This window comes from Oncorhynchus gorbuscha, linkage group LG03 (genome assembly GCF_021184085.1).
Source record: "Oncorhynchus gorbuscha isolate QuinsamMale2020 ecotype Even-year linkage group LG03, OgorEven_v1.0, whole genome shotgun sequence".
Lineage (NCBI taxonomy): Eukaryota > Metazoa > Chordata > Actinopteri > Salmoniformes > Salmonidae > Oncorhynchus > Oncorhynchus gorbuscha.
Genome location: NC_060175.1, coordinates 63,258,559 through 63,478,558, shown reverse-complemented (window position 1 = coordinate 63,478,558; position 220,000 = coordinate 63,258,559). Strand labels below are relative to the sequence as shown.

Here is a 220,000-nt window from a genome sequence, read left to right as displayed (position 1 = left end):
ACATGCCGAATTTGCGCCATTCTGGAAAGGACTCCGAAAGTAATTTTTAACCATTTTCACAAAAAGTGATTTTTTTTTTTTTTTTTTTTTTTCGGGACTTAAAAACGGTGACCCCGGACATGCCGAATTTGCGCCATTCTGGAAAGGACTCCGAAAGTAATTTTTAACCATTTTCACAAAAAAGTGATTTTTTTAAATTTTATTATTTTTTTTTTTTTTCGGGACTTAAAATGCCGAATTTGCGCCATTCTGGAAGGGACTCCGAAAGTAATTTTTAACCATTTTCACAGAAAAGTGATTTTTTTTTTTTTTTTTTTTTTTCGGGACTTAAAAACGGTGACCCCGGACATGCCGAATTTGCGCCATTCTGGAAAGGACTCCGAAAGTAATTTTTAACCATTTTCACAAAAAAGTGAATTTTTTTTTTTTTTTTTTTTTCGGGACTTAAAAACGGTGACCCCGGACATGCCGAATTTGCGCCATTCTGGAAAGGACTCCGAAAGTAATTTTTAACCATTTTCACAAAAAAGTGATTTTTCTATTTTATTATTATTTATTTTTTTTCGGGACTTAAAATGCCGAATTTGCGCCATTCTGGAAGGGACTCCGAAAGTAATTTTTAACCATTTTCACAAAAAAGTGAATTTTTATTTTATTTCATTTTTTTAATTTTCGGGACTTAAAAACGGTGACCCCGGACATGCCGAATTTGCGCCATTCTGGAAAGGACTCCGAAAGTAATTTTTAACCATTTTCACAAAAAAGTGAATTTTAAAAAAATATTAAAAATTTTGTACTTAAAAACGGTGATCCCGGACATGCCGAATTTGCGCCATTCTGGAAAGGACTCCGAAAGTAATTTTTAACCATTTTCACAAAAAAGTGATTTTTTTTTTTTTTTTTTTCGGGACTTAAAAACGGTGACCCGGACATGCCGAATTTGCGCCATTCTGGAAAGGACTCCGAAAGTAATTTTTAACCATTTTCACAAAAAAGTGATTTTTTTTATTTTATTATTATTTTATTTTTTTCGGGACTTAAAATGCCGAATTTGCGCCATTCTGGAAGGGACTTTGATGCACTCTGCAAAATTTTTTGCTGTTCTGTCTATTTGAGATGAAATGATCATTGTGGACAGTTTTCAGCAAGTTGCAACATTGAAATACAGAAAAAACTTGTTTTCCATAAACAAGCTCTGAATCATGTTTGATGCACTCTGGATTTCCAATCTTTGCTGTGCTGTCTATTTGAGATGAAATTACCATTGTGGACAGTTTTCAGCAAGTTGCAACATTGAAATCCAGAAAAAACTTTTGTTTTCTATAAACAAGCTCTAAATCATGTTTGATGCACTCTGGATGTCCAATTTTTGCTGTGCTGTCTATTTGAGATGAAATTACCATTGTGGACAGTTTTCAGCAAGTTGCAACATTGAAATACAGAAAAAACTTTTTTTCCATAAACAAGCTGTAAATAATGTTTGATGCACTCTGGATGTCCAATTTTTGCTGTGCTGTCTATTTGAGATGAAATTACCATTGTGGACCGTTTTCAGCAAGTTGCAACATTGAAATACAGAAAAAACTTGTTTTCCAAAAAAAAGCTCTAAATCATGTTTGATGCACTCTGGATGTCCAATTTTTGCTGTGCTGTCTATTTGAGATGAAATTACCATTGTGGACAGTTTTCAGCAAGTTGCAACATTGAAATACAGAAAAACCTTTTTTTCCATAAACAATCTGTAAATAATGTTTGATGCACTCTGGATGTCCAATTTTTGCTGTGCTGTCTATTTGAGATTAAATTAACATTGTGGACAGTTTTCAGCAAGTTGCAACATTGAAATACAGAAAAAAATTGTTTTCCATAAAACAAGCTCTAAATCATGTTTGATGCACTCTGGATGTCCAATTTTTGCTGTTCTGTCTATTTGAGATGAAATGATCATTGTGGACAGTTTTCAGCAAGTTGCAACATTGAAATACAGAAAAACTTTTTTTCCATAAACAAGCTCTGAATCATGTTTGATGCACTCTGGATTTCCAATTTTTGCTGTGCTGTCTATTTGAGATGAAATTACCATTGTGGACAGTTTTCAGCAAGTTGCAACATTGAAATACAGAAAAAACTTTTTTTTCCATAAACAAGCTCTAAATCATGTTTGATGCACTCTGGATGTCCAATTTTTGCTGTGCTGTCTATTTGAGATGAAATTAACATTGTGGACAGTTTTCAGCAAGTTGCAACATTGAAATACAGAAAAAACTTTTTTCCATAAACAAGCTGTAAATAATGTTTGATGCACTCTGGATGTCCAATTTTTGCTGTGCTGTCTATTTGAGATGAAATTAACATTGTGGACAGTTTTCAGCAAGTTGCAACATTGAAATACAGAAAAAACTTGTTTTCCATAAACAAGCTCTAAATCATGTTTGATGCACTCTGGATGTCCAATTTTTGCTGTGCTGTCTATTTGAGATGAAATTATCATTGTGGACAGTTTTCAGCAAGTTGCAACATTGAAATACAGAAAAAAAAAAATTCCATAAACAAGCTCTAAATCATGTTTGATGCACTCTGGATGTCCAATTTTTGCTGTGCTGTCTATTTGAGATGAAATGAACATTGTGGACAGTTTTCAGCAAGTTGCAACATTGAAATACAGAAAAAAAAAATTTTTTTTTCATAAACAAGCTCTAAATCATGTTTGATGCACTCTGGATGTCCAATTTTTGCTGTGCTGTCTATTTGAGATGAAATTACCATTGTGGACCGTTTTCAGCAAGTTGCAACATTGAAATACAGAAAAACTTGTTTTCCATAAACAAGCTCTAAATCATGTTTGATGCACTCTGGATGTCCAATTTTTGCTGTGCTGTATTTGAGATGAAATTACCATTGTGGACAGTTTTCAGCAAGTTGCAACATTGAAATACAGAAAAAAAAAAAATCCATAAACAAGCTCTAAATCATGTTTGATGCACTCTGGATGTCCAATTTTTGCTGTGCTGTCTATTTGAGATGAAATGAACATTGTGGACAGTTTTCAGCAAGTTGCAAAATTGAAATCCAGAAAAAAAATGTGTTTACCATAAACAAGCTCTAAATCATGTTTGATGCACTCTGGATGTCCAATTTTTGCTGTGCTGTCTATTTGAGATGAAATTACCATTGTGGACAGTTTTCAGCAAGTTGCAACATTGAAATACAGAAAAACCTTTTTTTCCATAAACAAGCTGTAAATAATGTTTGATGCACTCTGGATGTCCAATTTTTGCTGTGCTGTCTATTTGAGATGAAATTACCATTGTGGACAGTTTTCAGCAAGTTGCAACATTGAAATACAGAAAAAACTTGTTTTCCATAAACAAGCTCTAAATCATGTTTGATGCACTCTGGATGTCCAATTTTTGCTGTGCTGTCTATTTGAGATGAAATTACCATTGTGGACAGTTTTCAGCAAGTTGCAACATTGAAATACAGAAAAAAAAATCCATAAACAAGCTCTAAATCATGTTTGATGCACTCTGGATGTCCAATTTTTGCTGTGCTGTCTATTTGAGATGAAATGAACATTGTGGACAGTTTTCAGCAAGTTGCAACATTGAAATCCAGAAAAAAAATGTGTTTACCATAAACAAGCTCTAAATCATGTTTGATGCACTCTGGATTTCCAATTTTTGCTGTGCTGTCTATTTGAGATGAAATTACCATTGTGGACAGTTTTCAGCAAGTTGCAACATTGAAATACAGAAAAAACTTGTTTTCCATAAACAAGCTCTAAATCATGTTTGATGCACTCTGGATGTCCAATTTTTGCTGTGCTGTATTTGAGATGAAATTACCATTGTGGACAGTTTTCAGCAAGTTGCAACATTGAAATACAGAAAAAACTTTTTTTCCATAAACAAGCTGTAAATAATGTTTGATGCACTCTGGATGTCCAATTTTTGCTGTGCTGTCTATTTGAGATGAAATTACCATTGTGGACAGTTTTCAGCAAGTTGCAACATTGAAATACAGAAAAAACTTGTTTTCCATAAACAAGCTCTAAATCATGTTTGATGCACTCTGGATTTCCAATTTTTGCTGTGCTGTCTATTTGAGATGAAATTACCATTGTGGACAGTTTTCAGCAAGTTGCAACATTGAAATCCAGAAAAAAAATTTTACCATAAACAAGCTCTAAATCATGTTTGATGCACTCTGGATGTCCAATTTTTGCTGTGCTGTCTATTTGAGATGAAATTACCATTGTGGACAGTTTTCAGCAAGTTGCAACATTGAAATACAGAAAAACCTTTTTTTTCCATAAACAAGCTCTAAATAATGTTTGATGCACTCTGGATGTCCAATTTTTGCTGTGCTGTCTATTTGAGATGAAATTACCATTGTGGACAGTTTTCAGCAAGTTGCAACATTGAAATACAGAAAAAACTTGTTTTCCATAAACAAGCTCTAAATCATGTTTGATGCACTCTGGATTTCCAATTTTTGCTGTGCTGTCTATTTGAGATGAAATTACCATTGTGGACAGTTTTCAGCAAGTTGCAACATTGAAATACAGAAAAAACTTTTTTTTCCATAAACAAGCTCTAAATCATGTTTGATGCACTCTGGGTGTCCAATTTTTGCTGTGCTGTCTATTTGAGATGAAATTACCATTGTGGACAGTTTTCAGCAAGTTGCAACATTGAAATACAGAAAAAACTTTTTTTCCATAAACAAGTTGTAAATAAAATTTGATGCACTCTGGATGTCCAATTTTTGCTGTGCTGTCTATTTGAGATGAAATTACCATTGTGGACAGTTTTCAGCAAGTTGCAACATTGAAATACAGAAAAAACTTTTTTCCATAAACAAGCTCTAAATCATGTTTGATGCACTCTGGATTTCCAATTTTTGCTGTGCTGTCTATTTGAGATGAAATTACCATTGTGGACAGTTTTCAGCAAGTTGCAACATTGAAATACAGAAAACCTTTTTTTCCATAAACAAGCTCTAAATCATGTTTGATGCACTCTGGATTTCCAATTTTTGCTGTGCTGTCTATTTGAGATGAAATTACCATTGTGGACAGATTTCAGCAAGTTGCAACATTGAAATACAGAAAAAACTTTTTTCCATAAACAAGCTCTAAATCATGGTTGATGCACTCTGGATTTCCAATTTTTGCTGTGCTGTCTATTTGAGATGAAATTATCATTGTGGACCGTTTTCAGCAAGTTGCAACATTGAAATCCAGAAAAAACTTTTGTTTTCCATAAACAAGCTCTAAATCAGGTTTGATGCACTCTGGATGTCCAATTTTTGCTGTGCTGTCTATTTGAGATGAAATTACCATTGTGGACAGTTTTCAGCAAGTTGCAACATTGAAATACAGAAAAAACTTTTTTTCCATAAACAAGCTCTAAATCATGTTTGATGCACTCTGGATGTCCAATTTTTTTGCTGTGCTGTCACTTTGTCATCACCTGTGAGTATTGTTTTTGTTTATGGTGTTTGTGTTTGATTGCTGGTGGGAAAAGGGGGAAACCAAGACAAGTCGCCCATGGGCATACACTACCCGTAGGTGAACTTTGTTAAATACACTAGGTAGAACTGGGCGGACCACCCACTGTATTTTTGGTTAGTTAGTTAGCTGTTAAAGTAGGCTAGTCTAGCTTAGGGGTGTTTTTGAATACTTATTGTTTCTTTCCTTGGGTCCAGCTCAGCCCCTTTTCCTGTTCTCCCCATTTCCGTGTGTTTATAAATAAACCTAGAGTTTGACGGTAGATTTCTGTTGTCGTGGTTATTTCGTGCACACTTTTACTTTGTCACAATAATAGTTTGCATGAGTTATGTTACGGGTCTCATTACCATCCCCCCTAGACTGTCGGGACAAAAGGGATTCGTAACACATATACAAGCTCTAAATCATGTTTGATGCACTCTGGATGTCCAATTTTTGCTGTGCTGTCTATTTGAGATGAAATTACCATTGTGGACAGTTTTCAGCAAGTTGCAACATTGAAATACAGAAAACCTTTTTTTCCATAAACAAGCTCTAAATCATGTTTGATGCACTCTGGATGTCCAATTTTTGCTGTGCTGTCTATTTGAGATGAAATTACCATTGTGGACAGTTTTCAGCAAGTTGCAACATTGAAATACAGAAAAAACATTTTTCCATAAACAAGCTCTAAATCATGTTTGATGCACTCTGGATGTCCAATTTTTGCTGTGCTGTATTTGAGATGAAATTACCATTGTGGACAGTTTTCAGCAAGTTGCAACATTGAAATACAGAAAAATCTTTTTTTCCATATTGTTACGGATACAGTTATTCTGTGTGTGTGTGTATCCTGTGTGTGTGTTTCTTTTCTCTCCTTCTCCCCTCACAGGTGAAAATCATCACTCTCCAATCAGTCAACAATCAATCATCAATCAGAAGACACACCTCCTATTTCCTGACCTCCTGACCTATCACAGTTCCTTCCCCATGGTTTAAAAACCCCCTCATTTGTTTGTTCTAAAGCTCAGCTCAGCTCAATCTCTCTGTAAATGCTATGTCTGTAGGTCTCTGTGTTTCACTCTCGCTTTGTGTCTTAACCTCTCTTTTGTTTAAGCACCTCCATAGCACTTTGTCATCACCTGTGAGTATTGTTTTTGTTTATGGTGTTTGTGTTTGATTGCTGGTGGGAAAAGGGGGAAACCAAGACAAGTCGCCCATGGGCATACACTACCCGTAGGTGAACTTTGTTAAATACACTAGGTAGAACTGGGCGGACCACCCACTGTATTTTTGGTTAGTTAGTTAGCTGTTAAAGTAGGCTAGTCTAGCTTAGGGGTGTTTTTGAATACTTATTGTTTCTTTCCTTGGGTCCAGCTCAGCCCCTTTTCCTGTTCTCCCCATTACCGTGTGTTTATAAATAAACCTAGAGTTTGACGGTAGATTTCTGTTGTCGTGGTTATTTCGTGCACACTTTTACTTTGTCACAATAATAATTTGCATGAGTTATGTTACGGGTCTCATTTACCATCCCCCCTAAGACTGTCGGGACAAAAGGGATTCGTAACACATATACAAGCTCTAAATCATGTTTGATGCACTCTGGATGTCCAATTTTTGCTGTGTTGTCTATTCGAGTTGAAATGAACACCGTGGACAGTTCTCAGCAAGTTGCAACATTGAAATGCAGAAATAAGCACTTTTCCATAAACAAGCTCTAAATCATGTTTGATGCACTCTGGATGTCCAATTTTTGCTGTGCTGTCTATTTTCGATGAAATGAACATTGTGGACAGTTTTCAGCAAGTTTCAACATTGAAATAGAGAAATAAGCACTTTTCCATAAACAAGCTGTAAATCACGTTTGATGCACTCTGGATGTCCGATTTTTGCTGTGCTGTCTATTTTAGATGAAATGAACATTGTGGACAGTTTTCAGCAAGTTTAAACATTGAAATAGAGAAATAAGCACTTTTTCAAAAACAAGCTCTAAATCATGTTTGATGCAGTCTGGATTTTTAAAAAATTGTAATGTTTTTTCGAGATGTTATGAACACTATAGACTGTTTTCAGCAAGTTGCAACATTGAAATGCAGAAATAAGCACTTTTCCATAAACAAGCTCTAAATCATGTTTGATGCACTCTGGATAAAAAAATCCATGGATGTCCATTTTTTGCTGTGCTGTCTATTAGATTAAATTAACATTGTGGACAGTTTTTAGCCATTTCCAACATTGAAATACAGAACTTGTTTTCCATAAACAAGCTCTAGATCATGTTTGATGCACTCTGGATGTCCAATTTTTGCTGTGCTGTCTATTTTAGATGAAATGAACATTGTGGACAGTTTTCAGCAAGTTTCAACATTGAAATAGAGAAATAAGCACTTTTCCATAAACAAGCTGTAAATCACGTTTGATGCACTCTGGATGTCCAATACTTGCTGTGCTGTCTATTCGAGTTGAAATGAACACCGTGGACAGTTCTCAGCAAGTTGCAACATTGAAATGCAGAAATAAGCACTTTTCCATAACCAAGCTCTAAATAATGTGTGATGCACTCTGGATGTCCATTTTTCGCCGTGCTGTCTATTTGAGATTAAATGAACATTGAGGACAGTTTGTAAGTCGCTCTGGATAAGAGCGTCTGCTAAATGACTTAAATGTAATGTAAATGTTTTCAGCAATTTGTAATATTGATATACAGAAAAAAATGTTTTGCCATAAACAAGCTCTAAATCATGTTTGATGCACTATGGATGTCCAATTTTTGCTGTGCTGTCTATTCGAGTTGAAATGAACACCGTGGACAGTTCTCAGCAAGTTGCAACATTGAAATGCGGAAATAAGCACTTTTCCATAAACAAGCTCTAAATCATGTTTGATGCACTCTGCATAAAAAAAATTGTAAGGTTTTTTCGAGATGTTATGAACACTGTAGACTGTTTTCAGCAAATTGCAACATTGAAATTCAGAAATAAGCACTCTTCCATAAACAAGCTCTAAATCATGTTTGATGCACTCTGGATTAAAAAAGAATTGTTATGTTTAGTCGAGATGTAAGGAAGTGCATAATATATACGAATCCCGAGGATTATGATTCAAAGGAGCCCGAAGAAGGTACATCGTCAGATGAAAACTAAGTACGCATATACCATGGATATTCCTACCACATACCAGGACTCCGAAACGTCATGGGGGCCTGACCCTAAGGATTCTATGCCTCGCAGCCCAACATTCTACTCCCCCCTGGCAAGACCCACGACACCCCCTACATGTACACAGACTGAGGACGTGTTTGATGGGGTGGTCAGTACTATTTTTGTGGACACCATCAAGGCCTCTGTAGCCACGCTTTTAGACGTGGTGATTGGAGAGTATATACGAGAAAAATGCATCGGTTGTGAGATCAATCACCCCAGCCAGCTCAGGCATCCTTGCCTATACGACCCCCCAATATACTACTTCTTCAACCATTTTGAGGCGCTGGTGAAAATACTTTGGTCCTGCAGGTTTATACCATCGCTGGTCAGAGCCCTGGAGTCTATGGGTCTTGTGCTGTCTATTCCCAGAGGTTACGGGGTAACCGAAGCTTTCCTACAGGAACTGAAGGAGGCGATCTACATCCACGAGAAACTCAAAGACATCCGATAACAAATACAGGGTGTAACGACGTTCGTCTGTTGTAAGAAGAGAGTCAGACCGAAATGCAGCGTGTAGGTTACTCATGACTTTAATGAATGAAAACGGTACATGAAATAACTGATATAAGAAAACAACAAACGAAACGTGAAACTAATTACAGCCTATCTGGTGACTACAACACAGAGACAGGAACAAAACACCCACAAAATACAACGCGAACTCAGGCTACCTAAATACGGTTCCCAATCAGAGACAACGAGAATCACCTGACTCCAATTGAGAATCGCCTCAGGCAGCCAAGCCTAACTAGACACACCCCTAATCATACACAATCCCAATGCTAATAAAACCCCAATACGAAACACAACATATAAACCCATGTCACACCCTGGCCTACCCAAACATATAACAAAAACACAAAATACAATGACCAAGGCGTGACACAGGGAAGCTGCGGTGGCTGATGTGATGACTTTCTGGCTCAATAAACCCCAAGAGACCGAGTGACAATTTGTTATTTAGATGTAAAGCAATGGGTAACTATGTGTATACGATGTTAGAGAGAAAAAATAAATAAAATATTTTGAGAGAACTTACAAATGTAAGGGAATTTACCCCCCTGTATTGGACAAAAATGAATGGGATGTCATTGGCATCGGACAAACCATATACACATTGTCCAATACCACCCAATTCGGCGTTGATTCATGCAAAGTGTATTGCAAATGCCATATGGCAATTGCCAGTTGTAACACTTAAAAAATTCAACAGGTGGCGAATCCGCTCCACCATGGTTTTTCATATTGGAAATGTAACCCAAGTCAACGTCCAAAAGCAAAATTTTGAAAAAATGTTTTTTTTGTCAAAAACTTATCACTCCTTAAAAAAGTGCTTTCTGGACCGTTTTTTCGAAATTCTTTCGATTTTTTTTGTCAATTACACATGTGTAAGAACTGTATGAATATACTTTTGTCCAATTTTATCATATTATATATATATTTTTTTACATGCGCATAAGTAATATGTTTTGTCCATTTTCAAAATGATTTCATAGGAAGTCAAAAGTCAAAAGTCAAAAATGTCAAAATTTTGTTAAAAACTTCACATACCCTTAAAAAAGTGCTTTCTGGACCGTTTTCGAAATTCTTTCAAATTTTGTGTCAATTACACACGTATAAGAACTGTATGAACATACTTTAGTTGTATTTTATTATCATTATTATTATTTTATTTTTTACTTGTGCATAAGGAATATGATTTGTCCATTTACAATATGATTTCATAGGAAGTCAAAAGTCAAAGTCAAAAGTCACTTTTTTGGGGGCCAAATGCCATAAGAAATTTGACATGCTCAAAAATCCTGCAGAAATGCAAAATTGATGATGAACTCGGGATGGCCGGGCAGTGATAGTTGTTCCTTTCCATCACTCGTTGTGTTGATTTCATCATGTCCATTTGGTGATGTTTTTTTCAATATAGAATCATATTGCAAATGCACGTGCATTTGCAATATGTTTCAATGGGCATTTACCATCACGAATTTGGCATGCTCAAAAATCCTGCAGAAATGCAAAATTGACTGGCCTGATGAACACAGGATGGCCTGGCAGTGATAGTTGCTCCTTTCCAATGCTCGTTGTGTTGACTTCATCATGTCCATTTTGTGATGTTTTTTCATTGATGAATCATATTGCAAGTGCACGTGCATTTGCAATATGGTTCAATGGGCATTTACCATATGAAATTTGACATGCTGAAAAATGCTAAATTGACTGGCCTGATGAACACAGGATGGCCGAGCAGTGATAGTTGTACCTTTCCATCACTCGTTGTGTTGATTTCATCATGTCCATTTGTTTATGTTTTCTCACTTTTGCAAAGTCACTGTGCATTTGCAATATGGTTCAATGGGCAGGTACCATCACGAATTTGTCATGCTATAAAAATCCTGCAGGAATGTGAAATTGACTGGCCCGATGAACTCGGGATGGCTGGGCAGTGATTCTGGTTCATCTCAATGGCTCGTTAGGGTTGATTTCAGAATGTCACTTTGGTGATGGTACCTCACTGTTTAAAGATATTGCAAATGGACAAGAGTCACCAGCAAGTCACCGTTCATCAGTCGATTAGATATCATTCTGACACCAAACTGATACAAACTGACACTAAACCCACTTTTTCCAACTCGTTTAGTAGCCAACTATCACATACTTCAGAGCTGGCCCAAAATTCACAACGCCTTCGGTTCAAACCATAAAAAAAACATAAAACACGTAGTTACATTCTAGCTGCGGGTCCATTTCATATGTTACGTGTCGGCCTAGCTGAGGCGACCCCGAATCCCAAGTTTCGGCTCGATCGGTCATTTGGTGTCCGAGCAAAACCCTGATTGGTGCTGAAAAGCCACTTTTTTTCCATGACTTGCTATGGGGTCCTTGAATGAGCTATCGGACAGAAACGTTGGGGTCTGTCTATATGGGCCGAGACGGTCGCAATGCACCTAGTCTGCCACTCTGGAACATTTCTAAATGTCGCCATTTTCGTGATGCAAAAATTAATTGAAGTCATTGCAAATGTACGAAGCTGTTTCTCGGTCCGAGAACCTTCTAGAGCCACCTAACTCACCACACACTACCGACCTGAGGTCTAGAACAGGTTTCTAAAGTTTCGGAACTCTAGGTCTGACGGTTATTTTTTAGCTCGAACAAAGCTAACTATTGCAGGCACTGTCAGTCTCTACACAACCCAATTACGTCCCTCCTTACAAGTTGTGTGTCTGTGTGATTTAGTTTTCCTTTGAAATTTTATGGGAAAAATGACTGATGTACAGTTCATGGGGGTTGACTAATCACACATATGAAGTTTTGGAAAGATCTGACTTTTTTAACCCCTCGAAACAGCCCGAGACACCAATTATGGCACTTCCGGTTGGCACAGGAAGCTATAAGTCAACACATATCCTCATTGGGGTATGCTTTTACAGAATCCTGAGTTTTAAGTCTTTACGTTAAGAATTGACTGATTTACACAGGGTTGAATGCACTATGTCTATCAAACTGCAGGCAGAGTATGGATATACACTTTTAGGGTGATTTTAACCACTTCCGGTTGGTCCAGGAAGCTTAGAATCAACACAGGTAAACCTCATACTGGCCTGATGGACTGTTACCAAAGACAGGTTCATATGGCATTCATAACCCATATAGGCTTCAGGTTGAATTTAGGGGTGCAGGCAATGTATTCCTATGGGGAGAGAAGCCAATGCTCTTTGAAGTAAACACATTCCTTTAACTATTAAGGGTTAATGCCACACGGTCAATGTTAGGCTTGCACAGATCGGAAGGACCTTAGGAACATACCTGAGGTCGAATTGTGCTTCTCACCCTAACGGTTCTCTCACTGTCACCCAAAAGCAAATGACGTTGTGGGGCAGGATTAATTTTGGGCCTACTTTTCTAATGGTCGCTGCTCTTAGACCGAGCGAGGTACGGTCAAGCGGGATATCTCGTTGAACTCGGCACGGCCTAGAGATTATGTTTATGCCATTGCCTGCTCTCTGTGTCTTTGAGCACCGCACTTTTTCACTCCATCCTTGCTGTGTGTGCGTGTGAGAGCTTTTCTTTGACATCTGTTGGGAGAAATGACTGATTTACAGTTCATGAGGGTTACCTAGTCACACATATGAAGTTTGTGACTTTTTTAACCCTTCAAAACAGACAGTGTGACCCAATTAAAGGCACTTCTGGTTGGCACAGGAAGCTATAAGTAAACACATGTCTTGATTGACATAGCCACTTACAGAATCCTGAGTTTTAAGTCTTTAAGTTAAGAATTGACTGATCTACGATCTACACAGGGTTAAATGTAGTCATTTTCACCTTTGAAGATTATGTGCATCAAAACACCTTTTGGGTCAATTTAACCACTTCCGGTTGCTCCAGGAAGCTTAGAATCGACACAGGTAGACCTCATAGTGGTCTGATGGACTGTCATAGAAGACAGGTTCATAAGGCATTCATAACCCACATAGGCTTCAGGTTGAATTTAGAGGTGCAGGCAATGTATTCATATGGGGAGAGAAGTCAATGCAAACTGTTTGATGTAAACACCTTCTTTAAACTGGTAAGGGTTAGTGCCACACGGTCAAGGTTAGGCTTGCACGGATCGGGAGGACCTCAGGTACGTTCCTGAGGTCGAATTGTGCTTCTCACCTTAACGGTTCTCTCACTGTCACCTAAAAGCAAATGACATTGAGGGCCAGCCTTCATTTTGGGCCTACTTTTCTAATGTTCGCTGTGCTTAGACCGAGCGAGCTACGGTCAAGCGGGGCATCTTGTTGAACTCGGCACGGCCTAGAGAATATGGTAATGGCAATGCCATTGTAGGCTTTGTGTGTCTTTAAGCACCGCACTTTGTCACTCCATCCTTGCTGTGTGTGTGTTTCTGTGTGTGTGTGTGTATGTGAGAGAGAGAGTTTCTTTGACATCTGTTGGGAGAAATGACTCACTTACAGTTTATGGGGGTTGCCTAATCACACATATGAAGTTTTGAAAAGATCTGACCTTTTTAACCCTTGGAAACTGCCACTGTGACACCATTTAAGGCACTTCCGGTTGGCACAGGAAGCTATAAATAAACTCATATCCTGATTGGGGTATGCCTTTACAGAATCCTGAGTTTTAAGGCTTTACGTTAAGAACTGAGTTATTTACGGAGGGTTTAGTGAGTGTGTGTTATTTCAGAAAATCATAGAAAATCACAGAAATCTCGCAGAGCTCCGCAGCACACTTTAAAAAGATTTGTAGGAACACCCTTCAACTGGATCTGTAACCGTTGAAAAAAAACACCTATCCGTGAACATCACCAATCTGTCATTGTACAATTTGTCTTAAATGATGATAGATAAATGGCTGGTTCTTTTTTTATTGACACCGGAGGCTCCTTGACTTTGACGTGAAGTGGAAAAATAATTTATCTATTTTCATTTTGGACCTTTAATCCCAGATAAATGGCCATAACTCAAAAACCGTTGAGGCCTAGATGCCATCTTGTTCGGGGCCAACTTCCCATTATGCCAAACCTACGAAATATTTTCCGTTTTCGAGATAAGGCCCCGTCGTGAATCGTGATGTTTTGTCCAATAGCAATATGATTGCTTATGCCTTCTTGTGGGAATTTCCGGGACAGCGGAAAAATGACCAAAATCTGATTATTTTTGTAAAACGGAAACCGAATGTCCGTCAAAGTTCATTTGATGACTTCCCGGTAGGTCCGGCCCTGCCGCTCGGCCCGACGCCGTCCTCAAATTTTACAAACGATTTCGGACGTCTAGTAAGGGACGATACATTGTTCATACGTACATTTGCAATATGGACTTTCTCACTAACCATACAGCAACTGCCGAAATGTTCCCTTAAGGTATGTTATGCATCAAATTCTTGAAAATAAAGTGAACAATGTATCGTTCTACACAACCAACAATTCCTGGACTAATGTAGAGCGTGTGCTGAAAATGGAACAAATCATGAATCATTAACAGAATTATGAAGGAGCGGATGTGGCGCTATTTTACAGCTCACAACACGCATAGATATATCGATATAGTTCAAGATTTAGTAATGGGTTACAACAATAGTTACCATAAGAGTATACGAATGAAACCCTCCGAGGTCTCTTCTGAAAACTCTTTTCAAGTCTTTAAAAATCTGTATGGTTTGTTCCCCCTTCGCCGTAAGAAAAAAATAAATTTTAAATTCATTGTGGGGGACTTGGTGCGTATATCCAGGTTGAGGGGTGTTTTCGACAAAAAATATGAGCAAGGCTACAGCAATGAGTTGTTCACGGTTACCGAATGTCTGCCGCACATACCCCCGGTCTACAAATTAAAAGATTATGACGGGGAACTTATAGAGGGATCTTTTTATGAGAAGGAATTACAGAAGGTACAGTTGGGTAAAGACAAAGCCTTTCATGGAGGAGATTCCAGATCAAAAGAGAGAAAAGGGTCAAAAATGGGTGCTGGTCCGCTGGAAAGACTGGCCCCAAAAGTTCAACAGTTGGGTATTAGAGCACAATGTGGTGGAGGCATCGGGGGTTAATATAAACCCTCATGCATGATAAAATACATCATCAATCGAGTGTACACAGGAGTGCATCATGGAACACAGCGGCTTCTACCTGACTCTCCCCAGTAATGCGTCCGCACATATATATCGTAATAATCAGAGTTAGAATTATACAACCAATTTTCCAAAGCCTATAGAGTTATCAGAGGCCTGGGAAGTAGGTCTCAGCGAGATTAAATACCCCCATAGCTGGTATAATATCAAAGATAACAACCGTGGTTTTTATTGCAAAAAGTTATCGGAACCTGCGAAACGTATTAAGGTTAAAAAAGGGTTCAACAAGATCGTCTCCGAGTTGAATGAACGCCTATCACTGAACAATATGGAAATATTCCTGATGTACAACCCGATACATAAACGTGTACAAATCCCAGGAGATGCTGCCTGGGAAATAAAGACCGGCGGTAATTTAGCATACATGTTGGGGATGGGTCCCAATAAATGGACGTATGTGAAAGATAAATTATTCCCATTCCCTATGGATATACATGCAGGATTTTACAACATATTTGAGTATACCGACATCAAAGGGTCGGAGACAGCTGTGTGCCACTCCTGAGAACGGTTCATATAGACGGAAAGGATGGGGACATAGTCACTGTCACCTACGACAACCACACTACGTACCTGTAAGCAAGAAATATATTGAAAACATTCTTGTTGAGCTTAAAATGGATCAGAACGAAAACATAGAATTTACTTATGGTAAAACGATTGTAAAAATCCACTTTAGACCCCACCAAAACCTCTCTACATATATAATATTAGTATTATATATTTTATATACATAATACAAATAAATTAAAAAGGGTTATGGAACACCGTCATCTCGACCCTAACCGTTATGTCTCATACTATGTTGATCAAGTGGGTAATGGGTTACCCGGCTACTATGGATCCCCAACCATGTACGGTTCGGGGATAGGAGGTATATTTCGTAACCTCTTTAGGATGGTTTTACCGTTTATGAAGAGAGGCCTCAGCATAGCCAAACCGCATTTAAATTCAGCAGCAAAAAATATAGTAAGTGCGGTTGTAGCCAATGCTATGACCAGAAGGGCGTCACCAGATGTCGAGCGTCAAGAAGGCTCGGGGCTGATGATGTTTCGAAGACCAAAAAAGAGACCTCCGGGTATAAGGCGCAGGCTTGCGGCTAAAAAAAACGGATGTTAACGGTTAAAAGAAACTCAGTAGGTCAAAGATGGGGTAAAGTGAGGAGGTCTGGACCAAAAACGGTAAAAAGAATACTCAGAAGTCATTTCTAAAAGAACAAGCACCATGGCTCTTTTACACCGCATGTCCTCTGAAGCTATAAAGACAGAGCTTGATCTTCTCACGGCCCCCAACCCAACATTCAGTAGAGAGGTCCAGTTATGTGGAGATAGCCCCACTCTCTGCCATTACAGACAACGGTCCCATAGAGTTTTTCATACCAGGCCACGGTGACAACTATCTGGACCTCAACAACACCTTGGTGAATTTGCGTCTAAAAGTGACCAAAAGAGATGGTACTAATATTGCAAACGATGCCAAAGTGAGTCTCACTAATTACCCAGTGGCCACCATCTTCTCCCAAGTGGATGTGACTTTGGGTGAATGTCTAATCAGTCAAAGCAGTGCCACATACCCATATAGGGCCATCATGGAGTGCTTATTCAACTGCTCTGAAGACACTCTCAAGACCCAATTCAGCGCCGGGCTGTTTAGCAAGGATACTGCAGGAGTCTCTATGGAATCGACAGACCCATCCACCGGTGCAAACAAAGGACTGGAGGCACAGGCTCGCTCTTGTGCAGAATCTCGAGAGTTTCATCTGCTAGGCCCTATACACACTGACATTTTCTTTCGAGAATGTTTACTCTTAAATGCGGTTGATTTAAGACTAAAATTAACCAGGGCCAAGGATGAGTTTTGCCTAATGTCTGCCCAGGACGGGGACTTTAGTTTAAAAGTGTTGGGGGCCACGTTTTTATTAAAAAAGTGTCTATCTCCAGCAGTTCGTCTGAGTCACATGCTTTGATGAAAGGAATTGCCCTTTACCCTCTCCAAAGAATTACCATAAAAACCTTTAGCATACCTGTGGGCAGCAGAATCTGCAGTCAAGAAAACCTATTTCTAGGCCCTTTACCACGATACGTGGTTATAGGTTTGGTTGATCACGCCTCTAATACGGGCAGCTTAAATAAAAAAAACATTTAATTTTCAACACTTCAATGCAGAGTATGTAGCTCTGTGTCAGCACGGACGTCAGGTCCCTGCTAAGGCTTTCCAACCGCAATTTAATAACAACATATCTGTGCAAGAATTTTACAATCTATTCCTGGCTACCGGGAGATCTCTCTTTACCTATTGACAGAAATGATTTTGCAAAGGGTTACACAATGTATGCTTTCAATTTATCACCTGATGATGACACCTCAGGAAATCTTTCGGTGGTGTCCCAAGGTAACCTCAGGCTGGAAATGTGTTTCCGTACACCTTTAGCCTGTACCGTTAGCATGATTGCATGCTCCGATTCAATCTTGGAAGTGAATAGCCGAAGACAGGTTTTAGTAGATTATTATTAAGGATCGTTGAGCAAAGACATGAATACCCAAGAGTTGGAAGGGCTCATGAGCCGACTGATTGGAAAACAATTTTGTGGAGTGTTGCCTTGTGATGAATTACCTATGGAGAAATGGACGGAGTGGCCTGCCATGTTTATTTTCAATACCCATCCTGAACATTGGCTAGCTGTGACATTAGAAGAGGAAGGAGGAAGAACTTTTTTTGATTCCTATGGCTTTCCCCCCGGTTTTTCACAATTCCCCAAATCTATTAAAGCATTTTTGACCAAAAACGGCTCAAAGATATACTACAGCATCAAACAAGTGCAAGATAACCTTTCCACTACATGCGGTCACCACTGTGTATTCTACCTATGCCAAAGAGCCCGGGGAGTTTCTTTTGAAGATGCTATGTCTCTTTATAAGGATGATTTAAGAAGTAATGATAACGTTGTAGCTTGTTTTGTTAGAAAATATCAAGTGTTCAAATGTGTATCCTTTAAGACCGTGTAATCAAGGCGTATGCTCACGTCAAATGTTTCAAGAATGCCACAAATGATAAATTGCTTAATTTTTCAAATAAAATGTATTGAATTTAATCATAGTCATTCAAAAGTCATTCAAAAGTCTAACCACCCAGAGAGATCGGGATTAGGAAAAGGTCTGGAGGCGTTCAGGGGGGTAAATGAGTTATCATTCATTTCATAGGGATGCGGGGTTGTTGGGGCATCTTTAGAGGTGCTGTATCTCATTGAAGGTTTTTGTTTTAAAGAGTGAATCTGTTGACGAATCTTATAGTTGGGTACACCCGAGAGGGGAATGTTGAGGATGGCCAGGGCCTTAAGAAACGGAAGCCACCCTGGAGGTCTTCTGTCATCAGCAACCTTGTGGGCCGATGTGGTACTTTTAAGCAAGTCATATGCATATGTGAACCCCTGACAACAGAACCCTGAATGATAAACTCTCCTTTGACGTTACAAGTAGCGGCCCCATTTGAGTCTTTTATCTTGTTCATAATGTATCTAACATTTTTCCTGTTACGTGCCGGAACATGGGTTAACAAGTCATGCATAACTTTATCTTCAACAGGCATTTGATCTTCAGACGGTAAGCTCGCAATGTACAGGCATTACAGGGGCTTGGCTCTCGCTAGGCTCGTCATCCTTTAAAGGGTCCGGTAGGGAAATAGTTAAATGGCCGGTCTCTCTCTCCCCTTGTTTCACCAAGGCCAAATACCTATGCAAGAGGTTTGTGTATTTTTGGACCTTATCATAGGGGTTCAATCCTTTTTGATTCAAAATATCCTTCATGGCCATATCCAAATCATTTTCCACTGTTTGTCTGATATTTGCAAGACCCTGCACTTGTTTTTTAAGTCTATCCAACTCTTGTTGTGGCACCAGATACATTTTATTGGCCATCACCCTCTGTGTTCAACCCCCACGTCTGGCAGCAATAAGGCTGGTGATGAAGGGCACGGCTATACTTAGTAAAGGTAGAATAAAACCGCCAGACTGTTGTATGCTATTATCAGGCTTTTGAGATAACACATGTTCAGAATTCTCTAAAATACTTTTTACAAAACAAGTTTTACCACTATTAGATGGCCCTGCGATTAAGGCCAAAAATGGTAGTTGCAACCGGGGGTCAAAACCTTCTACAGCAGTCATTATATCTTAAGCTTTAAGACACCCTGTGGCTTGTAACATAAGTCAGTAGCCAAAGGGCAATGTGGTTCCGTCAGGCAAAAGCAGTCTCTTGTCATAGACTACCCTGAATCTTTTAGTAAGTGGGGCATTCCTCAGATGGAAGCCCTTTTTATACATAACAATCTTTTTGTAGGAGCTCAAAATCTCCAAGTCACTATTCCTGTCATTTATGAACTCCTCGACCAAGCGTGTGATTAATTCCAAGTTTACACGCGGGGCATTTTCATAGCTTTGAGTCACGCCTTTGGCTGTCAACACCAAGTTATTCTTTTTAGTCCTAAAAGCATAGCTTTTGGGCCCATAGGAGGACCATTCTGTGATATGGTCACCCTCTACGAGTTCACTCGTTAAAACCTGTTAAGTCTACCCCCTACTTTTTCTGTTAAAAATCGCTATTGAATACACATCGCCCTGTGATCAATTTGATAGATTATCAACGTTTACTAATACCTAAAGTTGGATTACAAAAGTATTTCGAAGTGTTTTGTGAAAGTTTATCGTCGACTTTTTTAATTAAAAAAAATGACGTTGCGTTTTAAAACTGTGTTTTTTCCTGGATCACACACTTCCTGGATCACAAAAAATGACTGCTATAGTGTGTGGTCATCCACACCCCCTCCCAAAATGGGTGCTGTGCCATTTTTTCCACTTGCATTACTTGACATAGATCCAGAAAAACTAGATGTGTAAACCTAAACCATAGATCGATATTTAGGGTATATATGGACCGATTTAATCGAGAAAAAAAGACCCAATAGTGATGTTTATGGGACATCTAGGAGTGCAAACAAAGAAGATCGTCAAAGGTAATGAATGTTTTATATTTTATTTCTGCGTTTTGTGTAGCGCCGGCTATGCTAATTATTTTGTTTACATCCCCTTCAGGTATTTTGGGGTGTTGCATGCTATCAGATAATAGCTTCTCATGCTTTCGCCGAAAAGCATTTTAAATATCTGACTTGTTGGCTGGATTCACAACGAGTGTAGCTTTAATTCAGTGCCCTGCATGTGTGTTTTAATGAACGTTTGAGTTTTAACGAGTGCTATTAGCATTTAGCGTAGCGCATTTGTATTTCCAGATGGCTAGATGGGACGCATGCGTGTCGGGTCGACTTAAGAGGTTAAGCCACCCAGATAGTTGCTGAGTGGGGGGCTCCAATTGTCATGTTTTGTCATTGATTATCATGCCTTGTCCCTGTTCTTCTCCTTCTATTCGTTTCCCTCTGCTGGTCTTATTAGGTTCTTTCCCTCTTTCTATCCCTCTCTCTCCCCCTCCCTCTCTCACTCTCCCGCTCTCTCTTCTCTCTATCGTTCCGTTCCTGCTCCCAGCTGTTCCTATTCCCCTAATCAATCATTTAGTCTTCCCACACCTGTTCCCGATCCTTTTCCCTGATTAGAGTCCCTATTTCTCTCCTTGTTATTCGTTTCTGCCCTGTCGGTTCCTTGTCTAGAATTCACCGTGCTGTGTTTGTGTATCGCCCTGTCGTGTCGTGTTTTCCTCAGATGCTGCGTGGTGAGCAGGTGTCTGAGTCTGTTTGGTTCAAGTGCCTTCCCGAGGCAACCTGCTGTTCACCTGCTGTTCAAGATCGAGTCTCCAGTTTGTCCTCGTCATTTCGAGTGAAAGTTGTGTTTTTTGATTGTATTTACTTTACTGGATTAAAGACTCTGTTTTCGCCAAGTCGCTTTTGGGTCCTCTTTCACCTGCATGACACCAATCCCCCTGTTTGCTTACATAGACCACAGAGTCTGTGTCGTGGTAAAGAACCCGCCTCTGAAGCTGCTCCATGAGCGTGTACACTTCAAGTCGGCCATAGGCCGTGGTAAATGCTGCAAGAAACACATTTACATTACCCTGGGGTAGAACCCACTTCTTCTTACGTCGCCATTGCACCAGGGCAATGTCTTGACTTAATAATTAAAAATGTGAAATTTCGTATTGGTCCGAAAAAACAAATTCCAAAAATTCTTTGGGGTCTTTAATAATCGACGTTGTTAGCATATTACATCTCTGCGATAATTTGCCCCAAAGCGAATTTAAGTACAATTTCGACACATTTCGTTTGGTTTTGTTGACCTCTATTCTGTCAGGGTTCATTTGGATAATTAAGGATGTGTCGTTTTGGGGTATTTCTGGAATGATCCGTGTTACATATATGATTTTAGAGCTTGTATTTGCGTTTTTTAATCGGTTTGCTGTTTAACATGCGTGGGTGGAATTGTTCTATGCCAGAATAACATATCGTCTCGGTACTGTCTCTTAAGTAAAACCCCCAGTCGTTTGTATAGCAAAACGTTCCTCGATTTCAAAGCCCTGGAAAATACTGTGAAAAACCTTGCTTGTTCTATTTCAGATCCTGATGTTGACGCCATAGAATTGTCGGGGTCAAGAAGGTTGGCCGCATCACAGAATAACTGGTTGTCAACCTCGGAAACGTCATTAAAAACAGGGATATCCTCCGCTTTGGTTGTTTCATTGGGAATGTTCGGTGAGCCGGAATCCCCCAGCTCTAGATGTATGTGGCCTTCTGTGCCGTTTTTCGCCGGGGAGGAGTCTGAAAGAAAATAATACATACAAAATAGGTCATTAAATATAAAAATATGTTAGATACATAAAATGTCAAATACATTTCAGGTATAATACTATATATTAACAATACATAGTTAAAATACCTCTGCTTTTTTGGCGCAGGCTATTCTGACGAATTGCAGAAACCGGGGGGGGGGGTGTGCTGCTATCCTGTTAGAAGATAACAGATTATTTTATTACAATGGGTAAATTGGATTTTCATTGTGTTCAATGGTGTTATTTGCCCCCTAGTGGCGCTTTCTGGTACTTAGAAAGACAACGCAAACAGGAAGTTCAGAATTGGTTTTGCACGTATAGAAGCAGCTACAGACAACGCTACGGTGCAGGTCTTTCAATCTAGTTATTTCTTGTCACGATTCAGCCTTGGAAAAATATTTGTTTGTAAGTTCAATTCAAGCATTTAGCTAATGATAATAATCTTGTTATTGATAGAGTTTCTTACATATCAATGTTGGTTGCATTTACTCACAAATTGCAATGCCTTTTGTGTATGTCGTTAGCTGTATTACTTTGCTCATGCGTCATGCAAACGAATTGTAAAATATACAATACTGTAGTTTGTTACTGTTTCTAGTGTAATATGCTTTGTTATTCTACATAGATGGTTATACATTATTAGAGTAATGAAAGGAGCAATTACCATATGGTTAACAATTAGCTATATGGTTTGGCATCATGCCAGATGCATGGTACCTTAGCGCGTGCTTTGTATTTATGCAACTTCAAATGTTTAATGTACATCTACAGTATGTCGGTAGTATGTCGGTGTGAATTGAACACTAAAGTATATTCTTTTCTGTATTTTGCAGTTTCACAACATAAACGTTTTCAATATATTCATTCAAGAAAAGTCACACCTTTGGAGTTTTATTGAAGACTTAGTTGTTAGCTATCTGTCTAGTTTTGCATGGGAACGCAACTCAAGGGAAGAATAGTGAAAAAACATCATCACAGCGGGCTCAAGCACAAGAATAACTGCACACGGTGGTTATGTTTCTACGTTCATCAGCCAACAAAGCCTCTTATCCTAGGGAAGACCAGCAGTCTACGATGCAACAACCAGAGCCAGGTGTTCAACAGAGAGAGATGGAAGAGCCTCTTCAGCACATTGGGACCAAGTCTCAATCTACAAGATCAAGGTCATCAAAACAGTCAAGCAGATCCTCAACGGCGAGTTCTGCAGCCGTCAAAGCACGCGCCAAGGCGGAGGCAGCACGCGCACAAGTCTCTTATGCTGAGAAGGAAGCTTCTGTGATGAAACAAAAGGCAGAAATAGAGGCCAGCTTGTTGAAGCAAAAGGCAGAAATAGAGGCCAGCTTGTTGAAGCAAAAGGCAGAAACAGAGGCCAGCTTGTTGAAGCAAAAGGCAGAAACAGAGAAGCAAAAAGCTGACCTCGAGGCAACTTTATATGTTCTCCAAGTTGAGAGAGCAGCTGCTGCTGCGTTGGCTGAAGCTGCAGCCTTTGAAGAAGCTGTAGAATCAGAACGCAGAGAGCTTCGCAAAGAACTAGACACAGGGACACAGCCCTTAAGTCCAGTCCAACGTTCATGTGAGTATGTGCAACAACATGCTAGGCCCTACTTTGCTGAACTTCCATTTGAAGTGGAGAAACAAGAGCTTAGTGTTGACCCAGCTACATGCCATAATCCAGAAAGTAGCAAACAACAGAACATGAGCAGAGACTCTCCGTTCAAAAGAAATGAACAGCAGCATGGTGGAAATGGAAAGCAAGCCCACTTCCAGTCATACACACATAACTTCCCTGAGTCACAAGTGGCACCAGACCTCACCAAGTACCTCCTACGACGTGAGATGGTGAGTTCAGGACTCCTGAAGTTTGATGATCGCCCTGAAAATTATTGGGCATGGAAAGCATCCTTTCTCAATGCGACCAGAGACTTGAATTTATCAGCCAGGGAAGAGTTAGATCTAATTACCAAGTGGCTAGGGGCAGAGTCGTCTGAGCAAGCAAACAGAATTAGATCTGTCCATATTTTCAACGCAACAGCAGGGCTTAATATGGTCTGGCAACGACTAGAAGAGTGCTATGGTACACCCGAAGTGATCGAGAATGCACTGTTGAAGAAAATTGAGGATTTTCCAAAACTGGCTAACAAAGACAATCACAAACTAAGAGAACTAGGTGACATTCTTCTCGAACTGGAGTCTGCTAAAGTAGAAGGGTACCTTCCAGGCCTCGCTTATCTGGACACATCTCGGGGGGTAAACCCTATTGTAGAGAAACTTCCATTCAGTTTACAAGAAAAATGGATAGCACAGGGATCCAAATATAAGGAGGACTATCGGGTAGCATTCCCACAATTCTCGTTCTTCTCGAGATTCATCAGGAACCAGGCGAAAATTAGAAATGACCCCAGCTTCACCCTCTACACCTCAACTAACCAGGTGTCCATGAACAGTGAGAAACCTGCCAGGTACAGCAGCAAGACACCTGTGACTGTATACAAGACAGATGTGTCATCTGAGGCTTCAGACCACCAAACCAAACCCAGTAAGACAAAGGTTGAAAACCCTGACCGTCACTGCCCAATACATAACAAGCCTCATCCTCTTAAAAAGTGTCGTGGGTTTAGATACAAAACTCTAGATGAGCGCAAATCATATCTCAAAGACAATGGCATTTGTTTCCGATGTTGTGGGTCAACTCAGCACAGAGCTAAAGACTGTAAGGTTTCAATCAAGTGCACTGAGTGCGACAGCGACAGGCATCTTGCTGCTCTGCATCCAGGCCCAGCCCCTACAAATACATACACCGCTACAGCAGAGACAGATAATGGCGGGGAGCAAGGTGACGATGCTCTTCTATCTGTCACCTCAAAGTGTACAGAGATCTGTGGTGAGACAGTCAATCCAAGATCATGTTCAAAAATATGCTTAGTCAAAGCTTATCCGGCTGGGAAAAGAGAGAAAGCTGTCAAAATGTATGTAGTGCTTGATGAACAAAGTAACAAATCTCTGGCCAAGACAGAGTTTTTCATTCTCTTCAACATCAATGACAACTCTGCTCCATACACCATGAAGACGTGTTCTGGGGTAACAGAGACTTCAGGCAGGAGAGCCGTCAACTTCATGGTGGAGTCTATAGATGGACACATGCAGCTCACTCTCCCTACTCTGATAGTGTGATATGATGCCAGACGATAGGATGGAGATTCCCTCCCCCGACATTGCGTATCATCATCCCCATCTGCAACCAGTTATGGACAGAATTCCAGCTGTGGACCCAGACGCTCCCATCCTCCTGCTCTTAGGACGAGACATCTTAAGGGTACACAAGGTACGAGAGCAAATCAATGGGCCCCACGACACTCCTTATGCACAGCGACTCGACCTTGGGTGGGTCATTGTGGGTGAGGTCTGTCTGGGAACGGCTCACCGACCAGCCAATGATAACGTGTTCAGGACAAACATACTTCAAAATGGTCGCACATCCTATCTGAGCCCTTGCCCTGACATCATCCAGGTAAAAGAGAACTACAACAGCGTAGCTCAGAAACACATCTCTCCCTCTACAGTGCACTCGAGAGATCCAATCACAACTGTGAACACAGACAGCCTGGGATGTTCCGTGTTCGACAAAACACAAGACGATGATAAACCAGCACCATCAGTGGAGGACAAAGCCTTTTTGGACATTATGGACAAACAGGTTTTCCAGGATAATGGCAACAACTGGGTGGCTCCACTACCCTTTCGCCCCAATAGACGTCGCCTTCCTAATAACAGGGAGCAGGCCATGAACCGTCTGACATCACTTCGCAGGACTTTAGACAAAAAGCCTGACATGAAGCGTCATTTTATTGACTTCATGCAAAAGATGCTGGATAACGACCAAGCCGAACCTTCACAGCCACTAGAGGGAGACAAAGAACGTTGGTATCTGCCCATATTTGGTGTTTACCATCCACAAAAGCCTGAACAAATACGAGTAGTATTTGACTCCAGTGCTAAGTGTCAAGGCGTGTCACTTAACGATGTTCTGCTCAGTGGTCCAGACTTAAACAACACACTCTTGGGTGTCCTAATGCGTTTCCGCAAGGATTGCAATGCACTAACAGCAGATGTGCAACAAATGTTTTACTGTTTTGGTGTACGTGAGGATCACAGAGATTACTTAAGGTTTCTCTGGTATGAAGACAACAACCCAGATAGAAACATAACTGAGTACAGGATGAAAGTCCATGTATTTGGGAACAGCCCTTCACCAGCCGTAGCCATCTACTGCATGAGACGAGCAGCGCTACAAGGTGAGAAGGAACACGGGTCAGAACCCAAGCAATATGTAGTGAGGAACTTCTACGTCGATGATGGTCTGACATCAGTAGCTACTACAGAAGAAGCTGTCAACATTCTAAGAAAAACACAAGCAATGTTGGCGGAGTCCAACATGAAACTACACAAGATTGCATCCAATAGCAAAACAGTTATGGAAGCCTTCCCTATGGAGGACCGTGCAAAAGACTTAAAAGATCTGGACCTAGGAGTGGATCCTCTCCCCTTTCAACGGAGTCTGGGACTTTCCTGGAACCTGGAAACAGACAGCTTCTCATTCCAGGTGTCCCACAATGAGAAGCCTTTTACTCGGAGAGGCATCCTGTCCACAGTGAATAGTCTTTATGACCCCTTGGGTTTGTGGCTCCAATAACAATGCAAGGTAAAGCCTTAATCAGAGAACTCTCTTCTGATCAGAGTGAGTGGGATGTCACTCTTCCAACAGAAAAAGAAGAGAAATGGAAACAGTGGAAGCAAGTCCAGTGTCTCGCTGACACCTTTTGGAAAAGGTGGAGACAGGAGTACCTGACAACGCTGCAGAGACGCAGAAAATGGACAGCAGAAAAGCCAAATGTAAAAGTGGGAGATGTTGTCTTATTGAAAGACAGTCAGGCACACAGAAATGACTGGCCAGTCGGGCTTGTGGTAAAAACCTTTCCCAGTACTGACAAAAAGGTTAGGAAAGTAGAACTAAAAATTGTCAAGCAAGGAGCTGCTAAGGTGTTTCTGAGACCAATCTCAGAGATTGTTGTTCTTCTTTCTGAAGCATCCTAGAGACAAAAGATAAAAATAGAAAGGACATTATTTGTTTCTTGATATGTTTTATTTAATAGTGGCACAATTTCATTATACCAGGCGGGAGTGTGCTGCCATCCTGTTAGAAGATAACAGATTATTTTATTACAATGGGTAAATTGGATTTTCATTGTGTTCAATGGTGTTATTTGCCCCCTAGTGGCGCTTTCTGGTACTTAGAAAGACAACGCAAACAGGAAGTTCAGAATTGGTTTTGCACGCATAGAAGCAGCTACAGACAACGCTACGGTGCAGGTCTTTCAATGTAGTTATTTCTTGTCACGCTTCAGCCTTGGAAAAATATTTGTTTGTAAGTTCAATTCAAGCATTTAGCTAATGATAATAATCTTGTTATTGATAGAGTTTCTTACATATCAATGTTGGTTGCATTTACTCACAAATTGCAATGCCTTTTGTGTATGTCGTTAGCTGTATTACTTTGCTCATGCGTCATGCAAACGAATTGTAAAATATACAATACTGTAGTTTGTTACTGTTTCTAGTGTAATATGCTTTGTTATTCTACAATTACCATATGGTTAACAATTAGCTATATGGTTTGGCATCATGCCAGATGCATGGTACCTTAGCGCGTGCTTTGTATTTATGCAACTTCAAATGTTTAATGTACATCTACAGTATGTCGGTAGTATGTCGGTGTGAATTGAACACTAAAGTATATTCTTTTCTGTATTTTGCAGTTTCACAACATAAACGTTTTCAATATATTCATTCAAGAAAAGTCACGCCTTGGGAGTTTTATTGAAGACTTAGTTGTTAGCTATCTGTCTAGTTTTGCATGGGAACGCAACTCAAGGGCAGAATAGGGGGCGTGACTTTTTTTGATCAAGCGTTCCCAATTCTGCCGGGCGTGTATCGTTGGAGTCTGAAATAAAACATTATTTGACCTTGTTTTAACATAGTCTATCAAAAGAGGTATAACTAATAAAAGACGTATAACTAATAACAAATGTATAATGGTCTCATACCGTATCCATAGAGCGCCGAATCGTGAAGCCTCAAGTTCCCTGCACAGTAATTTTCTGGAGGTGTTGATTCAGAGCAATGCACTTGGGCCACAGTTGTGCGTTGATTGTTGGGACATGGAATGTGTAGCGAGTGGGTTGAGGTTCCCGGGGGAGTTGTCGGGACGTTTAAATTCTCTGTTCGCAGTGTGCTGGAAAAAACGTTCGTGCAGAACGGGAGAATTGCATCCAAGTCACCCGTTGTGTCAGTTGTCCATAACGATGCCTTTATCCTTCTTCGCTGTATGTCGGCTGTAAATACAAAAAAATAGCTTTTAAAATAGTACACACAATTTGTTTTTTAATTTCTAAATATTCTTGGGTATGTGATTATTTGGACTTACGTCGAAAATATGCTGATGGCGATTGGCTGCCGGGGTTTTGAGACTGAGAATCACGGTCTAACTCATTGTGTTCCAGATCCGTTAAACCTCTTAAAAGCTGCGTAAATGATGGGGACCCTAACAAACGTTAGATAATATTAACAGTTATACGATATATATACACTTTAACATTTATGTGCATTTGGCCTGAAATACACACATAACTCGTGTTTAATATTACAATAATATCACGAGAATATTCAAACAAAACTTAAAATATTTTTTTCACTTACTCAACTCCAGAAATATCCATTAGGAGGGCTTCCTAATGTTAGCTGTCCTGGGACTGCTGCCTGGTGTCTTATGAAGTTGTTCAGAGTGCCCACTTTTCTTTTTTTCTGTATAAATATTCTTAGGTATGTGATTATTTGGACTTATGACGAAAATTGATCGCTTCCCAATCACTTATGTCCAGTAGCCTTCAGAAATATCCATTAGGAGGGATTCACTTATTCACATCTCTTTTTTAATCTGTCCTGGCAGCTAAATATTCGGTGCTGTGGGTTTACGCTAAAGCTGTGCTAACATAGTGTTAATTAAAGTATATGCTCCACTAGACTCGCTCCGCGTTCTCTCCCTAACTAGCGAAAGTACGGAATGAGATTACAGGGCCGTGGTGGCATTTTTTCGGGAGATATCATGTGTGCAACACCCTGTATATTTGGTTTAGAGAACAAAGGCGGTGAATTCAAACAACAGGAGGGGATGTCGAGACATTCTGTCTACAACCGGGGTGGGGGGCACCAGGCGTTGATTAGAGATATCAATGTTAACCCCGGGTGGTCGGCAGATATCTGGACATGCCGTATGCATGATAGTGCAAACATTAGTTTCAAACGATTCTCTACAGATAGAATGGGGCTACATGCTTGGGCCCTGTTGAACACCCCCCCCTTTGTTTTTGAAACGCACACACACTCCTGCTGCTCCGTCACACGCACACTCACGCACGCACCCTGATTTTCTGTGTCTTTTTTGTTCGCGACAGAGCGGGGTGATGATACATTTTCCCATCATTAAAGGGTGAGATACAGTTTTTAAATTCCTTTTATTGAATTCCAAAATATTTAGTACAACCTTTTTTTAAGACATGTTAGAATGAATTACCAAATTTGACTAATATTTAAACATGCATCACAAGTGTTTTATGTAAAAACCTTGGAGGCCTGCAGTTGTACATTAATACAAACTTTATAACATACCATTGTAGGAAAGACAAGAAAATAATACATGTTTTTTACAGACATTACATTTCTCTGCGACATACCAGGGCATGAGCGAAAAGACAGCTTCCCCTTCCCCCTTATAATTCAACATTTTTACTATTTCTTACAGATAAAGGGTCCGGTTAGCCCTGACCATTATCCGTTTCCAATTCACCATCACAAAGTCGCTTGCCCGCTCCATCGAAGCTCCGGACGTTTTCACTCCAGGGAAAGATCCTCCTTCGGCCTTGTGAGTCCTGGGTATGTCTCAACGATAACCTCGGCCATCGCCGTAATTGTTCATAATTTTCGAAAAGACTGTCCAGCTTATTCATCAGTGTTCGTAAAATATGATAATCACACCATTTGAAACTGAACACTGGCATAAAAAAGTTTACATCCTTGCATGCTTTGGAAAATACATATGAACTGACAGTTTTAGTCGCATTTGCACTATCAAATTGTTCACATGCTAAAATGGTCACTCTGGAGTCAGGGGTATACGCCATTGAAGCGATTCTTAGGGCCATCAGATCACTTCTTCCGCAGACCAGTTCTTCCAACGCATATCCGGGTAGACTTGAAGCGCTCAGGGCCTGTTCAATTTGACACAGTGCGAGTCTTATCTTAAGCCATTCTCTCATCCTTAGCGCTGGAGAAAAACTCCCGGGTTCTGCCCGATAAAGGGGTTTGGGGCCGCTGGCTGTGAATATCTTAACCGTAGATTCCTCAGGTTGGAATATGTAAGACATATGTCCCTCACTCGTACCCAAAACTACTTTAAAACATTCTGGAGCCTCGCGCGAAACATCCTCCAGGCTTTTGTCATTGGGTTCATGACATGAGCTGCATAGCACCCCGAGAATTGGCCTAGGAGACATATTTTTACGTTCAATATTCTGGGCTTTATTTAAAAAATCTTGTTTACTGTTCTGGGGTCACATGCCTTTTTCTGGACTTTTATTTATAATGCATCTGCCACAGCCAATACCCCGGACATTCCTGTTTCATTAAAACTGGGGGTGTGGGGCCATACTCTTTCAAAAGTTCAAACACAGAACCCCCCCAGTTCAACCAGGTCTCTAGACATCAATCAGCATGACAACTTCAAAGGATGCAATATAGATATAAACTAACACACCCTCTAACACGTGACCACAGGAACAGGATGTCCTGGCCGGAGGCCCATATTTGGACATGTATACGTCATCATGGACACAGGGTCATAAATCAAAATGTTGACCCGTGCCGTCTACTTTATTCTCTCTTACACTACCTACATTACAGTGGAAATGTAATGCAACCCAACCTAACTTGTAGCATATAACCTGTAGCTCTCATGCTCACATCCAGACCTCAAGGCTTTGTAGCACTGCTGGGGTACCATATCCCCTTGAATCAAGGTGTGGCATTAATCAGTCGGTTAACTACCAGGGAGAAAAGAAACCCTGCAGCACTGCGGACATTCCAGCCTGGGAGTGGAGCTCACACAGTGCAGAGGAAATAAACAGAAAGCAATTTACTAAGCATCCATGGGACATGATTGACTCTCACTGTGGGGAGAAGTATTGTAAATGACACCAATTGCACATTTTATTGAGCGTAAAGATATTCCATGCTGTCCTCCGTGACTGGAGAGGGAGGTAGCTAGACACACTGGCTAGCAAATACACAAGTACACACACATACCTCTCTCTCTCTCTCTGAAATTAAGTTGAGCTTATAGGGGGACAGGGACAGACCATTGGGATGACACAGTGAAGCACATTTCCTCATTCTGTAAAGTGTAAATGCTTTGTGAGCAGCACTTAACTACCTCCCAATAACTGAGGAAATGGGATCACACCATGTCATCAAAAACATTGTCTCAGCTAGTTAAGATAAATTGCTCATGAAAGTGTTTGATTGATCATATCAATACCATAAAATAACTTAAAATATAGCCAAATGCACACACCAAGCATTTTTTTTATTATTTCAACTGAAAAGGGATGTCATGAAAAGAACAACATGGTTTCTTATCGCCACAACGTGCCAGGGATCAAACTCAATGTCACGAATCCCACTGTTCCTGTTCGGGTGGCGCTCGCGAATCCCCTCTTCCTGTTCGGGTGGCGCTCGGCGGTCGTCGTCACCGGCCTACTAGCTGCCACCGATCCCCTTTTCTGTTTCATTTAGTTGTGTCTGATTAGTTGCGCCTGTTTTGTGTTTAGGTTTTGATTGTGGGCTATTTAAACCCAGTAGGCCCGCCGGCTTTTGTGCGGGCTTGTTTTTCTGTTTATGGTGTGTGATTATTTTGTGTTATTTATTTTTCCGGTCGGTTTCGTCCTGTTGTTTGGACTGGGTATTTACGCACGCTTGTGTGTGTGGCTGACCGTCTCTCTGGGTTTTTTGAAAATAAAAATCCACATCTTGTGAACTACCCTGCTCTCTGCGCCTGACTTCTCCACCCACTACTCATAGAAGCCTTGACACTCAAGGAAAATTCATTATTAACTGGGCGACTCAGGTGCATAAAGCACAACATTCTTCAGTCGTAGACTGTCACCTGAGACCTGGCAAATAGATGTCAGCCATTTCAGGAAAGGCCTTGGTCTGAACTGTAGACTCTGACTGTCCCAAATCAAAATAATAATTTCAGCGGACTATCCTCATCTTCACAATCTATCCCAAGCACTGAAGGGCTCAGCTAACAAGAAGTCTCAGGCTTGTATTATAACAATAGAGGTGCAACCTCCAAAACCCCATTAAACTGTAAAACCATACATTTCAAATCAAATGTTATTTGGCACGTGCTTCATAAACAACAAGTGTAGACTAACAATGAAATACTTACTTATGGGCCCTTCCCAACAATGTAAAGAGAAATATAGAAAAATAATAACACGAGGAATTACCTCATACCCTGCATATCACCTCGGTACCGGTACCCCTTGTATTACAGCCAAGTTATCGTTACTCATTGTGTATCTATTATATCTTTTGTGATCATGTGTTTTACTTTTCTATCTATTTTCTTTCTCTCTGCACTGTTGGGAAAGGCCCATAAGTAAGCATTTCACTGTTATTCCACACCACAGGCTGCTGAGGGGAGGACGGCTCATAATAATGGCTAGAACGGATTGAATGGAATGACATCAAGCAAATGGAAACCATAGCTGTGTTCGAATACTCATACTACCCACACTAGCTGTACTATTTGTGACGTGAATTGAGTATATAATATGCTTATTGGTCATTGTATGGATATAGTTAGTATGCCAAAAGTTCACAGATGTCGTACTAAATTCGGCAAAATATGAAGTATACACGCAGAAGACACTATTTCCATATTAGGGCCCATAAAGCAATTCTTCAAGAAAAGGCCGTGGCTTCACGTTGTTTTCAAATTTGAAGAAAATGGAGGAAAATATGCAGCTGAGGTCCAACGATAGCGGATACAAATTCATTGCTTTAAATAATTATGACAAATGTTAACAAAATATTGAGCAATGTAATAAAGTCAATACTTTTCAAATAAGTTACCTTACACGTTATGTTATCTGACAATTTGTTAGCTACGCTGTCCTTACGAACCACATAGCATATCATTACAGCAGTATGTACCGGTATGTTAACTATCTACCTAGTATAAGTAGTTAGTTGTATAAGTAGTTAGTTGGCTACTTATACATCAAACTTGCCAGTATATTAGCTATAGGCTATCTAACTAACTACCCAACGTTTATTTATTTGATTTTTCACATCATTCTTAGCTTAGTTAAATGGACATTCGGGTGCTTTCGTAAATTCGCTTTGGCTTATCTACTCTGATTTCAGAGCACTCTCTTCTGAGTGTACCAGAGCACAGAATAATGAATTTACAGCACTTAACATCGGTTGAATACGGCCGGTGTCAGTTAATTTCGGCAAAAAAGCATAATTAAATTGTTGCCAGCAACACAGTTTATTCACCAACGCTCTGGAAAATATTAAAACTGCCTAACCAGCTCTGCTAGAGTGAGTAAAATGGTCAGAGTGGTCACTCTCATTTGTGCCTGGAAGTAGCTAGCAAGCAGGCCAACATTAGCTTGGGTGCTTGACTGCCGTTGTAAGGTCAGGAATGTTCCAAATCAACCCTACTCCTCGGCCTGAGCGTCTGATGTGCGCTCCATGAGCGAAACACTCTGAATTTACAAACAGACAATCTGACAACGCTCTGAATTTATGAGTGAATTCTGGCACTCCAGAATGAATTTAAGAACACACCCGAAGTGGTAACTATGCTAACTAGCTAGCAAGAGGTAGTATAGCAACAGCATCAATTTCTGGTAGAACGGCGAAGAGTTAGTAGGCTCAACTGAAAGGATACTGTTCCGTTTACAGAATAATAAAATGAACTAATAGTATGTAGTATATACTCATTCAGTATGTAGTATACAGTATGCTAGTATAGGTATTCGAACACAGCTCATGTGTTTGATGTATTTGATACCATTCCACTTCTGCCCCTCCAGCCATTATCAAGAGCCTGTCCTCCCCAAATAAGGTACCATCAACCACCTGTGGTCCACACCTGTTGTTTCAATGCATGTGACAAATACAATTTTATTTGATCTGATTAGTGCAGCAGCCCAGAAACTCTGACTGGTACCATGGCAAATATGTAGCACAACTCCAACTACAACTCACAAGGCAGGAAATATAGCTTGACCGCATCTTCACTAGAGGTTGTTCACCTACTAATCTAACTGCAACTCCCATCTATGTATTAAGAGACTCAGGGGGTACACTAATTTGGTATAGAGCAGACCTAACTCAAATTAATCAAAACAGGAACATTTTACATTTGGCTAGAAATTCAAAAGGAAATTATCTCAACAGAGAAAAATGTCCTGCTCCGTGCTACCTTTATCCCTCCACTAGAATCCCCATAATTCATTTTTTCCCACCTTTATTTAACCAGGTAGGCAAGTTGCGACCTGGCCAAGATAAAGCAAAGCAGTTCGACACATACAACAACACATGGAGTAGAACAAACATACAGTCAATAATACAGTAGAAAAATAAGTCTATATAAAATGTGAGCAACGAAAGCCTTGGCCAAATCAATGAATACGGCTGCACAGTATTGTTTCTTATCGATGGCGGTTAAGATATCGTTTAGGACCTTGAGCGTGGCAGAGGTGCACCCATGACCAGCTCTGGAACCAGATTACATAGCGGAGAAGGTATGGTGGTATTCGAAATGGTCGGAAATCTGTTTGTTGACTTGGCTTTCGAAGACCTTAGAAAGGCAGGGTAGGATAGATATAGGTCTGTAGCAGTTTGGGTCAAGAGTGTCCCCCCCTTTGAAGAGGGGGATGATCGCAGCTCCTTTCCAATCTTTTGGAATCTCAGACGACACAAAAGAGAGGTTGAACAGGCTAGTAATAGGGGTTGCAACAATTCCGGCAGATAATTTTTAAAAGTAAGGGTCCAGATTGTCTAGCCCGGCTGATTTGGAGGGGTCCAGATTTTGCAGCTCTTTCAGAACATCAGCAGACTGGATTTGGGAGAAAGAGAAATGGGGAAGGCTTGGGCGAGTTGCTGTGGGGGGTGCAGTGCTGTTGACCAGGGTAGGGGTAGCCAGGTGGAAAGCATGGCCAACTATAGAAAAATGCTTATAGTGGATTTATCGGTGGTGACAGTATTTCCTATCCTCAGTGTAGTGGGCAGCTGGGAGGAGGTATTCTTATTCTCCATGGACTTTACAGTGTCCCAGAACTATTTTGAGTTTGTGTTGCAGGAAGCAAATTTCTGGTTGAAAAAGCTAGCCTTGGCTTTTCTCACTGCCTGTGTATTTTGGTTTCTAGCTTCCCCGAAACGTTGCATATCACGGGGGCTGTTCGATGCTAGTGCAGAACGCCATAGGATGTTTTTGTGTTGGTTAAGGGTAGTCAGGTCTGAAGAGAACAAAGGGCTATATCTGTTCCTGGTTCTAAAGTTCTTGAATGGGGCATGCTTATTTAAGATGGTGAGGAAGGGATTTAAAAAAAATAACCAGGCATCCTCTACTGACGGGATGAGGTCAATATCCTTCCAGGATACCCCGGCCAGGTAGATTAGAAAGGTCTGCTTGCTGAAGTGTTTCAGGGAGCGTTTGATAGTGATGAGTGGAGGTCGTTTGACCGCTGACCCATTACGGATGCAGGCAATGAGGCAGTGATCGCTGAGATCTTGGTTGGAAACAGCAGAGGTGTATTTAAAGGGCAAGTTGGTTAGGATGATATCTGAGGGTGCCCGTGTTTACGGCTTTGGGGTGGTGCCTGGTAGGTTCATTGATAATTTGTGTGAGATTGAGGGCATCAAGCTTAGATTGTAGGATGGCTGGGGTGTTAAGCATATTCCAGTTTAGGTCGCCTAGCACCACGAGCTCTGAAGATAGATGGGGGGCAATTAGTTCACATATGGTGACCAGAGCACAGCTGGGGGCAGAGGGTGGTCTATAGCAGGCGGCAACGGTGAGACTTGTTTTTAGAGGGGTGAATTTTTAAAAGTAGAAGTTCAAATTGTTTGGGTACAGACCTGGATAGTAGGACAGAACGCTGCAGGCTATCTCTGCAGTAGATTGCAACACCGCCCGCGTTGGCCGTTCTATCTTGTCTGAAAATATTGTAGTTAGGGATGAAGATTTCAGAATTGTTGGTGGTCTTCCTAACCTCTTGGGGCTAGGGGGCAGAATTTTCACTTTTGGATAAATAGCGTGCCCAATTTCAAATTCCTGCTACTCATGAAAAGAATATAAGATATGCATATTATTCATAGATTTGGATAGAAAACAATCTGAAGTTTCTAAAACCAGAGGACTAACCGTTTGAATCATGCCTGTGAGTATAACAGAACTTATGTAGCAGGCAAAAACCAGAAGACTAACCGTTCAGATTTTTTTTTTTTTAGGTCTCTGTCTGTTCAGTGCCTCTCGTTGAAAAACTATATTTCTTAGAAACTGGTTTTCAGTTCCTACCGCTTCCACTGGATGTCACCAGTCTTTGGAATTTGGTTGAGGTTATTCCTTTGTGCAATGAAGAAGTAGGCCAACTAGGAACTGAGTAACACTGTTGAGAGTTGCGCAAGACGTGAAGAGTAGTGCTGGTTTGTTTTCATTCCTGTATTGAACACAGATAGACCCGTCTACAATTTGATCGATTATTAACGTTTAAAAATCCCGACAGTTGTATTACAAAAGTAGTTTGAAATATTTTGGCAAAGTTTATAGGCAACTTTTAAAATAATTTGTAGTGATGTTGTTCATTTTGGAAGCTGTTTTTTTCTGGATCAAACACGTCAAATAAAATGGCATTTTGGATACACTGTAATATGGGACGGAATTAATCGAACAAAAGGATCAACTGTGATGTTTATGGGACATATTGGAGTGCCAACAAAAGAAGCTCGTCAAAGGTAATGCATGTTTTATATTTTATTTCTGCATTTTGTGTAGCGCCTGCAGGGTTGATATGCTACCCCCTTTGTTTACTTTTGGTGCTATCATCAGATAATAGATTCTTATGCTTTCGCCGAAAATCATTTTTTAAATCTGACATGTTGGCTGGATTCACAATGAGTGTCGCTTTCATTGAGTATCTTACATGTGTGATTTAATGAAAGTTAGATTTTATATAATTTTTTTGAATTTGCCGCGCTGCATTTTTCCTGTTTTTTTGCCCAAGTTGGACGCAACTGTCCCGCCTATCCGTAAGAAGGATTCAGACATGGCTAGAACATCCGGGTTGGCAGAGTGTGCTAAAGCAGTGAATAAAACAAACTTAGGGAGGAGGTTAACCATATAAAATTATCCTGGTATCGTCACTAGATCAATGTCCAACAACATGTTGAACATGCTGTTCAAAAGTTTGGGGTCATTTAGAAATGTCCTTGTTTTTGAAAGAAATACACATTTTTTGTTAATTAACCTGTTAAGTCGACCCTCTACTTTTTCGAACATCCTGTTAAAAATCGCGCAACATTTCAGCGCCCTGCTACTCATGCCAGGAATATAGTATATGCATATGATTAATGTGTGTGGATAGCAAACACTCTGATGTTTCTAAAACTGGTTAAATCACGGCTGTGACCTTAACAGAGCGTGAGTTTCATCGAATAGCGCAGGAAAACCTGATCACTGAAAATGGAAATAAATATCCTTGCGCTTACTTCCAGGAATAGTATAAAGTGAACCGAATTACATGAGACCGAGGTTTCAGCGCCTACAGCTACCACACGTTGTCTAGAGTCTTGTCATTTGATTCGCAATTGATTCTTGGTCTAACCGGTTCAAGGGAACTCCTTCCCTCCGTTCTCCGACCGGATGTTTTGGTCGAGCTCTCTCGGCCATGTTTTTTTCCAGACGACACCTATAGAAGTTAAATCGCCTCCTGATGAATTTTATCTCTTATTAACGTGTACTAATACCTAAAGTTGCATTACAAAAGTATTTAGAAGTGTTTTGTGAAAGTTTATCGTCGACTTTTTGAATTTAAAAAAATGACGGTACGTTATGAAACGCTCTTTTTTTCCGTTTATCATACAGTCTACATAGAACGATATCTAGGCTATATATGGACCGATTTAATCGAAAAAAAGAACCAATAGTGATTATGGGACATCTAGGAGTGCCAACAAAGAAGATGGTCAAAGGTAATGAATGTTTTATATTTTATTGTGCGGTTTGTGTAGCGCCGAATATGCTAATTATTTTGTTTACGTCCCCTGCGGGTCTTTTGTGGTGTTACATGCTATCAGATAATAGCTTCTCATGCTTTCGCCGAAAAGCATTTTAAAAATCTGACTTGTTGCCTGGATTCAGAACGAGTGTAGCTTTAATTCAATACCCTGCATGTGTATTTTAATGAACGTTTGAGTTTTAACTAATACTATTAGCATTTAGCGTAGCGCATTTGCATTTCCAGAGCTCTAGATGGGACGCCTGCGTGCCAGGTAGGAGCAAGTGGTTAAAATAACATCAAATTGATCAGAAATACAGTGTAGACATTGTTAATGTTGTACATGACTATTGTAGCTGGAAATGGCTGAGTTCGATTACAGGCTCAAAATGGCCAGAAATAATGACCTTTCTTCTGAAACTCATCAGTCTATTCTTGTTCTGAGAAATTAAGGCTATTCCATGCGAGAAATTGCCAAGAAACTGAAGATCTCGTACAATGCTGTGTACTACTCCCTTCACAGAACAGCGTAAACTGGCTCTAACCAGAATAGAAAGAGGAGTGGGAGGCCCCGGTGCACAACTGAGCAAGAGGACAAGTACATTTAAAAAAATTAACTAGGCAAGTCCGTTATGAACAAATTATTTTTTCCGATGACTGCCTAGGAACAGGGGCAGAACGACAGAGTTTTACTTTGTTAGCTCAGGGATTCGATCTAAGTACATTAGAGTATCTAGTTTGAGAAACAGACACCTCACAAGTTCTCAACTGGCAGCTCATTAAATAGTACCCGCAAAACACCAGTCTCAATGTCAACAGTGAAGAGACGACTCCGGGATGCTGGCCTTCTAGGCAGAGTTTCTCTGTCCAGTGACTTTGTTTTTTGCCCATCTTAATATTAAATTTTTAATGGCCAGTCTGAGACATGGCTTTTTCTTTGCAACTCTGCCAAAAAGGCCAGCATCCCGGAGTCGCCTCTTCACTGTTGATGTTGAGCCCCTCTCCATTCACATGGACATTAGAGCACTGGACGGGCGCTCTATAGTCCGGGTCACCCACAATACCAACCCCCATAAACCTACGTGTGTCAGGAAACCGCAGCGACGGGTCTGCTGGTGCTAACATGGGCTGGAGCCCGTTCTGCCACGCCCATTGCCTGAAGTCAACACAGCCTGCCCCGGGACGTCTTCCTGGCGACCTCCCCGGACCTCTGCAATTCCCACGGAGGATCAGGACCTTTGGGAGGTGTTCAGTAAGGCCCGGGCCAGTTCGCTTCTGCTGCACTGACCATATGATTGCGGGATGACCTTCTCCCAGACACCACTCCTCCCCGGGGACGACTGTACTCTCTGTCGGGTCCGGAGACTAAGGCTATGGACACCTACATTGAGAACTCTCTAACTGCAGGTTTCATCCGTTCTTCTGCCTCCCCTGCCGGCGCAGGGTTCTTCTTTGTGGAGAAGAAGGATGAAAACACTGCACCCGTGCATTGACCACCAGGGTCTCAACAACATCACGGTGAAGAACCACTACCCTCTACCCCTCGTCCTTCTGTAGCTCAGTTGGTAGAGCATGGCGCTTGTAACGCCAGGGTAGTGGGTTCGATCCCCGGGACCACCCATACGTAGAATGTATGCACACATGACTGTAAGTCGCTTTGGATAAAAGCGTCTGCTAAATGGCATATATTATTATTATTATATATTATCTCCCCTGTCTTCGAGACGCTCCAGGGGGTCACTGTGTTCTCCAAGCTGGACCTATGGAATGCCTACCACCTGGTGCGGATACGGGAAGGGGACGAGTGGAAGACTGCCTTCAACATGGCTAGCGGTCACTATGAGTATCTGGTCATGCCATTTGGCCTTACCAACGCCCCTGCTGTGTTCCAGGCTCTGGTTAATGATGTTCTCCGCAACATGTTGAACCGGCGGTTCATCTTCGTCTACCTCGATGTCATCCTCGATGGCATCCTTGAGAAGTTCGAAATCCATCGCTCCACCATCCCCTTTTTGGGTTCCATCATCGCTGCAGGGAGTGTACAGATGGATCCCAGAAAGGTGAGAGCGGTGGTGGATTGGCCCAAACCTACATCCAGGGAGCAGTTGCAACTTTTCCTGGGATTTGCCAACTTTTATCACCGCTTTATCCGGGGTTACAGCACCCTGGCTTCCCCCGTCTGCACTCACCTCACCCAAGGTTCCGTTCACGTGGTCCCCAGCTGTTGACCGGGTGTTCCGGGATCTCAAACACTGCTTCACCACAGCTCCCATCTTAGTTCATGATTCTTGCCTGCTCTGACCCAGAGACTGCCTGCCGTTCTGGACCTTCTGGATTACTGACCTCTGCCTGCCCTTGACCTTTTGTTTTGCCTGCCCCTGTACTAGTAATAAACTTTTGTTACTTCGACACTGTCTGCATCTGGGTCTTACTTGAATATATCAACAAACTGTCAAGGGCACTAGAACATTCTGCAGCACCCGGCCTCACCCTACTAGAATCTGAAGTCAAATGTCTACTGTTTTCTGATGATCTGGTACTTCTGTCCCCAACCAAATAGGACCCACAGCAGCACCTAGATCTTCTGCACAGATTCTGTCAGACCAGGACCCTGACAGTAAATCTTAGTAAGACAAAAATAATGGTGTTCCAAAAAAGGTCCAGTTGCCAGGACCACGAATACAAATTCCATCTAGACTTCGTTGCCCTAGAGCACACAAAAAACTATACATACATCGATCTAAACATCAGCGCCACAGGTAACTTCCACAAAGCTGTGAACGATTTGAGAGAAAATTCGACATATTAATTAGCATCTGGCTAAAAATACTTCAATCAGTTATAGAACCCATTGCCCTTTATGGTTGTGAGGTTTGGGGTCCGCTCACCAACCAAGAATTCACAAAATGGGACATACACCAAATTGAGACTCAGCATGCAGAATTCTGCCAAAACATCCTCTGTGTAGAGCGTAAAACATTAAATAATGGATGCAGAGCAGAATTAGGCCGATACCAGCTAAATATCAAAATACAGAAAATAGTCATTCAATTCTACAACCACCTAAAAGGACGTGAACCTTCCATAACAAAGCCAGCACCTACAGAGAGATGAACCTGGAGAAGAGTCCCCTAAGCAAGCTGGTCCTTGGGCTCTGTTCACAAACACAAACAGACCCCCCACACAGCAATACAATTAGACCCAAGCAAATCATGAGACAACTAAAATATAATTACTTGACACATAGGAAAGAATCAACAAAAAAAACGAGCTAACTAGAATGCTATTTGGCCCCAAACAGAGAGTACACAGTGGCAGAATACCTGAACACTGTGACTGATCCAAACTTAAAGAAAGCTTTGACTACGTACAGACTCAGTGAGCATAGCCTTGCTATAGTTAAAGGTTAAAAAAAATATATATATATTGAGAAAGGCAAAGTACACGTAGGCTCTCAAGAGGTGGAAACTGACATTTTATATTTTTGACTTTTGACTTTTACCTAAAAAAAAGAATGTACTTTTTACTCCATACATTTTCCCTGACACCCAAAAGTACTTACATTTTGAATGTTTAACAGGACAGGAAACGTGTAAATTCATTTGTAAATTATGTCTGAGTGCCTCTGGTTAACCATCAATTTAAAACCAAATACTTTTAGACTTTTACTCAAGTAGTATTTTACTGGGTGACTTTCACTTTTCCTTGTGTCATTTTATATTAAGGTATCTTTACTTTTACTCAAGTACTTTTTCCAACACCGGAAACTGAGCTGCACTTCCTGCCAAATGTATGACCATATTAGACGTGCGTCCTTGTCCCGGACCTGCTGTTTTTCGACTCTCTCTCTCTCTCTCTCTACCTGTTGTCCTGAATGCTCGGCTATGAAAAGCCAACTGACATTTACTCCTGAGGTGCTGAACTGTTGCACCCTCTACAACCACTGTGATTATTATTAATTGACCCTGCTGGTCATTTATGAACGTTTGAACATCTTGGCCAAGTACTGTTAGAATATCCACCTGGCACAGCCAGAAGAGGACTGGCCACACCTCAGAGCCTGGTTCCTCTCTAGGTTTCAGCCTTTCTAGGGAGTTTTTCCTAGCCACCGTCCTTCTACATCTGCATTGCTTGCTGTTTGGGGTTTTAGTCTGGGTTTCTGCATAGAACTTTGATGATGTAAAAAGGGCTTTATAAATACATTTGATTGATATTTGCCTCAGATTACACAGACCCACAAAGAATTCGAAAACAAACCCAATTTTGAAAAACTCCCATATCTAGTGGGTGAAATACAACAGTGTGCCATCAGAGCAGCAACATTTGTGACCAGTTGCCACAAGAAAAAGGCAACCAGTGAAGAACAAACACCATTGTAAATACAACCCAAATGTACATTTATTTATTTTGCCTTTTGTACTTTAACTACTTGCACATAATGACATTTGAAATGTCTTGATTCTATTGGAACTTTTGTGAGTGTAATCTTTACATTTATTTTTGATTGTTTATTTAACTTTTGTTTTATCTACTTCACTTGCTTTGGCATGTTTCCCATGCCAATAAAGCCCTTAAATTGAAATTGAATTGAGAGAGAACTAGTCATGGGAAAGAAACGTCCTCTCACTGTCAAATGTGTTAATTTTCAGCAAACTTAACATGTGTAAATATTTGTATCAACATAACAACTTTCAACAACTGAAACATAAACTGAACAAGTTCCACAGACCTGTGAATAACAGAAATGGAATAATTTTGTCCCTGGACAAAGGGGGTCAAAATCAAAAGTAACAGTCAGTATCTTGTGTGGACACCAGCTACATTAAGTACTGCAGTGCATCTCCTCATGGACTGCACCAGATTTGTGTTACCCCACTCTTCCACCAAGGCACTTGCAAGTTCCTGGACATTTCTGGGGGGAATGGCCCTAGCCCTCACCAACCGATCAAACAGGTCCCAGATGTGCTCAATGGGATTGAGATCCGGGCTCTTTGCTGGCCATGGCAGAACACTGACATTCCTGTCTTGCATGAAATCACACACAGAGAATGAGCTGTATGGCTGGTGGCATTGTCATACTGAAGGATCATGTCAGGGTGAGCCTGCAGGAAGGATACCACATGAGGGAGGAGGATATCTTCCCTGTAACGCAAAGCGTTGAGATTGCCTGCAATGACAACAAGCTCAGTCCGATGATGCTGTGACACACCGCCCCAGACCATAACGGACCCTCCACCTCCAAATCGACCCCGCTCCAGTGTACAGGCCTCGGTGTAACGCTCATTCCTTCGACGATAAACGCAAATTCGACCATCACCCATGGTGAGACAAAACCGTGACTCGTCAGTAAAGAGCACTTTTTGCCAGTCCTGTCTGGTAAAGCGACGATGGGTTTGTGCCCATAGTCGACATTGTTGCCAGTGATGTCTGGTGAGGACCTGCCTTTACAACAGGCATACAAGCCCTCAGTCCAGCCTCTCTCAGCCTATTGCGGACAACTGAGCACTGATGGAGGGATTGTGCGTTCCTGGTGTAACTCGGGCAGTTGTTGTTGCCATCCTGTACCTGTCCCGCAGGTGTGATGTTCGGATGTACCAACCAGGTGCAGGTGTTACACGTGGTCTGTCACTGTGAGGACAATCAGCTGTCCGTCCTGTCTCCCTGTAGCGCTGTCTTAGGCTTCTCACAATACGAACATTGCAATTTATTGCCCTGGCCACATCTGCAGTCTTCATGCCTCCTTGCAGCATGCCTAAGGCACATTCACACAGATGAGCAGGGACCCTGGGCATCTTTCTTTTGGTGTTTTTCAGAGTCAGTAGAAAGGCCTTTTTTAGTGTTTTCATAACTGTGACCTTAATTGCCTACCTTCTGTAAGCTGTTAGTGTCTTAACGAAGTTCCACAGGTGCATATTCATTAAGTGTTTATGGTTCACTGAACAAGCATGGGAAAGTGTTTAAACCCTTTAGAATGAAGATCTGTGAAGTTATTTGGATTTTTACAATTTATCTTTGAAAGGCAGGGTCCTGAAAAAGCGACGTTTCTTTTTTGTTGTTGAGTTTAGCTGTCTTCAATCAAGTTTATACACCCTGCCATACACCTCAATAAATTGAAAGAAGTAGGCTAGTATAGGGTTTTGAACAACTGCCATAGCCTACATGCCTATTTGGTGTATCTTTTCGGGCCTGTATTATTTCAAGCAAATGGGCTGGGTCAACACGTCTCAGCCTCCTATGTTGTCACGTAGCAGGAGGTCCAGTCGTTACTAGGGGCGTGGAATCAATGTGTAAAAAGGGGGCCTCGCAGTTGCATACATTGTGCGATGCGAAAGGTTGGCGAGCTATTAACGTTGTCAATTTAATGCTGAGAATATTCACCTGGACATTCAATCAACATTACGTTGAAGACTCATCGCCTCTGAAAGGCGTATGAGACACTCGCTCCGGTAACCTGCAGAAAGCTCCCACCAAATCGGATGAGACCGCCTGCATAGCCGCTAGTCATTAGGCGGCAACAGGGCTATATAAGACGTAGGCGAGGGATGCAAGGTTGGTGATATTCCGTTTTCTCGTTTATGACTTATTAGCTACAGCTCAGACCCATGGAGCGAAAATAAGCACATATGTAGACCGATAGATAAAAACAAACTGCACTCATCGTAGTTTCAGTCGGACGGAGCTAGCGTCATCAGTCGGCTAGTAGGCGTTAGCCAGCTTCCAGTCATTTCTAGATGGGATTACGCTTTTGTCAAATATATTTTTCTTTCATTTTAGATAAACCTTGCCTAACTTTAATCTAATTATCCTAACCTACTGCGTTGTGCGTAAATTATCCTGCTACGATAATGTAACGTTACAAGTCAACTTTGACAAGCTGGATCCTAGACAAACCCCAGCTTCTTCGCCTGCTCGAAATGTACATAAAGCAGCTACAGACAAGCTACCACGAATCTTTTCGGATTATTGGAGTGGGAGCTAGTTATAAGCTTTTTTTTACGGGTAGCTGGATAAAGTTGTCACTTCATTAACTCCCTCGCTGACGCGAATCCAGACATTACATTGATGTGCACCTGCTAAATCACAACTATAGCTAAATTCTGGCGTTTACGTTCATTAGCTAAACAGCTCGCAAACTGGCTACACCTATTCAGCTAGTTTCTTTTAATGTTAACCATTTTTTTTACATTTCTCAACTTTTGAAGCTTATGACAGGAAGCAGAGACCAAGCTGGTTTAGCTAGTTAACGTTATATACCATGTGTGTTGCGAAATGCAAGGCCATGTCAATGCTTTCATCCACGTCTTTTAAAATATTTTAACTCTTTGCTTTCGTCTAGATTGGATGTGCAGACTGACATCGTTCCTGTGATACCCCCATGCTGGAGAATTGCGTAACCGAGCGGGTGCTGCAGGTCTTCCGTCCCCACTCTGCCTTAGTGTCCGGAACAACCATATGGCTGTCATCATCTAGAAACGTCAGTGACTCAAAAGTGAAATTGCCATGGAATCGGGTACCGAGCACGATGGATTTAAATATCCATCTGTTCCCAATTCACAATGTGATCTCAACATAAATATTTATGAGACCATCAGCGACAGAAACGTCAATAATATGGGCACTTCGACAGTCGTGCGAGGTGGGAGCGACCCAAGTTCGTATCCTCCATCGAATTATCAGCTGATCGTACGTCAAAGATTCATCAGGAGAAGTTTGTGGTTCTCGGACTCGGATGAACAGGCTTTTGAGGTGCCAGAATGTGACAACAGCAGTAAAATCGTCAACATAAACCTGCGCACGATAGTTGACAGAACACAGGGGGCTTGGTCGGGGCCACAGGAGGGCTCCAGCACCGAGAGTCAAGGGGGGCAGAAAGACAGCGCCACAGAGAGTGCCAGTGCTGATGAGAAGGAGAAAGCTGGGGATGCATTGAACGTTGCATCCACCGACAGCAGTAAAAATGCTATCAGAACTGCCAGCGACGAGAACGAGGAAGAGGCCGAAATGAAAGCTGTTTCCACATCCCCTGGGGGACGGTTTCTCAAGTTTGATATTGAGCTCGGGAGAGGGTCCTTCAAGACTGTCTATAAAGGTCTGGATACCGACACTTGGGTGGAAGTTGCCTGGTGTGAACTTCAGGTAAGATGCAGCACCTTTTTTGATCAGAAAGTATTCAGCAGTTTGTTGTGGATAAGAAGGCTTATTTGACTTGCTCAACCTTTTTTATGGTGATGTAAAGTTTAATTTAAACAACTGTAAAATGGGGAAACAATTATGGATTTTCCTATCAAGACAAGTCTGATATTTTCCCTAAAGGCCTATTATGAATTATTAATGACTATCATCAAATATGAATAGGAATATTAAGTATCAACATGCCTCGAGGCTTTGTCAGCTGACCTTTTCCAAATCCCAGCTATCTCTTGGTATGTGTGATGCATGATGGCGCTCACAGGAAGTCCTCTCTCTTATGCAGTCAGCAAGCGTTCACACTTCATGACAGCATAACGGTGATGTCTATTGGGAGCTGTCAATCAGCTAGACTACTATAGGGAATCCACTAAGTTATACATGGGTTTCCATGCTAATTTAAATGGTTTAGAGGCCTATAGCATTGACACGCTACTAATAATACAATGCATTTGGAGAGTATTCAACCCCCCCCCATAAAATAAGAAATATCACATTTGCGTACAGTACCAGTCGAAAGTTTGGACACCTACTCATTCCAGGGTTTTTCTTAATTTATTTACTATTTTCTACACTGTAGAATAATAGTGAGGACATTGACCCTATGCAATAACACAAATGGAATCATGTAGTAACCAAAAAAGTGTTAAACAAATCAAAATATATTTGAGATTCTTCAAAGTTGCCACTCTTTGCCTTGCTGACAGCTTTGTTGATGTACCTTTGGCAGCGATTACAGCCTCGTGTCTTCTCCTGGGTATGACTCTACAATCTTGGCACACCTGTATTTTAGGAGTTCCTCCAATTGTTCTCTGCAGATGCTCTCAAGCTCTGTCAGGTTGGATGGGGAGTGTCACTGCACAGCTATTTTCAGGCCTCTCCAGAGATGTTCAAATCCGGGCTCTGGCAGGGCCACTCAAGGACAACAGGACTTGTCCCGAAGCCACTTCTGTGTCTTGGCTGTGTGCTTAGGGTCATTGTCCTGTTGGAAGATCCTGAGAGCTCTGGAGCAGGTTTTCATCAGGGATCTCTGTGCTTTTCTCCGTTCATCTTTCCCTCGATCCTGGTCTCCCAGTCCCTGCTGCTGAAAAATATCTCCACAACATGATGCTGCCACCACCATGCTTTGCCGTAGAGATGCTGCCAGATTTCCTCAGGCCAAAGAGTTCATTATTGGTTTCATCAGACCAGAGAATCTTATTTCTCATGGTCTGAGTCCTTTAGGGGCCTTTTGGCAAACTCCAAGTGGAGTGTTGTGCCTTTTACTGAGGAGTGGCTTCCGTCTGGCCACAACCATAAAGCCCTGATTGGTGGAGTGATGCAGAGAGGGTTGTCCTGGAAAGTTCTCCCATCTTCAGAGGAACTCTGTCAGATTCTTGGTCACCTCCCTGACCCTTCTCCCTCAATTGCTCAATTTGGCTGGGCGGCCAGCTCTAGAAAGAGTCTTGGTGGATCCAAACTTCTTCCATTTAAGAATGATGGAGGTCACTGTGTTCTTGGGGACCTTCAATGCTGCAGAAATGTTTTGGTACCCTTCCCCAGATCTGTGCCTCGGCACAGTCCTGTCTCGGATCTCTATGGACAATTCCTTCGACCTCATGGCTTGGTTTTTGCTTTGACGTGCACTTATAAAGACACAGGTCTTTATATAGACAGGTGTGTGTGCCTTTCCAAATCATGTCCAATCAATTGAATTTACCACAGGTGGACTCCAAGTTGTAGAAGCATCAAGGATGACCAATGGAAACAGGATACACTTAAGCTCAATTTCATGTCTCTTATCAAAGGGTCTGAATACTTAAGTAAATAAGCTATTTCTGTATTTTTAATACATTTGCAAAAATCTCAACTTGTTTTCGCTTTGTCTTTATGGGGTATTGTGTGTAGATTGAGGAGAACCAATTTATTTAATCAATTTTAGAATAAGGATGTAATTTAACAAAATGTGGAAAAGGTTAAGGGGTCTGAATACTTTCTGAATGCACTGTAGGTCAGCAATTTTGAGTTACCAAACTCTTAATCCTGTTTTGTTTCCATAAGAACCTACCTGTTGTAAGTGTTAACAGCCACTGGAAAAATCAACATTTTTGACCACATATTGGGTATTAAGTAATTATTTCCAACCTCCAAAGTCTGCAGCGCAGGATTATCATTCCCTCTCTCTCCCTGGAAGTTTAGGCTTAAATGAACGACAGCCAATAAGCATGACTGGGCTCCTCATGGACCTAGTGTCATTAGTGCAGACACAAACAAAATAATCCATATGATAATACATAGGTAATCAAGCACACAGGCACATTATGTGATGACTATGTCATATACCATTAACAAATACTAATTCCCTGACCTTTTCAAAATATTGGGCTATAGCAGTCAAACAGTATAGTTTAGGGCAGGGTGTCTGTTTTGACCCAGCGGTAAGCCGGTGGGTCGTGAGAAGTAAACGCCCCCACTGTGCAACAGTAGGGCTGCTGACAGGAAGCAGCTGATGCGGTGTGGTGGCCCTGTGGCCTCGCTAAAGCTCTGTCAGCTGAGGGTGCTGCGGCTGCCTGTTAGGTCACTGTGTGTGAGAGCGCGAGAGGATGAAATGATGTTGCTTGCATACCTCACAAGTGGTAAGTAGCCTAGCGGTTAGAGCGTTGGGCCAGTAAGCGATAGGTCACTGGTTGGAATACCTGAGCCAACAAGGTTAAAAATCTCTTTGCCCTTGCACTTAACCCTCATTTGCTCATGGGTTGCTATACTACAATTGCAGGCTGACCCTATAAAACACATTTGACTGGACCTATCTGTGACCATAACTTTTCATGAAAAGTAAAATGTTATCTTGGCAGTGAGTCATGAGCGGAGGTGTATGTGCATGTCTCTCTCCTATTCAGAGAGGGTATGTTCAACTGATGTCATGATGACATGCTTGGAGCAGAGAGACCGATTCATCTTTTCACAGTGATGAGGATGTCAAGTACATGATAATGGAATAGAGGAAATCCAATCTCTCTTCCAGCAAGTATGACCCATAATTGGACACAGGATGAGGAGAGGATGTGGAATTGAATCATTCATTCTATTGCCTACTTCCCCCATAGACATGTACAAACACTCCCTCTATAGTGGACAGTGTTATTGAAGCAAACAAATCAATCACCATTAAAAAGGTCATTTTCTGATGACCATTTTCGCCCCCCCATTGCTCTCTATTGAAGGCCTATTGGACTGTAGATTTAACAGCATAAAAAAAAGACTGAATGTATGCACTCACTACTGTAAGTTGCTCTGGATATGAGTGTCTGCTAAATGACTAAAATGTAAAACAGATTGTTCCTCACAATTGGCATGGTTAACAAATGCTACATTGATCAATGATTTTCACCAAAGTGCTGATTCTGCCTGGTTCTTCTCTAGCCCCATCGGTTGAGTCACATATTGGTGCTTTTAGTAATTGATTAGAAATGGTCAAATGTTTACTGTTATTGACCAACCCGATTAGTGGTCTACAAGTAAGTGGTCAGGTGTAACTCCCTGTGGTTTTGGTAACTGTTCAGGTAGTCGAGTGGACTGGCTCCTTATATTCAACTGTGAATTTGACAAAATAGCAGCCTGTCTGTTCGTGCTTCCATCACCGTACTTTGAACGTTGTTGTTCCTCTGGCTAACACTGGCTTTGTGCATCGTTTATTATGATTCTGCCATCATGGACATTTCTGGAATTCATATGAATAGGCTAACTAGTATTTAGTCTAAATTACACCATAGTGCCTGGAAATACGATGACATTACTAAAGTAGTAAAATATTTAGTAGGAAACCACTGCCAGCATTATCATGTGGTCAAATTTACTTTAGACAGATGGCAATGTTGTCATTAGCTAGCAAAGTTTGTGAAAAATAGCTAGCAATTGCTAACGTTAGCTAGTTAAAATCCAGTGGCCTCCCCTCAATCTTAGCTAGCTAACGTTATACTGCATCTAAAGTCAATCTGGCAACATCAAAATTATGACAAGGTTTTTCTACTAATTATTTGCTTCCTTTTGAATGTCATATTATTTCCAAGAAACTGTAAACCACTTTTGATGCGCTCATTGACGATGTATTGAGTAGAATGCTCAGTCGGGCATCATTCCAAACGAGCGTTCAAAACATTATTGTGACGAAACGTGCAACCCATGAATAGGACTTTATTTGGGGGTGTGTAACTTAATTACATCTAGAGCTGTGACGGTCATGGAATATTGGATGACGGTAATTGGCCAGTCAAATCACCACTGTCTCCGTTTTATATTAGGGCTGGGTGACATAGCAATAATTATCGAGGTAATTACTTCCCTCAATAACGATATAAAAACATTTAGATACATTTTCTATAATGTCGATGTAGAATAATTAGGTACAGCAGTCCATTTCACCTCTGTCACTTCTCCGAACGTTCCTGCTGCGTCAATGTGCACCTGGAGAGGCCCACTTAAAAACCACTTAGCACCTAGTGATGGAGTAGCCACTATTAACCACAATTTGTAATGTAGGCGAAAACAGTGGCAGTGATAGCCATGGAGAAGGAGCAGCTTCCAATGACTAAATTATTGATTAAAAAGGGTTAATGCTTCAGTTATTTGGAAGTGGTTTGGCTTTTTGAAGTCCAACAAAGAGCAGAGCAATGTTCAGTGCAAATTGTGCCGTAGACCGGTGGCTACCAAGTCTGGTAATACGACAAACCCTTTTCACCATCTGTTGTAAAATCACTCTTTGGAGCATGCAGGAAGTTTGAGTTTGCGCCACGGTATTGATTAACACCCCTCAAGCACCAGCCAATCTAGGGATGTTCGCCGGAAGCAGTCAATACTGACTGCGTTTATGCCCTACGACCAAACATCAAAAAGACAGAAATTACATCCTATTATGCATTGCATTTTTAAGCACATGCTATCAATTAGCACAGTCGAAAAGGAAGGTTTCAAGAGGCTTATCAATTTAATTGACCCCAGGTACGTGCTCCCTGGCCGCAAACATTTTTCACACCGCACTGCCTAAACTCTATTCCGAGTGTAGGGGAAAAAGTTGAGACAGATTTGACTGATTTTGCTACCACTACCGATCTGTGGTCTAGTCGTACATCAGAGCCTTATATTAGCCTCACTGTCCACTATATTGACAGTGGAATCTTCAAAATAAATGCCTTCAAACATAATACTTTCCTGACGACCACATGGATGACGCTACAGTATAGCAGAGGGGCTCATTGACGCTCTCGCCTCCTGGGGACTCAGTCAAGACAGACGGGTCTGCATTACAATGGATAGTGGTGCGAACGTGGTGAAGGCTGCTCAAATCAACAAATGGACCTGACTGCAATGTTTTGGATATTATCTGCACTTGGCCATTGGTAAGTTACCTTGTCAATTGTGTATATTGAAGTGATTGGTTAGATGAAACAATTTGCTTTTTTTAGGTAACTGATTAAGTTAAATATTACATTTGTACATAACTAAAGGGATTATTGTGATTTTAACATTTGTATTAAAATCTCCATTTCTCTTAGTGGGTAGAGACAAACGGGTGGATCAAGCAATTGGAGTGTGTAAGAAAGTGGTAGGTGCCTTTTCCTATTGGTGGAAAAATAAGAGCAACCTGGCAGTTGCTCAAAAAGAACACAACCTACCCTAGCACAAGTTGGTGAGTTGCCTACCAGGTGGTGGATCACGTCAAAAGATGGTGCAAAGAGTAATGGAGCAGGAGAAAGCCATTTCACGGGTCTTGTCCAGTGACAAGAAGACCCGGCCCTTAGCTCCCACCCATACAGATATACAGTTGAAGTCTGAAATTTACATACACCTTAGCCAAATACATTTAAATTCAGTTTCACAATTCCTGACATTTAATCTTAGTAAAAATTCCCAGTTAGGATCACAACTTTATTTTAAGAATGTGAAATGTTTATTTCAGCTTTTATTTGATTTATTTCAGCTTTTATTTCAACTTTTATTTCTTTCATCACATTCCCAATGGGTCAGAAGTTTCCTTACACTCAATTAGTATCTGGTAGCATTGCCTTTAAATTGTTCAACTTGGGTCAAACGTTTCGGGTAGCCTTCCACAGTTCTATTTTTGTGTCATCAGACCAGAGGACATTTCTCCAAAAAGTACGATCTTTGTCTCCATGTGCAGTTGCAAACCGTAGTCTGGCTTTTTTATGGCGGTTTTGGAGCAGTGGCTTCTTCCTTGCTGAGTGGCCTTTCAGGTTATGTCAATATAGGACTTGTTTTACTGTGGATATAGATACTTTTGTACCTGTTTCCTCCAGCATCTTCACAGGGTCCTTTTTGCTGGGATTGCACTTTTCGAAAGGAAAAGAATGCGTCTCCTTCCTGAGCGGTATGACGGCGTGGTCCCATGGTGTTTATACTTGTGTACTATTGTTTGTACAGATAAAGGTGGTACCATCAGGCGTTTGGAAATTGTTCCCAAGGATGAACCAGACGTGTGGAGGTCTACAATTTTTTTTTTCTTCTGAAGTCTTTGCTGATTTCTTTTCATTTTCCCATGAAGTCAAGCAAAGAAGCACTGAGTTTGAAGGTAGGCCCTGCAATACATCCACAGATACTACTCCAATTGACTCAAATGATGTCAATTAGCCTATCAGAAACCATGACACAATTTTCTGGAATTTTCCAAGCTGTTTAAAGGCACAGTCAACTTAGTGTATGTAAACTTCTTTGACCCACTGGAATTGTGATGCAGTAAATAATCTCAGCAAATAATCTCTGTAAACAATTGTTCGAAAAATTACTTGCGTCATGCACAAGGTAGATGTCCTGACCGACTTGCCAAAACTATAGTTCGTTAACAAGAAATTTTGTGGAGTGGTTGAACACAAACCAGTTTTAATGACTCCAACCTAAGTGTATGTAAACTTCCGACTTCAACTGTAGATGTTCTTGAGTCCATCAACCTGGCATTGACCCCACTCCTAGAATTCACAGATGCTCTGTCTGGTGAGTCTTATGTCAGTGTGTCTTACTTGAAGCCAGTACTACACCTGTTCAATACAGAGGTCATGAAACTTAATGATGGTGAAACAGAGCTCACCCAAACCATCAAAATGATAGTCACTGACTATCTGAATGAGAAATATGATGACCTAGCCACAGATTACCTCCTGGACATAGCCTCGCTGGTCGACCCTCGGTTTAAAACATTACTTCAAAGAGGAGAATATGGGCCACATAAAAGCAAGAGCTGTCTCAGAGATGGTCAACGAGGGACATGAAAACCCAAGCACAGCACAGGGAGACGTTGCTGCTGATTCACCACAACTGCCAGCCAAAAAGAGAGTCACTGGGCAGTTTTTTTCAAAAAGTCAAAAGACCACCACAGGTCTTACTGAACTTGAGCTGGTAGAAAAGGAACTCAGCTGCTATCTTCAGTCTCCTGATGCTGACAGCAAAACTAATCCATTGGACTGGTGGAAGATCTACTCAAAAAAACTTTCCCAAAGTCCGCTACCTGTGCATTCCTGCGACCTGCTCCCCCTCAGAATGTGTTTTTAGCACAGGTGACAACAGTGACCTGCCATAGGGCGGCTTTAAAGTCAGAGACCGTAGACAGACTTGTCTTTCTTGCTTTTAACTTGTAAGATGACAACTACCCCAACTTCGACTGTGATGTGCCATTAGGCTAACAGTTATAATGCATATCGATTTGCACTTAATTTTTTTTTTTTAATTAATTTCTTGTTCATAGGGTTTATAGCTTTAAAAAAAAAGTAGAGTTAATGTGACTTGTGAGTTCTTAAGCTTCTGACAATCAGTAGGAAACATAAAAGCCTTTGGTTTGTTCAGGCATTCTTGAGTCTGAAGCAGAGATGCACCTTTTTAAACATCATTTGATTAATATTGTGATGATTATCATTATCAACAAAAAAACATGTATTTTTCTCAGCCAGAAAAGAAACGTAACTTTTTCAGGACTTTGTCTTTCAAAGATAATTTGTAAAAATCCAAATAACTTCACAGATCTTCATTGTAAATGGTTTAAACACTGTTTCCCTTGCTTGTTCAATGACCCATAAACAATTAATGAACATGCACCTGTGGAATGGTCGTTAAGACACTAACAGCTTACAGACGATAGGAAATTAAGATCGTTATGAAAACTTTAGACACAAAAGTGGCCTTTCTACCGACTCTGAAAAACACCAAAAGAAAGATGCCCAGGGTCCCTGCTCATCTGTGTGAATGTGCCTTAGGCATGTTGCAAGGAGGCATCAGGACTGCAGATGTGGCCACAGCAATAAATTGCAATGTTCGTACTGTGAGACCCCTAAGACACCGCTACAGGGAGACAGGACGGACAGTTGATCGTCCTCGCAGTAGCAGACTACGTAACAGCACCTGCACAGAATCAGTACATCTGAACATCACACCTGCGGGACAGATACAGGATGGCAACAACTGCCCGAGTTACAACAGGAACGCACAATCCCTCCATCAGTGCTCAGACTGTCCTCGAGAGGCTGGACTGAGGGCTTGTAGGCCTGTTGTCAGGCAGGTCCTCTCCAGACATCACCGGCAACAACGTCGCCTATGGGCACAAACCCACCGTCGCTTTACCAGACAGGATTGGCAAAGAGTGCTCTTCACTGACGAGTCGCAGTTTTGTCTCCCCGGGGGTGATGGTCGGATTTGCGTTTATCGCCGAAGGAATGAGCGTTACACTGAGGCCTGTACTCTGGAGCGGGATCGATTTGGAGGTGGAGCGTCCGTCATGGTCTGGGGCGGTGTGTCTCGGCATGATCGGACTGAGCTTGTTGTCATTGCAGGCAGTCTCAACGCTGTGCGTTACAGGGAAGACATCCTCCTCCCTCATGTGGTACCCTTCCTGCAGGCTCATCCTGACATGACCTTTCAGCATGACAATGCCACCAGCCATACTACTTGTTCTGTGCAGCATTTCCTGCAAGACAGAAATTTCAGTGTTCTGCCATGACCAGCGAAGAGCCTGATCTCAATCTCAGCACATCTGGGACCTGTTGGATCGGAGGGTGAGGGCTAGGTCCACTCCCCCCAGAAATGTCCAGGAACTTGCAGGTGCCTTGGTGGAAGAGTGGGGTAACATCTCACAGCAAGAACTGGCAAATCTGGTGCAGTCCATGAGGAGATGCAATGCAGTACTTAATGCAGCTGGTGGCCACACCAGATACTGACTTTTAATATCACCCCCCCCCCCCCCTCTCTCCCTTTTCAGGGACGCATTATTCCGTTAGTCACATGTCTGTGGAACTTGTTCAGTTTGTCTCAGTTGTTGAATGTTGTGTTCATACAAACATGTTAAGTTGTTGAAAATAAACGCAGTTGACCCTGAGAGGATGTTTTCTTTTTGTGTGTGTGCATACAGTTGAAGTCGGAATGTTCTTCTTTGTGATCCGAACACCTCAAACTTAAATTTGTTTGTCCATAACACTTTTTTCCAACCTTCCTTTGTCTAGTGTTTGTTCTTTTGCCCATCTTAATCTTTTCTTTATTTTGTCCAGTCTGAGGTATTGCTTTTTCTTTGCATCTCTGCCTAGAAGGCCAGCATCCGGGAGTCGCCTCTTCACCGTTGATATTGAGACTGGTGTTTTGCTGTACTATATAATGAAGCTGCCGGTTGAGGACTTAACCGAAAGGTTGCTAGATCAAATCCCTGAGCTGACAAGGTAAAAATCTATTGTTCTGCCCTTGAACAAGGCAGTTAAACCACTCACTGTTCCTAGGCAGTCATCGTAAAAAAAAAAGTACTTACTTAAAAAAAAAATGTACTTAATAAAAAAAAAAATGTACTTGTCATCTTGCTCAGTTGTGCACCGGGGACTCCCACTCTTTCTATTCTGGTTAGAGCCTGTTTTTGCTGTTCTGAAGAGTAGTACACAGCATTGTACGAGATCTTCAGTTTCTTGGCAATTTCTTTTCATTTCTCAGAACAAGAATAAACTGTCAAGTTTCAGAAGAAAGGTCATTATTTCTGGCCATTTTTAGCCTGTAATCGAACCCACAAATGCTGATGCTCCAGATACTCAACTAGTCTAAAAAAGGACAGTTCTTATTGCTTCTTTAATCAGGACAACTGTTTTCAGCTGTGCTAACATAATTGCAAAATAGTTTTCTAATGATCAATTAGTCTTTTAAAATGAAACTTAGATTAGCTAACACAACGTGCCATTGGAACACAGGAGTGATGGTTGCTGATAATGGGCCTCTGTATGCCTGTGTAGATATTCCATTAAATATCTGCCATTTTCCAGCTACAATAGTCATTTACTTCATTAACAATATGTACACTATATTTCTGATCAATATGATGCTATTTTGATGGACAAAAAAACGTGCTTTCAAAAACAAGGACATTTCTAAGTGACCCCAAACTTTTGAACATGTGTGTACGTACGTCTTGTGTTTTGGACACCTTCTCATTCAAGGGTTTTTCTTTATTTTTAATATTAGAAAATAGTAAAAATAAAAACCCTTGAATTAGTAGCTGTGTCAACTTTTGACACGTTTCTCTCCTCGGCTCCTGACTGCATGTGCTGCCATAGAAATGGAATAAATAGAGCAGGTGTCCCCATTCAAGTCAGTGCTGTTCTAAGGGAAAGGGGGATATCTAGTCAGTTGTACAACTGAAATGTGTCTTCCGTATTCATTCCAACCTCTGAATCAGTGGTGCGGGGGGCTACCTTAATCGACATCCACGTCTTCACCCCCCCGGGGAACAGTGTGTTAACTGTCTTGCTCAGGGGCAGAATGACAGATTTTCACCTTGTCAGCCTGGGGACTCGATCCAGCAACCTTTCAGTTCCTGGCTCAAAGCTCTAACCAAAGACGTGAATCAGGAAGTATACCCATCAATATGTACTGTGATTTGTTAATTCAATTCATCTGACATTTCAAAAAATACATTCCATTTCTTGAGCCACATCAGTTGAATGAACATTCTACATCACCATGGAAATCATTGCATCACAATACCAGGCAGCCATGGACCCAGTTGGTATTCGATAGGACGTTGCAACTCTGCCCACTTGTGGGGAAAACAACCTGTGGTGACCTAGGTTGCCACATTTGTCTCACAGCAAAAACTTTTTTTTCTTGTCTGCTTGTTTAAGTCAATTACAAAAATATATTTAAGAAGTACAACATCTCTGAAGATTACTTTTCAACATTGCCTGCTCCCTAACGTTCTCAGTACTTAGAAAAATGTTAAATTGTAGGGCTTCCCACATGCCCCTTTTTCATGACGATGCTAGCAGCCATTTGAGTGAGTGCTAGCTAGCTACCGCCTGGAACATTTAAGCTAACCATGAAAACAGACTTTTACAGCTACAAGTAGTGAGTGGTGTTAGACTGTACTATACAAGTTAAATGTCTATCCTGTGATTAAATATATGTAGCTTGGACACCGGGCCCCCACATTTCCCACGCTGAATAGTCTGAAGCAACATCTTCTCGCAGGCTCTATTTCCCTATGCTGGAGCATTGTGAACCATTTGTCAGTTTTTTTGACCTGGTTACATGTACATTGACCAACACAGCGTTTTGGCATGTTTTTTTATTTCTGTGAAAAATAATCATTTTAAATCGACAATGAAGTTGCCTCTTTTACAATAGGGGTCAGTTGGAAAGAATGTTGGATCTCAATTTGATGGCAACTGTGCCATCACCAATTACATGTGAGATTTGAACATAGATCCACTTGGCTAATGACTGTATTGCAGTACATCTGTGTGAGATTCAGCAGCATGTACAGTGGGTGTGTACATTGTGTAGCAATGCTGTGTACTAGGGATGAAAAATGCCCTGGTGGCCTAATAAAGGCTGTGATTTACGGCTCACTGTCTGAAGGTCCCATCCAAGCCTCTGACGGAATTGCAGACCACCCTGATGCCTCATTCACACCCAACCAAAGTTCAGAGCGTGCATGTTTTGCCTTCAGTCAGACACATAGGTGGTGCCGGCCTTGTGGTGTTCAGTGGACTGTGATGGTATGTAAACGTTGCTGGAGCTTTTCTTGTTTAGCAGAAAAAGACAGAGGGGGATGTGTCTGTGATTTTCCACTGTTTCCCTCCCTCTGTTGGTTACGTGGCCCTTCTGCCTGGAAGTTTAATCTGGTCCCGTGGCCTCTCTCTCCCAGACGATTTCCTTGTTTTTTTTTCTCTCAACTCTCAAGCTTATCTCTCTCGCTTGCACTCAGTCTCTGCTTACTTCTTTCTAAATTGAACAAAAAATATAAAAGCACCATGTAAAGTGTTGGTCCCATGTTTCAAGAACTGAAATAAAATATCCTAGAAATGTTCCATATTCAACAAAAGGTTATTTCTATAAAATTGTGCACATTTGTTGTGACAAAAGATATGCCACACCTGTCAGATGGATTGATTATCAAGATGCTGATTTAAATGGCACGATCACTACATAGGTGTACCTTGTGCTGGGGACAATAAAAGGCCACTGAAATACGCAGTTTTGTTACACAACACAATGCCACAGATGTCTCAAGTTTTGAGGGAGCATGCAGTTGGCATGCTGACTGCAGGAATGTCCACCAGAGCTGTTACCATGATTGAATGTTCCTTTACCATAAGCCACCTCCAATGTTTAAGAGAATTTGACAGTACATCCAACTGGTCTCAACCGCAGACCACGTGTAACCACACCAACCCAGGCCCTCCATCTGGCTTCTTCACCTGCAGGATCATCTGAGACCAGCCACCCAGACAGCTGATGAAACTGTGGGTTTGCACAACTGAAGAATTTCTGCTCAAACTGTCTTAGGGAAACATTTTAACAATTTTAAGGCACAGAATCCGTGATGAGATTCTGAAGCCCATTGTCGTACCATTCTTCTGCCGCCATCACCTCCTGTTTCAGCATAATGTACGGCACCATGTTGCAAGGATCTGTACACAGTTCCTGGAAGATGAAAATGTCCCACATACTCACCAGACATGTCACCCATTGAGCATGTTTGGGATACTCTGGATTGACTTGGGCGACCCAGCGTTTTCCAGTTTCCTAATAAAATACCAAAATATCTACCTACTTCGCAAAGCCATTGAGGAGTGGGACAACATTCCACATGCCACAATCAGCAGCCTTATCAATTCTATGCGAAGGATATGTGTTGCGCTGCATGAGGCAAATGGTGGTCACATCAATACTACTTTTCTGATCCACGCCCCTAATTTAATTTGATTTTTTTAATAAGGTATCTGACCAACCGATGCATATCTGTATTTCCAGTCAAATCCATAGATCAGGGCCTTATTTATTTATTTAAATTAATTGATTTCCTTCTATGAAGTGTAATATCTTTGAAATTGTTGTTTTATATTTTTGTTCAGTATACAGCCTCTTTCTCTCTCTACATCCCTCGTTCAATGTCTGCCTTGGCACCATACAGATGGTACAGGAAGGGTTGCTAATCTGTGTGCAGAGAGAGGGATTCCCATGGTCCCTTTTCCACTTTTTAATATATTTTTTGTTAGTCACCTAGTATGTTTGTTTACACAGAGCAAATGGAAGTTACACTTGAAATTCACTACTAATGTTTGCTAGCTAAATATCTTATAGTTAACTTCTAATTATCTTACATGTGCAAAATACATTTTCTAGCTTGCAAGATCAATCTTCTTGGTGGCCTACAGCAGAGACAATCAATCCACTCCTGGATCAAGTGTGGGTAGCCCTTTTGACATAGTTGTATAACTGGGTTGTCTGCCCTTCCAGTTAGCTTGCACTTTTTAGCATTTTGTTAGCGTCTGCTATGGGAATTCGCTAGTACTTTGTTAGCATAATTATTTTCATTTTATATATATTGAATTGTACTACACCGGCTCCGTCGCTCGTCGGAAGTGGCAGGGCTTGCAAAGTATTTCAGACTACAAAGGGAAGCACAGCCGAGAGCTGCAGAGGGACACGAGCCTACCAGACGAGCTAAATAACTTCCATGCTCGCTTCGAGGCAATTAACACTGACATGCATGAGAGCATCAGCTGTTCCGGACTACTGTGTGATCACGCTCTCCGCAACCGATGTGATTGTTGACCTGTTTAAAAAGGTCTTACTCACAAGGCAGGGCAGATTACCAGGACGTGTACTCCGAGCATGCGCTGGCCAACTGGCAAGTGTCTTCACAGACATTTTCATCCTCTCCATGTCTGAGTCTAATACCAACATGTTTCAAGCAGACCACCATAGTCCCTGTGCCCAAGAACACGAAGGTAACCTGCCTAAATGACTACCGACCCGTAGCACTCACGTCTGTAGTCATGAAACGCTTTGAAAGTCTGGCCATGGCTCATAACACCATTATCCCAGAAACCCTAGACCCACTCCGATTTGCATACCGCACCAACAGATCCACAGATGATGCAATCTCTATTGCACTCCACACTACCCTTTCACACCTGGACAAAAGGAACACCTATGTGAGGATGCTATTCATTGACTACAGCTCAGAGTTCAACACCATAGTGCCCTCAAAGCTCATCACTAATCTAAGGACCCTGGGACTAAACAGCTCCCTCTGCAACTGGGTCCTGGACTGGCTGGTCCCAGGTGGTAAGGGTAGGTAACAACACATTTGCCACTTTGATCCTCAACACGGGGGCCCCTCAGGGGTGCGTGCTCAGTCCCCTCCTGTACTCCCTGTTCACTCATGACCAGACGGCCAGGCACGACTCCAACATCATCATTAAGTTTGCCGATGACACAACAGTGGTAGGCCTGACCACGACAATGATGAGACCGCCTATAGGGAGGAGGTCAGAGACCTGACCGTGTGGTGCAAGGACAACAACCTTTCACTTAACGTGATCAAGACAAAGGAGATGATGGTGGACTATAGGAAAAGGAGGACCGAGCACACCCCCATTCTCATCACCGGGGCCGTAGTGGAGTAAGTTGAGAGCTTAAGTTACTTGGTGTCCACATCACCAACAAACTTAACATGGTCCAAGCCCCCCCATTCTACGCTGCTGCTGTTCTCTTATCTATGCATAGTTACTTTAAAACCTCTTCAGGATCGGACCCTTTTCAATTTTCGCCTAAAATGACATACCCAAATCAAACTGCCTGTAACTCGGGCTCTGAAGCAAGGAAATGCATGTTCTTGGTACCATTTGAAAGGAAACACTTTTACGTTTGTGGAAATGTGAAATTAATATAGGAGAATGTAACATAATAGATCTGGTAAAAAAATAATACAAAGGAAATGCAAGAGAAATGTCATCGTATTATTCCAGGCCAGCTGTAATTTAGATTTTGTCCACTAGATGGCAGCAGTGTATGTGCAAAGTTTTAGACTGACCCAATGAACAATTGCGTTTATCTGATTTTTTTTTTTTAATCAAGACTGCCAAAATGTGCCTAATTGGGCACAATTTCATGTTCAAAACTGTTCCCTCTCCTCAAACAATAGCATGGCATTATTTCACTGTAATAGCTACTGTAAATTGACCAGTGCGGTTAGATTAATAAGAATATAAGATTTCTGCCAATATCAGATATGTCTATGTCCTGGGAAATGTTCTTGTTCTTACTTACAACCTCATGCTAATTGCATTAGCCTACGTTAGCTCAACGTCCCGCAGGGGACCCACCGATCCTGAAGAATAACTCTACCTACATGTTACCTTGACACCGGTGCCCCCGCACATTGACTCTGTACCGGTACCCCCTGTATATAGCCCAGTTACTTTTATTTACTGCTGCTCATTAATTATTTGTTATGCTTATCTCTTGCTTTTTTTGTATTTTCTTAACTGCATTTTTGGTTAAGGGCTTGTAAGTAAGCATGTCACTGTAAGGTCTAGGACACCTGTTGTATTTGGCGCATTTGACAAATACAATTTGATTTGAGATAAGAGATATACTATCTATCTATCGTGCAAGTCAAGTTTGAGGACATCTACTCATTTCAGGGTTTATATATCTATATCTAATATACACTGCTCAAAAAAATAAAGGGAACACTTAAACAACACAATGTGAAATCAAACTGTCCACTTAGGAAGCAACACTGATAGACAATACATTTCACATGCTGTTGTGCAAATGGAATAGACAACAGGTGGAAATTATAGGCAATTAGCAAGACACCCCCAATAAAGGAGTGGTTCTGCAGGTGGGGACCACAGACCACTTCTCAGTTCCTATGCTTCCTGGCTGATGTTTTGGTCACTTTGAATGCTGGCGGGGCTTTCACTCTAGTGGTAGCATGAGACTGAGTCTACAACCCCACACAAGTGGCTCAGGTAGTGCAGCTCATCCAGGATGGGACATCAATGCAAGCTGTGGCAAGAAGGTTTGCTGTGTCTGTCAGCGTAGTGTCCAGAGCATGGAGGCGCTACCAGGAGACAGGCCAGTACATCAGGAGACGTGGAGGAGGCCGTAGGAGGGCAACAACCCAGCAGCAGGACCGCTACCTCCGCCTTTGTGCAAGGAGGAGCACTGCCAGAGCCCTGCAAAATGACCTCCAGCAGGCCACAAATGTGCATGTGTCTGTTCAAACGGTCAGAAACAGACTCCATGAGGGTGGTATGATGGCCTGACGTCCACAGGTGGGGGTTGTGCTTACAGCCCAACACCGTGCAGGACGTTTGGCATTTGCCAAAGAACACCAAGATTCGCAAATTCGCCACTGGCGCCCTGTGCTCTTCACAGATGAAAGCAGGTTCACACTGAGCACATGTGACAGACGTGACAGTCTGGAGACGCTGTGGAGAACGTTCTGCTGCCTGCAACATCCTCCAGCATGACCGGCTTGGCGGTGGGTCAGTCATGGTGTGGGGTGGCATTTCTTTGTGCTCGCCTGACTGCCATTAGGTACCGAGATGAGATCCTCAGACCCCTTGTGAAACCATATGCTGGTGCGGTTCACCCTGGGTTCCTCCTAATGCAAGACATTGTTAGACCTCATGTGGCTGGAGTGTGTCAGCAGTTCCTGCAAGAGGAAGGCATTGATGCTATGGACTGGCCCGCCTGTTCCCCAGACCTGAATCCAATTGAGCACATCTGGGACATCATGTCTCTCTCCATCCACAGACCATCCAGGAGTTGGCGGATGCTTTAGTCCAGGTCTGGTAGGAGATCCCTCAGGAGACATGCCCAGGCGTTATAGGGAGGTCATACAGGCACGTGGAGGCCACACACACTACTAAGCCTCATTTTGACTTGTTTTAAGGACATTACATCAAAGTTGGATCAGCCTGTAGTGTGGTTTTTCACTTTAATTTTGAGTGTGACTCCAAATCCAGACTTCCATTGGGTTGATGAATTTGATTTCCATTGATGATAATTTTTGTGTGATTTTGTTGTCAGCACATTCAACTATGTAAAGAAAAAATTATTTAATAAGAATATTTCATTCATTCAGATCTAGGATGTGTTATTTTAGTGTTCCCTTTATTTTTTTGAGCTATATATATATATATATATATATATATATATATATATTTTATATATTTTGAAGTTCTTCAAAGTAGCCACCCTTTGCCTTTATGACAGCTTTGCACACATTTTTTGTTGTTGAAAGAAATGGCGCCCCATGTGTGCACGGTCGGTAATACCGTATACCCTGGAATGGTTCAGGAAGGGTATAAAGGTATGTAAATCTGGATACCGCCCAATCCTACTGAGCTACGAATCAACCAGGTCTACTGTAGGTCTTGTAGTGTTGAAAGTGAGTGAACTATTGAAAGTTCTCTGGTTCTGACTCACACGCCTTTCTGTTTTAAGATGGTGTATAATCAGGTCTTGCACACATACAGAGAGTGGAGTGTGTGTGTGTGTGTGCTGGTATTTGGCAGGGTGCACGCTGCTCTGTAGATAAAATCAGCTGTTGTGCTTCTGAATGTGATGACACCATGGCAGAGGAATGAAGTGCTATCTCTTCTATCGATCATTCTCTGAGCGTGGGCTGAGATATATGTACAGTAACTGCACACCGCTCTAACCAGTTCTACTTTGTACTTCCCTGATTTGGATTGGGGGAAATTGTTTAAAGGAAATGCAAATAATTGTATGTATATTTGTTTAACTTTGTGTGTGTGTGTGTGTGTGCACGCACTGGATGTGATGAAAGCAACCTACAGTAGAGGCTCTAGCCCCCTCTTGATCACTGAGGTGGAAATATAAAAACTAAGTTGGTGATGTCCAAGTTGGTCATTGGTCACAGTCTATTGGGCAGTGAGAGAGGTACACATCGACTCTTAACAGGGCCTCATCGGTGTCCTCCAGCATGTTAGAGGTCCTCTGTGTAACAGAGCCACGGTGAAGTGGGCCAAGCCTGTTACAGCTAGCCTCTATTTGGCTAAAGCACACATACAGTGCCTTCGGAAAGTAGTCAGACCTTACGTTTATAGCCTTATTCTAAAATGGATTAAATTTGGGGGGGTTTCTCTCATCAATCTACACAATACCCCATAATGACAAAGCAAATACAGGTTTTGATTTTTATTTTGCTAATTTATTTAAAATAAAAACTATTCAGACCCTTTATTCAGTACTTTTGATGAAGCACCTTTGGCAGAGATTACAGCCTCAAGTCTTCTTGGGTAGGATGCTACAAGCTTGGCACACCTGTATTTGGGGAGTTTCTCCCATACTTCTCGGTAGAAGAATGGTTGCTGCACAGCTATTTTCAGGTCTCTCCAGAGATCTTTGATCAGGTTTAAGTCCTGGCTCTGGCTTGGCCACTCAGACATTCAGAGACCTGTCCCGAAGCCACTCATTTGTCTTGGCTGTGTGTTTAGGGTTGTTGTCCTGTTTGAAGGTGAACTTTTGCCCCAGTCTGAGGTCCTGAGAGCTCTGGAGCAGGTTTTCATTAAGGATCTCCCCATTCATCTTTCCCTTTCCCTGGTCTACCAGTCCCTGCCGCTAAAAAACATCTCCACAACATGATTCTGCTACCACCATGCTTCTCCATAGGGATGGTTCCAGGTTTCCTCCAGACATGACGCTTGGCATTTAGGCCAAAGCGTTCAATCTTGGTTTCATCAGACCCAGAGAATCTTGTTTCTCATGGTCTGAGTGTCTTTAGGTGCCTAAACTCCAAGTGGGCTGTTATGTGCCTTTTACGGAGGAGTGGCTTCTGTGTAGCCACTACCAGAAAGGCCTGAATTGGTGGAGTGCTGAAGAGATGGTTGTCCTTCTGGAAGGTTCTCCCGGAAGATTCTCCCATCTCCACAGAGGAACTCTGTGAGGAAGAGGAAGCTCTGTCAGAGTGACCATCGGGTTCTTGATCACCTCCCTGACGAAGGCCCTTCTCTCCCGATTTGCTCAGTTTGGCTGTGAGGCCAGGTCTAGGAAGAGTCTTGGGGGGTCCAAACTTATTCCATTTAAGAATGATTGAGGGCACTGTGTTCTTGCGGACCTTCAATGCTGCAGACATTTTTTGGTACCCTTCCTCAGATGTGTGCCTTGACATAATCCTGTTTCGGAGCTCTACGGACAATTCCCTCGACCTCAAAGTCAAGGGGTCTCAATACTTTCTGAAGGCTCTGTATACCGGGCGGAGGGAGCAGAATCGACAGTTGCATATCAGATATTCTTTTTGACTATTGTTTTGACTCGCAATATTATTTTTGTGCTAGTTGGCTGTAACTGCACCAAATCGTCAATATTTTTCTTTCATAGCCTGTTCTCCATCTTCTTTTTAAATAAGGAGCCAATTTGTTTTCAGCACTTTATTTCCATGACTGATCAAAACTTGTTTTTTTATGTCCTTCTGCAGCAGACATTGTGAGCAATCCATTTGGAACAACAAATTGCAATAAAATCACATTATCGAATGTCAATGCATATAGAATCGCAATACATATCGTATCAGCACCTAAGTATCAGGATAATATCATATTGTAAGGTCCCTGGCAACTCCCAGCCCTAGTAGCTAGGATGTGGGAACTGGGTCCAAGGCACAAATGTAGTGTGTTAACTATAGTCCAGATCTTGACTAGTCAATGAAATTGAGTTATTACTTGTCATGGGCCTGCAGGTTTGAGATGGTGAATCTCACACTGATGTAGCTTGTAATGGTAGGCTTAGTCATTGACCGAGGTTTGTAATGTGGGCTAAACGTATCAAAAAACTGATGTAAATGGGGTAAGTTTACCCTGAGTGACTCTCTGACAGCGAACCTGCAATAGCTGTTTTTCACAGAAGGGATATATTTGCATATCAGAGAACCAGGTGCGCCTGTCTTCTTCCCTCTCCCTCCCCTGGCTAAGGTATGTGTGGTGGAAATGCCATCTGATTAATGTAGACTAAAGCCAGTCTAGCTTGTCAAAACACAGTTCCGGTTTAGTACCCGTGCTAATGCCAACAAAAGATCAGCCAATTCTGACCTACTTGTACAGGATGCAAAAGGTGAAAACATTTCTCTGTTTTTCATCTTTAGTAAACACTGAGAAGCCAGTAGCGGACTGGAGTATTCTAATGTTGGTCTGAACTGTCCAGTTGTTCTTATCGTCCCACAGCTGGATTGTGTATTATTTGATGAAGGGGGAGCCCAAGCTATATTGTGTCCCAGTAAAATAACTTTATATTTATTATGAAATGAATTATGTGGAGGCTGCTGCTGTGTACAGTACCTTCAGAAAATATTCACACCACTTGACTTTTTCCACATTGTCTTTAATTTAAAAAATTGTTTTTTAAATAAACGATCTACATAGAAAACTCTGTCAATAGAAGGAAAAATTCAACGTTTCTTCTTACCATTCATGGAAAATGAAACCCTAATATCTTGACTAGATAAGTATTCAACCCTTTGAGTCAATACATGTTAATTACCTTTGGCAACGTGCTTTGCACACCTGGATTGTACAATATGTGCCCATTTTTATGCACTGTCAAGTTGGTTATTGCTAGACAGCCATCTTCAGGTCTTGCCATAGATTTACAAACAGATTTAAGTCAACTGTAACTAGACCAAGCAGGAACATTCAATGTTGTCTTGGTAATCAACCCACTGTCTGTTGGAAAGCAGACTGAACCAACTGTGCTTAGCTCTTCTGTCCTAAATAACTCAATAGTCCTTACCGATGACTAACTAGCATACCCATACCATAATGCAGCCACCACCATGCTTGAAAATATGAAGTGATGTGTTGGCATTGCCCTGAACAACGCTTTGTGTTAAGGACAAAATGTTAATTGCTTTGCCACATTCTTTGCAGTATTACTTTAGTGCCTTATTGAAAACAGGATGCTTTAATATTTATATTCTGCACAGCCCTCCTTCTTTTCACTCTGTCAATTAGGCTAGGATTGTGGAGTAACTACAATGTTGTTGAGCCATCCTTACAGCCATTAAATTTTAACTGTTTTAAATTCACCATTGGCCTCATGGTAAAATCCACGAGTAATTTCCTTCCTCTCCGGCATCTGAGTTAGGAATGGCGCCTGTATCTTTGTAGAGACTGGGTGTATTGGTACGCCATCCAAAGGGTAATTAATAACTGCACCATACTCAAAGGGTTATTGAATGTCTGCTTTATTATATATTTTTTTACCCATCAACCAATATGTGCTCTTTGCAAACCATTGGAAAATCTCCCTGGTCTTTGTGGTTGAATCTTTGCATGAAATTATTTTATTTCTTTCTTTCACCTTTTATTTAACCAGGTAGGCCAGTTGAGAACAAGTTCTCATTTACAACTGCGACCTGGCCAAGATAAAGCAAAGCAGTGCGACAAAAACAACACTGTGTTACAGATGGGATAAACAAACGTACAGTCAATAACACAATAGAAAATTCTATGTCCAGTGTGTACAAATATAGTACAATTAGGGAGGTAATGCTATAAATAGGCCTTAGTGGCAAAATAATTACAATTTAGCATTAACACTGGAGTGATAGATGTGCAGATGATGATGTACAAGTAGAGATACTGGGGTGCAAAAAAAAAAAAAAATGACAGTATGGGGATGAGGTAGTTGGGTGGGCTATTTACAGATTGTCTGTGTACAAGGTACAGTGATCGGTAAGCTGCTCTGACAGCTGATGCTTCAAGTTAGTGATTTGTCTCCAGCTTCAGTGATTTTTGCAGTTCGTTCCAGTCATTGGCGGCCAAACGCGGTGTTGGCTTTGGGGATGACCAGTGAAATATACCTGCTGGAGCGTGTGCTACGGGTGGGTGTTGCTATGGTGACCAGTGAGCTGAGATAAGATGGGGCTTTACCTAGCAAAGACTTACAGATTACCTGGAGCCAGTGGGTTTGGTGACGAATATGTAGCGAGGGCCAGCCAATGAGAGCATACAGGTCACAGTGGTGGGTAGGATATGGGGCTTTGGAGACAAAACGGATGGCACATGTGATAGACTACATCCAGTTTGCTGAGTAGAGTGTTGGAGGCTATTTTGTAAATGACATTGCTGAAGTCCAGGATCGGTAGGGTATGGTCAGTTTTACGAGGGTATGTTTGGCAGCATGAGTGAAGGATGCTGAGTTGCGAAATAGGAAGCAAATTCTAGATTTAATTTTGGATTGGAGATGCTTAATACCAGTCTGGAAGGAGAGTTTACAGTCTAACTAAACACCTAGGTATTTGTAGTGGTCAACAAATGTACAGCTCGACTGAGGGACATTATCTGTACAGTATGTGTGGGATACAGAGATTGGGTAGTCATTTAAAAACTGTTAAACACTATTGCACACATCGAGTCCATGCAACTTGTTATGTGACTTATTAAGCACAGTTTTACTCCTGAACTTTATTTAGGCTTGCCATAACAACAAAAGGGTTGAATACTTATTGACCCCAAGACATTTAGCATTTCATTTAATTAATTTGTAAACATTTCTAAAAACAGTTAAATTCAGGTCCATGGGTGTGAATACTTTCTGAAAGCTGTGTTTTTTCCAAACATTTCCCTTGCAAAATAACAGATGAAATGTTGACTGTGATATGTATCAATTGTAATATTTTTCCTGCTAAAATAAAATATTTTTGATCTAGCCTAGGCCCTGTACTTTTATTTTGATGCTCTAGTCTAGTGCATGTAGCATGTCATTTTCTTGTATAGAGCCACATGATCAGGTATGTTCAACTCTACTGACTTTAGTTGTGTCACCACTGTTACATTAAATACCAAATGTACTTACTCTGGTCTAGGCACGTGTGCTCTAGCCAACAGCTTGTGGATATTGTATAGGCTAGTTTACATGACGATATTATTATGGATAAAAGCCAGAATATTTTTATTTGTAAAAGCATCAATCACCAGAATAAGACCATCAATATTTATTGGAAAGGAGCATCAAATCTTCACTGCACTTTCACAACCCTTTGACGTTCATTATAACTTATTATTTTTCACGGAAAGAATAAACGTTTCGAAATGATAGTTTCCGGATTTTACCATATTAATGACCTAAGGCTCGTATTTCTGTGTTATGTTAGATTTCATTATATTATTTGATAGAGCAGTCTGACTGAGCGGTGGAAGGCAGCAGCAGGCTCGTAAGCATTCATTCAAACAGCACTTTCATGCGTTTTCAAGCAGCTCTTCACTGTGCTTCAAGCATTGAGCTGTTTATGACTTCAAGCCTATCAATTCCCGAGATTAGGCTGGTGTAACCGATGTGAAATGGCTAGCTAGTTAGCAGGCTGCGCGCTAATAGCGTTTCAATCGGTGACGTCACTCGCTCTGAGACCTTGAAGTAGTTGTTCCCCATGCTCTGCAAGGGCTGCGGCTTTTGTGGAGCGATGGGTAACGATGCTTCGAGGGTGGCAGTTGTCGATGTGTTCCTGGTTCGAGCCCAGGTAGGGTAGAGGAGAGGGACGGAAGCTATATTTTACACTGGCGATACTAAAGTGCCTATAAGAACATCCAATAGTCAAAGGTATATGAAATACAAATGGTATAGAGATAAATTGTCCTATAATTCCTCTAATAACTACAACCTAAAACTTCTTACCTGGTAATATTGAAGACTCATGTTAAAAGGAAGCACCAGCTTTCATATGTTCTCATGTTCTGAGCAAGGAACTTAAACGTCAGCTTTTTTGCACATATTGCACTTTTACTTTCTTCTCCAACACTTTGTTTTTGCATTATTTAAACCAAATTGAACATGTTTCATTATTTATTTGAGGCTAAATTGATTTTATTTATGTATTATATTAAGTTAATACAATTGTTCATTCAGTATTGTTGTAATTGTCATTATTACAAATACATTTTAAAAATCGGCCGGGTAATCGGTATCGGCTTCTTTTGGTACTCCAATAATCGGTATTGGGGTTGAAAAATCATAATCGGTCGACTTCTAATCACAAGTCCATAGAAAACTCTGTCAAACCTATAGTAGGGGACTCTAGGCCACAATATTGTTCAAATAGGTCTAGGCCTAGACCCAACAACAGTAGTGTTACAGTACAAAAACAGTGTTACAGTATGACTGTTTATCCACTAGGCTGTTGTCAGTGACAATTTGAGGCATTTTTGGGAGCACGGGACCAATTTATGTAATGCATCCTCTACACACCATTGTGCGGTTGCAAAGTATCCCACTGTCAGGCCTGGTATTGTGGCAAGGGTTGCTTTGCTCATGGCTTCTGCTGCTCAGTAAGTCCTTTATGTAATTTCATATAGCCTAGTGAATGGATGGTTTCAAAGGCACTGTACAATATATGACTAATCCTTTATTTATATTGACATACATTAGTCCGTCCATGAGCAGATTATTTTCTGTTCTAGGGGTTTCTAGGAAGGTCAGGTGGTCCAGCGGCTTGGTTTGCTACTGTAGCGGGGGCCCTAGCTCTAACTGGACTACTGTAGCCAATATTGGATTCTTTCTCCAACTACCTCCCAGTTGTACTGGGTGACTCAAAACATCACTAGGGATGTAACAATTCTCCGATATGCATCGGTTCCCGATTCATATGTTTAAGATAGATTGGGGGTCCGTAGACCCCCAAATCAATCCAAATGTAGCATGCATCGGTCAGAAAATCAATTAAAATGTACAAATCGCCAGTTCACATTTTCTACCTTCCGAAAATACCTTAACTTTTGTGACAACTGATGTGTCCTCTTCTTCAGTGTCGAACTGCATGTAACTGTGTTGACAGTCGTTTTGCATGCCAAACAACCCCAGGCAATATCAGTAGCTGAGTCAAACTGCACACTGTGCCCAGCTTTGCACACTGACCAACGCGATTTAAGTGGTCTGTTCTTGATCTTGCACATCTGCGCTCCAGATGCTCAACTAGTCTAAAGGACAGTTTTATTGCTTCTTTAATGAGGACCACAGTTTTCAGCTGTGCTAACATAATTGCAAAAACTTTTTCTAATGATCAATTAGTCCTTTAAAATTATAAACTTGGATTAGCTAACTCAACTTGCCATTGGAACACAGGAGTGATGGTTGCTGATAATGGGCTTCTGTAAACCTATGTTGATATTCCATAAAAAATCAGCCGTTTCCAGCTAAAATAGTAATTTACAACATTAACAATGTCTACACTGTATTCCTGATAAATTTGATGTTATTTTAATGGACAAAAAATGTGCTTTTCTTTCAAAAACAAGGACATTTCTAAGTGACCCCAAACTTTTGAATGGTAGTGTACATCATTCTCACACACACAGCATATAATAATAATAATAATAATAATAATAATAATATGTTTTACTCTCTTTGTGGGGACCTAAAATGTATTCCCATTTAAAGTCCTATTTTGCTTAAACCTAACTTCTAACCCTAATTGTAACCCTAAACCTAAAATAGCCTTTGTCTTCGTGGGGTCCTGGGAAATGTCCCCACAAGGGCGAATTTTCCTTTTTTACTATCCTTGTGGTGGCATTGGGGGATTTCCGGTACCACCCCACACACACGTCAGCTCAGACAGATCCAGCTCAGAGAAGCCCAGCTCATGAGTTCCATCAGCAGCAGATTTGAATTTAGAATGGAAAAGGATTGTGTTTAATGCAACAAATGTTAGTGCACTGACTCGTATCACATCGATTCGTTCTCTAATCAAACCGAATCTCACCCAATCGTTTCAAACTAAAACATAGCCCATGTGTATATAGATACCTATCGAATAATCTTGAAAGGGAAAGATGCACAACCCTAGTAAACCTCACTAAAATATTCAGCTGAAAATTAATAATGGCAGGATGGGGGCAACAGAGGTGGGCTGTTAATTAATTGTGCGTGTGTTTTAGTCTGGGCTAGGTCGTGTTGGTGAGTCAAGCCCGTCTCTCTGGCTCTGTGCCGCTTCATTGCAGTAGGTGATAAAACCGGAGAGAGAGAGGGAGGGAACGGGGAGTTAGTCTGTGGTTCAGCTCAGGACAAGTCCCCAAAGCCCCAGTAGCTCTCTGACAGCCTCAGACCAGGACAGTGTCCCCCAACCATCCAGACTATTTTCTGTCATAAAGGCTTCAGGATCTGAAAGGTCTTGACAGACCGTGACACCACAGTGAAATCCTTTCAAGACCTTATGGCAATTTTGACTCCAGCTAGATCTCAAAGATAACTGACCTGGAAGCGGAGTTCAAGAGCTCTTTGTGTGCCCTGTCCCACTGTCTGGTTCTCACTGGTTTCGGATGGTTCATATTCACTTTGTAGGCTGAGCATCCTCCTACCTGAGACTGAGTGGGTTCCTGAACAGATGACTTTCTCTAAGCTCCAACTAAGGCCTCATAAGGGTTTCATAGTACCCCAGTTATTCCCTGTTAACTGTGTTTATCTTGTGTTTATTATCTGTGTGTTTGGTTAACTTTAGTACCACCAGCTGTTCGGTTGGTGAGAAATGCTGTGATATATGGCTGTACACATCCATCTCTCTGGCTCCTGTTCCCCCGCTGTCCAGTGGGTTGGCAGTGGCATGGTGGGCTTTGTGTTGCTGGTGTTGTGTTACTCCAGCGTGGAGCCTGGAGCTCTTATTAAAGGAACCTGAACTGGCCGCTGAGAATCATGGAAAAACAACAACCCCATGGGCGCGGTCATCGGCCTCTGTCAATCAATTGTTCAATCATCAAGGTCTCCCTCCATCACTAGGTAACTCATTGAGGTATAGACTAAAGGATGCATTGCGCCATTCCTTTCTAAATAGATGCCCATGGCTTGTCCAGTGCGCCAGGAATGAGAAGTAGCACCTATGACCAATGGAATACTTGATTTGATCCGGTGTCCAGCTGCTGCTCAGCAGAAGAGCGGGGGAGGGGGTGGGAGTGGAGCCAGCTAATTTAGGTCTCTGAGGCCTGCTGCCCTCTTGTCCGCTGACTAATCCTCCCATAGAGGATGGGGAAGAGAGTAAGCCCCTGGCCTGTTCTGTGCTGTAGAGAGACTGGCCGCCTGGGGAATGGCGACGTGATTTGCCCTCTCTGACCAAGTCCAAGCACTAATTGAAGCATGGCTGCTCTCCTCTAAGCCAAATGACCCTGCAGTCCTCAGCTTTGTGTGTTAGCAGTATTTTTCCACTCTGTCAATCACGCCCCCTCATTGTCTGTCAAAAGCACTGCAAGCTGTCAGACCATCTTTTTTTTTTCTGACACGCATAGACCTAATCAGGTGGAATTTCTGCGACCCTGTCGTTTTCGGGCCCATTATATAAACATTATTAGTCTGGGGAGGAAGGGGGATAAAGCTTATTATCACACATTTTTAGCAGTTTGTCTCTGTCAAAGGCAGTACTTGTTTGTCAGCCTCCACGTTTAGTCTGTGACAGGAAAGAGGCTTATTGGGAGGGTTGTGTGTCGTAATCTGGGCTATACACACTTTCACACACGCTCTTTTCCCAAGCGGTCTGTGTGCGTCATTGGACTGACACTGGCCAGTGTTATTTACCCATTTAGGTTCAGGCGTTGCATTTCGGAATGTATGTGTACCTCATCTCTGTCCACATTTGACAGGATGGATGTGCCGGTATGCACGTGTTTGGATGCTCACACTCCTCCTGGCCTTTTCCTGCAGCTGGAGTCGGTCCCACAATCTCATCCCTGTCTTCAATAATTCATCGCACCACTCTGGATGCCGGTGTGCCAATTATAGAGGAGCCCTCAGCCCAGCTCCACTGAAACAGAGATAACAGGCACATTGTTGCTGGCCAAAGCGTTCTGCACTGGGGGACAGAATGCAGGGGCAGGCGGCTAGCTGTCTGCTTACTCATAGCTGGACCAGGAGTAGGCCTACCACTCTCTGAACTGGTCTGAGATCAGATTTAGTATAGCCTAACTACAGAGTGTTGATACAGTATTGCTTGTCACTACATGTTTTAGCAGTGTCAGTTATGTCATTTTAAACCATTTTCTCTTTTCAAAATATTGTGGCATAGGCTAGTTGACTCCCAACCAGCGTTTAGTGAAGTTCTCTAGTGTATTTTATGTCACTAATATTACAAGGGGTGTGTGTGTGTAATCGTTTTTACACTATTGTTCTGATTTAAAAGCAGCTAATCTGTCTCTCATGGTCAAAACAGGATCAAACTGGAGCACGATGATAATTGGGGCTAAAGAGCAAATGATGACCAGGCAGAAAGCCCTATGATGATGGTGGTGATGATGAAGAGGATAAAGGCCATGTGAGGTATTGATGTGTGATAGGGTAATTAAACAAACATGATGTCATAAGTGATCTCCGTGTCCCCTTTCCTCTATATCTTATCCACTGACCTGAAGGCTCTGAAGTAAAGAGAGACACTGGCATAACATCTGTGCCATCAATTATTTTGAAAATAGGTCTACCGGTACTTGTCTTTGAGCGTTTTGGGCCTAATGCTTTAAAGTGGAATGAGCTGTAGGCTAGATCAGCATTAGTCAACTAGAAATGTGCTGTTATGGTTAGAGAAAGTATTCAGGTAAATTGTGATTTCTAGAGGTCAGATTCTTCATCGGCTGTGCAAATATATCCTAATTCCACTCTGTAACCTGAACATGCAGAGATTTTGCAAATTCTTTAATTTCCTCTGTGAAATGAGGTGGATTCATCTTGGTAAATGACAGTACATGTCGTTTATCGCCTTCACAAAGCAATTGTGTGACTGTTTGCTTGGAGGTAAGCACGGTTAAGGGCGTGGGGGTAGTACTTTAATACACAACCAACATTTCCCCAGCCCCATGGCAGTATTCATTAAGATCTTTCTGCCACAGAAAGCCATTCATCACTGCTTGTGTGTGCGTTCGCATGCGTTATCTGAACATTGTCCCCACGATGGATCCTCCAGTGGGATGACCCAGGCCTACCTCCAACGGGGCCACTCCCACAGACAGCCCTCTCCCTGGGTTAGTCGTGACTATCAGTGGATAGTTGAATTGGATTTCAGTAAGACTTAATGTATCCAGCTTTGTGATGGGCAAAATAGTGCAAATTTGATAAACTTTCATTATGAAAGGTTGATAAAATATTGATAAAAGCATTGATAAAAGCTGTTAACCACCAAGCAATTTTGCCCAACTGAGCTCTGTTGTTGTAGCCTCTCTGACCCTGTGGTGGATGACATACTGGAGTCCTGGAGACTACAGACTACGTTCTCCCACCAGGGTTCTAGTTCGCCCTTCAAATCACACTGTCAGAGAGCAGGCCTAGTCTTTGTCCAGCCAGCCTGGGACAGCTATTGATTAACTTGGACAGTGGGAAGAATAACCGGACAAGAGGGAACAACACCGAATGCAAATTGGCTTGTTGTTCAGGTCCTCAATAGAAAATATATATTTTACTTTCCATTTAGTGGTGGAAAAATACCTTTGGTATCAGAAGCCTTAGAAAAAGTAACAACCTCTGGGAAGATCTGTGGGGTGCCCTGTTCTCGAAACAGAAAGGCTGGGACACCACAGGTTTTCACATGAGGTCTGTTTCTCACGGCTCTTTAAAGCCCACCTCGTTACAGCGTTCCCTTTCTGTGTGTGTCTGTGTAACTCCAGTTCCTCTGATCTTTAAGGGACTCGGTAATAATTGCTTACATCGGGTGATCTTTTCATGCACCCACTGCTATTCTAAGCTGTTACATAATATGGCCCATTCACAAGTAACAGCTTAGAATAGTAGTGGGTGCATGAAAAGATCACCTGATGTAAGCAATGATTAGTGACCCACCCGAGTCATGTAAAGATCAGAGGAACTGGAGTTACACAGACACTGACACACAGGCATGGCATGGCTCGGTCACTACACATTGAGACCCATAATATGGGCCTATTCACAAGTGTCTCAATGTTTAGTGACCCCGCCATGCCATGCCTGTCTCCAGGAAATTCCTGTGTTTTTGTGGTCATAAGAGTTCAGAACTTTATCCTTCTATGTTCCAGTTGGACAATCATTTGAATTGTTCGACATTAAGCACTGGACATTGGCCTGGTTAAGCTGGTGGTGATGATTTAAAGGCGTTATGTCAGAGCTTTGCAGTTGTAAGAGTTCTACTGGTATCTTTCCATGGTTCACCTACCTCTGCAGTTCTGGGAAACCAGCAGAGTTTGTTCCATAAGTGAGAGCAATTACGCCTTCACTACCATGAAGTGTTATCGCTGATGAGAGTCCAATGGTTATGCACAACACACACGTACACACTCAGTATGCGCTAGTCTCTGTTCTGTAGCCAGACATTCGGCCTCGGCCCCAATCTGTAATACTAGAGTTACACATACAGCCTCTAGTCGGGGGCGACCGAGTGGAACACAGCTTTATGGATTACTTCCTGCTAATGTCACAATCCATTTTTCTGAGAGGGAGCACGGACCGATGGGATGGCTCGGTGTGCCTTCAACTCTGCCTGGCTCTCTCTGGGGTCCCCTATACAGCCTGTTTTGGAGGATAGCTTACATTAGCTGGGCCTCCCTCCTCGCATGCGTGCTCACACACACACAGGATGTTTACAGCACAGCTTTTAGAAAATGGCAGAATTATGAGTTTAATTCATGGCTATATTGGAGGTTACAATACAATTTAGGGGACTATCTACAGCCCTATAAAATAACTAGACACTGCTGTTTTTATAATGTATTGTTTTCATGATAACTGTGTCACCATGTGTGTGCCAGCGTCTTTGTGTATGCTCCCATGCGGTGTACAACACCTCTGAGTGTGTATGTGATTCCAGAATTATGCAGTAGCTCCTATGTCTGCTTAAAGGGAATGCAGAGAAAAGGGAAGGAGGAAATTAAGGCGAGGATGGGGGAAAGATGGGGAGGGGGGACTTTCCCTGACAGAAAGGGTATGACATTGGTGGGGGGGAAAGGCGATGAGAGCAGGTTTCTAAAGTGCGACCATTGTGGTCGCATATGCTCCTAAATATTTTTGCTCTGCGGCCTAGAATTTTAGTTTGGGAGCACCAGTGTGACTAGATTTTTTGTTATTGTCATGATTTAGGCTTTGCTTTACTTCAGCCTCCGAGTGCCATAGAGTCCCCTCGCTCCCTTCCCGGCTGCTTGCTTCCAGTTCCCAGGCTACACACACCAAGCCCTGCCCCCCGTCACTCAAGCAAGCACCACATGGTTCCTCCACGCTGTTTATTCTCTCAGCATGCTGTCAATTCATGCACCACAACACAGATTCTTCCAAAACAAGAGTGATGCTGCTTTCCACATTGCTTCTAGATATGAATCCAGATAATGTATCTATTATACTATTACTTTGTGTATATGCTCTCTGCAAAATGTGAGTTAATTAGTCTAAGGACGCTGGCATACATGTGTCTAACATAATGCTAATTGTTAACTAACTACTGTAGCTGGCTAAATGCCGTTTATTTAAATGCACAAGATAGGGCAAAGAAAAAGTTAACTATAATACAGGTTGCTACCAGTGGTGGTTTAGATCAGCATGTTTGTGCAACTACGTGTTCTGAATCAGATGGCCTATTCTAAAATATTTGTCTCAATGCAACATCTATTCAAATGTGATTAGTGTACCCTGGGAAACACTGACCAATGCTTTGGTTCCTACCCTGTCATAACTCCTACCTGGCTTTTTCATTTGTTGTCATGCCAAACAACACCAAACATATAATTAGAATAATCATTCTATTTCTATGATTCCCACAGTTCACCCAAGTGTTTTGATCTATATCGCAAGACAAATCGCAATATTTGGTTGGAAAATGGCAGTTAGATGTTTTGCGCATATCGTGCAGCCCTACTATCAACCTGGTAACTTTACCAGTAAATGCAAACATTTGGTGGCACAGAAATAAAGTAAAAGTGATATTTTCTTCATGAGCTGTGCTTCAAAAGTAAGTATGATTCATATAGTCCCAATGTTGGCTGGATCTCAATCAATTTGAAAATATATGTTTCTGGTGATCCTAAATCGTATGTGGTGCTCCTAACTGTTGTAAGTTAGGAACCAGTGCAACCAATGACCAATTTGAATTTAGAGCCCTGGATGAGAGGGGGGGGGCAAGAGGGGATGAAGGAGGGATGTATAGCCTAAAGGGAGGGATCCTCCTGTTCAGTAAGTGCATTTGCGGACTGCCCAGCCCAACTCAGCCCTGCCTGGTGCCCGCTAGTTCAGCTCAGTAGAATTGCCTCTGCAGCTCTGAATTATTTATTGGACTTCAGAGTGCAGTGAAAATCCCACCCCCCACACACAGACACACAAACCCTCCTGCAGCAGATCACTCCACCTCATTGCGTGTTATATTGCATCACAGCTCATCTATTACTAAAATACCTTTAGCTTTTTTCTGACTCACACACAGACTCTATTTTTAACGATCTCTGTTTCTCTTTGTTTTACCAGTCTCGCACTTGCTCATTGAATTCCTCCTGTCTGTTCTCACTCTCCAATCTCCAATCAGCTGGTTGAATAATTGAATGGATTTTGATCTCCCTGGGTTTTTTGTTCATCAGATCCTAGCGTTAATTGCTCTGGGCTGTGTAACTGCTCTTACTGTGTTACATAAGCCTCAGTACCAGAATGTGTTCATATTTTTATAAGGAACACATCAGAGCTACTTAGATAATGGTATATTATCTACTTCGCTTGATTTGGCAATGTTAACATGTGTTTCCCATGCCAATAAATCCCATTGAATTGAATTATTGGGGTGATTCTCATGAAGCCAAGCCAGTAGAAAATTGAGTTAGAAAACTATGATGCATCTGCAACAATCAACTATCATTCTGAAGACTAAGGTGCCTAGTTTATGGTACAGTGTCTTATTTGAAATATTCACCCCAAATTCTCATTACCGAAAGATCAAATTCAGATTAAATTCTCAGGTCATTTTATACTATTTCACTTTTGGAAAAAAAAGTTTGTCCATAAGTCATACAAATTGGATACTAGTGGAAATGTACATTAAACTAATATTTATGTAACAACGGTGTCTGTGGACTTGTTTCTTATTACGTAACTTTTTCAATCTGCTGTAAATACTCATTTTTTTATGAAGTTTTATTCACCCATGATGCATCATCTAGAGAAGTAGTCCTTAGATGAGCACAAGTTCATTCAGTATCTTCACTTACAGTGCCTTCAGAAAGAATGCATACCCCTTTACTTATTCCACATTTTGTTGTTATAGCCTGATTTCAAAATTGATTAAATAGATTTTCTCACCCATCTACACACAATACTCCGATTTATAGCTGTGAGTCTTTCTTGGTAAGTCTCCAAGAGCTTTGCACACCTGCATTGTACAATATAAGTTCATAAAGTTCTGTCAAGTTGTTGATCATTGCTAGACAGCCATTTTCAAGTCTTGCCATAGATTTTCAAGTAGATTTAAGTCAAAATACATGCATGTAATTACAGTACTTATGCTATAACAAGGGCTATTTTAGTCAATTGCAGTAGGATCTGTGATTTTAGTATTATGCAAGTCATAACAAACGACCCAGTTTGTATTGGGTTACTGAATCTCTATTAGACCTCAGTACAGTTTTTCAGTAGCAAACTATGCAACACTCATTACCAAAACATGCATTCTCATATCTGAAACCTGCTCATCATTAACGTAATGCACCAATATTTAGGAAAATAAAACTTGTCCAGTAGTAATTTTGTCTCGATCTGATAGTGTGCCTTTTTGTTCTTTTTCCAAATATGTGTACATAAAAATAGTATGTATACACAAAGTGTTGCGGTAATGAGAGAAATTACAAAATACATTCTAATATTTGTTTTCATTATTATGTTTAACTCCAGCATTTTAATTAGGTGAGATGTTAAAAATATACATTGATCTGTTAACTTCAAGTGCCAGTTCCGTGAGAATCACCTAACACGGAACCCAAACCGACCACACCAAACGCGATCACGACAAGCAGGTTAAAATATCAAAACAAACTCTGAACCAATGACATTAATTTAGGGACAGGTCGAAAAGCATTAAACATGTATGGCAATTTAGCTAGCTAGCTTACACATGCTGGCTAATTTGTACTATTTAGCAGGCTTGCTGTTGTTAGCTAACTTGTCCTGGGATATAAACATTGAGTTGTTATTTTTCCTGAAATGCACAAGGTCCTCTACTCCAACAATTAATCCCCACAGAAAACGGTCAACCAATTTTTTTCTAGTCATCTCTTTAGTCCTCAGTCATCAGCTTTTTCATCTTTGAACTTATATGATGATTGCCATAGTATTACAACGATGACCGGCAAAACATTTCATCTTTCAATCACCCACGTGGGTATAACCAATGAGGAGATGGCACGTGGGTACCTGCTTCTAGGGTACGTGGATACCTGAATCAGAGATAGGAATGACTTCTATTTTAGCTCGTTGGCGTGATAATTTAATAACATGTATTTCTAAATGTATTTTGCAACGCACGCGACGTGTCCGGTCTGGTCAGCATATAATGGTGCTTCTTTCTCTGTGGTCAGCAGTCAGCATATGGAGGCATAGGGAAGAAGGGGTCGAGAGAACAGAAAAGGATGTTGATAAGTGATGGCAGAGGTATGGGGGTGAAGAGAGGAGCAGAAGGGAGTGGTTGATGAAAAGGTGGAAGCACATGGAGGGAACTGGAATGCAGAGGAGAGGTGGGGAGAGGGGTGGGGAGAAGAGAAGAGTGTAGGAGGGTGGGCAAGAGAGGGGAGAGCGATCGATTAATAGCAACCTTTCCTCACCCCTGCAGTGTGATGTGGGGTGTGTCTGCCTGTATGCATGGACTTGTGTACTGAACCCCTCGTGTGTGTGTGTGTCTGCGTTTGTATGTCAGCCTTAGTTTGCAGGGTGCTCATAGAATGCATGCTTTGAATGAAGCTCTACGATATCAAAGAGAGTATAGATACCACTCGGTCAGGGACAACCTAGCACTTCAACACCATGCACTCTCACACACTTCCACACACTAACCAGGTTTCCATCCAACCTTTTTATGCAAGTAAATTACATGTCAGAGCCCAGGCTCTGTCGTAGCAGGCCGCGACCGGGAGGCCCATGGGGTGGCGCACAATTGGCCCAGCGTCGTCCGGGTTAGGGAGGGCTTGGCCAGTAGGGATATCCTTGTCTCATCGCGCACTAGCGACTCCTACACATTGGTGCGACTGGCTTCCGGGTTGGATGCACGCTGTGTTAAGAATAGAGGTTGACCGATTATGATTTTTCAACACCGATACCGATTATTGGAGGACCAAAAAAATCAGATACCGATTATTCGGCAGTTTTATTTTTATTTTTATAAAAAATAAAATATAATAATAATAATAATAATCATAATAAATAAATATATAAATAAATATATATCGATAAAAAAAGAAAGAAAAAAAAGATATGTATATATTTTTATTTATTTATGTTATTTTATTTTTTATAGTTGAAGCATGTTCAATTTGGTTTAAATAGTGCAAAATCACAGTGTTGGAGAAGAAAGTAAAAGTGCAATATGTGCCATGTAAGAAAGCTAACGTTTAAGTTCCTTGCTCAGAACATAAGAACAAATGAAAGCTGGTGGTTCCTTTTAACATGAGTCCCAGGTAAGAAGTTTTACGTTGTAGTTATTATAGGAATTATAGGACTATTTCTCTATCTACCATTTGTATTTCATATACCTTTGACTATTGGATGTTCTAATAGGCACTTTAGTATTGCCAGTGTAACAGTATAGCTTCCGTCCCTTTCCTCGCCCTTACCTGGGCTTGAACCAGGAACACATCGACAACAGCCACCCTCGAAGCAGCGTTACCCATGCAGACCAAGGGGAACAACCACTCCAAGTCTCAGAGCGAGTGACGTTTCAAACGCTATTAGCGCGCACCCCGCTAACTAGCTAGCCATTTCACATCGGTTACACCAGCCTAATCTCAGGAATTGATGGGCTTGAAGTCATAAACAGTGCAATGCTTGAAGCACAGCAAAGAGCTGCTGGTAAAAGCACGGAGGTGCAGTTTGAATGAATGCTTATGAGCCTGCTGGTGCCTACCATCGCTCAGTCAGACTGCTCTATCAAACCATAGACTTAATTATAACATAATAACACAAAGAAATACGAGCCTTAGGTCATTAATATGGTCGAATCCGTAAACATTTGATTCTTTCAGTGAAATACGGAAACGTTCCCTATTTCATCTAACGGGTGGCATCCATAAATCTAAATATTCCTGTTACATTGCACAACCTTCAATGTAATCTGGCAAATTAGGCGTCCCAAACTGTTGCATATACCCTGACTCTGCGTGCAATGAACGCAAGAGAAGTGACACAATTTCACCTGGTTAATATTGCCTGGTAACCTGGATTTCTTTTCGCTAAATATGCAGGTTTAAAATTATATACTTCTGTGTATTTATTTTAAGAAAGTTATTGATGTTTATGGTTTTTTCGCGAATACGCACCGCATCGATTATTTGCGGGACACGCTAGAACTACACATGGTTGATGATATTACTAGTTTATCTAGTGATTATGATCGATCGATTGATTGTTTTTTTTAAGATAAGTTTAATACTAGCTAGCAACTTACCTTGGCTTACTGCATTCGCGTAACAGGCACTCTCATGGAGTGCAATGAGAGGCAGATGGTTAGAGCGTTGGACTAGTTAACTGTAAGGTTGCAAGATTGTAACCCCAAGCTGACAAGGTAAAAACCTGTCGTTCTGCCCCTGAACAAGGCAGTTAACCCACCGTTCCTAGGCCGTCATCGGAAATAAGAATGTGTTCTTAACTAACTTGCCTAGTTAAATAAAGGTTAAATAAAGGTGTAAAAAATTAAATAATAATAAATTGGCCAAATCAGTGTCCAAAAATACAGATTTCTGATTATGAAAACTTGAAATCGGCCCCAATTAATCGGCCAATCCGATTAATTGGTCGACCTCTAGTTAAGAAGCAGTGCGGCTTGGTTGGGTTGTGTTTCGGAGGACGCATGGCTCTCGACCTTCGCCTCTCCCGAGTCTGTACGGGAGTTGCAGCGATGAGACAAGACAGTAACTACTAACATTTGGATACCACGAAATTGGGGAGAAAAAGGGGGGTAAAACAAAAATGGCACGACAGGCCTGATGGAAACAGCCAATTTGTCGGTAAACTTTCCAGATGTTGACAACAAAATACACTAGACAACGTGGGATCTTTTTGTGTCTGTAAAATTAATTATGCGAGGAATGGCGGTGGAAATCCATTATGCGCAAAAATTAATATAACCATCATTTCGAAGTAAACTTGGAATTCACACGATGATATGGTGTGTGGTCCTCTCACTACGACTCGGAAAAGTATGCAGTGATACAGATGAAAGTACACAGATGAAATGTGTTATAATGAACTTCACAGGGTGGTCAAAGTGCATGGTATGATAGAGACATACCCCAAGCGACTTACAGCTGTAATCGCAGCAAAAGGTGGCACTACAAAGTATTAACTTAAGGGGGCTGAATAATTTTGCACGCCCAATTTTTCAGTTTTTGATTTGTTAAAAAAGTTTGAAATATCCAATAAATGTTGTTCCACTTCATGATTGTGTCCCACTTGTTGTTGATTCTTCACACAAAAATACAGTTTTATATCTTTATGTTTGAAGCCTGAAATGTGGCAAAAGGTCGCAAAGTTCAAGGGGGCCGAATACTTTCGCAAGGCACTGTATTGTCATGCAGGTGAATGAGGACCCAAAAGCGACTTGGCGAAAACAGAGTCTTTAATCCAGAATAAACTTTACAAAACAAAAAGCATAATACTACACGTAAAGACAAGAACAGACTGGAGACTTGATCGAGAACTGCAGGTTGCCTCGGGAAGGCACTTGAACCTAGCAGACTCAGACACCTGCTCACCACGCAGCATCTGAGGGAAACACGACACGACAGGGCAAAACATTGACACAGCACGGTGAATTGTAAGTGAGGATCCGACAGGGCAGGTACGGGAAACAAGGAGAGAAATAGGGACTCTAATCAGGGAAAAGGATCGGGAACAGGTGTGGGAAGACTAAATGATGATTAGGGGAATAGGAACAGCTGGGAGCAGGAACGGAACGATAGAGAGAAGAGAGAGCGAGAGAGTGAGAGAGGGAGGGGGAGAGAGAGGGATAGAAAGAGGGAAAGAACCTAATAAGACCAGCAGAGGGAAACGAATAGAATGGGAAGCACAGGGACAAGACAAGATAATAAATGACAAAACATGACAGTACCCCCCACTCACCGAGCGCCTCCTGGCGCACTCGAGGAGGAATCCTGGCGGCAACGGAGGAAATCATCAATGAGTGAACGGTCCAGCACGTCCCGAGACGGAACCCAACTCCTCTCCTCAGGACCGTAACCCTCCCAATCCACTAAGTATTGGTGACCCCGTCCCCGAGAACGCATGTCCATGATCTTATGTACCTTGTAAATAGGTGCGCTCTCGACAAGGACGGGAGGGGGAGGGAAGACGAACGGGGGTGCGAAGAAAGGGCTTAACACAGGAGACATGGAAGACAGGATGGACGCGACGAAGATGTCGCGGAAGAAGCAGTCGCACAGCGACAGGATTGACGACCTGGGAGACACGGAACGGACCAATGAACCGCGGAGTCAACTTACGAGAAGCTGTCGTAAGAGGAAGGTTGCGAGTGGAAAGCCACACTCTCTGGCCGCAACAATACCTAGGACTCTTAATCCTGCGTTTATTGGCGGCTCTCACAGTCTGTGCCCTGTAGCGGCAAAGTGCAGACCTCACCCTCCTCCAGGTGCGCTCACAACGTTGGACAAACGCTTGAGCGGAGGGAACGCTGGACTCGGCAAGCTGGGAAGAGAATAGAGGAGGCTGGTAACCCAGACTACTCTGAAACGGAGATAACCCGGTAGCAGACGAAGGAAGCGAGTTGTGAGCGTATTCTGCCCAGGGGAGCTGTTCTGCCCAAGACGCAGGGTTTCTGAAAGAAAGGCTGCGTAGTATGCGACCAATCGTCTGATTGGCCCTCTCTGCTTGACCGTTAGACTGGGGATGAAACCCGGAAGAGAGACTGACGGACGCACCAATCAAACGACAGAACTCCCTCCAAAACTGTGACGTGAATTGCGGGCCTCTGTCTGAAACGGCGTCTAACGGGAGGCCATGAATTCTGAACACATTCTCGATAATGATTTGTGCCGTCTCCTTAGCGGAAGGAAGTTTAGCGAGGGGAATGAAATGTGCCGCCTTAGAGAACCTATCGACAACCGTAAGAATCACAGTCTTCCCCGCAGACAAAGGCAGACCGGTAATGAAGTCTAGGGCGATGTGAGACCATGGTCGAGAAGGAATGGGGAGCGGTCTGAGACGACCGGCAGGAGGAGAGTTACCCGACTTAGTCTGCGCGCAGTCCGAACAAGCAGCCACGAAACGGCGCGTGTCACGCTCCTGAGTCGGCCACCAAAATCGCTGGCGAATAGACGCAAGAGTGCCTCGAACACCGGGATGACCAGCTAACTTGGCAGAGTGAGCCCACTGAAGAACAGCCAGACGAGTGGAAACAGGAACGAAAAGGAGGTTACTAGGACAAGTGCGCGGCGACGCAGTGTGCGTGAGTGCTTGCTTAACCTGTCTTTCAATTCCCCAGACTGTCAACCCGACAACACGCCCATAAGGAAGAATCCCCTCGGGATCAGTAGAAGCCACAGAAGAACTAAACAGACGGGATAAGGCATCAGGCTTGGTGTTCTTGCTACCCGGACGGTAAGAAATCACAAACTCGAAACGAGCGAAAAACAACGCCCAACGAGCTTGACGGGCATTAAGTCGTTTGGCAGAACGGATGTACTCAAGGTTCTTATGGTCTGTCCAAACGACAAAAGGAACGGTCGCCCCCTCCAACCACTGTCGCCATTCGCCTAGGGCTAAGCGGATGGCGAGCAGTTCACGGTTACCCACATCATAGTTGCGCTCAGATGGCGACAGGCGATGAGAAAAATAAGCGCAAGGATGAACCTTATCGTCAGACTGGAAGCGCTGGGATAGAATGGCTCCCACGCCTACCTCTGAAGCGTCAACCTCGACAATGAATTGTTTAGTGACGTCAGGAGTAACGAGGATAGGAGCGGACGTAAAACGTTCTTTTAGAAGATCAAAAGCTCCCTGGGCGGAACCGGACCACTTAAAACACGTCTTGACAGAAGTAAGAGCTGTGAGAGGGGCAGCAACTTGACCGAAATTACGAATGAAACGCCGATAGAAATTAGCGAAACCTAAAAAGCGCTGCAACTCGACACGTGACCTTGGAACGGGCCAATCACTGACAGCTTGGACCTTAGCGGAATCCATCTGAATGCCTTCAGCGGAAATAACGGAACCGAGAAAAGTAACGGAGGAGACATGAAAAGAACACTTCTCAGCCTTTACGTAGAGACAATTCTCTAAAAGGCGCTGTAGAACACGTCGAACGTGCTGAACATGAATCTCGAGTGACGGTGAAAAAATCAGGATATCGTCAAGATAGACAAAAACAAAGATGTTCAGCATGTCTCTCAGAACATCATTAACTAATGCCTGAAAAACAGCTGGCGCATTGGCGAGACCAAACGGCAGAACCCGGTACTCAAAATGCCCTAACGGAGTGTTAAACGCCGTTTTCCACTCGTCCCCCTCTCTGATGCGCACGAGATGGTAAGCGTTACGAAGGTCCAACTTAGTAAAGCACCTGGCTCCCTGCAGAATCTCGAAGGCTGATGACATAAGGGGAAGCGGATAACGATTCTTAACCGTTATGTCATTCAGCCCTCGATAATCCACGCAGGGGCGCAGAGTACCGTCCTTCTTCTTAACAAAAAGAACCCCGCCCCGGCCGGAGAGGAAGAAGGCACTATGGTACCGGCGTCAAGAGACACAGATAAATAATCCTCGAGAGCCTTACGTTCGGGAGCCGACAGAGAGTATAGTCTACCCCGAGGAGGAGTGGTCCCCGGAAGGAGATCAATACTACAATCATACGACCGGTGAGGAGGAAGGGAGTTGGCTCGGGACCGACTGAAGACCGTGCGCAGATCATGATATTCCTCCGGCACTCCTGTCAAATCGCCAGGTTCCTCCTGAGAAGTGGGGACAGAAGAAATGGGAGGGATGGCAGACATTAAGCACTTCACATGACAAGATACGTTCCAGGATAGGATAGAATTACAAGACCAATTAATAGAAGGATTATGACATACTAGCCAGGGATGACCCAAAACAACAGGTGTGAAAGGTGAATGAAAAATCAAAAAGAAATAGTCTCACTGTGGTTACCAGATACTGTGAGAGTTAAAGGTAGTGTCTCAAATTTGATACTGGGAAGATGACTACCATCTAAGGCAAACATGGGCGTAGGCTTGTCTAACTGTCTGAAAGGAATGTTATGTTTCCGAACCCATGCTTCGTCCATGAAACAACCCTCAGCCCCAGAGTCAATCAAGGCACTGCATGTAGCACCCGAACCGGTCCAGCGTAGATGGACCGACATAGTAGTACAAGATCTAGATGAAGAGACCTGAGTAGTAGCGCTCACCAGTAGCCCTCCGCTTACTGATGGGCTCTGGCCTCTTACTGGACATGAATTAACAAAATGTCCATCAAATCCGCAATAGAGAGGCACAGGCGGTTGGTGATCCTCCGTTCCCTCTCCTTAGTCGAGATGCGAATCCCTCCCAGCTGCATGGGCTCAGTCTCAGAGCCAGAGGAGGGAGATGGTTGCGATGCGGAGCAGGGAAACACCGTTGATGCGAGCTCTCTTCCACGAGCCTGGTGACGAAGATCTACCCGTCGTTCTATGCGGATGGCGAGAGCAATCAAAGAGTCCACACAGGAAGGAACCTCCCGAGAGAGAATCTCATCTTTGACCACTGTGTGGAGTCCCTCCAGAAAACGAGCGAGCAGCGCCGGCTCGTTCCAGTCACTAGAGGCAGCAAGAGTACGAAACTCTATAGAGTAATCCGTTATGGATCGATCACCTTGGCATAGGGAAGCCAGGACCCTAGAAGCCTCCCCACCAAAAACTGAACGGTCAAAAACCCGAATCATCTCCTCTTTAAAGTTCTGGTAATTGTTAGAACAATCAGCCCTTGCCTCCCAGATAGCTGTGCCCCACTCTCGGGCCCGGCCAGTAAGGAGTGAAATGACGTAAGCAACCCGAGCTCTCTCTCTAGAGTATGTGTTGGGTTGGAGAGAGAACACAATCTCACACTGGGTGAGAAAGGAGCGGCACTCAGTGGGCTGCCCGGAGTAGCAAGGTGGGTTATTAACCCTAGGTTCTGGAGGCTCGGCAGGCCAGGAAGTAACAGGTGGCACGAGACGAAGACTCTGGAACTGTCCAGAGAGGTCGGAAACCTGAGCGGCCAGGTTCTCCACGGCATGGCGAGCAGCAGACAATTCCTGCTCGTGTCTGCCGAGCATGGCTCCTTGGATTTCGACGGCAGTGTTACGAGCGTCTGTAGTCGCTGGGTCCATTCCTCGGTCGGATCCTTCTGTCATGCAGGTGAATGAGGACCCAAAAGCGACTTGGCGAAAACAGAGTATTTAATCCAGAATAAACTTTACAAAACAAAAAGCATAATACTACACGTAAAGACAAGAACAGACTGGAGACTTGATCGAGAACTGCAGGTTGCCTCGGGAAGGCACTTGAACCTAGCAGACTCAGACACCTGCTCACCACGCAGCATCTGAGGGAAACACGACACGACAGGGCAAAACATTGACACAGCACGGTGAATTGTAAGTGAGGATCCGACAGGGCAGGTACGGGAAACAAGGAGAGAAATAGGGACTCTAATCAGGGAAAAGGATCGGGAACAGGTGTGGGAAGACTAAATGATGATTAGGGGAATAGGAACAGCTGGGAGCAGGAACGGAACGATAGAGAGAAGAGAGAGCGAGAGAGTGAGAGAGGGAGGGGGAGAGAGAGGGATAGAAAGAGGGAAAGAACCTAATAAGACCAGCAGAGGGAAACGAATAGAATGGGAAGCACAGGGACAAGACAAGATAATAAATGACAAAACATGACAGTACCCCCCACTCACCGAGCGCCTCCTGGCGCACTCGAGGAGGAATCCTGGCGGCAACGGAGGAAATCATCAATGAGTGAACGGTCCAGCACGTCCTGAGACGGAACCCAACTCCTCTCCTCAGGACCGTAACCCTCCCAATCCACTAAGTATTGGTGACCCCGTCCCCGAGAACGCATGTCCATGATCTTATGTACCTTGTAAATAGGTGCGCTCTCGACAAGGACGGGAGGGGGAGGGAAGACGAACGGGGGTGCGAAGAAAGGGCTTAACACAGGAGACATGGAAGACAGGATGGACGCGACGAAGATGTCGCGGAAGAAGCAGTCGCACAGCGACAGGATTGACGACCTGGGAGACACGGAACGGACCAATGAACCGCGGAGTCAACTTACGAGAAGCTGTCGTAAGAGGAAGGTTGCGAGTGGAAAGCCACACTCTCTGGCCGCAACAATACCTAGGACTCTTAATCCTGCGTTTATTGGCGGCTCTCACAGTCTGTGCCCTGTAGCGGCAAAGTGCAGACCTCACCCTCCTCCAGGTGCGCTCACAACGTTGGACAAACGCTTGAGCGGAGGGAACGCTGGACTCGGCAAGCTGGGAAGAGAATAGAGGAGGCTGGTAACCCAGACTACTCTGAAACGGAGATAACCCGGTAGCAGACGAAGGAAGCGAGTTGTGAGCGTATTCTGCCCAGGGGAGCTGTTCTGCCCAAGACGCAGGGTTTCTGAAAGAAAGGCTGCGTAGTATGCGACCAATCGTCTGATTGGCCCTCTCTGCTTGACCGTTAGACTGGGGATGAAACCCGGAAGAGAGACTGACGGACGCACCAATCAAACGACAGAACTCCCTCCAAAACTGTGACGTGAATTGCGGGCCTCTGTCTGAAACGGCGTCTAACGGGAGGCCATGAATTCTGAACACATTCTCGATAATGATTTGTGCCGTCTCCTTAGCGGAAGGAAGTTTAGCGAGGGAATGAAATGTGCCGCCTTAGAGAACCTATCGACAACCGTAAGAATCACAGTCTTCCCCGCAGACAAAGGCAGACCGGTAATGAAGTCTAGGGCGATGTGAGACCATGGTCGAGAAGGAATGGGGAGCGGTCTGAGACGACCGGCAGGAGGAGAGTTACCCGACTTAGTCTGCGCGCAGTCCGAACAAGCAGCCACGAAACGGCGCGTGTCACGCTCCTGAGTCGGCCACCAAAATCGCTGGCGAATAGACGCAAGAGTGCCTCGAACACCGGGATGACCAGCTAACTTGGCAGAGTGAGCCCACTGAAGAACAGCCAGACGAGTGGAAACAGGAACGAAAAGGAGGTTACTAGGACAAGTGCGCGGCGACGCAGTGTGCGTGAGTGCTTGCTTAACCTGTCTTTCAATTCCCCAGACTGTCAACCCGACAACACGCCCATAAGGAAGAATCCCCTCGGGATCAGTAGAAGCCACAGAAGAACTAAACAGACGGGATAAGGCATCAGGCTTGGTGTTCTTGCTACCCGGACGGTAAGAAATCACAAACTCGAAACGAGCGAAAAACAACGCCCAACGAGCTTGACGGGCATTAAGTCGTTTGGCAGAACGGATGTACTCAAGGTTCTTATGGTCTGTCCAAACGACAAAAGGAACGGTCGCCCCCTCCAACCACTGTCGCCATTCTCCTAGGGCTAAGCGGATGGCGAGCAGTTCACGGTTACCCACATCATAGTTGCGCTCAGATGGCGACAGGCGATGAGAAAAATAAGCGCAAGGATGAACCTTATCGTCAGACTGGAAGCGCTGGGATAGAATGGCTCCCACGCCTACCTCTGAAGCGTCAACCTCGACAATGAATTGTTTAGTGACGTCAGGAGTAACGAGGATAGGAGCGGACGTAAAACGTTCTTTTAGAAGATCAAAAGCTCCCTGGGCGGAACCGGACCACTTAAAACACGTCTTGACAGAAGTAAGAGCTGTGAGAGGGGCAGCAACTTGACCGAAATTACGAATGAAACGCCGATAGAAATTAGCGAAACCTAAAAAGCGCTGCAACTCGACACGTGACCTTGGAACGGGCCAATCACTGACAGCTTGGACCTTAGCGGAATCCATCTGAATGCCTTCAGCGGAAATAACGGAACCGAGAAAAGTAACGGAGGAGACATGAAAAGAACACTTCTCAGCCTTTACGTAGAGACAATTCTCTAAAAGGCGCTGTAGAACACGTCGAACGTGCTGAACATGAATCTCGAGTGACGGTGAAAAAATCAGGATATCGTCAAGATAGACAAAAACAAAGATGTTCAGCATGTCTCTCAGAACATCATTAACTAATGCCTGAAAAACAGCTGGCGCATTGGCGAGACCAAACGGCAGAACCCGGTACTCAAAATGCCCTAACGGAGTGTTAAACGCCGTTTTCCACTCGTCCCCCTCTCTGATGCGCACGAGATGGTAAGCGTTACGAAGGTCCAACTTAGTAAAGCACCTGGCTCCCTGCAGAATCTCGAAGGCTGATGACATAAGGGGAAGCGGATAACGATTCTTAACCGTTATGTCATTCAGCCCTCGATAATCCACGCAGGGGCGCAGAGTACCGTCCTTCTTCTTAACAAAAAGAACCCCGCCCCGGCCGGAGAGGAAGAAGGCACTATGGTACCGGCGTCAAGAGACACAGATAAATAATCCTCGAGAGCCTTACGTTCGGGAGCCGACAGAGAGTATAGTCTACCCCGAGGAGGAGTGGTCCCCGGAAGGAGATCAATACTACAATCATACGACCGGTGAGGAGGAAGGGAGTTGGCTCGGGACCGACTGAAGACCGTGCGCAGATCATGATATTCCTCCGGCACTCCTGTCAAATCGCCAGGTTCCTCCTGAGAAGTGGGGACAGAAGAAATGGGAGGGATGGCAGACATTAAGCACTTCACATGACAAGATACGTTCCAGGATAGGATAGAATTACAAGACCAATTAATAGAAGGATTATGACATACTAGCCAGGGATGACCCAAAACAACAGGTGTGAAAGGTGAATGAAAAATCAAAAAAGAAATAGTCTCACTGTGGTTACCAGATACTGTGAGAGTTAAAGGTAGTGTCTCAAATTTGATACTGGGAAGATGACTACCATCTAAGGCAAACATGGGCGTAGGCTTGTCTAACTGTCTGAAAGGAATGTTATGTTTCCGAACCCATGCTTCGTCCATGAAACAACCCTCAGCCCCAGAGTCAATCAAGGCACTGCATGTAGCACCCGAACCGGTCCAGCGTAGATGGACCGACATAGTAGTACAAGATCTAGATGAAGAGACCTGAGTAGTAGCGCTCACCAGTAGCCCTCCGCTTACTGATGGGCTCTGGCCTCTTACTGGACATGAATTAACAAAATGTCCATCAAATCCGCAATAGAGGCACAGGCGGTTGGTGATCCTCCGTTCCCTCTCCTTAGTCGAGATGCGAATCCCTCCCAGCTGCATGGGCTCAGTCTCAGAGCCAGAGGAGGGAGATGGTTGCGATGCGGAGCAGGGAAACACCGTTGATGCGAGCTCTCTTCCACGAGCCTGGTGACGAAGATCTACCCGTCGTTCTATGCGGATGGCGAGAGCAATCAAAGAGTCCACACAGGAAGGAACCTCCCGAGAGAGAATCTCATCTTTGACCACTGTGTGGAGTCCCTCCAGAAAACGAGCGAGCAGCGCCGGCTCGTTCCAGTCACTAGAGGCAGCAAGAGTACGAAACTCTATAGAGTAATCCGTTATGGATCGATCACCTTGGCATAGGGAAGCCAGGACCCTAGAAGCCTCCCCACCAAAAACTGAACGGTCAAAAACCCGAATCATCTCCTCTTTAAAGTTCTGGTAATTGTTAGAACAATCAGCCCTTGCCTCCCAGATAGCTGTGCCCCACTCTCGGGCCCGGCCAGTAAGGAGTGAAATGACGTAAGCAACCCGAGCTCTCTCTCTAGAGTATGTGTTGGGTTGGAGAGAGAACACAATCTCACACTGGGTGAGAAAGGAGCGGCACTCAGTGGGCTGCCCGGAGTAGCAAGGTGGGTTATTAACCCTAGGTTCTGGAGGCTCGGCAGGCCAGGAAGTAACAGGTGGCACGAGACGAAGACTCTGGAACTGTCCAGAGAGGTCGGAAACCTGAGCGGCCAGGTTCTCCACGGCATGGCGAGCAGCAGACAATTCCTGCTCGTGTCTGCCGAGCATGGCTCCTTGGATTTCGACGGCAGTGTTACGAGCGTCTGTAGTCGCTGGGTCCATTCCTCGGTCGGATCCTTCTGTCATGCAGGTGAATGAGGACCCAAAAGCGACTTGGCGAAAACAGAGTATTTAATCCAGAATAAACTTTACAAAACAAAAAGCATAATACTACACGTAAAGACAAGAACAGACTGGAGACTTGATCGAGAACTGCAGGTTGCCTCGGGAAGGCACTTGAACCTAGCAGACTCAGACACCTGCTCACCACGCAGCATCTGAGGGAAACACGACACGACAGGGCAAAACATTGACACAGCACGGTGAATTGTAAGTGAGGATCCGACAGGGCAGGTACGGGAAACAAGGAGAGAAATAGGGACTCTAATCAGGGAAAAGGATCGGGAACAGGTGTGGGAAGACTAAATGATGATTAGGGGAATAGGAACAGCTGGGAGCAGGAACGGAACGATAGAGAGAAGAGAGAGCGAGAGAGTGAGAGAGGGAGGGGGAGAGAGAGGGATAGAAAGAGGGAAAGAACCTAATAAGACCAGCAGAGGGAAACGAATAGAATGGGAAGCACAGGGACAAGACAAGATAATAAATGACAAAACATGACACTGTATATGTCCCAGTTGTGGAACTTCTATGATTAAATATGAAACTATTTGTGAGAAGATGAAATGTGATTTTAGACTTCTAACTTCGCCCAAGTGAGCACAGACGTGGCAATGTGATGGAACCGCCCTTCAAGGCGAGGGCATAAAAGAGCTGCTAACGATATTTATATTAGACCAGAAAATGTGGAGCTGTGGCTACATGTTAAAATGGTTGCCATTTAAAAAGAGACCAGCATGACCGACAGCGTGAGCTGAAAGGTACGAAATGGTTAGAAACTATCAGGTTAGTCCACCAGGGACTTTTCTTTTCATTGCAACATGTTAGTAACCAATGTATAATCTATCCTGTGTGTGTGTGTTTATGTATATCTGTGTGATTATTTAGCCAATTTGTGTATCACTGAATCATCATGGAGACTAGGGTTTGTGCAGATTTGAAGTCAACAATGTTCAGAATGAGACTGATGAGGTAACAATGATAATTAATGGATGACTAAGATGATAACTCTACAGCTATAAATATATTCTTAATTCGAGAAACGGTAACTCATTAAACAAACCTTTTCAGTTGTGCCCCAAGATTGCTAATGACTTAATTGTTACATGATTAACTGAATCATGTTAATAATTAAACAGTTAATTGACTTGATAAAATAATTAGTGACACACCAATATGACATTCTCTGCCGATACGATATCCGATATTTTCCTTGACAAAACAAATGATACCGATAACCGATATTTAAACATTTTTGCGGCCTTTTAAGCATTCTAGTACAGTGAAATAGTTAACACACACACATGGACACAGTGGTGTAAGGCACTGCATCTCAGTGGAAGAGGCATCACTACAGTCCCTGGTTCGAATCCAGGCTGTATCACATCCGGCCGTGCTTGAGAGTCCCATAGTGTGGCACACAATTGGTCCAGCGTCACCCGGGTTTGGCAGTCATTGAAAATAATAATTTGTTCTTAACTGACTTGCCTAGTTAAATAAAGGTTACACACAACACACTGACCAAAAAGTTATTTTGTTGGCATTTACGCATGTCCCCATTACCAGTAAAACATAATCAAAACCTATTTCTTTCACTTACTTGCTGTGCTGTTTCATTGTTCATTTGCCCAGTCGTTTCATTCTCAACCAGGATTTCTACCGAACACCGTTTGGGTCTTTGCATGTTAACCTTTTGCGTGTAGGGGGCAATATTTTAGTTTTTGGCTAAAAAACGTACCCATTTGAAACTGCCTATTTATCAGCCCCAGAAACTAGAATATGCATATAATTGTCAGATTAGGATAGGATACACTCTAACGTTTCAAAAAATGTAAAAATATTGTCTATGAGTATAACAGAACTGATATTACAAGCAAAAACCTGAGGAAAATCCAATCAGGAAGTGCCTCTTATTTTGAAACCTCTCTGTTCCTATGCATGCCTATCCTCCATTTAAAGGGATATCAACCAGATTATTTTTTCTATTGCTTCCCTAAGGTGTCAACAGTCTTCAGACATAGTTTCAGGCTTTTTTTTAATGAGCGTGAAAGATCACATTGCGTAAGTGGATAGGTGGAGGCTCTGAGTGAGTTTTGCGCTACAGAGTAAAGCGGCCATTGTTTCTCCCGGTGTTATTGGAAAATCCTACACACCCAGTTGGTATATTATTGAATATATATTTTAAAAACAACCTGAGGATTGATTATAAAAAACGTTTGACATGTTTCTGTGGACATTATGGATATTATTTGGAATAAACGTTTGCGTTGTCGTGACCGCTCTTTCCTGTGGATTTCTGAACCTAATGCGACAAACAAACGAGGGTATTTTGGGTATAAAAATAATCTTTATGGAACAAAAGGAACATTTGTTGTGTAACTGGGAGTCTCGTGAGTGAAAACATCCGAGGATCATCAAAGGTAAATGATTAATTTGATTGCTTTTCTGATTTTCGTGACCTAGCTACTTAATGCTTAGTGTACATAATGTTATGTTTTGCTATCGATAAACTTACACAAACGCTTGGATTGCTTTCGCTGTAAAGCATCATTTCAAAATCTGAGACGACAGGTGGATTAACAAAGGCTAAGCTGTGTTTTGCACTTGTGATTTCATGAATATGAATATTTTTTAGTAATATTATTTGACTGTGGTGCTATGCTATTCAGCGGATGCTAACGAAAATGATCCCGCTAACGGGATGGGTAGCGTCAAGAAGTTAAAAAAAGATACACGTCAAATAACACTTTGACATGTCAAATAAGGTTGTTGACCAATCAGGGCCTGAATATGACTGCACGTCACATAATAATTGAACTCGTTCATAAACATTTTTACATAGTGTAATCCATGTGTAATAACTCACTCATATTTAATTTCACAACGATTCATCGATACGTATGCTATGATGCTGGTAAAGTTGTCTCGTGCACCTACAGTGCTGGTCATAAGAAAAAGCTAGCTAGCTCATGGATGCAAGCAATTTTCTTCCCCAAAAACATAGCAAAACGACATCTGTTTCAATTGCTATAGTTAGCTAGTTAACTATATAGCTAGGTGTCATCATCTAAAATTACCCTCATTTATAAGACAGTTCTTATTTGATTAATGGTGGTCGGACCCATCTATGTGAAGCTAGCCACAATAAGGATTAGCCACAATAGTGGACTTTGCGGTTACCCTTCAAAATAAAAGTATGTAATTGACAGTGATGCAAATGCATACAAATAGTAGAATTGTGCCATAATTGACTAGATCATGCTAAACGAGGTTGGAATGTTATATAAAATCACCAAAATACAATAATTTGTTAATTTGACAAAAATCTGTTGAATTCACACTGGATGTCTTATACTTTAGAATTGCATCGGGGGCATACTTATTTCACTGTACAGCCATACCAATGGATTGTGGATCAATGACATGGGGTATCAGTCTACTCAGTGACACCCAGAGAACATTAGCATCGTAGCTCTTATTGCGGGACTCTGAAACAACTGTGAATGGAGCCACATTTATTGTCAACCTATGTGGATTGAACACTATTCCAGAGGAAAAACAATACTGCGTGGATGTTTTGGAGTCAGATAACTCTGAGGAGGACGTTGGGAAAAAATATATTGGGTTTTGAGTAGACTGTTACCCCATTTCGTTGATCCCCAATCCTTAGTTAAAGCTGTACAGTGCAATATGAATGTCAGTACACACAATAGGCTGACTGGGCAGGTCATTTCACATGGTCACAGTCCCGCAAAGAGCTACAACGCTAATATTTGCATAAACTCTTGGGTGTCACACAGTAGACTGATACCCCATTTCATTGCTTCACATTCCAACCTTGTTTAACATTATCTAGTCTAAATATGCCGTGATTCCACCAATTGTAACCACCTATATCACTTTTATTTTGAAGGCAAACCGCAAATTCCACTATTTTGCCTAATCCACATAACCCGGTCAGGTCGAGCCTCACTAGCCAGATGACGCTAGCTGGCTACTTATAACGTTAGCTTTCGGCAACAGGGTTAAGTAGCTGGTTAGCTATTTATTTTCATGAACTGATGTTCAATTACAATAGGTGAACAACAAGTGGCTACCTAGCTAGGATTCCTAAATCATTGCTAAGAATAGTGAAAATTATTGCAGTTTCTATTGGTCATTGTTTTCAGACTGGTTGTATTGGTGCTAGCTAGGTACCAAACTAAAGCTAGCTAGCTACCCCAGAAGTTGCGGTCTAACAAATAATACTTTATTACCAATGCGGTATTGTAAAAACATTATTCGTGGCCGGTGTTTGCTTGTTTGCAGACTTTTTTTTGTACAGCTTTGACACTGCTACTGATGACAGTGGTGGCGCTTGGCTGGCACGTGCAAATTCAGAACACACAACATTCTATAATAGAACTGTGTTCTGTAACGCGTCAAATAGTGTTATTGTCAAATGGTGTTATTTGATGTGCATCTTTTTTTGACATGCAAAGACCCAAACTGCGTTCCATAGTATGTCGTGAAGCTAATAGCAGTGACGCTATTACATTTACATTTACATTTCAAATCAAATCAAATCAAATTTTATTTGTCACATACACATGGTTAGCAGATGTTAATGCGAGTGTAGCGAAATGCTTGTGCTTCTAGTTCCGACAATGCAGTGATAACCAACAAGTAATCTAACTAACAATTCCAAAACTACTGTCTTATACACAGTGTAAGGGGATAAGGAACATGTACATAAGGATATATGAATGAGTGATGGTACAGAGCAGCATACAGTAGATGGTATCGAGTACAGTATATACATATGAGATGAGTGTGTAGACAAAGTAAACAAAGTGGCATAGTTAAAGTGGCTAGTGATACATGTGTTACATAAGGATGCAGTCGATGATGTAGAGTACAGTATATACATATGCATATGAGATGAATAATGTAGGGTAAGTAACATTATATAAGGTAGCATTGTTTAAAGTGGCTAGTGATATATTTACATCATTTCCCATCAATTCCCATTATTAAAATGGCTGGAGTTGGGTCATTGTCAATGACAGTGTGTTGGCAGCAGCCATTCAGTGTTAGTGGTGGCTGTTTAACAGTCTGATGGCCTTGAGATAGAAGCTGTTTTTCAGTCTCTCGGTCCCAGCTTTGATGCACCTGTACTGACCTCGCCTTCTGGATGATAGCGGGGTGAACAGGCAGTGGTTCGGGTGGTTGATGTCCTTGATGATCTTTATGGCCTTCCTGTAACAACGGGTGGTGTAGGTGTCCTGGAGGGCAGGTAGTTTGCCCCCGGTGATGCGTTGTGCAGTCCTCACTACCCTCTGGAGAGCCTTACGGTTGAGGGCGGAGCAGTTGCCGTACCAGGCGGTGATACAGCCCGCCAGGATGCTCTCGATTGTGCATCTGTAGAAGTTTGTGAGTGCTTTTGGTGACAAGCCGAATTTCTTCAGCCTCCTGAGGTTGAATAGGCGCTGCTGCGCCTTCTTCACGACGCTGTCAGTGTGAGTGGACCAATTCAGTTTGTCTGTGATGTGTATGCCGAGGAACTTAAAACTAGCTACCCTCTCCACTACTGTTCCATCGATGTGGATAGGGGGTGTTCCCTCTGCTGTTTCCTGAAGTCCACAATCATCTCCTTAGTTTTGTTGACGTTGAGTGTGAGGTTATTTTCCTGACACCACACTCCGAGGGCCCTCACCTCCTCCCTGTAGGCCGTCTCGTCGTTGTTGGTAATCAAGCCTACCACTGTTGTGTCGTCCGCAAACTTGATGATTGAGTTGGAGGCGTGCGTGGCCACGCAGTCGTGGGTGAACAGGGAGTACAGGAGAGGGCTCAGAACGCACCCTTGTGGGGCCCCCGTGTTGAGGATCAGCGGGAGGAGATGTTGTTGCCTACCCTCACCACCTGGGGGCGGCCCGTCAGGAAGTCCAGTACCCAGTTGCACAGGGCGGGGTCGAGACCCAGGGTCTCGAGCTTGATGACGAGCTTGGAGGGTACTATGGTGTTGAATGCCGAGCTGTAGTCGATGAACAGCATTCTCACATAGGTATTCCTCTTGTCCAGGTGGGTTAGGGCAGTGTGCAGTGTGGTTGAGATTGCATCGTCTGTGGACCTATTTGGGCGGTAAGCAAATTGGAGTGGGTCTAGGGTGTCAGGTAGGGTGGAGGTGATATGGTCCTTGACTAGTCTCTCAAAGCACTTCATGATGACGGAAGTGAGTGCTACGGGGCGGTAGTCGTTTAGCTCAGTTACCTTAGCTTTCAGTTACCTTAGCTATTACTGTGTAACTCCGGTAGGACAACATCTGAACAATAGCGCACTTGGTAACGTTAGTGTGTACCGGTGCCTGACCAGTCAGTGAAAGCCAACATCACCCACGACAGAGAATGGTTGATTGTCAAAGGCAATGAATTCCATTATATTGGCTTTAATGGTTTTTGCCTTTGAGTTGTCTCGCTGAAATTTTCTTACTCTTTCAAATGACTGCTTGACTTGTGGACTGCTCGATCCACACAGTAGACATTATGGGCTAGGTTAGGAATGTTGTGTTGCACGTGAAGCGCAAAAATTTATGTGGCCTCATTACGACATCGGATTTTCACATAGGCGTTAAACTAGACATCGGACCGATACCGACGTTGCTATTTTTTAGCTAATATCGGCAGATTCCGATATGTTCACCGATATATCATGCATCCCTAATAATAATCCCTAATAATAATAATCATCATCATCACATTAATGGTACCAACTTCACGACACCTGTATTTGGGGAGTTTCTCCCATTCTTCTCTGCAGATCCTCTCAAGCTCTGTCAGGTTGGATGGGGAGTGTTGCTGCACAGCTATTTTCAGGTCTCTCCAGAGATGCCACTTTAAGAATGTTTACATATATCACATTACTTATCTCATATGTATACACTGTATCCTACACTATCTATTAAGAATGCACGATATATCGGAATTGGCCGATATTCGCAAAAAATGCGAACATCGGTATCGGCCCGATGTCTAGTTTAACGCCGATGTCAAAGCTACCGTGCGTACCTACAGTTGGTCGAAAGTTTACATACACTTAGGTTGGAGTCATTAAAACTCGTTTTTCAACCACTCCACAAATTTCTTGTTAACTAACTATAGTTTTGGCAAGTCAGTTAGGACATCTACTTTGTGCATGACACAAGTCGTTTTTCCAACAATTGTTTATAGACAGATTATTTCACTTATAATTCACTATCACAATTCCAGTGGGTCAGAAGTTTACATACACTAAGTTGACTGTGCCTTTTAAACAGCTTGAAAAATTATGTCATGGCTTTAGAAGGCTAATTGACATAATTTCAGTCAATTGGAGGTGTACCTGTGGATTTATTTCAAGGCCTACCTTCAAACCCCGTGCCTCTTTGCTTGACATCATGGAAAAATCTAAAGAAATCAGCCAAAACCTCAGAAAACAAATTGTAGACCTCCTCCTCTGGTTCATCCTTGGGAGCAATGTCCGAATGCCTGAAGGTACCACGTTCATCTGTACAAACAATAGTACGCAAGTCTAAACACCATGGAACCACGCAGCCGTCATATCATTCAGGAAGGAGACATGTTCTGATGAACATACTTTGGTGTGAAATGTGCAAATCAATCCCAGAACAACAGCAAAGGACCTTGTGAAGATGCTGGAGGAAACGGGTACAAAACAGGTCTCTATATCCACAGTAAAACGAGTCCTATATGGGCATAACCTGAAAGACCGCTCGGCAAGGAAGAAGCCACTGCTCCAAAACCGCCATAAAAAAGCCAGACTACGGTTTGCAACTGTACATCGGGACAAAAATCATACTTTTTGTAGAAATGTCCTCTGGTCTGATGAAACAAAAATAGAACTGTTTGTCCATAATGACCATCGTTATGTTTGAACACCATCCCAACTGTGAAGCACGGGGGTGGCAGCATCATGTTGTGGGGGTGCTTTGCTGCAGGAAGGACGGGTGCACTTCATATCATCATGCATCATCAGCATCATGAGGGAGGAAAATTGTGGATATATTGAAGAAACATCTCAAGGCATCAGTCAGGAAGTTAAAGTTTGGTCGCAAATGGGTCTTCCAAATGGACAATGACCCCAAGCATACTTCCAAAGTTGTGGCAAAATGGCTTAAGGACAGCAGTGTCAAGTTATTGGAGTGGCCATCACGAAGCCCTGAACTCAATCCTATACATTTGTGGGCAGAACTGAAAAAGCATGTGCGAGCAAGGAGGCCTACAAACCTGACTCAGTTACACCAGCTCTGTCAGTGGGAACAGGCCAAAATTCACCCAACTTATTGTGGGAAGCTTGTGGAAGGCTACTGTCGTGGAAATTTCCTCTATTTACCAAATCATGAGCGCAAACCACACACAAGTCAGAGTTAGTTATCAAAGTCCATCTTTAATTATATGAGCTTTATCACAACCCTGTGACTCTCAGGCAATTCAGTGTCTATCAATTAATTCTCTGAGAGCCCCTTCTGCATTGCAACTGCGATCCTTTAATAGCAAAGAACACACATAGTCAGACAGCATAGACATAATAAATCGTTCAGCTTTGTCTCCTTACTCAAACCCTAGAACCATAAACCAATCCTCCATATCAACAGGCATATATCAAATTGTCATTTAGATACAACCAATTCTAAATACAACCAATCCTGGACAAACTCACGGAGAGGAGAATGATTGCTATAGGTTAAGATAGGGACAACATTAGAGGGAGCATAGAATGATTCCAGACACTGCCATCCTCCTTTTCCCGATGGGAAAATGGCACACAGACACAGTGGAGCAAAATATATGTTTACACATGATGACACTTTGACCTCTCCCCTCTCTGCGGCCCATGCAACTTAGTCTTGCCATAGAAGAGATACTTCAACCCTGCCACAGTATTATACAAAAATAACATTCTTGATGAGAAGTAACTTACAAACATATGATGAATATAAAACATCTTACCTATGTTACCAACAAATTCTGATTATTCCACAACACTACCCAAAACATTTGACCCAAGTTAAACAATTTAAAGGCAATGCTACCAAATACTAATTGAGTGTATGTAAACTTCTGACCCACTGGGAATGTGATGAAAGAAATAAAAGCTGAAATATTGTCACGCCCTGACCTGAGTATTCTTTGTTTTCTTTATATATTTTGGTTAGGTCAGGGTGTGACGAGGGTGGTATGTGTGTTTTTAGTCTCATCTAGGGTGTTTGTACTGTCTAGGGGTTTTGTAGATTTATGGGGTTGTTTCCATCTAGGTGTTTATGTAGGTCTATGGTTGCCTAGATTGGTTCTCAATTAGAGGCAGGTGTTTATACTTCCGACTTCAACTGTAGATAACGTAGATACATGGCGTAATTCACACCCACAATGTCTACTGTGTGGATTGAGCAGTCAACAAGTCTAGCAGTCATTTGAAAGAGTAACAACTTTTCAGCAAGACAACTCAAAGGCGAAATCCATTAAAGTCAAGATAATGGAATTCATTGCCTTTGACAATCAACCGTTCTTTGTCCTGGGTGATGTTGGCTTTCGCCGACTGATCGAGCACCGGTACACACAAGTGCGCTATTGTTCAGATGTTGCCCTACTCGAGTTACACAGTAATAGCATCACTGCTATTAGCTTCACAACATACTTACTATGGAATGCCGTTTGGGTCTTTGGATGTCAAAAAAGTAGCACTGTCAAAGCTGTACTTAAAAGTCTGCAAACACCAGCCACGAACGATGTGTTTATTAGCTAGCACCAATTCAACCAGCCTGAAAACAATGACCAGTAGAAACTGCATTTTCATCATTCTTAGCAATGATTTAGGAATACTTGTAAGTATTAGCTAGGTTACCACTTGTTGTTTGCCTATTGAAATTGAACCTCAGGTCATGAAAATAAATAGCTAGCCAGCTACTTAACCCTGTTACCCAAAGCTAACGTTATAAGCAGCCAGCTAGCTTCATCTGGCTATTGACACTCGACCGGACCGGTTTATGTTGTGAAGCTAGCCACAATAAGGATTAGGCGCAATAGTGGAATTTGCAGTTTGTCTTCAAAATAAAAGTCTGGCATTGACAGTGATGCAGTGAATACAAATAGTAGAATTATGCCATACTTTTATTTTGAAGGCTAACTGCAAATCCTTGGCTAAAACGTATTGTGTCTAGCTTTACAGAGATGGTTCCGACCACCATTAATCAAATAAGAACTGTCTTATAAATTAGGGTTATTTTAGATGATGACACCTAGCTATATAGTTAGCTAGCTAACTACAGCAACTGAAACAAATTGTCATTTTGCCATGTTTTTGGGGAAGAACATTGTTTGCATCCATCAGCTAGCTAGTTTTTTTTATGACCAGCACTGTAGGTGCGCGAGACAACTGTACCAGCATCATAGCATACTTATCGATGAATCGTTTTGTGACATGAAATACGAGTGATATTGATTACACTGTGTAACAAATACGTAAAAACACATTAAATTATTATGTGATGTGCAGTCATATTCAGGACCTGATTGGTCATTGGTCAGCTTATTTGACACGTCAAATAGTGTTATTTGACGTGTATATATTTTTTTGACTCGCAAGACCCAACCGCCGTTCCATTGAAATCCTGGTTGAGAATGAAACACCTGAACAAATGAAGAACCTTCATTTAACTAGGCATGTCAGTTAAGAACAAATTGTTATTTACAATGACGGCTCAGACGACGCTGCGGCAATTGTGTGCTGCCCTATGGGACCCCCAATCCCGACCGGATTTGATATAGCCTGGATTCGAAGCAGGGACTGTTGCACTGAGATGCAGTGCCTTAGACCACTGCGTCCATGTGTGTGTGTTAACTATTTAACTGTACTAGAATGCTTAAAAGGCCACTAAAATTTTAACTATCGGTTATCGGTATCGTGTTTTTGGCAAGGAAAATATCGGATATCGGTATCGGCCAAAAATGTAATATCGTTGCATCACTACTATCTATTGCATCTCAGCCGCTCTGTCACTGCTCATCCATATATTTAATATTTATAAATTCTTATCCTATTCCGTTACTAGATTGTATGTATTAGGTTTTGTTGTGGAATTGTTTGATATTACCTGTTAGATACTGCTGCACTGATGGATCTTGAAGCATAAGCATTTAGCTACACTCACAATAACATCTGCTAACCATGTCTATTTGACCAATAACATTTGATTTGATCTGAGATGTTTGATCCGGTTCAAATACGGGCTCTGGCTAGGCCACTCAAGGACATTCAGAGACTTGTCTCGAAGCCACTCCTGCGTTGTTTTGGCTGTGTGGTTAGGGTCATTGTCCTGTTGGAAGGAGAACCTTCGCCCAAGTCTGAGGACCTGAGCGCTTTGGAGCAGGTTTTCATCAAGTATCTCTCCGTACTTTGCTCCGTTCATCTTTCCTGGTCTCCCAGTCCTTGTCCCTGAAAAACACACCCACAGCATGATTCTGCCACAACCATGCTTCACCGTAGGGATGGTGCAAGATTTCTTCCAGACGTAACGCTTGGCATTCAGGCCAAAGAGTTCAATTTTGGCTTCATCAGAGCAGAGAATGTTGTTTCTCATGGCCTGAGAGTCTTTAGGTGCCTTTTGGCAAATTCCAAGCGGGCTCTCATATGCCTTTTACTGAGGAGTGGCTTCCATTTGGCCACCATAAAGGCCTGATTGGTGGACTGCTGCAGAGATGGTTCTTCCATCTCCACAGAGGATCTCTGGAGCTCTGTCAGAGTGACCATCGGATTCTTGGTCATCTCCCTGACCAAGGCCCTTCTCCCCTGATTGCTCAGTTTGGCGGGGCGGTCAGCTCTAGGAAGAGTCTTGGTGGTTCCCAACTTCCATTTAAGGGTGATGGAGGCCACTGTGTTCTTGGGGACCTTCAATGCTGCAGACATGTTTTGGTACCCTTCCCCAGATCTGTGCCTCAACACAATCCTGTCTTGGAGCCTCATGGACAATTTAATTTGAGCTTATGGCATGGTTTTTGCTCTGACATGCACTGTCAACTGTGGAACCTAATGTAGACAGGTGTGTGCCTTTCCATATCATGTCCAATCAATTGAATTTACCTCAGGTTGACTCCAATCAAGTTGTAGAAACATCTCGAGGATGATCAATGGAAACAGGATGCACCTGAGCTCAATTTCGAGTCACATAGCAAAAGGTCTGAATAATAATGTAAATTAGGTATTTCTGTTTATATTTTTAATAAATTAGCAAACATTTCAAAACATCTGATTTCGCTTTGTCATTATGGGGTATTGTGTGTAGTTTGAGAATAATCTTTTTTAAATTCTATTTAAAATAAGTCTGTAATGCAAAAAAATGTGTAAAATGTCAAGGGGTCTGAATAACTTCCCGAATTGGATATATCTGAGCTGTTGCTAGAGCGCAAGTGCCAAAACCAGAGTGCCACATTTGCTAAATAACACAGTGTTTTTATGTAAATGAACAACAACCCATCAGTACAGTTAAATGCGATGGGATCCATTTACATTCAGGGCCTAACATAAGGACAGCTCAGAGTATGCTATTCTGTTCTTCTGAAATATATCTACATTTTCTTTATCATCTTTCTTTAGACCTGTCTAAAAGAAATCATGGATTTATTGTGATGGTGGAGGCTATATTACATGGATTTATTAGACTTAAAAAAAATAGATGTTCCAAACGTCTGTATCAGTGGTTTGTAGGCTATGTGTGGAAGCCAGGAGATGCTAAATGGGTTTATGTTAATTAACAGTCAATTACCATGATACTGGCAGTTATTTGCCTGACGGTCACCGGCTCACAAATGAAATGACCGCCACAGCCCTACTAGTGACACCCACTGACATGCATAATGTGAAAGATCCTCTGCTCCTACTGAAGTAGACCACATGGTGCCCTGCAGACAGTGCCTGTGTGATCTGAACCATGCTTGCACCACTGATTTTCCACAGTACTGGTCCTCAGTTCCCAAAGTAATCATTGCTCTGGTGGCTACTCAATTGCAAGTTCCTTTCGAGGGTGACCAGCTGGGTCAAACATATGGTCCAATTAATGAGCTGAATATGGCTCTGACAGACACACTAATACCGGAGAGACAAACAGGCACAGACAGAGATCAATGGAAGAGCCTCCTGCACACGGTCCCTCTCTCCCATCTGTTTGTTCTGCTTATATGTCTCTTTCAAAACAACTGATATTAATGATCTCTTCATTTCACATGATCTCTGAAGTGTTTTCCTCTCCTTGTACCACTATAGCCATTGCTTTAAAAGAGTGTTTCACAAATAATTCTGTATAACATTGAAAATGATCTAGGTCCAACCAGGAATATTTTCTCTCATAATCTTTTGTCTCCTGACCACAACCCTGGATTTAGTGTAGCTTCTCTGTCCTCTCCCTCAGGACCGTAAGCTGACCAAAGTAGAGCGTCAGCGGTTTAAGGAGGAGGCAGAGATGCTGAAGGGGCTGCAGCACCCCAACATCCTCCGCTTCTACGACTTTTGGGAGTCACCCCTCAAAGGGAAGAAGTGCATCGTCCTGGTAACAGAGCTCATGACCTCAGGCACGCTCAAAACGTGAGTGTGCTGTTATACCTGCTGAAGATGGGAGAGGATGATGATGATAGTCAAACGAAGAGGCTATAATTGGGCAATGCGGGATCTAGTCATAGATGCAAAGCAACACCAAAGCAACAGCAACAGCATTCCCCCCAACAAACCAGTTAATGTGTGCGGGAGTATTATTTATCATTGAGATTACTAAGCAATGTAGTACTGCAAAAAGAGGCAATGGAGTGATATGCACATGAATATTTGCTCTAAATGACCTTTTATTTTTGACTGGATTATCAATCCCAAAACTCTGAATATATGAATGGTGATACTGATGTCCTTTTCCCACCTGTAGGTATCTGAAGCGCTTCAAGGTAATGAAGCCCAAGGTTCTGAGGAGCTGGTGTAGGCAGATCCTGAAGGGTCTTCACTTCCTCCACACCAGGGCCACTCCCATCATCCACAGAGACCTGAAGTGTGACAACATCTTCATCACGGGCCCCACCGGCTCCGTCAAGATAGGAGACCTGGGGTTGGCCACGCTCAAGAGGGCCTCCTTCGCCAAGAGTGTCATAGGTAGGAGATCCAATCAGACTGCATCAGTAACACCTGGTGTATCATCTATATATTTTTAAAATAGACAACAGTCTCCAGATTCCAAAAATGTCCTGCTGTCTAACCTTTGACCATGTCCTCCCAGGCACCCCAGAGTTCATGGCCCCAGAGATGTATGAGGAGCACTATGATGAGTCAGTGGATGTCTATGCCTTTGGGATGTGCATGTTGGAGATGGCCACCTCAGAGTACCCGTACTCGGAGTGCCAGAACGCTGCACAGATCTACCGCAAAGTCACCAGCGTGAGTCCACATTTAAAATGTAAACCAATTTAGCTCGTATATACAGTGCCTTGCGAATGTATTCGGTCCCCTTGAATTTTGCGACCTTTTGCCACATTTCAGGCTTCAAACATATAAAGATATAAAACTGTATTTTTTTGTGAAGAATCGACAACAAGTGGGACACAATCATGAAGTGGAACGACATTTATTGGATATTTCAAACTTTTTTAACAAATCAAAAACTGAAAAATTGGGAGTGCAAAATTATTCAGCCCCTTTACTTTCAGTGCAGCAAACTCCAGAAGTTCAGTGAGGATGTTGACCTAAATGACTAATGATGATAAATACAATCCACCTGTGTGTAATCAAGTCTCCGTATAAATGCACCTGCACCGTGATAGTCTCAGAGGTCCGTTAAAAGCGCAGAGAGCATCATGAAGAACAAGGAACACACCAGGCAGGTCCGAGATACTGTTGTGAAGAAGTTTAAAGCCGGATTTGGATACAAAAAGATTTCCCAAGCTTTAAGCATCCCAAGGAGCACTGTGCAAGCGATAATATTGAAATGGAAGGAGTATCAGACCACTGCAAATCTACCAAGACCTGGCCGTCCCTCTAAACTTTCAGCTCATACAAGGAGAAGACTGATCAGAGATGCAGCCAAGAGGCCCATGATCACTCTGGATGAACTGCAGAGAGGTGGGAGACTCTGTCCATAGGACAACAATCAGTCATATATTGCACAAATCTGGCCTTTATGGAATAGTGGCAAGAAGAAAGCCATTTCTTAAAGATATCCATAAAAAGTGTCATTTAAAGTTTGCCACAAGCCACCTGGGAGACACACCAAACATGTGGAAGAAGGTGCTCTGGTCAGATGAAACCAAAATTGAACTTTTTGACAATAATGCAAAATGTTATGTTTGGCGTAAAAGCAACACAGCTCATCACCCTGAATACACCATCCCCACTGTCAAACATGGTGGTGGCAGCATCATGGTTTGGGCCTGCTTTTCTTCAGCAGGAACAGGGAAGATGGTTCAAATTGATGGGAAGATGGATGGAGCCAAATTTTCTGGAAGAAAACCTGATGGAGTCTGCAAAAGACCTGAGACTGGGACGGAGATTTGTCTTCCAACAAGACAATGATCCAAAACATAAAGCAAAATCTACAATGGAATGGTTCAAAAATAAACATATTCAGGTGTTAGAATGGCCAAGTCAAAGTCCAGACCTGAATCCAATCGAGAATCTGTGGAAAGAACTGAAAACTGCTGTTCACAAATGCTCTCCATCCAACCTCACTGAGCTCGAGCTGTTTTGCAAGGAGGAATGGGAAAAAAAATTCAGTCTCTCGATGTGCAAAACTGATAGAGACATACCCCAAGCGACTTACAGCTGTAATCGCAGCAAAAGGTGGTGCTACAAAGTATTAACTTAAGGGGGCTGAATAATTTTGCACGCCCAATTTTTCAGTTTTTGATTTGTTAAAAAAGTTTGAAATATCCAATAAATGTCGTTCCACTTCATGATTGTGTCCCACTTGATGTTGATTCTTCACAAAAAAATACAGTTTTATATCTTTATGTTTGAAGCCTGAAATGTGGCAAAAGGTCGCAAAGTTCAAGGGGGCCGAATACTTTCGCAAGGCACTGTAGGTAACACTCACAACTAGGCTAGACACAAAATGACCAATTTCAGTCATTCATGTTAGCACTGTGATTTCTATGAATGGCAGCCACAGATCTCAAGTAACCAGCGGTATTCAGCATTAACGATTTAAAGGCCAGAATCATTTTGGTACTGTCCATAAGTAGCTTGTTTTGGGTCGCATGTTCAGGAATGGCTAAAGAATTGCAGCATTTACCTTGAGTTAACTCCGCAAATAGCATTGCTGGGTGGGGCGGTAGGCAGCCTAGTGGTTAGAGCGTTGGACTAGTAACCGAAAGGTTGCAAGATCGAATCCCCGAGCTGACAAGAAATAAAAACTGGATGGTCTACAGAGATAGATGGGAGGGGTTGAGTGTAGCTGAAGGATGGGACTAAAAATGAACAAAAAATAACTAATGTAGAATATACTATAAAATAGAATATCCGTAAAATGTTTATAGTACGATTCTCTCTCCAATTATCAGTAAGGTTTTCATGGTACGCTACTCCTCAATGAAAGTGGAGGGTAGGAGATACAAGACCTTTCCATGGTAGGGGTTATGTTACCAGCCAGCCCCATGTTTCTTGATACTTGAATAATTCCCTAGTTTACTGAACAGTAAAGATGGTCATGACGTGCCAAATGGCACTGCTCAGGGAGTCCAGAACCCCCCAATTCTTCATAGATCTAATCTTGTAGTATTCCACTCTATGCCAGTGAGGAAAAGATCATCACAGTGATGAATGCGGCAAACTGTTTTTAGATCAGGGGGTGTCAGGAGCCATGATATATTTGATGAAGGGTATTGATTTTGCACTTTTAAAACTTGGCAGGTACTGCTGAAGTAAGATGACTCATCTTAGCCTGGTCCCAGATCTGTACTTTAGCCAACTCCGCTGACTAGGATTGTCAATGATAATCCGAGGATTTGGCACTAAAGCACATGCATATATTCTGCATGGTATGGTAAGGATAGTCAGAGGTGTTGGCTTTGGCTAAAGCATATACAGTTGAAGTCGGAAGTTTACATACACTTAGGTTGGAGTCATTAACTTGTTTTTCAACCACTCCACAAACTATAGTTTTGGTACGTCGGTTAGGACATCTATATTGTGCATGACACAAGACATTTTTCCAACAATTGTTTACAGACCCATTATTTCACTTATAATACACTGTATCACAATTCCAGTGGGTCAGAAGTTTACATACAGTGGGGCAAAAAAGTTTTTAGTCAGCCACCAATTGTGCAAGTTCTCCCACTTAAAAAGATGAGAGAGGTCTGTAATTTTCATCATAGGTACACTTCAACTATGACAGACAAAATGCGAAAAAAATTATCCAGAAAATCACATTGTAGGATTTTTTATGAATGTATTTGCAAATTATGGTGAAAAATAAGTATTAATAAAACTACTAAAGTCAGAATGTCATAACACTAACAATTTATGAGGTGTGCAAAACAAAAACATTTGGAAAATTATGACAACTTTTGATAAGCTATGTGAATACATGTGGCCATCTCTCTCTCTCTCTGTCTCCCTTTTTATTTTCTCCACCATACTTACTCATGGCTTCCGGCCATCCCTCTGAACTGTTTTTTCCCTTCCTTTTCCTTTTCTTTTATTAGGGGGTGAAGCCTGCCAGCTACAACAAGGTTGTGGATCCTGAAATCAAGGAGATTATTGGCGAGTGCATCTGCCAGAAGAAAGAGGAGCGGTGAGTGACCAAGGTGCTCCGTCACCCCTCCATACCTCGCTTCATCTGCCCACATCCTATCACAATGACATTTGGGGCTCCAATCTTCCAATCTCCCCTCCCGATCTGTAGGCCATCCTCTGTTAACTTGAATAATAATGGATTTAATACAGAGGAGAAAATAACCCTTAAAACTGCCTCTTTGGCAGGTTTTCATACTGAGAGGTGATTGTGTACAGTTCTCTCTCGTTCCTTGTCCTGGCAGCTAGTAAATGGAGGGTGTTCTTAGATAGGGGCTTATACTGTCCAGACCGGAACACTGAGAACATTCGTGCTCAGGAGAGTCTTTCAGCTCCTGCTTGACATAACTACTGAATTTGGTGGAGGGCATTAGGTCACTGTACTTGGAGTTGATATGATTAATTTGAAGTTAATTTAGGCTAAATCTGTAAAAAATGACAGAAGGTCAAGTTGGAGCCATGCCATGTTAGCACAGTGATAAAGGGTTGTTTTTATTTTTCGTTCCTCCCAGGTACTCCATAAAGGACCTGCTGAACCACGCCTTCTTTGCAGAGGACACAGGGGTGCGGGTGGAGCTGGCTGAGGAGGATGATGGGAAGAAGGCGGCCATCGCCCTGAAGCTGTGGGTGGAAGACCCAAAGAAGCTGAAGGGAAAATACAAGGAGAGTGGAGCCATTGAGTTTACCTTTGAACTGGAAAAAGAGAGCTCGGAGGGCGTGGCCCTAGAGATGGTAAGATGGATGGTGGGTGGATGGATGGATAGTTTGATGGTTGAATACATGGGTGGAGTTTAGCATTAGACTGGTTGAACAGACATTGCAATCCAAGGTGGGGTTTGAATTTGTCCTGAATAATGTAAATACTTGAGTAAATGCTGGTTCTGGCGGCTCTGTTATGGTGTGGGTTGCATTTTCCAGGCATGGTTTAGGTCTACTCAACCCCTTAGAGGGCAAGGTAAACGCCAGTAAATACACAACCATTCTGAACCACCTTCAACCTACAGTGCCTAGTGAAAGTCTACACACCGCTTGGACAGTCTTCACATTTAGCTGCTTTACAATCTAAAAAGGGATTAAATTAGATTGTTTTCTTACTGATCTACACATTTTCAAAGTGAAAGGAAGTTATAGAAAAATGTAATTGTGCGTCTTTTCACACCCCAGAGTTAATACTTGGGTGGAAGCACGTTTGGCAAGCATTACAGCTGTAAATCATTTTGAATAGTATTCCACCAACTTTGCTCAACACTTTGGGCAACATGTACATTGTTTTGGTCGCTAAAAAAACAAATCGGACAGCATATTCAAACTTGGTCTCAGATTTTCTTTTTTGAAAAGTCTGTTTATTCAGTTTACACACATGACAACACAATATAAATAATATATGCTCAACTAGAAAAAACGTATTTCAAATATAAAGATACCGTACTTTGGACATGTTAAACACACTGGGCAGAAAAGTACAAAGGTTAAAGGGCAATCTGTAGTTAATACAGGAACAGAGCGGTCACCTTGACATTGTTCCTGTAAACAGACGAGGGAAAGGGGTGGAGAAATGCAACCACTCACAGGCAGTCATGGCCACAGACTGACCATCCATCTGACCAAAATGAAAGTTTACAATGCTATTTAAAAAAAAAATTTTTTTTAATTACACTTATGTTTTACAAACAGGGCAAAACAAGCTCACATTTTAGGCTTTGACAGGGCAAGAAGGAGGCATCCACGAGTCACATTCAATAAGAATCTAGAGGCACATCCCCAACCTCAAGGTCTAGAGGCACATCACCAACCTCAAGGTCCTCCCCAAAAAACACAGAAATGCTCCTCCAACCAGTAAATCACAGGGGTGTCAAATACAGATGTATTTTTGTTTTAATGAGAGTGCCATCAGAGGGTGGTGGACTGTACAAAGTAAGACCGGAATGGAGCCCAATCATCATAAAACAGTTTGGACTTCCCATGTGTGTTGAATGACTTAAAAAAAATAAAAAATACATTTGAGATTACAGCACACTTCCCACTAGGGCTGGGCGGTATACCGTATTTGACTATATACTGGTATTTATACACGGACCGGTTTGGGTTTTTACTTGACCTTTTATGACGGTATTTTAATGTTTGGTTTGTTAAATGTGATACGCCGTGTGTAACATCCATTTTTATAGTTTACTCCGCTACTTGAGTCATCTCTCTCTGCTCTCTCTCTCTCTCCATGCCGCTTTCTACACAGACCTAGCCCCGCCCCCTGTCACTCAAAGGAGCGCATTTGTTGTTGCTTGACCACGAGATGGAGTAATCAATGCATGATCAATGCAGCACATGCAACAATGTTGATGACAACGATGTTGTTTCCACTTTGATCTTAATATACATCCACAAGCGTTCTATAATTACAATATTAATTTGTGTTTCTTACATCTGCAAAAAGCTAGTTTGTGTTTTCTTAGCAAGTTAAGCTAATTCACTGGTTGGCTAACTAGCTAATAAAAGTAATACGAGTCAGAGCAAACATAGCTAGCTAATACAGCCTGATACCAGTACTGGTGGAGGCTTAAATCAGCATGTTTAATGTAGCCAAAGATTATAAGGTCCCCTAGGAAACACAGAACATAACTTTGGTTCCTACCCTGTCACAATAACTTGTCCATGGCATTTTCATTCGTTGTCATGTCAAACAACACTGTATTCAAAGTGCCCACTATTATTTATATTTTAACAATATAATTATAATAAACATTCTATTTCCATGATTCCAAAAGTTCACCTAAGGATTTTGATCTAAATCGCAATTGCAACATTTGGTTAAAAATAAGGCCTAGGCCATTTCGTGGCAGTGTGGAAATGATCTCAAATGAGTGCAGGAAATGCAGAAATTGATGGAAATTATTTTAGGTTGAAGTTGAATTGAACAGTATAAACCAATCAGAATGTAGAAATATTAATTGAAATCATTTAGAATATATGTGTTTCCACCCTCGGGTCACACACTACTCATAAAGCAAATGTGCAACTTTTATTAATCAAAAACATAAAATACTGTCAAAACTTTGAAAAATACCATGATATGATAATTTGGCCATATCGCCCAACCCTATCTCCCACCCAATATTTATAAGATGGGGGAACTACACCTGTGTAATGATCATGCTGGTTAATCAGTTTCTTGATATGCCACACCTGTCAGATGGATGGATTATCTTTGCAAAGGAGAAATGCTCACTAACAAGATGTAAACAAATTCATGCACAACATGAGAGAAATTAGCCTTTTCTGCGTTTTATTTTTTTCAATATATACATTTGAAGTCGGAAGTTTACATACACCTTAGCCAAATACATTTAAATTCTTCACAATTCCTGACATTTAATCCTAGTAAAAATTCCCTGTATTAGGTCAGTTAGGATCACCATTTTATTTTAAGAATGTGAAATGTCAGAATAATACTAGAGAGTGATTTCTTTCAGCTTTTATTTCTTTCATCACATTCCCAGTGGGTCAGAAGTTTGCATAGTGTTTGGTAGCATTGCCTTTAAATTGTTTAACCTGTTGAATCTAGGGGTCATTTTTTTGGGGGTGGGAAATAACGTTCCCAAAGTAAACGGGCTATTTTTCAGGACTAGAAAATAGAATATGCATATAATTGACAGCTTAGGATAGAAAACACTCTAAAGTTTCCAAAACTGTAAAGATATTGTCTGAGTATAACAGAACTGATATTGCAGGCAAAATAATGTGAAAAATCCAATAAGGAACGCAGCGGTTTCTAAATAAGAGTCCCTTCCTAAGCTTCCCGATTGAGCAGTGAATGGAATATCAACGAGATTCCCTTTTCTATGGCTTCCTTAATGTGTCTAGTATCACAAGACATAGATTCAGGCTTTTATTTTGAAAAACGGGTGTGTACAACAACATTGCGTCAGTGTCCACCTGATGGCTCTTTGTGTATTTCTCGCGCAAAAGACAGAGGTAGCTATTTTTCCACCCAGTCTTACTGAAAAAAGCTCTGTCCCGGTTGATATATTATCGAATAGATACTTGAAAAACACTTTGAGGATTGATTATAAAAAACGTTTGCCATGTTTCTGTCGATATTATGGAGCTAATTTTGAATATTTTTCGGCGTTGTCGTGACCGCAATTTCTGGTCGTTTTCTCAGCCAAACGTGAAGAACAAACGGAGCTATTTCGCCGACAAAAATAATATTTTTGGAAAAAAGGAACATTGGCTATCTAACTGGGAGTCTCGTGAGTGAAAACATCCGAAGCTCAAAGGTAAACGATTTAATTTGATTGCTTTTCTGATTTTCGTGACCAGATTGCCTGCTGCTAGCTCGGCATAATGCTATGCTAGGCTATCGATAAATTTACACAAATGCTTGTCTTGCTTATTTTCAAAATCTGAGATGACAGGGTGATTAACAAAAGGCTAAGCTATGTTTGAATATATTTCACTTGTGATTTCATGAATATGAATACTTTCTAGTAAGATTTTTTGTCCGTTGCGTTATGCTACTTAGTGTCAGTTGATGACAATTATCCCGGATCCGGGATGGGTAGATCCAAGATTAACTTGGGTCAAACGTTTTGGGTAGCCTTCCACAAGCTCCCACAATAATTTGGGTGAATTTTGGCCCATTTCACCTGACAGAGCTGGTGTAACTGAGTCAGGTTTGTAAGGCCTCCTTGCTCGCACAAGCTTTTTCAGTTCTACCTACGACTTTGGAAGTATGCTTGGGGTCATTATCCATTTGGAAGTCCATATTCCGACCAAGCTTTTACTTCCTGTCTAATGTCTTGAGATGTTGCTTCAATATATCACATAATTTTCCTACCTCATGATGCCATCTCTTTTGTGAAGTGCAACAGTCCCTCCTGCAGCAAAGCACCCCCACAACATGATGCTGCCACCCCCGTGCTTCACGGTTGGGATGGTGTTCTTCGGCTTGCAAGCCTCCCCCTTTTTCCTCCAAACATAATGATGGTCATTATGGCCAAACAATTCTATTTTTGTTTCATCAGACCAGAGGACATTTCCCCATGTGCAGTTGCAAACCGTAGTCTGGCTTTTTTATGGTGGTTTTGGAGCAGTGGCTTCTTCCTTGCTGAGCGGCCTTTCAGGTTATGCCCATGTAGGACTCCTTTTACTGTGAAAATTAATACTTTTGTACCTGTTTCCTCCAGCATCTTCACAAGGTCCTTTGCTGTTGTTCTGGAATTGATTTGTACTTTACGCACCAATGTATGTTCATCTCTAGGAGACAGAATGCGTCTCCTTCCTGAGCGGTATGACGGCTGCGTGGTCCCATGATGTTTATACTTGTGTACTATTGTTTGTACAGATGAATGTGGTACCTTCAGGTGTTTGGAAATTGCTTCCAAGGATAACCCAGACTTGTGGAGGTCGATCATTTTTTTTCTGAGGTCTTGGCTGATTTCTTAGATTTTCCCATGATGTCAAGCAAAGAGGCACTGAGTTTGAAGGTAGGCCTTGAAATACATCCACAGGTACACCTCCAATTGACTCAAATGATGTCAATTAGCCTATCAGAAGCTTCGAAAGCCATGACATAATTTTTCAAGCTGTTTAAAGGCACAGTCAACTTAGTGTATGTAAACTTCTGACCCACTGGAATTGTGATACAGTGAATTACAAGTGAAATAATGGGTCCGTAAACAATTGTTGGAGAAATTGTCTTGTGTCATGCACAAAGTAGATGTCCTAACCGACTTGCCAAAACTATAGTTTGTTAACAAGAAATTTGTGGAGTGGTTGAAAAACAAGTTTTAATGACACCAACCTCAGTGCATTTAATCTTCCGACTTCAACTGTATGCCTTGGCCATCTGTCACCAGAACTAACCTGATTCTGGAGCAGTGCCTTAGACAGTGTTTTCCATCAACAATACGCCAAATGATGGAATTTTCTTGTGGAAGAATGGTGTCACCTTCCAATACAGTTCCAAACACTTGAAGAATCTATGCATTAAAGCTGTTCTGGCGGCTTGTGGTGGCACAACACTCTATTAAGACACTTTAAAAAAGTATTATTATTACTCGTTATGCTCCCAAACATTTTGTTGGTACAGCAACCAACATTTCGGCACGTAGTGCCTTTTTCAGGGTTGTCATTGTTCATCAAATATAAACATGTTGGGGGCTAGTCTAGTAGCTACTTGTAGAGGGCAAGAGGTCTGTGTGTGGTGTCCAGGCAGACCGTGTACCTACAGTGCTCCAATCTCATCGTCAGGGAATGCACCCTCTTGCAGATTGGCAGGGATACGCTCTGCACTTCCAGGAATTCTATATGCTTCTTTTTGTCCAACAAACGCCCACCATCAGATAAGATTTCAGTAAATATTTCTGTGTACTTAATCTACAATAAAGTGTTCCGGAGCTTTGTGCAGTTTTATTTAACACTTTCTGATGGACCCAGCTACTATTTCCCCCTCCAGATTGTTCTCAGACCTCTAATCCAATTTGTTTCAGATTTCGTCCAAGTTGTTTAATTGTAAACAGATATGGGTTTTATGCCCGTTTGAAGAGCACTGGGCTGAGACCCTGCCTCTGAAGTGAAAATCGAGATCTGCTCACTGGCGAAGAGGGTTATAGAGTACTAAAGTATGGTTGGCAGTGGCACCGCTTGAGATCCCTCTGTTGTTTGTTGTAGACAAGGAATTATCTTTGTCTTTGTTTTGCCCTGTCTTAGCTTAGTATGTTTGCCCTATTCTGTTGTGTCTTAAGTGTTCAAAACAGCCCTTAGCAGACGTCTTGATATCTGATCATGTCTAGGTGACCTGCATTTTATGGCTGTCTGTGTTTGTGTTAGTGAGCTCGTGTATTTGTGTATGGTGTTTAAGCTGTAAATAAATTATTGAATGTTTATTTTACCCTGTAGGCTATTTGTGGGAGTGGGACAGGCTTGGGTTTGTGTGTGCTTTACTGTTGCTTTGTGTGTGTTCAGTATGTAAGCTTTCCTTTTGTCAATGGGGTCAAGCTGTCAAAAGTGCGTGACTTTATTGGTTTATTCGGATCCCCATTAGCTTTTTCCGAAGCAGCAGCTATTCTTCCTGGGGTCCACACAAAACAGCATTCCATGACATGTTTAATCTCTTTAGTTGTAAGGTAATTTTGCTGTTTGCTTGATTAATTGTAGATGGAAGGGAGTTTCATGCCATCATGGCTCTGTATAATACTGTGCGTTGCTGTGGATTTGTTTTGGATCTGGGGACTGTGTAGAGACCCCTGGTGGGGTATTCAGAAAGTATTCATACTCCTTGATTTATTCCACATTTTGTTGTTACAGCCGGACACTTTTTTTCTCAATGATCCACAGACACAATAACGACAAAGTATGTTTTTAGACATTTTTGAAAATGTTTTGAAAAGGAAATATCTCATTTAAATAAGTATTCATACCCATGAGTCAATACATTGTAGAAGCATCTTTTGCTGCGATTACAGCTTTGAGTCGTCTTGGGTATGTCTGTATCAGCTTTGAACATCTGGATTTGGGGATTTTCTCCTGTTCTTCCTTGCAGATTTTCTCAAGATCAATTAAGTTAGATGGGGAGCTGTGGTGAAAAGCATCCCCATAGCATGATGCTGCCACCACCATGCTTCACGGTAGAGATGGTGTTAGAAGGTGATGAGCAGTGCCTGGTTTTCTCCGGAAATAGCACTTTGCATTTAGGCCAAAGAGTTACATTTTTGTCTCATCAGACCACAGAATATTTTGTGTTATGCTCTTGTCTATCAAATAACATTTTATTTGTTACATGTGCTGAATACAGGTGTAGATCTTAGCATGAAATGCTTACCTAACCAACAATGCAGGTAAAGAAAGAGTTAAAAAAATATTTGCTAAATAAACTAGTGCAAAATAAAAAGTAACACAACAAGATTACATAACAATAAATTGGATATATACAGGGGGTATTGGTACCAAATCTATGTGCGGGAATACAGGTTAGTCAAGGTAATTTGTAGATGTAGGTAGGGGTAAAGTGACAATGCATAGATAATAAACAGCAAGTAGCAGCAGTGTAAAAGCAAAGCGGGGGTGGTCAATGTAAATAGTCTGGGTGGCCATTTGATTAATTGTTCAGCCATCTTATGGCTTGGGGGTAGAAGCTGTTTAAGGAGCCTTTTGGACATAGACTTGGCGCTCCGGTACCATTTGCTGTGCGGTAGCAGAGAGAATAGTCTGACTTGTGTGACTGTAATATTTGACAATTCTTTGGGCCTTCCTCTGACACCGTCTAGTGATGTATTGGGCCATACTCACTACTGTCTGTAGCACCTTATGATCGGATCCCGAGCAGTTGCCATATCAGGCAGTGATGCAAGCGTTCAGGATGCTCTCGATGGTGCAGCTGTATAACTTTTTGAAGATCTGGGGACACATGCCAAATCTTTTCAGTCTCATGAGGGGGAAAGATGTTGTCGTGCCCTCTTCACGACTGTCTTGGTGTGTTTGGATCATAATAGTTCAGCCCTTCTTCTCATGTAGTCCACAATGATTTCCTTTGTCTTGCTTACATTGAGGGAGAGGTTGTTGTCCTGGCACCACACTGCCAGGTCTCTGACCTCCACCCTATTGGCTGTCTCATCATTGTCAGTGATCAGGCCTACCACTGTTGTGTCGTCAGCAAACTTAATGATGGTGTTGGAGTCGTGCTTGGCCACGCAGTCGTGGGTGAACAGGGAGTACAGGACTGAGCACACACCTCTGAGGGGCCCCGGTGTTGAGGATCAGCGTGGCAGATGTGTTGTTGCCTTCCCTTACCACCTGGGGGCGGCCCTTCAGGAAGTCCAGGATCCAGTTGCAGAGGGAGGTGTTTAGTCCCAGGGTCATTAGCTTAGTGATGAGCTTTGTGGGCACTATGGTGTTGAATGCTGAGCTGTAGTCAGTTAACAGGATTCTCACATTGGTGTTCCTTTTGTCCAGGTGGTAAAGGGCAGTGTGGAGTGCGATTGAGATTGAGTCATCTGTGGATCTGTTGGGGCAGTATGCGAAATGGAGTGGGTCTAGGGTTTCCGGGATGATGATGCCTTTCAAAGCACTTCATGGCTACTGATGTGGTTGTCATTTAGGCGCCAGACGGATTACCAGGGCTTGTACTCAGAGCATACGCGGACCAACTGACATTTTCAACCTCTCCCTGACCGAGTCTGTAATACCTACATGTTTCAAGCAGATCATAGTCCCTGTGCCCAAGAATGCGAAGTTAACCTGCCTAAATGACAACCACATCAGTAGCCAGACGGATTACCAGGGCTTGTACTCAGAGCATACGCGGACCAACTGGTAAATGTTGACCTGTTTAAAGGTCTTGCTCACATCGACTACGGAAAGCGTAATCACAAAGTCGTCCGGAACAGCTAGTGCTTTCATGCATGCTTCAGTGTTATTTGCCTTGAAGCAAGCATAGAAGGCATTTAGCTTTTTTCCGTCTGGTAGGCTTCCGTCACAGGGCAGCTTGTGGCTGTGCTTCCCTTTGTAGTCCGTAATAATTTGCAAGCACTGCCACATCCGACGAGCATCAGAGCCGGTGTAGTAGGATTGACGCTTTGCCTGTTTGCTGGCTACCTGCCCAGCAGTTAGCCAGCTAGCAAATGTCCACCGTCTACCGAATAGCAGCACTGTAGAAACTATTACACTCAACTGAAGACTTGATTAGTGTAGTGTTAGCTAGCTACATAGTTGTCTTTGCTGTCTTCGTATCCAAGATAATTGTGTAGTTTAGAGTGTGTAGTCTTAGAGTGATTATCTTAATTTACCGAGGTTAGCTAGCCAGCTATTTGTCGTCCTTAACGTAGGAGACACTGCTAGCTAGTCAACAGCTAGCCAACGTCTACCGAATAGAACTCAACAACCCGGTCGCATTCCGCTTCGCTCCACAGGTAGTATCACATTTTCATTTCATTTCATTACAGTACAACTGTTTGATTTGTTTGATCGTAGCTAGCTACATAGCTAGCTACATAGCCGTCGTTGTATCAAAGATAATTGTGTAGTCTAGAGCGATTTTCTAGGTTAGCTAGCCAGCTATTGTCGTTCTTTTAACGCAACGTAACGTAATCAACACTGCTAGCTAGCCAGCTAGCCCCCGAATAGCAGCACTGTAGAAACTATTACACTCAACGGAACGACTTGATTAGTGTAGTGTCAACAACGCAGCCACTGCCAGCTAGCCTACAAAGTCAACAACGCAGCCACTGCCAGCTAGCCTACTTCAGCAGTACTGTATCATTTTAATCATTTTAGTCAATAAGATTCTTGCTACGTAAGCTTAACTTTCTGAACATTCGAGACGTGTAGTCCACTTGTCATTCTAATCTCCTTTGCATTAGCGTAGCCTCTTCTGTAGCCTGTCAACTATGTGTCTGTCTATCCCTGTTCTCTCCTCTCTGCACAGACCATATAAACGCTCCACACCGCGTGGCCGCTGCCACCCTAATCTGGTGGTCCCAGCGCGCACAACCCACGTGGAGTTCCAGGTCTCCGGTAGCCTCTGGAACTGCCGATCTGCGGCCAACAAGGCAGAGTTCATCTCAGCCTATGCCTCCCTCCAGTCCCTCGACTTCTTGGCACTGACGGAAACATGGATCACCACAGATAACACTGCTACTCCGACTGCTCTCTCTTCGTCCGCCCACGTGTTCTCGCACACCCCGAGAGCTTCTGGTCAGCGGGGTGGTGGCACCGGGATCCTCATCTCTCCCAAGTGGTCATTCTCCCTTTCTCCCTTACCCATCTGTCTATCGCCTCCTTTGAATTCCATGCTGTCACAGTTACCAGCCCTTTCAAGCTTAACATCCTTATCATTTATCGCCCTCCAGGTTCCCTCGGAGAGTTCATCAATGAGCTTGATGCCTTGATAAGCTCCTTTCCTGAGGACGGCTCACCTCTCACAGTTCTGGGCGACTTTAACCTCCCCACGTCTACCTTTGACTCATTCCTCTCTGCCTCCTTCTTTCCACTCCTCTCCTCTTTTGACCTCACCCTCTCACCTTCCCCCCCTACTCACAAGGCAGGCAATACGCTCGACTTCATCTTTACTAGATGCTGTTCTTCCACTAACCTCATTGCAACTCCCCTCCAAGTCTCCAACCACTACCTTGTATCCTTTTCCCTCTCGCTCTCATCCAACACTTCCCACACTGCCCCTACTCGGATGGTATCGCGCCGTCCCAACCTTCGCTCTCTCTCCCCCGTTACTCTCTCCTCTTCCATCATCTTCCATCATCTCTTCCCTCTGCTCAAACCTTCTCCAACCTATCTCCTGATTCTGCCTCCTCAACCCTCCTCTCCTCCCTTTCTGCATCCTTTGACTCTCTATGTCCCCTATCCTCCAGGCCGGCCCGGTCCTCCCCTCCCGCTCCGTGGCTCGACGACTCATTGCGAGCTCACAGAACAGGGCTCCGGGCAGCCGGGCGGAAATGAGGAAAACTCGCCTCCCTGCGGACCTGGCATCCTTTCACTCCCTCCTCTCTACATTTTCCTCCTCTGTCTCTGCTGCTAAAGCCACTTTCACCACTCTAAATTCCAAGCATCTGCCTCTAACCCTAGGAAGCTCTTTGCCACCTTCTCCTCCCTCCTGAATCCTCCTCCCCCTCCCCCCCTCCTCCCTCTCTGCAGATGACTTCGCCAACCATTTTGAAAAGAAGGTCGACGACATCCGATCCTCGTTTGCTAAGTCAAACGACACCGCTGGTTCTGCTCACACTGCCCTACCCTGTGCTCTGACCTCTTTCTCCCCTCTCTCTCCAGATTAAATCTCGTGTCTTGTGACGGCCGGCCGCCCAACAACCTGCCCGCTTGACCCTATCCCCTCCTCTCTTCTCCAGACCATTTCCGGACACCTTCTCCCTTACCTCACCTCGCTCATCAACTCATCCCTGACCGCTGGCTACGTCCCTTCCATCTTCAAGAGAGCGAGAGTTGCACCCCTTCTGAAAAAACCTACACTCGATCCCTCCGATGTCAACAACTACAGACCAGTATCCCTTCTTTCTTTTCTCTCCAAAACTCTTGAACGTGCCGTCCTTGGCCAGCTCTCCCGCTATCTCTCTCAGAATGACCTTCTTGATCCAAATCAGTCAGGTTTCAAGACTAGTCATTCAACTGAGACTGCTCTTCTCTGTATCACGGAGGCGCTCCGCACTGCTAAAGCTAACTCTTTCTCCTCTGCTCTCATCCTTCTAGACCTATCGGCTGCCTTCGATACTGTGAACCATCAGATCCTCCTCTCCACCCTCTCCGAGTTGGGCATCTCCGGCGCGGCCCACGCTTGGATTGCGTCCTACCTGACAGGTCGCTCCTACCAGGTGGGGTGGCGAGAATCTGTCTCCTCACCACGCGCTCTCACCACTGGTGTCCCCCAGGGCTCTGTTCTAGGCCCTCTCCTATTCTCGCTATACACCAAGTCACTTGGCTCTGTCATAACCTCACATGGTCTCTCCTATCATTGCTATGCAGACGACACACAATTAATCTTCTCCTTTCCCCCTTCTGATGACCAGGTGGCGAATCGCATCTCTGCATGTCTGGCAGACATATCAGTGTGGATGACGGATCACCACCTCAAGCTGAACCTCGGCAAGACGGAGCTGCTCTTCCTCCCGGGGAAGGACTGCCCGTTCCATGATCTCGCCATCACGGTTGACAACTCCATTGTGTCCTCCTCCCAGAGCGCTAAGAACCTTGGCGTGATCCTGGACAACACCCTGTCGTTCTCAACTAACATCAAGGCGGTGGCCCGCTCCTGTAGGTTCATGCTCTACAACATCCGCAGAGTACGACCCTGCCTCACACAGGAAGCGGCACAGGTCCTAATCCAGGCACTTGTCATCTCCCGTCTGGATTACTGCAACTCGCTGTTGGCTGGGCTCCCTGCCTGTGCCATTAAACCCCTACAACTCATCCAGAACGCCGCAGCCCGTCTGGTGTTCAACCTTCCCAAGTTCTCTCACGTCACCCCGCTCCTCCGCTCTCTCCACTGGCTTCCAGTTGAAGCTCGCATCCGCTACAAGACCATGGTGCTTGCCTACGGAGCTGTGAGGGGAACGGCACCTCAGTACCTCCAGGCTCTGATAAGGCCCTACACCCAAACAAGGGCACTGCGTTCATCCACCTCTGGCCTGCTCGCCTCCCTACCACTGAGGAAGTACAGTTCCCGCTCAGCCCAGTCAAAACTGTTCGCTGCTCTGGCCCCCCAATGGTGGAACAAACTCCCTCAAGACGCCAGGACAGCGGAGTCAATCACCACCTTCCGGAGACACCTGAAACCCCACCTCTTTAAGGAATACCTAGGATAGGATAAAGTAATCCTTCTCACCCCCCCTTAAAAGATTTAGATGCACTATTGTAAAGTGGCTGTTCCACTGGATGTCATAAGGTGAATGCACCAATTTGTAAGTCGCTCTGGATAAGAGCGTCTGCTAAATGACTTAAATGTAATGTATGTAAATGGCATAGGATTTCTTATAAGCATCTGGATTAGTGTCCTTGCTCCTTGAAAGCGGCAGCTCTAGCCTTTAGCTCGGTGCGGATGTTGCCTGTATCCCATGGCTTCTGTTTGGGATATGTACGCACGGTCACTGTGGGGACGACGTTGTCGATGCACTTATTGATGAAGCCGGTGACTGAAGTGGTATACTCTTGTATGCCATAGGACGAATGCCATAGGACAAATCACGGAACGTATTCCAATCTGTGCTCGCAAAACAGCACCCTTACGTAGCATCCGCATCATCTGACCACTACCATATTGAGCGAGTCACTGGTACTTTCTGCTTTATTTTTTACTTGTAAGCAGGAATCAGGAGGATAGAATTATGGTCAGATTTCCCAAATGGAGGGTGAGGGAGAGCTTTGTATGTGTCTCTGTGTGTGGAGTAAAGGTGGTCTAGAGTTACTTTTTTTTCTTTGGTGGCACATGTGACATGCTGGTAGAAATGAGATAAAACAGATTTGTTTGCCTGCATTAAAAACCCTGACCACTAGGAACGCTGCTTCCGGATGGGCATTTTCTTGTTTGCTTATGCCCTTATACAGCTCATTGAGTGCGGTCTTAGTGCCAGCATTGGTTTGTAGTGGTAAATGGACGGCTACGAATAATATAGATGAGAACTCTCTTGGTAGATAGTGCGGTCTACAGCTTATCATGACGTACTCTACCTCAAGCGAGCAATACCTCGAGACTTCTTTAATATTAGACATCGCGCACCAGCTATTGACAAATAGACACACACCCCCGCCCCTCATCTTACCAGATCTGTCCTGCCGATGCACAGAACCCCGCAAGCTCTATATTATCTGTGTCGTCGTTCAGCCACGACTCTGTGAAGCAAGATATGACAGTTTTTAATGACCCGTTGGTAGGATAGTCTCGACCGTAGACCATCCAGTTTGTTTTCCAGTGATTGCATGTTGGCCAATAGAACCGATGGTAGTGGTGATTTACTCACTCGCCTACAAATCCTCACAATGTACCCCGATCTTCGCCCCCGGTATCTCTGTCTTTTCTTCACGTGAATGACTGGGATTTCGGCCTGGTCTCCAGGAAGCAGTATATCCTTTGTGTTGGACTCATTAAAGAAAAATATTTGTCCAGTTCGAGGTGAGTAATCTCTGTACTTTTCTGTCTTAAGAGACATTAGCAGCAACTTTATGTACAAATAATGCGGAATATAACTAACAAAATAGCACAGTTGGTTAGGAGCCCTTAAAACGGTAGCTATCTCCTCCGACGCCATTATATAATCGGCGCCATTTCACGTGCCTTTTTGCAAACTCGTGCTGTCGTGTCTTTTTCTTAGGATTGGCTTCCGTCTGACCTCTCTCCCATAAAGCCCCGATTCGTGAAGTGCTGTAGAAACTGTCCTTCTGGCAGGTTCTCCCATCTCCCTCAATGAACTCTGTGGTTCATTGGGTTCTTGGTCACCTCTCTGAACAAGGTCCTTCTTGCCCGGCTGCTCAGTTTGGTCGGACAACCAGCTCTAGGCAGTCTTGGTAGTTTAAATGTATGTGTTTCAATTTCTCAATGATGGAGACCACTGTGCTGTTGGAAACTTTCAACACTCTAGAAATTGTTTTATACCCTTCCACAGATGTATGCCTCATCAAAATTCTACACTACATGACCAAAGGTATGTGGACACCTGTTCGTCAAACATCTCATTCCAAAATCATGGGCATTAATATGGAGATGATCCCCCTGTAGCTGCTGTAACAGCCTCCGCTCTTCTGGGAAGGCTTTCCACTAGATGTTGGAACATTGCTGCGGGGACTTGCTTCAATTCAGCCACGAGCATTAGTGAGGACGGGCACTGATGTTGGGCGATTAGGCCTGGCTCGCAGTCGGCGTTCCAATTCATCCCAAAGGTGTTCAATGGGGTTTTATGTCAGGGCTCTGTGCAGACCAGTCAAGTTCTCCCACATTGATCACATTGACCATTTCTCGCTTTGTGCACAGGGGCATTGTCATGCTGAAACAGGAGAGGGCCTTTCCCAATCCTCTTTGTTAACATCACACACACTGTCAGGCATTTCACACACAAATATCTAGATACTGACTGTTACTTCTTGGTGGCCTACAGCAATACACTAAAATAATAGACTTTACATGAGGCGGGTGAACCTGCAACCACAACACTTCAATAACACTTGACATGAGATCTTTTCTAAGAATTACAGGGATATGGCTCTGATATGGTGCCTACGGAAAGAACCCTCAACTTTTTCCAAATTATGTTGCGTTACAGCCTTATTCTAAAATGTATTAAATCAATTTTTTCCTCATCAATCTACACACAAAACCCCATAATGACAAAGCAAAAACAGGTTTTTAGAAACTTTTGCTAATTTATTTTAAAAAATTAAGTAACGTAAATGTCACATTTACATAAGTATTCAGACACTTTACTCAGTACTTTGTTGAAGCACCTTTGACAGCGATTACAGCCTTGAGTCTTCTTGGGTATGACGCTACAAGCTTGGCACACCTGTATTTGGGGAGTTTCTTCCATTCTTCTCTGCAGATCCTCTCCAGGTTGGATGAGGAGCATTGCGGCACAGCTATTTTCAAGTCTCTCCAGAGATGTTCGATCCGGTTCAAGTCTGAGCTCTGGCTGGGCCACTCAAGGACATTCAGAGACTTGTCCCGAAAGTAATTCCTGCGTTGTCTTGGCTGTGTACTTAGGGTGGTTGTCCTGTTGAAAGGTGAACCTTCGCCCCAGTCATAGGTCCTGAGTGCGAAGTTTCTTCCAGACGTGACTCTTGGCATTAAGGTCAAAGAGTTCAATCTTGGTTTCATCAGACCAGAGAATCTTGTTTTTCATGGTCTAAGAGTCTTTAGGTGTATTTTCGCAAACTCCAAGCTGTCATGTGCCTTTTCCAGAGGAGGGGCTTCCATCTTTCCACTCTACCAGAAAAGTCTGATTGGTGGAGAGTCGCAAAGATGGTTATCCATCTGGAAGGTTCTCCCATCTCCACAGATGAACTCTAGAGCTCTGTCAAAGTGACCATCGGGTTCTTGGTCACCTCCCTGACCAAAGCCCTTCTCTCCCGATTGCTCAGTTTGGCCAGGCAGCCAGCTCTAGGAAGAGTCTTTGTGGTTCCAAACTTGTTTCATTTAAAAAAGATAGGGACCTTCAATGCGGCAGAAATGTTTTGGTACCCTTCCCCAGATCTGTGCCTCGACTCAATCCTGTCTTGGAGCTCTACGGACAATTCCTTCAACCTCGTGGCTTGGTTTTTGCACTGACATGCACTGTGAACTGTGGAACCTTTATATAGACAGGTGTGTTCCTTTCCAAATCATGTCCAATCAATTGATTTTACCACAGGGGACTCCAATCAAGATGTTGAAACATCTCAAGGATGATCAATAGACACAGAATGCACCTCAGCTCAATTTTGAATTTCATGGGTCAAAATTCATTTGAATTTCATACTTATGTAAATAAAGTATTTAAGTTCAGATTTTTTGCAAAAAAAACAAACCTGTTTTCACTTTTTCATTATGGGGAATTGTGTGTAGATTGATGAACATTTTTTATTTAATATACGTTTTAGAATAAGGCTGAAACGTAACAAAGTGTGGAAAAAGTGAAGGGGCCTTCTATCTATCTCTCTCACTCACTCACTCACTCACTCACTCACTCACTCACTCACTCACTCACTCACTCACTCACTCACTCACTCACACACCTCCCCTATAGGCATTCCTGTCTCTTCTGTAGTTGTTATATCCTTGTATTGCTAAAGGAATTATCTAAGTGTCTCTGAAATGGATAATATATGAATTAGAGGTCGATGGTTTAATCGGAATGGCCGATTTTCAAGTTTTCATAACAATCGGTGATCTGCATTTTTGGATGCCGATTATGGCCGATTATGGCAGATTATATTGCAATCCACGAGGAGACTACATGGCAGGCTGACCATCTGTTACATGAGTGCAGGCAGCAAGGAGCCATGGTAAGTTGCTAGCTAGCATTAAACTTCTCTTATAAAAAACAATCTTAACAATAATCACTAGTTAACTACACACGGTTGATGATATTACTAGTTTAACTAGCTTGTCCTGCATTGCATAAAGTCAATGCAGTGCCTGAAATTGTGTCACTTCTCTTGCGTTCAGTGTAAGCAGAGTCAGGGAATATGCGGCAGTTTGGGTCGCCTGGATCGTTGCGAACTGTGTGAAGACCATTTCTTTACATAATTATGGCATAACATTGAAAGTTGTGCAATGTAACAACACTGTGTCCAACACTGTTTTTTGCATTATTTAAACCAAATTGAACATGTTTCATTATTTATTTTCAGACTATAAATGGATTTTATTTATGTATTATATTAAGTTAAAATACAAGTGTTCAATTGTTCATTTAGTATTGTTGTAATTGTCATTATTACAAATATATATATAAAATCGGGCCGATTAATCGGTATCTGCATTTTTTGGTCCTCCAATAATAATAATGAAAAATCATAATTGGTCGCCACTAATATGAATGCTTTCTGATATTAGCAAGTTATTGATTTCATGAACCGTATTTCTAAGGTTGCTTGTATACTTTTCCCTCTAAGTCCTTTCCCGTGTAGCTTATCAGAGATTGACTTAATATGGAAAAAAATATATATACATTATTCAGCACCCCATGAATCAGTTGTTAGTGTGTGTGCCCTGTGAGGTTCACTCTATAAAGCCTCATGCTTGGCTCTCTCATTCCTTCCAGAGTGATCATTTCTGTTGTGAATGGGTCAGGCTGCAGTGCTCAGTGTTACTGAGAATCAGGGCCATCGATTATTTTGGCAGACAGCAAGCTGACCTGCTTTCTTCCCTCTATGGTGACATCTCTCCATCTGTCTGCGCTGGGTCAAGATGAGCTGGGGAAAATTTAAGGTCTTGCTGTAATGATATAGAGAGAGGAGGAATGTGGCCCACAGCTCTTCATCTTCGATCACCCCTCACCACTTTCGATGACTAATTTCTTCACAGACGGGCACCATGGGAGATGCAGTTTATCTTTATCGACGTGGCTGTTCTTATGTTCATTCATGCACTATGCTACTTAGCGAGCGGAAACGCTGCCTCTTATGCTTCTTTGCTTTATTATTATTATTCAGGGATGTTTTAGGACATGTTTTATTAAGTTTGGGTTGATTAAATGACTACATTTTACATTGTGAACGACGGTCTTAAAAGCAAATCTCATGTTAAAGATATGGGACTCATACTCCATGAAATAAATACAACCAGTCAGGTTGTGCTAAAACAGAAACCATTGAAACATTCCATGGAAGGTTCAGGCCATAATGCCTATTAATGACTCCAAACCCCCCCCAAAATCTAAACATTATTATTTCAGCTGTATCTCTTCCCATGGTCTAAATGCACCTGTCCTGTATCCTGTCTCCAGTGCTGTTGTCCCAGACAGAGGCGGACTATTCTCTCTGACAGCTGCTGACAGCTGCTGCCCTCCCCAAGAAATTATTCTCTCACCATCCCTCTTCCTGGCTCTCTCCTGTTTTCTCTCTACCTCTAACACATTGACTCTAAAAAATACTCCTCTTCCCACACTCCTCCTCTCCCGACAGGTGGAATCAGGGTTCTTCCATGAGAGTGATGCTAAGATCGTGGGGAAGTCGATCCGGGACCGCGTAGCACTTATTAAATGGAGGCGGGAGAGGACTGTGTCGGCCCTACCCCCAGTGAACCAGGGAGAGGCAGGACTCGGGGCCCAGGCCACCCTAGCCCAGGGGACCTCTGCTGGGGCTACACAGGCAGGACAGCCCCCTTTGATTGAGCCCAACGAGCCAGAAGCAGACCAGCACGCCAGGCTACGTAACCTTCCGGCCAGCGCAACCTCTGTCACATGTGAGACACCACTGACACGCACATCATGTGGAAAGACACGCAACATGTAAAACTCCACAAGACCCCACAACACATCTCCTTCCTGTCACACATTCACATACATTTGATACAGTGGTCTCTGTGTCATTAGTTGAATTGATCTTTGACAGAAGTGTTTATATTATGGGGGTTTGTACTTTGTTTATTTGTGTCTAATGTGTAACCGCTCTTTGTCACTTTGTTCTAGTTGCCTGTGTGGTTAAAGACTAACCTCCATCTCTGTTTGTCTATGTAGCAGACAGTACCTTTGACAGCGGCCTGGGCTCCGCTGTGTTTTCTGACTCCCACAGCAGCCAGCACAATGTCCTCTACCAGTCCCAAGTGGAGCCCATCACCATGGCAACGCAGCAGGTCTGTACCACACACATACAGATGTACACTTCATGTACACTTCATGTACACTCAAGACATGTGAACTGCGCAGAGGGTCATTAACATGCATACACTACACACACATACTGGACACATGCACATACATCCTCATTTACATAGAGATATGCATTACATGCACATACATGTATGTTACATATGCTCACAAACATGGTTATTTGCCTTTATCCATAAATCCGTATCAACATGTCTGCTAACATTGGCACATGTATGTTTATGCGCAACGTATACTGATTTAACACACACACACACACACACACACACACACACACACACACACACACACACACACACACACACACACACACACACACACACACACACACACACACACACACACACACACACACACACACACACACACACACATTTACTCAGAATTCCCCAATTCATCTCTATCCCACTTCATTATCATGTTTTTGTTGTGCATATGTGTTTTGGTTGTGTGCCTTTTGAGTAAGGTGTGTTTTGTCTGTGGGTCCCTGTATGGGCTCAGCGTCAGTGTTTGGCTTCAACACGTCCCCGATCCTGTGAAAGGGGCGAGGGGTGGAAAGCAGCCCTGGGGCCAGAGTTCCGAGTGTGTGCAGGGACACGGAGAGGGAGTGCCTCGGTCATTGACACTCTTAGGGGCAACAACGACATCCCTCTTCATATGCCCCTGCAACCTATTACCTCTGGGTCCTGCAGCCAACAGAGAGCTTCCAGTCCCTCCCCCACATCACCAGACGACCAGTCAGAGAGCAGCCCCTCTGAGTCCCGCTCTGAGGCCGAGGACGGCTTCCCTTCCCCGAGTGCATTTCCTGCCCCCCTCCTCCTGGCCCCCACATACTCTGAGGCCCGACGTCATAGTGACTCTTCTATAGAATCTCCGACATTGGAAGCCACCAATGGAAGTAGGTTGAAGTCTGTGTCAGTGGAGGCAGCAGTGGGGCGGAGGCACTCGGACCTTAGCACGCTGCACAGCCTAAACTCTGCCCTTCAACATCATCACCACCAAGGTGCACCCAGAAACCACCTGTGCCAAGCCTGCCTCTCTCTGCTGCTGAAGTCACGAGAAGGGGGGCACAAGAAGCACACTGCTTTTCCCTTTCCACCACACCCCTGTGCTTGCCCCCACCGGCACCACCACTTCTCCAGTGGGATGACGACAACTGCAGGGTTAGGAGGGATGAAAGGTCCAAGTCATACAGGAAGTGACTTCTCTGACCTCTCCTTATTACAAAAGAACCTGATGAACATCATCAGCCGTAAAACCACCCCATCCAACCAGGGCCAAGCCTCCCTCCTCCACCTGCATAGTCTGAAGTTAACCCAGAGAGGCAGCTTCAGTGGTGACCACACAGCACCCCCTCTAGCCAGGCCCACACAGGACCACAAGGCCAGCTACTGTGCTGGGGAGCACCGAGCCACCGGGCCTCCGGGAGTGGTAGGTCCCACAGGGAGACTAGGGCTGCATCTCAATGGTCTGAAGTGTCTTTCTCTCCATGTCTCCTTTCCTTCAACTGCACTGAACTGATAACAAAGGATAGGTGAACTTACTGTTGATACCAACAATGATTGTGCTTTCACCTGTCCAGTTCCATGATGTCAGTGCAGATTTGGTAAAGCAGATGAGAGCGTTCTGCTTTAGACTACTGAGAGGCTCCCAGACCCCTACCCTCAGCTCAAACTCTCACCTGTAGAACTGACTCCTCCCAGCTTATAGAAGGCGCTACTTTGCATAAGATGGAGCTGATGATTGCGCTAGACCTCACTCCCTCTTTGGGCCAGTAGAGGGCGCTCTGTTTTAATGCAGCCATAGGACTGGGCCCTGCTCTCTCTCTTCCGCTCAGCTTCAAACTACCATAGAAGTCCATGGTCCCTCCACTGATTCTGTTTGTGCGCTTTGGGGCAAGCTGGTTGTCTGGAGGGCCATAGATGCTGCTGTCTACACTAACTCTCTAACCCTTTGCCAACTTCAGCTAGCCTGTTTTAATGTCAGCGTCTTCTGTTTCTACTTCACTGACCAAATGCCAAAAACGCAAAACCCGCCTTTTTACACCCACTCATATCTCCCTGCCCATGGAACGTCTTCAGTGAATGGACAGATGGCTGTGGCAAACGAAGGGAATGAATTATGTCTGTGTGTCCCCTCTTCCCCATCCTCTGCCTCGGCACACCTGCTGCCTCTTCTGTTAAGCCTGCTCATTGTTTGGGTGTTTTTACAACTTTATTTTAATCCTTCATCCACGCATTATCATTGACATCCTTTGTTTTTGTCAACTGAACATTTCGGCTCATGTTTTTCTCTTGAACAGGATGTCTAGCTATTATTGTTCTAGTTTGTAGATTTAGATATTTGTGTTCATTCATAATATTTTTACATCACTGTCAAATACAGACATTTTTAACGGGGGCCTAAAAGCGCCGCCCAGAGAAGTGACTATCTCTGTCTGTCCTCTAACATGTCTCCATCTCTCCTCTCAGCCCAGTGCTGTGCATGCATTGCTCCAGAACCAGTCATCTCTCCAGGGCCAGCCTGCCTCTGCCCCAGCCCTGCACACGCCCCTGCACTACCTCCAGCCTGGCCACAGCTATCCCGTCAGTCCCCTGGCAGGCTACTCAGCTGCAGCTCTACAACACACCCCAGCCTCAGCAACTTACACAGCATCAAACATTCCTCTGCAACATAACAATACTGGACATAGCTACCCAGGTCCAGCTCTGCAAAAGACAGCAACAGCAGCAAGTCATTCAACTGCAAATGTACCACTTCAACAGCCTGCAGCAAGCTTTTCAGCAGCTACCCTGCCCCTGCAACAGCCACACACTGCAGCAAGCTATACTGCAGCAACTATGCCAATCCAACAGACACCAACTCCACAGAGCTACAGTGCCCCAACTCAGCAACAAATGACTCAAACTGCTGCAAGCTACCCAGCTCCAATTCTGCAACAGACCCCAACAGCAGCAAGCTTCTCAGCAGCAGTAGCCATGCCTGTCCAACATACTGTATTGGCAGCTAGCATAGGAACTGCAACAATACCCTCACAACCAGCTGCACAGAGCTACCCAGCTCCAGTGGAGCATCTGCAACATCTCGCTCCCCCACAGAGCTATGCATCTGTAGCCCCAACTGTGGTCCACACTGTACCTATACCCAGTCTCCCTACTCAGGATCCCAGTGTCGCAACACAGCCTCTAGCTGCTGCTGTGCTTCCCCCAGTCCAGCCTTGCCCAGCGCCACACAGCCTCCCAGCCACAGCCATGCCTCCCAGTCTGCAGCCAGGCCAGTCTAGTCCCATGCATCACAGCCAACAGACTGTGCCGGTCCCCATTCAACAGCAACATAGCCAGCCAATGCCCCAGCCCTCAGCACAACACAGCCAACAGCCTGTTCAGGCCCCCATTCAGCAGCACAACCAGCAAACTGTGCAGGTCCCCCTACCCAAACACAGCCAGACAATGGCCCAGCCCACTGTCCAACAGGCTCCAGTCGTCCAGAGCTATCAGTCACCTGCCCATAATGTGCAGCAAGGTTCAACCCTCCAGAGTTACCCCAACGCTGCACCCCTAATGGGGCAACCGAACACTGCTTCACAGAGCTACACACCCACAGCCCCACACATAAAACAACAGGCTGCACCGGTACAAGGCTACACGCCAACGAAACCCAGTGTGATGGGTCAGGCCTGTCCATCTGCTCCACAGCAGGCTGCAGCCCCTAAGACCTACCCAGTGGCCCCCATAGTGCAACAACAGACTGGGACTGCCACTCCACAGCACAGCCAGGCCCAGGCAGCTACACTACCACTAGGCCAACAGGTGAGTTTAGATATAGGAGTCAGCCTGAGGTTGACGCTGTGCACTTCTAACCCTTTATCATCAAGGATCTGTTGATGCTCAGTTGCAAGTACCTTGCTCAGGCTGACCTGAAAAGTAGTGCCATTTCCATTGAACCTGGTGGAGAGTAACCGTACAGTAGTACAGTGTTCCCCTTTTGAGTCAAGTTTCAGTTCTCTGAGTTTCAGTTCTCTGACCCTGTGTTTTCATTCTTCATAGAACCAACCCTATGTCTTCAACGCAGTTTTCCTGAACCAGGTAGATCTCCCTTCCTCTCAATACACACGGTCTAAATAAGCTAAATAACACTGTCAGAGGGAGAGAAAACGAATACACATTCTCTGTCAGATAAACATTTATTTATGACAATGCTGTTGGTTTGTTTTGGTGCTCCTGGGATGAGGACCAGCTGTGTAAGTGTATTGTATGTTAGGTGAATCACCAAACTACTAGTAGCCTAATAAACAGGAGTTTCCTCCGAGTGTGGCCAAATGGAGAGATATTGGATACTATAATGAAAACAATAATAGTTGTTTTATCCGCTGCATCCGCCAGTCCCTCAGGCCTGTTTTGTCTGTGGAGTGTGCAGCAGTAACAGTAGCAGATGCTGGCTGACTCCTGGCACAGAGACAGGGACAAGATGGGAAATGTGGGCCTGATTTTTGATTTGGGTCAATAGCAGGAAAAGAAGATGTCCAATTGAGAGATGTAACCGGAGACCTAGCCTCATCCCACTTAATTTCTCCCCTCTCTCTCCCTCTCTTTCTCTCTCGTTCTATTTTTCTATCTTGCACTCCCTCGCTTGTGCTGTCTGTAGAATTTTCCTGCTGCTCAAAGCCTTTCCCAGCACCACCAATCATCATCTAGTCTGCCTTCCCAGGCCTCTGTCCCTCAGCAGCTGCAGCCACTGCAGATCTCCACCTCTCTGCCACCAACACACCTTTCCCAGGTAACCCCTCCCCTCTCACTTTTACTGCTACCTGTGATGGATTATTCTTTATTCCTTGTCTCTTTCTTTTTGGTACCATATGTAGCCAACTCTATATAGGTAGATGTGCTTATAGCATTTGACAACTAAAAAGTATCAAGGACTTTGGTTCTTAATTGAGCAGCTATTGGGATATATCTTTCTTTCTCTCTAATGGCATCAAATACACCATAGTACACAGCTTTTTTGTCAAAAGTTGTGCACTGTATTGGAAATATGCCATTTTTTGCAATTTGCCTTTTGCTTGCCTGATCGGTCTGCAGTATGGAGGTTCCAAACTACAAACCCTGGTCTCTGATTGCTTTCTTATTCTACCCTTTTCTTATCCTCCTCCCAGTTTTCCTCACCGTATCCCAACATTCAAGTGGTGAACTCTCTGACTGGATGTGACACCTACACTCAGCCCTGCCCTGTTCCCCAGTCCTACCCTTCCTCTCTGCCCCCTCTCTACCTCTCCCCAGGCCAGCCTGCCACTCTGCCCCTCTCTGTCTCGTCCCTCGCCCCCTTGCATATAGAGAATGCTCTGGCGCCCCCACCTCTGTGCCCCCGATATCCTCACACCCCCCTTCTGGCCATGACAGCACCCACACTGCCACAGCATCAGCAGATGTACCCGCTGCTCTGCAACAGAGTGTTATGACACACACACACCCTCACACACAGCTCCCCACTCTCACACACCCGGTTCACTCACACCTTGCCTCACTGCCTGGACAACAGAACACACAACTGCAGAATACACACCACATGCACCCAAACCCTTTTCAACACGTCACACACCCCACATACTCACACCCTGCTGCTGCACCTGAACTTGCTCTGCCGAGCTTTCTGCTCTTAAGACAGGTAAATATAAGAGGAGGACTGGAATGGAACAAAGGTTTTTGTGTACATAGCTATTATTTTTCTGTTTTTATAGACATGATAATATATAACTGTGAGTTTGTGTATACAATACACTTACACAAACCAATGCCTAGGTTTACCTCCACTGTACACACATCCTACCATACCCTTGTCTATACATTATGCCTTGAATCTATTCCACCACGCCCAGAAATCTGCTCCTTTTACTCTCTGTTCCGAACACACGAGATGACCAGTTATTTTAGCCTTTAGCCGTACACTTATCCTACTCCTCCTCTGTTCCTCTAGTGATGTAGAGGTTAACCCAGGCCCTGCAGCCCCCTGCACCACTCCCATTCCCCAGCCGCTCTCATTTGTTGACTTCTGTAACCGTAAAAGCCTTGGTTTCATGCATGTTAACATTAGAAGCCTCCTCCCTAAGTGTGTTTTATTCACTGCTTTAGCACACCAATCCGGATGTTCTAGCCGTGTCTGAATCCTGGCTTAGGAAGGCCACCAAAAATCCAGAAATTTCCATCCCTAACTATAACATTTTCCGACAAGATAGAACTGCCAAAGGGGGCGGAGTTGCAATCTACTGCAGAGATAGCTTGTAGAGTTCTGTCACACTATCCAGGTCTGTGCCCAAACAATTTGAGCTTCTACTTTTAAAAATCCACCTTTCCAGAAACAAGTCTCTCACCGTTGCCGCTTGTTATAGACCCCCTTCAGCCCCCAGCTATGCCCTGGACACCATATGTGAATTGATTGCCCCCCATTTATCTTCAGAGCTAGTGCTGTTAGGTGACCTAAACTGGGACATGCTTAACACCCCGGCCATCCTACAATCTAAGCTAGATGCCCTCAATCTCACACAAATTATCAAAGAACCTACCAGGTACAACCCTAAATCCGTAACCATGGGCACCCTCTTAGATATCATCCCGACCAACTTGCCCTCTAAATACACCTCTGCTGTTTTCAACCAGGATCTCACCGATCACTGCCTCATTGCCTGCGTGTGTAATGGGTCCGCTGGCAAATTATCACCCCTCATCACTGTCAAACACTCCCTTAAACACTTCAGCGAGCAGGCCTTTCTAATCAACCTGGCCCAGGTATCCTGGGAGGATATTGACCTCATCCTGTCAGTAGAGGAAGCCTGGTTACTCTTTAAAAGTGCTTTCCTCACCATCTTAAATAAGCATGCCCCATTCAAAAAATGTAGAACTAAGAACAGATATAGTCCTTGGTTCACCCCAGACTTGACTGCCCTTGACCTGCACAAAAACATCCTGTGGCATTAGCATCGAATAGCCCCCGCAATATGCAACTTTTCTGGGAAGTCAGGAACCAATATAGTCAGTCAGTTAGGAAAGCTAAGGCTAGCTTTTTCAAACAGAAATTTGCATCCTGTACACTAATTCCCAAAAGTTTTGGGACACTGTAAAGTCTATGGAGAATAAGAGCACCTCCCAGCTGCCCTCTGCACTGAGGCCAGGAAACACTTTCACCACCGATAAATTTACGATAAACGATCATTTCAATAAGCATTTTTCTATCCCTACCCCGGCCAACATCTCAGCACCCTCTGCAGCAACTTTCCCAAGCGCCCCGCTTCTCCTTCACCCAAATCCAGACAGCTGATGTTCTGAAAGAGCTGCAAAATCTGGATCCCTACAAATTATCTTGGCTAGACAATCTGGACCCTCTCTTTCTAAAATTATCCTCCAAAATTGTTGCAACCCCTATTACAAACCTATTCAACCTCTCTTTCGTATCGTCTGAGATCCCCAAAGATTGGTAAGCTTCCGCGGTCATACCCTTCTTCAAAGGTGGAGACACTCTATACCCAAACTGTTATAGACCTATATCCATCCTGCCCTGCCCTTCTAAAATCTTCGAAGGCCAAGTTAACAGATCACCGACCATTTAGAATCCCACCGTACCTTCTCCACTATGCTATCTGGTGTCCGAGCTGGTCATGGGTGCACCTCAGCCACGCTCAAGGTCCTAAACTATATGATAACTGCCATCGATAAAAGACGGTACTGTGCAGCCGTCTTCATCGACCTGGCCAAGGTTTTCCACTCTGTCAATCACCACATTCTTAATGGCAGACTCAATAGCCTTGGCTTCTCAAATGACTTCCTCGCCTCGTTCACCAACTACTTCTCTGATAGAGTTCAGTGTGTCAAATCGGAGGGCCTGTTGTCCGGACCTCTGGCAGTCTCTATGGGTGTTCCAAAGGGTTCAATTCTCAGGCTGACTCTTTTCTCTGTATATATCAATGATGTCGCTCTTGCTGCTGGTGATTCTCTGATCCACCTCTACGCAGACGAAACCATTCTGTATACATCAGGTCTTTCTTTGGAAACTGTGCTAAGAAACCTCCAAACAAGCTTCAATGCCATACAACACTCCTTCTGTGGCCTCCAACTGCTCTTAAACGCTAGTAAAACTAAATGCATGCTCTTCAACCGATTGCTGCCCGCGATGTCATTTGCAAAATAGTCTGGATGTAGTCTATCACAGTGCCATCCATTTTGTCACCACCGCCCCATATACACTACCCCATATACTACCCCCATATACTACCCACCACTGCGACCTGTATACTCTCGTTGGCTGGCCCTTACTACATATTCGTCGCCAAACCAACTGGCTCCAGGTCATCTATAACATCTTCTATATTTACTTCCTTTTGGAAAGTTAAACAGCCCCACAACATCACAGATCCACCACCATACTTCAGTTGATCACCATGTCTCTTGTTATGCCACACCCACCTGGTGTTTGTTGCCAAAAAGCTCTATTTTAGTCTCATCAGACCATAGAACCTGGTTCCAATCTAAGTTCCAATGACATAGATTTGTCTGTTGTGTTATTGACTGTACGTTTGTGTATGTGTAACTCTGAGTTGTTTTTGTCGCACTGCTTTACTTTATCTTGGCCAGGTCGCAGTTGTAAATGAGAACGTGTTCTCAACTGGCCTACCTGATTAAATAAAGAATAAATATTTCAATAAATGTTGAGTCCTCCACCAATATAATATATGCCCCTCCCTACATCAGCAGGTCCAGCAGCAGGCCAAGGCCCAGCTTCCAGATGCCATCCCCTTTGCACAGCCTAATCAGCCTTCCCAGCCTGCAGTTTTCTCCCCTCCAATACAGACTGTGTCGGACCCTGGCACAGGTGCTGCCGCAACCCAGCTTGACCTCAACCAGAACCCCAGCCAAACCCAGTCCAAGCATCAGCATCAGGCCCAAGGCCAGAGCCAACCACAGGCTCCAGCTCCACTATCCCCTGACTCCCAGACAGCAGCCCCTTGGACTGCCAGCACCAGCCTGACTCAGCAGAACCAGGCCGGTGAGAGCAGATACTCAGGGACCACACTCACCTCGGGACAGGCTCAAACAGAGTCCAATCTGGAGGTATGGAGGACTGACCTGTCCGATACGTCCCCTCCCTAAGCCCTTGAATCTCAGTCCCTCAATTCTCCCCTTTCTCAGCCCCTCCCTGACCCTCCCTCTACTTTTCCCTAAAACAACATCTCCAATATCTCTGTACCCAAAGTATCCTCCCCAACTTTCCCTGCACACTCATCTCCGTTTATGCCCCAACCCTTCTGAACATACTCACTTTTTTTTTGTTTTGTCTGCAGGATCCTGGTGCAGAGAAGCAGGCTTCAGGGGCCAGCTACTCCTACGACAGGTATGAGCTGACTCAACTCTTCAACTCTTCTGATGGCTATCTAGTGCAGAGATTTGGTGGTGTGTTAGGAGAGACCATGGAGAGTTCAGTGATGCCTATCATTCTCGTCTCTCAGGATGAGGATAATATAACAACCTCAGACATAAAGGCATAGTTGGGCAACAGGGAAACCTTGGTAAAACTCCGGCCAAACCGTAGGCATGAATGGTGAACTGACAGTGCATACAGCTCACTCACTCGCTTTGCGGACATAAGGGCAACCAGTAAAGCGGTCGGTCTTAAAGGAGAGATATTTAATCTCCTCGTTTTCCAGCAGCTCAAAAGGCTGCTGTAAAATAGCTTCAAGCACAATAGACAGATCCCATGACGGGACTAAAGGCTTTGGAACTGGATATAAGCAACATAATGGGGTGTTTTCCCAACATGTTATTGTTGAAGCCTATTTGACCGGTCGAGATAGCAGCAAGATAGGCCTTAACAGTGGAGAAAGCCTTCCATAAGGTTCGTCAGAAAGCATAAAACCTTGGATACAGAGCATTGGTAAGGAATGATCTGTTTTTGGTCATACCACTTCTCAAAAATGCACCACTTGTTTCCATACAGTGAGTGTGTAGAAGGAGCCCTGGCACTCTGGATAGACTCTATGACTCCGAGAGGCAGGCCTAACCTCTCACATGCCAGACCCAGAGGGCCATCGAGGGACTACCAAGATGAGGGATGAGCCTTCTTCCTTCACTCTGGCTAGAGTGGGGGAGTAAGAGGCTTAGAAGAGGAAAAGCGTAAAGCAACACCCTTGACCATGGGTGTGCCAGTGTGTCCAACCCCAGTGGTGCATCTCCTGCTAGTGCAAAGAACAACGGGCAGCGCACGTTTTCTTGCGCTGCGAAGAGCTCGACAGATGCTTGACCGTATCTCTCTGACATCTGTTTCACCACTTGGGGATGAAGTTTCCATTCCCTTTTAAGGGGATTCCCCGTGGACAATAAGTCCGCTGCTACGTTTAGTACGCCCCAGGACATGAGTGATGTGGTGTGCTCTGCTTCACAGAATAATCCTGATGGCTAGTTCGTAAGCGCAGGGAGGGAGTGCCCCCCTGGCGGCTGATGTTCACCACCACAGTCGTATTGTCCGTTCTGATCAAGACGTGATTCTCAGCCCCTTGTATCTCAGGGATATGAGAGCTGCCTCTACACATTTGCTGAACATTTGGGGAGCTAGCACTAGCCTGAATGGAACAGCAAGGTATTTGTCGGCTGTACCTTGAAATGCAAACCTTAAAAATCTCCTGTGTGCTGGCAGGATGTTTGTGAAAATAATCATCCTGCAGGTCAACTGAGGTAAACAGCCACCTCGATGAATAGAGCGAGACACCTCTACATTTTTTGGGAACCTGGAAGTACCGGGAGTAAAAGCCTAGGTGGCTCTCTGCCGCTGGAATCACCCTGATAGTGCCTTTACTTAATAGAGAGGAGATTTCCTGCTTTAGTATTCGTGCCGAGTTACCAGCCACTGCTGATTCCCAAATTTAGTTGAAACGGGTGGTTTCAGAGCGAATTGCAGTCTGTACTTCTTCGTAACAGTGGAGCAGACCAAGGACTGGACTGCGCATGCACACCAGTTCCTTGCTCTTGTGGCGAGTAGCCCAGACTCGATCATCAGAGAGCCGCGGCACGGGGGGCCCCTCGGGTAGAGTGTATTCCCTCCCATCTTCCTTGAGAGCGAACCCATGTGAATGGGTCGCTGCACAAAGGGAAGGGTTCTAGGAGCACATGCAGTGCCCTCCTGAATTATTGGCACCATAGGTAAATATTAACAAAAAAGGCTGTGTAATTGTTGTTTATCAGCTTTATCTTACACTCAAAATATCATATCACGAATCTAATTACACTCAAAATATCATGAATCTTCTGCAAAGAAAAAAATCGGCATAAAGAAATAATTATTTTATTCAAAAAACATGCATGTCACAAATATTTGCACCCCTGCATTTAGTACTTTGTGCACCCTCCCTTTGCCAAGATAACAGCTCTGAACCATCTCCTATAATGTTTGATGAGGTGGAAGAACACATACAGTGAGGGACAAAAGTATTTGATCCCCTGCTGATTTTGTACGTTTGCCCACTGACAAAGAAATGATCAGTCTATAATTTGAATGGTAGGTTTATTTGAACAGTGAGAGACAGAATAACAACAACAAAATCCACAAAAAGACACGAGGGAGCCAAAAAAATGTAATGAGGGAAATAAGTATTTGACCCCGTCTCGAACAGAAAGATTTCTGGCTCCCAGGTGTCTTTTATACAGGTAACGAGCTGAGCTATTCTGTCTCTCACTGTTCAAATAAACCTACCATTAAAATTATACTGATAATTTCTTTGTCAGAGGGCAAACGTACAAAATCAGCAGGGGATCAAATACTTTTTTTACCTCACTGTAGGAAGAAATTTGACACCATTCCTCCATACAGAAACTATCCAGATCCTTCAGAGTCCTTGGTCCTCACTTGTGGACTCTTTTCTTCAGCTCACCCCATAGAGGTTTAGGTCAGGGGACTGGGATGGCTATTGCAAAAGCTTGATTCTATGGTCAGTGAACCATTTTCGGGTGGATTTGGTGGTATTGCTTTGGATCGTTGTCCTGCTGAAAGATTCAATGACGACTCAGTTTTTTAATCTTGGAACATGGAGTCCATGATGCCAATGTATCCTAACAATCTTCCCAGGGCATTTGTATGTAAAACAGCCCCACAACATCACAGATCCACCACCATACTTCAGTGGATCACCATGTCTCTTGTTATGCCAAACCCACCTTTGGTGTTTGTTGCCAAAAAGCTCTATTTTAGTCTCATCAGACCATAGAACCTGGTTCCAATCTAAGTTCCAATGGCATTTAGAAAACTCCAGGCGGTTTCTTCTGGCAACCCTTCCAAATAACTTGTGTGCCTGAAGGTGGTGTCTAATAGTAGTTTTGGACACCCAAAGATGTAACCAACTTCTGCAATTCTCCAACTGTGATCCTTGGAGATTTTTGGCAACTTGAACCATGCTTCTCACGGTGCGTAGGGGCAAAATACATTTGCGTCCTCTTCCAGGCACGTTCATCACAGCTTCAGTTTTACATTGTTTAATTATTGCCCTAATAGTGTAGATGGGTAGTTTCAGGCATGTAGATATCTTTTTATAGACATTGCCTGATTTGTGAAGGTCAACAACCATTTGTCTCATTTAATTTTTGTGACCTCTGGCCTTTTCCATGCTGATAAATGACTAAGGGAGTTTAGCCTGTGTGTCACATTTACACTCCAGTGAAACAGGAAGTCATGGATGACCTTTTTTAATTTTCCCAAAGACTTAAATCAGAATATACACTACCGTTCAGAAGTTTGGGGTCACATTGAAATGTCCGTGTTTTGTGTTAGGCAGAGTTGCAAAGAAAAAGCCATATCACATACTGACCAATAAAAATAAAAGATTAAGATGGGCAAAAGAACAGATACTGGACAGAGGAATTCTGTCTAGGAGGCCAGCAGGGTAGCCTAGTGGTTAGAGCGTTGGACTAGTAACCGGAAGGTTGCAAGTTCAAACCCCTGAGCTGACAAGGTACAAATCTGTCGTTCTGCCCCTGTTCCTAGGCCGTCATTGAAAATAAGAATTTGTTCTTAACTGACTTGCCTAGTTAAATAAAGGTAAAATCAATTTTTAAAAATCCCGGAGTCGCCTCTTCACTGTTGACATTGAGACTGGTGTTTTGCGGGTACTATTTAATGCAGCTGCCAGTTGAGGACTTGTGAGGGGCGTCTGTCTCTCAAACTTGCTCAGTTGTGCACCGGGGCCTCCCACCCTTTCTATTCTGGTTAGAGGCAGTTTTTTCAGTTCGGTGAAGGGAGAAGTACACAGCGTTGTACGAGATCTTCAGTTTCTTGGCAATTTCTTGCATGGAATAGCCTTCATTTCTCAGAACAAGAATAGACTGACGAGTTTCAGAAGAAAGGTCTTTGTTTTTGGCCATTTTGAGCCTGTAATCGAACCCACAAATGCTGTTGCTCCAGATACTCAACTGGCTAAAGGCCAGTTTTATTGCTTCTTTAATCAGGACAACAGTTTCAGCTGTGCTAACATAATTTTTTTAAATGATCAATTAGCCTTTTAAAATGATACACTTGGATTAACTAACACAATGTGCCATTGGAATACAGGAGTGATGTTTGCTGATAATGGACCCCTGTACGCCTATGTAGATATTCCATAAAAAATCAGCCGTTTCCAGCTACAATAATCATTTACGACATTAACAATGTCTACACTGTATTTCTGATCAATTCAATGTTATTTTAATGGACAAAAAAAAGGAAATTATAAGTGACCCCAAACTTTTGAACCGGTAGTGTACCTCAATTTGTTGCCAATAATTGTGACACGCATGTTTTTGATAAAACAATTATTTCTTGATGACAATTAATTTTGTTTTTTTGTTTTTTTTTCACTCAAAGGTTAGATTCATCAAATCAAATTGTGTTTCTAGCTCCAGCAGTGCAGTAATATCTAAAAAGTAATATCTAACAATACACACAATCTAAAGTAAAGGATTGGAATTAAGAATATATAAATATTTGGACGAGCAATGTCAGTCTCTTGGTCCCAGCTTTGATGCACCTGTTCTGACCTTGCCTTCTGGATGATAGTGGGGTGAACAGTCAGTGGCTCGGGTTGTTGTTTGTCCTTGATGTAGTTTTGGCTTTCCTGTGACATCAGGTGCTGTAGGTATCCTGTAGGGCAGGTGGCTTGTCCCCGGTGATGCGTTGGGCAGATCGCACCACCATTTGGAGAGCCCTGCGGTTACAGGCTGTTACAACCCGACAGGATGTTCTCAATTGTGGATCTGTAAAAGTTTGTGGGTTTTCGGTGTCAAGCCAAATTTCTTCAGCCTCCTGAGATTGAAGAGGTGCTGTTGCACCTGACCAAACAGCTCCTTCTTCGACAGGAACGTCAAGGAAATAAGGAAATCTGCTTTCTCGACAGGCTGGACAAGTTGAGCCACAAGGCTCTTTTCCCCACCACTACAAGGCTCATGGCACGGCGACAGCTTTTGACGACAGATCTCTTTCCAAAGGTCTGAGTTAGGCTTGTTGATAGTTAGGAGATTATGCAGATCGAGCATCAAATTGGCCTGGTAAGCCAGCAGTAGGGACGTAATATTCAACGCCTGTACAGAACGTGCAGTAGACACATAGACCTTTTGATAGATGGATGCAGAAAAGTGGTCATTCTTACCAGGGAGAGATGTGCCTGTCAGCAACAAGGCACTGAGGTGGTTGGCCAGTGACTGCTCGACCACTGGTGGCTTGCCGATTTCTAGCTCCTTCATGTCCTTGACATTCATGTTGGCAAAAAGTCTGGTTTGGACTTTGCTGGTCAAGGGTTTGTCCCTTGGGCTGAGCGAGCAGGCTCCATGGCGCCAATAAACTGCCAATCCTTTAACAATGTTAACAATGTAGTTAGCATTCACCTCGTGAGCTAGTAGCCTAGCTAGTTAGCACAATCTTACACCAAACAAAAGCATGGCTCTAGACCGATAAGCAGTGACGCTAGGATGGTCTAGTCCAGTGGTTCCCAAACTTGTTATAGTCCCATACCCCTTCAAATATTCAACCTCCAGCTGCATACCCCCTCTAGTACCAGGGTCAGCGCACTATCAAATGTTGTTTTTTGCCATCATTGTAAGCCTGCCAACACACACACTATACGATACATTTATTAAACATAAGAATGAGTGTGAGTGTTTGTCACAACCTGGCTCGTGGGAAGTGACAAAGAGCTCTTATAAGACCAGGGCACAAATAATAATAATATATTAACAATCAATAATTTTTCTCTTTATTTATCCATTTACATATAAAACCTTATTTGTTCATCAAAAATTGTGATGAACTTGCCACAGGTTAATGAGAAGGGTGTGCTTGAAATGATGCACCTAACTCTGCAATGTTGTGTTGTATTGGAGAGAGTGTCTTAAATCATTTTCCACACTGTGTCTGTATTTAGTTTTCATGCTAGTGAGGGCAGAGAATCCACTCTCAGATAGGTATGTGGTTGCAAAGGGCATCAGTGTCTTAACAGCGCGATTTGCCAAGGCAAGAAACTGAGTGCAGCCCTATTCAGAAATCCGACAATGGCTTCTGATTAAATTCAATTTTCACAGAACCGCTTGTTGCAATTTCGATGAGGCTCTATTGTTCAGATATCGGTAAGTGGACTGGAGGCAGGACATGAAAGGGATAATGAATCCAGTTGTTTGTGTCATCCGTTTCGGGAAAGTACCTGCGTAATTGCACACCCAGCTCACTCCGGTGCTTCGCTATATCACATTTGACATTGTCCGTAAGCTTGAGTTGATTTGCACACAAAAAAATCATACAATGATGGAAAGACCTGGGTGTTGTCCTTGTTAATGCAGACAGAGAAGAGCCCCATCTTCTTCATCATTGCCTCAATTTTGTCCCGCACATTGAATATAGTTGCGGAGAGTCCCTATAATCCTAGATTCAGATCATTCAGGCGAGAAAAAACATCACCTAGATTGGCCAGTCGTGTGAGACACTCGTCATCATGCAAGTGGTCAGACAAGTGTTAATTATGGTCAGTAAAGAAAACTTTAAGCTCGTCTCTCAATTTAAAAAAATGTGTCAATACTTTGCCCCTTGATAAGCAGTGCACTTCTGTATGTTGTAAAAGTGTTACATGATCGCTGCCCATATCAGTGCATAATGCAGAAAATACACGAGAGTTCAGGGGCCTTGCATTATCAAAGTTAACCATTTTCACTGTAGTGACCAAAACGTCTTTCAAGCTGTCAGGCATTCCCTTGGCAGCAAGAGCCGCTCGGTGGATGCTGCAGTGTACCCAAGTGGCGTTACCACTCCACTGTGTCTCCCTGTCATGACCTTTGCGCCATCAGTACAGATACCAACATATCTTGACCACCAAAGTCCATTTGATGTCACAAAGCTGTCCAGTACTTCAAAAATATCCTCTCACATTGTCCTGGTTTCCAGTGGTTTGCAGAAGAGCATGACTTCCTTAATTGACCCCTCATAAACGTAACGGACATTTACCAAGAGCTGTGCCAGGCCCACCATGTCTGTTGTCTCATCCAGCTGTAACTCATATAATTCACTGGCTTACATGCGAAGCCGAAATTGTTTCAAAACATCTCCTGCCGACACTGATGCGTCGTGAAACGGTGTTGTTTGATGAAATCATTATCTGTATAGTTTTTTTGGCCTTTTCCCCCAGCATTGTCCCAGCCATATCCGCGGCAGCAGGAAGAATTAAGTCCACAATAGTATGGGGCTTGCCTGTCCTAGCCACTCGGTAACTTGGCATATAAGACGCTTCTAGCCCCTTCTTATGTCATCTGTTGCTTTTATACACTTCTTTATTCTCACTCAAACTCCAGTGGCTTATTTTTTTAATTGTCATGTTTCGTTTCTAAATGTCTGCGCAAGAGTGAATGTTTCCCGCGAGAGAGTAGTGGTTAATGTGATTGGATGTTAATTATTTGATTAGGCTACCTGCATTTGACATTGTTGTTACCACACCAGATGGTTTCATTTTATTTTTGGCAGTAAAACGAGGCTACTCTCACCCAAATATATAGCCCTGTTGGAAAATATAAATGTACTGTTTGAAAATGTCAAGAAAAAAAATCTAGTCAATGCGGCAACGGTAGTGGGTTGAGCTAAACGAGAGAGAACGCTAGTGATTCTACCCTTCCAAGCCTTCCAAGCTTAGCTAGCCAAGTTTCAGTAGCTAGCCGTGTGATGCTAGCTACCGCAGGAAACAAATGGGAAGGAAAAAGTAGAAAAGCTCATTCTTACTTGACGCGAACACTTTCCTTTCAGTAAAGTCACGCAACACAGAAGACGAGAGATGAAAAACCTGCACTTGGCGGCATAACTTTGCAGCACACCTTTGAACAGTTGAACAGGAAAACAAATCAAGTTGTGCTGAGGAGAGCTTAGAGTAGTACTCTTCGTGAGGAAGAGAAGTGAGAATGATCATAGGGTGGGCAACTGGCTCTCTATGATGAGGGGAGGGGCTCACCACTTGCCACTTGACCTGTCCGTCTCCGACAGACGTGTGAGATTCTGATGAATCCCTCATGTGAGATATCGAAATGACTAATTGAAAGAGAACTTCCTCTGTTTATGTTGTTTTATGAAGGGAGAGTGCTGCTTATCCAAACCTTTAGCCCTGTCTTCGGACCTGTCTATTGTGTTTCAGGGTATTTCACAGCAGTCTTTTGAGCTGAAAAATATGTGGACACCTGCTCGTCAAACATCTCATTCCAAAATCATGGGCATTAATATAGAGTTGGTCCCCCTTTGCTGCTATGACAGCCTCCACTCTTCTGCGAAGGCTTTCCACTAGATGTTGGAACATTTCTGCAGGGACTTGCTTCCATTCAGCCACGAGCGCTGCCAGATGATGACGCGTGATTCATCACTCCAGAGAACGTGTTTCCACTGCTCCAGTGTCCAATGGCATTGAGCTTTATACCACTCCAGCCAACGCTTGGCGTAGCGGATGGTGCTCTTAGGCTTGTGTGAGGCTGCTCGGCCATAGAAACCCATTTCATGAAGCTCCCGACAAACAGTTCTTGTCTGTAGTAAGTCTGTAGTAAGTGTTGCAACCGAGGACAGACTATTATTACACGCTTCAGCACTTGATGGTCCCGTTCTGTGAGCTTGTGTGGCCTACCACTTTGCGGCTGGGCCGTTGTTGCTCCTAGACGTTTCCACTTCACAGTAACAGCACTCCCAATTGACTGGGGCAGCTCTAGCAGGGCAGAAATTTGACAAACTGACTTGTTGGAAAGGTGACATCCTATGACGGTGCCACGTTGAAAGTCACTGAGCTCTTCAGTACGGGCCATTCTACTGCCAATGTTTGTCTATGGAGATTGCATGGCTGTGTGCTCAATTTTATACACCTGTCAGCAACGGTGTGGCTGAAATACCCAAATCCACTCATTTGAAGAGGTGTCCACATACTTTTGTGTATATATAGTGTATTTCTCCTTCATATTGCTTCACTAAAAAGTTTCTACGCCTTTAGTCCTGTCTTGGGACCTGTCTATTGTGCTTGAGGTCTTTTCACAGCAGCCTTTTTTGAGCTGCTGGACTACTAATTGCCCTGACATCTGCAAAGCTAGTGAGTGAGCGGCACACATTGTCAGTCCACCATTCATGCTAACAGTTTGCTCCGGGGTTATGCAAGGTAACCTTACCTAACCTCACCTTCATGCCGAAGGTCAGCAATGATGTATTGTCTCGCCTTAGAGCTTGTGGCATTCCAAACAGCAACAACGAGTGTTGCAAATTCCATTCTGTGAACAGGCCTAGGCTACCAGCCACACAGACAGCGAGAGGGGAGCAGGGAACTGTCCATTATCGATGCATGCTAGGAATATGGGACCAAATTCGACACTTTTTACTATTTTAATACACATATAAGTATCGACCTCACGGCCTTCGTCAGAGCTTTTGTGAGATAAAAAAAAAGTTACACCCTTATGTAGACCAAACCCCACCCACATCCGTTCCACGCATCGAAAGGGGTTGGAGGCGAAGGAAAAACAAATACGTGCTACCAAATATAGCAATATGCATTTCATAAATATTCAAATAAAGTGTGGAAATAAGATGTATTAAACATGTCTGTAAAACCACAATGAAGACACCGAGCAAGTTTTCATTAATCATTGGGAACATACAGCCATAGACGACATGATCAATCAGTCCATTGGGAAATACAGAGACTTTCTACAAGCAACAAAGATCAACAAATATCAGCGAGACACACAAGGACTACCAGCTTAACCAGGTGTACACATAGGAAGGCCCAAGGACAGGAGCACGGAGAGGCCGACGTAGGGACGCACCACTGATCGGGGGGACGCAGATACGCAACAGCAGGAGGACATGGAAACTTGGACACAGGCATCCACTGAGAGCGAATTCCCTACAGACAGCGACTCCAGCTATCTTCGCACACAGTCAGGTTTTTTTCCCCGGAAGCAACACAAGGCTCCACAAAAGAAAATACGCTATGTAGGAGAGGCAAGCGGTCGAAGAGGGGACCAGCAACACATGCCATGGACATGGAGCTACAGCAGGACGCGGTAATTAAAAATACCTTACTGAAGCGCAAGTCTGTCTTATCTAATGGCCTCTCTTACCTACATGTACAGATAAACCATTCGATACGGAAGTAGATTTGCTTAAATTCTTTCGCAAGATTAAATTTAAGCATGTGTTTTCTCAAAACACTGTTTCGGGCCTGGAAACAGATCAAAGAACTGGTACCAATTTTAAGCCCAAAAGCAAATTCTGTCCTATGGTTAACAACTCCTCGATTAATACCTATTGTAGGTTAGTCGAACAAGAAGCCATGTCAGTATGTATGAGACAAACATACCACATTCAGAAGAATCTCACTAGAACAGAAGAACAGGCACTTAATGAATTAATGAAAGATTCATCTTTGGTTATTAAACCTGCAGACAATGGGGGTGCTGTGGTTGTTTTACACTATGAAAACTATAAAGAATAAATTCAGAGACAACTCTGCAATGAACGTTTCTAAAGAAAATTGTTGATCCCACACAGGTGTTCCAAAGGGAAATATGCTCTAATCTGGAGCAAGCCCTATTAAACCACCTTATCTCACCGGAATATGAATACCTTTGCTGCAAATGTGCCATATGTCCATGCCTGTACATTTTACCGAAATTACACAAACCTAAAACACAACAAGGAAACTATCCAGGCAGACCAGTGGCTGCAGGAGTAGGCTCAATGCTAGAGCCATTGTCGATCTTTGTAGACTCTTTTATTAAAACTCATGTGCAAGCATTGCCATCATATGTAAAAGACTCTATAGACATCATTAACAAGATTTCACCAATAACGGGATTAACAGAAGACTGCATTTTGATCACATTAGATGTCGGGAGTCTATATAACAGCATTCCCCATGTGTGTGTGTGTGTGTGTGTGTGGGGGGGGGGGGTCGGCTGGCAGCCCTAGCTCACTATTTGAGAGATAGAGATACTAACAAATACCGACCAACAAGCTTTATTCTAGGGCTGAATATGTTTTGACGTATAACTCTTTCAGATTTGATGATGAACACCACCTCCAAACGAATGGAACATCGATGGGCTCCACATTCGCTCCGAGCTATGCAACCTTTATGTGGGTCTTTTTGAAGAACGTTTTGTTAACAATGAAAACTAAAATGCATTTTTTAATAAAGCCCTGAAGTGGTATCGATATATTGACAACAAAAAAATGCATATGGGAAGGAATGAAAAAAAGAGCTGTCAGACTTTATGGCACTACTCAATGACATTGACTCCAATCTCAAATTCACTATGAATGTGACATTCTACATGTTCATCACATCGATATGTGGTTTTAGAAATCAAATGGAACCCTATTTACAACTCTGTATAGAAAAGAAACGGACAGAAATACTCTATTACAGGGGGACAGCTTCCATCCTAAGCCATTAAAAAGAGGACTTCCAAGAAGCCTGTTTTTCAGACTGCGCCGTATATGCCACTCCACAGAGGATTATCTAGAAAAAGCAGCGGAGATGCGCACTAGGTTTCTAACACGGAACCCAAACTGGCTGCGCGCGTGCGCCATCGTGCACACGTTTATTTTGTCCCCCACACCAAACGCGATCACGAAGCGCAGGTTAAAATATCAAAACAATCTCTGACCCAATTATATTAATTTGGGGACAGGTCGAAAAGCATTAAATATTTATGGCAATTTAGCTAGTTAGCTTGCACGTGCTAGCTAATTTGTCCTATTTAGCTAGCTTGCTGTTGCTAGCTAATTTGTCCTGGGATATAAACATTGAGTTGTTATTTTACCTGAAATGCACAAGGTCCTTTTCTCCGCCAATTAATCCACACAGAAAACAGTCAACCGACTAGTTTCTAGTCATCTCTCTTCCTTCCAGGCCTTTTCTTCTCTTAACTTTATATTGCGATTGGAAACTTTCATAAATTAGGTGCATTACCGCCACTGACCTTGTTCGTCTTTCAGTCACCCACGCAGGTATAACCAATGAGGAGATGGCATGTGGGTACCTGCTTCTATAAACCAATGAGGATATGGGAGAAGCAGGACTTGCAATCTGTGTCAGAAATAGAATAGGCCTTGGAAATATTTTAGCCCTTGGTGTCGCAGACGCTCGCGCGAGCAGTATAGGTGCATAATTGAATAACATAGATTTCTAACTGTATTTTGCAACGCGAATGGTGTGGTCAGCCTGTCAGAAGAGGCTATTCGCCACAATGTGTGGATGAAGCTCTTAATTTGGCATTGGGAAAAACACGAGATGAACTGCTACAAAAAAGACCGCTCAAGCTAAAGAACACTCCGTAATGTTCAGAAGCACAAATACTTTGAACTCGCGAAAAGTGGGAGATGCGGTCAAGAAACACTGCCATAAATCCACCACTTATTGTGTATATGAGAGGTAGCAATTTACGCAATAAATTGATTCATGCCAACTGCCTGCCACAAAAGAAAATCAGCCAGGCTCTTTTACGCCCTCTTCCAAATGGTAGCTATAGATGCAGAGGATGCGCACAGTGCAACAATATGATGAAGTGTGAATATTTCTGCCACCCACACACAGGAAAACGGTTCCAAATAAATGACATTATTACGTGCTCCACCACCCATGTTATGTACATGATTAAATGTCCAAGTGGACTCTGCTATGTAGGTAAAACCTCTCGTTCTCTCAAACAGAGATTCAGTGAATATAAAAGTTCACTCAGGAGAACCATTCGCAGTACATTTTGATGACCTAAAGCATGACATTTCTACCTTATTAGATTTTGTGGCAAAGAGAATTACCGTGATTACCGGTATTAATAATACTCTGAGTAAAAGAGAATATTTTGGGATTTTTACCCTCCAGACATGAATTATACTCCTATTTAAGATTACTCTGCTTTTCGTATGATGTACCCAATGATTAATGAAAACTTGCTCGGTAGGTCTATGTCCTCATTGTGATTTTACAAACGTGTTTAAAACGTCTTATTTACACACTTTATTTGAATATTTATGAAATGCATATTGTTATATTTGGTAGCACTTGTTTTTCCTTCGCCTCCAACCCCTTCCGATGCGTGGAACGGATATGGGTGGGGCTTGTTCTATATAAGGGTGTTTTTTTATTTTTTTTACTCAAGAGCCCTGACGAAGGCCGTGAGGCCGATATGTAAGCTTATTAAAGATCAGAGATACTATCAAGAGCAGTGTGTGGTTTTTCCTTCATCTTGTTCAACTGTTTACCATGCACCTGCAAAAAAAGATTGCTCAGATGTCTGAGTGCCTTTTGAATTTTGAAATACACATATAAGTGAATTTGTCACAATATTTTTGGTCCCCTAAAATGGGGGGACTATGTACAAAAAGTGATGTGATTTCTAAACAGTTCACCCGGGTATGGATGAAAACAACCCTCAAATTAAAGCTGACAGTTTGTAGTTTAACCTCAGTCATTGTGCTGGAGTACAGAGCCAAAACAACAAAACATGTGTCACTGTCCCAATACTTTTGGAGCTACTGAATGTCATTTTTGGTGAGTTTGTGCATTTGCAAGAAAATGTGAATTAGAGACATTGTGGAAATGAACAAAGTTTTAATGCAAGCTTGTCTGAAGGAAGAACAGTACTGGCTCTGGAGCAGTAGGTGTACACGCTGTGTCTGTGTGGAGTTTAGAGTTGCTAGGGCAACAGGCCTGCCTGCTCTGCTCAGAGAAGATGGGGGAGGAGCAGACTGGCCAAGAACAGAGAGGAGAAAGAAACACAAGGAAATTAAAGATAGCAGTGGCAGCTGTACAGATTACTCATCCAAAGGGCTTTGACTTCTCATTTTATTAATTTAGCAGATGCTCTTATCCAGAGAGATGTCGTTTGTGCATTCACCTTAGGACAACTAGGCGGGACAACCACATCACAGGCATACTATACTGACTCTGTTTTACAAAACTTTAATTGAGTGTATTTTAACTTGTATTGTTTGTTGGTATGGCAATGCCACTGTCAGAGAGAAAAATATGCTGAGAATGATTATCACCACTGCGAGCAAGGTACTTGGAGTCAAACAGACAGGTTTGAATGAGATCTTTAAGGTCAGGGCCCTCCGCAAGGCTCACAAAATCATTTTAGAACCAAGCCCCACCCCCTGTACCCCTCTAGGTGCAGGTATAGGGACCCCTCGGCAGGAAAAACAGAACTAGATAATAATTTGTGCCATGTGATATCCCTCCTAAATAGCTCGGGCTAGTGTTCCTATCGACCCAGTAAGGCCAGTCTCTTTTTAGTGGTATGTAACTGTTCTGAAAGTTGTATTGTCAATTTGTTTTGTATTTAAAACGCCACTTTAAACGTGTACATGACACTGCAACAAAAAGATCCCCCAGGGGACAATAAAGTTAGTAAAGTAGAAAGTACACTAGCTATCAGTAGAGTCTGAGCTGGAAGGGGGGTGGGGGTCGAGGTGAGGAGGAGGATTAGTTAAGATACTGTTTGAAGAGGTAGGGTTTCAGATGTTTCGGGAAGATGGGCAGGGACTCTGCTGTCCTAGCTTCAGGGGAAAGCTGGTTCCACCTTTGGGGTGGCAGGACAGAGAAGAGCTTGGACTGGGCTGAGCGGGAGCTGCCCTCCCAGAGGGCCAGGAGACCTGAGGTGGCAGAACGGAGTGCTTGGGCTGAGGTGTAGGGTTTACTATAGCCTGGAGGTAGGGAGGGCCACTTCCTCTTGCTGTTCCGTAGGTGAGTACCATGGTCATGTAGTGGATGCGAGCTTCGACTGGAAGCCAATGACGTGTGTGGAGGAGCAAGGTGAACTTGGGAAGGTTGAAAACCAGGCGGGCTGCAGCTTTCTGGATAAGTTTCAGGGGTTTGATAGCACAAGCGGGGAGTCCAGCCAACAACGAGTTGAATACAATATGATGCCCTGTCACCTTATTAATTCAACCACTTATTTGGATAACTAGCAAGTTAAATTTAGGGGTTGTGTTAACGCAGAATTTTTTGTTTTTCACGCTAGAAAATATAATCAAACCCATAAGAAATATCTTGCTGTGTTTATAAACGCAGATCTAAAATGCTTATTATTGTAATTTCTGCTCGGCATAGGACGGGCATTCTATCAGCAGACAGCGCTCTGACTGATGACTTGCTACTTTTTTCCGGTACTTTTCTTGATGTAGCCAGCCCACTTTTCTCCGGTGAAATGCAACATTAACTTTAAGGAAAGCTGGCTACATAATTTGTATGGTAAATATTCGAAATATGATGTTCATGCATCGTTTTTGCAAAAAATACCTTGCTTTTTCATTGTAAGCTAATTTACTTGTGTGGCTGCCAGCCGAATAGTGTATAATTTACTTGTGTGGCTGCCAGGCAAATAGTGTATCACTTCTGTCATATGATGAAAAATTAAGCTATTTTCTGCTGAATGTGTTGCACTAATGTATTTTCTGTGAAGGAAAACTAAAGTGCATGTCCCTGATCACGCAATTGAAGCAAAAAAAACTACGACTTACAATAAAATCGCGACCCCTGTCAATGCACAGCTGGACTCACCTGCTCCTGCTTTCTCCCGTTGTGCTATTTACAAACAAACATGTAACTGGCTCAAATGTTTTAGCAAACTATGGTAAGCTTCATACACTGGTGTAAAGTACTTAAGTAAAGAAGTAGTTTTGGGGGGTATCTGTACTTTACGATTTATATTTTTGACTACTTTTACTTCACTACATTCCTAAATAAAATAATGTACTTTTTATTCCATACATTTTCCTTGACACCCAAGAGTACTTTTTGAATGCTTAGCAGTACAGGAAAATGGTCCAATTCATGCACTTATCAATAGAACACGTGGCCTCTGATCTGGTGGACTCACTAAACACACATGTGTCATGACGTTGGCCCTGGGGGTAGGTTTATGACAGTCATAAATACCTCTCTACCCCTCCTTTTTCCTCTACCCTACTGATGTTGCATTTGCAAAACCCTTGGTTAACATAGAAATTCTGGGAACATCAAAAGGTGGGGGGAAATTAACTATATTCTGGTAATCTGACCAATTGAACATATGTGGTGGTACTTAATGAATATGATGTCAGTTCGGTTGTCATCTGAGACATTCTCATCAATGATAAGATGACAAACACTACAGTGGTAAGTCTACACATCAGAGTTATTGGATTTACATGGAATCGTTGTTCAATTTAAATGTTTGAATATGAAATTATTCATGATAGGATGAAATTTAATTTTATCTTCTAAAATGTGAGATTTGGGTTTTCATAAGTTTAGGGCTCTGCTCAATCAGTGGCCCGTCCCTGTGAAGGGACATGGACTATAAAACTTTTCAAACACGCCCTCCTCTCCCTTCCTATATAAAGCCTTGACGACAATATAACCTCCTGTTCTGAGGATGTGAGGACGACGGTCCGATGTCAGAATGGTTCAGATAATTACAGAATGAAGCAAACATCAGCATGAGCTTTGGTTGTGAATGGTATGAACTCTGAACTCTTATTCACTACAGAAGCGATACCTCCTAGCCGTTGAGTTAGCAAGGAACAGACAGAGTATGCCATCTACCACACAATGACGTTACTACAACGTATTCAATTTACCAGCAGAGACATTCTTCAATGTACTCGGTTGGGCAACACGGCCTTCCATCTACCACCAACCTACCGAAGTGCAGCTCAGATGAAATATTTACTGCATTTTCCTTTTCCAAATGGGTGGTAATTTAGAATGGATAAGATTCTGTATTTATGATAGCAAAGCTTCGCCCTTTGTTCCTCAGTCTTCCCGCTCTTTCACTCAAACCCAGCCCTTTTCTTTTGTGTAGCAAGCTGTCATATCTGTTCCGCCCGCTAGGGACGTTTTCATTTATGATGTAATTTGTAATCAAGTTATGATTAATTATGTGTATGTGTAATTCTGTGTGATTAGTTAGGTATTTAGTAAATAAATAATTAAGCCTAATTTTGTATTGCTGATTCAACTTGTTAGCCAGGGTTCGTGAAGAATTTACAACAATCAGATGAGACTGAATTAAGGTGACGATTAATATTGACTGCTATTGATGTAAAATATTACTAGGTCTTTAAGAGTTTATTCGGAAGATAACGGCTCTATAAATATTATTTCTTGGTGCCCCGGCTCTCTAGTTAATTACATTTACATGATTAGGTCAATCAGGTAATATTAATTACGGATCAATTATTTTATAGAAAAGCATGTCATATCACTTAATCCGGCATAGCCAAAGTGACACTACACATGCATTGTTTATAAATGTCTGAGTGTGTCCCTGGGTACCAATGCATTTTCTTATAATAAGGAATTTGACATTATTTTTTACTTTTGATATTTAAGTATATTTAGAACCAAATACTTCTACACTTTTACTCATGTAGTATTTTACTGGGTGACTTTCACTTTTACTTGCTAAACTTTCTATTAAGGTATTTATGACAATTGGGTACTTTTTCCACCACTGGCTTCATAATGTAAAATAATGTGACAGGTGAAATTAAGCACGCAATCTGCTTTATCGCCTAACGTAGCATAAGTTGACTGCAGCTATTTACTTAAAGTAGCTACAAATATATTTTGTCTTTGAAAAAATTCTAAAACTGTAAATCTTGGCCGGGAAGGGGCATGACTTCACTCATGGGCTCTTGTTACAACATTAGAAAATAAGGCTCTTTTTCAAACCAATTTCAGTTGTCAATGTGCTGCGTTGTGAAAATAAGAAGATATCATTCTTAATTCATGGCATGGTTTATTTTTATCTAAATGTTGAATAGACATATAGAGAAATTCATTCATGGAAGAAAGGGCAATAGCCTATACTACTCTGGAGTCATAAAAACAATTAAATCAATAAATTTTATTTGGTGGGGCACAGATCGGCTCTCAGAACAATTCTATGCGGGTGGGTCGGGTTGCGGAGATGAATCTGCCCTGTTGTCCAGTATCGGATGGGGCTCGGAATTGATGTGGCAGGCACTGGGCGGGTGCGGCTAAAAAAAACTGACCTGTGCAGGACTCTACCCCGGAGGGTGCATGTTCAAATTGATAGCTAGCTACGTTTGCTATTCGCTCGTATCTGATATCTTAGCACCATGTTTATCTAGCCAGCTAGCTAGCATAGTAGCTAATATAGCTAGCTAGTTAACACCACAGATAAAAGGATTAGTTATTGTTATCTTTGCTAACAGGTAGCTTGCTTATTAGCTAGCTTGCTTATCGCATGCATGTCCGGGCACATTGACACAAGCCTTTATTATTAGTGAATTAGCAAAAACAAATATTTTCAACAGGAGTTCAATTTTGGTCGCTGTGTCAATTAATCCATTTCTCAATACTGCACCTTTCTGTTGGAGAATTTGCTAGCTTGCTGCTGCTGATTTTCCCAGTTAGACTTTCCTCAGCATTGTGCAGTGCTCGTGGCTCAGGCGGTGAGTGGCGGCTGGCATAGCAGCTATGTAGCGGGACTATCGGCAAAACCCATAGAGAAGGGTCGATAGACTAGAAAAAGCCAATATTGGCCCGATATATCGGCTAGGCCAATTTATGGGTCACTCTCTAGTTTAGGATATACTGTAGGCCTACCAATTTGGCTACTGAACCTACCAAATCTGGATAATGTTTCTTCAACCTAATATAAGTGTTAGAAAGATATGTGTTGTAGTAACAAGACCCTTGTATCACGTTAGGATAAACAATTTCCCATGAGTGTGTGCGGGCCTACATTTATCTTGACTTTGCGCAACCACCTTGTTAAGCTTTTATTTTGATATGCACATACTGTTGTCAATATCAGCCAACCCTTATAATTGAGCATCCGAGAAGTGCATACACTGTTCAAGTGCATTTCAGTTCACCATGTTCAGGCATTCGGGACTATCTCAAGCCATTGCATTTATAATGAGTTGGACTGTATAGTATGTCTCGTTTACTTTTTATTCATCTTTCATGAACCAGTGTGAACTCCGACGCCACCTCAGGGAAGGAGATGAGCGATGGTAACGAGGGGACGCACGGATCAGGGAAGGGCGAGCGGAAGGTCCGGAAACACCACCGCCGCTCCACGCGCACCCGCTCACGCCAGGACAAGATCAACAAGCCCAAACTCAGCATGCTCAATGTGAGTACCGCACATCCATTTATAGTAGTCTTAGTAGATCAATCGGCACACATCCATGTCTCTTGACACCTGTTCCTCTCTGGTTTCTGCCTGGACAGGTGTGTTATACAGGGGATAAGATGGTGGAGTGTCAGCTGGAGACACACAACCACAAGATGGTTACCTTCAAGTTCGACCTGGATGGAGACGCACCTGAGGAGATAGCCACTTACATGGTATGGTTAGCGTACAGTCGTGGCCAAAAGTTTTGAGAATGACACAAATATAAATTTTCACACAGTTTGCTGCTTCAGTGTCTTTAGATATTTTTGTCAGATGTTACTATGGAATACTGAAATATAATTACAAGCATTTCATACGTTTCAAATGGTTTTATTGACATTGACATGAAGTTGATGCGAAGAGTCAATATTTAAAGTGTTGACCCTTCTTTTTCAAGACCTCTGCAATCCGCCCTGGCATGCTGTCAATTAACTTCTGGGCCACATCCTGACTGATGGCAGCCCATTCTTGCATAATCAATGTTTGGGGTTTGTCAGAATTTGTGTTTTTTTTTGTTTGTCCACCCGCCTCTTGAGGATTGACCACAAGTTCTCAATGGGATTAAGGTCTGGGGAGTTTCCTAGTCAGGCTTATTGGGGTAGTATGTACATGTGGGTATGGTTAAAGTGACTGCATATATAATGAACAGAGAATAGCAGTAGCGTAAAAAGAGGGGTTGGCGGGTGGTGGGACACAATGCAGATAGCCCGGGTAGCCAATGTGCGGGAGCACTGGTTGGTCGGGCCAATTGAGGTAGTATGTACATGAATGTATAGTTAAAGTGACTATGCATATAAGATAAACAGAGAGTAGCAGCAGCGTAAAAGAGGGGTTGGGGGAGGCACACAATGCAAATAGTCCGGGTAACCATTTGGTTACCTGTTCAGGAGTCTTATGGCTTGGGGGTAAAAACTTTTGAAGCCTTTTTGTCCTAGACTTGGCACTCCGGTACCACTTGCCATGCGGTAGTAGAGAGAACAGTCTATGACTGGGGTGGCTGGGGTCTTTGACAATTTTCAGGGCCTTCGTCTGACACCGCCTGGTTTAGAGGTCCTGGAAGGGCAGCTTTCTTTGATGTACTGGGCCGTACGCACTACCCTCTGAAGTGCCTTGCGGTCGGAGGCCAAGCAATTGCCCTACCAGGCAGTGATGCAACCGGTTAAAATGCTCTCGATTTTGCAGCTGTAGAACTTTTTGAGGATCTCAGAACCCATGCCAAATCTTTTTAGTTTCCTGAGGGGGAATAGGCTTTGTCGTGCCCTCTTCACAACTGTCTTGGTGTGTTTGGACCATTCTAGTTTGTTGTTGATGTGGACACCAAGGAATTTGAAGCTCTCAACCTGCTCCACTACAGCCCCGTCGATGAGAATGGGGACGTGCTCGGTGCTCCTTTTCCTGTAGTCCACAATCATCTCCTTGGTCTTGGTTACGTTGAGGGATAGGTTGTTATTCTGGCACCACCCGGCCAGGTCTCTGACCTCCCTATAGGCTGTCTAGTCATTGTCGGGGATCAGGCCTATCACTGTTGTGTCGTCAGCAAACTTAATGATGGTGTTGGAGTCGTGCCTGGCCATGCAGTTGTGAGTGAACAGGGAGTACAGGAGGGGACTGAGCACGCACCCCTGGGGAGCTCCAGTGTTGAGGATCAGCGTGGCAGATGTGTTGCTACCTACCCTCACCACCTGGGGGCGGCCTATCAGGAAGTTCAGGATCCAGTTGCAGGGGGAGGTGTTTAGTCCCAGGTTCCTTAGCTTAGTGATAAGCTTTGAGGGTACTATAGTGTTGAATGCTGAGCTGTAGTCAATGAATAGCATCCTCACATAGGTGCTCCTTTTGTCCAAGTGGGAAAGGGCAGTGTGGAGTGCAATAGAGATTGCATCATCTGTGGATCTGTTTGGACGGTATGCAAATTGGTGTGGGTCTAGGGTTTCTGGGATAATGGTGTTGATGTGAGCCATGACCAGCCTTTCAAAGCACTTCATGGCTACGGACGTGATGGTCTGCTTGAGGCATGTTGGTATTGCAGACTCAATCAGGAACATGTTGAAAATGTCAGTGAAGACACCTGCCAGTTGGTCAGCACATGCCCTGAGCACACGTCCTGGTAATCCATCTGGCCCCGCTGCCTTGTGAATGTTGACCTGCTTAACCTGTCTAGGACTGGGTACCCCCCCCGCAGCCAGTGAAAGTGCAGGGCACCGAATTCAAAACAACAAAAATCTCATAATTAAAATTCCTCAAGCATACAAGTATTTTACACCATTTTAAAGATACAATTCTCATTAATCCAGCCACAGTGTCTGATTTCAAAAAGCATTTATAGCGAAAGCACCACAAACAATTATGTTAAGTCACCACCAAGGCACAGAAAAACACAGCCACAAAAAGCAGAAATAGAGATGAAGATCATCAAAGGTTAGTGATTAATTTTATCAGATGACACTCATAGGACACAATACATGTATGTTTTGTTTGATAAAGTTCATATAAAAAAATCTGAGATTACATTGACGCGTTACGTTCAGTAGTTCTAAAACATGCATTGATTTTGCAGAGAACCACATCAATTTACAGAAATACTCATAATAAACATTGATAAAGATATGACTATACATGAAACTTTAGATAAACTTCTCCTTAATGCAACCGCTGTCTCAGATTTTTTTTTTTACTTTACGGAGAAAGCAAACCATGCAATAATCCGAGTACAGCCTTTAGACAACAAAGCAGCCAACAAGATACCCACCATATTGGGTCAACATTACTCAGAAATAGCATTTTAAATATTCACTTACCTTTGATGATCTTCATCAGAATGCACTCCCAGGAATCCCAGTTCCATCATAAATGTTTTGATTTGTTCGATAATGTCCATCAGTTTTGTCCAAATATCTTCTTTTGTTAGGGCGTTTGGTAAACAAATCCAAACGCGTTTTCAGGTCACGTCGGAGGAAAAGTTCAAAAAGTTCCGTTACAGCCTGTACAAACATGCCAACCTAGGTATGGAATCAATCTTTACGATGTTAACATAAAACTTCATTAATGTTCCAACTGGACAATTCCTTTGTCTGTACAAATGAAGTGGAACCTTTCACATGAGCGCGCCAGACCGAGGCTGTGGCACTCTGCCAGACCACTCACTCAAAGAGTTATGAGCCTCTCCTTTAGAGCAGAATCCTCAAAACAGGTTCTAAATACTGTTGACATCTAGTGGAAGCCTTGGGAAGTGAAACATAACTAATATCACCATGTATCTTCAATGGGGGCTGAAACTTCAGATTTCCCACTTCCTGGTTGGATTTTTCTCAGGTTTTCGCCTGCCATATGAGATCTGTTATACTCACAGACATCATTCAAACAGTTTTAGAAACGTCAGAGTGTTTTCTATCCGATACTAATAATAATATGCATATATTAGCATCTGGAACAGAGTAGGAGGCAGTTCACTCTGGGCACTCTATTAATCTAATAGTGAAAATGCTGCCCCCTATCCCAAAAAGGTTAAAGGACTTACTCACGTTGGCTACGGAGAGCGTGATCACACAGTCGTCCGGAACGGCAGATGCTCTCATGCATGCCTGAGTGTTGCTTGCCTCGAAGCGAGCATAGAAGTGAGTTAGCTCATCTGGTAGTCTCGTGTCATTGGGCAGCTCGCGGCTGTGCTTCCCTTTGTAGTTTGTAATAGTTTGCAAGCCCTGCCACATCTGACGAGCGTCGGAGCCGGTGAGGTATAATTCAATCTTAGCCCTGTATTGACGCTTTGCCTGTTTGATGGTTCGTCGCAGGGCATAGTGGGATTTCTTGTAAGCTTCCGGGTTAGAGTCCCGCATCTTGAAAGCGGCAGCTCTACCCTTTAGCTCAGTGCGAATGTTGCCTGTAATCCATGGCTTCTGGTTGGGGTATGTACTGTCACTGTGAGGACGACGTCCTCAATGCACTTATTGATAAAGCCAGTGACTGATGTGGTGTATTCCTCAATGTCATCGGAAGAATCTCGGAACATGTTCCAGTCTGTGATAGCAAAACAGTCCTGTAGTTTAGCATCTGCTTCATCTGACCATTTTTGATCTACTAAGTCACTGGTGCTTCCTGCTTTAATTTTTGCTTGTAAACAGGAATCAGGAGGATAGAGTTGTGGTCATATTTACCAAATGGAGGGCGAGGGAGAGCTCTGTGTGTGGAGTACAGTTGATCTAGAATTTATTTCCCTCTGGTTGCACATTTAACATGTTGATAGAAATTTAGTAGAACTGATTTCAGTTTCCCTGCATTAAAGTCTCCGGCCACTAGGAGCGCCGCCTCTGGGTGAGTGGTTTCCTGTTTGCTTATTTCCTTATACAGCTGGCTGAGTGCGGTCTTAGTGTCGGCATCTGTCTGTGGTGGTAAATAAACAGCCACAACAAGTATAACTGAGAACTCTCTATACTCCAGGCGGGTAAAATCTAGCTCAGATTTCATGCACCAGCTGTTGTTTACAAATCTGCACAGACCGCCCCCCCTGCTCTTACCGGTGTGTGCTGTTCTATCCTGCCGGTGCAGCATGTATCCCGCTAGCTGAATATCCATGTCGTCATTCAGCCACGATTCCGTGAAACATAGGATATTACAGTTTTTGATGTCCCGTTGGTAGGATATTCGTGATCGTACTTCGTCTAGTTTATTGTCCAATGATTGCACGTTGGCGAGTAATATTGATGGTAACTGCAGCTTTCCTGGTTGCCTTCTGCGGGTCCGGACGAGGCATCCAACTCTTCTTCCTCTGCGTCACTTCCTTTTGCGAGTAATTGGGATGTCTGCCCTGTGGGGTGTTTGGAGAATATTGTGTGTCCTGCTTGCTGCTGTTGTTGTTGAAAAAAATCTTTGTCTAAGCCGAGGTGAGTGATCGCTGTCATTATATCTAGAAGCTCTTTTCTTCCGTAAGATACGGTTGCAGAAACATTATGTAGAAAATAATTTTCAAATATCGCGGTAAAAAAAACATAATAGCACAATTGATTAGGAGACTGTAAAACAGCGGCCATCTCCTCCGGCTCCATTTTGTTATGAGGCAAAATTGTGAGTGAGCCCACTGCCTTGGCTGAGAAGTACACATGAATGGTCTCAGGATGCTTTACTGTTGGCATGACACAGAACTGATGGTAGCGCTCACCTTGTCTTCTCCGGACAAGCTTTGCAGCAAAAACTCCCCTCTCTCACTAAAAACCTCAGCCCTGTTAATTTTGGACCGATATGCTTTTTTGTACGTGGATTACACATTTAGTTGCAAATCATTTTTTGTTTCATTCCCCCAAAATCTAAATATTTCTCCAAAACTGGTGCCTCTGGCCGTGCTTTGGATAGGCAGGTGTCAAACACCATCACATAGGCCTAGCCCAATTTGATTTCTTATATATTTTACCCCCTTTTTCTCCCCAATTTCCATCTTGTCTCATTGCTGCATCTCCCCAACAGGCTCGGGAGGCGAAGGTCGAGTCATGCGTCCTCCGACACATGATCAGCCAAGCCGCGCTTCTTAACACCCGTCCGCTTACCCCGGAAGCCAGCGTTCACCTGACAACCGAGGTCAACCTACAGGCGCCCGGCCCGCCACAAGGAGTCGCTAGAACGCGATGAGCCAAGTAAAGCGCCCCAGACAATCCCTTCCCTAACCCGCTGGGCCAATTGTACGCAGCCCTATGGGACTCCCGATCACCGCCAGTTGTGGTACAGCTCGGGAATGAACCAGGGTCTGTAGTGAAGCCTCTAGGACTGCGATGCAGTGCCTTAGACCGCTGCGCCAAGGCCTAGCACAATTTTTATCGAAGGACAGTCCAGACGGGACTGTTTATTATACATTTTTCAGGGGATTTGACATTGATGGATGGTGTCTATTTTTGTCTGTTAGGTGGAGAATGACTTCATCCTGTTCCTGGAGAAGGAGATGTTTATAGAGCAGTTAAAGGATATTGTGGACAAGGCTGAGGACATGCTGAGTGAGGACACAGAGGGGGAAAGGATTTCTGACCACGTGGGCAGTCCCCAGCAGAGCCACGGAGCAGTCATACTGGGGGGAGAGGTGAGGAGGGATGGAGGGATTTTGAAGTAACAGAGTTATCGGGGAGAGGTGCAGGTGGCCAGTCTCAGTTGCATTGTCCAACACTCAAGATTACTTAGTGAGCAGTAGAGGTCGACCGATTATGATTTTTCAACACCGGTTCCGATTATTGGAGGACCAAAAAAAGCCGATACCGATTAATCGGATGATTTTTTTACATATTTTTTTATTTTTTTTATTAGATTTTTGTTATTTATTTGTAATAATGACAATTACAAAAATACTGAATGAACACTTATTTTAACTTAATATAATACATCAATAAAATCAATTTAGTCTCAAATAAATTAAACATGTTCAATTTGGTTTAAATAATGCAAAAACAAAGTGTTGGAGAAGAACGTAAAAGTGCAATATAATATGTACCATGTAAGAAAGCTAACGTTTAAGTTCCTTGCTCAGAACATGAGAAAATATGAAAGCTGGGGGATCCTTTTAACATGAGTATTCAATATTCCCAGGTAAGAAGTTTTAGGTTGTAGTTATTGTAGGACTATTTCCCTCTATACCATTTGTATTTCATTAACCTTTGACAATTGGATGCTCATATAGGCACTTTAGTATTGCCAGTGTAACAGTATAGCTTCCATCCCTCTCCTTGCTTCAACCAGGAACACAACGACAACAGCCACCCTCGAAGCAGCGTTACCCATGCAGAGTAAGGGGAACAACCACTCCAAGTCTCAGAGCAAGTGATGTTTGAAACGCTATTAGCGCGCACCCCGCTAACTAGCTAGCCATTTCACATCGGTTACAGGAGTTGACAGGCTTGAAGTCATAAACAGCGCAATGCTTGATGCACAACGAAGAGCTGCTGGCAAAACGCACAAGCCTGATGCTGCCTACCACCGCTCAGTCAGATACTTGTATGCGCAGTCAGATTATGTGCAAAGCAGGACACGCTAGATAAACTAGTAATATCATCAACCATTTTTATAAGATAAGTTTAATGCTAGCTAGCAACTTACCTTGGCTTACTGCATTCGCGTAAAAGGCAGTCTGCCAGCAGCATACCACCCTGCATACCACTGCTGGCTTGCTTCTGAAGCTAAGCAGGGTTGGTCCTGGTCAGTTCCTTGATGGGAGACCAGATGCTGCTGGAAGTGGTGTTGGAGGGCCAGTAGGAGGCCCTCTTTCCTCTGGTCTAAAAAATATCCCAATGTCCCAGGGCAGTGATTGACACTGCCCTGTGTAGGGTGCCGTCTTTCAGATGGGACGTTAAACGGGTGTCCTGACTCTCTGAGGTCATTAAAAATCCCTATCCTTAAGAGTAGGGGTGTTAACCCCGGTGTCCTGGCTAAATTCCCAATCTGGCCCTCAAACCATCACGGTCACCTAATAATCCCCAGTTTACAATTGGCTCATTCATCCCCCTCCTCTCACCTGTAACTATTCCCCAGGTTGTTGCTGCAAATGAGAACGTGTTCTCAGTCAACTTACCTGGTAAAATAACGGATAAATAAATAAAATAAAGTCTCCTTGTGGAGTGCAACGAGAGGCAGATGGTTATAGCGTTGGACCAGTTAACTGTAAGGTTGCAAGATTATATCCCCCGAGCTGACAAGGTGAAAATCTGTCGTTATGCCCCTGAACGAGGCAGTTAACCCACTGTTCCTAGGCCATCATTGAAAATAAGAATGTGTTCTTAACTGACTTGCCAAGTTAAATAAAGATTAAATACAGGTGTGTGTAAAAAAAAAAAAAATGATTTCCGATTGAAAAAAACTTGAAATCGGCCCTAATTAATCGGTCGACTTCTAGTGAGCAGGACAGCCACTGCCAAGATAGAAACGTCGTTGCTGATGGGACACTTTTGGCTAACCTAATTTGTCAGCCGGGGCCAACACAGTGACATTGTTGAGAGAACCCTTTCAAGCTTCATTGTCTCCAATTTATACTCTTGAGTGCCAGCCATTTCTAACAATTCTCTCCCTTTTTAGGGTACAAACACGGCTACACCTAATTCACCACAACTTGTGTACCAGCAGAACGGTAGGGCTTCGCTACCTCCTGGTGTGAAGGTGAAGGCTTTTGCTCTAGCCCAGCTGTAACATCGATACAGAATATTAACTAATCATGGTCTTCAAATTAGTTTTAATGATGCATGTAACAGATAAGTTGGAACAAATGGTCTTGCAGGACCCCTAATATACAATCTTCTCTCCAACCCACTACAGATACATTACATAGTACATTACAGCCTCTCTGTGACTCTGGTGAACCTCAGACACAGCAAATTTCCTGCCTCAGTAGATTTGTATGTGGTCAGGAGTGATGGAGAGGAGGATTAGAGGATGACTGGGTTATATCTCTCTAGCTCTCAATCGCTCTTTCATTTTACATCTCTGTCCTATCGTCCCTCAGTCCTATATTTGCATCTCCCTCAATCAATCTCTCTATCCCCCATTCTCTTCCTCTAAACATAATTTGATAGAGATGCTCACAAATTCATATACACTATGTGTAGATCATCTGCAATAGAGTGCATGTCTGTCTTTCTCTATAGAGCTATCTTACTGTTGCTACTAGATCTGTATCTATGAGCGTTTTTCTTTGTCTGTGTCCTTGGCAGTCCTCCACACCGGGAAGCGCTGGTTCATCATCTGCCCCGTGGCCGAGACGCCCACGCCAGACAGAGAGAGGACTTCATCAGACACCACTACAACCAAGGGTGCACACACACACCATCCATACACACACGTACACACAATCAAACGTACGTACACACACGCACACAGCAGAGTGGGTGAATAAAGCTGTGTATTAGTGTCTGTGTGTGTCTGAGCTAATGTGTGTGTTGTATGTGTGCGTAAGGGTCAGTTATGTAATGCAAGCGCTGCAGTGGCTGTGGTGAAAGGTAGGCTTTGCACTCCAACTGACAGAGCTCTGATTGGGGAATACAAGTGATGATGCAACACACCAACAGGACATCCATCTCCTTGACTCCAGTCTTTAACTCCTTCTCTTCTCACCTCTCTCCCCTACAGAGGCTCCTGTCACATCATTGTCTAGGTCCAGTTGCAGTACTACTCCGCCAGTGTCTGCCCCAACTCCTGTTCTTGCCCTGACCACCACACCCCCTACTCCAGGCCCCTCTGCACCTCAAAGCTCTGCCCAGTCTCAGGACACCAACGTAGGCAAGGCCAGAGTTCAGCAGCCCCAGGCCTCTGGAACCAAACCCTCCAGCACCAGTGCTACAACTGCTGCCATGGGCCGCCACGACTCTCTTTCAGGCAGCGAACCCTGCATCTCCATGGTAACAGACATCCCATGCTGCCCCATCGTCCCACCTGTGTCCCTGGATGTGAATGGGGCGGGACATAAAGGGGTGAGTGGCACTTCATGTCTACCCAATCAAGAGGCCAGCCTGTCAGGAGATCCGCCCCCTCCCCTGGACTCCCACCAGCCAGTGGTCCTGCAGCAGCCCTATGCCATGCCAAGCATGGTGGGTGGAGGAGGTGGAGCCAGAACACCATCACAGCCCCAGAGTCCCGCCCACCAGGCGTCCCAGCAGCAGGATGGACCTGGGGGGTCTGGGAGTGGAGGTGGTTGTGGCCTGGGGGAGTCTGATGGAGAGGGCCCGCCCAGGGTGGAGTTTGTGGACCGTACAATCAAGACTCTGGATGAGAAGCTGAGGAACCTGCTGTACCAGGAGTATGCCCAATCTGCTCCCTCCAGCACCGCCTCCGACCTCCAGGGCTCCAACACAGAGGGGATCAGCTCTCCCCCTGTCTCTGACTGCCAGACCACCTCTGGGGGGGGGCTCTCCAGGAAGGGAGCGGTGCTGGTAAAGATGCACTGTGTGTCTGTGTCCACCAGATATTCGGATTGGGGCAGCAGCAGCGTTTTATCTGATGGAGGGGTGTGTGTTTGTGTGAATCCTTGGTGTAATATTGATTCAGCGATTGAATGTAATCACTGGCCTTTAGTGTGACTGATACTGCATTTAGCAGAGGAAGTAGAGCTCAGGGTTGCTGGCCAGATAGTCCATTATACACTGCACCGCTGGCAGTTTGATCTCTGATGTGGGTTGAGTGGTGTGTGTGTGTGGGCGCCGATATGTTTAGACAAAGCAGGCGTCATAGAAGGATAATGGTTAGACTGATTCACAAGTTTTTTTCATTCAATATTTATTTCTCATTTTCAGCCTCAGATTCCTGAGCGTACTGATAGTTTGGGTACACTGAGTGACTCTGCAGGTAAATTACATCACAAACACAATTTTATATGCTATATTATGTATTGTGTAGTATTCATTTGTACTATTTAGGATAAACCCCCAAAGTGATTCCTACTTTTTAAATGTTGACTTTGAATTGTATTTTGTTAAGGATTGTTGAACAGGAGAGACTTTGTGGGCAGTTCCAGTTCCTATGTCTCCAAGAGCCGCTTTCAGGTAACCATCTACTTTAATCCCTCTCACTTAAACAAACACAAACATTCTGAATACGAACTCTCTTCAATAAACTACATTTGACTTTGATTAAAGTGAACACGTTTTATGTAACTGTTTGTCCTCAAGATTTAGATCTATTAAATCAGTTAATTGAGAATTATTCAGTTTACTCTCTAGTTTTTTAAATTTTATATAGTTTATTCAGATTCTATTTGATCACTATGTCCTTCTCCAGATCATCCCCACTCCTCCGGACGTCATCCGTCGTTTAGAGAAGGGCAGAAGTCGCAGTGGTTCGGGGGGTTCTCGCGCCGCAGCCGAGGGGGGCAGCCCACGAGACCAGGGGTGTATGGTCGTGGGTAGGTTCTCAGTGATGACCGCTGAAGAGGGTGTGGAAAACGCCCCCAAACCCCCCTGTAGTAACCGCTACTCAGCCCCTCCAGACTTGTACCAGGACACCACCGCCTCTAGCCCCATCGCCACCCCCAGCCTGCTCCCACGTGCCCACACTGCTGACGCTGCCACCAACCACTCCTTTCACTTCGACTCTGACTCGGGGGAGGAGGACACTAGCAGTTTAGCCCCTCCCCTTGCCCACCACAAGCCTCCGGCTCATGCCCTCCCGGAACACAGCGGAAGTGTGCTCATGAAGAGGGCGGTGGCCTTCCTGCGCCGCACTGGCCGCAGCAGTGTGCAGAGCTCTGATTCGCCGAGCCGGCAATCCGTGGTAGCGAATGGCCACACCGTCCTGCCGCCTGGACCCGGCCATGTATCATATGTCAGCAGTGACAACGACTCTGAGTTTGAGGATGCGGACATGAGGAAGGAGCTGCAGAGGCTGAGGGAGAAGTATGTATACACATATGCATTCATAGTCGTACACACACAAAGGGTCTAAGTCAACCCATTGATATATAGCAAACTATTAACCATTGTAACCTTCATAGCCCTGGATAGGTGTGTATTCCATTAAACACTGCTAGTTAGTGAACTTTTAAAATTGTACGAGACAATATAAATGACAGTTCCTGTCCCGGTTAAAGAGAGAAATGGAATACATTGTAGTATGCAGATTTTCCCTTTCTCAATCTCTCTCTTTTTTCTCCTCAGACACATGAAGGAGATCTCTGAGCTGCAGGCGTTCCAGAGGAGTGAGATAGAGCGTCTGTATAAAGAGCTGGGGAAAGCCCTGCCGCCTGGTGTAGGCCTGTTGCACGCTGCTCCCCCTAGTGGCCGCAGACGCAAGGTCAGCAAACACAAGCTGAAGGCAGGCAAGTTGCTCAACCCCATGGTGCAGCAGCTGAAAAACAACCTGAATACCACCACCACCACCGGTGAGGGGAAATGTGTCAGAGTGGTGAGAAGAGGGTAGAAGGGTGTGTGGTGGATAGAGTGAAAGGTGGGGTGAGGAGGAAAAGAGTGACATGTCTCTGTGAGAGAGGGAGGGAATGGAAGAGAGAAAGGGGTTTGTGAGCTGTCCTGAGAAAGGGGAACTGAGTGAGGAAGATTGGGAGGATTGGAAATGTGGTAATAACAAGAAATGAATCACCAATTCACCCTAAAGCTGCTTCTGTGGCTTATCCAGTATTTCTCTCTGAAGGTGAGAGCGCACCGAGCTCGTCTGGCTCTCCAGCTAAGAGCTCCATTGTGTCTGACGGTTCGGCCCGCTCCAGTGGCAGCAGCAGTACCAGTGGCACTCGGCCCGGCAAGGCCCCAGAGCCTGTCCAGACCCAGCAGCCCTGCTCTCTCAAGGGCTCGTTCTCTTCTGACAACATCTACGGTGGAGGCATGGCCACACACGTAGGCCCAGGGCAAGGTACCTGCACGCACATGCATGTAGGACAAGTACACACAGTGCACGTCCACAGTGAGGAGTAAACACACACATTTGGTGCTTAGTAAGCTTCAAACACACACATAGGATTCACGCAATATACCAAATGCAAATACACCCAAACACCCATTTGTACTGAGGAACAACCAACAACTCAGCTTAATCTGCTGTAGAATTCTAAACTCTCTAATATTCAAAGATGTGTCTAAACCGGAGGTCTCATTAGTCTCATAAGGGGATGTGGAAACTGGCACATTGAAAAAAAAGTCATGATTGTCAGTCTATCGAAAGCTAATGTTTTTAGGCAAACATATAAAAGGGGGTGCCCCTCATCACACATTTTTCTTCCAAAATACCGCCACGATACTGCATGACTACTGAGGTGTCAATGGAAGCTGTCTTCAAGCACTGGTCACAGATCAGTTTAACAGTCCTCATGGTGAAGGTCAGGATGAATTCGGGAAAGTAACCTGATCTTAGACCAGTGCATAGTGATAACTTGTCCATTTAGTGAATGTGAGGGCTGTCTCCTGGTGTTGGTTTAGCCCATGTGACTGTACCCTATACTGGTGCTGCGGCTGTTAATGGTGGGGGGGTTCTCATCCCAAGTCTCTGTGCACTTTTACAGAAGTATTTCTCTCTTTCTTCTCTTCTTCCCTCTTATATTAATTTTTACAGGCTGGACGGTATACCACCAAACGTCAGAGAGAGTGACCTATAAATCTAGTAGCAAGCCACGTGCTAGATTCCTCAGTGGACCCGTGTCTCTGTCCATCTGTTTGTATTTGTTATTTTCTACTTTTCTCACTCATCTCATCCCTCTCTCTTCTCTTTATTTCACTTCTAACGACCAGACTGTTTTCTTTGTGTTTTAGATAGTGGATCCTCCCCTCCTCCCCCTCCGTGTCCCCCAACACAAGCATATGTCAGCTTTTTTGTATGTCCTCGTAGCTTTCTCCCCCTCAGCCCTAAGTTGTTCTGGGTTTAGACATCCCTCCATGCCAACGCTTTGTGCACTGCTTCTGGCTTTAAACAAATTCCAAAAGCATAGTGTATGTCATAAAGCTTGTCTTCTCCAAAGATTGGCTATGCTAGACCCGAAACCTGAGCGAGTGTGTTTTAATTTACTCACTTCCTTAATTGTGAGGCGCTTCAGCTCAAGTCTACAACCCCTCTGTATACCAAGACTAAAGCCAGCTCTCCCCTGATAGCCCCGCCAGGTTCCATAGAGGCTTGCTGTGGTAGAGCAGAGGTGCCTCTTTCTCAGTCTCTCATGTTTGGACTGGGAGGACGTGCATGGTGCAGACAGGCGGGGGGGGCAGGGCACTGTTGGAGACTGGCTCCTGCAAAAAGGCTGTATCATCAATACGATCTACTTCTGTCTACTCCTTCTCCTGCATGTCTTGATATGCGCTGACTCTGATGTGCTCAGGCTATAGTATCTCTGTGCTCTTCGGTTCAGATTTTTGGGGTTCCTTTATTATGTTTCACAGGTATTCTTGTACTTACTGGTAGTTGAACTGTTCTATGTTTAGAAATGAGCTTCAGGGATCTCATTACTCTACTACTTACAGCATGGATCATTCACTAATTTGTGTGTTTACTCATTTAAAAGGATTATATGCAAACAGTATAGTTTTACTTTCAATATTGCCATCCATTGTAACATTTAACATACCGTGTACAAACTGAAGAAAAAGGAGCCTGAAATATTGAAAGTATTACTGAAACAATTACTTATTGCAAGTACGTTTTTAAAGGAACGTTCTAGACATGAAAATAGGACATGACAGGGTTACTAGGACCATATAATAGGAAGGTCTGAGTGACCTATGACAGTGTTGACATGCCCCACCTTACTGTGGTCTTCACCAAACCCCCTGTACTGGACTGTGGACCAGCATACCCAGGGCCTAGGCTTCTCTTTGTTTTCTAGGCCTCAAACATTTTCTTTTCTTTTGGAGTGACAGCACAATTTAAAAGAGTCTTTCCCCCACTCCCATTACTTCTCACTGATTTTAAAACCCCCTTCTCCTCCTCTCCTTTTTTCCTCTTGTCTCTCTCCCTAACTGATTTGATAGCTGTGTGTGGCTTTTCAGCAGCTTGTCCACAGACCTGCAGTGTGTCCCGGCCTAACTGTTTCTGTCTCTGTGCTGTTTTACCTTCTTATAGGGTCCACACTGAAACGACTATGTCTAGGCAAAGAGCGCAGTAGTAGTAACTATCGTATTTACTTTCTTCTTTCTCTGTCTACTTCGCTCTCTTTTTCTCTCTGTTGGCATGAGCAGCCTTGGTTTATATTCACGTGTTGAGTTTGGCAGTCTGAAAAAAACATGCCAGGTGTTGTTGGATAGGTGTTGTTTGGGCTCTGTTGCACGAGGAGTGTCACCTTCATTAATTTATTTTATTAGGTTTTTTTGGTAGTGCATGGCGGTGTTTGTCCTAAATGTCTGAGTGCTGAATAATGTGACGTGTGGTTGTTTGTATTAGCATTAATGGTTTCTGTTTGTCTTACTGTGGTGGTGGAAGGGGGTTGGTTGGGTGGGTTGTTGTGATTCAACCATGCTGTAATCCTTTGGCTGCTAGATTTGAGAACCTACACATTTGCTGACCAGTTGAATGAGATCACATGTCAAATACACATTTTTGTCAGCTGATCTTTCTCCACAAAACAATTACCACTCAAAGTGACATTTTAAGGTCCACTTTTAGTTGACCTGTTTTATATTTGAATAAATATGCAGGCTCTATAGAGGCTGATGGTGGTTGAAGTGCCATAGATAACTGTGAAAGGACTAACCGCAGCCAATCGATTCCATCGGAAGGGTTTAACTGGGCAGAGTTTACAAATCTTTCTGTGTTCTAGGGTCTTCTCACGGCGCCAGTGCGACTCAGACGGCATCCAATCAGCAACAGCCAGAAGCTGTCCCCAATCCTTTGCCATCTCCTCAACCAATGACGCTGCTAGCTCAGGCCCAGACAAACAACAGCAACAACAAGAAACCAGGTACTTTCACGGATGACCTGCACAAGTTGGTAGATGATTGGACGAAGGAGACGCTGGCGGCCACACAGCCGCGGCCCTCTCTGAACCAGATAAAACAGCAGAGACGCATGCAGGACCTGGAGGGTCTAGCCGCGCCCCTGGGAGGAGCCACGCAGGAGGTAATTGGCACAGAGAAACACATCAAAAGTCTAAAGACTATCACCAGTCTGAAACACTTTTGGGAGTTGCATCCCTTCTCGCTCTCTTTACCTGATCGTGTGACAGAAGTCCGTGTAATGTTAAACATCCCCTCTGGTTCTTCCAGGTGAGATGTCCCATCCCTCCAAATAAGTTCCAGCTGCCTTTGTCGTGCCCGCTGACAGCTGCTTTAGGCCCAGCCATGCCCACTGCCCTGAGCACCAACCCCTCTGCCATGCTCCAGCCCGGGTACATGGTACCAGCAGGCCCCTACGGAGGGGTGGTGCCCGGCCCCCTATACCCCCAGCAGTGGTCTGGTATGCCCAGCCCTGTGGGGATGATTGGGGCAGCGGGAGGGATGCCCTACCCCACCATGGCCAACCCAGGGGTGCAGGCCTACCCCCTGACCCTGCACAGCCCTGAGAACGTCCCCAACACCAGGATTATCTAAAGTGACAACTAGCACCTCCCTGCACCCACTAAACCCCTATCTTACCCCATCGCCCCTGATGTTCAATAGACTGCCCCCAGATGTTCCCCTCTATCCCAGCACACTCACATCAGGACTGCCTGACTAACACGTTTTAACTAATCCTGTGTTGCTATCCTAACTCCACTCTGTCCCCCCTGGTTCTCACTCCAGGGTTACAATTGTAAAATAGAGTAAAGTAGGGCCCACACAATTAAATGCTCCAACAAATGGCTTATGGGTCATTCCACCTCAAAGCACAAGAAAGATGATTTCGACACCCACCATCTGATTGTGCTGAAATATTTTCTGTAGTTAGAAACCTGATATTAGCATTCCTGAAAATGTTTTTTGAGATATAATTTGATCTCTGAGAAATTAAGCTAATGTGCCATTTTAAATGTATATGATTCATATAATCTTCAATAAAAAATAGTACCTAACATCCGATTTGGACCATAATTCTTCATGAGAATTAGTAAGACGTGGTATACAATAAAATGATCAAAAGCCACCCACGGACTCTTGTGAATCTGGTGACAGTTTTTTTCCCCTTTTCACAGAAATTTGCCTTTTGAAGTCTCTTGCATTATTTGAATTTTATATTCCTTTTTTTTACATTTAACCTTTACTTAATGAGGCAAGTCAGTTAAGAACAAAATCTTATTTACATTGACGGCCTAAAGGGGAACAGTGGGTTAACTGCCTTGTTCAGACCAACAGATTTTTACCTCGTCAGCTCGGGGATCCTTTCGGTTACTGGCCCAACGCTATAACCACTAGGTTACCTGCCGCCCCATTTACCATCGATTTAGTGTGAAAGTACTCTGTTTTTCCCACTAGATGCCACTGTTTCTGCTACTGCCACACCCTTTAATCAATTTTGCTGGTCTCTTGTCTTTTATTAAATGGGATAACAACATTTTCTTTGTAACTTTTTGTAGAAAACCAATAGCTTTTGCTCATGATGAAAATAAATTGCATGGAAATCCTCACAATTCAAGCAAAGTCCTCCATTAATGTAATTGTTTGTCCTTCTCTTAATCTGTGTCCAGGAAACAGCCCGTCTGTGTGGTTTATTCCGTTAAAAAAAACGTTTAAGATTAGTTAGGTCATTCCGGTTGAACAAGCAAATCATTAGGCTACAGCGGTTCTAATGGTTTCAATGTCATGGTCTCGAATGGTCTTTAATGGTGAAAGTCCTAAACATAGTGTTTTGCAATTGTATGGTGTTGGGTTGTAATGGTAAATGTCACTTATCACACTACATAGAGATGTTTTCTAAAAGTATTATTTTTTAACATACAAGTGCAATGGTTTAATATTTTATTAGGATTGTCACATTTGCATCACCAGACAGTTTCTCAAGTTTTGGGCTTGTAGGAAAAGTCTTCATATTGCACCATAAGGACAGGCCTCTCAGGGGGCTGCCATTTGTTGGACTATTCAAGAAGAGTTATAGGTTGAAGCATTAGGTTTCTAAGAGAAGGACAAACTGAATTGCTTTCATGGAGGACTGGCTTGAAGGATGACCACACAATCTATTTTCATCATGAGCTGTTTTTGTTCTACCCAAAGTTGCAAAAGAAAATGTTGTGATCCATTTAATAAACACGAGAAACCAGCAAAATTGATAAAGGGTATGGCAGTAGCAAGAACAGCGGCATCTAGTGGGAAAATGCTGGTACTTTCACAATTTGTGGTAAGTAATACAAGCTACTTCAATGGCTAATTTCTCTGAACAGATTCACAAGGAATACATTACATGGGATGAAGAAGCAACATACTACTTGTCAGACATTGGTGTGGGGGGGGGTCTGTGGGTGACCATGTTATTGGATTCTTCATGTCTTACTCAATGATAGTTAGAAGTTTGGTCCAAATCGGATGTTGGGTACTATATGTATTGAATATTACGTGAATCCTATTAATTTAAAAAGGGCTAATTTGCTTAATTTCGCAGAGATAATTTTTTATTAACAAAATAGTGTTGCGGGTATGCTGATCTTATCGGTTTCTAACTATAGAACGTATTTCAGAACAATCTGGGATGGTAGGTGTCATGGCTTGCTGAAATGACATGGAACGACTCTTATGTGTTGGAGCATCTGGTCCCTACTTGACTGTACTACTCACCCCCTCCAGTGTTTCTATATGCAGGATAATCCTGCTCCACTCTTCTCAGATTGTGGTTTGATGCTTTATTAAAGAGCAACACACGTGTAAATAGCCTGTGAGCTTGTAAATATCCAGTGTGTGTGTCAATATACTTTATACAGCACCGGGAGTTTTCCTGTGTGTATGTATACGTGTGTACAGTATAAATGTTCTGTGTGTGTCTGAGTACCTACTGCTTTTAGCTTTGGTCTTGTCTAAACTCACAGCCATACTTTATAATATCAGCGGTCACAAATGTGATGTTTTCACCAAATCCGTCATAAACGATAAGTAGTCATGTTTTCAGATAGATTTTTGTTTACTAATGTTTTGTCAACCTTAAAACACTACATTAGAAATCAAAATTCAATGGTTTAAGATGATAGGGTTAGGAGACCTGTATTTTAAAGTGAAGTTCTCTGAAGGAGTGTAGTGCCTTGAACATTGATTTTTCTGTCCGCATTTTCTTTCCGCAACCAAGAGATTTTATTTCGCGGTGGCTTTGTGTCTTATTTTTATTTTTTTCTTGGTTTACAATTGAATGCCCTTGTAGCACTGCACTATTAACACAGTATATGCTTTTATTCAAGTAATAAAATCATGTTTTTAATCTTTGTTTGCTCCCCACCCCTGTGACATTTAGAACGCCATAGAGGTGAAATGTACAGTTGCCCTGTGGGAACAGACAGTTGATGTACAATTTTTAAAAGTCAAAGCTCTCTCATTGGGCAGTGGGTAGTGTCCTAGGCATAGTTAGAATTCTTAGAATTAGCGTTCCCCAGTGGGTGGACCAATTTAATTTTCATTCTATATTTATAGAATGAGGGGAACCCGTAGTGTCCAGCTCAGAATGTAGCAGAGGCAGGTTTGCCGAGCAAGACTTAGTGCAATTTCACCTATCCACCTAGCTTTCGTAGCGGCCTTCCCACAAGCCTTACCCAGGAACCTGCAACAGGAGCTAGTTTCTTTTGTTGCCGTTTAGTTGAACCTAAGTTACAAATCACATTGAAAATGATAACAGCAGTTACAACTGCTAAATATTTTCTGTTGGGGCAAGAACATGGTTCTCCTTTTATTAGGCACATTATGGGATTTCTTTAGTGCAATCACCAGTTATTATTTACTTGTCTAAATTATTGCCATTGTTTTATGTTTCTAAGCTTGATTTTGATGCTGCTAGTGTGTCTGAGGTGGATCCACTGATGTGTGTTTTATCTGCACACATGATGATACAGTGGAGTCCCTCCAGTAATAAAACCTTTGTCAGAGGGTGAGTTGTTTTCTCAATGAGATTATGTTCATGTCAAGCAGTGTTATTATATTGCCTTGTTGAAATGAATAAATGATGTATCATTTCCTAGGTGGTTATTGATGATAGCCTTGCTTTTCTGTATTGTTTTGAGTGTTTGATTTCTCTGTTCAGAATTAAGCATGTAAACTCCAGATGGATACTTGATTTGCACAACATGCCCAGTGCTTTAACTATAGCCTATAATATCAGTTCCAACACACCTATACACCTTCCCGCCCCTTATCCTCCTGACCACTGAAGAGCATGTCTGTTATTTTCCATACAGCCGTGATTATCATTACTATACAGCCATTTAGAAATGTCACAGCCACCACCACCACACCAGTGAAAGGTTGCAGCACCCCAGTCCTGCCAAGCTGTGAATTGTACAGTTTTCCTGTCATTAATATATTTTGTTTAACTGTTCTGGGATTTCACGTCGGTGTATATTATTCCATCAATTCGGTTTGAATTGAACTTTTTATAGGATATAATGCAGAGTTGTCTGCTTTGGTGAAATACTTGCAGTAGTAAGAGATTTCTGTTCTCTGTTACTCGTTGTATCTGACTTACTGCTTACTGACTTACTGCTTACTGCTACACCTCCCTGTCTGTTACACTTAGTGAGCAGATCCATAGAAACTGATCGTAAAGAGCAGATGTGGTTCTCTGAGGAATAGAGAATAATGCATGTTCTGATCATTGCATTTCTATCAGTTCTGAGTAACATTGTCTCATTGAATATGCCTGTAATTGTGGAAGGCTTGCACTAAAGCTCTGTGTCGGATTGCTTCTGCCTGCTATGTATCACTAGATTACCTTACCAACCCAGTCAGCGCACTCATCGCAGACTGTACATGTTTAAAGAGAAATAAACATTATTTTGTGCTTGATGTTGATGTCTCTCCTTTGTTACTCAATAATCTAGATCTATTTAATATCTCTCATGCTATTTTTTGTAAAGATTAAAGAATTAACCCATATTTCTGTACAGATGTGAAGAAGGGTTCCCTTCTTAATCTCCATTAACACTTTATTGGGGAAAGTGCACTATATTATGGACATTGTTTTTTTCCCCAGGTTTGTCCAACTGACACAACGCTTTTTCTGCATCGTGGAAACCGTTCCTGACGTTAAATATTTTAATTCCTAAATATCTTTTCTCCAGAAAAGTCTGATTTTTAAATGGTCCTCCAGTGAAAATTCAGCACACCTCCACTTTTTGACAGCCTGACTTATTATTATGGTATTAAGCGCCATGATGAAATTACAGTTATTACATTTGGCCTACATTACAACATTACTATTTTATAAGTGTAAAATTACTGTAATGTATATATGATTGGCCATATTTTTTTTAATTAGGCAAGTCAGTTAAGAACAAACATTTACAATGACAGCCAAATCCAGACAACACTGGGCCAATTGTGCACCGCCCTATGGGACTCCTAAACAGGGCTGGTTATAATACAGCCTGGAATCAAACCAGCGTCTGTAGTGACACCTCTAGCACTGAGATGCAGTGCCTTAGACTGCTGCACCACTCGGGAGCCTATAATAACCATATTTTCCAAAAGACATAGCCTATGGTGACCAAATCAAAATCACATTTTATTTGTCACATACACATGGTTAGCAGATGTCAATGTGAGTAGCAAAATGCGTGTGCTTCTAGTTCCGACAATGTAGTAATATCCAACGAGTAATCTAACCTAACAATGAAAATGAACATGTATACTGAACAAAAAGCTGCTGAGTATTTCTGGTTGTGATAACGCCCTTTTGTTGTGAAAAACTCATTATGATTTGCTGGGCCTGGCTTCCCAGTGGGTGGACCTGGCTCCTAAGTGGGTGGGCCTATACCCTCCCGCCCCACCCATGGCTGTGCCCCTGCCCAGTTATGTTAAATACATAGATTAGGGCCTAATTAATTAATTTAATTTTACAAATTTCCTTTAATGAACTGTAACTCAGTAAATTCTTTGAAATTGTTGCATGTTGCATTTATATTTTTGTTCAGTACCTATTTACATTTACATTACATTTAAGTCATTTAGCAGACGCTCTTATCCAGAGCGACTTACAAATTGGTGCATTCACTTTATGACATCCAGTGGAACAGTCACTTTACAATAGTGCATCTAAATCTTAAAGGGGGGGGGAATACTTATCCTATCCTAGGTATTCCTTATTTGACTGTAGCACTATGATATTTAATAAATAATGTCCCTTTGCCAGGCTAGACTGATCAAATTATCAATGTCAAAACTATCAGGAACGTGTGAACTGATCTATGATTTTTCATATTCAAATTTATGGCGCAAACCCTCCTTTTATGATTCACGTTTCCATATTGGCAGATTCGCAAATGACACAAATAAATACGATTAAAAAAAAAAACATGATCTTAGACGTGTTAATAAAATGTAATACAGCCTATTTTACCCCCATGTTTTTCGTCTTTGGACATTCTTTAAAGTGCACATTTATCCAGATGTATATTAAAAGTTGCGAAACGGATCATTAGATTCGCCACATAGAAAAAGAACAACAAAAGGAAGCGAATTACCTTTTAATGGTGAAAATGTGACGCCACTTGACTAGGCGTCCAACGAGTTTCGAAATGGCATCTTCCTCAAACACAAAATAATGGTACACGTCGAAATTAGGCCCTTATTTCGACAAAAGCACCAAAGAACAAATACTCTATTTGACGAAAGTGCCCACACGCGCCTATGGCGTACAGCAGTGGCTGCCGCTTTTGTTCGTTGGAGTTCCTGAATTAATACCATCACAATGAAATAACTAGGATATTGTGTTGTTTTTAAACCATTTCCCCCACATTTCTCATGATCAGATTGGGTTTTATAGGATTAATACATCGATCTGCAATCGCCCATTTACCGAGCTGGAATGAGAAATTTTGCAGCACCCTAGCTTCCAGGAGCCCTGAGTAGTAAGTGTTTATTAATTCAGAGCTAGATTGGCTATGTATTCGTGGTGTCTACAGATAAATAGGCTTACATCCGTAAGGTATTTTATGAATTTTGTAAATTGTAATGATTTGTGCTTTGATTTTTGTTACAATTTGCTTTTCGAGTCGTTTCAGATCCTTTAGCAAGATACGAAGACCCAGGATTCTGAGTGCCACCTTATCATAATGATTGTCTATTTATCTTTCCCTAGTAGTGAATGTAGAACTGTAGGTTTTTATTTAGTGAATAGATAGCGATCAGGTGACCACAGAGTGTTATATTGTAGTGGCTGATCAGGGTGAGGTCTAAACATTGTGGAGGGAAACATTGTAAGCAAGCTGAATGTGTCCCATAACTGGAGCTGTCTGTTACAATGCATCACCTCGAGTTGTTGTAACCTATACGATTGGTTACAATGTTTCTCAGGCTTCTATAGATACAAAAGTATCATTTTGCTGAAAACTCCCAACAATAGTTGCAAGCTAGTTGCTACAAATAGCTGCAACACATTCCTTGGATCTTTGAGCAAGTGAATGGAACATGTCATGAGATTGCGCTATCCAAATCATGGGCTAAACAAACAAAAATAGTTTACGTTGATTACTTTGCCATAGTTGTATATGGAACCTTAGGTAAATATTTTTATTACCGTGAGAGTGGAGTCTATGTCCAGGTTTTTAGAAGTTTGCTTTTTGATTGATAGACAGCTTCTGGTTGAATCAACCTTGAAATGCATGTTATCTGTAATCCAACATTCCAAACGGCTGTCAAATCGAGCTGTCTAACTACCTTAATTTTGTCTTCAGTTTAAGATTGAAATCTGTTTCATTTGAAAAGTAAGTGGTATGATGAGCAATATTGCAAGTAAAATGTCATTTGCAAAAATTAAAACTAGCAAGAAAAATGGATGCAGCTGTGCCATGGTAAAGTTGACAGCTCTCCAGCCACGTGCCTGCTGTTGACGGCCTTGTTTCCTTGAAATCTGCAAGACAACATGGCATAGCTTTTAGGATTTCAAAGGGCTGAAGGCAATGGACGGACACATTCTGTATTGTTTCCAACATAGACTGATTACTTTATGGACATAATACTACCCACCGGCATGACTGTGTTTCAATAATGTTGGAGTCAGAGATGGCAAAAAGAAATTGGTGCAACATTTACATCAGGGTGCATCATCTCCCCTCCTCTCTCCCTCTGTCTATCTGTTTCTGTGTGTCTCAGATGTAAGCTTGAACAGCTCCTGTCCCAGCAGTGGCCATCTGCACAATGGGGCTGGACTTTGATGTGAAGACTTTCTGCCACAACCTCCGGGCCACCAAGCCCCCTTACGAGTGCCCCGTGAAGACCTGTCGCAAGGTCTACAAGAGCTACAGCGGCATCGAGTACCACCTCTACCACTACGACCATGACAACCCAATGCCTGTGCAGGCCATGCCCCAGAAGAAGAGGAAGGGGCGCCCCCCTCGAGTGTCCCTGGTTGGGGACGGAGAGGGAGGGGTGGGAAAGGGAGGTGGGCTGGGGCTGGGCGGGCAGGGAGCGAACACCCCGGGGAGTCCTAACCGGTCTGAGCGCTCCCACTCCCCAGGCAGGGAGACAATGACCTATGCCCAGGCCCAGCGCATGGTGGAGCTGGAGATCCATGGACGCATCCACCGCATCAGCATCTTTGAGAACATTGACGTAGTGTCGGAGGACGACAGTGGGGCCGAAGACCCTCCATCCTCAGGTGGAGGGGGATGTGGGGGAGGGGCGTGTAACGGGGGAGAAAGCGGGGGAGGAGGGAGTGAGGCAGGTGGCAACGGCAAGGACAGGCATGACACCCCTGCTGCTAACGCAGGGAAGGCCACATCTAAGTCTGGGAAGCACAAGAGTAAAGAGAAGAAGAAGGAGGTATCATCGCACCACCAAAGTGCTTCCTGTGGCCCGGTGGTCAAACTGCCTGAGGTGGTATACAGAGAGCTAGACCAAGAGAGGCCTGATGCACCCACAAGACATTCCTCCTACTACAGGTCAGTCACAGTACCACACGACACTGATCCTTCTACAGGTCAGTCAGTCACAGAACCACACAACACTCATCCTACTACAGGTCAGCCACAGTACCACACGACACTCATGCTTCTACAAGTCAGTCACAGTACCACAGGACACTCATCCTACTACAGGTCAGTCAGTCACAGTGCCACACGACACTCAACCTTCTACAGGTCAGTCACAGTACCACACAACACTCATGCTACTACAGGTCAATCAGTCACAGTAAAACATGACACGCATCCTACTACAGGTCAGTCAGTCACAGTACCACACGACACTCATCCTTCTACAGGTCAGTCACAGTACCACATGACACTCATCCTACTACAGGTCAGTCAGTCACAGTACCACACGACACTCATCCTACTACAGGTCAGTCAGTCACAGTACCACACGACACTCATCCTACTACAGGTCAGTCAGTCACAGTACCACACGACACTCATCCTACTACAGGTCAGTCAGTCACTGTACCACAAGACATTCCTCCTACTAAAGGTCAGTCACAGTACCACACAACACTCATCCTACTACAGGTCAGTCACAGTACCAAACGATACTCATCCTACTACAGGTCAGTCGCAGGACCACACGACACTCATCCTACTACAGGTCAGTCACAGTACTACACGACACTCATCCTACTACAGGTCAATCACAGTACCACACGACACTCATCCTACTACAGGTCAGTCACAGTACAACATGATTCTCATCCTACTACAGGTCAGTCAGTCACAGTACCACACGACACTCACCCTACTACATGTCAGTCACAGTACCACACGACACTCATCCTACTACAGGTCACTCATTCGTAGTACCACATGACACTCATCCTACTACAGGTCAGTCACAGTACCACACGACACTCATCCTGCTACATGTCAGTCACAGTGCCACACGGCACTCATCCTACTACAGGTCAGTCACAGTACTACATGACACTCATCCTACTACAGGTCCGTCACAGTACCGCACGACACTCATCCTTCTACATGTCAGTCACAGTACCACACGACACTCATCCTACTACAGGTCACTCATTCGTAGTACCACATGACACTCATCCTACTACAGGTCAGTCGCAGTACCACACGACACTCATCCTGCTACAGGTCAGTCACAGTACTACACGGCACTCATCCTACTACAGGTCAGTCATTCGTAGTACCACACGACACTCATCCTACTACAGGTCAGTCACAGTACCACACGACACTCATCCTACTACAGGTCAGTCACAGTACCACATGACACTCATCAGACTACAGGTCAATCACAGTACCACACGACACTCATCCTACTACAGGAGAGTCAGTCACAGTACCACAAGACATTCCTCCTACTACAGGTCAGTCACAGTACCTCACGACACTCATCCTATGACAGGTCAGTCGCAGTACCAAACGACACTCATCCTGCTACAGGTCAGTCACAGTACTACACGACACTCATCCTACTACAGGTCAATCACAGTACCACACGACACTCATCCTACTACAGGTCAGTCACAGTACAACATGATTCTCATCCTACTACAGGTCAGTCAGTCACAGTACCACACGACACTCACCCTACTACATGTCAGTCACAGTACCACACGACACTCATCCTACTACAGGTCACTCATTCGTAGTACCACATGACACTCATCCTACTACAGGTCAGTCACAGTACCACACGACACTCATCCTACTACATGTCAGTCACAGTACCACACAACACTCATCCTACTACAGGATAGTCAGTCACAGTACCACAAGACATTTCTCCTACTACAGGTCAGTCACAGTACCACACAAAACTCATCCTACTACAGGTCAGTCACTGTACCACACGACACTCATTCTACTACAGGTCAGTCGCAGGACCACACGACACTCATCCTACTACAGGTCAGTCACAGTACCACACAAAACTCATCCTACTACAGGTCAGTCACTGTACCACACGACACTCATTCTACTACAGGTCAGTCGCAGGACCACACGACACTTATCCTACTACAGGTCAGTCACAGTACCACATGACACTCATTCTACTACAGGTCAGTCAGTCACAGTACCATATGACACTCATCCTTCTTCATGTCCGTCACAGTACCACACGACTCTCGTCCTTCTACAGGTCAATCACAGTACCTCACGACACTCATCCTACGACAGGTCAGTCACAGTACCACATGACACTCATTCTACTACAGGTCAATCAGTCACAGTACCATACGACACTCATCCTTCTACAGGTCAGTCACAGTACCACAAGACATTTCTCCTACTACAGGTCAGTCACAGTACCACACAAAACTCATCCTACTACAGGTCAGTCACAGTACCACACGACACTCATTCTACTACAGGTCAGTCGCAGGACCACACGACACTCATCCTACTACAGGTCAGTCACAGTACCACATGACACTCATTCTACTACAGGTCAATCAGTCACAGTACCATACGACACTCATCCTTCTACAGGTCAGTCACAGTACCATACAACACTCATCCTACTACAGGTCAGTCACAGTACCAAGCGATACTCATCCTACTACAGGTCAGTCACAGTACCAAGCGATACTCATCCTACTACAGGTCCGTCACAGTACCACACAACACTCATCCTTCTACAGGTCAGTCACAGTACCACACGACACTCAACCTGCTACAGGTTAGTCGCAGTACCACACCACACTCATCCTACTGGAGGTCATTCACAGTCCCACATGACACTCGTCCTACTACAGGTCAGTCAGTCACAGTACCACACGACACTCATCCTTCTACAGGTCATTCGTAGTAACACACGATGCTCATCCTACTACAGGTCAGTCACAGTACCACACGACACTCATCCTACTACAGGTCAGTCATTCGTAGTACCACACAACACTCATCCTACTACAGGTCAGTCACAGTACCACACGACACTCATCCTTCTACACGTCAGTCATTCGCAGTAACACACGACACTCATCCTACTACTGTTCAGTCACAGTACTACATGACACTCATCCTACTACTGTTCAGTCACAGTACTACATGACACTCATCCTACTACAGGTCAGTCACAGTACCACATGACACTCATCCTACTACAGGTTAGGCACAGTACCACATGACACTCATCCTACTACAGGTCAGTCAGTCACAGTACCACACTACACTCATCCTTCTACAGGTCAGTCACAGTACCACATGACACTCATCCTACTACAGGTCAATCACAGTACCACACGACACTCATCCTACTACAGGATAGTCAGTCACAGTACCACAAGACATTTCTCCTACTACAGGTCAGTCACAGTACCACACAAAACTCATCCTACTACAGGTCAGTCACTGTACCACACGACACTCATTCTACTACAGGTCAGTCGCAGGACCACACGACACTCATCCTACTACAGGTCAGTCACAGTACCACATGACACTCATTCTACTACAGGTCAGTCAGTCCGTCACAGTCCATACGTCATCCTTCTTCATGTCAGTCACAGTACCACACGACACTCATCCTACTACAGGTCAGTCACAGTACCTCATGACACTCATCCTACTACAGGTCAGTCACAGTACTACATGATTCTCATCCTACTACAGGTCAGTCAGTCACAGTACCACACGACACTCATCCTACTACATGTCAGTCACAGTACCATACGACACTCATCCTACTACAGGTCCGTCACAGTACCACACGACACTCATCCTACTACAGGTCAGTCACAGTACCACATGACACTCATCCTACTACAGGTCAGTCACAGTACCACACGACACTCATCCTACTACAGGTCAGTCACAGTACCACACGACACTCATCCTACTACAGGTCAGTCACAGTACCACACGACACTCATCCTACTACAGGTCAGTCATTCACAGTACCACACGACACTCATCCTACTACAGGTCAGTCACAGTACCACATGACACTCATCCTACTACAGGTCAATCACAGTAATACACGACACTCATCCTACTATAGGTCAGTCACAGTACTACATGATTCTCATTCTACTACAGGTCAGTCAGTCACAGTACCACACGACACTCATCCTACTACAGGTCAGTCACAGTACCACACGACACTCATCCTACTACAGGTCAGTCACAGTACCTCATGATTCTCATCCTACTACAGGTCAGTCACAGTACCACACGACACTCATCATCCTACTACAGGTCAGTCACAGTACCACACGACACTCATCCTACTACAGGTCAATCACAGTACCACACGACACTCATCCTACTACAGGTCAGTCACAGTACTACATGATTCTCATCCTACTACAGGTCAGTCAGTCACAGTACCACACGACACTCACCCTACTACATGTCAGTCACAGTACCACACGACACTCATCCTACTACAGGTCAGTCACAGTACCACACGACACTCATCCTACTACAGATCAGTCATTCAGTACCACACCACACTCATCCTACTGGAGGTCATTCACAGTCCCACATGACACTCATCCTACTACAGGTCAGTCAGTCACAGTACCACACGACACTCATCCTACTACAGGTCAGTCACAGTACCACACGACACTCATCCTACTACAGGTCAGTCACAGTACCACACGACACTCATCCTTCTACAGGTCAGTCACAGTACCACATGACACTCATCCTACTACAGGTCAGTCACAGTGCCACACGACACTCATCCTACTACATGTCAGTCACAGTACCACACGACACTCATCCTACTACAGGTCACACAGTACCACACGACACTCATCCTACTACAGGTCAGTCACAGTACCACACGACACTCATCCTACTACAGGTCAGTCAGTCACAGTACCACAAGACACTCATCCTACTACAGGTCAGTCACAGTACCACACGACACTCATCCTACTACAGGTCAGTCGCAGTACCACACGACACTCATCCTACTACAGGTCAGTCACAGTACCACATGACACTCATCCTACTACAGGTCAGTCACAGTACCACACAGACACTCATCCTATCTACAGGTCAGTCACAGTACCACACGACACTCATCCTACTACAGGTCAGTCACAGTACCACACGACACTCATCCTACTACAGGTCAGGTCACAGTCACAGTACCACATGACACTCATCCTACTACAGGTCAGTCACAGTACCACACGACACTCATCCTACTACAGGTCAGTCAGTCACAGTACCACACACAGTGACACTCATCCTACTACAGGTCAGTCACAGTACCACACGACACTCATCCTACTACAGGTCAGTCACAGTACCACATGACACTCATCCTACTACAGGTCAGTCAGTCACAGTACCACACTACACTCACCACTACAGGTCAGTCACAGTACCACATGTCACTCATCCTACTACAGGTCAGTCACAGTACCACACGACACTCATCCTACTACAGGTCAGTCAGTCACAGTACCACACGACACTCATCCTACTACAGGTCAGTCACAGTACCACATGATTCTCATCCTACTACAGGTCAGTCAGTCACAGTACCACATGACACTCATCCTACTACAGGTCAGTCACAGTACCACACGACACTCATCCTACTACAGGTCAGTCACAGTACCACACGACACTCATCCTACTACAGGTCAGTCACAGTACCACACGACACTCATCCTACTACAGGTCAGTCGCAGTACCACACGACACTCATCCTACTACAGGTCAGTCACAGTACCACATGACACTCATTCTACTACAGGTCAGTCAGTCACAGTACCATACGACACTCATCCTTCTTCATGTCCGTCACAGTACCACACGACTCTCGTCCTTCTACAGGTCAATCACAGTACCTCACGACACTCATCCTACGACAGGTCAGTCGCAGTACCACACGACACTCATCCTGCTACAGGTCAGTCACAGTACTACACGACACTCATCCTACTACAGGTCGATCACAGTAACACACGACACTCATCCTACTATAGGTCAGTCACAGTACTACATGATTCTCATCCTACTACAGGTCAGTCAGTCACAGTACCACACGACACTCACCCTACTACATGTCAGTCACAGTACCACACGACACTCATCCTACTACAGGAGAGTCAGTCACAGTACCACAAGACATTCCTCCTACTACAGGTCAGTCACAGTACCTCACGACACTCATCCTACGACAGGTCAGTCGCAGTACCACACGACACTCATCCTACTACAGGTCAGTCACAGTACCACACGACACTCATCCTACTACAGGAGAGTCAGTCACAGTACCACAAGACATTCCTCCTACTACAGGTCAGTCACAGTACAACATGATTCTCATCCTACTACAGGTCAGTCAGTCACAGTACCACAGTACTCACCCTACTACATGTCAGTCACAGTACCACACGACACTCATCCTACTACAGGTCAGTCACAGTACCACACGACACTCATCCTACTACAGGTCAGTCACAGTACCACACGACACTCATCCTACTACAGGTCAGTCACAGTACCACAAGACATTTCTCCTACTACAGGTCAGTCACAGTACCACACAACACTCATCCTACTACAGGTCAGTCACAGTACCACATCACTCATCCTACTACAGGTCAGTCACAGTACCACACGACACTCATCCTACTACAGGTCAGTCACAGTACAACATGACACTCATCCTACTACAGGTCAGTCAGTCACAGTACCACACGACACTCACCCTACTACATGTCAGTCACAGTACCACACGACACTCATCCTACTACAGGTCACTCACAGTACCATACGACACTCATCCTTCTTCATGTCCTCACAGTACCACACGACTCTCATCCTTCTACAGGTCAATCACAGTACCACACGACACTCATCCTACTACAGGTCAGTCACAGTACCACACGACACTCATCCTGCTACAGGTCAGTCACAGTACTACACGACACTCATCCTACTACAGGTCAATCACAGTAACACACGACACTCATCCTACTATAGGTCAGTCACAGACACATGATTCTCATCCTACTACAGGTCAGTCAGTCAGTACCACATGACACTCATCCTACTACAGGTCAGTCACAGTACCACACGACACTCATCCAGCTACAGGTCAGTCACAGTACCACACGACACTCATCCTACTACAGGTCAGTCACAGTACCACACAACACTCATCCTACTACAGGTCAGTCACAGTACTACATGATTCTCATCCTACTACAGGTCAGTCAGTCAGTACCACACGACACTCATCCTACTACAGGAGAGTCAGTCACAGTACCACATGACACTCATTCTACTACAGGTCAGTCAGTCACAGTACCATACGACACTCATCCTTCTTCATGTCAGTCACAGTACCACACGACACTCATCCTACTACAGGTCAGTCACAGTACCACACGACACTCATCCTACTACAGGTCAGTCACAGTACCACACGACACTCATCCTACTACAGGTCAGTCACAGTACCACAGACACTCATCCTACTACAGGTCAGTCACAGTACCACACGACACTCATCCTACTACAGGTCAGTCACAGTACAGTCATCACTACAGGTCAGTCACAGTACCACATGACACTCATCCTACTACAGGTCAGTCACAGTACCACATGACACTCATCCTACTACAGGAGAGTCAGTCACAGTACCACACGACATTCATCCTACTACAGGTCAGTCACAGTACCTCACGACACTCATCCTACTACAGGTCAGTCGCAGTACCACACGACACTCATCCTACTACAGGTCAGTCACAGTACTACACGACACTCATCCTACTACAGGTCAGTCACAGTACCACACGACACTCATCCTACTACAGGTCAGTCACAGTACAACATGACACTCATCCTACTACAGGTCAGTCACAGTACCACACGACACTCATCCTACTACATGTCAGTCACAGTACCACACGACACTCATCCTACTACAGGTCACTCACAGTACCACATGACACTCATCCTACTACAGGTCAGTCACAGTACCACACGACACTCATCCTACTACAGGTGTCAGTCACAGTACCACAAGACACTCATCCTACTACAGGTCAGTCACAGTACCACACGACACTCATCCTACTACAGGTCAGTCGCAGTCCACACGACACTCATCCTACTACAGGTCAGTCACAGTACACATGACACTCATTCTACTACAGGTCAGTCAGTCAGTACCACACGACACTCATCCTTACTACAGGTCACACAGTACCACACACACTCATCCTACTACAGGTCAGTCACAGTACCACACGACACTCATCCTACTACAGGTCAGTCACAGTACCACACGACACTCATCCTACTACAGGTCAGTCACAGTACCACACGACACTCATCCTACTACAGGTCAGTCACAGTACCACACGACACTCATCCTACTACAGGTCAGTCACACAGTACCACACGACACTCATCCTACTACAGGTCATCACAGTAACACACGACACTCATCCTACTACAGGTCAGTCACAGTACCACACGACACTCATCCTACTACAGGTCAGTCAGTCACAGTACCACACGACACTCATCCTACTACAGGTCAGTCACAGTACCACACGACACTCATCCTACTACAGGTCAGTCACAGTACCACACGACACTCATCCTACTACAGGTCAGTCACAGTACCACACGACACTCATCCTACTACAGGTCAGTCACAGTACATGACACTCATCCTACTACAGGTCAGTCACAGGTTACACAGTACCACATGACACTCATCCTACTACAGGTCAGTCAGTCACAGTACCACACGACACTCATCCTACTACAGGTCAGTCACAGTACCACACCTCATCCTACTACAGGTCAATCACAGTACCACACGACACTCATCCTACTACAGGTCAGTCACAGTACCACACGACACTCATCCTACTACAGGTCAGTCACAGTACCACACGACACTCATCCTACTACAGGTCAGTCACAGTACCACACGACACTCATCCTACTACAGGTCAGTCACAGTACCACACGACACTCATCCTACTACAGGTCAGTCAGTCACAGTACCACACGACATTTCTCCTACTACAGGTCAGTCACAGTACCACACGACACTCATCCTACTACAGGTCAGTCACAGTACCACACGACACTCATCCTACTACAGGTCAGTCACAGTACCACACGACACTCATCCTACTACAGGTCAGTCACAGTACCACACGACACTCATCCTACTACAGGTCAGTCACAGTACCACACACTCATCCTACTACAGGTCAGTCACAGTACCACACGACACTCATCCTACTACAGGTCAGTCACAGTACCACATGACACTCATCTCATCCTACTACAGGTCAGTCACAGTACCACACGACACTCATCCTACTACAGGTCAGTCACAGTACCACACGACACTCATCCTACTACAGGTCAGTCACAGTACCACACGACACTCATTCTACTACAGGTCAGTCGCAGGACCACACGACACTCATCCTACTACAGGTCAGTCACAGTACCACATGACACTCATTCTACTACAGGTCAGTCAGTCACAGTACCATACGACACTCATCCTTCTTCATGTCCGTCACAGTACCACACGACTCTCGTCCTTCTACAGGTCAATCACAGTACCTCACGACACTCATCCTACTACAGGTCAGTCGCAGTACCACACGACACTCATCCTGCTACAGGTCAGTCACAGTACTACACGACACTCATCCTACTACAGGTCAATCACAGTAACACACGACACTCATCCTACTATAGGTCAGTCACAGTACTACATGATTCTCATCCTACTACAGGTCAGTCAGTCACAGTACCACACGACACTCACCCTACTACATGTCAGTCACAGTACCACACGACACTCATCCTACTACAGGAGAGTCAGTCACAGTACCACAAGACATTCATCCTACTACAGGTCAGTCACAGTACCACACGACACTCATCCTACAACAGGTCAGTCAGTACCACACGACACTCATCCTACTACAGGTCAGTCACAGTACCACATGACACTCATCCTACTACAGGTCAGTCAGTCACAGTACCACACGACACTCATCCTACTACATGTCAGTCACAGTACCACACGACACTCATCCTACTACAGGTCAGTCACAGTACCACACGACACTCATCCTACTACAGGTCAGTCACAGTACCACACGACACTCATCCTACTACAGGTCAGTCACAGTACCACACGACACTCATCCTACTACAGGTCAGTCACAGTACCACACGACACTCATCCTACTACAGGTCAGTCACAGTACCACACGACACTCATCCTACTCAGTCACACGTCAGTCATTCGCAGTAATACACGACACTCATCCTACTACTGTTCAGTCACAGTACTACATAACACTCATCCTACTACAGGTCAGTCACAGTACCACACGACACTCATCCTACTACAGGTCAGTCACAGTACTACATGACACTCATCCTACTACAGGTCAGTGTCACAGTACCACACGACACTCATCCTTCTACAGGTCAGTCACAGTACCACATGACACTCATCCTACTACAGGTCAGTCGCAGTACCACACGACACTCACCTGCTACAGGTTAGTCGCAGTACCACAACACACTCATCCTACTGGAGGTCATTCACAGTCCCACATGACACTCATCCTACTACAGGTCAGTCAGTCACAGTACCACACGACACTCATCCTTCTACAGGTCATTTGTAGTACCACACGACACTCATCCTACTACAGGTCAGTCACAGTACCACACGACACTCATCCTACTACAGGTCAGTCATTCGTAGTACCACACGACACTCATCCTACTACAGGTCAGTCACAGTACCACACGACACTCATCCTTCTACATGTCAGTCATTCACAGTAACACACGACACTCATCCTACTACAGGTCAGTCACAGTACCACATGACACTCATTCTACTACAGGTCAGTCAGTCACAGTACCTCACGACACTCATCCTACGACAGGTCAGTCGCAGTACCACACGACACTCATCCTGCTACAGGTCAGTCACAGTACTACACGACACTCATCCTACTACAGGTCAATCACAGTAACACACGACACTCATCCTACTATAGGTCAGTCACAGTACTACATGATTCTCATCCTACTACAGGTCAGTCAGTCACAGTACCACACGACACTCACCCTACTACATGTCAGTCACAGTACCACACGACACTCATCCTACTACAGGAGAGTCAGTCACAGTAACACAAGACATTCCTCCTACTACAGATCAGTCGCAGTACCACACCCCACTCATCCTACTAGAGGTCATTCACAGTCCCACATGACACTCATCCTTCTACACGTCAGTCATTCAGTACCACACGACACTCATCCTACTACTGTTCAGTCACAGTACTACATAACACTCATCCTACTACAGGTCAGTCACAGTACCACACGACACTCATCCTACTACAGGTCAGTCACAGTACCATACAACACTCATCCTTCTACAGGTCAGTCGCAGTACCACACCACACTCGTCCTACTACAGGTCAGTCGCAGTACCACACGACACGCATCCTGATACAGGTCAGTCACAGTACCACACGACACTCATCCTACTACAGGTCATTCACAGTACCACATGACACTCATCCTACCTCAGGTCAGTCACAGTACCATACAACACTCATCCTTCTTCATGTCAGTCACAGTACCACATGACAATCATCCTACTACATGTCAGTCACAGTGCCACACGACATTCATCCCACTACATGTCAGTCACAGTACCACACGACACTCATCCCACTACAGGTCAGTCACAGTACTACATGACACTCATCCTACTACAGGTCAGTCACAGTACCACATGACACTCATCCTACTACAGGTCAGTCAGTCACAGTACCACACGAAACTCATCCTACTACAGTTCAGTCACAGTACTACACAACACTCATCCAACTACAGGTCAGTCAGTCACAGTTCCACACGACACTCATCCTACTACAGGTCAGTCACAGTACCAAACGACACTCATCCTACTACATGTCAATCACAGTACCACACGACACTCATCCTACTACAGGTCAGTAACAGTACCATACGGCACTCATCCTACTACAGGTCAGTCACAGTACTACACGACACTCATCCTACTACAAGACAGTCAGTCAGTCACAGTACCACACGACACTCATTCTACTACAGGTCAGTCACAGTACCACATGACACTCATCCTACTACAGGTCAGTCACAGTACCACACGACACTCATTCTACTACAGGTCAGTCGCAGTACCACACGACACTCATCCTACTACAGGTCAGTCACAGTACTACACGACACTCATCCTACTACATGTCAGTCACAGTACCACACGACACTCATCCTACTACAGGTCAGTCACAGTACTACATGACACTCATCCTACTACAGGTCAGTCACAGTACCACACGACACTCATCCTACTACAGGTCAGTCACAGTACCACACGACACTCATCCTACTACTGGACAGTCAGTCATAGTACCACACGACACTCATCCTACTACAGGTCAGTCACAGTACTACATGACGCTTATCCTACTACAGCTCAGTCAGTCACAGTTCCACACGACATTCATCCTACTACAGGTCAGTCACAGTACCACACGACACTCATCCTACTACATGTCAGTCACAGTACTACACGACACTCATCCTACTACATGTCAGTCACAGTACCACACGACACTCATCCTACTACAGGTCAGTCACAGTACTACATGACACACATCCTACTACAGGTCAGTCACAGTACCACACGACACTCATCCTACTACAGGTCAGTCAGTCACAGTACCACACGACACTCATCCTACTACTGGACAGTCAGTCATAGTACCACACGACACTCATCCTACTACAGGTCAGTCACAGTACTACATGACTCATCCTACTACAGCTCAGTCAGTCACAGTACCACACGACACTCATCCTACTACATGTCAGTCACAGTACCACACAACACTCATCCTACTACAGGTCATTCACAGTCCCACACGACACTCGTCCTACTACAGGTCATTCACAGTCCCACGCGACACTCATCCTACTACATGTCAGTCAGTCCCAGTTCCACCAGACACTCACCCTACTACAGGTCAGTAACAGTACCATACGACACTCATCCTATCCAGTCACAGTACCACAGGTCATTCACAGTACAGTACATGACAATCATCCTACTACAGTTAGTCAGTCAGTCACAGTACCACACGACACCCATTCTACTACAGGTCAGTCGCAGTACCACACGACACTCATCCTACTACAGGTCAGTCACAGTACTACATGGCGCTTATCCTACTACAGCTCAGTCACAGTTCCACACGACATTCATCCTACTACAGGTCAGTCACAGTACCACACGACACTCATCCTTCTACAGGTCAGTCGCAGTACCACAGGACACTCATTCTACTACAGGTCAGTCAGTCACAGTACCACACGACACTCATCCTTCTACAGGTCAGTCACAGTACCACAGGACACTCGTCCTACTACAGGTCAGTCACAGTATCCAACGAAACTGATCCTACTACAGGTCAGTCACAGTACCACACGACACTCATCCTTCTACAGGTCAGTCACAGTACCACACCACACTCATCCTACTACAGGTCAGTCAGTCACAGTACCACACGACACTCATCCTTCTACAGGTCAGTCACAGTACCACACGACACTCATCCTACTGCAGGTCATTCACAGTCACACATGACACTCGTCCTACTACAGGTCAGTCGTCGCAGTACCACACGACACTCATCCTTCTACAGGTCAGTAATTCGCAGTAACACACGACACTCATCCTACTACAGGTCAGTCACAGTACTACATGATTCTCATCCTACTACAGGTCAGTCAGTCACAGTACCATCTCGACACTCATCCTACTACAGGTCAGTCAGTCACTGTACCACACGACACTCATCCTACTACAGGTCAGTCACAGTACCACCCGACACTCACCCTACTACAGGTCAGTCACAGTACCACCCGACACTCACCCTACTACAGGTCAGTCACAGTACTACATGACACTCATCCTACAACAGGTCCGTCACAGTACCACACGACACTCATCCTTCTACAGGTCAGTCACAGTACCACACAACACTCATGCTACTACAGGTCAATCAGTCACAGTAAAACATGACACGCATCCTACTACAGGTCAGTCAGTCACAGTACCACATGACACTCCTCCTACTACAGGTCAGTCAGTCACAGTACCACATGACACTCAACCTGCTACAGGTCAGTCGCAGTACCACACCACACTCATCCTACTACAGGTCCGTCAGTCACAGTACCACACGACACTCATCCTACTACAGGTCAGTCACAGTACTACACAACACTCATGCTACTACAGGTCAATCAGTCACAGTAAAACATGACACACATCCTACTACAGGTCAGTCAGTCACAGTACCACGTGACACGCATCCTACTACAGGTCAGTCAGTCACAGTACTACATGACACTCAACCTACGACAGGTCAGTCGCAGTACCACACGACACTCAACCTGCTACAGGTCAGTCGCAGTACCACACCACACTCATCCTACTACAGGTCCGTCAGTCACAGTACCACACGACACTCATCCTACTACAGGTCAGTCACAGTACCACACGACACTCATCCTACTGCAGGTCATTCACAGTCCCACATGACACTCATCCTTCTACAGGTTAGTCACAATCCCACATGACACTCATCCTACTACAGGTCAGTCAGTCACAGTACCACACCACACTCATCCTTCTACAGGTTAGTCACAGTACCACACCACACTCATCCTACTACAGGTCAGTCACAGTACTACATGACACACATCCTACTACAGGTCAGTCACAGTACCACACGACACTCATCCTACTACAGGTCCGTCAGTCACAGTACCACACGACACTCATCCTACTACTGGACAGTCAGTCATAGTACCACACGACACCCATCCTACTACAGGTCAGTCACAGTACTACATGACGCTTATCCTACTACAGCTCAGTCAGTCACAGTACCACACGACACTCATCCTACTACATGTCAGTCACAGTACCACACGACACTCATCCTACTACAGGTCATTCACAGTCCCACACGACACTCATCCTACTACAGGTCATTCACAGTCCCACGCGACACTCATCCTACTACATGTCAGTCAGTCCCAGTTCCACCAGACACTCACCCTACTACAGGTCAGTAACAGTACCATACGGCACTCATCCTACTAAAGGTCATTCACAGTCCCACACGACACTCGTCCTACTACAGGTCATTCACAGTACCACATGACACTCATCCTACTACAGTTAGTCAGTCAGTCACAGTACCACACGACACCCATTCTACTACAGGTCAGTCGCAGTACCACACGACACTCATCCTACTACAGGTCAGTCACAGTACTACACGACACTCATCCTACTACAGGTCAGTCACAGTACCACACGACACTCATCCTACTACTGGTCAGTCACAGTACTACATGACGCTTATCCTACTACAGCTCAGTCACAGTTCCACACGACACTCATCCTACTACAGGTCAGTCACAGTACCACACGACACTCATCCTTCTACAGGTCAGTCGCAGTACCACACCACACTCATCCTACTACAGGTCAGTCAGTCACAGTACCACACGACACTCATCCTTCTACAGGTCAGTCACAGTACCACACGACACTCATCCTACTGCAGGTCATTCACAGTCACACATGACACTCGTCCTACTACAGGTCAGTCGTCGCAGTACCACATGACACTCATCCTTCTACAGGTCAGTAATTCAGTAACACACGACACTCATCCTACTACAGGTCAGTCACAGTACTACATGATTCTCATCCTACTACAGGTCAGTCAGTCACAGTACCATCTCGACACTCATCCTACTACAGGTCAGTCAGTCACTGTACCACACGACACTCATCCTACTACAGGTCAGTCACAGTACCACCCGACACTCACCCTACTACAGGTCAATCAGTCACAGTAAAACATGACACACATCCTACTACAGGTCAGTCAGTCACAGTACCACGTGACACGCATCCTACTACAGGTCAGTCAGTCACAGTACTACATGACACTCAACCTACGACAGGTCAGTCGCAGTACCACACGACACTCAACCTACTACAGGTCAGTCACAGTACCACACCACACTCATCCTACTACAGGTCCGTCAGTCACAGTACCACACGACACTCATCCTACTACAGGTCAGTCACAGTACCACACGACACTCATCCTACTGCAGGTCATTCACAGTCCCACATGACACTCATCCTACTACAGGTCAGTCAGTCACAGTACCACACGACACTCATCCTTCTACAGGTTAGTCACAATCCCACATGACACTCATCCTACTACAGGTCAGTCAGTCACAGTACCACACCACACTCATCCTTCTACAGGTTAGTCACAGTACCACATAACACCCATCCTTCTACAGGTCGGTCGCAGTACCACACGACACTCATCCTTCTACAGGTCATTCACAATACCACATGACACTCGTCCTACTACAGGTCAGTCAGTCACAGTACCACACGACACTCATTCTTCTACAGGTTAGTCACAGTACCACATAACACCCATCCTTCTACAGGTCGGTCGCAGTACCACACGACACTCATCCTTGTACAGGTCAGTCATTCGCAGTAACACACGACACTCATCCTACTACAGGTCAGTCAGTCACAGTACCACACGACACTCATCCTACTACAGGTCAGTCACAGTACCACACGACACTCATCCTACTACAGGTCAGTCGCAGTACCACACGACACTCATCCTACTGCAGGTCAGTCACAGTACCACATGACACTCATTCTACTGCAGGTCAGTCGCAGTACCACACGACACTCATCCTACTACAAGTCAGTCACAGTACCACACGACACTCATTCTACTACAGGTCAGTCACAGTACCACATGACACTCATCCTACTACAGGACAGTCACAGTACCACACGACACTCATCCTACTACAGGTCAGTCGCAGTACCACACGACACTCATCCTACTGCAGGTCAGTCACAGTACCACATGACACTCATCCTACTAAAGGTCAGTCACAGTACCACACGACACTCATCCTACTAAAGGTCAGTCACAGTACCACACGACACTCATCCTACTACAGGTCAGTCACAGTACCACACGACACTCATCCTACTACAGGTCAGTCAGTCACAGTACCACACGACACTCATCCTACTACAGGTCAGTCACAGTACCACACGACACTCATTCTACTACAGGTCAGTCACAGTACCACATGACACTCATTCTACTGCAGGACAGTCGCAGTACCACACGACACTCATCCTACTACAGGTCAGTCACAGTACCACACGACACTCATCCTACTACAGGTCATTCAGTCACCGTACCACACGACACTCATCCTACTACAGGTCAGTCACAGTACCTAACGACACTCACCATACTGCAGGTAAGTCGCAGTACCACACGACACTCCTTCTACTACATGTCAGTCACAGTACCACATGACACTCATCCTACTACAAGTCAGTCAGTCACAGTACCACACGACACTCATCCTACTACAGGTCAGTCACAGTACCACATAACACTCATCCTACTACAGGTCAGTCACAGTACCACATGACACTCATCCTTCTACAGGTCAGTCATTCGCAGTAACACACGACACTCATCCTACTACAGGTCAGTCAGTCACAGTACCACACGACACTCATCCTACTACAGGTCAGTCACAGTACCACACGACACTCATCCTACTACAGGTCAGTCGCAGTACCACACGACACTCAACCTTCTACAGGTCAGTCGCAGTACCACACCACACTCATCCTACTACAGGTCCGTCAGTCACAGTACCACACGACACTCATCCTACTACAGGTCAGTCACAGTACCACACGACACTCATCCTACTGCAGGTCAGTCACAGTACCACATGACACTCATTCTACTGCAGGTCAGTCGCAGTACCACACGACACTCATCCTACTACAGTCAGTCACAGTACCACACGACACTCATTCTACTACAGGTCAGTCACAGTACCACATGACACTCATTCTACTGCAGGACAGTCACAGTACCACACGACACTCATCCTACTACAGGTCAGTCACAGTACTACATGACACTCATCCTACTAAAGGTCAGTCACAGTACCACACGACACTCATCCTACTACAGGTCAGTCACAGTACCACACGACACTCATCCTACTACAGGTCAGTCAGTCACAGTACCACACGACACTCATCCTACTACAGGTCAGTCACAGTACCAACGACACTCATCCTACTACAGGTCAGTCGCAGTACCACACGACACTCCTTCTACTACATGTCAGTCACAGTACCACATGACACTCATCCTACTACAAGTCAGTCAGTCACAGTACCACACGACACTCATCCTACTACAGGTCAGTCGCAGTACTACATGACACTCATCCTACTACAGGTCAGTCACAGTATCACACGACACTCATCCTACTACAGGTCAGTCACAGTACTACATGACGCTTATCCTACTACAGGTCAGTCACAGTACCACACGACATTCATCCTACTACATCATGTCAGTCACAGTACCACACGACACTCATCCTACTACAGGTCAGTCACAGTACCACACGACACTCATCCTACTACAGGTCAGTCACAGTACCTAACAACACTCATCCTACTACAGGTCAGTCACAGTACTACATGACACTTATCCTACTACAGGTCAGTCAGTCACAGTACCACATGACACTCATCTACTACAGGTCAGTCGCAGTACCACACATACACGCATCCTGATACAGGTCAGTCGCAGTACCACACGACACTCATCCTACTACAGGTCATTCACAGTACCATACGACACTCATCCTTCTTCATGTCAGTCACAGTACCACACGACTCTCGTCCTTCTACAGGTCAGTCACAGTACCACACGACACTCATCCTACTACTGTTCAGTCACAGTACTACATGACGCTTATCCTACTACAGCTCAGTCAGTCACAGTACTACACGACACTCATCCTACTACAGGTCAGTCATTCACAGTACCACACACGACACTCATCCTACTACAGGTCAGTCACAGTACCACACGACACTCATCCTACTACAGGTCAGTCACAGTACCACACGACACTCATCCTACTACATGTCAGTCACAGTGCCACACGACACTCATCCTACTACATGTCAGTCACATTACCACACGACACTCATCCTACTACAGGTCAGTCACAGTACCACATGACACTCATCATACTACAGGTCAATCACAGTACCACACGACACTCATCCTACTACAGGTTAGGCACAGTACCACATGACACTCATCCTACTACAGGTCAGTCAGTCACAGTACCACACGACACTCATCCTACTACAGGTCAGTCACAGTACCACACGACACTCATCCTGCTACAGGTCAGTCACAGTACACACGACACTCATCTACTACAGGTCAGTCACAGTACCACACGACACTCATCCTACTACATGTCAGTCACAGTACCACACGACACTCATCCTACTACAGGTCAGTCACAGTACCACATGACACTCATCCTACTACAGGTCAATCACAGTACCACACAACACTCATCCTACTACAGGTCAGTCACAGTACAACATGATTCTCATCCTACTACAGGTCAGTCAGTCACAGTACCACACGACACTCACCCTACTACATGTCAGTCACAGTACCACACGACACTCATCCTATGACAGGTCAGTCACAGTACCACACGACACTCATCCTGCTACAGGTCAGTCACAGTACTACACGACACTCATCCTACTACAGGTCAATCACAGTACCACACGACACTCATCCTACTACAGGTCAGTCACAGTACATGATTCTCATCCTACTACAGGTCAGTCAGTCACAGTACCACACGACACTCATCCTACTACAGGTCAGTCACAGTACCACACGACACTCATCCTACTACAGGTCACTCATTCACAGTACCACACAGACACTCATCCTACTACAGGTCAGTCACAGTACCACACGACACTCATCCTACTACATGTCAGTCACAGTACCACACGACACTCATCCTACTACAGGTCAGTCACTGTACCACACGACACTCATTCTACTACAGGTCAGTCGCAGGACCACACGACACTCATCCTACTACAGGTCACAGTCACAGTACCACATGACACTCATTCTACTACAGGTCAGTCAGTCACAGTACCATACGACACTCATCCTTCTACATGTCAGTCACAGTACCACACGACTCATCCTTCTACAGGTCAATCACAGTACCTCACGACACTCATCCTACTACAGGTCAGTCGCAGTACCACACGTCACTCATCCTACTACAGGTCAGTCACAGTACTACACGACACTCATCCTACTACAGGTCAGATCACAGTAACACACGACACTCATCCTACTACAGGTCAGTCACAGTACTACATGATTCTCATCCTACTACAGGTCAGTCACAGTACCACACGACACTCACCCTACTACATGTCAGTCACAGTACCACACGACACTCATCCTACTACAGGAGAGTCAGTCACAGTACCACAAGACATTCCTCCTACTACAGGTCAGTCACAGTACCTCACGACACTCATCCTACTACAGGTCAGTCACAGTACTACACGACACTCATCCTACTACATGTCAGTCACAGTACCACACGACACTCATCCTACTACAGGTCAGTCACAGTACCACAAGACATTCATCCTACTACAGGTCAGTCACAGTACAACATTATTACTCATCCTACTACAGGTCAGTCACAGTACCACACGACACTCACCCTACTACATGTCAGTCACAGTACCACACGACACTCATCCTACTACAGGTCAGTCAGTCACAGTACCACACGACACTCATCCTACTACAGGTCAGTCACAGTACCACACGACACTCATCCTACTACAGGTCAGTCACAGTACCACAAGACACTCATCCTACTACAGGTCAGTCACAGTACCACACAAACTCATCCTACTACAGGTCAGTCACAGTACCACACGACACTCATTCTACTACAGGTCAGTCGCAGTACCACACGACACTCATCCTACTACAGGTCAGTCACAGTACAACATGATTCTCATCCTACTACAGGTCAGTCAGTCACAGTACCACACGACACTCATCCTACTACATGTCAGTCACAGTACCACACGACACTCATCCTACTACAGGTCAGTCATTCAGTACCACACGACACTCATCCTTCTTCATGTCCGTCACAGTACCACACGACACTCATCCTTCTACAGGTCAATCACAGTACCACACGACACTCATCCTACTACAGGTCAGTCACAGTACCACATGACACTCATCCTACTACAGGTCAGTCAGTCACAGTACCACACGACACTCATCCTACTACAGGTCATCACAGTAACACAGACACTCATCCTACTATAGGTCAGTCACAGTACCACATGATTCTCATCCTACTACAGGTCAGTCAGTCACAGTACCATACGACACTCATCCTTCTTCATGTCCGTCACAGTACCACACGACTCATCCAGCTACAGGTCAGTCACAGTACTACACGACACTCATCCTACTACAGGTCGATCACAGTAACACACAACACTTATCCTACTATAGGTCAGTCACAGTACTACATGATTCTCATCCTACTACAGGTCAGTCAGTCACAGTACCACACGACACTCATCCTACTACAGGAGAGTCAGTCACAGTACCACAGACAATCATTCTACTACAGGTCAGTCAGTCACAGTACCATACGACACTCATCCTTTTCAGGTCCGTCACAGTACCACACGACACTCATCCTTCTACAGGTCAATCACAGTACTCATCACTCATCCTACTACAGGTCAGTCACAGTACCACACGACACTCATCCTACTACAGGTCAGTCACAGTACCACATGACACTCATCCTACTACAGGTCAGTCAGTCACACGTCATCCTACTACATGTCAGTCACAGTACCACACGACACTCATCCTACTACAGGTCAGTCACAGTACCACATGACACTCATCATACTACAGGAGAGTCAGTCACAGTACCACAAGACATTCCTCCTACTACAGGTCAGTCACAGTACCACACGACACTCATCCTACTACAGGTCACTCATTCGTAGTACCACATGACACTCATCCTACTACAGGTCAGTCACAGTACCACACGACACTCATCCTACTACAGGTCAGTCACAGTACCACACGACACTCATCCTACTACAGGTCAGTCGCAGGACCACACGACACTCATCCTACTACAGGTCAGTCACAGTACCACATGACACTCATTCTACTACAGGTCAGTCAGTCACAGTACCACATGACACTCATTCTACTACAGGTCAGTCAGTCACAGTACCATACGACACTCATCCTTCTTCATGTCCGTCACAGTACCACACGACTCTCGTCCTTCTACAGGTCAATCACAGTACCTCACGACACTCATCCTACGACAGGTCAGTCGCAGTACCACACGTCACTCATCCTGCTACAGGTCAGTCACAGTACTACACGACACTCATCCTACTACAGGTCGATCACAGTAACACACGACACTCATCCTACTATAGGTCAGTCACAGTACTACATGATTCTCATCCTACTACAGGTCAGTCAGTCACAGTACCACACGACACTCACCCTACTACATGTCAGTCACAGTACCACACGACACTCAGCCTACTACAGGAGAGTCACAGTACCACACGACACTCATCCTACTACAGGTCAGTCATTCAGTACCACACTCATCCTACTACAGGTCAGTCACAGTACCACACGACACTCATCCTACTGACAGTCAGTCACAGTGCACACGACACTCATCCTACTACATGTCAGTCACATTACCACACGACACTCATCCTACTACAGGTCAGTCACAGTACCACATGACACTCATCATACTACAGGTCAATCACAGTACCACACGACACTCATCCTACTACAGGAGAGTCAGTCACAGTACCACAAGACATTCCTCCTACTACAGGTCAGTCACAGTACCACACGACACTCATCCTACAAAGGTCAATCACAGTACCACACGACACTCATCCTACTACAGGTCAGTCACAGTACAACATGATTCTCATCCTACTACAGGTCAGTCAGTCACAGTACCACAAGACACTCACCCTACTACATGTCAGTCACAGTACCACACGACACTCATCCTACTACAGGTCACTCATTCGTAGTACCACATGACACTCATCCTACTACAGGTCAGTCACAGTACCACACGACACTCATCCTACTACATGTCAGTCACAGTACCACACGACACTCATCCTACTACAGGTCAGTCACTGTACCACACGACACTCATTCTACTACAGGTCAGTCGCAGGACCACACGACACTCATCCTACTACAGGTCAGTCACAGTACCACATGACACTCATTCTACTACAGGTCAGTCAGTCACAGTACCACATGACACTCATTCTACTACAGGTCAGTCAGTCACAGTACCATCGACACTCATCCTTCTTCATGTCCGTCACAGTACCACACGACTCTCGTCCTTCTACAGGTCAATCACAGTACCTCACGACACTCATCCTACGACAGGTCAGTCGCAGTACCACACGTCACTCATCCTGCTACAGGTCAGTCACAGTACTACACGACACTCATCCTACTACAGGTCGATCACAGTAACACACGACACTCATCCTACTATAGGTCAGTCACAGTACTACAAGATTCTCATCCTACTACAGGTCAGTCCGTCACAGTACCACACGACACTCACCCTACTACATGTCAGTCACAGTACCACACGACACTCAGCCTACTACAGGAGAGTCAGTCACAGTACCACACGACACTCATCCTACTACAGGTCAGTCATTCGTAGTACCACACGACACTCATCCTACTACAGGTCAGTCACAGTACCACACGACACTCATCCTACTACATGTCAGTCACAGTGCCACACGACACTCATCCTACTACATGTCAGTCACATTACCACACGACACTCATCCTACTACAGGTCAGTCACAGTACCACATGACACTCATCATACTACAGGTCAATCACAGTACCACACGACACTCATCCTACTACAGGAGAGTCAGTCACAGTACCACAAGACATTCCTCCTACTACAGGTCAGTCACAGTACTACACGACACTCATCCTACAAAGGTCAATCACAGTACCACACGACACTCATCCTACTACAGGTCAGTCACAGTACAACATGATTCTCATCCTACTACAGGTCAGTCAGTCACAGTACCACACGACACTCACCCTACTACATGTCAGTCACAGTACCACACGACACTCATCCTACTACAGGTCACTCATTCGTAGTACCACATGACACTCATCCTACTACAGGTCAGTCACAGTACCACACGACACTCATCCTACTACATGTCAGTCGCAGGACCACACGACACTCATCCTGCTACAGGTCAGTCACAGTACTACACGACACTCATCCTACTACAGGTCAATCACAGTAACACACGACACTCATCCTACTATAGGTCAGTCACAGTACTACATGATTCTCATCCTACTACAGGTCAGTCAGTCACAGTACCACACGACACTCACCCTACTACATTTCAGTCACAGTATCACATGACACTCGTCCTACTACAGGTCAGTCAGTCACAGTACCACACGACACTCATCCTACTACAGGTCAGTCACAGTACCACACGACACTCATCCTTCTACACGTCAGTCATTCGCAGTAATACACGACACTCATCCTACTACAGTTCAGTCACAGTACTACATAACACTCATCCTACTACAGGTCAGTCACAGTACCACACGACACTCATCCTACTACAGGTCAGTCACAGTACTACATGACACTCATCCTACTACAGGTCTGTCACAGTACCGCACGACACTCATCCTTCTACAGGTCAGTCACAGTACCACATGACACTCATCCTACGACAGGTCAGTCGCAGTACCACACGACACTCAACCTGCTACAGGTTAGTCGCAGTACCACAACACACTCATCCTACTGGAGGTCATTCACAGTCCCACATGACACTCGTCCTACTACTGGTCAGTCAGTCACAGTACCACACGACACTCATCCTTCTACAGGTCATTTGTAGTAACACACGACACTCATCCTACTACAGGTCAGTCACAGTACCACACGACACTCATCCTACTACAGGTCAGTCATTCGTAGTACCACACGACACTCATCCTACTACAGGTCAGTCACAGTACCACACGACACTCATCCTTCTACATGTCAGTCATTCGCAGTAACACACGACACTCATCCTACTACAGGTCAGTCACAGTACCACATGACACTCATTCTACTACAGGTCAGTCAGTCACAGTACCTCACGACACTCATCCTACGACAGGTCAGTCGCAGTACCACACGACACTCATCCTGCTACAGGTCAGTCACAGTACTACACGACACTCATCCTACTACAGGTCAATCACAGTAACACACGACACTCATCCTACTATAGGTCAGTCACAGTACTACATGATTCTCATCCTACTACAGGTCAGTCAGTCACAGTACCACACGACACTCACCCTACTACATGTCAGTCACAGTACCACACGACACTCATCCTACTACAGGAGAGTCAGTCACAGTAACACAAGACATTCCTCCTACTACAGATCAGTCGCAGTACCACACCCCACTCATCCTACTAGAGGTCATTCACAGTCCCACATGACACTCATCCTTCTACACGTCAGTCATTCGCAGTAATACACGACACTCATCCTACTACTGTTCAGTCACAGTACTACATAACACTCATCCTACTACAGGTCAGTCACAGTACCACACGACACTCATCCTACTACAGGTCAGTCACAGTACCATACAACACTCAACCTTCTACAGGTCAGTCGCAGTACCACACCACACTCGTCCTACTACAGGTCAGTCGCAGTACCACACGACACGCATCCTGATACAGGTCAGTCACAGTACCACACGACACTCATCCTACTACAGGTCATTCACAGTACCACATGACACTCATCCTACCTCAGGTCAGTCACAGTACCATACAACACTCATCCTTCTTCATGTCAGTCACAGTACCACATGACAATCATCCTACTACATGTCAGTCACAGTGCCACACGACATTCATCCCACTACATGTCAGTCACAGTACCACACGACACTCATCCCACTACAGGTCAGTCACAGTACTACATGACACTCATCCTACTACAGGTCAGTCACAGTACCACATGACACTCATCCTACTACAGGTCAGTCAGTCACAGTACCACACGAAACTCATCCTACTACTGTTCAGTCACAGTACTACACAACACTCATCCAACTACAGGTCAGTCAGTCACAGTTCCACACGACACTCATCCTACTACAGGTCAGTCACAGTACCACACGACACTCATCCTACTACATGTCAATCACAGTACCACACGACACTCATCCTACTACAGGTCAGTAACAGTACCATACGGCACTCATCCTACTACAGGTCAGTCACAGTACTACACGACACTCATCCTACTACAAGACAGTCAGTCAGTCACAGTACCACACGACACCCATTCTACTACAGGTCAGTCACAGTACCACATGACACTCATTCTACTACAGGTCAGTCACAGTACCACACGACACTCATTCTACTACAGGTCAGTCGCAGTACCACACGACACTCATCCTACTACAGGTCAGTCACAGTACTACACGACACTCATCCTACTACATGTCAGTCACAGTACCACACGACACTCATCCTACTACAGGTCAGTCACAGTACTACATGACACTCATCCTACTACAGGTCAGTCACAGTACCACACGACACTCATCCTACTACAGGTCAGTCACAGTACCACACGACACTCATCCTACTACTGGACAGTCAGTCATAGTACCACACGACACTCATCCTACTACAGGTCAGTCACAGTACTACATGACGCTTATCCTACTACAGCTCAGTCAGTCACAGTTCCACACGACATTCATCCTACTACAGGTCAGTCACAGTACCACACGACACTCATCCTACTACATGTCAGTCACAGTACTACACGACACTCATCCTACTACATGTCAGTCACAGTACCACACGACACTCATCCTACTACAGGTCAGTCACAGTACTACATGACACACATCCTACTACAGGTCAGTCACAGTACCACACGACACTCATCCTACTACAGGTCCGTCAGTCACAGTACCACACGACACTCATCCTACTACTGGACAGTCAGTCATAGTACCACACGACACCCATCCTACTACAGGTCAGTCACAGTACTACATGACGCTTATCCTACTACAGCTCAGTCAGTCACAGTACCACACGACACTCATCCTACTACATGTCAGTCACAGTACCACACAACACTCATCCTACTACAGGTCATTCACAGTCCCACACGACACTCGTCCTACTACAGGTCATTCACAGTCCCACGCGACACTCATCCTACTACATGTCAGTCAGTCCCAGTTCCACCAGACACTCACCCTACTACAGGTCAGTAACAGTACCATACGGCACTCATCCTACTAAAGGTCATTCACAGTCCCACACGACACTCGTCCTACTACAGGTCATTCACAGTACTACAGGTCATTCACAGTACTACATGACAATCATCCTACTACAAGTTAGTCAGTCAGTCACAGTACCACACGACACCCATTCTACTACAGGTCAGTCGCAGTACCACACGACACTCATCCTACTACAGGTCAGTCACAGTACTACATGGCGCTTATCCTACTACAGCTCAGTCACAGTTCCACACGACATTCATCCTACTACAGGTCAGTCACAGTACCACACGACACTCAACCTTCTACAGGTCAGTCGCAGTACCACACCACACTCATTCTACTACAGGTCAGTCAGTCACAGTACCACCACGACACTCATCCTTCTACAGGTCAGTCACAGTACCACAGGACACGCGTTCTACTACAGGTCAGTCACAGTATCCAACGAAACTGATCCTACTACAGGTCAGTCACAGTACCACACGACACTCAACCTTCTACAGGTCAGTCGCAGTACCACACCACACTCGTCCTACTACAGGTCAGTCAGTCACAGTACCACACGACACTCATCCTTCTACAGGTCAGTCACAGTACCACACGACACTCATCCTACTGCAGGTCATTCACAGTCACACATGACACTCGTCCTACTACAGGTCAGTCGGTCACAGTACCACACGACACTCATCCTTCTACAGGTCAGTAATTCGCAGTAACACACGACACTCATCCTACTACAGGTCAGTCACAGTACTACATGATTCTCATCCTACTACAGGTCAGTCAGTCACAGTACCATCTCGACACTCATCCTACTACAGGTCAGTCAGTCACTGTACCACACGACACTCATCCTACTACAGGTCAGTCACAGTACCACCCGACACTCACCCTACTACAGGTCAGTCACAGTACCACCGACACTCACCCTACTACAGGTCAGTCACAGTACTACATGACACTCATCCTACAACAGGTCCGTCACAGTACCACACGACACTCATCCTTCTACAGGTCAGTCACAGTACCACACAACACTCATGCTACTACAGGTCAATCAGTCACAGTAAAACATGACACGCATCCTACTACAGGTCAGTCAGTCACAGTACCACATGACACTCCTCCTACTACAGGTCAGTCAGTCACAGTACCACATGACACTCAACCTGCTACAGGTCAGTCGCAGTACCACACCACACTCATCCTACTACAGGTCCGTCAGTCACAGTACCACACGACACTCATCCTACTACAGGTCAGTCACAGTACTACACAACACTCATGCTACTACAGGTCAATCAGTCACAGTAAAACATGACACACATCCTACTACAGGTCAGTCAGTCACAGTACCACGTGACACGCATCCTACTACAGGTCAGTCAGTCACAGTACTACATGACACTCAACCTACGACAGGTCAGTCGCAGTACCACACGACACTCACCTGCTACAGGTCAGTCGCAGTACCACACCACACTCATCCTACTACAGGTCCGTCAGTCACACTACAGGTCGATCACAGTACCACACGACACTCATCCTACTACAGGTCAGTCACAGTACCACACGACACTCATCCTACTGCAGGTCATTCACAGTCCCACATGACACTCATCCTTCTACAGGTTAGTCACAATCCCACATGACACTCGTCCTACTACAGGTCAGTCAGTCACAGTACCACACCACACTCATCCTTCTACAGGTTAGTCACAGTACCACACCACACTCATCCTACTACAGGTCAGTCACAGTACTACATGACACACATCCTACTACAGGTCAGTCACAGTACCACACGACACTCATCCTACTACAGGTCCGTCAGTCACAGTACCACCACGACACTCATCCTACTACTGGACAGTCAGTCATAGTACCACACGACACCCATCCTACTACAGGTCAGTCACAGTACTACATGACGCTTATCCTACTACAGCTCAGTCAGTCACAGTACCACACGACACTCATCCTACTACATGTCAGTCACAGTACCACACGACACTCATCCTACTACAGGTCAGGTCATTCACAGTCCCACACGACACTCGTCCTACTACAGGTCATTCACAGTCCCACGCGACACTCATCCTACTACATGTCAGTCAGTCCCAGTTCCACCAGACACTCACCCTACTACAGGTCAGTAACAGTACCATACGGCACTCATCCTACTAAAGGTCATTCACAGTCCCACACGACACTCGTCCTACTACAGGTCATTCACAGTACTACATGACACTCATCCTACTACAAGTTAGTCAGTCAGTCACAGTACCACACGACACCCATTCTACTACAGGTCAGTCGCAGTACCACACGACACTCATCCTACTACAGGTCAGTCACAGTACTACACGACACTCATCCTACTACAGGTCAGTCACAGTACCACACGACACTCATCCTACTACTGGTCAGTCACAGTACTACATGACGCTTATCCTACTACAGCTCAGTCACAGTTCCACACGACATTCATCCTACTACAGGTCAGTCACAGTACCACACGACACTCAACCTTCTACAGGTCAGTCGCAGTACCACACCACACTCGTCCTACTACAGGTCAGTCAGTCACAGTACCACACGACACTCATCCTTCTACAGGTCAGTCACAGTACCACACGACACTCATCCTACTGCAGGTCATTCACAGTCACACATGACACTCGTCCTACTACAGGTCAGTCGTACCACGTCGCAGTACCACCACGACACTCATCCTTCTACAGGTCAGTAATTCGCAGTAACACAGTCACGACACTCATCCTACTACAGGTCAGTCACAGTACTACATGATTCTCATCCTACTACAGGTCAGTCAGTCACAGTACCATCTCGACACTCATCCTACTACAGGTCAGTCAGTCACTGTACCACCTACGACACTCATCCTCATCCTTCTACAGGTCAGTCACAGTACCACCCGACACTCACCCTACTACAGGTCAATCAGTCACAGTAAAACATGACACATCCTACTACAGGTCAGTCAGTCACAGTACCACGTGACACGCATCCTACTACAGGTCAGTCAGTCACAGTACTACATGACACTCAACCTACGACAGGTCAGTCGCAGTACCACACGACACTCAACCTGCTACAGGTCAGTCGCAGTACCACCACACTCATCCTACTACAGGTCAGTCAGTCACAGTACCACGACACTCATCCTACTACAGGTCAGTCACAGTACCACACGACACTCATCCTGCTACAGGTCATTCACAGTCCCACATGACACTCATCCTACTACAGGTCAGTCAGTCACAGTAACACGACACTCATCCTTCTACAGGTTAGTCACAATCCCACATGACACTCATCCTACTACAGGTCAGTCAGTCACAGTACCACACACACTCATCCTTCTACAGTTAGTCACAGTACCACATAACACCCATCCTTCTACAGGTCGGTCGCAGTACCACACGACACTCATCCTTCTACAGGTCATTCACAATACCACATGACACTCGTCCTACTACAGGTCAGTCAGTCACAGTACCACACGACACTCATTCTTCTACAGGTTAGTCACAGTACCACAAAACACCCATCCTTCTACAGGTCAGTCGCAGTACCACAAACACTCATCCTACTGTCAGTCACAGGTCAGTCATTCGCAGTAACACACGACACTCATCCTACTACAGGTCAGTCATTCACAGTACCACACGACACTCATCCTACTACAGGTCAGTCACAGTACCACACGACACTCATCCTACTACAGGTCAGTCACAGTACCACACGACACTCATCCTACTGCAGGTCAGTCACAGTACCACATGACACTCATCCTACTAGGTCAGTCACAGTACCACACGACACTCATCCTACTACAAGTCAGTCACAGTACCACAAGACATTTATTCCTACTACAGGTCAGTCACAGTACCACACGACACTCATCCTACTACAGGTCACAGTACCACACGACACTCATCCTACTGCAGGACAGTCACAGTACCACACGACACTCATCCTAGGTCAGTCACAGTACCACATGACACTCATCCTGCTTCATGTCAGTCACAGTACCACACGACACTCATCCTACTACAGGTCAGTCACAGTACCACATGACACTCATCCTACTACAGGTCAGTCACAGTACCACCGCGACACTCATCCTACTACAGGTCAGTCACAGTACCACACGACACTCATCCTACTACAGGTCAGTCACAGTACCACATGACACTCATTCTACTACAGGTCAGTCAGTCACAGTACCACCACGACACTCATCCTACTAACAGGTCAGTCACAGTACCACACGACACTCATCCTACTACAGGTCACAGTCACAGTACCTACATGACACTCATTCTACTATAGGTCAGTCACAGTACCACATGACACTCATCCTACTACAGGTCAGTCAGTCACAGTACCACACGACACTCATCCTACTACAGGTCGTCACAGTACCACATGACACTCATTCAGTCATGTCCCACACGACACTCATCCTGCTACAGGTCAGTCACAGTACCACTCTTCTACAGGTCAGATCACAGTACCACGACACTCATCCTACTAAAGGTCAGTCACTCACCATACTCATCTACTGGTAAGTCGTCAGTACCACACGACACTCCTTCTACTACATGTCAGTCACAGTACCACACGACACTCATCCTACTACAGGTCAGTCAGTCACAGTACCACATGACACTTCATTCTACTACAGGTCAGTCACAGTACCACATACACACCCATCCTTCTACAGGTCAGTCGCAGTACCACACGACACTCATCCTTCTACAGGTCAGTCACGGTACCTCATGACACTCATCTACTAAAGGTCAGTCACAGTACCACCACGACACTCACCTACAGGTCAGTCAGTCACAGTACCACATGACACTCATCCTACTACAGGTCAGTCAGTCACAGTACCACACGACACTCATCCTACTACAGGTCAGTCGCAGTACCACATAACGACACTCACAGGTCCTACCACATGACACTATTCAGGTCAGTCACAGTACCACACGACACTCATCCTACTACAGGTCAGTCACTGTACCACACTCATCCTACTACAGGTCCGTCACAGTCACAGACACTCACCATCTCGACACTCATCCTACGACACTACCATAGGTCAGTCACAGTACCACACAAAACTCATCCTACTACAGGTCAGTCACAGTACCACATGACACTCATTCTACTGCAGGTCAGTCGCAGTACCACACACACATCATCCTACTACAAGTCAGTCACAGTACCACACGACACTCATTCTACTACAGGTCAGTCACAGTACCACACTGACACTCATTACTGCAGGACACTCATCCTACTACGTCGCAGTACCACACGACACTCATCCTACTACAGGTCAGTCACAGTACCACATGACACTCATCCTACTACATGTCAGTCACAGTACCACACGACACTCATCCTACTACAGGTCAGTCACAGTACCACCCGACACTCATCCTACTGGTCAGTCAGTCACAGTACCACACGACACTCATCCTACTACAGGTCAGTCACAGTACTACACGACACTCATCCTACTACAGGTCATTCGCAGTACCACCACGACACTCATCCTACTACATGTCAGTCACAGTACCACACAACACTCATCCTTCTACAGGTCAGTCACAGTACCACAGCGACACTCATCCCACTACAGGTCATTCACAGTACCACACATGACACTCATCCTACTACAGGTCAGTCACAGTACCACACGACACTCATCCTACTACAGGTGAATCACAGTAACACCGACACTCATCCTACTACAGGTCAGTCACAGTACTACATGATTCTCATCCTTCTACAGGTCAGTCAGTCACAGTACCATCACAACACTCATCCTACTACAGGTCCAGTCACAGTACCACACGACACTCATCCTTCTACAGGTCAGTCACAGTACCACATGACACTCATCCTACTACAGGTCACTCATTTGTAGTACCACATGGTTCTCATCCTACTGCAGTCAGGGTCCATCTCGACACTCATCCTACTACATGTCAGTCACACTGTACCACACGACACTCATCCTACTACAGGTCAGTCACAGTACCACACGACCCACTCATCCTTCTACAGGTCAGTCACAGTACCACACAACACTCATGCTACTACAGGTCAATCAGTCACAGTAAAACACAACACTCATCCTTCTACAGGTCAGTCACAGTACCACAACACTCATCCTACTACAGGTCAATCAGTCACAGTAAAACATGACACTCATCCTTCTACATGTCAGTCACAGTACCACATGACACTCACCTGCTACAGGTTAGTCAGTACCACCACACTCATCCTGCTGGAGGTCACAGTCCACACGACACTCGTCCTACTACCAGGTCAGTCAGTCACAGTACCACACAACACTCATCCTTCTACAGGTCATTCAGTAGTAAAACATGACACTCATCCTACTACAGGTCAGTCAGTCACAGTACCACGTGACACTCATCCTACTACAGGTCAGTCAGTCACAGTACTACATGACACTCAACCTTACGACAGGTCAGTCGCAGTACCACACGACATCAATTCCTCCCTGCTACAGGTCAGTCGCAGTACCACACCACTCATCCTACTACAGGTCCGTCAGTCACAGTACCACACGACACTCATCCACCACAGGCCAGTCACAGTACCACGACACTTCATCCTACTGCAGGTCATTCACAGTCCCATGACACTTCATCCTTCTACAGGTTAGTCACAATCCCACATGACACTCGTCCTACTACAGGTCAGTCGTCACAGTACCACACCACACTCTATCCTTCTACAGGTTAGTCACAGTACCACACCACACTCATCTACTACAGGTCAGTCACAGTACTACATGACACACATCCTACTACAGGTCAGTCACAGTACCACACGACACTCATCCTACTACAGGTCCGTCAGTCACAGTACCACACGACACTCATCCTACTACTGGACAGTCAGTCATAGTACCACACGACACCCATCCTACTACAGGTCAGTCACAGTACTACATGACGCTTATCCTACTACAGCTCAGTCAGTCACAGTACCACACGACACTCATCCTACTACATGTCAGTCACAGTACCACACGACACTCATCCTACTACAGGTCATTCACAGTCCCACACGACACTCGTCCTACTACAGGTCATTCACAGTCCCACGCGACACTCATCCTACTACATGTCAGTCAGTCCCAGTTCCACCAGACACTCACCCTACTACAGGTCAGTAACAGTACCATACGGCACTCATCCTACTAAAGGTCATTCACAGTCCCACACGACACTCGTCCTACTACAGGTCATTCACAGTACTACATGACACTCATCCTACTACAAGTTAGTCAGTC

At 44.0% G+C, this 220,000-nt stretch overlaps 1 protein-coding gene and 1 long non-coding RNA gene across 13 annotated transcripts; one reads left to right on the top strand and one right to left on the bottom strand.

Annotated features, from left to right (window-relative positions):
- Positions 1-21,186: 21,186 nt before the first annotated feature.
- LOC124021273 lies at positions 21,187-28,947 on the bottom strand. The gene is made up of 5 exons (XR_006836229.1): positions 28,833-28,947; positions 28,561-28,677; positions 28,181-28,468; positions 22,187-22,253; positions 21,187-22,068 (listed from the first exon to the last, which is right to left on the bottom strand). It is a non-coding gene; the product is annotated as an uncharacterized LOC124021273 (long non-coding RNA).
- Positions 28,948-44,763: 15,816 nt separating this feature from the next.
- Positions 44,764-180,949, top strand: LOC124031679 (serine/threonine-protein kinase WNK2-like). 12 transcript variants are annotated; one of them, XM_046343230.1, is made up of 30 exons: positions 44,764-45,037; positions 45,825-46,624; positions 107,760-107,932; positions 108,264-108,484; positions 108,609-108,766; positions 112,030-112,118; positions 112,630-112,849; positions 131,228-131,507; positions 131,785-131,897; positions 132,433-133,362; positions 134,403-135,740; positions 135,978-136,016; positions 136,576-136,707; positions 140,667-141,026; positions 141,257-141,306; positions 160,427-160,589; positions 160,688-160,804; positions 166,516-166,686; positions 168,666-168,717; positions 169,298-169,396; positions 169,713-170,587; positions 170,873-170,924; positions 171,057-171,121; positions 171,357-171,970; positions 172,232-172,455; positions 172,722-172,937; positions 173,634-173,732; positions 175,128-175,172; positions 175,822-176,120; positions 176,267-180,949. In XM_046343230.1, exons 2-30 carry the CDS (start codon positions 45,989-45,991, stop codon positions 176,588-176,590), a joined length of 8,154 nt encoding a protein of 2,717 aa, XP_046199186.1. In that variant the 5' UTR covers positions 44,764-45,037; positions 45,825-45,988; the 3' UTR covers positions 176,591-180,949. The 12 variants fall into 12 exon arrangements, 10 of the variants coding, with proteins under 10 accessions (XP_046199186.1, XP_046199185.1, XP_046199189.1 ...); XM_046343229.1 differs by having other exon boundaries at positions 131,782-131,897; positions 140,670-141,026; XM_046343233.1 differs by having other exon boundaries at positions 131,782-131,897; positions 169,713-170,512.
- Positions 180,950-220,000: the final 39,051 nt, after the last annotated feature.

Coding starts and splice junctions, on each gene's coding strand:
- LOC124031679 (XM_046343228.1), top strand. CDS start 45,989: ATGGAATCGGGTACCGAGCACGATGGATTTAAATATCCATCTGTTCCC. Junction 135,741..135,977: donor CACTACCACTAGGCCAACAG/GTGAGTTTAGAT, acceptor CATTCTTCATAG/AACCAACCCTATGTCTTCAA. Junction 176,121..176,266: donor TGGGAGGAGCCACGCAGGAG/GTAATTGGCACA, acceptor TGGTTCTTCCAG/GTGAGATGTCCCATCCCTCC.